This window comes from Trichosurus vulpecula, chromosome 3 (assembly GCF_011100635.1).
Source record: "Trichosurus vulpecula isolate mTriVul1 chromosome 3, mTriVul1.pri, whole genome shotgun sequence".
NCBI lineage: Eukaryota > Metazoa > Chordata > Mammalia > Diprotodontia > Phalangeridae > Trichosurus > Trichosurus vulpecula.
In genome coordinates, this window is record NC_050575.1 from 408,327,174 (window position 1) to 408,560,388 (window position 233,215).

At 41.4% G+C, this 233,215-nt stretch overlaps 1 protein-coding gene, 2 pseudogenes and 2 gene segments (V, D, J or C); all 5 read right to left on the reverse strand.

Annotated features, from left to right (window-relative positions):
• Positions 1–19,147: 19,147 nt before the first annotated feature.
• LOC118842769 lies at positions 19,148–19,971 on the reverse strand. The segment is given in 2 exon segments: positions 19,148–19,587; positions 19,923–19,971. Coding segments are annotated over 2 exon segments (489 nt in total).
• A 10,868-nt stretch (positions 19,972–30,839) lies between these two features.
• On the reverse strand, positions 30,840–31,671 carry LOC118842770. The segment is given in 2 exon segments: positions 30,840–31,279; positions 31,623–31,671. Coding segments are annotated over 2 exon segments (489 nt in total).
• A 16,438-nt stretch (positions 31,672–48,109) lies between these two features.
• On the reverse strand, positions 48,110–228,500 carry LOC118841620 (annotated as a pseudogene).
• On the reverse strand, positions 169,205–180,441 carry LOC118841622 (zinc finger protein 74-like). The gene is made up of 4 exons (XM_036749179.1): positions 180,361–180,441; positions 177,777–177,829; positions 170,871–170,997; positions 169,205–169,399 (listed from the first exon to the last, which is right to left on the reverse strand). The coding sequence occupies exons 2-4, from the start codon at positions 177,807–177,809 to the stop codon at positions 169,296–169,298; spliced, it is 264 nt and encodes an 87-aa protein (XP_036605074.1). The 5' UTR covers positions 177,810–177,829; positions 180,361–180,441; the 3' UTR covers positions 169,205–169,295.
• Positions 205,095–205,706, reverse strand: LOC118841621 (annotated as a pseudogene).
• Positions 228,501–233,215: the final 4,715 nt, after the last annotated feature.

Consider the following 233,215-nt stretch of genomic DNA (forward strand, 5'->3'; position numbering starts at 1 on the left):
AGAATATAATAAATGAAATGGAGGGAATAGGATGGAGGGAAATACAGTTAGAAATAGTAATGGTGAAAAAAAATTTGAAGCAAGTTTCTGTGATAAAGGCCTCATTTCTCAAACATATAGAGAGCTAAGTCAAATTTATAAAAATAAGAGCCATTTCTCAACTGATAAATGATCAAAAGATATGATCAGTTTTCAGATGAAGCAATAAAAGCTATCTAAAGCCATGTGAAAAAAATACTCTCACTATTGAGTGGAGAAATGAAAATTAAAACAATTCTTAGTTACTATCTCATACCTATTAGATTAGCTAATAGGACAGAAAAGATAAATGATAAATGTTGGAGGGAATGTGGAAAAAAGGAGACATTAATGCATGGTTGGTAGAGTTGTAAACTGGTTCAACCATTCTTTAGAGCAATTTGGAACTATGCCCAAAGGGCTATAAAATTAGACATACCCTTTAACCTAACAACACTGCTACTGGTCTTTAACACAAAAGAGGTTAAAAAAAAAGGAAAAGCACCTGTACGTACAAAAATATTTACAGCAGCTCTTTTCTGGGGTCAAAAATGAAAAAATAGAAGGTATGCCTATTGATTTGCGAATACCTGAACAAGTTGTAGTTTAGGATTATAATGGAATACAATTGTACTATAAGAAATAATGAGCAGGATGTTCTCAGAAAAAAAAAAGAACATGGAAAGATTTGCATGAGCTGATGGAAAGCGATATGTACCGTGTACAAAGTAACAGCAATATTATGCTGTTAATGACTTAGCTACTCTCAGAAATACAATGATCCAAGATAACTGTGAAAGACTTATGTTGCAAAGGCTATCCATCCCCAGAGAAAGAACTCATGATGCCTGAATAAACATTGAAGCATTTAAAAAGACATCTCGACATCATTCTTCTTCCTGATGCTTCCTTGTGTGCAAAAAGGCAACATGTGGGGAAAATAAACGAAGTCAATGAAATGAATTTCTGTGAAGAATCACAAACGCGTTCAGAGAATGCAAGACAGGATTCCTTTCCCCTGAGTATGGGTGTTGTGCCTGTGTCTCAGATGTCAATCCCAGTGCACATAGAGGATGCTCAAACACACACAGCCTCTCTCAAACACACTTCTAGTGAAGGAAGCTTCTTTTTTCAGGATTTGAGGTGTTTAGATCTAGATGTTAGGGTGCTGGGATGGGGGTGCAGTGGGGATGGTCAATCGATGAAAAACAGTTTGGCTGCTGCAGACTCATCCCTCTACCCCTATATCAGCCTCTTGCTGGTATGTTACCATTAGAGTTAAGATTCCTGCTTCCTAACTCTTTCTTCTTCCTTCATTCTTCTTTATTCCTTCCCCCATATTTAGACAATACCTTCATTTTGCTGGATCAATAGATAACAGGGTAGTCTCCTTCACCCCAACTTCCTTGCCCTCTGAAAGATCTGTGATTCAAGTAATATATAGGGGCAAGCCCAGAGGGTCTCAAGTTCTTTAACTAGAGCAGAGAGCTAACAATTGAACTCCTCCACACAGTGCTGGCACATGGGACAAGTTTAATAATTTTGTACTGACAGACTGACTGAATAAACTCAAATGGTTGCTTTTTGTGTTTATGATGAAAAACAAACCAATGTGTCATGTCAAGCCTTCACCATCTAGCTCAGCATCCCTTTCCAGATTAATTACACAATACACACCTTTATACCTTCTTCAATCCAAACTAAAGAGCTTGTCTTGCTCTGCATCACAAATGATATTTCATCTCCTGTCTCCAAGCCCATGCCCAGGCTGGGCGTCATTCCTTAAAGGTACTCTACACACACCTGACTCTGAGAATCCCTAGCATTCTTCAAAGCTGAGGTCAAGCACCTTCTCTTATCAGAAATCGCATTTCCTTGGCTACCCATGTCAGACTTGCTACATCAATTGAAATTACCTTTCTATAGACTTTACCATGCCTACACTAGGACCTTCATTTCATGGAAGAACATTCTTAGAAGAAAATCAATGTAAAAAATTCAGTGGAGGTGCATGAAGTTGAAGGAGAGAGTCTGGGAACATTGTGAGGATAGGGATCCAAGACCCTACTGAGGTGAATCTAGGAAATGAGCCAATCTCATATTCTTTTTAGTGACAAAAACAGAACAGAGAGCCCTCGAGTATTTGTGAAAACATTCATGTGCCCTTGGTCCTACAGGGAATGAACAGGGCTTTGGGCCTTTATATCATTGATAGATCCCTTGGTTCAGAGATCTGAGTCAGTGACACCTAGCAGAAATGGCTAGTGAATGGGCGTAACCCTGCTACATACTTTCTTAGGAACGCCCCCTATGCTGGGTGGGAGGTACACTCCAACTCCCCCAGGTACACACATTACCTGAGTCAGCCAATAAGCAACCATTGTACTCCACATGCAGGAAATGATAGGTCTAACTGGGCAGCAGCTGGGTGAGTCAGAGCATTCACCTTGGCTCTTGATTCACCTTGGCTCCATTCACTCTTGGCCAGGTCATTAGGAACCCAGCTGGGTGAAACTGGGATGCTAAGAATATCACGTCTCCCTTTTGTATGATAGAGTGGGAAATCATTTTCTGTCTTTGTCTTGGAATTTCATTTATTCATTCAATAAATTTATATATAAATTTATATAATAATAAATTTCATTTATTCATTCAAATCTAGCTACCTGTCTCTCCAATCTTAGGCAGATTGCGTTGGGCTTGAGAAGCTCCCAATCAAAATCTTCTGTCCATTATTCCACACTGCATTATATAAATCAGATCTCTTTGTATCATTGATAACTACATCTGTATCATCTCTATCATCTATATGTCATCTATATCATCCACATCTGTATCTACTTATGATAAGAGAGGAAATGAGGACAGAGAGAGAAGACGCAGGACTGAGGATCCCTCATCCTATTTTGGGATAGACATGGGCCTATCAAGGAAATTTGGGGAAAGACTGTCAGCCTTGGGGTTTGGCCTGGGTCAGTGTCTGTTCTACTAACTGCCTTGCCTTGTGACTTTCATCAGACCCATTAAACCTCTCTGATTTGACAAAATGGTGAAAAAATCCATTTGAAATCAAGGAATCTCTGAGTTGGAAAGATTTCTTGAAGATATCAGAACTTACCTTCTCTCTAAGGTATGAATGAACCCACAGGAATTTTTGTTGATCAGAAAAACTAAAGTACAGAAAAACTTTATTATCCAAGGGCACCAGATTAACAGAGACTACTGCAATTTTTCCACTCTCAAACAGGCACCAAATTGCTATTAATTCAATCTATCTGATGTAGTCACTCCCTCACTTTAATCTCTACCCCGGCTTGCTGTTGACTGTAGGAAAAACCACAAAATCCTCACCCTGGCATGTAACATGCTCCACAATTTGTCTCCCTCAACCTGCCCAGGCTGAGGTCATATTAACCAGCATTGTGTCCTCTCTCTTCTAGTAAAACCAGTATGCCATCAGGTATTATAATACTTTTTCACAGGTGGCCATGCAGGACCTCCCTACCTCAAACAGGAAGAGTCTCCAGCTTCCTTTGAAGCATAGCTCAGGTTCCATCCCATTTAGAAGGCCTCTGCCACTCCTCCCATACAGGTCTTCTTCCCTCTTGAAATTACTCTGAAGACACCAGTTGCCTTCCCCCAACTGAATATCAAATTCCCGCAAGGGTAGGAACTACTTGGCTATGTTCATGAATCCACTGCTTTTTTAACATTATAGATAATTAAAGTATTTTTTTTATTTTGATGTGTTTGTTGACTTGTACCTAAATATCCTGATGGGGAGGGACCCTGCCTTTTGGTGAGTGGAAGACTAGGAGCTAGAGAACTGGAGTCCTGGGTCATGAGCTAAGAGCTGATGGGACAGGGGAGACAGTTCTGCCTGTCAAGAGCTAAGAAGACTATGATCTAGGAAATCCCAATGCTCAAGGAGCTTTAGGGATATCATTCGACAAAAGCAAGACCAGAACCAACCTCCAAGTGCTCCAGTGGTAGAGGATTGAATACAGCCAGCAGATTTAGGAAGCTGCAATCTGGACCTGAATGTTTCTCTGTTTTGTTTCATTTTAATCTGCCTTCTCAGAAGCTGGTTTTCTTCTCTCTCAATCTGGCTGGCTTCTTGGACTTAAAGTTTTGTCCATCGATTCTCAAGCTAGATTTACCTTCTTTCAACATATTTGTAATGCTACTTTTAAAAAATGAAATACAAGTAAAGTTTTCTTTAGGGGGAGTCTTTCCAAGGAGATAGAGCTAGAAGTAGTTACCAGGAGATTGAGGGTCCATGACCAGAGGTCAAAGTGATTGGAATTCAACAGGGACTTGGAGGTCCCCCCTATCAGGGATCAGGGCCCATCAGTCGTTGATATACTTTGGAGACTCCTTCAGGGCCCATGCTGGGAGTCTGAGGCCATGCCTGGGTACAAAATCTTCCAGAACCTTGCCAAGCCATTGCCAAGCAATGATGAAATTCCTCAAGTTCAGTCCAGTTTGGTTGATTTGATGAAACGGAGTCTCTGGACATCTAAGGTAATGACTAGTGCACAGTAAGTGATCAATGAATGCTTTTGAATTGAATTGAACTGATTTGAATCTTGTTGCAATTATGTCTTTTATAACCGATGTCCTCACCAAACGAAGCAATGTCTGCCTTTCATTCATTGCCACCCTTATAACAAGTATTCCTGAGCACACCAAAACTTGATTTGCATCTAAAAGTTGTGAACTGTCCATGAAGCTCTTGCTAATAGAATTCACTCTCATGTTGTGCAACACTTAATCTCTGAATGGATGCTACCTCAGACAAACTGAAACTTTGGATAGACCTTAGCTAAAAAAAAAGAAGAGGTTTCCCACAACATCCTGGGCCATCTTCCGTCTTCCGGAACCCAGTTGCCTCTAGAGGAGACAGTGAAACTGGTGACTTTGCACAGCCCTGTCTCACTTAAATCCAATTCACTTGTGTAAGTCAAGACATCACCTTCCTGATTGGTCCTCTTTGAGAACAAAGGACAAACACTCTGTGACCACAAGAAGAGAAATGGGGCCCTCTCCTGGACAGAGGGAGGAGGGACAGGAGGTATTCTTCATATTCCTCATCCTTTTTCCAAGTTCCAGCAACAGGGATGGTTAGAGCTAGAATATGGATCTGAGAAATCACCTGGAAGGTGGGTTAAGGTCCAGCCCTTAATTATCATGGTGGACACAGCTAGGGTGAGCATAGAGGTAGAGAAAGAATTCACATCTATATAGAAATATCGAATTTGCAACCACTTTACATTGGGTTCCCACCTGGGAAAGTAGGGGTTCCTATTAGCTGAAAGTGATGGTTGAGGAAGCAGTAGCTCAGAAAGCTTATTTGGTTATTAAGATTCAGAAGAGAGGTAGATTCAAATACAAGTCCTCATGAATCTTAGCACATTGTTCTGTTAGTAGGTTAGCTGATAAATTTTTGAAATGAATCTGGAAAGGAGTATCCCTGTGCTACACAGACTCTCTAGATCTGCACACTGTCAGTTATAGGAGTAAAGTCTGTTAAGACATCTATGTGATTGGAGAGAGGAGAGACAAGAGACAGAGATTCCAATAAGACTATGGCCCTCTCCTAAGAGATAAGTGATTGACCAGAAGTGAATGACTCATTCTCCAGCTTCCTTTTTTCTTTAACTGAGCCAATCACTCTCCCCTTCACATCCACAGACGGGGCCCACAGATTTAACCAGATCCATGTTCTGAGAAGTGGTCAGGCTTGGTAGAGGGAAGACCAAACATACAGAGTCAAGGGAGATAACTGAATAAAGGGAAACAGGATAGGATGGAAGGAAATACAGTTAGGCTTTTCTTCTCTGTAACCTCTCTTCCCAGCTTTCACAGAATCTGGTGTCTTTAGCCCATTTCTTTGCCATGGAGTAATAAGGTACATCATCCCATCCTGGGATCCCTTCTGCCTCTAAATAGAGGTTTTATACTCTTCGATTCCATCCTAGTTGTTGCCAAATGTATTAGCAAGACAATAATCACGACATCGATGATAATGGTGATTATTCTTATGTAGCTCTGTATTACAAAATATAAGAGACTCTCCATATAGAAAATAGAAGAAGTAAACATTCAGACACCAGAAAACCAAATCCTAAAACCAGCAAGTCCAACTCATCCAAAAAACAGCCCAAAAACCAGCAAACCCACTTTATCATAGCAGCAAGGAATTTAGGACAGAATATCACAGCATGCAGCCTCACCATCCCTTTAGCCTTGCCCCCTGCTGGGGCCTTCCCACAAACACTCACAAATCCTAGCTGCCTCCTTGCCTGTGGATCCTCTTCTCTTGCAGATCTAACTTATTCTGAGCATTTCCTAATGCTCAATCAATCAGTCAGTTCCAGTTTATTAAGCTCCTCCAACCACATGTGACTTAGGCTTCATGTGGCATAAGCAGGTCACATGGGCCTATTAATGGGTGGGAAAGATGTTCAAATTTACATTAGCATTACAGCCACCAAGGAGCTCAAGGGTTACACTTGGTGAGATAGTTCTGAGTAAGTCAGTGAGCATCTAGAAAGAGATGTTTTGCTTATAAGTCTAATCAGAACATGGACATAAACAGGACATACCAGGCTAACTTTTTCTCCTTTCTGCCATAGTCACTAAACTGATACTCTAAGTGTAATCATGCATTACAGAATTTACATAGAATTCAGAAAAGCATTGAGTTAAGTTTCTCACACTATTTTCATGGAAACTTTAGGACCTGTGAGCTAAGGAGAAATTCTATTAAAGAAAAAAAATGCCATATTCAGTATTTTAGGCACAAGTCTGCCAGAAATGGTTTTTATTCAGTTCACATTATTTTAAATCTAAGCATTTCTGCTGAGAAAGATAAATGTGCAAACCAAAAAAGTCATCTCTGGCATCCATCTAACACAAGACATTTTGAAGTGATAGATATGGGAATATTGCACTGGGAAAATTTCACTCTATCACAAAGTTTAGGGATAAAATGTTTCTTCAACTGGTAGAACAAGGGTCCTTGTTGATCAAAGGCTATTTTCATCATTTTATGTTGCTTCCTCAGCAATGGGGAAAATAATAGTAAGGTGATCTAAATTGAGTCCTATCTTGAATGTACAACAGCAGCTGATATGAGTCTTGGCCTCTGAGGAGAGTAGCTATTCCCCTGAGCTCAGGTATGAACGATTTGGGGAAGTTTTTGTTCAGGGATGGAGCAAGGTTTAGGTCAGTGAATGTGTTGCTTGCAGTAGTAGATAGCTAAATCCTCAGGCCCCAGCCTGCTGGTTGTGAGGATGAAATCTGTTCCAGACCCACTGCCACTGAATTGAGAGGGAACCTCAGAAAATAGATTAGAAACTCTATAAATCAAGGATTTAATAGATTTTCTTGGTTTCTGTTGGTACCAGTATAAGTAAGTGTGCCCATCATTGTGTAAGAGACTCTGACTGGCCTTTCAGTTGATGGTAACTCTCTCCCAGAGCCACAGACTGGAAGGCTGGGGACTAGGTCAGAATAGCTTCCCCTTGAGAACCTGAAATTAATCAGGACACATTTGAGGTTATAGAACCAAGATTGTTTGTGCTCCTTAACTAAACTGTCCCTTTAATATCTGGTCACAATTTTTTTAATTTATTCTCACCAAAGCCCCTTTCTTCTAAGTCCTATATCATCTCTCAAGATGATATAGACAGTGAATGCAGCAAAGCTCAGATTGCAAGCAGTCTCTCCCAGCGTTCTGTCCTTCTCCATAATCTCCTCCCCACATTCTCCTTTCTCACCTGGGAGACAAAGGAGCTGAGCTGGGGACTGAATCTCCACAATGAGCTTTGTCCATTGCTGATCCCTTCCCCAGCAGAAAGACAAGCCTGTTGATTAAGATTTTCAGCAGCAGGGAGGCGTTTGTGTGAAAGAGTGAATGCAAAACACCTGGATGATGAGGGTGGTCCTCTCATCTCTACATCTCTGAACATATTCTCCATTTTATACCTCATCAGTGCTCTCTAACTTATCTTTCCTCACATACTACTCTCCTATCCATGAGTTCAATAAGGTCTGTGTTCCATGTTCTTCTAATTTTCTTGTGATATCTCCCTTTATATTTAGTTCATGTATCCATTTTGACCTTACCTTGGTACATGAATTGATATTCATTAAATTGATCTGATATTGTCACTCCCTGACTCAAAAATTTTCACTGACTTCCAGTTGCTTTTTGAACAAAACACAAAATCTTCAACCTGGCATTAAACATTCTCAACCATATGACTCCTGGGGCAGCTAGGTGGCGCAGTGAGAAGAGCACCAGCTCTGGAGTCAAGAGGACCTGAGTTCAAGTCCAGCCTCAGACACTTGACGCATGTACTACCTGTATGACCTTAACCCCAATTGCCCTGCCAAAAAAAAAGCAAAAAAAAAAACCCAAAACAATATAGCTCCCTTCATTCCTTTCCAACCTTATGTCGTCTTAACAGCTTTGTGTCCTTTCTGTTCTAGTAAAGCCAGCATTCCCCCTCTTCCTGAACACAGCCTTCCATCAGTCATTGCCAGGCCTTTGCACAGGTGGCTCCCTCAGACAGCCATGAAGGCCCTCTCAACCTCTACCAGGCAGAATCTCCAGCTTCCTTTGAAGCCCAGCTCAGGTTCCATCCCACTGGTAAGACCTCTGCTACTTCTCTCGTATATGTCTTCTTTCCCTCTTAAAATTACTCTGTAGACATGCGTTGCCTTCTTCCCAATTGAACTGGAAATTGCCACAGAGGCAGGACCTATTCAGCTATGCTCTATGAAACCACAGCTTTTTGCTCATAAAAAGTGATTAAGGTGTTTTTTTTTAATTTGATATCCTTGTTAACTTAGGACTAAATCTCCTAATGTGATGAGGACCCTGCTATTGGTGAGTGGCAGACTAGGAGCCATAGTGTTAGAGGCCTAGGCCATGAGCTAAGAGCAGATGGGTCAGGAAAGACAGAAATGCCTGAAGAGGGTCAAAAGGACTGTGATCCAGGAAAGCCCAACGAACTTCAGTGATATCAAATGACAGGAGCAAAACTAGAGCTAACCTCTGAGTGCTCCAGTGGAGGAGGATTGAGTGTGACCAGCAAATTTGGGCAGCTGCAGTCTGTACCTAAATATTTGTTGGTTTCTTTGTTTTCAATCTGTCTTCGGTGAAACTGGTTCTCTTCTCCCTCACTCTGTCTAGATTCTTGGTCTGAAACTTTGCTCCATAGATTCTCAAACTGTATTTACCCATCTTCCACATATTTGAGATACAAATTTAAGAAAAAAGAAATACAACTAAAGTTAGCTTTAGGGGAAGTATTTTCAAGGAGTTAGAGCTAGTAATCAGGAAATTGGGGGTCCATGACCTGAGGTCAAAATGATTGGAATTTGGAATGGGCTTTGAAGGCCATCTCCCATCAGGGATCTATGCCCACCAGTGGTCGTGATGCTTTGGAGAATCTTAAAGGTCCCATGCTGGGAATCTGTGTCTATTCCTGGGCATTGGGTCTCCCAGAACCTGACCATGCCATTGCCAAGCAATGATAGAACTCCTCAATTTTAGTCCAGTTTGGTTAATTTGATAAAACAGAGTCTCAGGACCTCTCACCTAGTGGCTAGAACACAGCTAGTGCCCAATAAATTGTTTTGAATTTAATTGAACAGATTAGAATCATACTGCAATCATCTTGTTTATAACAGACTTTCTCACAGAACAAAATAATGTCTAACTTTCACCCATTGCTACCCTTATTCCAGGTATTGTTGAGCACACCAAAATGCAATTGCAACTAAAGGTTGTTCATTGAGCTTTTGCTAATAGGATTCACTGTTGGGTTATGCAACATTTAATCACAGAATGGGTGCTGCCTCAGATGAACTGAGACCTGGGAAAGACCTTAGCTTAGCTACACTGCATTTGGGGCTATCTCCAGGTGTCTGATCCAACTAAGTCTTGCCACTGGTCCCAAATGGCTCTGGAGGAAATAGAGAAAGGCTGGCAACTTTGGCCAGCTCTCCCTCACTGAAATCAATTCACCTGAAAGTGAAGACATCACCTTCCTGATCTCATTGGTCCTCTTAGAAAAAGAAGGGCAATCTATGACTATGAGAACAACAATAGTGCTCCCTATTAGTCAGAGGGAACAGGGACAGGAGGCATTCTTCATGTTCCTCATCCTTTTTCCAAGTTCCAGCAACAGGGATTCTTAGAGTGAGAATAGGGACCTCAGAAATCATCGAGGACAGGGCAAAGTCCATCCATTCATTGTTATGGTGGACATAAGCTAATCAGCTAGGGTGAGCAAAGGAATAGAGCAAGAGTTCACATCTATACAGAAATGTATAACTTACAAACCACTCTACATTACGTCTTTTCCCTCACAACAAACCTGAAAAGGTAGGTGCTCTTATTAGCACATTTGATGGTGGAGGAAATAGAAGACCAAAAGCTTATATGGATATTACGTTTCAGGGGAGAGGAGGATTCAAATCCAGGTCTTCATGACTTAGGACCATTGCTCTATTTGTCCCTTAGCTGATAAATATTATAGCTAATTATGCATAAGAGTATCTCAGTGCTACACAGATCTGGGCACAGGTAGCTCACAACCATTGGAGTCAAGTATATTAAGATATCTACATCACTACTCTTCATGATGTTGAAATGATTGGGATGTGGCAACTTTCTAGGGACTCCAAAAGATGTCACCTTCCACCTCCCATATACACGGGCAAGTCTCCTTTCTTCTTCAATGGTCCCCTTGCTACCCTCTTGGAATCCCTGGCACTAACCCATGTAGAGTTTTGGTGAGCAAGTTTCTAGGCACATTTAATGCAGTTGACCTTCCTCTGCCACCCTTTTCAGAGTTGGAGCATGTATCCTCCAGTTTACATACTACATGATCCAAAAAAGTTATTAGCTAGCTCCTGAGCCAGAATCTAGGTTGCATGCAAAAGTTACATGGAAAGGACATCTCATTCTTTTCCCTGGTGTCAAGAAAGATAACCAATATTCCTTCCTGTTTAATGGCTGTTTTCATACTAGCTAGATCTCAGAGCTGTCTCAACTTCCTCACAAACTTTGCTGGCATCCTAAGGCAGAAAGAAAGAGGAAATGTATCCAGGCAAAAATTGATGTCATTTGTTGGGGACAGCAAACTTGTCACTTTGATTAACCCAAAAATTACTTTCATTGTTGTTCAGTCATTTTCAGTAATTCCCAACTCTTTCTGATCCCATTTGAAGTTTTCTTGGCAATGATATTAGAGTAGGGAGCCATTATCTTCTCTAGATCATTTTAAAGATGAGAAAACAGAATAAAAAAGGCTTCCTGACTTGCCTAGGGTCACACAGCTAGTAAGTGGCTGAGGTCAGATTTAAACTCAGGAATGCGAGTCTTCCTGACTACAGGCCCAGCATTCCATGAACTCTACCACTTAGCTGCCTCACAAAATTACTAAAGGAGAGTAACCTGTAATGTCTTAGAAGATACGGTAGAACTAGAAGATAAAACATATTAAATGCCAAACTGAGCAGTTTGTATTTTATCCTAAAAATAAGAAGAAATTGCCAGGGCTTGATTCAAGGTAGAGTGACGTGGTTATATCTGTGATTCAGAAATCTCACTCTGGTAGCTATATGTTTGATGGCTGAAGAAAAGACAAACTGGAAGTAGAGAGGCCAATTTGTTTTGGGGAAGGGTTGCAGCAGTCCAGAAATGGGGTGATGAGGAAAGATATAGGGAATCATTGTCCAGACTCCCTGCTCATGTGTCTAAAAGTAATCGATACACTCATTAAGTCTGACTTGGTGAGCCTGAAAGTGACTATTTTGTTTATTGTTATCAAGAGACCTTTTGTGAACACTGTTTGATATATAAACGCTTTTCTGTATCCTTCTGTCTAAATGTGGGCTCAGAGGTCTGTTTCTGCAACTCTGTGCGGGTCAGAATGATCACCTTGGCTCAGCTTCTCTTGTTCCTTACTCTGTGGAGTAAGACACCCCAAAGACTGATACTGCTTTGCAGAACAAAATATACCTTTTATCACCTGTCCAAATACTTCTACTCTGCAACAGTTCTATAGAAACAAAGTGTTCCCACCATAAGGACTGGCTCTGTGATGATACATGGGTCAGAAAGATACAGCGAACATTTCAGGGACCATTTCTGTTGATGAAGGCCTAGCTTATCTCCTATACATGGGTGAGGAAACGAGAAAGACAAGAAGCTGAAATACGGGTTAAAATTACTCTCTCCATGCCCAAGAAAAGGGCTGCTTTAGGACTCTAAATGTAAAAGGAAATGGCTACACTCTCCTGAACCTTAAGGGGAGGGACAAGTTCCTGGGGCATCACATAAAAAAAGATCATTTAGGGGCAGGTGACAGTATCGATGTAAATGAGCCATGAGGACAAGGAAATGGGTGTTGTTATAAAGGGAACTTCTCCTAGGGCTTCAGTGTGGTACACACCCACAGAAGGCCCTGGTTGGCCATCCAACTTTCTTCTAAGAACCAAGGAGTAACAAATCATTGACTGGAGGGTGCTATTAACCTAAAACCCTTAATTCTTTGCTTCCAGGAGGAATCCTATTGGGTGTGGCCACTGGTTTTTAGGCTGTGTCAGAGTTGGGGAAAAGGAAACCTGGTCTCTATCATTCCTACAAACAACTTGAGGAGAGCTTCTCCATAATGACTTTGGCTTCACACCAGCAAAAAACTCCCAGATTTGAAGTTAATGATTTCAGATACACTTGAAATGTCAGCAAAAATGATGTCTGTCTGCAAAAGTTAGAGTTCAGTCCCACCACATGCCCATCACTGTATTTGTCAAGTAAGGAAAATACGCAGACCATGCCTTTGGTGTAGAACCATGGTCTGTATATGTCTAGACAGGATAAGATTTCATAGAAAGGTAAGGGTCTGGACAATAGAGAATGAGAGTCCCTGGGAGATGTGTGCCCAACCAGACAGCAGGGGTAGGGGCAGCTCTGACCTGAGGAGACTGGAGGAAACAGCTGCTCCCCTGACATCAAACAGCCAAACAGTCTGGGGAGGTTTCTGTTCAGGGTTAGAGCACTGTGGGAAAGGGTATCTCTTATAGACTTCTGACATTATTAATCTCCAACATTCTCAGGTTCCACACCACTGATGGTGAGAGTAAAATCTGTCTCAGACCCACAGCCACTGAATGAAACAGACACTCCAGATGCCAGCTTGGTCAGACTTCTTCTGGTACCAGTATAAGAGGTCATCAAACTGAATCTATGTGATATTCTCACTGGACTAGAAGCTGGTGATGATGCTCTCTTCTAGAGATCTGCACAAGGACCTTGGAGATTGAGTCAGCACAAAGGCTCCTTTGGAACTGAGGAAACCAACTAAATTAGAGGAAGACATAAAAGTGTAGAATTCCAATCTAAAAAAGATGAATAATACAACTTTTGTGGAGATCAAAGAAATCCCAAATCAATGACATTCAATTTTACTTGAAACAAAAGTGAGACATGTTTCCAATAGGGGGCAATTTTGCCCAACAGTATGCCAATAAATCAGACAGTCTAAGTGAAATGGATGAATATTTACAAAAATGTAAATTGCCCAGATTAACAGAAGAGAAAATAAAATACTTAAATAACCCTGTTTGAGAAAAAAGAAATTGAACAAGCCATTAATGAACTCCTTAAGAAAAAATCACTAGGGCCAGATGAATTTACAAGTGAATTCTACCAAAACTTAAAGAATAATTAATTCCAATACCATATAAAGTATTTGAAAAAATAGGCAAAGAAGGAGTCTTACCAAATTCTTTTTATGATATAAATATGGTGCTGATACCTAAACCAGGAAGAGACAAAACAGAGAAAGAAAATTATAGACCAATTTCTCTAAAGGATATAGATGCAAAAATTTGAAATAAAATATTAGCAAAGAGAGTACAGAAACTGACCATAAGGATAATACAATATGGCCAGTTGGGATTCATACCAGGAATGCAGGACTGGTACAATATTAGGAACGCCATCAGCATAATTGACCATATCAATAACAAATTTATCAGAAATCATATGATTGTTGTAACAGATGCAGAAAAACATTTGACTAAACATTGCACTCATTCCTATTAAATACACTAGAGAGCATAGGAATAAATAGTTTTCTTTAAAATGATAAGTAGATCTATCTAAAACCATCAGCAAGCCTTATGTCTAGTAGAGATAAGCTGGAAGCTTTCCCAATAAGATCAGGGGTGAAACAAAGATGTACATTATTCAATATTGTACTAGAAATGCTAGCTTTAGCTATAAGAGAAGAAAATGAAATAGGAGGAATTAGAATAGGCAATAAAGAAATAAAGCTGTCACTCTGCAGATGATATGATAGTATACTTAGAAAATCAAATAAAAATCTTTTTGAAATAATTAACAAGTTTAACAAAGTTTCAGGATATAAAATTAACCCACATAAATCATCAGCATTTTTATATATTACTAACAAAGCCCAACAGCAAGAGACAGAAAAAGAAATTCCAATTAAAATAACTGTATACTACATAAAGTATTTGGGAATTTATCTGCCAATTCAAACCCAAGAACTATGTGAACACAATTACAAGATGTTTTTCACAAAAATAAAGTTGGTCCTAAATAATTGCAAAAATATCAGTTGTTCACGGGTAGGCCAAGCTAATATAATAAAAATGAACATTCTACCTAAATTAATTTAATTATTCAGTGCCATACTGATGGAACTACCAAAAAGTATTATATAGAGCTAGAAAAAATAATGATTAAATTCATCTAGAAGAACAAAAGGTCAAGAATATTAAGGAAATTATTGAAAAGAAATGCAAGGGAAAGTCGCCTAGCTCTACCAGAACTAAAACTGTATTCTAAAGCAGCAACCATCGAAACTATTTAGTACTGTCTAAGAAATAGAGTGGTGGATCAGTGGAATAGTTTAGGTACACAAGACATAGTAGTCAATGACTACAGTAATCTACTATTTGAAAAATTCAAAGATTCCAGCTTCTGAGATAAGAACTCAGTATTTAACAAAAACTGCTGGGAAAACTGGAAAATGGTGTGGCAGAAAACAAGCATAGACCAAGATCTTACAACATATACTAAGATAAGGTCGAAATGGGTACATGATTTAGACATGGAGCGTGATAACATAAGCAAATTAAGAGAGCAAGGAATAGTTTACTTGTCAGATCTATTGAGAAGAGAAGAATTTATGACCAAACAGGAGATAGAAAACATTATGAAATGAAAAATGGATAATTTTGATTACACTAAATTGAAAAGTTTTTGTACAAACTAAGTCAATGAGACCAAGATCACAAGGGAAGTAGAAAGCTAGTAAACAATTTTTATGCCCAGTGTCTCTGATAAAGGCCTCATTTCTAAACTATATAGAGAAATGATTCAAATCTGTAAGAATACAAATCATTCCCCAATTGATAAATGGCCAAAGGATACAAACAGGCAGTTTTCAGATAAAGAAATTAAAGCTATCTACAGACATATGAAAAATACTCTAAATCACTATTGATTAGAGAAATGCAAATTAAAAGAATTCTGAAGTATCACCTCATACCTATCAGATTGGCTAATATGACAGAAAAGGAAAATGATACATGTTGCAGAAGATGGGTGAAAATTGGAACACTAATGCATTGTTGGTGGAGCTATGAACTGATACAGCCATGCTGGGGAGCAATTTCGAACTATGCCCAAAAGGCTATAAAACTGTTCATACCCTTTGTCCCAGCAATACCACTTCTAGGTCTGTATCCCAAAGAGATCATCAAAAAATGAAAAGTAGCCACATATATAAAAATTTTATAGCAGCTCTTTTCTGGTGGCAAAGAATTAGAAATTGAGGGGATACATATCAATTGGGGACTGGCTGAACAAATTGTGGTATATGAATGTAATGGAATACCAGTGTTCTATAAAAATGATGAGCAGGCAGATTTCAGAAAAACCTGGAAAGACTTAGATGAGCTGATGCTGAGGGAAGTGAGCAGAACCAGGCAAAAATTGTACACAACAAGAGCAACACTATGCAATGACCAACTTGAATAGACTTAGGTCTTCTGAGTAATGCCATGATCTAAGAATATTGCCAAAGACTTATGATGGAAAATGCTATACACATCCAGAGGAAGAACTATGGAGTCTGATTGAAGCATGCTATTTTCTCTTTTTTCCCCCTTTCTTCTGGTTTTTCTGTTTTGTTCTGATTCTTCATTCAAACATGACTAATGTGGAAATATGTCATATGATTATACATGTATAGCCCATATCAGATTGCCTGCTGTCTTGGGGAGAGGTGAGGAGAGGGAGGGAGAACAAATATTGGAACTCAAAATCTTATAAAAGTGAATGCTGAAAAGGATCTTTCTATGTAATTGGGAGAAAAAGAATATGAATGAAACCATTTTTGTGGAGACCAAAAAAATCCCAATGAGTGATTCAATGGTATTAGCTGCAAACATGAGACACATTTCCCATAGACTTTGCAATGTTTGTGATCAGAAGCCTAACCATGCTTTTTTGCCCCTTGTGTAATAGCAATTAAGGTGGGACTTTTTGCTTTTCTTCTGTTAAGTGCCTTTAATGATTCTGGCCTTTGTTTAAATGGGGCAGATAAAGTGGGATCTTTTTGTCTCGGAGTATTTCTCAGCACTGTGACAACTGGGAGTCATTGATTTGTATATGATATGATCCTGGGGATGGAGAACTTTCCCAGACCCAGCCTGAGTGAGATCAGAGCCCTCAGGGCTCCAAACTGGATATAATTGAGGAGAGCTTGGCATTTGATTTTTGGGGCACACTCATGGAAGGAGTGTTGAGACTCTGGGCAAGCTGCAAACTGCCCCCCAGCTTTGCAACCCAGATGTTGGTACTGGTAACTATGTATTGTGATTTGAATCAGACAAGGTCTCTCTGTTGATGTTGTATCATAATTTATTTGTATTTGCTCTGAAGTTCAGGGTGCTGGCTTTTTCCTCTGAACTCAGTGAATGATATTTGTATGTTGGTTTGAAATAAGATTGTTAACCCCTTAAAGTTACTTTCCTCAGTAAAGCAGAACAAAGAACCCGTGCTGGCAGCTTTCTGGATATTGGTTGTTGGTGGATCTTACACCCCCACAGAAGCTGCTAGCAGATTATTGCAACACCTTGTCAGCTAGAGTTCTCTCTAAGTTTCCATACCTCCTGGAGAGAGGGGTCACCAGGATTTTTTCTTTAAAAATCTGTGCTCTTCTCAAGACCCTTCAGTTTTTTGTTGTCTTATCCTAAGCCCAGAAAACTAACAGCCATTGGAGCTGGGAAGGGGAGATCATCTTCTGCCTTGAAACCTTTAGACAGAGTATACTGAAAGTCTAGTAAAATAGGTAGAAATGGGGAAGCTTTTATACCCTAAGCAGGGCCTGTGACAATCCCCTCAAGTCTACATGTGACAAAGAGAACTAGGACTCATATGAGATTCATCTTAGGAATCCAATAAACCAGATTAAACCACTCTGGCCAAGATGAGCTCTGGAGACTGAGTCTCTCTGTTTTATGAATTATAAATTATGACCTTAGAAACACAGAAAAGTTCAGATTGAGTGACTAGTATAGGAACAGCTACATTTGATTACAGATAACAAGTAGATTCTTCTCTCTGTCCCCAGCAATTAGATTCCCTGAATCCATGAAAAAGCTCTAAGCCCTGGGGAGGTGGCAGAGATGGCAGGAACTCACAGCTTCAAGGCTTTGGGGGTTCCTCACCTGACTTTGCTCTTGAACCTGCCCCAACAGTCTCTGGAGAAGGTGTGAATTCCAGGAGGCAATGATGAGGGTGTGTTTGAGACTGAGAAGGTCCATGAGAAAAACCTAGGAAAACATCATTCCAACATGAAGGGGTCCTGACATTCACCAGATGAGGTTACTATGGTTGTCCTGAACCTTGAGGAGGCAAAGATTATGTCCACCCTGGTCTGCATTGCCACATTGCAGGAAAACCTCATAAGGGAGAAAATATAAGCCTACAGGTATATTCCATCCCATGCCTGACTGTGCCTTTACTTGGAAGGTGGATATGGGTCAGTCTCTGTGCCCATGGGGGGACCATGATGGTGAGGGATACTCATCAAGAGGCAGAGACTGAGAGGCTGGAGGCTGAGTCTTTCATTCTTCCCTAATCATTCCTCTCCTGGATAATGGCAGTGGCCCCATATTTGTTCTCACTGTCTCCAGTCTCTTCTTTCTTCAATTAATTTATCAAGATTGAAGGAATGAATGGACAAATGAATGTGCGAGTGACTGGACAGTAACAATGAAGGAACTGGGCTAGAAGAAGAGTCAGTGCCCTGACATTTGCAGGCTCTTGGCCAGAATGGCAAGTCATTGGGGAAATGTCTGATTCATCTTAACCCTTTAGCTCTCACACAACTAATAGGAAAATCAACTCTGGAAGATAAGTGGTTTGTAGGCTCTGCCAGCAATGAAGGAAAAGGAGAAATGAAAGGAAATGAGCATTTATATAGAACCCAGTACATGTCAGGCACTAGGAGGTAGGTGCTGCTTTTATCCTCATTTTTCAGTTGAGGAAACTGAGGCAAACAGAATATGAATGACAAGTCAAGAGTCATGCACAAGCATATTAGGGGTCCCCAAGATGAACTTGAGCTCAAAATAAGAGAAAGCCTCTTTCCATGACACAGAAGGTTTCAAATGAAACCCTCAGCAGATCCCCCGGCAAATCCATGCCATTGGGTTCCCCATATTTATACACAACCCCCTGAAACCATTCTTATATCACACAGATACAGAGAGATAGCTGTGCTATCTCCAACTTACTTTGGCTCTAAGAATGTATTATGTCAGGGCAGCTAGGTGGCACAGGGAGTAGAGCACCGGCCCTGCAGTCAGGAGGACCTGAGTTCAAATCCGGCCTCAGACGCTTGACACATGTACTAGCTGTGTGACCTTGGGCAAGTCACTTAGCCCCAATTTGCCTGCCAAAAAAAAAGAATGTATTATGTCAATAAGATGTCTCTGGTAAGAGAATGAGAAATGTGGAGGCGGGGCAGGGGAGAAGGGGAGAAGCCCCTGGGGAGATGTGAGCCTACCTAGAGAGCAAGGGCTGCTCTGCCCTGGGGACCAGAGGGGAAGCAGGTGCTACTCTGCGATGAATCCCCTGAACAGCCTGAGGAGGTTTTTGTTCAGGGCTGAAGCACTGTGGGAAAGGGAAGCTCTCAAACTGCTGACAGTAATAATCTCCAGCATCCTCAGGCTCCAGGCTGCTGATGGTGAGAGTGAAATCTCTCCCAGACCCACTGCCACTGAACCGGGCAGGAATGCCAGATGCCAGACTGGTAGCATCATAGATGAGGAGCCTGGGGGCTTGGCCAGGTTTCTGCTGGTACCAGTTTAAGAGTTCATATGTAGTAAAAACTGTCTTATGGCTAAGGCTCTCACTGGCCTTGCAACTGATGGTGACTGTCTCTCCTGGAGATCTGGACAAGGAGCCTGGAGACTGGGTCAGCACAATGGCCCCACTGGAACCTAGGAAGAACCAAGAAAAAGACAAGACAGAAGTAATTGAACAACCATGTTAAAAGGTAACGACAAGACAATTTTTTGGAAAATATTGAATTCCCAAATCTCTGACAATCTATTGCATTTGTTATCAAGGTTTGACTGGAACCATGATTCTCATAGGCCTCACAGATGTTTTTTATTTTTTTTTATTGCATGACCTGGTCATATCTGTCAGCCCTTCTGAGCTTGCTGTACTTAAGCTTCCTCACCCACTGGATTGAGGGAATCCTAAATGTTGTTTTGTTTTCCAGAGAAAACCTCTACTCTTGAAACTCATTCTCTGATCTTCTCTGTCTTACCCTGAGCCCAGAGCACCAAGAGCCAGAGCAGCTGACAAGGGGGAATCATCCTGGTCCTTGGAGATCTGTAGACAGAGCACCCTGAGCCCTAAGATAGGCAGGAAGAGGATGCTTTATATCTTGAGCACAGCCTGTGGCACGTCTCTTAGGTTTCGATATGCAAAAGAGCCCAAGGTCTGTATGAGCTTCACCTTAGGACCCTGTCAGCCACATTAGGTCACACGACCTGAAGTTGGTCCTGGGAGACATGCCTTCCTCTTTTTTGTCCCCAAATCAGGGACCACAAGATTGTAGAGAAGTTCATATTTAGTGTCTGACACAGGAATGGTTGTAGTTGGTTGTGGATAATTGAGGGAAGGCTTCTGTCTGTGTCCCAGGACTAGATTCTCTGTAAGCAGGAGAGAGCTCCAACCCCTGGGGAGGTGGCAGAGATGGCAGGAGCTCTGGGTCCCTCACCTACCTCTGCTCATGCACCTACCCCTCTCCCTCCCCCTCCTGGAAAAGGTATGAAGTCAAGGGGGCAGTGAAGAAGGTCTAGCCAAGACTAGAGAGCCCTTCAGACAAGGTCTCCGAGAAAAACAGGGGGTGAAGGAATCCAGTTGGTCTCTAGATGAGGTCACTGGAGTTAGACTGGCCTTTGAAGTGGCAAACATGATGCCTACTCTGGTCCCCATATTCCCATCCCAGGCATACATAAAAAGTCAAAAGCTAAAGGCCTGTAGCTATGATCTCTACCAAGCCTGGCCCTGTCTCAGAATGTGGATCTGGGTCAATCTGTGTGTCCACTCCAAGGCTGTGAAGGGGAGGGTGATCAGCTCAGAAACAGACAAGGAAATTGGAGAATGAGTCATTGACGTCTGGCCAATAACTTCTCTCTTAGGGGATGACCATAGTCTACTTATCGGAATCTCTGCCTCTGGTCTCTCCTCTCTCCAATCAATCAACAATGAAGGAATAAATCACAAAGCAATCAGGAAGTTATGGGCAAAACAGAATGCTAAGGCCTGCAAATATAAATGAAAAAGTAGAACAGGGCCTGTTCTTAAGGTGCTCATATTTTCATGGCAGACAAAATATAATATTAATAATAACAATATTAGGATTTGCAATAGCTATCATTTACTGAATGCTGTGTCTCATTTCATCCTCATAATAGCACTAGCAGTTAGGTTCTGTGAGGGAATGGCAGTGAGGCAAGGTACTGTTCCCATTTCACTGATGAGGAAGCTGAAGCAATCAGCAGTTAAGTGCTATGTTCCTAGGAGCAAAGCTAGTAAATGAATGAGGGAGGATCTGAGCTCAGGCCTTCCTGACTCCAGGCCCAGAACTCTATCCCCTGTACTCACCAGCTGTCTAGGTTCTATAGGTAAAGACAGAGATCTGTCTATCCATCTATCCATCCATCTCTCTCTCTGTCTGCCCATATCTAGCCACCTGTCTCTTTCTCTCTTATACAGAATGACTTGGGTGTGAGAAGCTCCCAGTCAAAACCTCTCCAGGCAGCTTGGCAACTTCTCTACAAGGTATACTTGAGGGAAGTGCCTCCATCCTTGAGAAGTTAAGGACTTTACTCAGTATTCCTTGGCCAGCATGAGCCAGAAACAGTGCTGGATTCTGGGTTTCTTGACTCTTGCATAACAATCAATAAACTTTGATTAAATGCCTACACCATGTTATGCATTCTGCTAATTGCTGCAGAGAGAAAAATATGCAAAACACATTCCCTGTCCTCAAAGACTTACCACGTAATGGGGAGACAACATGCAAACAAATCTACAGAAAAGCAAGCACCTTTCTGTTCATTATTCCACATTGCATTATCTAAATCACACACACACACACACACACACACACACATCTGTATCATTGATAACTACATCTGTATCATCTGTCTGTATCATCTATATCATCTGTATCTTTATCTACCCACACTGGGAGAGGGAATGAGGACAGAGAGAACAGAGGGAGGTATGAGTATCCCTTCAAATATTTATGGAAAGTTGTGCCACAGCCTGCCACTCATTCCCAACTTCTAACCGATTATTTTGTCCCCTACACCTGATCTGTGTAACAAATCAACATCCATCATTTAGCTTAAACTGAGACAGATGTTCACCTGCTTTATTAACAGGTACTATCCCTCCTAATAAACTATTATCTTGCTCAGAGAAAATGTGCCTCAGTCTACATTTCCTGAACTCCACCGGAGACAGAAGTTAGGTATTTGTTTAGGAATCAGTAAGCATGGCTCAGAAATAGGACAAGATTGTGGGTCTCTTGTCACATTTTGATCATATGTATTAACACTATTGACATCTATATAGTTTATCCATGGCATCTTTATCATCTCTGTGATCTATACCTCTACCTACATATGCTGGGAGACGAAGTGAGCACAGAGAGAGAGAAGAGTGAGGACTATGGATCACTTTGTCCATTTTTGGAAAGATAGGCCTGAGATTCACCAAATCACTTGGGGAAAAAATGTCAGCCTTGGGGGTTGGCCTGGCTAAGTTTAAGTTGTGCCGTTTTTTAGTGGTGGGATTTTGTTCAGATACTAAACCTCTCTGAATTGACAAAATAAGCAGCTGCTTATACTTCATGTAAGCCCACTCTTGGAATTGAGGGCATGACACGAAAGGACAGACAGAGTTTATGAACATTGTGAGGACAGGGCCCAAGATGCCATCGAGTTGAACCTAATAGGTGAGACTATCTCCTCTTCTTTTCAGTGAAAAAAAGCTGAGCAGAGATCCCTTAACCACTTGTGAAAACATATGTGCCCTTTTGGTCCTAAAGGCAATGGACAAGCCCTTGAGGCTTCAAAACACTAAGAGATCTCTTGGTGCAGAGAATAGAGTCAGAGACACCTAGCAGAGATGGCCAGTGAATGGCTGTGCCCCTAATACCTACAGTCCTATGAACTCCCCCTATGCCTTCTGGGATGTACACCCCCATTCACACAGGTGCACATATTTGCCTCAGTCAGTCAATAAGGCAGCTGTCCTCCCAGAAGCAGGAAATAATGAGTTCCTAACTAGGGGTTGGCTAGGTTGGTGAAAGCATTCATGTTGGCTCTTAGCCTGGCCAGTGTGGCCAGGGCCAGAAAAAAATGCATGTAGTCTATGTTATTGCTAAACAGAACTGGAGCAAAGCCTTCTGAACGGGCACTTGGGCTCTCAACAAGAGAAACATTTTATGTCAAGGCAAAGATTTCAAGTGGATTTGAAATGTCACCACGTCCCCTGTTTGGATTTTCCCAATCTTTTCCCCAGGGGCCTGTACTAACTGCACTCTGCCTAGGCTGTGAAGACAGGATTTGTGTTTAACAAGGCTTATTGTTTTCAATTTATTTTATTTTTTCATTTTTGGAATAAAAGAAGTATTTTCACGACAAAGGATAAGAAAAGGAAGGTTTCATATAAAACTGCAAATCTACTATGTATAGCTTACTATTCCTTCTAAACATACAACAGAGTTATTTTGTAAATTTTTTTTCTTTTTTCTCCCCTCCCCCTACCTTACCCTAGCAATGGTCACCATTAGACAAAAATAGCGAAATACATGCAAAATGATTCTACATATGCTTCTATTTTTTTGTTCTTTTTCAGGATATGGATAGCATCTTTCTTCATAAGTCCTTTATGGTTAATTTGGGTATTGATAATAATCAAAATAACTTATTCCCTCAAAGCTGTTAGAAAAAATTGGATCTTTGGAAGAAGAAAGAGGAAGCCGTAGAAGACGTGAGACTGCCCAGAGAGCAGAGGCTGCTCTGCTTTCAGACCCTTAATGAGGCAGCTACTGCTCTGAGCTAAATCCCCTGAACAGCCTGGGGAGGGTTTTGTACAGTGCTGAAGCACTGTGGGGAAGGGAAGCTCTTAGTTTGCTGAGAGTAATAATCTCCAGCATCCTTAGGCCCCAGGATGCTGATGGTGAGAGTGAAATCTGTCCCAGACCCACTGCCCCTGAACTGGGCAGGCACTCCAGATGCCAGACTGGTAGCATCATAGATGAGGACCTGGGGGCTTGGCCAGGTTTCTGCTGGTATCAGTACAACAAACTAGTACCATAAATAGTTAAACTCTCACTTGCCTTGCAGCTGATGGTGACCCTCTCTCCTGGAGATTTGGACAAGGAGCCTGGAGACTGGGTCAGCACAATGGCTGCTTGGGAATCTAGGAAACCAACAAACTTAGAAGACAGAAATATGTGAATGTCCAAGTTAAAGTGTAGGAACAAGATAGTTTTCTGGAGGTGACTGAAATTGCAAATGACTTGCGTGTTTGTATTTGCTGTCATGTGAGATGAAAACCATTTTCCCCACAGAACTCACAATGCTTGTTATCTGGAACCTGGTCATATTAATAAGCCCCTGTCTGCTTCTGTTGTTCCTAAGCTTGCTTACCCACTGGATTAAGAGGTCATCAGGTTTTTAATCCCCGAAAACCTGTGATCTTCTAGACCCTTCACTGCTCTGCTGTGTCTTACCCTGAGCCCAGAGCACTAGGAGCCAGAGGAGGTGCCATGAGGAGACCATCTTGGCCTTTAGGGACTTGCAGAGAGAGCACTCAGAGCCTTGGGGGGGCAGGAAGGAAGAAGAAACCTTTTATATCCTGAACAGGGCTAATTACAGGTTCCTTGGATCTCCATATGCAAAAGAGCCCCAGGTCTTGTAGGAACCTCATCTCAGAGACCCTGTAAACCACACTGAGTCACACTGGCTGAGACTCTGCTGGAGTAGCCTCACTCTTTTCTGTCTTCAAATGTGTGACCTTGAGAGCAAAGGGAAGATCACCTTTAGTGACTGACATAGAAATGGTTGCAGCTGGTTGTGGGTAAATGGAAAGAGACTGCTCCCTGTGTCTCAGATCTAGATTCCCAGTAACATGAGAAAGCTCCAAGCCCTGGGGAAGTGGCAGAGAAGGCAGGAGCTCACACCTCTTCTGGGATTTGGAGGCGCCTCATCTGTCTCTGTTCATTGACCTGCCTCACTACCGAGCTCTGCTGGAAAAGGTGTGAATTCAAGGAGGCAGTGAGGAGGGTTGGCTCATGGACAGATCCTATTTTGGGCCCCTGGGAAAAGCCTAGTAGAGCTGTTGAGGGGGAAAAAAAACAGGGGATTCAGGGATCCCAAACTTAAGTTCCAGGGCAAGGTCATCTGGAATGAATTCACGGACCCAAGCAATCTTTAAGTCAAGTTGGCAAAAGTTTATTGTTATGCTTTACAGTGGGCAAGAGTTCTTAGCGAACCTGCAATCTAAAAGGGGACACAATCATATCTTATATAGGGCATTTTGGGGGGAAACATGTGTCAAGTGTCTTGATTAGTTGCTTTGAGGTGGGATTAGGAAGAGGTTAAGGCATGGTTAAGGAGTAATTAGTTCTTAAAGTAGCATGTACTTTTAGTATCTACTGCACAGGCTTATTATCCAGATTTCACTGGGAAATAGACCAAGTGGGGGCTAGGAGTTGGTGTGCTTTTGACCATGAAACATCACTAAGTCAGCCAACAGTCAGGGCTAGCTGAAAATACCCAGCTTGCTTCCATCAAGTGTCTTGTTAGTCAAGATTACTGTAAGGGAATATACATTTGACTATGTCTAGGATACATATCAGTAAGGTCAGTAGGCAATAAATATTGTTATGTCCCAGTGCACAGCCAATTAGCAATACACAGGGAGTCCAAACTAATAAATTCTACATCTGCAGCTGGCTGCAGTATCAGGAGGAGACATAAGTGTTTTCCTAAGGCATGCTGCCCTTGAACTGCAGAGAAACTGATAGGGCCAATGCTTTGAAGCTAGGGATAAATGTGATTTTGGAATTCCAGTCCACCACAGGCACCCAAGCAGAGGCTGTTAGAATCAGTGTCCAAGCATAAGCAACCAAGCACCCCATCAGAACCTCATTCCTAGGTAAATGAGTTTTGCCAGTCACTAGATGAGATCACTGTAGCTGTTCTGAGCATTGTAGAGCAAAAGGTTAGGTCTGCTCTTTCCCTATTTTCCCACTCCAGACATGAACTAAAAGTGAGGATCCATCCTATGGTCCATCCTGTCCCCTGATTGTGACTGTTTCTAGAAGTATGGATCTGGGTAAATCTGTGAGACTATGAAGATGAGGGTCACTAGCTAAGAAATAGAGACAAGGAAAATGGGGAGAGTTATTAACTTCCAGCTAATCACTTCCATCCCGGGGACCTGCAAAGGCCCCCATTTAATCCACCTATCTCCAATCTCTCCAATTAATCAACAATGAATGAATACATGAAAAAGCACTTATGTTTTACCTATTTTTAATATATATGCATATATACATATATGTATGTATATTGATATATTTCCAATTTCATGTAGAAACAATTTTTAATATTCTTTTGTGAAAATTTTCAGTTTCAAATTCTCCCCCTCCCTTTTCTACCCAATTTGATATATGGTATACATGTGCAATAATGTAAAACATAGATTAATCATGTTGTGAAAGAAAACACAGACAAAGAAAAATGCAGTAAAACATGATGCTTTGATCAGACACTGTCAGCTGAAGAAGAACTTATTAAGCTGTGTGCAAAACAAAATGCTAATGCTGAGGATACAAAGGGAAAAGCAGAAGCAATCCATGCTCCAAAGGCACTCATAATCTAATGGAGGATGCAAAATAATAATCATAAAAAGTATTATTATTATATAATTACTGTATAGCTTACGTTTTTGACTGCCTTAAAGGTTGAAAAGTACATTAAAGTTTTATCCCTTTTTTCCTTATAATGGCACTAGAAGGTAGCTGCTATTAGCTAATAGCACTGATATGTGGTAATATACCTTTTTATTGATTAGGAAACTGAGGCAGTAAAACTTGAAGTGACATGGTCAGGGTTTCCCAGCTAGTCATTGTCTGAGGCAGGATTTGAACTAAAATTTTCATGAATCCAGTCCCTGGTATCTATCCACTATAGCACCTAGGATATATAAATACAGGTATTATTGCAGATATTGATTTCTCCAGATATGATTTGGTCAGATCACTCCCAATGACAAAGATCCACCCATGACAATTGGCATTTTCTCTACAGTTCATAGTGTTAGGGAGTGAACACCTCTCATAAAAGGGAACAAATTGGATAAATAGAAATAAGTAGGATAATAAGTTCCATTTCTCTACTTAGAAATTTTCCTTTCAGTAAGGCCATTTCTCTACTTAGATATTTTTCCTTCTGCATTCTGCAAGCTAAGCTAGTGACCGTAAGGCCCCAGGGATAGGAATTGAACACCGGATGCTCCTACCCTGTGTATTTACCTTAGGGCAAGAGGCCCGTAAGAAAGATGGTTGAGGTGAATAAGTCAGCAACCATAAAATTCTCTGAGAGTAAGGACAGGACACAGGATGCTCACCCCTTGTGTATTGACCCCAGGATGAGGGAACCTCCTCTTGGGAGAAGAATGGATGAAAAGCCCAAAAGCCAGGTGCAATGTAGACGTGCAAGACCAGTTAGGTATAAGAATGATGGGAGACAAGGTATAAGGGTACTGGGGATATCCGTCATAGCCACAGATGTGGAGATGAGGTAACCAACAACTAACTCCTGCCTGTCACTGATAACCAAACTGTTTGTTCAATCGTCATTGTCATTGTCATCAAGGCAGATTTACTACCTCAAGATGATGGTAGAATGGAATAAGAATGAGGGGAAGGTCATGTCCATCACTTGCTTGTCAAAAATAATAAAAACTTTGTTCCTTGCCATTGTCCCTGGGATAGATTTATCATGTCCAGATTGTACCCTCAAAGCTTACGTCTGCAAGCTGAGAGGAAGGGGGCTGGGAGGGGAAATTGCAGTTAGGGACCTATATAAACACCCCAATTTTCTGTATCCAGCGTGCTCTCACACTGAGGGAACCCCGGTGCTCCTGGTGTCTGAGTTGCCCTTTCCCGGGATCATAATAAATTTTCCTTTCTACTTTCACCTTGAGATGCCTCTGTTGTAATTCTTGGATTCATAAATCCATGCCAAACAGGGATTTGTCTTTAGCAGTCAGAGGTTAAGTAGTTGTTAAGAAATATGGCCAGCATGAGTCAGAATTAGGACATGATCTTGGCTTTCTTAATTCTCAGGTCAGCTCTCTGTCCATTTTTCCATGTTGCCTCATCTAACCACATATATTTCCATCATTGTAACCATGTCTGTAGCATCTATCTATATCAGCTTTATCACCTATATCATGAGGTCTCTATCCACCTATACTGGGAGAGGAAATGGGTGCAGAGAGATATTGAAAGTTATATTGAGGGGCAGCTAGGTGGTGCAGTGAGTAGAGCACTGGCCCTCGAGTGAGGAGAACCTGAGTTCAAATTAGACCTCAGACACTTTGCACATGTACTAACTGTGTGACCCTGGGCAAGTCACTTAACCCCAATTGCCCTGCCAAAAAAAAAGCAAAAAAGAAATGATTCCCTCCTACCTTCCCAAGTTTATGTCATCTTAACAGCTTTGTGTCCTTTCTGTTCTAGTAAAGCCAGCATACCCCCTCTTCCTGCACACAGCCTTCCATCATTCATTGCCAGGCCTTTGCACAGGTGGCTCCCTCAGACAGCCATGAAGGCCCTCTAAACCTCTACTAGGCAGAATCTCCAGCTTCCTTTGAAGCTCGGCTCAGGTTCCATCCCTCTGCTACTTCTCTCATATATGTCTTCTTTCCCTCTTAAAACTACTCTGTAGACATGAGTTGCCTTCTTCCCAATTGAACTGGAAATTGCCACAGAGGCAGGACCTATTCAGCTATGCTCTATGAATCCATAGCTTTTTGCTCATAATAAGTGATTAGAGTGTTTTTTTTTTAATTTGATGTCCTTGTTAACTTAGGACTAAACCTCCTAATGTGATGAGGACCCTGCTATTGGTGAGTGGTAGACTAGGAGCCACAGTATTGGAGGCCTAAGCCATGAGCTAAGAGCAGATGGATCAGGGAAGACAGAAATGCCTGAAGATGGTTATAAGGACTGTGATCCAGGAAAGCCCATTGAACTTCAGTGATATCAAACGACAGGAGCAAAACTAGAGCTAACCTCTGAGTGCTCCAGTGGAGGAGGATTGAGTGTGACCAGCAGATTTGGGCAGCTGCAATCTGTACCTAAATATTTGTTGGTTTCTTTGTTTTTAATCTGCTCTCTCTAAGTTTCCATACCTCCTGGATAGAGGGGTCACCAGGATTTTTTCTTTAAAAATCTGTGCTCTCAAGACCCTTCAGTTTTTTGTTGTCTTATCCTAAGCCCAGAAAACTAACAGCCTTTCGAGCTGGGATGGGGAGATCATCTTGTGCCTTGAAGACCTTTAGACAGAGTATACTGAAAGTCTGGTAAAATAGGTAGAAACGGGGAAGCTTTCATACCTTAAGCAGGGCCTGTGAAAACCCCCTCGAGTCTACACGTGCCAAAGAAAACTAGGACTCATATGAGATTCATCTTAGGAATCCAATAAACCAGATTAAACCACCCTGGCTAAGATGAGCTCTGGAGACTGAGTCTCTCTGTTTTATGAATTATAAATTATGACCTTAGAAACACAGAAAAGTTCAGATTGAGTGACTAGTATAGGAACAGCTACATTTGATTACAGATAACAAGTAGATTCTTCTCTCTGTCCCCAGCAATTAGATTCCCTGAATCCATGAAAAAGCTCTAAGCCCTGGGGAGGTGGCAGAGATGGCAGGAACTCACAGCTTCAAGGCTTTGGGGGTTCCTCACCTGACTTTGCTCTTGAACCTGCCCCAACAGTCTCTGGAGAAGGTGTGAATTCCAGGAGGCAATGATGAGGGTGTGTTTGAGACTGAGAAGGTCCATGAGAAAAACCTAGGAAAACATCATTCCAACATGAAGGGGTCCTGACATTCACCAGATGAGGTTACTATGGTTGTCCTGAACCTTGAGGAGGCAAAGATTATGTCCACCCTTGTCTCCATTGCCACATTGCAGGAAAAACTCATAAGGGAGAAAATACAAGCCTACAGGTATATTCCATCCCATGCCTGACTGTGCGTTTACCTGGAAGGTGGATATGGGTCAGTCTCTGTGCCCATGGGGGGACCATGATGGTGAGAGATACTGGTTGAGAGGCAGAGACTGAGAGGCTGGAGGCTGAGTCTTTCATTCTTCCCTAATCATTCCTCTCCTGGATAATGGCAATGGACCCATATTTGTTCTCACTGTCTCCAGTCTCTTCTTTCTTCAATTAATTTATCAAGATTGAAGTAATGAATGAACGAATGAATGTGCGAGTGACTGGACAGTAACAATGAAGGAACTGGGCTAGAAGAAGAGTCAGTGCACTGACATTTGCAGGCTCTTCGCCAGAATGGCAAGTCATTGAGGAAGTTTCTGATTTACCTTCACCCTTTAGCTCTCACACAACTAATAGGAAAACCAACTCAGGAAGACAAGTGGTTTGTAGACTCTGCTAGGAATGAAGGAAAGGGAGAAATGAAAGGGAATAAGCATTTATATAGAACCCACTACATTTCAGGCACTAGGAGGTAGGTGCTGCTTTTATCCTCATTTTTCAGTTGAGGAAACTGAGGCAAACAGAGTATGAGTGACAAGTCAAGAGTCATGCAGAAGCATATTATGGGTCCCCAAGATGAACCTGAGCTCAAAATAAGAGAAAGCCTCTTTCCATGACACAAAAGGTTTCAAATGAAACCCTCAGCAGATCCCTCAGCAAATCCATGCCATTGGGTTTCCCACATTTATACACAACCCCCTGAAACCATTCCTATATCAGAAAGATATAGAGAGATAGCTGTGCAATCTCCAACTTACTCTGGCTATAAAAATGTATTGGATCAAGGTGATGCCTCTGGTAAAAGAATGAGAAATATGGGGGTGGGGCAGGGGAAACAGAAGCCCCTGGGAGATGTGAGCCTACCTAGAGAGCAAGGGCTGCTCTGCCCTGGGGACCAGAGGGGAAGCAGGTGCTACTCTGCGATGAATCCCCTGAACAGCCTGAGGAGGTTTTTGTTCAGGGCTGAAGCACTGTGGGAAAGGGGAGCTCTTAGACTGCTGACAGTAATAATCTCCAGCATCCTCAGGCTCCAGGCTGCTGATGGTGAGAGTGAAATCTGTCCCAGACCCACTGCCACTGAACCGGGCAGGAATGCCAGATGCCAGGGTAGTAGCATCATAGATGAGGAGCCTGGGGGCTTGGCCAGGTTTCTGCTGGTACCAGTTTAAGAGTTCATATGTAGTAAAGGCTATCCTTCTGCTAAGGCTCTCACTGGCCTTGCAACTGATGGTGACTGTCTCTCCTGGAGATCTGGACAAGGAGCCTGGAGACTGGGTCAGCACAATGGCCCCACTGGAATCTAGGAAGAACCAAGAATAAGATCAAGACAGAAGTGATTGAACAACGATGTTAAAAGGTAACGACAAGACAATTTTTTTTGGAAAATAATGAATTCCCAAATCTCTGACAATCTATTACATTTGTTATCAAGGCTGGACAGGAACCGTGATTCTCATAGGCCTCACACATGTTTTTTTTATTTTTGTTTTTTATTGGATGACCTGGTCATGCCTGTCAGCCCTTCTGAGCTTGCTGTACTTAAGCTTCCTCACCCATTGGATTGAGGGAATCCTAAGTTTTGTTTTGTTTTCCAGAGAAAACCTCTACTCTTGAAACTCATTCTCTGATCTTCTGTGTCTTACCCTGAGCCCAGAGTACCAAAAGCCAGAGCAGCTGATAACGGGGAATCATCCTGGTCCTTGGAGATCTATAGACAGAGCGCCCTGAGCCCTAAGATAGGCAGGAAGAGGATGCTTTATATCTTGAGCACAGCCTGTGACACATCTCTTAGGTTTTGATATGCAAAAGAGCCCAAGGTCTGTATAAGCCTCACCTCAGGACCCTATCAGCCACATTAGGTCACACGACCTGAAGTTGGTCCTGAGAGACATGCCTTCCTCTTTTTTGTCCCCAAATCAGGGACCACAAGATTGTAGAGAAGTTCATATTTAGTGTCTGACACAGGAATGGTTGTAGTTGGTTGTGGATAATTGAGGGAAGGCTTCTGTCTGTGTCCCAGGACTAGATTCTCTGTAAGCAGGAGAGAGCTCCAACCCCTGGGGAGGTGGCAGAGATGGCAGGAGCTCTGGGTCCCTCACCTGCCTCTACTCATGCACCTACCTCTTTCCCTCCCCATCCTGGAAAAGGTATGAAGTCAAGGGGGCAGTGAAGGGGGTCTAGCCAAGACTAGAGAACCCTTTAGACAGGGTGTCTGAGAAAAACAGGGGGTGAAGGAATCCAGTCAGTCTCTAGGTGACGTCACTGGAGTTAGACTGGCCTTTGAGGTGGCAAACATGATGCCTACTCTGGTCCCCATCTTCCCATCCCAGACATACATTAAAAGTCAAGAGCTAAAAGCCTGTAGCTATGATCTCTACCAAGCCTGGCCATGTCTCAGAATGTGGATCTGGGTCAATCAGTGGGTCCAATCTGAGGCTGTGAAGGGGAGGGTGATTGGCTCAGAAACAGACAAGGAAATTGGAGAATGAGTCATTCACTTCTGGCCAATCATTTCTCTCTATTGGAATCTCTGCCTCTGGTCTCTCCTCTCTCCAATCAATCAACAATGAAGGAATAAATCACAAAGCAATCAGGAAGTTATGGGCAAAACAGAATGCTAAGGCCTGCAGATATAAATGAGAAAGTAGAACAGGGCCTGTTCTTAAGGTGCTCATATTTTCATGGCAGACAAAATATAATATTAATAATAACAATATTATGATTTGCAATAGCTATCATTTACTGAATGCTGTATCTCATTTCATCCTCATAATAGCACTAGCAGGTAGGGTCTATGAGGGAATGGCAGTGAGGCAACATACTGTTCCCATTTCACTGATGAGGAAGCTGAGGCAATCAGCAGTTAAGTGCCATGTTCCTAGGAGCAAAGCTAGTAAATGAATGAGGGAGGATCTGAGCTCAGGCCTTCCTGACTCCAGGCCCAGAACTCTATCCCCTGTACTCACCAGCTGTCAGGTGTCTATAGGTAAAGACATAGATCTATTGTCTGTCTATCCATCTATCCATCCATCTCTCTCTCTCTGTCTGCCCATATCTAGCCACCTGTCTCTTTCTCTCTTATACAGAATGACTTGGGTGTGAGAAGCTCCCAGTCAAAACCTCTCCAGGCAGCTTGGCAACTTCTCTACAAGGTATACTTGAGGGAAGTGCCTCCATCCTTGAGAAGTTAAGGACTTTACTCAGTATTCCTTGGCCAGCATGAGCCAGAAACAGTGCTGGATTCTGGGTTTCTTGACTCTTGCGTAACAATCAATAAACTTTGATTAAATGCCTACACCATGTTATGCATTCTGCTAATTGCTGAAGGGAGAAAAATATGCAAAACACATTCCCTGTCCTCAAGGTCTTACCACCTAATGGGGAGACAACATGTAAACAAATCTACAGAAAATCAAGCACCTTTCTGTCCATTATTCCACATTGCATTTTCTAAATCACATACACAGTCACACACACACACACACACACAGTCACACACATACACATGCTCACACATCTGTATCATTGATAACTACATCTGTATCATCCATATCTATATCTACCTACACTGGGAGAGGAAATGAGGACAGAGAGAACAGAGGGAGGTATGAGTATCCCTTCAAATATTTATGGAAAATTGTGCCACAGCCTGCCACTCATTCCCAACTTCTAACCAATTATTTTGTTCCCTACACCTGATCTGTGTAACCAATCAACATCCATCATTTAGCTTAAACTGAGACAGGTGTTTACCTGCTTTATTAACAGGTACTATCCCTCCTAATAAACTATTATCTTGCTCAGAGAAAATGTGCCTCAGTCTACATTTCCTGAACTCCACCAGTGACAGAAATTAAGTATCTGTTTAGGAATCAGCAAGCATGGGTCAGAAACAGGACAAAATTGTGGGTCTCTTATCACATTTTGATCATATGCTTTACAGTGGGCAAGAATTCTTAGGGAACCTGCAATGTAAAAGGGGACACAATTATATCTTATATAGGGCATTTTGGGGGGAAACATGTGTCAAGTGTCTTGTTTAGTTGTTTTGAGGTGGGATTAGAAAGTGGTTAAGGCATGGTCAAGGAGTAAGTAGTTCTTAAGGTAGCATGCACTTTAAAATCTACAGCACAAGCTTATTATCCAGAGTTCACTGGGAAATAGACCAAGGCGGGGGTGGGGGAGTGGGGGGGGGCCGGGGGGGGCTAGAAGGAAGTGTGGTTTTGAACCTGAAACATCACTAAGTCAGCCAACAGTCAGGGCTAGCTGAAATACCCAGCTTGCTTCCATCAAGTGCCTTGTTAGTCAAGATTATTGTAAGGGAATATACATTTGACTATGTCTAGGATACATATCAGTAAGGTCAGTAGGCAATAAATATTGTTATGTCCCAGTGCACAGCCAATTAGCAATACACAGGGAGTCCAAACTAATAAATTCTACATCTGCAGCTGGCCACAGTATCAGGAGGAGACATAAGTGTTTTCCTAAGGCATGCTGCCTTTGAACTGGAGAGAAACTGCTAGGGCCAATGCTTTGAAGCTAGGGAGAGATGTGATTTTGGAATTCCAGTCCACCACAGGCACCCAAGCAGAGGCTGTTAGAATCAGTGTCCAAGCATAAGCACCCAAGTACCCCATTAGAGCTTCATTCCTAGGTAAATGAGTTTTGCCAGTCACTAGATGAGATCACTGTAGCTGTTCTGAGCATTGTGGAGCAAAATGTTAGGTCTGCCCTTTCCCTATTTTCCCACTCCAGACATGAACTAAAAGTGAGGACCCATCCTGTGGTCCATCCTGTCCCCTGATTGTGACTGTTTCTAGAAGTATGGATCTGGGTAAATCTGTGAGACTATGAAGATGAGGGTCACTAGCTAAGAAATAGAGACAAGGAGAACGGGGAGAGTCATTCACTTCTGGCTAATCACTTCCATTCCGGAGAATTGCAAATGCCCCCATTTGATCCACCTACCTCCAGTCTCTCCTCTCTCCAATTAATCAACAGCGAATGAATACGTGAAAAAGCACTTATGTTTTACCTATTTTTAATATATATGCATATATATACATATATGTATGTATATTGATATATTTCCAATTTCATGTAGAAACAATTTTTAATATTCTTTTGTGAAAATTTTCAGTTTCAAATTCTCCCCCTCCCTTTTCTACCCAATTTGATATATGGTATACATGTGCAATAATGCAAAACATAGATTAATCATGTTGTGAAAGAAAACACAGACAAAGAAAAATGCAGTAAAACATGATGCTTTGATCAGACACTGTCAGCTGAAGAAGAACTTATTAAGCTGTGTGCAAAACAAAATGCTAATGCTGAGGATACAAAGGGAAAAGCAGAAGCAATCCATGCTCCAAAGGCACTCATAATCTAATGGGGATGCAAAATAATAATCATAAAAAGTATTATGATTATATAATTACTGTATAGCTTACATTTTTGACTGCCTTAAAGTTTGAGAAGTACATTAAAATCTTATCCCTTTTTTCCTTATAATGGCACTAGAAGGTAGCTGCTATTAGCTAATAGCACTGATATGTGGTAATATACCTTTTTATTGATTAAGAAACTGAGGCAGTAAAACTTGAAGTGGCATGGTCAGGGTCTCCCAGCTAGTCATTGTCTGAGGCAGGATTTGAACTAAAATTTTCATGAATCAAGCCTCTAGTATCTATCCACTATAGCACCTAGGATATATAAACACAGGTATTATTACAGATATTGATTTCTCCAGATATGATTTGGTCAGATAACGCCCAATGACAAAGATCCACCCATGACACTTGGCATTTTCTCTACGGCTCACAGTCTTAGGGATTTGTCTTTAGCACTCAGAGGTTAAGTAGTTATTAAGAAACATGGCCAGCATGAGTCAGAATTAGGACATGATCTTGGCTTTTTTAATTCTCAGGTCAGCTCTTTGTCCATTTTTCCATTTTGCCTCATCTAACCACATATATTTCCATCATTGTAACTATGTCTGTAGCATCTATCTATATCAGCTTTATCACCTATATCATGAGGTCTCTATCCACCTATACTGGGAGAGGAAATGGGTGCAGAGAGATATTGAAAGTTATATTGAGGGGCAGCTAGGTGGTGCAGTGAGTAGAGCACCAACCCGGGAGTCAGGAGGACCTGAGTTCAAATCCCACCTCAGATACTTGACACATTTATGAGCTGTGTGACCTTGGGCAAGTCACTTAACCACAATTTCTCTGCCAAAAAAAAAAAAAACCTGAAAAAAGTTATATTGACTCAGAGCCCCATTGTTCCCTTCCCAGCTTATCAATCTGTCTTTTAGGGAGGCTCTGTTGAGGAAGGAGACACCAAGTCAGTACCTTTTTGTATTACCTGCTTTTGTCTTGTACCCCTACCTGCAAATTAATCATTTTCTTGCTACCTTGGAGAAAAACTGAGATGCAAGGGCTCACCCTGTCCAGCTGACCTGGACCTCTCTGAAATGTCTTTAGGTTACCCATAAAAGCTGGCCCTGCCTTGAAGTAATTGCTGACCTTAATGGGTCAGCCTGTCAACATGCTGCTACCTTGAAAATCTTTTTACAAAATCTTTTTAGTTCTCTTTCTCACGGGATTTCTGTCATTAATCAAGGTGAAAGCCCAAATGAAGAATTTTACTTTCAAAAGAGAAAAGAGGGAAGCGCGGCAAACCCTTAGCCTATTTTTAAAAAGATGTGACTGAGCCTACCAATGATATTTCAGGAAAGACTTTTAGCCTTGGAGTCTGGCCATTCTAATTAAGTAGCCTTGTGAATTTGATCAGACCATTAAAGCTCTCTGATTTGGCAAATCTTGGGGAAGTCCCACTGAATCCAGCTTTGAAGCTAAGGATCCAGCAGCCAGGAGGCTTGAAGAGAAGGGGGATCCAGCAGGCACAGGCATGGGGATTAGGAGTTCCTTCATAAGTGAGGATCCTGGGTTGTAGAGAGAGTAAGCCTCATAAAATCAAAAGCACTTGCAGTTTTCCAAATTCCCTTGTGCCCTAGAGAATTGTGAGAATTGGGCACATACTTCTAGATAGGGCATCCCCAATTTGGCCAAAGGTCTGCTCAGGCCTCATACCCATTTGATCGCACTGGAGGCTGAGAGTGTCAGGCCCAAAAAGCACCTCCAAGCCTTTGTAGGTGCTTGGAGAGTGACCACCACTGCAAATCAAGAAAGGGATAGGGAGAGAGGAGGCTTATATTCCTTCTGGTCTTGACTGGAGATGGGCTTGAGGGTGTCAGGCAATTCCCTGTATAGGGCCACCAAAATACAGAGAAGTATGAAGTTTATCAAGAGCAGAAGATGGTTTCTCAGTGAAGACAATTCCTGGAACCCTTATGTCTGTTAAAAATTCCCACACTGAGATACTCTCTTAACTCTGGGGAGGAAGTGGGGAATGATAAGTGATCAGGATTAGAAGGGGGTGCTAAAAAGCACGAGTGAGCTCCTGGAGTGATCTACAGTCTCAGAAGTTCCCTCCTAAAATTCCAACTAATCAGTTTCCAAACTTTTTTCAATAATTCAATTTAATTATTCAAAAATCCCAGAATCTGCTAAATTGTTTTAGTTTATGTTTCTCCTGTATTTCCAGGTTGGCCAGACCAGAAATTACAAGGAAAAGAGTCTTCGTTTCCCTAGCTGCAGCCTTTGAAATCTCTGGCTGCCTGCATTTCAAATTTTACAAAATAATAGACTCATTTCACAGCACACACACGCACAATGACAGACAAATTGATAATTAACAGGGCAAATACAAACTGAGCTCAGAATTTAATGACAGAGAGGGGGAATTAGAGGCTTGCTGGAAATCCTCATCATGAATTGGCTGTAATTATCTCAAGGAAAGGGGGTTTGAAGGAATTTTCAAGGATCTAAGACCTGGCAGGGATGGATCCTGCAACTTTTGCTCAGAGCATCTCTATGGTCTTTGAGGGAAGCCTTGGAGTCCCTGATTTTTCCTACTCTCCATAACCTACATCCAGAGGGTAGCTGTCCTTCTCAAGAACAGAGCCCTTAAGGGAAGGGAGGGAAAGGGGAGATGGAGGAGGCAGCAGCAGCACAACAAAGTTATCCATCCTTCTTAGGGCCAGGGCAGGTAAGGGAAAGGTGAGGAGTAAGGACAAAGTGCATTTATCCTCCCCTGAATCAGAGCCTTTAAGGGAAAGGAGGCAGGAAGGAGGTGAGGAATAGGGCAGATAGAGTAGAGGAACAGCTAGGGCTGGAGTTGTTGGAAAAGAGGGGAGAGTAAGGTGGAGAAAATTAGCCAATACTGGGGGAGATGCTGAAGTAGCTTTGCAAGCCTTAAGGGAAGAGGCTTCTGCCTTTTGTTCTACCTCAGCTATCTCAGCAAACCCAAGGTGAAAACATTCCCACCCCTGGCTAGATTCTTTGTTGGCCTTTACGCTTAATTTGGTTTTAAGATAAAGTAACTTTGACTGGTCCTAAAGAGCCCTATTGTGGCCAACATAATTTGGGCTATCTTTAGTAACTGACACTAGCTCTGGCAATACTTATACTGATTTCCAAAGTTGGATTTGCAAAGGGGACCTAATTAATCCAGAGCGATTTAACGTGAATTGGTCCCCGCTCCCAGAGCTAGATTTAAAGGGAAATTTTGGACTTCAACCAAACCAGTGGGAGTCCTGTGGAAGCTGGGAATAGGGAGAACTTACCCTGACCCCATCAAGGCCAAGATTCCAGGAAAAAAAAATGAATCCTGAGGTGTTGCGAGTCCCTGGCCTCGCAACCAACTTGGAGATCCCCCCAAGACCCAGGCCTTTGCCTAGCAAAGGGCCTGATCTCGCGGACAATGAATGGGGTGGGAGCTGAAGGTGTTGAGTGACTCCGTTTATTATTTCAGCAAGCAGCATTTTTATATCTTTAGTGACGTAGGTACATTCTTTGGTTACGTGGGTAAAAGAACAGGTAAAATCAAGACACCTGGGTACTAGGACCGCCCCAACTCCACCTACTCTCCTCCCCTTCTCTTCCCGAGCTAACCTGAAGCTCCCTGCAGTCAGGCAGTCCAGGCAAAGAACCGGAAGTTCCATGTGCTCTGGCAAGCCCAGACAGAGAGCTGGAAGTTCCATGTGCTCAAGCAGGTCCAGGCAAGGACCTGGAATTGCTAGGGAGGCAACAAAGGCGAGACCCCTCCTCCTGGCTCCGCCCATAACTCAGAGGCCTGAGTTTATCTCAGCAGGCCCCTGGGCGTGGAGGTCTGAGGAGGGCAGGGCTCGGCTCTAACTCGGCCCGTAACACTGAGGCACCTGAATCATTGTAGCATTGGTGAGGTTGGGATGCAGTTCTGCCATTCCATCAATTCCATCCGCAGTCTACAGCACCATAACTGTCGACCTGAAAGATTGGTTAAAGTAGACAGACAAGCTAGGTGATGTGTAAATTCATATTGTTTATTCCCTTAAGGCTAGTGGATACATACATGTATGGAGCCAGACAAAATCTGACTGCCTGAACAGGATAATGAGAAAGTTTAAATGCATTTTTTAAAACAGTCTTAACTCAGCATGTCTGTGTTACTCAATTTTATGATCTCCATGTATGTTTAACTATGATACAAGAAAAGGACTTTTCTAAATTGAATAGGTTGTAAATACAATAAGATAAAAGAGTTGACAAGGGTCAACTGAAACTACAACCCAACGTTTCTGTGTTTAATTTACCATTAAATGCCCATAAAATATTAAGCAAGATAGTTTCTTGGGTTAAGGGTCTCATCCTTAATGGCTAATAGACAAAAGAAAGAATGCTCTTAGGTCAGCCCGATCTGGCCTTGTTGACATAGGAAGAGGTATTCTCTGAGTTTATTCAGAGAACAAAGAGACTGTTAGGTTCCAACTCTTCTTCTGGTTAATCAGTTTAAGCTCTTCCTCTGGTTAATCAGTTCAGGCTCTCACCCTCATTGAAGTTACTAAATTGATATTAAATGATTATCATGCCCCACCAGTCTCTGGTGAAGTTGTGAATTCAATAAGGTGATGTGCAGGGTCTGGTTGAGACTGAACAGGTCTTAGCCAGGGCTCATGAGAAAAACCTAGAACAATGTCATTCCTAGGTGAATGGGTGCTCTCATCCACTAGATGAGGTCACTGTGATTGTCCTGTGTATTAATGAGGTAAAAGATTATGTCCTTCCTGGTCTCCATTGCTCCATTCTGGACATACCTCATAAGAGAGGAAAATATATGCCTACAGGTATGTTCCAGCATAGGCCTGTCTGTGCCTTTACTTGGAAGATGGATATTGGTCAATCTGTATGCCCAAAGGGAGACAATGAAGCTGAGGGTGACTGGCTTAAAGGCAGAGGTGGAGAGGCTGGAGGCTGAGTCTTTCACTTCTGGATAATCATTCCTCTCCTAGGGGATGGCAATGGCCCATATTTGTTCTCACTTTCTCTATTCTGACATTTTCCAATCAATTAATAAAGTTTGAATCAATGAATGTGTTAATGGGACAGAGAGTGACCAGATGGTGACACTGAATTGATCAACTAGAAGAAACATCTGTGCCCTGACATTTGCAGGCTCTTGGCCAGAACCAAGGAATGACAAGTCATTGAGGAAAGGTCTGATTCATCTTAACTCTTTAGCTCTCACATGACTAATAGGAAAACCACTTCTAGAAGACAAGAGGTTTGTAGGCTGGGCCAGAACTGAATGAAAAGAGGAAAGGAAAGGGACTATGCATTTATATAGAACCTATTATATTCTGGGTATGGTGGTAAGTGTACTATAAATATTACCTTAATCACTATTGATCAGAGCAAATCAAAACAACTCTTAGGTACCACATCTCTCCTGTCAGGTTGGCTAACATGACAAAAAGGGGAAAATGATAAATGCTGGAGGAGATGTGGGAAAACAGGAACATTATTACATTATTGGTGGAGTTGTGAACTGATCCAGCCATTCTGGAGAATAATTTGGAACTATGCCTAAAGGGCTATAAAAATGTCCATACCCTTTGACCCAGCAATACCACTTCTAGGGCTGTATCCCAAACAAATCATACAAGTGGGAAAAGGAGTCGTATATACAAAAATACTTATAGCAGCTCTTTTTGTGGTGGCAAAGCATTAGAAATCAAGGGGATGCCCATTAATTGGGGGGTGGCTAAACAAGTTGTGGTATATGAATGTAATGGAATACTACTGTGCTATAAGAAAGGAGGAGCAGATGGACTTCATAATAACCTTGAAAGACTTACATGATCTGATGCTGAGTGAGGGGAGCAGAAGTAGGAGAACATTAGACGTGATTACAGACACACGGTATCTGTGATGACTAACTTTGATAAACTTGGTTCTTCTCAGCAATACAAGGTTCTAAGACAGTTCCAAAAGACTCATGATGGAAAAAGCTATCCACATCCAGAGAAAGAATTATGGACTCTGAATGCAGATTGAGGCAGACTATTTGCTCTCTCTCTCTCTCTCTCTCTCTCTCTCTCTCTCTCTCTCTCTCTCTCTCTCTTTTTCTGTTTTTTGGTTTTGTTTCTTTGACCAGTTTACTTTCCCTTTTGAGGTTTCAGATGTTGGTATAGTGTCCATGCCGTCCTCTTCCAAATTGGTATTTTGATCTTCCCTGTGTCCGTAATATGATTCAATGGTCTTTGGCCTTTTGGTGTGCTTTTTCATGGTGTTTTTTTCCTCCTAGATTCTAAAGGGGATCTCTGCTTCTGGGGCTCAGGGGGCTCTGTCTCAAGTTTCTTGTGTTGGGATCTGTGGGGCTGCTCACTGGCTTTGGGTGCTATGGCCTCTGGTTTTGAGAGGTATGGGGGAGGGGTGGCCTGGCTGCTGGAAGTCTCCTCTGCCCTAGGGCTGCTCTACAGCAGGGTGGTGCTGGTGTCTGCCACTCTCCATGACTGTGCAAAGGCATGTCTGGGGTCCTGGTGTTGACATTTGTTAGCTCAACCCTGCTGGGGCTCAGTTACTCTTGTTGTTCTGCTGAGGTGAGGCCTGCTGGGACACCTCTCTTCCTGCACTAGCCTCCTTCTGCCACCACAAGAAGGGTCCTCTCCCCAATTTCTCTCACTATATGGCTACTAAAGCCCTTCTTCTGGCTCCTCTGTTTCTCCCAAGGTAGTATTCTCTGAGTAAGGGAGGGGCAGAGGAAGAGCCAATTTACCTGGCCATTATGGCTCCTGGAAGTTCAAGAAGGTGAGTTTCAAACTTTTTGACAGTGTGTGGGCTGGAGGCCTCCAGGGTATCTGCTCCTGCAGCCACAGGCTCTGTTCTGGTATCTCCCGTGGCTTCAACAGACTCCCTTCTTGGGCTGAGAGGCCCGGAGCCTGATCACTGGTTACTTCGGCTCTGGGGCTGCTCCTTTTCCACCGTTCACTCACCTGGTGCTCTCCCAGCTCAGAGGTTCCTCTGGTGCTCCCACTTGTTGTGGTCTGGTGCCATTCCACATGTCCAGTGCTCCTGATGCTGTCAGTCTACTAGTGGCTTCGAACTCTCTCAAATTTGCTCAGATTCACTTTTTTAGACGTATTTGACAGAATTTGTGAGAGAGCACCAGTGGTTCCTTTCACACTGCCATCTTGGCTCTGCCAAGATATTTGTGTTACTATAAATTATCTGCTACTAAATGATAAAGTCTTATCAATCTGTGCATTCATTAAATCTATAGGTAACCTAGCCTTAGGAGAATATCTATGTTAGTTTGACTTAGCTGTTAGGGCTAGCTTCTCCCAAACAAGGGAACATTATCCTACAATGAAACTAAAAATAAAACAAAGTAATTAAATACTAACTGTTTTAAAAGTTATTTCTTTTCACACACTCATCACCTCTGTGTACATGCTGAAAAGTGTGCTGTCAAAGTAAGTGAATTTATTCAGAGGATTCAAAATTTCTCCATTTGCTGTAACCAATGGATGATGCCATGTCCAATGGTGGAGAACCTCTATTATCTTTTTTTTACATTTTTTTAAAATTATTTTTCCCTTCAATCACAAGTTGATTTTTTAATGCTTGTTGGTTTTTAAAAGATTGAGTTCTACATTCTATACCTCCTTCCTTCTATTCCTACCCCCTAACTTAGATAGTAAGCAATAAGATACAGGTTATACATGTGCAATCACGTAAATTGTTTCTGTATTATTTTGTACAAAAGACTTGGAAAAAAGAAAAAGAGTATGAGAAAGAAGGTGAAAAATCGAGTGTGCTAGTCTGTATGCAAACATTATCAGTTCTTTCTCTGGGGGCAGATACTATGCTTCATCATAAGTCCTTTCAGATTTTCTTGGATCATTGCATTGCTGAGAATAGCTTAGTCATTTACAATTCTTCATTGAACAGTATTACTATTGCTGTATATAATGTTCTCCTGGGTCTGTTCACTTCATTTTGCATCAGTTCAAGTAAATCTTTACAGGTTTTTCTGAAATCATCCTTCTTATTCTTTCTTATACTACAATAATATTCCTCACAATCATATGCCACAGATTGTTTAGCCATTCTCCAAAGGATGGACAACTCTTCAATGTCCAAATCTTAACCACCATAAAAAGAGCTGCTATAAAAATATTTTTGTATAAATAGATTCTTTCCTCTTTATTTTGATGTCTTTTTGGTATAACTCTAGCAGTGGTATTGTGGGATAAAAGCATACAAATAATTTTATAGCCCTTTAGGAATAGTTCCAAATTGCTTTCAGTCCATAACTCCACCAACAGTGACTTAGTGTCCCAGTTTTTCCATATCCCCTCCAATCTCCATCATTTTCCTTTTTATCATATTAGCCAATTTGATAAGTATGAGTTGGTGCCTCAGAGTTATTTTAATTAGCACTTCTCTAAACAATAATGATTTAGAGCATTTTTATATGATGATAGATAGCTTTGATTCTTATTCTAAAAACTGCCTGTTCATATCTTTTGACCATTTATCAATTGTGGAACGATCTGTATCTTTCTAATTTAGACTCAGTTCTCCATATATTTAAGAAAGGAAGCCTTTGTCAGAGTTCCCTGCTTTCCTTATAATTCTGTTGTTCTGTTTATGCTAAAACTTTTTAATTTTATATGATCAAAATTATGGATATTACATTATGTATTGTTCTCTATCACTTGTTTGGTCATAAATCCTTTCCTTATCCATATATAGGACAGATAAATGATTCCATGCTCTCCTAATCTGCTTATGGTATTACCCTTTATGTTTAAATCATGTATCATTTTGGACCTTATTTTGGTATAGAGTGTGAGATGGGTCTATACCTAGTTTCTGCTATAGTGTTTTCCAGTTTTCCCAGTAGTTTTCGTGAAGCAATGAGTTTTTGTTCCAAAAGCCTGGATCTTTGGGTTTATCATATACCAGATTACTAGTGGCATTTACTATAAGGTAATTTATACCTAATCTATTCCACTGATCCTTCACTTTATTTTTAGCCAGTACCAGATTGGTTTGATAATTATGGCTTTATAATATGGTTTGAGATCTGACATAATTAGACTGCCTTCCTTCAGTTTTTTTAAACCTATTCCCTTGATATCCTTGACCTTTCAAAAAACCTGTATTTTTCTGGTGTTATTTTCAAGCCAAAGTTAGCAAAAGCACCAGAGAATTGATCCATATATTGCTATTTAGTTACAATAGAAATAAGAGTAATTGTGGAAGGCTCCTTCATACAGTAAAAAAAGCCAAATTTAATTAATACAGGTTGTATTTCAGCTAATTCATGAGAAAGATATTGACAGTTTCCTCAAGAGAAACAAAGGATCTAAACATACCTCTAGAACTCTGGAAACTTTGGAGCACAAAAGTCAAGAGAATGGAACATATACAGGAGAGGTTGGACAAATCTGAACATGCCTTGATACTTGGGAGCAGTCATCTATATTTCCAATCTCCTATGTGCACAAAACATTTTTGGCCAATGTGCTTGGAATTTGATGGTCTTCCATTTCCATCACTAGGACATGATACACTTTATCAGAGATTCTGATATTTGGGAACAATTCTCCATCATATGTTTAAAATTGTCCTTTATTTTTTATCACTATTATTTCTTCTTTAAAATACCTGATTCATGTCTATTTTTAAACATCACACCTTTAACTTACTTTATTCTGTTATTTTACTTTAGAACAGTTAAAGTATTTATTGATCTTTGAGATTCCCAAGAATTTATAATTCTTGTTTTTCACTGGGGTCCCTTGAGTCACTATTCTTCATTGCATAGTATTCATCATATGGGGTTTCATTGCAGGAAGGCAGTCCTCTTATTGATTGAGAACTGATCTCTGATTCCCTAACTCACATCCAACAAAAGTTATTTGAAATGTCTTTCCTTTGCAAGCCTTCCACATCTATCTCTCACCACTGCATGATGGGACTATGGTAACTCCAAACCTCCATTTAAGGAAAAAGCTCATTTCAGAAATCTTATTTCTTACCTGCATCAACATTTTTGGGACTTCTCTGAGCCCCTGAACTGGGGTACCTTCTCGTTACTCCAATCCATTTTCATCATCTTTTTGAGTGTGTGTTATCTTCCTCTGTTAGACTGTCAGGTGCCCAAGGCTAGAAGAGTTCTAAAAGCCACCAGGAGAAAGAATTTCAAATACAATGGAAAGGACACAGAAATATGCAAGACTATTCCAAACCCACTAGAAATGAGGAGGGAATGGAAAAATGTGTTCCAGAGAGCAGTGAAGCTTGATATGCAGCCCAGGAAGATTTATCCTGCAAATATGAGCTTAGTGATGTCAGACAAAAATGGATGTCCAATGATAAAAAAAAGAGTCAAATATTTTTAGAAGGAATATCAGAACAGAAGACATTATTTGTTTCTTTGCACCCCACGGAACTCTTGCAAACATTAACCATGGACTGGGGCAGAAAGATACTGCAAACAAATGAAAAAAGGCAGAAATTATCAATATATCCTTTTATTCCACAATAACATAATAATGGAAATTGGTTCAGGGTCAACAAAAGATTCAAACTCAAATGGAGACTTAATGATATTTACACATTTAATATTATTATAATGTAATTTTGGGGGGACATAGGGAGCAGAGTGAATAGGATGTTGATCTTGGAGTCAGGAAAATCTTAGTTCAAATTCATCTTCAGACACTTACTAGCTGTTGTATCCTGGGCAGGTCATTTAACTCTGTTTGCCTCAGTTTCCTCATCTGACAAATGAGCTGGAGAAAGAAAAACCACCACTCCAATATCTTTGAATGGAAAAATATCACTTGCTCATTATTAGGCTAGCTACTAAATTAATCTATCTATTCAGTGCCATACCAATTGAACTACCAAAAAATTATTTTACAGAGTGGGGACAAAATAATAACAAAATTCATCTGGAAGAACAAGAGGTCTAGGGTATTAATAAAAAGAAATGCTAGGGAAGGTAGCCTAGCCAGATCAGATATTAAACTGTACTATAAAGCAGCGGTCATAAAAATTACCTGGTACTGGCTAAGAAACAGTCATGGATCAGTGGAATAGAATAGGTATACAAGATGGAAAAGTCAATGACTATAGCAATCTACTCTTTGATAAACCCAAAGAGGCCAGCTTCTGGGCTAAGAATTCACTATTTCACAAAAACTGCTGGGAAAATTGGAAAATGGAAGGGCAGAAAATGGGCACAGACCAATATCTTACACCATATACCAAAATAAAGTCAAAAGGGGTTCATGATTTAGGAATAAAGGCTGATACTATAAGCAATTTGGGAGAGCAAGGAATAGTTTACCTATCAGATTCACAGAAAAGAAAAGAATTCATGACACAACAAGAGATAGAGAGCATTACAAAATGCAAAATGGATAATTTTGATTATGTTAAGTTGAAATGTTTTTGTATAAACACAGCCAATGCAACAAAGATTAGGAAGGAAGCAGAAAATTGGGAGAAAATCTTTACAACCAGTGTCTCTGATAAAGGCCTCATCTCTAAAATATACAGGGAAATGAGCCAAATTTGTAGGAATACAAGTCATTCTCCAATTAAGAAATGGTCAAAGGATGTGAACAGGCAGTTTTCAGAGGAAGAAATTAAAGATATCTATAGGCATATGAAAAAATGCTCGAAATCACTACTGACCAGAGAAATGCAAATCAAAATAACTCTTAGGTACCACATCTCTCCTATCAGATTGCCTAAAATGACAAAACAGGAAAATGCTAAATGCTGGAGAAGATGTGGGAAAATTGGAACATTGTTGCATTGCTGGTGGAGTTGTGAACTGATCCAGCCATTCTGGAGAGCAATTTGGAGCTATGCCCAAAGGGCTATAAAATGTTTATACCCTTTGACCCAGCAATTCTACTTCTAGGGTTGTATCCCAAAGAGATCACACAAGTGGGAAAAAGACCCTTAAGTACAAAAATATTTACTAGCAGCTCTTTTTGTGGTAGCAAAGAATTGGAAATCAGGGGGATACCCATCAGTTGTGGAATGGCTGAACAAGTTGTGGTATATGGAGGTATAGGAATACTATTGTGCCATAAGAAATGGTGATGATACGGACTTCGTAACAACCTGGAAAAACCTACATGACATAATGCTGAGTGAGCAGAGCAGAGCCAGAAGAACATTATACACAACCACAGATACATGGATTCTGTGAGGACCAACCCTGACAGACTTTGCTCTTCTCAGCAACACAAGGTACAAAGACAACTCCAAAGGACTCACGATGGAGAATGCTGTCTACATCCAGAGAAAGAACTATGAAGTATGAATGCAGATTGAGGCACAATTCATGCTCGCCTTTTTCTCCCCCTTTTTTTTCCTTCTCTTTTGTTTTTGGGTTGTTTTTTTTTTTGGTTCTGCTTCTTCTTTCTCATGATTCATTCCATTGGTCATAATAATTCTCCACGACTTGACTAGTGTATAAATTAATTCAATGCGAAGTTATATGTGGTAGTTATATGAGATTTCCTGCCATCTTGGGGAGGGAAGGGGGAAGGAGGGGAGAAAATCTGGAACTCAATATTATGTAGAGCTGTGTGTTGTAAACTAAAAATAAAAAATCTAAAAAAACAAAAAAAACCAATTCTTTTGTTAATTATTCACTAGCAATAATTAATTAAATCCAGAAATTATGTCTCTTGGTCTTTGCTTCCATCACATTTGTATAAGTGAGAGTCTACATAAAAGTTTTTATCACATTGAGTTTCCCCTCATTGTGGATTCTCTGATGTGCAGTAACACTGCAGCTCTATGTGAAAGCCTTTCCACATTGATTACATTAATATGGTTTCTCTCCAGTGTGGATTCTCTGATGTGTAGCAAGACTGGACCTCTTTGTGAAAGCTTTTCTACATTGATTACATTCATAAGGTTTCTCCCCAGTATGGATTCTCTGATGTGCAGTAAGACCATAGTTTTGTGTGAAAGCCTTTCCACACTGATCACATTCATAAGGTTTCTCTCCAGTGTGGATTCTCCGATGTACAGCAAGACTGGAGCTCTGTGTGAAAGCCTTTCCACATTGATTACATTCATAAGGTTTCTCCCCAGTGTGGATTCTCTGATGTGCAGCAAGACTGGACCTCTCTGTGAAAGTTTTTCTACATTGATTACATTCAAAAGGTTTCTCTCCAGCATGGATTCTCTGATGTACAGTAAGATTATACCTTAAATTGAAAGCCTTTCCACAGTGATTACACTTATAAGGTTTCTCCCCAGTGTGGATTCTCTGATGTACAGCAAGTTTACAGCTCTGTGTGAAAGCCTTTCCACATTGATTACATTCATAAGGTTTCTCCCCAGTGTGGATTCTCTCATGTGCAGCAAGGTGGCAGTTCTGTGTGAAAGCCTTTCCACATTGATTACATTCATAAGGTTTCTCCCCAGTGTGGATTCTCTGATGTGCAGTAAGACTGGACCTCTCTGTGAAAGCTTTTCTACACTGATTACATTCAAAAGGTTTCTCTCCAGCATGGATTCTCTGATGTACAGCAAGACTATTGCTCAAATTGAAAGCCTTTCCACAATGATTGCACTTATAAGGTTTCTCCCCAGTGTGGATTCTCTGATGCGCAGTAAGTTTGGAGTTGATTCTGAAAGCTTTTCCACATTGATTGCATTCATAAGGTTTCTCCCCAGTGTGGATTCTCTGATGTGCAGTAAGACCAGAATTTACTGTGAAAGACTTTCCACATTGATTACATTCATAAGGTTTCTCTCCAGCATGCATTCTCTGATGTACACCAAGACTGGACCTTTGTGTAAAAGCCTTTCCACAATGACTACATTTATAATGTTTCTCCCCAGTGTGGATTCTCTGATGTCGAGCAAGATTGGAGCTGTGTCTGAAAGCCCTTCCACATTGATTACATTTACAAGGTTTCTCTCCAGTGTGGATTCTCTGATGTTGAACAAGACTGGACCTCTGTGTGAAAACCTTTCCACATTGATTACATTCATAAGGTTTCTCCCCTGTGTGGATGCTCTGATGTACAACAAGACTAGCATTGCAACTCCAAGCCTTTCCACACTGATTACATTCATAAGGTTTCTTCTCACAGTGAGCACTGCGATGAATACTGAAGGATGAGTGTTCCCTAAAAGGTTCAGCACATTCATGACACTCATGTGGTTTCTCTCCAGTATGAATTTTTTGATGGCATATCAGGGATGACTGTTGATTTGTGTCTTTCCCACAATGATGACAATGATAAGGTTTCTTCCCTGTGTGAATTCTGTGAAATATGGCACAGATTTTTCTCCCAGTGAAGTCCCAGGGGCCATCACACATGAAGCTTTCTTTGTGAGTTTCTTTCACAGAAATCCTTAGCTTTCCTGTAGTCTCTCTCATGTCAAGTCTAATTTCTCCTTCTACAAGAAACAAACAGTAAAACATATATGCAGAGACACATGTACACACACATATAATTATAATCCTTTCCCTTCACTGCAAAGAAAGCAAACTAACTGCTCTATATCCTAGTTCCCCAGGTGAAGAGAAAAGTCTTCAAAGTTAACTGGACAGAATGAATCATGTGAAAGTGCCATTACCTGCCATCTGCAAAGAGCTTCACACACAGTCACATGGGATCCTCAGAAACACCTGTGACACTGGCAGACCCAGCATTCTTATTACATTCTCAAGTCAGGCCACGAGCTCAGAATGGCTGAGTGACCTGACCCATAACCCTGCAGCTGAAACTAGACTTTCAACCACGCAAGTGGGGATGTTCTGTCCATGGAACTGGATGGTCTTTCTCTATTGCACCTACGTTTGTTCTGTTCTACAAAAAAAAAAAATTATTTTTGCATTTTTGAATTTATCTCCCTTTCTTTGAGTCTCCCTATTCATTGGGATACCAAAATATTGAAATTAAGCCAATTCATAATCCTACAATGACACATGAAGTTCCAGGGAAAAGAAGACTCAATCAATGTGGCAACCATCCACTACAAATATACGCTATGTAATTTCAGGGTGGACCTCACTTGGCAAAGGTATCCTTTGAACTCTCCCTAACTGGCTCCTTTGGGTTAGCTAGGTGGTCGAGTGGATAGAGTCCTGGTTACGAAGATGTATTGGTAAGCAAAATGGGCTCTTAGCACTCAGTTCAACCAAGTGTCCTTGAAGAGTTTGACTTTTGTTTCCTTTAATTCAATGTATTTCATTAAGTCTTACTAGGTTCTAAGCCCCAGCCCCAAACCCCTATTAGGTGCTAAGTCTGTGTGGGTGTGAAGCTCCCAGGGTACTAAGGGGAGGTGCTATCTCAAGAGCCAATCATAGGAGCCTAAGTTCTGGTCATTCAGATGACATTTGAAGACATCTGAAACAGTATAAAAAGAGAAGAAAGAGAAATTTGCTCAGGGCGCTCACTCGTGGTGGTACGCTGATGCTGAGACTCTGGGCAGCTGTAGCTAAGAGCCCTCCAGAACGTAAACCCGGATGCTAGGACTTTGTTAAACTCTGCGAACTATGTATTGGGATTTGAATCAGACAGGGTCTGTCTGTCGATGTTTGTACTTTGCATTTTGTTCTGAAGTTCAGGGTGCTGGATTTTTCCCCTGAACTAAGTGATGATGTTTGTATGCTGGATTAAAACAAGTTTGTTAACCCCTTAACATTGCTTTCCCTAGTAAAGTAGATCAAAAGAACCTGGGCTTTGGCAGTGTGCTGGCAGCATTCTTGTTGTTGGACTTGTGTTGGTGTTTCACCCCCACAACAGCTGCTAGCCAGATTGTTGAAACAGAAGACTCAAGTTTAAATCCATCTTCAGACCCTTACTAGCTTTGAGACCCTGGCCAAGTGATTTAGGCCTCTTGGCCTTGGTTTCCTCATCTCTAAAATGAGCCTGAAAAGGAAATGAATGGCAAATCACGCCAGTATCTTTACCAAGAAAACCCCAAATGGGATCAGGAAGACTCAGAAGTGACTGAAAACCACATAACTGGCTCCCTGTCTCCTTCACCACAGCAGCTTTTCCAATTCTTTTCATTCTTTCCCAACAGTCTCTGACTACTTGCTCCCACTCTCCACCCCCCACTCACCTTCTCAGCAGAGAAATGTGCCTTATATGTGTTTGTTGAAAAAATTGGATACTTATCAAGAGCTGTCTTATCCTCATTTCCCATATATAAAGTACTTTTTTATTCCTCTTTGATACCACTAGCAGATGAGATAATCCTCTTTCTGCCAGCTGAAGCATAATCCTTTTCACGTGTAAATCATCCCATTCCAGGACACCATCTTCCTCAGGCTTCTGCCTCTCCAGCATCCCCTTTTTTGCCACTTTCTAGTCTCTCCCACACTAATGATGCCTTCCCTACTGCCACAAATAAAACCATTTCTCTCTAATCCTCAAAACACAATCACTTGATCCATTCAACCTCAGAGATAGTTTCCAGTATCTTTCTTCCATTTCTTGGCTAAACAGCTGGAGATGCCTAGTTACAACTGGTGTCTCTAATTACTTTCCTCTGGTTTCTCTGAAATTCTCTGCAATCTAGCTCCCAATTTCATTGTTCAACTAAAATACCTTTCTCCAAATTTGCCAAAAACTTCAAAGCTGCTGAATCCACTGGCTATTTCTTAACCCTCTTCCTCCTTGCCTTCTCTGCAGCCTTTAACAGTCAATCACCCTCCTTTATCCCTCTCTCTCTCCCTCATCTCTCTCTCTCTCTCTCTGTTTTAGTGACACTCCTCTTATTGAAACCCAAAACAACCTCATTTTCTTGCCCCCAGCCTTGCCATCTTCTTGCTTTCCTAATGCTCTCCAAGGAATCCTCCTAATCCTGCAGGCTTGCACACACTATTGAGGCCCATATTCAATCTGCTTCACAGTCCTATGATTCCACTGAGGTAACATCTCTCACATACACCCCCTTCTCTCCCAACACTGCTACTCCCTTGGTTCAGGCCACAAACACCTCAAACCTGAGGTGTTACAAGACCCTGCTACTTGCTCCAGCTGCCTCAAGCATCCTCCCACTCCAGGCAACAGTCTGAACTCCAGGAAAGCAGGGGAAGATCCTTGTATCTCTTTATATCCCTGGTGCTTAGCAGAGGGTCTGGCACATGGTAGGAACTCGATAAATGTTCACTAACTTGAAGAAAATCTAAGAAAGAGCGCATATTGGAAAGCCTAACCCCCTTTTGCACTTTCAGGGATGTTCCATTCCCCCAATTTCCAAACAGTGAGTTTTTTTTAGGATCATAGCTTTATCACTGGGACAGAGCTTAATTGCCATGGTGTCAAACTTCCTCTTTTAATAAAAGGGGTAACAGAGACTCAGTGCTGTTTAGTGACTTGTCCACCGACCCACTGCTGAAAATGTCAGAAAAAAAAATTTCAAGTCAGTTGTTGTTCACCCAAATCCAGCATTAGCTTTGCTACAACACTAATAAGCCTCTTGTAATCACAGCTCTCATATACCTGCTTTCACCTCACTCACCTGGACAGCATCTCCTCAGGCCTCTTTGTTTCAGCATCCATGGTCCTTCGCTTTCCTTAGAATAAATCAAATATTCTCTGGGAACTGGAAGCCCTGAGTATGGGGAATCAGGGATGAGCATGGAGAAAAACAAGTAATTTAGTTTTCTTTAGGAAAAACGGTGTACATACAAAGCTACTCCATGTTGAGGAACACTCCGTCATACTGACACATATCTGACTTATTCTCCTATTAATGGTTGTAATTCAAGTAACCAAAATAGCATGTACCAGATCAGCCTTGAGCACCAGCATATTCGGCCTTGATGAATCAGCTTTGGCTCTATCTCCTTCCCAGCTCCTCACTCCTTGAAACCTATAAAACCTTGCTACTGTTCACTCAGGGAATCACTGCCTGCTGAGGAACTCAATGAACCTTATTTAGTCAACTTCTGATTCTTGGCCAGTCTGTTATTCCTGCCATTGATAGGGGCATACAAGCAAGGAGCACAGGATGGTTCCCAGAAGTCCTTAAGCATGGCTTCCATTGCATTTGTTTTGGGGGGAGCTTTGAGGAGATGTGGGGGAGAAAGTCATGGAGCCAATGTGGAATGAGAAAATTTGATCTTGGTGCACCTTCTTCACAGGAGGATGGACTCATTGCAGACTTCCCATTATCTAGATATTAGAGGCAGCTGGTAGTGCAGTGAAAGAGCCCTGGGCCTGGAGTCGGGAATGTCAGGGTCTAAATCTAGGCTCAGGCAGTTTACTAGCTGTGTGCCTTTGGAAAAGTCACTTAACCTGTGTTTGCTTCAGTTTTCTCAGAGGTCAAAAGGCGATGATAATATCACCTACTAACATAATATTGTAAAGAAAGCACTTAGCGCAAAAGCTGGTGAACAGCAGGTGAAGAGAAAGGCTTATTCCCTTCCTTTCCACCATCTGTGCTGGAATGTGGAGGCAAAGGAAAGGGAGATTAAGGAAAATGTGTCATACTGGGTACAACAAGGAGTGGTGAGCTACAAATTGGATGCTTCTCAAAAAGAAGGATAACCTAAATACTTCGCCCTTCCCAAAGAAGAAGTGGCAGCAAAGAAAAGCTGCTCGAGGAGTTTTTAGACATTTGTCAGACAAATTCAACAGTGATCTGATCTCTGAACTCACACTACCTAACACTGGTAAGGGGCTCAGGAGCTTCAGGAGCAACAAGGAAACTTTCATGTTATCTTCACACAATGTATTGAACTTTTATAGGAAAACCAGGCAGCAGGAAGACCCTGTGTCTTGGACAGAGGACACCAGCACTTTTCCTTTTCTAGTAAATGATAAAAGCTCCAAAATCAGCACACTGAGGGATGATGATATTCCCTTTGATAGCAGACTCTGAGTGGCCAGGGGAAATGTCCTTACCAACAGAGAGGAAGTTCTGGGCATTCTCCAGCATGACGTCCTTGTACAACTCCTTCTGAGCTTGCTCTAAGAGGCCCCATTCCTCTGTGGTGAAGTCCACTGACACATCCTGGAATGTCACCAACTCCTAAACCAGCAAGAGTCACAAGATTTAGACATGAAATAGACTCCACAATTCATGCATTCTAACCATTATCATCTTAGAGGAGGAAAGTGCCTAAAAGTTGTATCCTTGCAGAGTATGAGAATTAACACTTAAAACCATAGTCATTAAGAGCTCAATGAAATATTGGGAAAACTATTTGGTATGATCAGTTGGAATAAAGTGGAGGAATGTCTTAGTATGGAATGTGTCTCTCTGGCATCTGGGACAAGGTGCATGTTTTATCTGTTCGGGAGAGGGATTTCTGGAGGAGAAAGAGAGAAGATGATGTGAAATTTCTTCCTTATCAGAACTGATAAAAGCAATGTAGTAAATAAAATTCTGTGAATTTTACAAGAAGCTGGCAAGTACAGTGTATTCTGGGGATAGGGAGTGGGGCATAATGTTTGATCATAAAAAAGAGAAGAAAGAAAAAGATCTAGTTCCCAAGACCCTAAAACAAAGTCTTATCTAGATAAGACATGAAAATGATTCATAAGACACACAAATTACAATTTGGCCTGAACTGAAGGAGATGAGACTTTCTGTCCAAGTGAAGGAGAGTCATCTGTTGTTACATTGAGGCCTTGAGGCTACCTGAATAGTCTATGTCATAGCCAAAACATCTTATGCCTTCACTTTATGATTACTTTCTTTTGTCAATAACATAGATTTCCTTAGTATAATATTCAGTTACATAGTTGTTCATTTTTGTTGTTTTTTGTGCTCAAAGTGGACCAAAATGACATCACCATGTCAGGGTTAAAGTACAATGTGTCTGACCATGGATGATCAGACTAATAGAAGCCAGAAGGCTCCACCACAGGTTGGGAACAAATACTCCATGTGAACATTTGGGGTGGAGATGGCTCTGAATTTGCACACCTCACCATACTTTTGAGCTACTGTACTTCTGCTTTGCTACCAAAAACAACATGTTCTTTGATGTGGGCAAGCTATGTTGGGTGGTCCTTTGCCAGGGTCTCTCTCCACTGCCTCACAATTGATTACAAAATTCCTCAGAGACAGTGGGAATGTCCTTGTTATCACTTCTTCTGACCACCTTGTGAGTGCCTTCTTGGCATGTGTTCTCCATAAAATAGTCTTTTAGGCAAACAGACTTTTGGCATTGGAACAAATAGCCAGTCCATCAGTTATGCTCTCTGCAGTAGAATGTGAATGCTGGGTAATCTTAACTTGAGAATAGACCTCAGGTTCCAGTAGGTTATCTTGCCAGGTGACCTTCAGAATATTCCTAAGATGATTCAAATGGAAGTGATTCAGTTCCCTGGCATGGAGCTGGTATACTGTTCAGCTTTCACAGGCACACAACAATGAGGTCAGCACAGTAGCTCTGTACACCTTCAGTTTGGTATGCAGCCCAAAACCTCTTCTCTCCACTTTCCCTGGGAGCCTCTCAAAGGCTTAACTATCTTTGGTAAAGCAGGTGTCAACTGTTAAAATTAAGTATCTTAAACAGAAAATAATCTGAGGTGCAACATTTGCTAGTAAGCAATGCTTTGATTGTAACAGTTGACAGATTATCTTTATCAACTAATTTCTCAGTAATTTGTGACAAAGGTGTGATTTACAGAGCTTATTTTCACAATAGAAGAGGAAGAAAAAAATTACAATAATCTGAGGGAACATATTTTGAACATAATTCAATTGGACAAGTCAGGTCATCTGATTAATTACTCCTCCTGGGTTTCCTGGACCCAGATTCATCCTGTGTTTATCAATCTGTCTTTCATAAAGAGAGAACACCCCAGAAGTCATTGCTGAATTTTGCAACTAAAAGTATTTCTTTAAAGGAGCCCATAGGTTAAAGAGAGACTGGAAAAGAGGAATTACTGCTTTGTACTTAGAACTCACACCCCATCCTCTAGCTGTGAGAAAGGGAACCCAACCCTAGAAGATTACACTACTCAATATACAGTTAACCTCTAGCTGAAGAAAAAATAGAAAGGAGTTTATCCACTAAGAGTAGAAAGATGAACTTACGCTTTTGTCAACTTCTTTACTCCAGCAGCCAGAAAGGGAAATTTAGTTTTAGAAAATCGTCTTATAATCCCATGATTCTTTTAGTCCTACAAAGATATTCTGTCTTACTATTAATTATCTGCTACTAAATGAAAAAATCTTATCAACCTTTGCATTCATCAAATCTGTAGGTAACCTAGTCTTAGGAGAATATCTGTGTTTGTTTGGCTTAGCTGTTAGTGTTAGCTTTTCCCAAATAAGGGAACTTAATCCTACAATGAAAATAAAAATGAATCAAAGTATTTAAATACTAACTGATTTAAAGGTTATTTCTTTTCACAACCTCATCACCTCTGTGTACATGCTGGAAAGTGGTTTGTCCAAGTAAATGGACTTATTCAGAGGATTCAAAATTTCTCCATTTGCTGTAACCAATGGATGGTGTCATGCTGAATGGAGGAGAACCTCTATTTTCTTTTCTTCTTTTTTACTTTTTTTGGAAAATACATTTTATTTTCAACCCAATTACATGTTAATTGTTTTAATGTTTGTTATTTTTTAAAGTTTTGAGTTCCAAAGTCTATCCCTCCTTCCTTCTATACCTTCACCCCCAATTTAGATGGTAATCAATAAGATATACGTTATACATGTGCAACCACGTAAAACATTTCTGTATTAGTTGCTTTCTACAGAATGACTTGAAAAAAAGAATGCAAGAAAGATGGGGGAAAATAGGATGCTCCAGTCTGAATACAAACAGTATCAGTTCTTTCTCTGGAGGCAGGTAGTATGCTTCATCATTAGTCCTTTGGGATTTTCTTGGATCACCATACTACTGAGAATAGCTAAGTCATTCACAGGTCTTCATTGAACAATATTGCTATTGCTGTATATAATGTTCTAGTTCTGTTCACTTCATTGTGCATCAGTTCAACTAAGTCTTTCCAGGTTTTTCTGAAATCATCACCTTTATCATTTCTTATAGCACAACAATATTCAATTACAATCATATACCACAGATTGTTTAGCCATTCTCAAATTGATGGGCATCTCTTCATTTTCCCTTTCATAGCCACCACAAAAAGGGCTGTTATAAATATTTTTTGTACAAATAGGTCCTTTCCTCTTTTTTTTTTTTTTTGATGTCTTGGGCCTATAAACCTGGCAGTTGTATGGCTGGATCAAAGGGTTTGCATAGTTTTATAGACCTTTGGGCATAATTCCAAATTGCTCTCCAGAATGATTGGATCAGTTCCTAATCCCACCAACAGTGCCTTAGTGTACCACTTTTTCCACATACCCTCCAACCTTCATCACTTTACTTTTTTAACATATTAACCAATCTGATAGGTATGAGTGGGTGCCTCAGAGGTGTTTTAATTTGCGTTTCTCTAGCCAATTGTAATTTAAAGCATTTTTTCATCTGATTATAGAAAGCTTTGATTTCTTATTCTGAAAACTGCCTTTTCATATCCTTTGACCATTTCTCAATTGGGAAATGACTTATATTTTGATAAATTAGACTCAGTTCTCTATATATTGAACAAATGAAACCTTTATCAGACATACTTGTTGGAAAAAAAAATTTCTCATTATCTACTTTCCTTATACTTTTGGTGCATTGGTTTTGTTTGTCTTAAAATTTTTAATTTTATATGATCAAAATTATGAATTTTACGTTTTGTATTATTCTCTATAACTTGTTTTTTCATAAATTCTTCCCTTATCCATAGATAGGACAGATAGATGATCCCATGCTCTTCCAATTTTCTTATGGCATTATTCTTTATGTTTAAATCATGTACCTATTTGGACCTTATTTTGGTATACCTTGTGAGATGTGGGTGTATATCTAGTTTCTGCTACAATGTTTTCTAGTTTTCCCAGCAGTTTTTCTGAAATAATGAGTTTTAGTTCAAAAAGCTAGGATCTTTGTGTTTATCATATAGCAGATTACTAGGGTCATCCACTATAATGTAGTTTACACCTAATCTATTCCATTGGTCCATCACTTTATGCCTTAGCCAGTACCAGATTGTTTTTGATAATTATGATTTTATAAGACAGTTTGAGATCTAGTATGATTAGACTGCCTTCCTTCACTTTTTAAAATCCATTCCCTTGATATCCTTGACCTTTCAGAAAACCATTTTCTTGGTGTTCCTCTCAGGCCAAACTTAGCAGAACCATGAGAGAACTGATCCATATGCTGTTATTTAGTTACATAGAAACAAGAATAATTGTGGAGGGCTCCTTTGTACATTAAAAAAAGCAAAATTTCATTAATATAGGTTGTATTTCAGCTAATTCATGAGAAAGATATTGACATTTTTCTCAAGAGAAATAAAGGATCTAAACATACCTCTAGAACTCTGGAAACTTGGGAAGACAAAAGTCAGGAGAATGGACCATATATAGGAGAGGTGGGATAAATTGGAAAATGCCTTGATATTTGTGATCAGTCATCTATATTTCCAATCTGCTACATGCACAATGTGTTTTTGGCCAATGTGCTTGGAATTTGATGGCCTTCCATTTCCATCACTAGGATATGATACACTTTATCAGAAATTCTGATATTTAGGAACAGTTCTCCATCATATGTACAAAATTGTCTTTTATTTTTTATCATTATGATTTTTTCTTTAAAGCACCTGGTCTGTTTTTCAACATCTCATTTTAACTTCCTTTATTTTATTATTTTACTTTGGAATAACTAAGGTATTTATTGATCTGTGAAATTTCCAAGAATTCATCATTCTTGTTTTTCACTGTGGTCTCTAGAGTTACTATTCTTCATTGCATAGTATTCATCATATGGGCTATCATTACAGGAAGGCAGTCCTCTTGTTGACTGAAAACAGATCTCTGATTCCCTAACTCACACCCAACAAGAGTTATGCAAAATCTCTTTCCTCTTCAAGCTGCCCACATCCACCTCTGACTACCACAGGATGGGGTGATGAACTCCAAACCTCCCTTTGAGGAGAAAGCTCATTTCAGAAATCTCATTTCTCACCTGGCTCAACATCTTTGGGACTTCTCTGAGCCCCTGAACTGGGGTATCTTCTCCACACTCCAACCTCTTTTCATTAATTTTTTTGTGTTGTTTTCCTGTTTTAGATTGTCAGGTCCTGAGTTCAAATCTGGCCTCAGACACTTGACTCACTTAATAGCTCTGTGATCTTGAGCAAGTCACTTAACCCTAAGTGCCCTGTGTTCCCCCCTTCCAAAAAAAGAAAGAAAGAAAGAAAGAAAGAAAGAAAGAAAGAAAGAAAGAAAGAAAGAAAGAAAGAAAGAAAGAAAACCATAGACTGTCAGGTCCTTGATCCTAAGAGAGTTCTAAAAACCATCAGGAGAAAGACTTTCAAATACAATGGAAGGACATGCAAATATGAAAGACTATTCCAAACCCACTAGAAATAAGAAGGTAATGGAAGAATATGTTCCAGAGAGCAGTGAAGCTCAGTATACAGCCCAGGGAGATTTGTCCTCCAAATAGGAGCTTAGCAATGCGGGACAAAAAGTGGATGGATGTTCAATGTTTAAAAAAGACTTAAATATTTTAGAAAGAAATTCAGAACTGAAGATATTATTTCTTTCTTTGCACCCCCTGAAACTTTTGCAAAAATTAACCATGGACTAGGGTAGAAAGAAACTGCAAATAAATGCGAAAAAGCAGACATTTCACTCCATAATAAAATAAGAATGGAAATTTGTTCAGGATCAACAAAAGATTCAAACACAAATGGAGACATAACAATGATATTTACACATTTAATACTATCCTACTGAAATTATGGGAGCAACTATAGGGCAGAGTGGATAGAATGTTGAGCCTAGAGTCAGGAATCTGAGTTCAAATACACCCTCAGACCCTTATTAGCTATGTGATCCTGGCCAGGTCATTTCAACGCTCTTTGCCTCAGTTTCCTCATCTGAAAAATGACATAGAGAAAGAAAAACAACCACTCCATTATCTTTGCCAAGAAAACCCCAAATGGGGACAGAAAGAGCTGGACATGACTGAACAACAACATCAATAATAATAACAAATAATAACAAAATTATGAAGGAGATATTCTACAGAGCTGAAGAAAATAACAAAATTTATTTGGAAAAATAAAAGACCTACAATAACATCAAGGGGAATGATGAAAAGAAGTAAGGATAGAGGGGGAGGGGGACTTCCAAACATCAAAATAGAGTATACAGCATTGCTCATCAAAATCCTGTGGTATTGGAGAGAGAGAGACAGAGAGACAGAGAAAGGGATGCAGGGAGGGAGGGGGAGAGAGATAAATGATTGAAACAGATTAAACAAAGGAGATTGAAAATCATTAGAACTCAGTAACTCCATGTTTGATAAAGTGGAAAAAAGACTACTTAGGGTAAAATTCCTTATATGGTTAAAAAAAAACTGCTGAAAAAAGCTGGAAAGCAGTCTAGAAGGAAATTAGGATTGGACCAACATCTTACACAATACTCTACAATACATTCTATATAGATGTGACTATTTTTGCTTCAGTCATGTCGGATCCTCCATGACCCCATTTGGTAATTTCTTGGCAAAGAAATTATCAAAGAGAAGAGAACTGATATCTTAAGAGCCAGAGGGTAAAATGGAAATTGAAAGAATCCACCAATCCACCAATCACCTCCTAAAAAAGATCGAAAATGAAAACTCCCAGGAATGTTACCACCAAATTCCAGTGCTCCCAGGTGAAGGAGAAGAGTACTAACAGCTAGAAAGAAGCAATTCAAATGTCATGGAGTCACAATCAGGCTAACACAAAAGTGAGTAGCTTTTACATTAAAAAAAATCAGAGCGTGTGGAAAATGATATTCAGCAAGACAAAGGAACTAGGATTATGACCAAGCATCACATAGCCAAAAAAACTTAGTGTATGAATAGAGGATAATCAAGCATTCCTGTTGAAAAGATCAGAGCTGAACAAAAATTTGACCTTCAAATGCAAGACACAAGAGAAACATCAAAAAACAATCAGGAAAGAGGAAACAGAAGAGATTCAATAAGGTTAAATTGTTTACATTCCTACATTGGAAGATGATACCTGTAACTCTTCAGACCTGTAGTGTTAGGGGCGCTCTGGACCTGGGCCCCCCGAGAGGGTAGTGAGACGCCAGGGAGTCTGGACCTGCTGACGCGGCGGTGCCTGTGTGGCTTCCACCACGTCAGTACCGGGGCGGCTCTTACTGGAGGAGCTCCACCCTCGGGGAGGAACTGGGGAGGAGCCAACCCGAAACACCCAATATAAGGCGCTCCCCAGAGAGGGTCAGTGGGATTTGTGTGAGATTTCTGGTACGCCATGCAATAAAGCTGCTTGTTGACTCCGGCGTACTGCCTGGTGATTCTCCTCTCGCATCCCCCGAGAGGAGCCGGAGACGTCCGAAGACCCGAGGGCAGGGTGAGTGATAGGCGGTAGTCGGGGAGTACGGGGTGCCAAAGTGGGGCACATCCAGTCCGGCCGCCGACAGCTGGCGCCCAACGTGGGGCTCGTCCAGTGAGGCCGCTCCTGCTCCCCATAGATAAGGGGAGCGGAAGACCAGGCAGCCCCAAGGAGACAGGTTGAGCCCTTGGGAAGATGGGACCAAAGGTCTGTGAAGCCCGTGTTGAGCCGGAGGACAAAGGCGTACTCGCCTGCCAGATCTACAAGGTCTGCAAAGAACAAGGCGTTAACAGTTACATAAGGACATGTAGAGAGTGGGTGGAGAAGATCTGGGTGGTCAGCCCGTGGCTGGAGCACACCGGGGTGGATCTGCCCATCTCCGCGGCAGGCGGAGTGCTTAGGAACCGCCACGGATCAGGCCACATTCATAAGACTCATATACAAGATGGCCAAGATCAGGGGTGTACAATCACTCCCCGAAGTACAGATGTGGCTACCGGAACAGAGCAAGAGGAGGAACTTGCACACTTGGTAGACTCCAAGGACAAGATACCAGAAAAAGGAAAGAATGAAGTAAAGTTCTGAAGAAGTTAGTCCCAATAAAGCACGGCACCTGGCCTCCGTTACAGCAGAGGGCCAAGCAATTTGTGCATAGGATTCAAAAAATCCTCTCTGTGTTTTTTGTCTCTGTGTCTGTGTGCTGTATCTGTGTTTCTGTGTGTGGTGTTTCTGTGTGTGTAATCTGACACCCTGTAATGTTCACTATCTCTTTCTCTCCCTCCCTGACTCCAGTCTCTTCGGGGGGGGGGGGAGGGGGGGGAGAAGGAGAGAGGAAAATGTCTTCTTGTTTAACGGTTTATAGTTGTTGGAAATAATGCTCTTTCTTTCTCCCTTCATCCCAAATCTGGCCAATTTGGGATGTGAGAAGAGATAAGAAAGGAGGCGGGGACCTTTTCCCTGAAATTCAAATGTGTTACTCCTGATTTGATGCTTAAGATAAAGTCAGAATTTCTCATACCATTTGGCACTAAGGCAAATTCGGAAAATGCATGAATCTCTACTAAAGAGACACTTTGAGCTCCCCAGTATGAGGAGAAAGGGACATGGTACCACTGGATCTTTTCCAGAGTCCCACTCACCTTAGACTGGCAAATTCAAAGTTCTCACTTCCAAAAAGGTTTTTAAGGAGTAAACACAGAAGTAAAATTTACTTGAGAAAAAATTAGAACCATTAAGATATAAAACCTTTTTCAAAATAATAATGCACGTATGAATGTGAAGAAAAATCAGTTTATATGACAAAAGATATTCTGTATCCCCCTCCAATCCGTAGACTCCTTGGGGGGTTAAGAATTCCAGCTCTATGTCAGAAGTATATACAAAGATGTTTTAATTCCTGTGTGGTGAATGAGAATCACCATGAGACTAGTATAGATAAAAAAGTTGGAAAATATTTAATGACATAACGGTATTAAATCTATAGAGTTAGTAAGTACTTTTCAATATACAACTACAGAGATCCTTATGTGCAATTTAGTGACCCTCATTCCTGTTTGAATTTGAAACAAGTGGTTTAAAGCTTCCAAAACAGAGAAATGAAAGCCAAACGTGAAAGCCAATCTGAACATAGTGTACCCAAAGGACTGTTACTGACTGTTACTGTAGTCCTGAGAAACAAAAATACTTCTTCGGATAGGAATTATCTCCATAGATATAACCCAGTCCGCCTGGGTGAAAACATTCCTAGCTCGCTGTGATTTTCCTACGTTTGCTACTTGGAAAGTTTAAAAAGTGATTCGCAAATATACAATAGAGAGTTGGCTTCTTTTCAAAATAATTGCCCTGTGTACAAGCTGCTTTTTCTTATTTAGGCCCTTTTATTAAAGATCTCTCAGGGACCCTCCTCAATGATTCCTTAGACCTTTAATTCAGGTGCTGGACTCTGCAGCTTCCCAGCACCTTCCCCCCCTCAGTCCACAGCCAGGCTCTGCAACTATGAGGAGAAGAAAAGCCTCTATGCTTGGTAAGCCTAATGTATGTAATGATTTGGGAATGCAGTTAATGTCATCTGAAATTTTTCTATTGTACTTCTGAATTGTAGTAAAATTCTCCTACGTTGTAAAATTTAAGTGACTAGATATGAGATTAGACAAAGTGATCTTTAATTTGAATTTTGGTGAAACTACAAAATGAAAACAATTGTGTAAAACTGGTTAAGTTACTTTCTCAGCCTTGCTAACCCTACCTTGTTAAGATCACAGCTAAAACACTTCTGCCAGCACTTAGGAAACTTGTAAGATTGTTAACTAGGTTATTTGGGATTACTGTTTTAGTGTTAAAAACCAATTAAGTTCTGAAGAGATAAAAGAAATTATGTCACCCACCTTTTGACCTAGATTTGTGGGTGGGTTCTATTAAATTTTATACGAATATTGATTAGGGTAAAGATGTTGCTTATTATGAGTTGTTATGATTGCTGTTCAATTAATTATAACTATATAGCCCCAAGAAAATTCTATTTACTGTAGTTTGCTGTTCAATAAGGGAATGGTGGTGGAATCCATTCCCAGGGATGTTACAAAGATCGCATAATTGTAATAAGATACATGCTATTTAAATGTAAACTGTTTTAAGTTAAAAATAATTGCTTTATATTAATTTTATGTGGATTTTCTTCAATGTGAAGTTTTGGTAATGAGATGAATGATTCTCTGTCTTAAGCAATTTGGGGTCATATCTGACTGCGGTAAAGCCACCAAAATGGAAATTAATTGGTCTTGGTTTTCAAGTTTAAATGGATGATAATTATGGTTTTTTGATATTTTGTTATACGTCTCAAATTTTTCTTATTGCGTAAATTGGTAAGCAGCTATATCATCTGTGTTGTTAGAAACGCAATTTCTTTTATAATCTAACTGTTATTAGGTTCCGAATTGTAATTTGAGAAATCTTAAATTACCAAATTTTGTCTTTAATTGTTTTGCTATCGTTTGGGAAATTTGTGAGATCATTAATTAAGCTATTGATGTTGTTGTTTAGAGATAGTATTTACTATGGTGAGTTTAGTTTTCCTTTTTTTAATTATGTGGAGAAGGTGGAAATTAATAATATCAGGATAAATTATAAGCTGTCTGAGAAAGAGAGATTCTTTATGAAGGAAAGTTTTGTGCACTCCTTTGCATAATTTTTGGTAAGACTCGACCTTGAATAAGTTTGCTCAGAGGAACAGCAACAGATAGCACACAGAGTTCTCTATGTAACCCCTTCCTAGAGACCATGTTGCTTCTCCTTATTTTGTAACATTGCCAAGGCCCTTGGAAACTCTCTGCACTCTCTGCACGGGCAAGGTCATCAGCCCAGAAAAAGAACTTGCTTGAGTTATGTGGGTCCTAAACAATGCACTTGGCTTGCTGAGGAACTGAAAGTTTATGTACAATAAATAGAAAGGATTCTAATATTTAGCCTTTACACCGGGACAAGTTTCACGTAGAGAATGAAAGATGTTTAATTAAATCCCTTATGTATGTGAGTCCTATTGTCATAAAACAAAAAGGGGGAATGGCGGGGAGGCTGACCCATGCGCAGCTTGCTACAGCCACCTTTACTGCAATTCCGTGACGATGGCCTCACACCCGCGTTAAAATACTATGCTGGGGACCGGTGTGAAAAACAGGAACCAGGCCAAAAGGAGACACCACCAACTGCGTGCCTTCAAGGCAGCACGGTATGGTGGAAAGATGAGAAAGGGGAGTGGCACAGGCCGGGAAGGGTCGTAATCAGAGGGAGAGGGTATCTTTGTGTCTCTACAGATGACGCCACGGGAGAACAAATCTGGGTGCCCCTCCGCCGGGTCGGTGAGGTTGCGCCCCCGTCGATGCCCCAGGGGAAGGAGGCCGCGGCGGAAGAACAGGACCGTCCAGAGACAGAGGGCTGCCTTCAACAACGCCCTTAGCTGCCTGCTTGCCATGATCCAGTTGGCGACCCCATCCACAGCTGCTCCTGCCGTCTTGCCACCCCTGGCAGTGACTCCCACGCATTGGGCCCTTACCCCGAATCTACAATTCAATGGCGACCGGGACAAGAACTGTAACAACGCCAAGGACTGGTGGGACACTCTTCATGTCCATCAATTACTCCAATGGGCCTCCATTGGGGGGTTTGTCCTCGTCCTTGCCCTTCTCACCTGTTTGTGCTTACCCTGCCTGACTTCTTGTATGATTGGGGTTCTGCGCCGCTCATAAAACAAAAAGGGGGAGTTGTTAGGGGTGCTCTGGACCTGGGCCCCCCGAGAGGGTAGTGAGACGCCAGGGAGTCTGGACCTGCTGACGCGGCGGTGCCTGTGTGGCTTCCACCACGTCAGTACCGGGGCGGCTCTTACTGGAGGAGCTCCACCCTCGGGGAGGAACTGGGGAGGAGCCAACCCGAAACACCCAATATAAGGCGCTCCCCAGAGAGGGTCAGTGGGATTTGTGTGAGATTTCTGGTACGCCATGCAATAAAGCTGCTTGTTGACTCCGGCGTACTGCCTGGTGATTCTCCTCTCGCATCCCCCGAGAGGAGCCGGAGACGTCCGAAGACCCGAGGGCAGGGTGAGTGATAGGCGGTAGTCGGGGAGTACGGGGTGCCAAAGTGGGGCACATCCCATCTGGCCGCCGACACTGTAGGACTATTAGGGCAATTAGAAGGAGTATACATTGACTGTGATGGGATGATATTCAGGAAAATAAAATTAAAGGGTGAGAAAGAGAATTGCACACCAAGAAGGAAGAGAATGGTAGAAGGGAGTGAATTATCTCATGTAAAAGAAGCAAAGAAGGGATCTTACACTGAATGGGAAGATGGGGGAGGTGGGTATGGGGGACTTGAGCCTTACTCTCATCAAAATTGGCTCAAAAAGGGAACAACATAAACATTTAGATAGGTATAGAAATCTATTTCATCCTACACAGAACTAAAAAGAGACAGGGATAAGACAGAGGGGACTGACACAATGAAAGGGTGGTAGGGGGAGGCATTTGTCAGAAGCAAAACACCAGTGAGGAGAGAGGGAAAGGGAAAGAGAGATAAGGGGAAATAGAATGGAAGGAAATACACAGTTATCAAAATGGTAACTATGAATGGAATTTACTTGCCCATAAACAGCATTACTAGATATAAAATGGATAATTTTGACTGTATTAAACTAAAAAGGATATTTTTGCAGAAACAAAATGAATGCAACCAAGATTAGAAGGAAAGCTTACAACTGGGAAAAAATTTGCACCAAGTATCTCTGATAAAGGCCTCATTTCTCAAATATATAGAGCACTGAGTTAAATGTATAAGAATACAAGTCACAACCCAACTGATAAATGGTCAAAGGGTATGAATAGGCAGTTTTCATACAAACAAATCAAAGCTATTTATATTCATATAAAAATTCCCTAAATCAGTACTCATTAGAGAAATACAAATTAAAACAACTCTAAGTTACTACCACATATCTATTAAATTGAGTAATAAAATAGAAAAGGAAAATGATAAATACTGGAGGGAAGTAGGAAAACTGGGACACTAATGCACTGTTCTTGGATTTGTGAACTGATCCAACCATTATGGAGAGCAATTTGGAACTATACTCAAAAGGCTATAAAACTGCATATCCTTTGACCCAGCAATAACCCTAATAAGTCAGTATACACGAAAGATTTTTTAAACTCAGAGAAAAGGACCTATTTATAGGAGGGCATTTATAGCAGGTCTTTTTTGGTGGCAAAGAATTAGAAATTGAGGAGATGCCCTTTAATTGGGCAATGCCTTTACAAATTGTGGTATATGATTGCAGTGGAATGCTATTGTTACAGGAAACGATAAGGACGATGATTTCAGAAACACCTACAAAGACTTATACGAACTGATGCAGAACGAACACTGTACAAACTAACAGCAATACTGTATGATGAACAACAGTGAATAACTTAGGCATTCTCAGAGATACCATGAACTAAGACAATCCCAAGGGACTCATGATGAAAAATGCTCTTTTTCCATAGAAAGAACTGATTGAGTCAGAATAGAGACCCAAATCATACTATTTTTTACTTTCTTTCTTTTCGATTCAAGTTTTCTTTCACAAAATGACTACTATGGAAATGTTTTATATGATTTCATAAGTATAATCTGCTTCTGATGGTTTACCCTATGCAGGAGGGGTAAGAGGAAAGAGGCAGGTAGAGAATTATGACCTCAGAATTTAGGAATGAAAAATGTTTTTATATGTAATTGGGGAAAAATGAAACACTATTTTACAAAAGACAAATAGCCAATGGCAGTAAGGTGGTACAATAGATAGAGTGCCAGGACTGGAATCAGAAGGATCTGAGTTTAAATTTAGCCTCAGACACTTAGCAGCAATGTGACCCTGGGCAAGTCACTTCACCCTGTTTATCATAGTTCCTCCTATGTAAAATGCACTGGAGAAAGAAATGGCAAACCACTCCAGTATCTCTGCCAAAAAAACCCCAATGTATCACAAAGTCAGACATGAGTGAAACAACTGAAAAACAACAAATAGCCATTCCCCAATAGATAAATGGTCAAAAGATATGAACAAAAAATTCTCAGAATTACCAAGTATTTCCAACCATATGGAAAAATGCTCTAAACCACTAATAAGAGAATAATAAACCAAAACAACACTGAAGTTTCATCTCATACTCTGCAAAATTGACAAAAATCATAAAAAATGGGACCAGTCAGTGTTACAGGAGTTGTGGGAAGATGGGCACACTAATACATTGTTGATGGAGCTATGAAATAGAAGGGGAGATCACAAAGATCTGAATTCAAATCCAGCCTCAGATACTGACTAGTTATGTGACCCTGGTTGGTAAGTCATTGAAACTCTGTTGGCGTCAGTTTCTTGAAGTGGGAAATAAAAAAAATAAGAACACCAACACTATAGGCCTGTTGTGAAGATGGTCAAAAGTGGATTTTGGGGAGAAAGTAAATCACTCCATTGTGTCTTTGACTTTGAGCCTGATACCTCTTTGACAAGAACTGAGCATTTCCTTTAGTACCCCCCTTTCTACCATTGGAAAAGAAAACTCTCAGAACATTGAATAGTTCCCCAAACTCAGCCCTTTCCCTATATCCTCTCAAGGCAAATGCTAGTCCCTTAACAAATGCTAATTGACTAACAGTTTAAAAAGGTACTCTTTTCTTTGGCCTCCTCCAAATAGCTCTGGTAAGGGCCTTTGAAGGTGTAAATGTGACCCAGAAGTCCACTCAACCTGTTTTCTTGAGTTGACATATTTTCCAGAAACACTGGACCAGAGTATGCAACAGGCCAGGAACACCCCCAGCCCTGCTCACAGTATTTGCTCCTTTCACCCCTCACTGCCTTCTCAGTGTGACCTTCAGGGTCAAACCAGCTACAAGACAGGGGCCATTCAGTGTGCACCAGACAGAGCCACTTCTGCAGCTCACCCCCTGTGGGATAAGCAGAGTATCCTGTCTTCCACGTCTGGCAGAGAGAACTTGGACAAAGAGGCAAAGGGGAAAGGGAAGCAGTTCTATGAATATGTGGGGGAGGGGAGCTAGGCATGGATAAAGGAGCAAAGACAAGACCCCTACAGAACAGAGAGATCCTTGTGACAGGGATCATGAGAGAAAACTTAAAAAAAAAAAAAAACCCTCACAGAGGAGGGCAACAACTGGGGGTAGGGTTAGGAGGTAGTGAGTGATTGTGATGCTAATGTGCCATGGATCAGTTCAAAGTACAGAGAACAGGGTGGTGTTATGACTACAGTTTTCAATTTCCTGCCTATTTTTGTAAAGAACCAATGCACAGGTAGGGGATGGCCAGCATCATAAACAATGCTCTTTGTCTAAGGAAATGGCCTCTTTTGTGGATGTTAGTCAAGTCTGGAGAAAGAGGGCACTCACCTGGGGTAGGGGTCTGTGGCTCCCAGGGGCCATTCCCTCTGGCTTCATGCTCCTTGCTTGGGCCAAGCCTTGGTCTTCTGCTGACTGAGCAGGGGAGGGAGAAGGATCCCCAGGCAGGAGGCTGGCCTACAAGGATTGACAGAGGGTGAAGCCCTGTCCTCAGGACAGAGAATGAAACCCAGAGGTAGGGTTCAGTTGAAAAAGAAGATGGTCCCACCCTCTCCTACTCCTCTTCTTTCCCCTTCCTTTCTCCCATTGTCCTGCAGACAACCAAGAGGCAGAAGGGGCTTGGGATCCCAGAAGGGACGAGAACAATCAGAGCTTCAGTGGCTCCTGAATCAGAGATCTCCCTCTGACTACCTATGGGACCTGGACCCCATAAGAGCAACTCAGCTCCTGAACTTTCCCACACATGCCCACCTAGACACTCAATAATCCGTTCCATTGTCCTTTCATTGTGGCCCTTTATCCTTCCATTTGGAGGTTCACTCAAGCCTTTCACTTGTCTTTCACTCAAGACAGGATTCCTGGGTCCCCGTGGGTAAGGTTTACATTTTGGGAAAAGGGGAGCAATCTTAAATCTCGGGATGGTGACCGCAGACTTCTGAGAAGTGATTGGGAGTCTGGAAAGAAGACAGCAGTGGGAAGCTACACGTGGACCTGGAGCTAGACTCACCACAGGGTCAGAGGAGGAGGAAGAGACATAATGGTATAAAGAGCCGGCAGAAGCCAGCAGATCTGTGAGGGGCTGGCTCAGACCTACCTGGAACCTGCACCTACAGGGCTGCGGTCCAAAAGGCAGAGATCTCAGGTCCAAGTGAAGGCAGTGTGATCTCAGCTCAGAGTGAAGACGGCAGATAGATCTCAGCTCCAGCAAAGGCAGAGAAAGTTCACCTGCAAGGGAAGAAGCTGACCACTCTCAGCACAAGTTCCAGTTTTCAGCCAGCCCACTCTGGGAGGGTCCTCCCACCCTCTGAGGCCTCAAGAAGGGCTGTTTCCTCCAATCACACCCAGGGCCAGATGCTCAGGAACCTTTATGCCGCTCCTCCCCAAGCCCTGCCCTCCATCACCAGGAATGCCTGGGCCCAGCCACTGGGATGGCCCCTCTTTGGCCCTAGACTCCTCCCAGCCCTCCAAACTCCACCCCAGAGCTTGGCCATCACCTATCAGGCTGGTCATCTTTGAGAGCTCCTCCTCCCCCATAACCCTACCACCTGAGTTCTCATTGGATGAAAGATTCAGGACTTCAGGAGTTGGGAGGGGGAGAACAAGGAAGAGGCAACCAGCACATTTCCAGGCTAGCCAGGGATTCGCAGCCAAACAGACCTCTGTTTCAGAATGCAGGTTTGTTTACAAAATGCAGTCAGTTTGATTAGCACATTTCTCCTAGTTTAAATTAGAATGTGGCTCCTTTAAAGTCAGATCCCAGCAGGATAATTGGGATATTTAACTAGCTAAGGGCAGAGCCACCCTTAATGTAAAGTACACTTAAAATTTGGTTTTTAAGGGCATGTGTTTAGGAACTGAAGGAGTAAGAATTAAATGTAACTGGATCAGAATTCCCCTTGGCTCCTCTCTGAATGTAATCAGCCCAGAGGGTCAAACATTAAAGGTAATTCTAACCAAGATAATCAAATGAATTGATGGGATTTGACTAGCAATTTTGATTCCTGTATTAACATTGTAGCATTGTTTATATTGTTATTATGCTCCAAATTTGTCTCATTTGGGGGAACCATCCTATACATGCTCTTAATTTGAAAAAAAAAAGATTTCGAGACAGAGATGCAATTGCACTCTTAAGAAAGGAACTTATCTTTTGATCTGAGTGCTGTGAAATTATCAATTAAGTTGTAAGACTGTGGTTACAATGTCTCCAAACTGTTCTCTATTTAATTGGCTATATTTTGCTTTAAAATGAATAATAATAATTTACTCTTTGAGAAAACTACAAAGGACCTGGTAAATTCTACACTCAGGCTTTCATCCTGATTAAAAACGCAAAGGTGGAAACATATTGAGGGGTTCATCACCTTAGGTCAGGAAGGAATTCAAGATGGAACCAGCTTTTATTGATACATTTTATAATGAAATAAAGACAATCTGGCCGGGTCCAGGGCAGTAAAATAGGATAGGCCATCACATCTCAACACCTCCCCTATTGCCAGAACTTGAGGGCTACCAGGTGCCAATAGACAGGGAGTGACTGTCTAGGTGGTGATCTGTCATTTGTTGTCATTTGTCAGCCAATAGGATTCTGTATTTTGTGTAGACCTTCCTGGAGTGTCAAGGGCAAGGTCTATCCACCAATGAGAATCTAGATATTTTGGTCTGCTCCACCTATCTTGTCTGGATATCAGGCACTATAAAAATTAAGGCCCAGGAGGAAGGGAGCATTTGAGATAGGGAGGATGATTGGAGGTCCACTTCATTAGAGAAGGTCACAGGCCCTTTAATAAAGTGCCATTGGGTCAGAGCTCTACCTCAATTTCTGTTAGGTGGGGCAATTTTTAATCCCCATGTTTCACTCATTTCAATATTTATAGAGAATTAAGAATAACAATGTGGGGAAAGAAGGGTTCATTCACTAAAAAGGTAATATTTTATCAACTGAGGTGAGAGGTAATGCACAGAAAAGACTTGTACAACTTATTTATGAGAAACAATTATTAAAACCAGCTGCCAGAAATCTAGAAGATTGAGATCAGGAGTCAAGAGGCAGGCTGATGGATAGCATAAGAGATTTCTGCAAATCCTTTAATGTTTGGGAGGGCTCATCTATTTTTCAGAAATGACACCAGGACACACAGATTTGGCCAAAGTACTTGGCATATGATGCTCTTCCATTACAAGCACGATGATAAGATTCACTTTATTCAAAGTTCTATTCCTTTCTTGTCAATAAAAATCTCTTTTGACTTTTTTGCATTTTTATTTCTTATTAAAAATATCTGATTTATGTTAAATTTTATTCTATATTTCACTTATAGCTTCCTTTATATTTATATTATTGGGCTTCTGTACAATTAAAGAATTTATTAGACATTTCTTAATTTTTTAGATTCCCAAGAACTAAAAGCTGGGTCTCCTTAGTTATTATTCTTTATCTTACTGTGTTTGTTCATATTTAGAGCAATCACTGGCCAAAAGGTCATCCTTTCATTAATTTATAATTATAGTTATACCTTCCACATAATGTGGACTAAGGGCCCTGTACCCCAGCAATCTGGAAAATCTGCAGAAAATATTTTAGCCCTTCTTCTAGTACCAGAGATGCAGTCTGAATTTGTTCATTTTCTTTCATGAGGTGTTTACCGTACCTTAAAATTTGGATGAAGGATTTGGTCATAGCTCTGTGTCACCTGTATTTTCCACATAATTCCCATTTAATTTCTTACATCAAAATGCTATATATTGAAACCATGATGGAGAAAGTCGTGATGCGGAAGGGTTAACTGTTATCTATTGTATCCCTATCTTGCTCTTAATAGAAGCATTTCCACATCTCTTTCCACCCGTATCCTCCCACATTCTCTCTTCCCCATCTTGGGGAGAGCTCATGTACTCCAAAACTCCACATAAGGAGAGGGTCAGTTCACACAGTTCCACACCTGGCTGCACTATTTCTGACAGACTTTGCCACCATGTCCTACTGTCTGGTATCTTTTGATCAAAATCCCTTTTGTGTGTTGTCTTCCCCTTGAAAGTGTAAATGCCATGGGGACAGGACAGTCTCCTTTTCTATTTGAATTCCCAGCCCTTAACACAGTGCCTGGCACATATTAGGGTCTTAATAAACACTTATTGACCAGTGACTACCCAAACACTTTCATCTGAGGATTTTGTTTTTTATTTTGCTTTGACAACTCACCATGACCCAGCCATCACCAACTTATTCAGTCTTCTTAAACCTTACTTCCTGCTACCTGCTCTTGGATCCAATGACACTGGTCTTGTTATGCCAGGAAGAAGACACTCCATCTCAGGGCTCAGGGCATTTTCTCTGGCTCTCCAAAATGGCTGGAATTCTCTGCCTCCTCATTTTGGCCTCCCAGGTTCCTTCAAGCCTCAACTAAAATCCCAACTGCTGTAGTGTAGGAAGCCTTTCTCAACTCCTCTTCATCCTAGTGCCTTCCTCCTTTTCATTATATCCTGTATATCGGTCTGTAGCTTATGTGTACATATTTGTGTGCTTGTTGTCATCCCCATTAGACTGTGAGCTCCTGTAATATCAATTAAGTTGGGTGTCCTTGATTGAATCTTACTAGGTGCTAAAGCCCAGGCCCAAACCCCTATCTACTAGGTGCTAAGCCTGTGTGGGCATGAAGCCCTCAGGGTCCTAAGGGGAGTTGCTAAGACCAGAGCCAATAGTAGGAGCCTGAGTTCTGGTAGCTCAGATGACCTTTGATGACAGCTAAAGAGTGTATAAAAAGAGAGAGCAGAGCTATTTGCTTAGGGCTGTCACTCTTGGAGGAGTGATGATGTGGAGACCCTGGGCAGCTGTAGTTAAGAGCCTTCCAGCTTGCAAACCCTGATGTGAGGACTTTGTTAAACTCTGGTAACTGTGCATCGAGATTTGAATCAGACAAGGTCTGTCTGTTGATGTTTGTAATTTGTTTGTATTTGATCTGAAGCTCAGGTGCTGGCTTTTCCCCCTGAGCTGAGTGAGTGATATTTCTATGTTGCATTACAGTAAGATTGTTAACCCCTCAATGTTGCTTTCCTTAGTAAAGCAGATGAAAAGAACCTGTGTTGCCAGCTTTCTGTGTGTGCCTGTTTTTGGTGGGTCTTACACCCCTACAGCAGCTACTAGCAGATAGTTGCAACAGCTCCCTGAGGGCAAACACTGCTTTTTGGTTCTTTTTCTATGACCTCTCCTAGGCACAGGGCCCTAGACATAGTAGGCACTTCATAATTATTTCTTGAAAAACTTCTTCCCACTGGATGCAATGTCTCCAACTAGTCTCCACAGGATGCTCTCCCACCTTGCAATCCCTTTCATTTGGGGAACAAGAAGTACTCAACTGTTGCACAGCTTTTGTGTGGGACAAGGCCAAGAAAGGACAAATAAGGACCCAAAGGCTATAGGTTCCCAACTGCTGCTCTAGAAGCTTGGAAAGCTCAAGATAGGGGACATTATGTGAACTGATAGAAGAGATAGAGAAACCCCTGCCCAAGCATTGAACCATAGGTCACATTTAAGCACAGGGTAAAGGCATCCTGTTGGCTAGTAAGGGATAGGAATTAAGGGTCAGATTAATTTAGATTATAGGAGATGAATGGAAATTATAGTATGATGTAATGAATAGTGAGAAAAACTAAAATGATGCTGTATCATTTAATAATTGATTCTACTCTGTAATGGACATGTTACACAAATAACACTAGCACACAGAATGGCTGCTAGCACAGTTTCAGTCTTGATCTGCTCAGACAGGAAAGACAGCTTTGAAAGGGTTAATAATAAGCTTTATTCTAGTCTAGTTTTCTCTAACACAGTATTGCTGAGAATGAGCACCAACTCCTACAGCATTCCCTAATCTCCCTTCTCATAGAAGCAGGCGAGAAGGGGGGGCAACTACCCTTATATATAGATGGGGTCAATGGAGTCAGGCACAACTTGTGCATTCAACCATAAAGGTTCCCCCACTCACTGACCAATGCCTGATGGGGTATAGGGTCTGGGAGCAACCTTGAACTGTCCTAGAACCTTCCCACTTGATGAGACATTTGTCTGAGGCCCTAAGCCTTTCATTATTGCTAGACCCAAATCTGTTACCCTAAACCTACCTAGCCCTCCATTGTCCAGCTACTCCTGACCCTTGATCCTACCAAAATATATATGCCCAAATCTGTTACCCTTAAACTAGCCTAGCCCTCCATTGTCTGTCATCTCCAGGTAACCTTTAGCAATTTCCCACCCGTAATCCCGTTCCTGGAGTCTGACCTCTAGTCACCCCAGTCCCATCAAGATCCTCCTTAGACTCCTCCTCAAGACCCTCCCTAAATCCCTCCTCCCATCATCCCAGAATCACCCCTAGATCCCTCCCACAGTCTTTCTGTATTTAAGATCCATCTTGCCTCCATGAAGGTGCTCAGATTCAGAATACCTCAGCAGATTGAATCCAGCCCACTTGTCAATAGAGCGTTACGAATAGTGACATTTCTTAAAACTACCCAATATGGTGACTCTTTAATAAACTTTGTTTTTCTTTGGCTGTAAGAAGGCTTCAATCAAATTCATTCTGGCATGTCAGTATTTTGAGATCCTGAGAACCCCTAAACCTCAACATATGGTTCCCTGACCTTATCATGCCCACCTGTTTTATAGGGCAACAAAGAAGGCATATTGCCAATGATAGCCTCACAAGCGTATGTCACCTCATCCCTGTATCTCACCGCACAGTTGCAGTAGCTGCTAACAATCTCACCATACATGATTATATTGTTTATCATTATATAATGCTGGGCAAGCTTGGTGTAGATATTTTGAACCATGAGTCTGGGGAAACTGAGATTCTTATCGTCATGGATCTTGGGAAACTGAACTCTAAGAAATATAACTGAAATCCACCTTGCACACACTAAAATACATCTTACACTAAAATTCACCTCACTGACAGGACACCCATTTCTCAGTTAAGCTCAAAAGTGTGGTCTATCCTAGTGAGAACTAAAGGCACAGTTGAATTAGATGATTATTCCAACCCTTTCTTCCCCAACTCCATCTGCTTGCTCACCAGTTTTACCTGGGACCCCTGTTTCATTTACCTGTAAACAGAAACCAATTTAGACTGAGCACCTCCCCAAAAGACAATTCTCTCCTCTTTTTCTCCTCCTAAAAAACAGGTGGTTTGCTCTCCCCAAAAGGACCCCTAGCTGGGTGATCCTGCTTGAGTGGTTTTGATTTTCTGTCCAAGAGTACTAGAGGCAGTTGAAGCCCATAGAGATTCACATTCCTTAATTCTCAGAGAGGAGCAATCAGCCACACCTGAAGGGTAACCCATTTTTGCAGGGAGGAACAAATTGTAAGGCTTCCCAAACACCCCACCATCTTATTTCCTGTGTCTCAATATAATTTTTTTTCCTGTATCATTTGGATCACTGACCTAAGGACATCAGTCTGATCCAAATTATTAATAGCTATAAGTATCAATGTTAACAGATACCCCCTCCCCCACCCCAAAAAAAGAAAACTTCTTGCATTCTCTTCTTCTGAAAACCTTTTCATATAAACCTTTTCTCCTCCATTGTCATTCCTGTATAACTCTTGAAGACCTCGTTGGGGGTTTTCTGGGCAAAGATACTGGAGTACTTTGCCATTTCCATCTGCAGCTCATTTTCCAGATGAGGAAACAGGCCAGCAAAGTTAAGTGACTTGCTCAGGATCACACAGTTAGTACCTGTGGAATATTTTATATCATTTTTTTAATTTCAATAAGACTGAGAGCCTGAATTAATAATCAGCTGGAAGAAGAGCCTCGATCTGGGCTTCTTAGTTCCCTCAAGTTTGCTCAGAGAATATCTTTTCTCTGTTAACGAGGCCAGATCCGGCTGACCTAAGAACATTCCTTCCCCTGTTAACCATTGAAGGATGAGACCCTAATCCCGAGAGACTACCTCACTTAATATTTTACGGGCATACACTGTGTTATGAATGTTAATGAAACACAGAAACACTGGGTTGTAGTTTCAACTGACCCTTGTCAGCACTCTTAGGTTATTGTATTCTATTAAGGAAAATCCTCTTGGATCATGGTTAAACATACATGGGGATGACAAAAGTGCGGTAACACAGACTTCTGAGTCTCCTAAAAAGAATGTATATAAGTTTTTTCATTCCTTTGTTCAGGCAGTCAGATTCAGGTCTGACTCCGTGCATGCATGTATCCGCTAAGTTTAAAGGGAATGAATAAATTAATAAGTGATATGAATTTTTTTCTATCACCTAGCTTGTTTGCCTCCTTTAACCAAACTTTCAGATTAACATACCTCAGGCCAGATTTGAAATCATGAAGATGAGTCTTCCTGATTCCATGCCCAGGGCTCTATCCACTGGGCCACCTTTCTGCCCCCCATTTATTCCTTAAGCCTTTACCAATGGGCTTTCATCTTCACTCTCCTGAAAGTGCTCTCTCCAAAGTGATCATTGGACATTGCCAGATTTGTTGGTCTTTTCTCAGCCCTAATGCTATTTGACCTCTCTTCCTCATTCAACACTCCTGACCCCCCATCTTCTACCAGTGTCTACTCTGTTCCAGCCACAAGTACTTTACAAATATTATCTTATCTTATCCTAACACTAACTGTTATATTGGCAGGTCCCACTGTTACCACTTTACAGTAGAGAAAATTGAGAATGACTCTCTAGGAAGAGTCTGAGGTCAGATTTGACCACAGGTTTCCCTGAATCAAGGCCCAGAACTCAATTCGCTGTAGATCCTGGCTTCTGATTTTCTATGTGTGTATGTATGTATGTATAGATGTAGTTATTTACAAAATGCCTCCTTTTTCCTTTTCAATTCTTGGCCTCCCAAGCACCTATAGGTTGCTTGGTTCACACCAGATACTTAATAAATCTTGTTGACTTATTAACTTGACTAAACCAATGGGTGTAGTTTAGAAAGCGAGCTCTTTGAGGGCAGGAGTTATTTCACCCCACTTTGTACCCCCAGCACTTGGCACAATGCCTGGCACATGATCAATGCTTGTTGGATTACCATGAGTGAGTCACAACATCATGAGGATTGGAGCCATTTTCTTATTTTCTGCATTCTAAGATGTAAAATATCAATTGTATTCAAGCAGGGGGTTCTAATTTGAGTCAAGGCTGGGATCCCCTAAGACTGAGATGGCTCCAACATGTAGCTTCCACACATGATATTCCAGGTAGAATTTTATAAGTTTCCTAACCCACTACGTTACTCTCTTTAGATAACTTCTTTCCAAAATGATAAGATTTTATGGCCTTGTCGAAAAGAATGTCCCAAGATATCTAAGTGCTGAGTCACCAAAGAACACCCCGCATAAGGAGAATTTACAGGCTCCTTTTGACTTTTCCCAAACAGAAAGTTCTCTTATTAATATTATTGATTTTGAAGCAAAATATACCTAATTATATACAGAAGGTTTTAAACATTGTAGCTACATACTCTATCAGCTTAACTCATGATTTAGCATCATTGAGTTCAAAAGAAGAGTTGATTTCCTAAGGATACAATTAGATTAGCCTCTAAGAATAATTTTTCAATTTAGAAAAAAAAATTACAATAAAAGAAACATTAGAAGTTTAATAATATAAAGATTATAAATGTGTCAATCAAATAACATCAATTCAGTTGAATGTATTTTTTAAATTATCTTACATAAAATATTACTTTATCCACTTATCAATCTAGACTAAATGCATTCAGATACCATGAGTCATTTTGATTCAATAATCCTTTTAATTCTTATCTTTATAATTTGTAAACATATTGTCAAACTTCAAGTGAATTTTGCATGAAGAAATGATCTCCCTTTAAAGGGTCCCTTGGCTTTCTTGGATTCCACCTTTGCTGGTGCTGGTCTGATCTGTGGGTGGACTGCACTTACCTGGGATGAGGATTTCTGGGTCCTAGGGGCCATTCTCTGTGGCTTCAAAGACGCTACCAACATCTGAGGACATCAGGAAGAGTAAGGATTAGAAGTGAGCTTGTCCTGGACAGGGAGAAGGCTTGCCACCCAGTCTAACTCCTTCCCTTTGGCCTCATGCCCCTCCTCCACACTCCTACAGTGACCCAAGAGGCAGAAGGGGCTTGGGACCCCAGATGAAATGAGACCAGCCAGAACCTCAAAGACTCAAGACCCAGAGCTTTACCTCCATCAGATACTATGGGTGAGATATGTGGGTCAGGAAACTGTGAACCAATTGTAAAACTGGGGATAGACCTCTAGTTCCTTAGAAATATTGCAAGGAGCCTGGACAAGTAGCAGGGACCACCTTGGGAGCCAGGACTTGGATGAAGGCCTACTCCTGGCAACCTGGAGGATACTCATCAAGAGGTCAGAGGATGAAGAGAGGTCCAATGGAAATGGCAGCCAGCAGAAGCAAGGTAGGGGACAGGCCTTCTTTCAGACCCACCTGGCACCTGCATACCCAGAGCTGGCTCCAGAAGCTAGAAATATCTCAGCTCCTAGTGCTTCTACTTCCAGCCAACCCATTCAGGCTAGGTCCTCCTAATCCCAAGAGTCCTACCCTGCCCTCCCCTCCATCTTTTAGAATGATATCTCTTCTTCCCAGGCTTCCAATCTTCACCCCAGGGACAGAATTCTACCAGGGGCTACCACCCACTAGCCCAATCATCTTGGAGAGCTCCCCTCCCCCATTGCTCTACCACCTCTCTTTCTCCCCCTCCCCTACTCTGCTCTGAGATTCCAAACCTCCTCAGCACAATCTCCTGGTCTTCAACCTCTCCTCCTGCCACCCTCATCTTCTTCCCCACAACAATACGTCCATCCTACATCCCTCCTGGTTCTCCCCACCATTCCCCTCCCTGGATCCCCTTCCCCCTCAGCCACCTCTTTCTTCTTTATAACCTGGGCTCCAGACTTACCCACTTCCACTTAACTCTCCTCCAAATTGAAGACATTTACCACCTTGGCCCCTCTCTATCCTTGACATTCCATACCCCAAACATAACATTGAGGAGGCATTTCCCTCTGCCTTGTTTTAATTTCCCAAGAGATAGTCTCTTTCTAGAAGACAGCTGGATCTTAATGAGAGCTGAGGCCAGGAAATCAGGACACCTGGGTCCCAAGTCATAGGTTACAGCACATGTTATAAACCTTCTCTACCAACTTATATAAACCTTCGCATCTGCCTCCAAGTCAAGAGGTTTAGCTGATTAAGCAATTGAAATCCATCCACTGGGAGGTTCCACTGTTTCCCTCTTCACCCCTTAAAACCCAGGTTCAATTGGGAAGGGGAGTTGTGCAGAAAGCAGGACATGTTGGTCCCAGGACACAAAGATAGCAGGAAATTAGGGAAGAGGCCAAAGAAGAACTGAAGGTGGGATGGCTTTTGGGGGAAGGGGAAGCTCAATACCCCAGCACAGAATCCTTAATGATCCTTCTGGCTTTGTTTTGAACAACAGCAAAGACAATCCCCTCCCCTCCTGGACCTTATCTGGCAATGGGCAGGGCTGGGCAGGGAGGGGCTGAAAGGCTGTAAAAGTTACGGTGTTGGGGTGTGGAGCCTTAGGCATAGACTGACCCTCATCCTCCCAGTACAGAAACAGAAAGGGATATCACCTTGCTTCTTGTTACTTCTACTGGGGAGGAAAGGGAAAGTTTCAGGATGAAACATAAAGCCAAAAGAAGTGTGTGTATGTGTGTGTGTGTGTACACTTCTATATCTGCTTGGCTTAGTGATAAAGCTTATTTCTGAGATGACCATTAAGAGCTTTTTGGGCTTTTCAAGGGAACTCAGGGATTCTAAGGGGTGGCATTCTAACCAAGCCCTCCCCACCTCTACCAGGCAGAATCCCCAGCTTCCTTTGAAGCTTACCTCAGGTTACATCCCATTGGGAAGGCCTCTGCTGGTCCTCCCATAAATGTCTGTGTCCTTTGGGGAAGCACCTACTCCCCAGAAATAAGGGGCTGAGCAGCCTGGGGAAGCTTTTATTCAGGGCTGAACATTGTGGGAGAATAACATCATTACATTTTCAAGAGTAGTAATTGAGAGTAAATGGCCTCCACAGCACTGGTAGCAAAAGGGAAATCTATCCCAGTCCCAGTACGACTGAACTGGGCAGGTACCCAATATTACAGGTAAGAAGCTTCAAAGATCAGGGGTTTGGGGGACTGCCCTGGTTCCTGCTGGTACCTCATTATGTACTTGTCAGGGTTGGAATTGGCCCCACCCTAACGGGGATTCTCTCTTGGAGCCAGAGACAGCTAGGCTGGAGACTGAGTCACCACATATAATGCATGCTCTTTCTATCCATCCATAAAAAAAATCCACTTTGCCACTATTCCTAGGTGTGTCAATCTACATATACCCCAATACCCCCACTTACCATCCCAAAAGCTTTCCAAAACAAAGTGCTCCACCTGGGTCACCATTCCCTTATGAGTGCTGTCTCCCCACATTAGAATGGAAGCTCTTTGAGGGCATGAACTGTTTTTCCATCTGTATTTATATTGCCAACACTTTGCAGTGTTTGGCACATAGTAAATACTTAATAACGGCAGCTAGGTGGCATAGTAGATAGACCACTGGGCCTGGAAACTGGAAGACCTGAGTTCAAATCCGACCTCAGATGGTTACTCTATGACCCTGGGCAAGTCACTTAACCCTGTTGGCCTCAGTGTCCTCATCTGTAAAATGAGCTGGAGGAGGAAATGATAAACCACTTCAGTATCTTTGCCAGGAACAGTCAGAGATTCATTGACCTGCCCAGTGTCACAAGGCGAGCATCTGAGGCTACATTTCAAGTCAAGTCTTCCTGACTCTGAGTCCAGTACACCTTCCACTATGCTTCCTAATTGCCACATAGGATAGCTACTTCCAATGGGCTTTCATGTGAAAGAGGAATCAGGCTGGTTCTTCTCCTGGAATGCAGAATGAGGAACAGAGGATGTATATTGATAAGGAGAAAATTTAGGCTTGATTGCAGGAAAAATTCCTGACAATTATATCTACCCAAAGATGGAATGGAATTGGAGAAACTGGGATCTTAAATAAACATTTTTAAGCAGAGTTTGGTGACCACGGGCTGGTAAATTGTAAAAACAAAAAATCTTATTCTAGAATGGCTTAGAAAAAATATTCCTTGTGTCCCTTTCCACTCTGAAACTCTGTGATTCTGTGACATACTTGAAGATGTCTCTCATGTCCCCTGCTCTCCCACCAACACACATTGTTCTATTCTCTAGGCTAAACTTGCTCAATTACCAAAAAAACCTCACTGAACCACTCTAGGACTCAGTTTACTCACCTATAAAATAAAGGAATTATGTGCTATGGCCTCACAGTTCCCTTCCAGCCCTACATCTCTGATCATATGGTCCTGATCATATTATTAATTGCTTTAATTGATTTTGTCCTTCCATGTCTAGGATTCTCTAAGTAAGTGATCTTACCATCAGCAAAGATAATTTTGCCTACATTTCCCCTGTTTATTCCCCCAATTTTCTTCTCTTATTGCTGTAGCTAGATTTTCTAAAAGTATATCAAATTACAGCCATGATAATGGATTTTAGTGTTTCTCCATTACATATGTTACCTCTTAATTTTAGATAGATGTGGTTTGCTATGTGAAGGAAAGATTAATTTATTGCTATGATTTTAAGCCTGTTCTAACCTCAAGCAATGCTGTATTTTTCAAAGGCTCCATCTGCATTTTTCTAGTTGTGTCTTTTTTCCTTCCTTACCCTATTCCCAACAGGATCATTCTGAGCAGCAGCAGACTAGCCAGACTTTCTCTGACAAGAGATACAGTCATAAAGAGCATTGGAAACGAAAGATCGGAATGTATCCTTCTCAAGGATGAATGACAACCCTATACCATAGGGTCACCGCATTGACCTCAGGTACCTTGAGGCTGCACATATAATGGACAATAGAAGTTCACCCCTCTCCTCTTGCTCTGCTCAGGATTAGAACCAGTACAATGATGGATCCTAATGTCAGGAGCAACCTGTAAATAATCAATTGAGGCCTTTGAGGGTTTTCCCTTCCAGTGCTTGGCCCACCCCAGCTGTCTTAGAGAATGCCTGCCTGATATATCATCACTTGGTTGAGCAAATGGAGGAAAGTGGCAATGCAGAACATTGCAATGTTGTCAAAGCAATCTACCATATATCTTTTTCAGACAAAATCATGATAGCTTAGTTTTATATGATTTATATGTAATAGATACAAAACATTTTCACATTCATTCTTTCATTTGATCCTTAGAAGCAGCCTGTAAGGTTGTTAGGGAAGTATCTTTGACCAAAGACTTGCCCCAGAACAAGAGAGGCATCATGTTGACTACAGCTCTTTTTAGTAATTATATCTCTTTAATGAGCACAGTTCAATGGGGAGTTGGAGAAGCAGTCTAAGTAAAAGTTTTAATTTTTTTTAATTTTTTTTTATTTTTAGTTTACCACACTCTGTTGTATATAACTTTCTTGCCTCCCTTCTCCCCTCCCTCCCCAAGATAGCATGGAATCCCATATAACTTCCATGTATAACTTTGCATTGAATTAATTTACACACTAGTCAAGTTATGGAGAAGAATTGTAATCAATAAAATGAATCATAAGAAAGAAGAAACAGGACCAAAAAAAACCAACCCAAAAACAAAAACAAAAGAGGGAAAAAGAAAAAAAAAGTGGGGGGAAAGGCTAGCATGAAGTGCATCTCAATCTGCATTCATACTTCATAGTTCTTTCTCTGGATGTAGATAGCATTCTCCATCATGAGTCCTTTGGAGTTGTCTTTGTACCTTGTGTTGCTGAGAAGACAAAAGTCTGTCAGGGTTGGGCCTTAGAGAATCCATGTATCTGTGGTTGTTTATAATGTTCTCCTGGCTCTGCTTCGCTCACTCAGCATTATGTTGTGTAGGTTTTTCCAGGTTGTTATGAAGTCCGTATCATCCCCATTTCTTATAGCACAATAGTATTCCATTACCTTCATATACCACAGCTTGTTCAGCCATTCTCCAATTTATGGGCATACCTTTGATTTCCAATTCTTAGCTACCACAAAAAGAACCACAGAGCAACATTGCTGGAGAGCACCCCTAGGGAAAGAGACATCAGGGAGCCAGACCCCTCCCCCACACCTCAGGAAACTGAAGGCTATAATTCACAAAGACAACAACTAGACTCACAATCCCCAGAGTAAGAAAGCTGGGACAGAGAGCCCTGAACACCAAAGGCAGAAATTTATTGTAAAGCCAGAAAAAGGCTAACCAACATGAAGAATACAAAAAAAGACTGAGAACCATTGATTCTTTTTATGGAGACAGGAATGAGCAAAATACCAATTTGGAAGAGGATAGCAATGACACTACAGCTACATCTGATACCTCAAAACATAATGTGAATTGGTCTCCAGCCTAAAAAGCATTGCTGGAAGAGCTAAAGGAGGATTTAAAAAACCAAATTAGGGAGGTGAAAGAAAAAATGGAAAAAAAATCGACTGATGAAACCAAGTCCCTAAAGAAAAAGATTGGCAAAATAGCTATGGAGATTCAGAATCTAAGTAGAGAAAATGACACCCTGAGAGGTAAAATCAACCAATTGGAAAAGGAGACTCAATAGCAAAATGAAAACACTAACTCAACACTAACTAAAAATTAAGAGTTGAGCAAGTGGAAGCTAATGAATCTATGAGGCATCAAGAAGTACTAAAACAAAATGTAAAGAATGAAAAAATAGAAAAAAAAATGTGATATCTGATTGGGAAAACAATGGACCTGGAAAATAGATTGAAGAGAGACAACTTAAGAGTTATTGGTCTACCGGAAATCCACAATGGAAAAAAGAGCCTTGACAGTATCTTCAAAGAAATTATCAAAGACAACTGCCCAGAGGTGCTAGAACCAGAGGGCAAAATAGCCATTGAAAGAATTCGCCGATCACCCCCTGAAACATCCCAAACTGAAAACACCAAAAAATATTATAGCCAAATTTCAGAACTACAAGTCAAAGAGAAAATACTGCAAGCAGCCAAAAAGAAACAATTCAAATCTCGTGGAACAACAGTCAGGATCATGCAGGATGTCTCAGCTTCCAAATTAAAAGACAGGAGAAATTGGAATATGATATTCTGAAGGGCAAAGGAGCTGGGACTACAACCAAGGATCGACTACCCAGCAAAACTAAGCATAATTTTTCAGGCAAGGAGATGGACATTCAATGAAATAAGGAAATTACAGACCTTCCTAATGAAAAGGCCAGAACTCAATGGAAAAATTTGATCTCAAAATACAAAGCTCAAGAGAGACATAAAAAGGTACACAGGGGGAAAAACCCCCACAAACCTTATTAATCAATAAGGGCAAATTACTTGCATCTTTATATAGGATTATGTCATCTTACGTATGATTTATATATATATATATATATATATATATACACATATATATATGTGTATATATATATATATACACACACACATATATATGTCAGTCTTGAGAATAGTACAGCTATTATGACACTTGAAAGGGATACACATAGATTGTGAATGCCTGTATAAAATAACTGATATAAGGATAAAAAACATAATTAAGAGATGTAAAGGGAGGGATATGAGAGAAGAGGTAAGGAGATAGTAGAAATGGGTAAATTACACCAAATGAAGAGGCACAAAAACATATTATACTAGAGGGAAAGAAGGGAAGGAGAAGAGCAGTATTTGAGCTTTACTGTCATCTGATCTGGTTCAAGAAAGGAATAACATACCCTGATAAGTATAGAAATCTAATTGTCCTACAGGAAGTAGGAGGGGAAAAGGGGGAAAAAAGGGAGGGGAGAAGTAGCAAATGGGAAATGGTAAGATAAGGGAGGGGAATAAAGAGGGAGGGTAAACTGAGGAAGGCAGCAGTCAAAAGAAAAACTTTGTTGAGGAGGAGAAGGGGAAAGGGAGAAATAAAAGCATAAACAGGGAAATAGGATGGAGAAGAAGACACAGATAGAAATCATAACTGTGAACGTGAATGGGATGAACTCTCCCATAAAAGGGAAGCAGATAGCAGAATGGATTAAAAACCATAATCCGACAATATGCTATTTACAAGAAACACATTTGAAACAGGGGGATACACACAGGGTAAAGGAAAAAGGCTGGAGTAAAATATATTGCGCCTCAGCTAAAGTAAAAAAAGCAGGAGTAGCAATCCTAATTTTAGACAAAGTAAAAGTAAAGATAGATTTAATTAAAAGAGATAAGGAAGGACATTACATCCTGCTAAAAGGCACCATAAACAATGAAGCAATATCATTGTTTAACATATATGCACCAAGTGGTATGGCATACAGATTCTTAGAGGAGAGGTTAATGGAGTTGCAGGAAGAAATAGACAGCAAAACTATAATATTGGGAGACCTCAACCTCCCCCTTTCTGAATTCGATAAATCTAGCCTCAAAATAAACAAGAAAGAAGTTAAGGAGGGAAACAGAATTTTAGAAAAGGCAGATATGATAGAGCTCCGGAGAAAACTTAATGGGGATAAAAAGGAATATACATTCTTCTCAGCAGTACATGGCACATACTCAAAAATTGACCATGTACTAGGGCATAAAACCTCACAATCCAGTGCAGAAAGGCAGAAGTAGTCAAAGCATACTTTTCAGATCATGATGCAATAAGAATTATTTGTAACAAAGAACCATGGAAAAATAAGCTACAAATTAATTGGAAACTAAATAATCTACTTCTAAACAATGAGTGGGCCAAAGAACAAATCAGAGAAACAATTAATAACCTCATTCAAGAGAATGACAATAATGAAACAACATACCAAAACTTATGGGATGCAGCAAAAGCAATTCTTAGGGGAAGTTTTATATCTCTAAATGCTTACATGAATAAAATAGGGAAATAGGAGGTCAATGATCTGGGCACATAGCTGAAAAAGCTAGAAAAAGGAGGATTTGGAGGTGGAGCCAAGATGGCGGCTGGAAAGCAGGGACTAGCGTGAGCTCCCCGCCAAGTCCCTCCAAAAACCTATAAAAAATGGCTCTGAACCAATTGTAGAACTGCAGAACCCACAAAGTGGCGGAGGGAAGCAGGGCTCTAGCCCAGAACAGCTTGGATGGTCTCTGGGTGAGGTCTATCCCACACAGAGCTGGGAGTGGAGGGGAGTGGAGCTGAGCAGAGCAGAGCCCAGCATGGGTGGCACAGACCAATGAGACCAGGAGCCGGACGGAGCGTGCCCTAGTGCCCTGAATCAGTGAGCTGCAGCTGTTACCAGACTTCTCAATCCACAAACACCAAAGACAACAGAGAAGGTTAGTGGGAAAAGCTGTGGGAGTGGAAGGAGTTTGAGGGGTTCAGCCACCGCCCCAGGGGCAGAGGAGGTGGGGCAGCTACAGAACTACAGCTGCAGTTGCTTCTGGCCCCAGGCCCACATGGTGGGAGGAATTAAGTGGTAGATCAGAGCAGCAGTGCAGAGCCTACTGAAGATCTAAGTCCAGTCTGGGTTGGGGGTTCTTGGGGAAAGAGGAGCGCTGGTGTGGCAGAGCATCCACCCAACCTTGGAACATAGAACTCTTTAGTCTACAAGCACTCATACCCTGCTGCAAAACTCAAGGGTCAAGTAAGTTGGCTGGGAACATGGCCAGGCAGCGAAAACACACCAAGATTCAGTTTCAGACTCTGGAATTTTTCTTTGGTGACAAAGAAGACCAAAACATACAGCCAGAAGAACTCAACAAAGTCATAGAGCCTACAACAAAAACCTCCAAGAAAAACATGAACTGGCCTCAGGCCATGGAAGAGCTCAAAAAGGATTTGGAAAAGCAAGTTAGAGAAGTAGAGGTAAAATTGGGAAGAGAAATGAGAAGGATGTGAGAAAACCATGAAAAACAAGTCAATGACTTGATAAAGGAGACCCAAAAAAATACTGAAAAATATACTGAAGAAAACAACACCTTAAAAAACAGACTAACTCAACTGGCAAAAGAGCTCCAAAAAGCCAATAAGGGGAAGAATGCCTTGAAATGCAGAATTAGCCAAATGGAAAAGGAGGTCCAAAAGACCACTGAAGAAAATACTACCTTAAAAATTAGAGTAGAGCAAGTGGAAGCTAGTGACTTTATGAGAAATCAGGATATTATAAAACAGAAGCAAAGAAATGAAAAAATTGAAGACAATGTGAAATATCTCATTGGAAAAATCACTGACTTGGAAAATAGATCCAGGAGAGATAATTTAAAAATTATTGGACTACCTGAAAGCCATGATCAAAAAAAGAGCCTAGATATCATCTTTCATGAAAAAAACAACACTTTTGAAAAAGGGACAGGGTCAAGGAAGAAAATTCAATAAAGGGGGATAGGTTAGGAAGAAGCAAAATATAGTTAGCCTTTCACAACATGAGTATTGTGGAAGGGTTATACATAATGATACGCATATGGCCCATGTTTAATTGCTTGACTTCTTAGGGAGGGTGGGTGGGAAGGGAAGAGGGGAGAGAATTTGGAGCTCAAAGTTTTAAAAAAATAGATGTTCAAGAAACAAAAACAAAAAAGTTTTTGCAAGCAACTAGAAAATAAGATACACAGGCAATGGGGCGTAGAAATTTATCTTGGCCTACAAGAAAAGAAGGGAAAAGGGGAGGGGAGGGGAGTGACGGAAGGGAGGGCTGACTGGGGAACAGGGCAACCAGAATATATGCCATCTTGTAGTGGGGGGGTGGGTAGAAGTGGGGAGAAAATTTGTAATTCAAACTCCTGTGAAAATCAAAGCTGAAAATTAAATATATTAAATAAAAAAAATTGAAAAAGCTAGAAAAAGAGCAAATTGAAAATCCCCAATTAAATACCAAATGAGAAATACTGAAAATCAAAGGAGAGATTAATAAAATAGAAACCAAGAAAACTATTGAATTAATAAATAAAACAAAGAGCTGGTTTTATGAAGAAACCAATAAAAATGATAAACCTTTGGTCAATTTGATTAAAAAACAGAAAGAAGAAAATTAAATTATCAGTATCAAAAATGAAAAGGGTGAGTTCACCTCTAATGAAGAGGAAATCAAAACAATAATTAGGAATTATTTTGCCCAATTGTATGCCCATAAATTTGACAGCCTTAGAGATATGGATGAATATCTACAAAAACATAAATTGCCCAGTTTAACAGAAAAGGAAGTAAAATTTCTAACTCACTCCATCTCAGAAAAAGAAATTGAGCATGCCATCAATGAACTCCCTAGGAAAAAATCTCCAGGGCCAGATGGTTTTACATGTGAATTCTATCAAACATTTAAAGAACAACTAATTCCTATGCTTTGTAGACTATTTTGGAAAATAGGTGAAGAAGGAGTCCTACCAAATTCTTTTCATGACACAAATATGGTACTAATACCGAAACCAGGTAGAGCCAAAACAGAGAAAGAAAATTATACACCAATTTCTCTAATAAATATGGATGCAAAAAATTTTAAATAAAATATTAGCAAAAAGATTGCAGCAACTTATCACCAGAATAATACACTATGACCAGGTATGATTTATTCCAGGAATGCAAGGCTGGTTCAATATTAGGAAAACTATTAGCACAATTGACCATATCAACAACAAAACTAGCAGAAACCATATGATCATCTCAATAGAGGCAGAAAAAGCCTTTGACAAAATACAACACCCATTCCTATTAAAAACACTAGAAAGCATAGGAATAAATGGAACCTTCCTTAAAATTATAAATAGCATCTACCTAAAACCATCAACAAGCATTATTTGTAATGGGGATAAGCTAGATGCATTCCCAATAAGATCAGAGGTGAAACAAGGATGTCCATTATCATTGCTACTATTCAATTTGGTACTAGAAGCATTAGCTGTAGCAATAAGAGAAGAAAAAGAAATTGAAGGAATTAGAATAGGAAAAGAAGAAACTAAATTATCACTTTTTGCAGATGATATGATGATTTATTTAGAGAATCCTAGAGAATCAAGTGAAAAACTACTTGAAATAATAAACAACTTTAGCAAAGTTGCAGGATATAAAATAAACCCACATAAATCCTCAGCATTCCTATACATTACTTACAAAGCCCAACAGCAAGAGACAGAAAGAGAAATTCCATTCAAAATTACTGTAGACACTATAAAATATTTGGGAGTCTATCTGCCAAGACAAACTCAGGGCCTATATGAACATAACTAAGAAACACTTTTCACGCAAATAAAGTCAGATCTAAATAAATGGAAAAATATCAGTTGCTCATGGTTAGGCTGAGCTAATATAACAAAAATGACAATTTTACCTAAATCAATCTATCTATTCAGTGCCATACCAATTGAACTACCAAAAATTATTTTAGTGAGCTGGACAAAATAATAACAAAATTCATCCGGAAAAACAAGAGGTCTAGAATATCTAGGGTATTAATGAAAAGAAATGCTAGAGAAGGTGGCCTAGCCATAGCAGATATTAAACTGCACTACAGAGGAGCAGTCATCAAAACTACCAAAACTGCCTAAGAAACAGAGGTGTGGATCAGTGGAATAGGATAGGAACACAAGATGGAGAAGTCAACAACTATAGCAATCTACTCTTTGATAAACCCAAAGAGGCCAGCTTCTGGGCTAAGAATTCACTATTTCACAAAAACTGTTGGGAAAATTGGAAAATGGTAGGGCAGAAACTGGGCATAGACCAATATCTTACACCATATACCAAAATAAAGTCAAAATGGGTTCATGATTTAGGAGTAAAGGCTGATACTATAAGTAATTTGGGAGAGCAAGGAATAGTTTACTTATCAAATTTATGGAAAAGAAAAGAATTCATGACTCAACAAGAGATAGAGAGCATTACAAAATGGATAATTTTGATTATGTTAAATTGAAAGGTTTTTGTATAAAAAAAGCCAATGCAACAAAAATTAGGAGGGAAGCAGAAAATTGGGAGAAAATCTTTACAACTAGTATCTCTGATAAAGGTCTCATTTCTAAAATACACAGGGAACTGAGCCAAATACATAGGAATACAAGCCATTCCCCAATTGAGAAATGGTCAAAGGATATGAACAGGCAGTTTTCAGAGGAAGAAATTAAAGCTATCTATAGGCATATGAAAAAATGCTCTAAATCACTACTGATTAGAGAGATGCAAATCAAAACAACTCTTAGATACCACATCTCTCCTGTCAGATTGGCTAAAATAACAAAACAGGAAAATGATAAATGCTGGAGAGGATGTGGGAAAATTGGAACATTGTTACATTGTTGGTGGAGTTGTGAGATGATCCAGCCATTTTGGAGAGTAATTTGGAACTACACCAAAAGGGCCACAGGAATGTTCATACCCTCTGACCCAGCAATACCACTTCTAGGGTTGTATCCCAAAGAAATCACACAAGCGGGAAAAGGACCCATATGTACAAAAATATTTATAGCGGCTCTTTTTGTGGTAGCAGTACCAGATTGTTTTGATAATTATGATTTTATAACAGAGTTTGAGATCTGGTACACTTAGACTGCCTTCATTTATTTTTTTTAACCTATTCCCTTCATATTCTTGACCTTTCAGAAAACTATTTTCTTGGTGTTGTTGTCAGGCCAAAATTAGCAGAAGCATGAGAGAACTGATCCACATGCTATAATTTAGTTACATAGAAACAAGAGTAATTGTGGAGGGCTCCTTTATACATTAAAAAAAGCAAAATTTAATTAATGGTAGGTAATTCATGAGAAAGGTATTGACATTTTCCTCAAGAGAAATAAAGGATCTAAACATTCCCCTAGAAGTCTGGAAACTTGGGAGGACAAAAGTCAGGAGAATGGACCATATATAGGAGAGGTGGGATAAATTGGAAAATGCCTTGATACTTGGGATCAGTCATCTATATTTCCAATCTGCTACATTCTCAATGTGGATTCGGCCAATGTGCTTGGAATTTGATGGCCTTCCATTTCCATCGTCAGGATATGATACACTTTATCAGAACTTCTTATATTTAGGAACAATTCTCCATCGTATGTACAAAATTGTCTTTTATTTTTTATCATTATGATATCTTCTTTAAAGCACCTGACTTATCATCTATTTTTCAACATCTCCCCTTTAACTTCCTTTATTTTATTATTTTACTTTGGAACAATTAAGGTATTTATTAATATTTGACATTCCAAAGAATTTATCATTCTTGTTTTTCACTGGGGTCTCAAGTCTCTATTCTTCACTGCATATTATTCTTCATATGGGCTTTCACTGCAGGAAGGCAGCCCTCTTATTGACTGAGAACTGATCTCTGATTCCCTAATTCACACCCAGCAAAACTTATACAAAATCTCTTTCCTTTGCAAGGCTCCTACATCCTCCTCTCACCACCACAGGATGGGGTTATAACTCCAAACCTCCATTTAAGGAGAAAGCTCATGTCAGAAATCTCAATTCTCACCTGGCTCAACATCTTTGGGACTTCTCTGAGCCCCTGAACTGGGGTATCTTCTCCACACTCCAACCTGTTTTCATCATGTTTTCGCGCATTGTTTCCACTGTTAGACTGTCAGGTCCTTGATGCTAAGAGAGTTCTAAAAACCCTTAGGAGAAAGACTTTCAAATACAATGGAAAGGACACAGGAATGTGAAGACTATTCCAAACCCACTAGAAATTAGGAGAAAATGGAAGAATATGTTCCAGAGGGCAGTGAAGCTCAGTATGTAGGCCAGGCAGATTTGTCCTGCAAACAGGAACTTAGCAATGTAGAACAAAAAGTGGATGGATATTCAATGCTAGAAAAGAGTCAAATATTTTTAGAAAGAAAATCAGACCTGAAGACATTATTTGTTTCTTTGCAGCCCATGAAACTTTTGCAAAAATTAACCATAGACTAGGGCAGAAACATGCTGCAAACAAATGTAAAAAAGCAGAAATTATCAATATATCCTTTCACTCCATAAAAAAAAAATTAGAATGGAAATTGGTACAGGATGAACAAAAGATTCAAATACAAATGGAGATGTAACAATGATATTTACACATTTAATACTATTCTACTGAAATTATGGGGGCAGCTAGAGGGCAGAGTGAATAGAATGTTGGCTCTGGAGTCAGGAATCTGAGTTCAAGTTCAGGCTCAGACCCTTACTAGCTATGTGATTCTGGGCAGGTCGTTTAAACTCTGTTTGCCTCAGTTTCCTCATCTGAAAAATGAGCTAGAGAAAGAAAGATAACTGCTCCAATATCTTTCCCAAGAAAACCCCAAATGGGGACACAAAGAGCTGGACATGACTGAACAACAACATCGATAATAATAACAACAAAATTATGAAGGAGATATTTTACAGGGCTGAAGAAAATAACAAAATTCATTTGGAAAAATAAAAGACCTACAATAATATCAAGGGGAATGATGAAAAGAAGTAAGGATAGAGGTGGAAGAACACTTCCACACATCAAACTACAGTCATCAAAATCATGTGGTATTGGAGGGGGCGGGGGGAGAGGGAGATAAATGAATGGAACAGATTTAACAAAGCTGATTCAGAATCATTAGAACGCAGTAACTCCATGTTTGATAAAATGGAAAAAAAGACTACTTAGGGTAAAACTCCTTATATAGTTAAAAAAACTGCTAAAAAAAACTGGAAAACAGTCTGGAAGGAAATTAGGATTGGACCAACATCTTACACAATACTCTACAATACATTCTAAATAGCAGTGATTATTGTTGTTCACTTGCTTGAGTCATGTCTGATCTTCCATGACCCCATTGGGTAATTTCCTGGCAAAAAAATTATCAAAGAAAAGAGAACTGATATCTTAAGAGCCAGAGGGTGAAATAGAAATTGAAAGAACCCACCAATCAACTCCTAAAAAAGATCCAAAATGAAAACTCCCAGGAATATTATAGCCAAATTCCAGTGCTCCCCAGTCAAGGAGGAAAGAGTACTAGTAGCAAGAAGGAAGCAATTCAAATGTCATGGAGCCACAGTCAGGCTAACACAAAAGTGAGTAGCTTTTACATTAAAAAAAAATCAGAGGGTGTGGAATATGATCTTCAACAAGACAAAGGAACTAGGATTATGAGCAAACATCGCATGCCCAAAAAAACTGAGTATAATCCTTCAAGGGAAAAAATGGATATTCAATAAATAGAGGATAATCAACCATTCCTGATGAAAAGAGCAGAGCTGAACAAAAATTTGATCTTCAAATACAAGAAGACACAAGAGGAACATCAAAAAGTAAATAGGAAAGAGAAAACAATAGATTCAATAAGGTTAAATTGTTTATATTCCTACATTGGAAGATGATACCTGTAACTCTTAAGACTTGTAGGACTATTAGGGCGATTAGAAGGAGTATACATTGACTGTGATGGGATGATATTCAAGAAAACAAAATTAGAGTGAGAAGAATTGCACTCTAAGAAGAAGGAAGAGAAAGGTAGAAGGGAGTGAATCATCTCATGTAAAAGAGGCAAAGAAGAGATTTTACACTGAAGGGGAAGATGGAGGAGGTGGGAATAGGGGCTTGAGCCTTACTCTCATCACAATTGACTCAAAGAGGGAATAACATACATGTTTAGATAGGTATAGAAATCTATTTCATCCTACAGGGAAGTAAAAAGGGACAGGGATAAGAGGGAAGGAGTGATAGAAGGAGAGGTAGGTAGAGGGAGGCAACGGTCAAAAGCAAAACACTAGTGAGGAGAGAGGGAGAAGGAGAGAGAAATAAGGGGAAACAGGATGGAAGGAAATAAACAGTTACCAAAACTGTAAATGGAATGAACTCACCCATAAATAGCATTAATAGATGTAAAATGGATAATTTTGACTGTATTAAATTAAAAAGGTATTTTTCAGAAAAAAATCAATGCAACCAAGATTAGAAGGAAAACTGACAACTGGGAAAAAATTTACACCATGTGGCTCTGATAAAAGCCTCATTTCTCAAATATATAGAGCACTGAGTCAAATTTATATGCATACAAGTCACAACCCAACTGATAAATGGTCAAAGGATATGAATAGGCAGTTTTCAGACAAAGAAATCAAAGCTACTTATAGTCACATAAAAATTCTCTAACTCACTGTTGATTAGAGAAATGCAAATTAAAACAACTCTAGTTTACTGTGACATAGCTATTAAGTTGACTAATAAAACAGAAAAGGAAAATGATAAATACTGCAGGGAAGTAGGAAACCTGGGACACCAATGCACAGTTCTTGGATTTGTGAACTGATTCAACCGTTATGGAGAGCAATTTGGAACTATACTCAAAAGGCTTTGACCCAGCAATAACACTACTAAGTCAGTATCCACAAAAATTTTTTTTAAAAAAAGAGAGAAAAGGACCTATTTATAGGAGGGTGTTTATAATAGCTTTTTTGTGGTGGCAAAGAATTGGACATTGAGGAGATGCCCATAAACAAGTTGTGGTATAGGATTGCAATGGAATACTATTGTGTTCTAGGAAAGGACAAGCAGGATGATTTCAGAAACACCTAGAAAGACTTACATGAACTGATGCAGTGACATGAGAAGAACCAGAAGAATACTGTACAAAGTAACAACAATACTGTATGACGAACAACAGTGAATAACTTAGCTATTCTCAGCAATACCATGATGTAAGACAATCCCAAGGACTCATGATGAAAAATACTCCCCCCACCCCCATAGAAAGAACTGATTGAATCAGAATAGAGAACTAAAGCACACTATTTTTCACTTTCTTTCTTTCTTTTTGGTTCAAGTTTTCTTTCACAAAATGACTAACATGGAAATGGTTTATATGACTGCATATGTATAATCTGATTCTGATGGATTACCATATGCAGGAGGGGTAAAAGGAAAGAGGCAGGTAGAGAATTATGACCTCAAAATTTAGGAACGAATAATATTTTTATGTGTAACTGGGGAACAATGAAATATTATTTTAAAAAAGAATTATACCCAATGGCAGTTAGGTAGCCCAGTAGGTAGAGTGCCAGGACCGGAATCAGGAGGATCTGAGTTCAAATTCAGCCTCAGAAACTTACTAGCAATGTGACCCTGGGCAAGTCACTTTACCCTGTTTCCATGGTTCCTCCTAGCTAAAATGCAATGGAGAAAGAAATGGCAAACCACTCCAGTATCTCTACTAAGTAAACCCCAATTTATCACAAAGAGTCAGACTTGACTGAAACGACTGAAAAACAACAAACAGCTATTCCCCAATAGATACATGGTCAAAGGATATGAACATAAAATTCTCAGAAAAAAATTACCAAGTATGCCCAGCCATATGAAAAAATGTTCTAAACCACTAATAAGAGAATAGTAAAGCAAAACAACACTGAGGTTCATCTCATACTCTGCAAAATTGACAAAAATGACAAAAAATAATACCAGTCAATCATGGAGGAGTTATGGGAAGATGGGCACACTAATATATTGTTGATGGAGCTATGAAATGGGAGAAGATGATAAAGATCTGAGTTCACATCTAGCCTCTGACACTGAGGTTATGTGACTCTGGTTGGTAAGTCATTGAACCTCTGTTGGCCTCAGTTTCTTGAACACTGAAATAAAAAAAACAGACACCTACCCTATAGGGCTGTTGTGAAGATGGTCAAAAGGGGATTTTGGGGAGAAAGTAAGTCACTCAGTTGTGTCTTTGCCTTTGAGCCTGATACCTCTTTGACAAGAACTGAGCATTTCCTTCAGTACCCCACTTTCTACCACTGGAAAAGAACTTTGAATAGTTCCCCAAACCCAGCCCTTTCCCTATATCCTCTCAAGAAGTACAAGGCCCTTAACAAATGCTAATTAACTAACAGCTGAAAAAGGGACTCTTTTCTTTGGCCTCCCCCAAATAGCTCTGGTAAGGGCCTTTAAACATATGAATGTGACCCAAAAGCCAACTTCATCTGTTTTCTTGAGTTGCCATATTTTCCAGAAACATTGGACCAAAGTATGTAACAGGCCTGGAAAAACCCCAGGCCCTGCTCAAAGTATTTGCTCTTTTTAACCCTCACTGCCTTGTCAGTGTGGCCTTCAGGGTCAAACCAGCTACAAGACAGGGGCTAGTCAGTGTGCACCGGATAGATGCACCACAGAGCTGTTTATGCAGCTCACACTCAGTTGGAAAATCAGAGCATCCTGTCTTCCAGGTCTGGGAAGGAAATCTTGGCCAAAGAGGCAAAGGGGGATGGGGAAGCAGTTCTATGGACATGTAGGGGAGGGGTTCTAGGCATGGATAAAGGAGCAAAAACAAGACACCTACAGAACAGAGAGGAATGAGTGAAGTGGTCTTCCTTGTGACAGGGATCATGAGGGAAAACAAAACAAAAAATAAAAACCTCACAGAAGAGGGCGACAATTTGGGGTGGGGGTAGGAGGTAGTGATTGTGATGCCAATGTGTCATGAATCAGTTCAAAGTACAGAGAACAGCAGGGTGTTGTGACTGCTGTTTTCAATTTCCTGCTTGTTTTGTAAAGAAACAATCCATAGGTAGGGGATTGTCAGCCTCATAGACAATGCTCTTTGTCTATGGAAATGGCCTCTTTTGTGGATGTTTGTCAAGTCTGTAGACAGAGTGCACTCACCTGGGTTGGGGGTCTGTAGCTCCCAAGGCTCCCTGCTTGGGCCAGGCTTGGGTCTTCTGCAGACTGAGCAAGGGAGGGTGAAGGATCCCAGGGCAGGAGGCTGGCCTACAAGGATTTACAGAGGGTGAGGCCCTGCCATTAGGACAGAGAATGAAATCTAGAGGTAGGGTCCAGCTTTGAAAAAAAAGATGGGCCTAATGGGGTGCTTGTGCTTGGACCCTAATTCTAACATCACATTTCCCCTTAGCCTCTGCCTGGGTGCCATGCCTGTGGCAGAATTCCAATTTCAGAACACATCTAGTCCTCAAGCATATTCTTTCCCAGGCAGCCTCTCTAGCTAAAGGGCAGTGTGCCCCAAAATTATCTCTGCTTCTTCCTCAGTAAGCAGCTATACCCAATTATAGATTGATTCAGGATGCCGATAACCAACTATACACTGAGTATAACATGTATTGTAGACATAGTCAAATGTATACTCCCTTACATTAATCTTGACTAACAAGGCATTTGATGGAACCTAGCCAGTATCTCCAGCTAGTCCTGAACTCCTGGTGACTTAGTGATGTTTCACAGGCAAAACCACACCTCCTACTGTCCCCCCCACCCCAGCCGTGGGCTATTTCCCTGTGAACTCTGGGTAAGATACCTGGGCAGTAGATACAAAAAGTGCATGTTCCTTTAAGAACTGACCAACCCCTAATCACGCCCTGACCACTCCCTAATCCCACCCCAACACACCTGATTGACAGGTTTCATCCATAAATCTTGTACTTAAACTTTCCCTGTAGCCCTGCATGGGCCAAGGTTCCCTAAGAACTCTTGCCCGCTTTATTTACTTAAAGCATAATAAGTCTTTGCCTCCTTGACTTAAAGAATGCTTGAGTCTGCGAATTCATTCCAGGCGGCCTTGCCTTGGGAATTTTGATTTGGGATTTCTGCATCCCTGGGTTCATTTCTCCCTCTACAGGCCCACCCTCTCCTACTCTTCTTTCCCCTTCCTTTCTCCCATTCTCCTTCAGGGAACCAAGAGGGAGATGGGGCTTGGGATCCCAGAAAGTACCAGAACGATCAGAGCCTCAGTGGCTCCAGAATCAGAGATCTCTCTCTGACTGGGTGTGGGACCTGGACCCCAAAAGAGTCACCAAGCTCCAGAACTTTCCCACACATCCCCACCTGGGTACTCAAAAATCGCTTCAATTGTCCTTTCATTGTGGCCCTTTATCCTTGCATTTGGAGGGTCACTCAAGCCCTTCACTTGTCTTTTACTCAAGACATGATTCCTGGATCCCTGCAGGTAAGGTTTGAATTTTGGGAAAAGGGGGGCAATCTTAAATCTGGGGAGGGTGACCCCAGACTTTTGGGAAGAGATTGGGAGGCTGGAATGGAGTTAGCAGCGGGAAGCTTGTCCAGTCACCAGGCTAGGGAGGGAGGATTAATCCACATGGACCTGGAGCTGGACTCACCAGAGGGTCAGAGGAGGAGGATGAGACCTAATGGTATAAAGGGCCAGCAGAAGCAAGCAGGTCTGTGAGGGGCTGGCTCAGACCTACCTGGGACCAGCACCTATAGGGCTGCTGTCCAGAAGGCAGAGATCTCAGGTCCAAGTGAAGGGAGTGTGATCTCAACTCTGAGGGAAAAAGGCAGAGAGAATTCAGCTCCAGGGAAGGCAGAGAAAATTCCTCTGCAACAGGAGAAGGCCCAACACAAGTTCCAGTTTTCAGCCAGTCCACTCTGGGAGGGTCCTCCCACCCTCTGAGGCCTCAGGAAGGCTGTTTCCTCCAATTACACCGAGGGACAGGTGCTCAGAACCCTTTTTGCCTCCCGACCCCAAGACCCGCCCTCCATCACCAGGAATCCCTGAACCATTGGGATGGCCTCTCTTGGGCCCCAGACTCCTCCCAGGCCTCCAAACTCCACCCCAGACCTCCGCCACCACCCAACCAGGCTGGTTATCTCTGAGAGCTCCTCCTCCCCCATCACCCTACCACCAGATTTCTCAATGGAGAAAAGATTCTGGACTTTAGGAGTGGGGAGGGGGAGAAGGAGGAAGACACAATCTGCAGATTTCCAAACAAGCAAGGGATTCACAGCCAAACAGGGCTTTGTTTCAGAATGCAAGTTGTTCACCAAATGCAGTCTGTTTGATTAGCACATTTCTCCTAGATTAAATTGGAATGTGGCTCCTTTAAAGTCAAGTCCCAGCAGGATAATTGGGATGTTTGACCAGCTAAGGACAGAAACACCCTTAATGTTAAAGTACACTTAACATTTGGCATTTAAGGGCATGTGTTTAGGAACCGAAGGAGTAAGAATTAAATGTAACTGGATAGGAGGGTCAAAGGGTCAAACATCTAAGATAATTCTAACCAAGATAATCAACTGAACTGATGTTATTTGACAGGCAATTTTGTTTTATGTATTAACATTGTAACATTGCGTATGTTGTTATTATGCCTCAAATTTTTCTCAATTGGGGATTTGGAATAACCATCATATATATATATATATATATATATATATATATATATATATATATATATATATATGCTCTTAATTTGAAAAAAAAGATTCCGAGACATATGCAATGGCACTCTTAGAAAAGGAACTTGTCTTTTGATCTGAATACCGTGAGATTATCAATTAAGTTGTGAGACTGTGGCTACAATGTTTCCAAAGTATTCTCTACTTAATTGGGTATATTTTGCTTGAAAATGAATAATAACTTACTCTTTGAGAAAAGTAGAAAGGACCTGGTAAATTCTCCACTTAGGATTTCACTCTGATTAAAAAAGCAAAACCTAAGACAAGGAGAATTAAAGAGTCTATTACGCTATGTGAAGGTAGAAACACACTGAGGAGCTGATCACCTTAGGTCAGCGAGGAATTCAAGATGAACCCAGCTTTTATTGATACATTTTGTAATGAGATAAGGACAATCTGGCTAGGTCCATGGCAGTAAAATGGGATAGGCCATCACATCTCAGCACCTGCTCTTTTGCCAGGCCATGAGGTCTACCAGGTGCAAACTGGCAGGGGGTGACTGAGTAGGTGATGATTTGTCATTTGTCAATCGATGGGATTCTGTACTTTGTGGACCTTCCTGGAGTGTCAAGGGCAAAGTCTATCCTCCAATAAGACTGTAGACTTTTGGTCTGCTCTCCCTATCTTGTCTGGATATCAGGCACTATAAAATTAAGGCCCAGGAGGAAGGGGGGCATCTGAGATAGGGAGGATGATGGGAGGTCCACTTCATTAGAAAAGGCCACAGGCCCTTTAACAAAATGCCATTGGGTCAGGCCTCTACCTCAATTTCTGTCAGGTTGGGAAATTTTTAATCCCCACATTTCACTCATTTATTATTTATAGAGAATTAAGAGTAACAATGTGGGGAAAGAAGGGTTCATTCATTAAAAATGTAATATTTTATCAACTGGGGTGAGAGCTAATGCACAGAAAAGAATATGACAACCTATTTATGAAAAACAATTATTTCAACTGGCTGCCAGAACTCTAGAAGATTGGGATCAGGAGTCAAGAGAAAGGCTGATGGATAGCATAAGTGAGTGGCCAATTCTGCAAATCCTTCAAAGTCTGGGAGGGCTCATCTATTTTTCAAACCTGATTACCAGGATACACAGATTTGGCCAAAGTACTTGGCATATGATGCTCTTCCATTTCAAGCATGATGATAAGATTCACTTTATTCAAAGTTCTATTCTTTTCTTGTGAATAAAAATCTCTTTTCATTTTCTTTGCATTTTGATTTCTTATTAAAAATATCTGATTAATGTTAAATTTTAATCTATATTCACTTATAGCTTCCTTTATATTTATATTATTGGGCTTCTGTACAATTAAAGTATTAGACTTTTCTTAATTTTTTAGATTCCCCATAACCAAAAGCTGAGTCTCCTTAGTTATTATTCTTTATCTCATTGTGTTTATTCATATTATGAGCGATCACTGCCTGAAAGGCCATCCTTTCATTGATCTTTAATTACAGGTATACCTTCCACATAATATGGACTATGGGCATTATACCCCAGCAACCTGGAAAATCTTCATAAAATGTTTTAGCCTTTCTTTTAGTACCAAAGATGAAGTCTGAATGTGTTCATTTTCTTTTATGGGGTGTTTACAGTACCTTAAAATTTGGATTATGGATTTGGTCATAGCTTTGTCATCTACTACACTTTGGGTGTCATCTGTGGTTTTCACCAAATTCCCACTTAATTTCTTATGCTGAACTGCTCTATATTGAAACTGCCACGGAGAAAGTGGTGATGGGGAAGGGTTAACTATAATCTGTTGCATCCCTATCTTATTCTTAACAGAAGCACTTCCACATCACTTTCCTTCTGCATCCTCCCATATTCTCTCTTCCCCACCTTCGCGAGAGCTCATGTACTCCAAACCTCTATATGAGGAGACGGTCAGTTCACACATCCCCATATTTTGCACCTGGCTGCACTATTTCTGACAGACTTTGCCACCATGAACCACTGTCTAGTGTCTTTTGCACAAAATCTCATCCTTTGGTGTGTTGTCTTCCCCTTGAAAGTATAAATGCCATGGGGACAGCACAATCTCCCTTTCTATTTGAATTCCCAGCCCTTAACACAGTCCTGGCACATTTTAGGGGTTAAATAAATGCTTACTGACCAGTGACTGCCCAAACACTCTCATCTAAGGATCTTGTTTTTTCTTTTGTTTTAACAGCTCACCATGACCCAGTCATCACCAACCTTTTCATTCTTAAACCTTATTTCCAGATACCTACTCTTCGATCCAGTGACACTGGTCTCCTTGTTATGCCAGGAAGACATTCTATCTCTAGGCTCAGGGTATTTTTCTGGCTTTCCAAAATGGCTGGAATTCTCTGCCTCCTCATTTTGGCCTCCCAGGTTCCTTCAAGTCTCAACTGAAATACTACTTGCTAAGGTATAGGAAACCTTTCTCAACTCCTCTTCATCCTAGTGCCTTCCTCCTTTGAATTATATCCTGTATAGTAGTCTATAGCTTATGTGTACATATTTGTGTGCTTGCTGTCCTCCCCATTAGACTGTGAGCCCCCTGAGGGCAGACACTGCTTTTTGGTTCTTTTTGCATGGCCTCTACTAAGCATAGAGCCCTACACATAGTAGGCACTTCATAACTGTTTATTGAAAAGCTTCTTACCACTGGATGCAATGTCTCCAACTAGTCTTCACAGGCAGCTCTCCCACTTTGTAATCCCTTTCATTTGAGGAACAAGAAGTACTCAACGGTTGGATGACTTTTGTGTGGGACAAGAACACCCGAGGACAAGTAAGGATCAAAACGCTATAGTTCCCAAACTGCTGCTCTAGAATCTTGGAAAACTTGGAAAGCTTTGCCCAGAAAAAAGGAGGCAGGTAATTCTTATCTGCCATGTCCAGGAATTCTGCCTGGAGACAAAGAGCCAGGGAGCCCCTAACTGCCAAGTCAATGTTTTTTGCTTAAAGGGTCAGAAAAAACTTTTTACAGGTGTTTGTGCAAATTCCTTAAAGGATGAAGGTCTTTGTGTAAGACAGGATATCTGTCATCAAAACTGGTCAGGCTTGCCTGGAGGTTATGTAGCAATGTTTCCATACCCCCAACCTAGTGCTGGTCTCCATATCTAACAGCTAAACTGTTCAGATAGCTAGTAACCCTTGAGGAGACTTCACTCACTATCCATCTCACACACACTTTTTCCTTAACCCTCTACAAGTGGGCTTTCATCTTCACTCTCCTGAAAGTGCTCTCTCCAAAGTGATGATTGAATTCTAATTGCCAAATTTGTTGGTCTTTTCTCAGCCCTGATTCTATTTGACCTCTCTTCCTCATTTAACACTCCTGACCCCCCATGTTCCACAAGGGTCCTCTCTGTTCCAGCCACAAGTACTTTAAAAATATTATCTCATCTTACCCTAACACTAACTGGTATGTAGGCAGGTCCCACTGCTACTGCTTTACAGTAGAGAAAATAGAGACCAACTCCCTAGGTAGTGTCTGAGGACAGATTTGACCTCAGGTTTCCCTGAATCCAGGCCCAGAATTTGATTCACTGTAGATCTTGCCTTCTGATTTTGTATGTGTGTTTGTATGCATGTATAGATGTAGTTATTTACAAAATGTTTCCTTTTCAATTCTTGGCCTCCCAAGCACCTATAAGTTGCTTGGTTCCCACCAGATGCTTAATAAACCTTGTTGACTTCTTAACTTGCCTAAACCAATGGGCGTAGTTTAGAAAGTGAGCTCTTTGAGGGCAGGAGTTATTTCACTCCACTTCGTACCCCCAGCACTTGGCACAATGCCTGGCACATGATCAATGCTTGTTGGATTACCATGAATGAGTCCCAAGATCATGAGGATTGGAGCCATTTTCTTATTTTCTGCATTCTAAGATGTGAAAATATCAATTGTATTCAAGCAGGGGGTTCTGATTTGAGTCAAGGCTGGGTTCCCCTAAGACTGAGATGGCTCCAACATGTAGCTTCCACACATGATATTCCAGGTAGAATTTTATAATTTTCCTAACCCACTACATATTGCAAGCAGCCAAAAAGGAACAATTCAAACATCATGGAACTACAGTCAGGATCACACAGGATCTCTCAGCTTCCACATTAAAAGACAGGAGAAATTGGAATATGATATTCCGAAGGGCAAAGGAGCTGGGACTACAACCAAGGATCAACTACCCAGCAAAACTAAGCATAATTTTTCAGGCAAGGAGATGGACATTCAACGAAATAAGGGAATTCCAGACCTGCCTGATGAACTCAGATGGAAAATTTGATCTCCAAATACAAAACTCAAGAGAGACATAAAAAGGTAAACAGGGGGAAAACCCCCCACAAACCTTATTAATCAATAAGGGCAAATTATTTGCATCTTTATGTAGGATTATATCATCTTATGTATGTTTTATATATATACATATATGTATGTCAGTCTTGAGAATAGTACAGCTATTACGACAATTAAAAGGGATACACATAGATTGTGAATGCCTGTATAAAATAACTGATATAAGGATAAAAAACATAAGTAAGAGATGTAAAGGGAGGGATATGAGAGAAGAGGTAAGGAGGTAGTAGAAAAGGGTAAATTACACCAAATGAAGAGGCACAAAAACATATTATACTAGAGGGAAAGAAGGGAGGGAGAAGAGCAGTATTTAAAATTTACTGTCATCTGATCTGGTTCAAGAAGGGAATAACATACCCTGATAAGTATAGAAATATAACTTGTCCTACAGGAAGTAGGAGGGGAAAGCGGGAAAAAAGGGAGGGGAGAAGTAGCAAATGGGAAACAGTAAGATAAGGGAGGGGAATAAAGAGTGAGGGCAAACTGAGGAAGGCGGCAGTCAAAAGCAAAACTTTGTTGAGGAGGGGAAGGGGAAAGGGAGAAATAAAAACATAAACAGGGGGAAATAGGATGGAGAAAAAGGCACAGATAGAAATCATAAATGTGAACATGAATGGGATGAACTCTCCCATAAAACAGAAGCAGATAGCAGAATGGATTAAAAACTATAGTCCTACAATATGCTGTTTACAAGAAACACATTTGAAACAGGGGGATACACACAGGGTAAAGGAAAAAGGCTGGAGTAAAATACATTGCGCCTCAGCTAAAGTAAAAAAAGCAGGTGTAGCAATCCTAATCTCCGACAAAGCAAAAGTAAAGATAGATTCAATTAAAAGAGATAAGGAAGGATATTACATCCTGCTATAAAAGACACCATAAACAATAAAGCAATATCACTGTTTAACATATATTTGCTCTTCAAATACTAAACTCAAGAGAGACATAAAAAGTTAAACAGCGGGGAAAAAACCACCAGAAACCTTATTAATCAATAAGGGCAAATTATTTACATCTTTATGTAGGATTATATCATTTTATGTATGGTATGCATATATATATATATATATAATAAATGGAGCCTGTCTTAAAATTATAAATACCATCTACCTAAAACCATCAACAAGCATTATTTGTAATGGGGGTAAGCTAGATGCATTCCCAATAAGATCAAAGGTAAAACAAGGATGTCCCTTTATCACCCCTATTCAACTGGTACTAGGAACATTAGCTGTAGCAATAAGAGAAGAAGAAATTGAAGAAATTAGAATGGGCAAAGAAGAAACTAAATTATCATTTTTTTGCAGATGATATGATGATTTACTTAGAGAAGCAAGTAAAAAACTACTTGAAATAATAAACAACTTTAGCAAAATTGCAGGACATAAAATAAACCCACATAAATCCTCGGGATTCCTATATATTACTAACAAAGCCCAACAGCAAGAGATAGAGAAATTCCATTCAAAGTTACTGTAGACACTATAAAATATTTGGGAGTCCACCTACCAAGACAAACTCAGGGACTATATGAACATGAATATGAAACACTTCATGCAAATAAAATCAGATCTGAATAAATAGAAAAATATCACTTGCTCATGGTTAGGCCTAGCTACTAAATTAATCTATTCAGTGCCATAACAATTGAACTACCAAAAATTATTTTAAAGAGCTGGATAAAATAATAACAAAATTCATCTGGAAGAACAAGAGGTCTAGAATATCTAGGGTATTAATGAAAAAAAATGCTAGGGAAGGTAGCCTAGCCAGACCAGATATTAAACTGTACCATAAAGCAGCAGTCATAGAAATTACCTGGTACTGGATAAGAAACAGAATCATGGATCAGTGGATTAGGATAGGTACACAAGATGGAGAAGTCAATGACTATAGCAATCTACTCTTTGATAAACCCAAAGAATCTAGCTTCTGGGCTAAGAATTCACTATTTTAAAAAAAACTGCTGGGAAAATTGGAAAATGGAAGGGCAGAAACTGGGCACTGACCAATATCTTACACCATATACCAAAATAAAGTCAAAAGGGGTTCATGATTTAGGAATAAAGGCTGATACTATAAGCAATTTGGGAGAGCAAGGAATAGTTTACCTACCAGATTTATGGAGAAGAAAAGAATTCATGACACAACAAGAGATAAGAGAGCATTACAAAATGCAAAATGGATAATTTTGATTATGTCAAATTGAAATGCTTTTGAATAAACAAAGACAATGCAATGAAGATTAGGAAGGAAGAAGAAAATTGGGAGAAAAATCTTTACAACCAGTATCTCTGATAAAGGCTTCATCTCTAAAATATACAGGGAACTGAGCCAAATTTATAGAGGAAGAAATTAAAGATATCTATAGGCATATGAAAAAATGCTCGAAATCAATACTGGTTAGAAAAATGCAAATCAAAACAACTCTTAGGTACCACATCTCTCCTGTTAGATTGGCTAAAATGTAAAAACAGGAAAATGATAACTGTTGGAGAAGATGTGAGAAAACTGGAACATTGTTGCATTGCTGGTGGAGTTGTGAACTGATCCAACCATTCTGGAGAGCAATTTGGAGCTATGCCCAAAGGGCTATAAAATGTTCATACCCTTTGACCCAGCAATACCACTTCTAGGGTTGTATCCCAAAGCGATCACACAAGTGGGAAAAAGACCCTTAAGAACAAAAATATTTATAGCATCTCTTTTTATGGTAGCAAAGAATCAGAAATCAGGGGGATGTCCATCAGTTGGGGAATGGCTGAACAAGTTGTGGTATGCGAAGGTAATGGAATACTATTGTGCTATATGAAATGGGGATGATATGGACTTCATAACAACCTGGAAAAACCTACATGATATAATGCTGAGTGAGCAGAGCAGAACAAGGAGAACATTATACAGAACCACAGATACATGGATTCTGTGATGACTAACCCTGATAGACTTTGTTCTTCTCAGTAACACAAGATGCAAAGACAACTCCAAAGGACTCACGATGGAGAACACTATCTAAATCCAGAGAAAGAACTATGGAGTCTGAATGCAGACTGAGGCACACTTTATCCTCACCTTTTTTTCTCTTTTGTTTTTGGGGTTCTGTTTTTCTTTCTCATGATTTATTCCATTAGTCATAATTCCTCACAACTTGACTAGTGTGTAGGTAAGTTCAAGGTGAAGGTATATGTAGAATATGTATCAGATTCCATTCCCTCTTTAGGAGGGAGCAGGGGGGAGGGGGGAAGAAAATTTGGATCTCAAAATTATGTAGAGCCAAGTGTTGTAAACTAAAAATAAAAAATCTAAAATATAAAAAAAAACAACAACAATTCTTTTGTTAATTATTCACTAGCAATAATTAATTAAATCCGGAAATTATCTCTCTTGGTCTTTGCTTCTATCACATTTGTATAGGAAAGTGAGAGTCTACATAAAAGTTTTTATCACATTAAGTTTCTCCTTACTGTGGATTCTCTGATGTACAGGAAGACGGGACCTCCGTGTAAAAGCCTTTCCACATTGATTACATTCATAAGGTTTCTCCCCAGTATGGATTCTCTGATGTGCAGTAAGACCAGAGATTTGTGTGAAAGCCTTTCCACATTGATGACATTCATAAGGTTTTTCCCCAGTGTGGATTCTCTGATGTGCAGCAAGACGGCACCTCCGTGGAAAACCCTTTCCACAATGACTACATTTATAATGTTTCTCCCCAGTGTGGATTCTCTGATGTCGACCAAGATTGCAGCTCTGTGTGAAAGCCTTTCCACATTGATTACATTCATAAGGTTTCTCTCCAGTGTGGATTCTCTGATGTGCAATAAGACCAGAGATTTGTGTGAAAGCCTTTCCACATTGATTACATTCATAAGGTTTCTCTCCAGTGTGGATTCTCTGATGTTGAACAAGACTGGAGCTCCTTGTGAAAGCCTTTCCACATTGATTACATTCATAAGGTTTCTCCCCTGTGTGGATGCTCTGATGTACAACAAGACTAGCATTGCAACTCCAAGCCTTTCCACACTGATTACATTCATAAGGTTTCTTCTCACAGTGAGCACTGCGATGAATAATGAAGGATGAGTGTTCCCTAAAAGGTTCAGCACATTCATGACACTCATGTGGTTTCTCTCCAGTATGAATTTTTTGATGGCATATCAGGGATGACTGTTGATTTGTGTCTTTCCCACAATGATGAGAATCATAAGGTTTCTTCCCTGTGTGGATTCTGTGAAATATGGCACAGATTTTTCTCCCAGTGAAGTCCCAGGGGCCATCACACATGAAGCTTTCTTTGTGAGTTTCTTTCACAGAAATCCTTAGCTTTCCTGTAGTCTCTCTCATGTCAAGTCTAATTTCTCCTTCTACAAGAAACAAACAGTAAAAAATATATGCAGAGACACATGTACACACACATATGTAATTATAATCCTTTCCCTCCACTGCAAAGAAAGCAAACTAACTGCTCTATATCCTAGTTCCCCAGGTGAAGAGAAAAGTCTTCAAAGTTAACTGGACAGAATAAATCATGTGCAAGTGCCATTAGTTCCCATCTGCAAGATAGCTTGACTTACCAAGAGCTTCACACACAATCACATGGGATCCTCAGAAACACGTGTGACATGGGCAGGCCCAGCATTCTTCTTACATTCTCAAGTCAGGCCATGATCTCAGAATGACTGACTGACCTGACCATAACCCTGCATCTGAAACTAGACCTTCAAACATGCAAGTGGGGATGTTCTGTCCATGGAACTGAATGGTCTTTCTCTATTGCACTTACTTTTGTTCTATTCTACAAAAAAAAAATATTTTTGCATTTTTGAATTTATCTCCCTTTCTTTGAGTCTCTCTATTCATTGGAATACCAAAATATTGAAATTAAGCCAATTCATAATCCTACAATGAGACTCCTACAATTAAGTTCCAGGTAAAAGAAGATTCAATCAATGTGGCAACCATCCACTACAAATACACGCTATGTAATTTCAGGGTGGACCTCACTTGGCAAAGGTATCCTTTGAACTCTCCCTAACTGACTGCTTTGGGTTAGCTAGGCGGTCGAGTGGATAGAGTACTGGTTAGGAAGATGTGTTGGTAAGCAAAATGGGCTCTTAGCACTCAGTTCAACCAAGTGTCCTTGAAGAGTTTGGCTTTTGTTTCCTTTGATTAATTCAGTGTATTTCATTAAGTCTTACTAGGTGCTAAGCCCCAGCCCCAAACCCCTATTAGGTGCTAAGCCTGTGTGGGTGTGAAGCTCCCAGGGTACTAAGGGGAGGTGCTATCTCAAGAGCCAATCATAGGAGCCTAAGTTCTGTTCATTCAGATGACATTTGATGACATCTGAAATGGTATAAGAAGAGAAGACAGAGCAATTTGCTCAGGGCTTTCACTCTCAGTGGTGCATGCTGATGTGGAGACTCCAGGCAGCTGTAGCTAAGAGCCCTCCAGAACGTAAACCCGGATGCTAGGACTTTGTTAAACTCTGCGAACTATGTATTGGGATTTGAATCAGAGAGTCTGTCCATGTTTGTACTTTGTATTTTGTTATGAAGTTCAGGGTGCTGGATTTTTCCCCTGAACTAAGTGATGATGTTTGTATCCAGGATTAAAACAAGCTTGTTAACCCCTTAACATTGCTTTCCTTAGTAAAGCAGATCAAAAGAACCTGGGTTTTGGCAGTGTGCTGGCAGCATTCTTGTTGTTGGGCTTGTGTTGGTGTTTCACCCCCACAACAGCTGCTAGCCAGATTGTTGAAACAGAAGACTCAAGTTTAAATCCATCTTCAGACCCTTACTAGCTCTGAGACCCTGGCCAAGTGATTTAGGCCTCTTGGCCTTGGTTTCCTCATCTCTAAAATGAGCCTCAAAAGGAAATGAATGGCAAATCACGCCAGTATCTTTGCCAAGAAAACCCCAAATGGGATCAGAAAGACTCAGAAGTGACTGAAAACCACATAACTGGCTCCCTGTCTCCTTCACCACAGCAGCTTTTCCAATTCTTTTCATTCTTTCCCAACAGTCCCTGACTACTTGCTCCCACTCTCCACCCCCCACTCACCTTCTCAGCAGAGAAATGTGCCTTACATATGTTTCTTGAAAAAATTGGATACTTATCAAGAGCTGTCTTATCCTCATTTCCCATATATAAAGTACTTTTTTATTCCTCTTTGATACCACTAGCAGATGAGATAATCCTCTTTCTGCCAGCTGAAGCATAATCCTTTTCACGTGTAAATCATCCCATTCCAGGACACCATCTTCCTCAGGCTGCTGCCTCTCCAGCATCCCCTTTTTTGCCACTTTCTAGTCTCTCCCACACTAATGATGCCTTCCCTACTGCCACAAATAAAACCATTTCTCTCTAATCCTCAAAACACAATCACTTGATCCATTCAACCTCGGAGATAGTTTCCAGTATCTTTCTTCCATTTCTTGGCTAAACAGCTGGAGATGCCTAGTTACAACTGGTGTCTCTAATTACTTTCCTCTGGTTTCTCTGAAATTCTCTGCAATCTAGCTCCCAATTTCATTGTTCAACTAAAATTCTTTTCTCCAAATTTACCAAAAACCTCAAGCTTGCTGAATCCACTGGCTATTATTTAACCTTCTTCCTCCGGGCCTTCTCTGCAGCCTTTAATAGTTAATCACCCTCCTTTCTCTAACCTTCTCTGCAGCCTTTAATAGTTAATCACCCTCCTTTCTCTCTCTCTCCCCCTCTCTCTCCCTCAAATCTCTCTCTCTCTCTCTCTCTCTCTCTCTCTCTCTGTTTTAGTGAAACCCAAAACAACCTCATTTTCTTGCCTCCAACCTTGCCATCTTCCTACTTTCCTAATGCTCTCCAAGGCATCCTCCTAATCCTGCAGGCTCACAGACACTCTTGACACCCATATTCAATCTGCTTCACAGTCCTATGATTCCACCGAGGTAACATCTCTCACATACACCCCCTTCTCTCCCAACACTGCTACTGCCTTGGTTCAGGCCCCAAACACCTCACATCTGCAGTATTACAAGAGCCTGCTACTTGCTCCAGCTGCCTCAAGTCTCCCCACACTCCAGTCATTCCTCCACCCGTTTATCAAAGATCGTCTTCTTAAAGTTCTAGACTGACCATGTCACCACGTCCTCAACAACTTACACTGGCTCCATGGGAAAAGGATCAAATATAAAATCCTCTCCATTCCTCATAATCACCTACCACTTCTTTACCTACTCCTCTCCTACTCTGCTAATTTTCTTTGAACTCATATCCGTAGCAAACATGCTATTATGCAGTGGTATGGGCCTCCCTTCTGTTCTGTGAACAGGACACTCCACTTCCTGACCCTGTGGGTTTGACATGTCATCTCCATTCCCAGAATACTCATATTGGATTCCCTGAAGCCCCAGCTAGAGCCCACCTTCCACGATAAGTCCTTCCATCCCTCCTTCACTTTAGTGCCTTCACTGTCCCAATGAGCTCCAATTTGTTTTGTCCATAACAGGTTTCTACATTGTTGTTGGCATGTCATCTGTCCGAATGTTGTGAACTGCAGAAGAGCAGGGGAAGATCCTTGTATCTCTTTATATCCCTGGTGCTTAGCAGAGGGTCTGGCACATGGTAGGAACTCGATAAATGTTCACTAACTTGAAGAAAATCTAAGAAAGAGCCCATATTGGAAAGCCTAACCCCCTTTTGCACTTTCAGGTATGTTTCATTCCCCCAATTTCCAAACAGTGAGGTTTTTTTAGGATCATAGCTTTATCACTGGGACAGAGCATAATTGCCGTGGTGTCAAACTTCCTCTTCTTACAAAAGGGGAAACCAAGACTCAGTGCTGTTTAGTGACTTGTCCACAGACCCACTGCTGAAAATGTGAGAAAAAAAATTTCGAGTCAGGTGTTCTTCACCCAAGTCCAGCATTAGCTTTGCTACAACACTAAGAAACCTCTTGTAATCATAGCACTCATGTACCTGCTTTCACCTCACTCACCTGGACAGCAGCTCCTCATGTCTCTTTGTTTCAGCATCCACGGTGCTTCCCTTTCCTTACAATAAATCAAATATTTTCTGGCAACTGGAAGCCCTGAGTATGGGGAATCAGGGATGAGCATTGGAATTTAGTTCCCCTTAGGAAAAACAGTGTAAATACAAAGCTACTCCATATTGAAGATCACTCCATCACACTGACACATATCTGACTTAATCTCCCATTAATGGTTGTAATTCAAGTAACCAAAATAGCATGTACCAGGTCAGCCTTGAGCACCAGCATATTCGGCCTTGATGAATCAGCTTTGGCTCTGTCTCCTTCCCAGCTCCTCACTCCCTGAAACCTATAAAACCTTGCTACTGTTCATTTAGGGAATCACTGCCTGCTGAGAAACTCAACGAACCTCAGTTAGTCAACTTCTGATTCTTGGCCAGTCTGTTATTCCTGCCATTGATAGGGGCATACAAGCAAGAAGCACAGGGTGGTTCCCAGAAGTCCTTAAGCATGGCTTCCATTGCATTTGTTTTGGGGGTAGCTTTGGGGAGATGTGGGGGAGAAAGTCATGGAGCCAATGTGGAATGAGAAAATTTGACCTTGGTGCACCTTCTTCACAGGAGGATGGACTCATTGCAGACTTCCCATTTTCTAGAAATTAGAGGCAGCTGGTAGTGCAGTGAAAGAGCCCTGGGCCTGGAGTCAGGAATGCCAGGGTCTAAATCTAGCCTCAGGCAGTTAACTAGCTGTGTGCCTTTGGAAAAGTCACTTAACCTGTGTTTGCTTCAGTTTTCTCAGAGGTCAAAAGGCGATGATAATATCACCTACTAACATAATATTGTAAAGAAAGCACTTAGCGCAAAAGCTGGTGAACAGCAGGTGAAGAGAAAGGCTTATTCCCTTCCTTTCCACCATCTGTGCTGGAATGTGGAAGGAAAGGGAAATTAAGGACAAATGTGTCATAGTGGGTACAACTAGGAGTGGTGAGCTACAAATTGGATGCTTCTCAAAAAGAAGGATAACCTAAATACTTGGCCCTTCCCAAAGAGGAAGTGGCAGCAAAGAAAAGCGGCTCAAGCAGTTTTCAGACATTTGCCAGACAAATCAACAGTGATCTGATCTTTGAACTCACACTACCTAAAACTGGTAAGAGGCTCAGGAGTTTCAGGAGCAACAAGGAAACTTTCATGCAAGATAACACAATGTGTTGAACTTTTATAGGAAAACCAGGTAGCAGGAAGACCCTGTCTCTTGGACAGAGGACACCAGCACTTTTCCTTTTCTAGTAAATGATAAATGCTGCAAAGTCAGCACACTCAGGGATGAAGATATTCCCTTTGATAGCAGACTCTGAGTGGCCAGGGGAAATGTCCTTACCAACAGAGAGGAAGTTCTGGGCATTCTCCAGCATGACGTCCTTGTACAACTCCTTCTGAGCTTGGTCTAAGAGGTCCCACTCCTCTGTGGTGAAGTCCACTGACACATCCTGGAATGTCACCAACTCCTAAACCAGCAAGAGTCACAAGATTTAGACCTGAAATAGACTCCAGAATTCATGCATTATAACCCTTATCACATGAGGGGAGGAAAGAGCCTAAAAATCATATCCTTGTAGAGTATCAGAATCAACACTTAAAACCATAGTCATTAAGGGCTCAATGAAATATTGGGAAGACTGATGATCAGTTGGAATAAAGTGGAGGAATGTCTTAGTATGGAATGTGTCACTCTATGGCGTCTGGGACAAAGTGTGTGTTTTATCTGTGCGGGAGAGGGATTTCTGGAGGAGAAAGAGCGAAGATGATGTGAAATTTCTTCCTTATCAGAACTGATAAAAGCAATATGGTAGTAAATAAAATTCTGTAAATTTTATGGGAAGCTGGCAAGGAAAGTGTATTCTGGGGATAGGGAGTGGGGCATAATGTTTGATTATAGAAAAGAGAAAAAAGAAAAAGATATAGTTAATTTCCCAAGACCCTAAAACAAAGTCTTATCTAGATAAGACATGAAAATGATTTGTAAGACACACAAATTACAATTTGGCCTGAACTGAAGGAGATGAGACTTTCTGACCAAGTGAAGTAAAGTCATCTGTTGTTACTTTGAGGGCTTGAGGCTACCTGAATATTCTATGTCATAGCCAAAACATCTTATGCCTTCACTTTATGATTACTTTCTTTTGTCAATAACATAGATTTCCTTAGTATAATATTCAGTTACATAGTTGTTCATTTTTGTTGTTTTTTGTGCTCAAAGTGGACCAAAATGACATCACCGTGTCAGGGTTAAAGTACAATGTGTCTGACCATGGATGATCAGACTAATAGAAGCCAGAAGGCTCCACCACAGATTGGGAACAAATACTCCATGTGAACATTTGGGGTGGAGATGGCTCTGAATTTGCACACCTCACCATACTTTTGAGCTACAGTACTTCTGCTTTGCTACCAAGAACAGTACATTCTTTGATGTGGGCAAGCTATGCTGGGTGGTCCTTTGCCAGGGTTTCCCATGCCTCACAATTGATTACAAAATTCCTCAGAGACCTTGGGAATGTCCTTGTTATCACTTCTTCTGACCACCTTGTGAGTGCCTTCTTGGCATGTGTTCTCCATGAAATAGTCTTTTAGGCAAACAGACATTTGGCATTTGACCAACATGGCCAGTCCATCAGTTGTGCTCTCTGCAGTAGAATGTGAATGCTTGGCAATCTAACTTGAGCAAGGACCTCAGGGTCCAGCACCTTATCTTGCCAGATGATCTTCCGAATCTTCCTAAGATGATTCAAATGGAAGTGATTCAGTTCCCTGGCATGGAGCTGGTATACTGTTCAGCTTTCACAGGCATACAACAATGACAGAATGACTCAAAAAAGAATCAAAGAAAGATGGGAAAAAATAGCATACTCCAGTCAGTACACAAACAGTATCAGTTCTTTCTCGGGAGGCAGGTAGCATGCTTCATCATTAGTCCTTTGGGATATTCTTGGATCACTGTATTGCTGAGAATAGCTAACTCATTCACACTTCTTCATTGAACAATATTGTTGTTGCTGTATATAATGTTGTCCTAGTTCTGTTCACTTCATTGTGCATCAGTTCAACTAAGTCTTTCCAGGTTTTTCTGAAATCATCACCTTTATCATTTCTTATAGCACAATAATATTCAATTACAATCATATACTACAGATTGTTTAGCCATTCTCAAATTGATGGGCATCTCTTCATTTTCCCTTTCATAGCCACCACCACAAACAGAGCTGCTATAAATATGTTTTGTACAAATAGGTCCTTTCCTCTTTTTTTTTTTGTGATATCTTGGGCCTATAAATCTGGCAGTGGTATGGCTGGATCAAAGGGTATGCACAGTTTTACAGTCCTTTGGGCTTAATTCCAAATTGCTCTCCAGAATGATTGGATCAGTTCCTAACCCCACCAACAGTGCCTTAGTGTCCCACTTTTTCCACATCCCCTCCAACCTCCATCATTTTCCTTTTTTAACATATTAACCAATCTGATAGGTATGAGTTGGTGCCTCAGCGGTGTTTTAATTTGCATTTCTCTAACCAAATATAATTTAAAGCAGTTTTTCATCTGATTATAGAAAGCTTTGATTTCTTATTCTGAAAACTGCCTTTTCACATTCTTTCAGCATTTCTCAACTGGGGAATGACTTATATTTTGATAAATTAGACTCTGTTCTCTATATACTGAACAAATGAAACCTTTATCAGAGATATTTGTTGGAAAAAAAATTTCTCTTTATCTACTTTGGTTTTGTTTGTGTTAAAATTTTTAATTTTATATGATCAAAATTATGGATTTTACATTTTGTATTATTCTCTATCACTTGTTTTTTCATAAATTCTTCCCTTATCTATAGATAGGACAGATAGATGATCTCATGCTCTTCTAATTTTCTTACAGTATTACTCTTTATGTTTAAATAATGTATCCATTTAGACCTTATTTTGGTATACCTTCTGAGATGTGTGTGTATATCTGGTTTCTGCTACAATGTTTCCTAGTTTTCCCAGCAGTTTTTCTGAAATAATGAGTTTTAGTTCAAAAAGCTAGCATCTTTGTGTTTATCATATAGCAGATTACTAGGGTCATTTACTCTAATGTAATTTACACCTAATCTATTCTACTGGTCCATCACTTTATGCCTTAGCCAGTACCAGATTGTTTTTGATAATTATGATTTTATAAGACAGTTTGAGATCTAGTATGATTAGACTGCCTTCCTTCATTTTTTAAAATCCATTCCCTTGATATCCTTGACCTTTCAGAAAACTATTTTCTTGGTGTTGTTGTCAGGCCAAAATTAGCAGAACCATGAGAGAACTGATCCATATGCTGTTATTTAGTTACATAGAAACAAGAATAATTGTGGTGGGCTCCTTTGTACATTAAAAAAAGCAAAATTTCATTAATATAGGTTGTATTTCAGCTAATTCATGAGAAAGATATTGACATTTTCCTCAAGAGAAATAAAGGATCTAAACACACTCTAGAACTCTGGAAACTTGGGAAGACAAAAGTCAGGAGTATGGACCATATATAGGAGAGGTGGGATAAATTGGAAAATGCCTTGATATTTGGGATCAGTCATCTATATTTCCAATCTGCTACATGCACAATGTGTGTTTGGCCAATGTGCTTGGAATTTGATGGCCTTCCATTTCCATTACTAGGATATGATACACTTTATCAAAAATTCTGATATTTGGGAACAATTCTCCATCATATGTCCGAAACTGTCTTTTATTTTTTATCATTGTGATTTATTCTTTAAAACACCTGACTTATGGTCTATTTTTCAACATCTCATTTTAACTTCCTTTATTTTATTATTTTACTTTGGAAGAATTAAGGTATTGATTGATCTGTGAGATTCCCAAGAATTTATGATTCTTATTTTTCACTGGGGTCTCTTGAGTCACTATTCTTCATTGCGTAGTATTCATCATACGGGCTACCATTGCAGGAAGGCAGTCCTCTTGTTAACTAAGAACTGATCTCTGATTCCCTAACTCACACCCAACAAGAGTTATGCAAAATCTCTTTCCTCTTCAAGCTGCCCACATCCACCTGTCACCACAAAAGGATGGGGTGATGAACTCCAAACCTCCCTTTAAGGAGAAAGCTCATTTCAGAAATCTCATTTCTCACCTGGCTCAACATCATTGGGACTTCTCTGAGCCCCTTCACTTGGGTATCTTCTCCACACTCCAACCTTTTCATTATTTTTTTGTGTGTGTTATTTTCCTCTTTTAGATCGTCAGGTCCTGAGTTCAAATCTTACACACTTGACACACTTAGTAGCTGTGTGACCTTGGGCAAGTCACTTAACCCCAATTGCCCTGCCTTCACCCCTTCAAAAAAAGAAAGAAAGAAAGAAGGAAAGAAAGAAAACCATAGAATGTCAGGTCCTTGATCCTAAAAGAGTTCTAAAAACCATCAGGAGAAAGACCTTCAAATACAATGGAAGGACATGGAAATATGAAAGACTATTCCAAACCCATTAGAAATGAGAAGGTAATGGAAGAATATATTCCAGAGAGCAGTGAAGCTCAGTATGCAGCCCAGGGAGCTTTGCAATGTGGGACAAAAAGTAGATGGATGTTCAATGCTGAAAGAGTCAAATATTTTTACAAAGAAATTCAGAACTGAAGATATTTCTTTCTCTGCACCCCATGAAACTTTTGCAAAAATTGGCCATGGACTAGGGTAGAAACAGACTGCAAACAAATGTGAAAAAGTAGGAATTATCAATAAATCCTTTCACTCCATAGTAAAATAAGAATGGAAATTTGTTCAGGATCAACAAAAGATTCAAACACAAATGGAGACATAACAATGATACTCACACATTTAATACTATCCTACTGAAATTATGGGGGCAACTAGAGGGGAGAGTGGATAGAATGTTGAGCCTAGAGTCAGGAAGCTGAGTTCAAATTCACCCTCAGACCCTCAATAGCTATGTGATCCTAGGCAGGTCATTTCAACTCAGTTTGCCTCAGTTTCCTGATCCGAAAAATGAACTAGAGAAAGAAAAACAACCACTCCAATATCTTTGCCAAGAAAACCCCAAATGGGGACACAAAGAGCTGGACGTGACTGAACAACAACATCAATAATAATAACAACAAAATTATGAAGGAGATATTTTATAGGGCTGAAGAAAATAACAGAATTCATTTGGAAAAATAAAAGACCTACAATAATATCAAGGGGAATGATGAAAACAAGTAAGGATAGAGGGGGAAGGGCACTTTCAAACATCAAACTAGAGCATACAGCATTGGTCATCAAAATCCTGTGGTACTGGAGAGAGAGAGAGAGAAAGGGATGTAGGGAGGGAGACAGAAGGAGATAAATGAATGGAACAGATTAAACAAAGGAGATTCAGAATCATTAGAACTCAGTAACTCCATGTTTGATGAAGTGGAAAAAAGACTACTTAGGGTAAAATTCCTTATATGGTTAAAAAAAACTGCTGAAAAAAGCTGGAAAGCAGTCAGGAAGGAAATTAGGATTAGACCAACATCTTACATGATACTCTACAATACATTCTATATAGAATTTTTTTTTGTTCAGTTGCTTCAGTCATGTCTGATCCTCTGTGACTTTGTGACTCTGTGACTCCATTTGGTAATTACTTGGCAAAGAAATTATCAAAGAAAAGTGAACTGATATCTTAAGAACAAGAGGGTAAAATGGTAATTGAAAGAATCCACCAATCACTTCCTAAAAATGATCCAAAATGAAAACTCCCAGGAATATTATAGACAAATTCCAGAGCTCCCAGGTCAAGGAGAAAAGAGTACGAGCAGTCAGAAAGAAGCAATTCAAATGTCACAGAACCACAGTCAGGCTAACACAAAAGTGAGTAGCTTTTACATTTAAAAAAAAAAATCAGAGGATGTGGAATATGATATTCAGCAAGACAAAGGAACTAGGATTATGACCAAACATCACATGCCTAGAAAAACTGAGTATAATCTTTCAGGGGGAAAAATGGACATTCAATAAATAGAGGATAATCAAGCATTCCTGATGAAAAGATCAGAGCTGAACAAAAATTTGATCTTCAAATACAAGACACAAGAGAAACATCAAAAAGCAATCTGGAAAGAGGAAACAGAAGAGATTCAATAAGGTTAAATTGTTTACATTCCTACATTGGAAGATGATACCTGTAACTCTTAAGACCTATAGGACTATTAGGGCAATTAGGAGTATACAATGAGAGTATACACTGACTGTGATGGGATGATATTCAGGAAAATAAAATTAAAGAGTAAGAAAGAGAATTGCACTCCAAGAAGAAGGACGAGAATGGTAGAAGGGAGTGAATTGTCTCATGTAAAAGAAGCAAAGAAGGGCTCTTACACTGAAGGGGAAGATGGGGGAAGTGGGAATGGGGGGCTTGAGCCTTACTCTCATCAAAATTTGCTCAAAAAGGGAATAACATAAATGTTTGGATAGGTATAGAAATCTATTTCATCCTGCAGGGAAATAAAAAGGGACAGGATAATACAGAGGGGGCTCATAGAAGGAAAGTTAGGTAGGGGGAGGCATCTGTCAGAAACAAAACACTAGTGAGGAGACAGGGAGGAAAGAGAAATAAGGGGAAATAGAAAGGAGGGAAATATACCATTATCAAAAGGGCAAATATGAATGGAATGTACTCACCTATAGACAGTATTGCTAGATGTAAAATGTATGATTTTGACTGTATTAAATTAAAAAGGTTTTTTTCAGAAACAAAATCAATGCAACCAAGATTAGAAGGAAAGCTGACAACTGGGAAAAAAAATTTACATCAAGTGTCTCCGATAAAGGCCTCATTTCTCAAATATATAGAGCACTGAATTAAATTTATAAGAATACAAGTCACAACCCAAGTGATAAAAGGTCAAAGGATATGAATAGGCAGTTTTCAGACAAACAGATCAAAGCTATTTTTAGTCACATAAAAATTCTCTAAATCAGTATTGATTAGAGAAATGCCAATTAAAACAACTCTAGCTTACTATCACATATCTATGAAATTCAGTAATAAAACAGAAAAGGAAAATGATAAATACTGGAGGGAAGTAGGAAAACTGGGGCACTAATGCACTGTTCTTGGATTTGTGAACTGATCCAACCATTATGGAGAGCAATTTGGAACTATACTCAAAAGGCTATAAAACTGTGCATACCCTTTGACCCAGCAATAACCCTAATAAGTCAGTATCCATGAAAGACTTTTTTAAACACAGAGAAAAGGACCTATTTATAGGAGGGCATTTATAATAGCTCTTTTTTGGTGGCAAAGAATTGGAAATTGAGGACATGCCTTTTACTTGGGGAATGCCATTACAAGTTGTGGTATATGATTGCAGTGGAATACTATTGTTACAGGAAATGACATGGATGATTTCAGAAACACCTAGAAAGACTTATATGAACTGATGCAGAATGATATGAGCAGAAGCAGAACACTGTACAAACTTAACAGGAATACTGTAGGATGAACAATAATGAATAACTTATGTATTCTCAGAGATACCATGATCTACGAGAATCCTAAATGACTCGTGATGAAAAATGCTCTCTTTCTCCATAAAAAGAACTGATTGAATCAGAACAGAGACCTAAAGCACACTATTTTTCAGTTTCTTTCTTTTTGATTCAAGTTTTCTTTCACAAAATGACTAATATAGAAATGTTTTATATGATTTCTTATGTATAATCTGCTTCTGATGGTTTACCATATGCAGGAGGGGTAAGAGGAAAGAGGCAGGTAGAGAATTATGACCTCAGAATTTAGGAATGAAAAATGTTTTTATATGTAATTGAGGAAAAATGAAACACTATTTTACAAAAGGCTAGTAGCCAATGGCAGTAAGGTGGCACAGTAGATAGAGTGCCAGGACTGGAGTCAGGAGGATCTGAGTTCAAATTTAGCCTCAGACACTTACTACCAATGTGACCCTGAGCAAGTCACTTCACCCTGTTTATCACGGTTCCTCCTATGTAAAATGCACTGGAGAAAGAAATGGCAAACCACTCCAGTATCTCTGTCAAAAAAAACCCCAGTGTATCACAAAGAGTCAGGCAAAACTGAAAAAACTGAAAAACAACAAATAGCCATTTCCCATTAGGTAAATGGTCAAAGGATATGAACAAAAAATTCTCAGAGAGAATTACCAAGTATTCCCAACCATATGGAAAAATGTTCTAAACCACTAATAAGAGAATAATAAACCAAAACAACACTGAAGTTTCGTCTCATACTCTGCAAAATTGACAAAAATGATAAAAAATGGGACCAGTCAGTGTTGCAGGAATTGTGGGAAGATGGGCACACTAATACATTGTTGATAGATCTATGAAATAGTAGATCATAAACATCTGAATTCAAATCCAGCCTCAGACACTGACCAGTTATGTGACCCTGGTTTGTAAGTCATTGAAACTCTGTTGGCCTCAGTTTCTTGAACTGTGAAATAAAAAAAAAAAAATAAGAACACGAAACCTATAGAGCTGTTGTGAAGATGGTCAAAAATGGATTTTTGGGAGAAACTAAGTCACTCCATTGTGTCTTTCCCTTTGAGCCTGATACCTCTTTGACAGCAACTGAGCATTTCCTTCAGTACCCCCTTTCTACCATTGGAAAAGAGAATTCCCAGAACTTTGAATAGTTCCCCAAACTCAGACCTTTCCCTATATCCTCTCAAGAAGTACTAGGCCCTTAACAAATGCTAATTAACTAACAGCTAAAGAAGGTACACTTTTCTTTGGCCTCTTCCAAATAGCTCTGATAAGGGCCTTTGAACATGTGAATGTGACCCAGAAGCCAACATAACATGTTTTATTTAGTTGCCATATTTTCCAGAAACACTGGACCAGAGTATGCAACAGGCCAGGAACACCCCCAGCCCTGCTCACAGTATTTGCTCCTTTCACCCCTCACTGCCTTCTCAGTGTGGCCTTCAGGGTCAAACCAGCTACAAGACAGGGGCCAGTCAGTGTGCACCAGACATATGCACCAGAGAGATCAATTTTTGCAGCTCACAACCTGGGGGATAAGATGAGCATCCTGTCTTCCAGGTCTGGGAAGGAGATCTTGGCCAAAGAGGGAAAGGGGGAGGGGGAAGCAGTTCTATGAATATGTGGGGGAGGGGTGCTAGGCATGGATAAAGAGCAAAGACAAGCCCACTACAGAACAGAGAGAAATGAGTGACATGGTCTTGCTTGTGAGAGGGATCAGAGAGAAAACTTAAAACCTTCACAGAAGGGCAACAATTGGGGGTGGGGGTAGGGGATAGTTAGGGATTGTGATGCTAATGTGCCATGAATCAATTCAAAGTACAGAGAACAGGGTGGTGTTATGACTAGTTTTCAATTTCCAGTCCGTTTTTGTAAAGAAACAATGCATAAGTAGGGATTGCCAGCAGCATAGACAATGATCTTTTTCTAAGGAAATGGTCTCTTTTGTGGATGTTGGTAAAGTCTGGAGACAGAGTGCACTTACCTGAAGAGAGGGCCTGCAGCTCCCAGGGGCCATTCCCTCTGGCTTCATGCTCCCCGCTTGGGCCAGGCCTTGGTCTTCTGCAGACTGAGTAGGGGAGGGAGAAGGATCCCAGGGCAGGAGGCTGGCCTACAGGGATTGACAGAGGGTGAAGCCCTTCCCTCAGGACAGAGAATGAAACCCAGAGGTAGGGTTCAGTTCGGAAAAGAAGATGGTCCCACCCTCTCCTCCACTTCTTTCCCCTTCCTTTCCCCCATTCTCCTTCAGAGAACCACGAAGCAGAAGGGGCTTGGGATCCCAGAAGGGAAGAGAACACTCAGAGCCTCAATGGCTCCTGAATCAGAGATCTCCCTGTTACTGGGTATAGGACTTGGATCCCGTAAGAGCAACCCAGCTTCTGAACTTTCCCACACATCCCCGCCTAGATATTCAATAATCCCTTCCATTTTCCATTCATTGTTGCCCTTTATCCTTGCATTTGGAGGTTCACTCAAGCCCTTCACTTGTCTTTCACTGAAGACAGGACTCCTGGGTCCCTGTGGGTAAGGTTTGAATTTTGGGAAAAGGGGACCCAATCTTCAATCTGGGGATGGTGACCGCAGACTTCTGAGAAGTGATTGGGAGTCTGGAAAGAAGTTAGCAGCAAGAAGCTTGTCCAGTCACCAGGCTACAGAGGGAGAATTGCTCCGCGTGGACCTGGAGATGGACTCACCACAGGGTCAGAGGAGGAGGAAGAGACCTAATGGTATAAAGGGCCAGCAGAAGCCAGCAGGTTTGTAAGGGGCTGGCTCAGACCTACCTAGGACCTGCATCTACAGGGCTGCGCTCCAGAAGGCAGAGATCTCAGGTCCAAGTGAAAGCAGTGTGATCTCAGCTCAGAGTGAAGATTCTCACCTCCAGGGAAGGCAGAGGAAGTTCAGCTGCAATGGGAGAAGGCTGAGCACTCTCAGCACAAGTTCCGGTTTTCAGCCAGCCCATTCTGGGAGGTTCCTCCCACCCTCCAAGGCCCCAGGAAGGGCTGTTTCCTCCAGTCACACCCAGGGCCAGATGCTCAGGAACCTTTCTGCCTCTCATCCCCAAGCCCTGCCCTCCATCACCAAGAATACCTGGGCCAGTGGGATGACCTCTTTTTGGCCCAAGACTCCTCCCAGGCCTCCAAACTCCACCCCAGAGCTCCACCATCAACCTTCAGGCTGGTCATTTTTGAGATCTCCTCCTCCCCCGTCACCCTACCACCTGATTTCTCAATGGAGGAAAGATTCAGGACTTTAGGAGTGGGGAGGGGGAGAACAAGGAAGGGGCAACTAGCAGATTTCCAAACAAGCAAGGTATTCACTGCCTAACAGAGCTATGTTTTAGAATGCAGGTTGTTTACAAAATGCAGTCAGTTTGATTAGCACATTTCTCCTAGTTTAAATTAAAATGTGGCTCCTTTAAGTCAGATCCCAGCAGGATAATTGGGATGTTTGACCAGCTAAGGGCAGAGCCACCCTTAATGTAAAGTACACTTAAAATGTGGTATTTAAGGGCATGTGTTTAGGAACTGAAGAAATAAGAATTAAATGTAACTGGATCAGAATTCCCCTTGGCTCCTCTCTGAATGTAATCAGCCCAGAGGGTTAAACATCAAAGATAATTCTAACCAAGATAATCAAATGAATTGATGTTATTTGACAGGCAATTTTGTTTCCTGTATTAACATGGTAACATTTTGTATGTCATTATTATGCTCCAAATTTGTCTCATTTGGGGGTTTGGGGGAACCATCATATATATGCTCTTAATTTGAAATGAGAAAGCTTTCGAGACAGGTATGCAATTTCACTCATAGAAAAGGAACTTGTCTTTTGATCTGAATGCTGTGAAATTAATTATCAAGTTGTAAGACTGTGGTTATAATGTTTCCAAACTGTTCTCTATTTAATTGGTTATATTTTGCTTGAAAATGAATAATAATAATTTCCTCTTTGAGAAAACTACAAAGGACCTGGCAAATTCTCCATTTAGACTTTCACCTTCATTAAAGAGGCAAAACGTAAAACAAGGAGAATTAAAAGCAGTCTATTATATTGTGATACCTGAGTAGCCAGCTATTGCTGGAAAAACCCAAATTGTGATACCTGAGTAGCCAGCTATTGCTGAAAAAAAAACCCTGCCCCCAGCCCCTAACTGCAAACCCCAGTCTGCATAAAAAAAAAAAAAAACAGATTGAGTTTCTGCCATTTGGCAAGGGGCCTGGGCCCCTAAGCTCTTCTAAGGAATGTAACCTAATTACCAGGAAAAGTCTAATGCCTAACGATCTTCCTCTGGCTGAGTGGGCTCAGAGATGTCTCTATCTTATGTCAACAGACTGAGCTGGAACATCCCTCCGTCTATCCATGGCCATTAAGGATGGAAGCCTTGGCCCTAGACATTATCTTGAATTATATGACTTTTGCCTTATCTTGAGCCTTCCTAGCTTCAAGAGTTATGGCAAGGTGGACACAGAGATCCTGGGTTGTAATTCCAATTGACACTTTGTCAGCTATCTGATATGTTGTATTTACAATCTATTCAGGAGGTTCCTCTATTGTATCATGGTCATAAAAAGTGAAATAACACAGGCTTGCTGAGTCTGCAAAATAACATATGTAAACTTCAAGAGATAATTAGCCACTGAACCTGTATTCCCTATATAAACTACCCTTTCTTTTCAAACGGGGCCGTTTTGATTTGGGAGACTCTATTTCCCCAAACGGTCGCAGGCTAATAAACTTCTCCATTTAAAACTTAAACTCTTGTGGTGTGTCTTGCTCGCTGTCGGTATAACAATATTATGTCAAGGTAGAAACACATTGAGGAGTTGATCACCTTAGGTCAGGAAAGAATTCAAGATGGAACCAGCTTTTATGGATACATTTTGTAATGAGATAAAGACAATCTGGCTAGGTCCAGGGCAGTAAAATGGGATAGGCCATCACATCTCAGCACCTCCCCTATTGCCAGGACATGAGGGCTACCAGGTACAAACAGGCAGGGGGTGACTGTCTAGGTGATGATTTGTCATTTGTTGTCATTTGTCAACCAATGGGATTCTGCATTTTGTGTAGACCTTCCTGGAGTGTCAAGGGCAAGGTCTGTCCTCAAATAAGACTTTTGTCCTCAAATAAAATTTTTGGTCTGCTATATTGTCTGGATATCAAGCACTATAATACAAAGGCCCAGAAGTAAGGGAGCATCTGAGATAGGGAGGATGATTGGAGGTCCACTTCATTAGAGAAGGTCACAGATCCTTTAATAAAGAGTCGTTGGGTCAGAGCTTCACCTCAGTTTCTGTTAGGCTGGGCAATTTTTAATCCCCATTTTTATATTTATAGAGAATTAAGAGTAAAAATGTGGGGAAAGAAGGGTTGATTCATTAAAAATGTAATATTTTATCAACTGGGGTTAGAGCTAATGCACAGAAAAGACTTTGACAGCTTATTTATGAAAAACAATTATTAAAACCAGCTGCCAGAAGTCTAGAAGATTGGAATCAGGAGTCAAGAGGCAAGCTGATGGATAGCATAAGAGAATGGCCACTTCTGCAAATCCTTTAATGTTTGGGAGGTCCTAACTATTTTTCAAACCTAACACCAGGACACACAGATTTGGCCCAAGTACTTGGCATATGATATTCTTCCATTACAAGCAGGATGTTAACATTCACTTTATTCAAAGTTCTATTCCTTTCTTATCAATAAAAATCTCTTTTCACTTTTTTTGCATTTTTTTCTTATTAAAATATCTGATTTATGTTAAATTTTAATCTATATTTCACTTATAGCTTCCTTTATATTTATATTATTGGGTTTCTGTGCAGTTAAAGAATTTATTAGACTTTTCTTAATTTTTTAGATTCCCCAGAACTAAAAGCTGGGTCTTCTTAGTTATTGTTCTTTATCTTATTGTGTTTGTTCATATTTAGAGCAATCACTCACCAAAAGGACATCCTTTCATTGATTTATAATTACAGTTATACTTTCCACATAATGTAGATTAAGGGTGCTTTACCCCATCTATCAGGAAAATCTGCAGAAAATATTTTAGCCCTTCTTTTAGTACCAGAGATGAAGTCTGAATTTGTTCATTTTCTTTTACGGGGTGTTTACAGTACCTTAAAATTTGGAGTAAGGATTTGGTCATAGCTCTGTGTCGTTCCCATTTCATTTCTTATATCAAAATAGTATATATTGAAACTGTGATGGAGAAAGTTGTGATGTGGAAGGGTTAACTGTTATCTATTGTATCCCTATCTTGTTCTTAACAGAAGCACTTCCACATCTCTTTCCTTCTGCATCCTCCCACATTCTCTCTTCCCTACCTTGGGGAGAGCTCATGTACTCCAAACCTCCACATAAGGAAAGGGTCAGCTCACACAGCTCTATACCTGGCTGCACTATTTCTGACAGACTTTGCCACCATGTGCTACTGTCTGGTGTCTTTTGCCCCAAATCCCTTCTTTTGGTGTGTTTTCTTCCCCTTGGAAGTGTAAATGCCATGGGGACAGGACAATCTCCTTTTCTATTTGAATTCCCAGCCCTTAACACAGTGCCTGGCACATATTAGGGTCTTAATAAACACTTATTGACCAGTGACTACCCAAACACTTTCATCTGAGGAGTTTGTTTTTTCTTTTAACAGCTCACCATGATGACCCAGCCATTACCAACTTATTCAGTCTTCTTAAACCTTACTTCCTGCTACCTGCTCTTGGATCCAATGACACTGGTCTTCTTGTTATGCCAGGAAGGAGACACTCCATCTCAGGGCTCAGGGCATTTTCTCTGGCTCTCCAAAATGGCTGGAATTCTCTGTCTCCTCATTTTGGCCTCCTAAGTTCCTTCAAGTCTCAACTAAAATCCCAACTGCTGTAGTGTAGGAAGCCTTTCTCAACTCCTCTTCATCCTAGTGCCTTCCTCCTTTTCATTATATCCTGTATAGCAGTCTGTAGCTTATGTGTATATATTTGTGAGCTTGTTGTCATCCCCATTACACTGTGAGCTCCTGTAATATCAATTAAGTTGGGTGTCTTTGATTGAGTCTTACTAGGTGCTGAAGCCCAGGCCCAAACCCAAACCCCTATCTACTAGGTGCTAAGCCTGTGTGGGCATGAAGCCCTCAGGGTCCTAAGGGGAGTTGCTAAGACCAGAGCCAATAGTAGGAGCCTGAGTTCTGGTAGCTCAGATGACCTTTGATGACAGCTAAAGAGTGTATAAAAACAGAGAGCAGAGCTATTTGCTTAGGGCTGTCACTCTTGGAGGAGTGATGATGTGGAGACTCTGGGCAGCTGTAGTTAAGAGCCTTCCAGCTTGCAAACCCTGATGTGAGGACTTTGTTAAACTCTGGTAACTGTGCATCGAGATTTGAATCAGACAAGGTCTGTCTGTTGATGTTTGTAATTTGTTTGTATTTGATCTGAAGCTCAGGTTGCTGGCTTTTCCCCCTGAGCTGAGTTAATGATGTTTGTATATTGCATTACAGTAAGATTGTTAACCCCTCAATGTTGCTTTCCTTAGTAAAGCAGATGAAAAGAACCTGTGTTGCCAGCTTTCTGTGTGCTGGTTTTTGGTGGGTCTTATACCCCTACAGGAGCTACCAGCAGATTGTTGTAACAGCTCCCTGAAGGCAGACACTGCTTTTTGGTTCTTTTTCTATGACCTCTACTAGGCATAGTGCCCTACACATAGTAGGCACTTCATAATTATTTATTGAAAAACTTCTTCCCACTGGATGCAATGTCTCCAACTGGTCTCCACAGGATGCTCTCCCACCTTGCAATCCCTTTCATTTGAGGAACAAGAAGTACTCAACTGTTGCACATCTTTTGTGTGGGACAAGGCCAAGAAAGGACAAATAAGGACCCAAAGGCTATAGGTTCCCAGCTGCTGCTCTAGGAGCTTGGAAAGCTCGAGATAGATAACATGATATGAAATGATAGAAGAGATAGAGAAACTCCTGCCCAAGCATTGAACCATATGTCACATTTAAGCACAGGGTAAAGGCATCCTGTTGGCTGGTAAGGGATAGGAATTAAGGGTCAGATTAATTTAGATTATAGGAGGTAAATGGAAATAATAGTATGATGTAATGAATAGTGAGAAAAACTAAAATGATGCTGTATCGTTTAATAATTGATTCTACTCTGTAATGGACATGTTACACAAATAACACTAGCACACAGAATGGCTGCTAGCACAGTTTCAGTCTTGATCTGCTCTAGTTTTCTAGTCTGCTTCTAGTCTAGTTTTCTCTAACACAGTATTGCTGAGAATATGCACCAACTCCTAAAGTATTCCCTAATCACCCTTCTCATAGGAGCAGGTGAGAAGAGGGGGCAACTACCCTTACATTTAGATGGGGTAAATGTAGACAGGCACAACTTGTGCCATAAAGGTTCCCCCACTCACTGACCAATACCTGATGGGGTATAGGGTCTGGGAGCCCCCTTGAACTGTCCTAGAATCTTCCCACTTGATGAGACCATTGCCTGAGGCCCTAAGCCTTTCAATATTGCTGACCCAAATCTGTTACTCTAAACCTAACCTAGCCCTCCATTGTCCAGCTACTTCCCACCCTTGATCCTACCAAAATATCTATGCCCAAATCTGTTACCCTTAAACTAGCCTAGCCCTCTGTTGCCTATCATCTCCAGGTAGCCTTCAGCAATTCCTGGAGTCTGACTTCTAGTCACCTAAATCCCATGAAGATTCTCCTTAGACTCCTCCTCAAGACCCTCCCTAAATCCTTCCTCCCATCACCCCGGAACACTAGATCCTTCCCACAGCCTTTCTGTATATAAGATCCATCTTGCCTCCATGAAGGTGCTCAGATTCAGAATAGCTCAGCAGGTTGAATCTGGCCCACTTGGCAATAGAGCATTACAGATAGTGACATTTCTTAAAACTACCCAATATGGTGACTCTTTAATAAACTTTGTTTTTCTTTGTCTGTAAGAAGGCTTCAATCAAATTCATTCTGGCATGTCAGTATTTTGAGATCATGAGAATCCCTGAACCTCAACGTATGGCTCCCTGAGCTCATCATGCCCACCTGTTTTATAGGGCAGCAAAGAAGGCATATTGCCAATAATAGCCTCACAAGCATATGTTACCTCATCCCTGTATCTCACTGCACAGTTGCAGTAGGTGTTTACAATCTCAGCAAACATGTTTATATCATTTATTATTATATAATGCTGGGCAAGCATGGTATAGATATTTTGAACCATGAGTCTGGGGAAACTGAGAATCTTATGGACGTGGATCTTGGGAAACTGAACTCTAAGAAACATAACAAAAATCCACCTTACACACTAAAATCCATCTTACAATAAAACTCACCTTACTGACAGGACACTATTCCCAATCTTGTCAAGGCCCATTTCTTAGTTAAGATCAAAAGTGTGGTCTCTCCTAGTTAGAACTAAAGGCACAGTTCAATTAGATGATTACTCCAACCATTCCTTCCCCAACTCTATCTGCCTGCTAACCAGTGTACCTGGGACCCCTGTTTCCACAGAACTTCTCCTCCCTCCCCCACCCCAGCTTGAGCAGAGACCAGGCCTCAAGGTCGGTCAGGTGAGAGGTCAGAGGCTTGTATGCATGTGCATGCTTTTTGAGAAGGCAGTCTGGGGAATTAGAGAGGCCAAACCCACTTGAACCAGTTCAAGCTTATCTAGGGTCTGGTCTTGGTCAAGAATCCAGGCCTACTGATTTGTATAATTTGCATATGTTAAAGAGGGAAAGTAGGGGAAGTAAAAGAATATAGTTTAATCCTAAACTAAGACAAGGAAAATCTAATTTAACTTCACTTTTGCTTCTGTATCCTTATTAGCCTACCTGTATAAACTGTATAACCTAGGAAAACTATGTAAAAAACAAAGACTGTAAACTAACCATACCTCTAGTAGGAGTGGAGGGAATGGTTACCCCTGCTCCTGCAGCTGTATTGGTGTGTGTTCCCATGAGCACTACACCTGCTCTACCGAGGAGCGTAATAAAATTCCTTCCTGTTCCCACTCTGGTCTTGAGTTCTTTGGGTGAGAATGGGCAAATCACATGGATCTTCCTAAGGTCAAGTGAAGGGAAGCAATAGGCAGCAGAAGCTCCCCGGGCTTACTCCTGGATCTTGTCTTGGGGTGTCCTGTGATCCCCACTGTGGTGTTAAGAGGGCTACCACTCTGGATTCCCTTGGGGAACCCTGTGGTCTGCACAGCCTTCTTAAGGGGACATTACTTGGGACTTCGAGCCCTGTCTCAGGAGCTTTGTGATCTTACTGCCGTCCTAAGGGGCCATCACTTGGGTCCTCCTTAGGGTCTGACCCCTAGGAGGCCCTGTGATCCCCACAGACTAAGGGGGGGTGGCTACCACTTGGTCTTCCTCTGGGAGTCCCGTGATCTGTACAGCCTTCCCTAGGGATTATCACAGGGTTCTTCCTCAGGACTTTGGCCCTGCCTGGCAAGTCCAATGATCCCCAAAGCCGTGTGTTCTCACAATTTGGGGAAGTCCAGTGATCCCCAAAATCACGTTTCTCACAATTTGGGGGCTCGTTTGGGATTCTGAAGACCCCCAGGAAGGGTGAGTAAGATAGGGCAGAGGGAAGAGCACTCTTGCTCACTGTTAGAGTGGTCCCACTGTCCAAGCTGAAAACCCCCTGGAGGTTCTGAAGGACCCGAGACCTTGTTTGAACAAGAAGAGTGTGCAGACGAACGCAAAAGGGAACAGCCAGAGACTGCGCAAGTCAGGTCACCTGAGCAAGGTAGGAACAAATGGGTAGTACTACCTTGTCAAGTTTGGGGGTTCTAGGTTGAGAAGTAAGATTTGCCTAGAACGGGAAATAAGACTGTAAGAAAAAGGTACCTGGGGGGGATGGAAGGGATCCTCCTAACATTCTTCCACCCGTTAGGAAGAATGTTGGCTAGCTGGGAAGACAATAAGTCGACCCAGGGAAAGTGATTTGGTTTAATGTTGAAAGTGAGTCTGAATTCAAATTCTAAATTGTTCATGTGAAGTGTTTGTCTAACTAATGTTTTGTCTGTGTGTTTTTTTTTTTTTGTTCTATGTTCAGGTAAAAATGTTTTACTCTAGGGAGACTGAAATGGGCTCCTTTGGTATGAAAATGTTAGATAAGGAATCAGAACTGAAGCTGTCAGCCGGGAGGACTGGGGGCTCTGAATTAAGGGTTGGTTAGATTCTAAAAGAAAAAAAAAATGTATTTTGTATTGAGTCAGTCTATCTAACATCAAGCAAAGTGTTTTAAAAACTGTAGAAGTAAAAGGGGTCTGTATGAAAAATTGGATGACCACTTTAAAGAGGTTTAATGGTCCTCTTAGAATTGATTAAAAATTGTTGGCTATTTTTAAGCTTTAAGGTAAAAAGAAAGCTGCTGGGAAAAAGGAAAGCTGGTGAGTATGTAATTTATTTATTTGAAATGTTTGAGGTAATTTGGGTCAAGATTAGGGAAAGAAAGATTGAAATTGGAAAATTTCAAAAGAGAGTAAAAAGTTCCAGTAAAGATTGGGAAAGAAAGGGAGATAGAAGGTAGAGATAAAGGGGGGGGGGTGTTATAGAATGGCAGCTTGAGACCACCTGGTGGCTGCCATGTGCTCTTGGCCACCCCTCCCCGCCACTCCACCTTAGAAAACTGGGTGTGTCAATTAGGAGCTGAAGCTAAAGAAACTTGTAACCTGATTAGAAAATAAAAGGGCTGATTAGTTAGTGCTTAGAAAGGTAGCCTCCTTTTGCTCTCAAGGGGCTGCCAGGCCCCACCTAGGGAGGAGCCCTTAGAAAACTGAAAGGGATTTTTCCCTTTATCTGAGGCAGCAGGCTGAAGGGGAAACTGAGAAACATTTTAGCTCGGTATATAGAATGAGTTGGGGAGTTGCAAACCTATGTGCTCTTAAGGACCACTCCTCTTTCTTAGAGTCCAAAAGGTTTTTTTTGAGAGAAGTGCCTACACCCCTTCCCCCTCAAAAATCCTTAGTATGCATAAAGATGAAGCTTGGAGAAAGCAGGGTGCCAAATTCAAAACTGGATGGCTCTTAAACCAAATAATGATATTGTAGAAAATATTATACTATTTTATATCATTTTTGTAATTTCAATAAGACTCAGGGCCTGAACTACTTAACCAGAAGAAAAGCCTGATCTTAACAGTCTCTTTGTTCTCTGAGTAAGCTCAGAGATATCTCTATCTTATATCAACAAAATCCAGATGGAGCATTCCTTGCTCTGTCCATGGCCACTAAGGGTGAAAACCTTGACCCCAGACACTATCTTGAATTATGTGACTTTTCCTTATCTTAATATTTTATGGGCATATACTATGTTGTGGAATGTTAATGGCAAATTAAACACAGAGATCCTGGGGTAGTAATTCCAATTGACACTCTGTCAACTATCTAATTTGTTGTATTTACAATCTATTCCATTAAGGAAAATCCTCTTCTTGTATCATGGTTAAACATACACGGGGGTCATAAAAATGAGGTCATACAGGCTTGCTAGCTCTGCTAAAATAACGTATATAAGTTTTCTCATTGCTTTGTTCAGGCAGCCGGAGCTTCTGCTCTGACTCCTTGTACGTACAAGTAAGCTAGCTCCGCTATGCTTTAAGGGAAAATAATAAACAACATGGATTTTTCTATCACCTAGCTCTGTTGTTTCCTTCAACCAAATTTTCAGGTTTAACAATATGAAATAAAGTTTTCTTTTTATTTATACAAGTTTAGCCAGGCAAATATTCCTAATACCTGGGTAGAATTAATGTCCATACTCAACCTCCTGTGTATGGGAGAAGAAAAGGGTATGATTAGAAAGGCAGCCATGGAGGGATGGGAAAGGAGACACCCTCCAGGACCAGGAGTGGTAGCTGCGGATAGAAAATTCCCAAATGAAGATCCAAGCTGGGATAACAATCTTAAAGAACATCATAGGAATATGCAGGATCTTAGACAATTGGTAATTGAAGGGATAAGGGAAGCTGTGCCAAAATCACAGAATATAAGGCTTTTGAAATTAAAAAAAAAATGAATCTCCTTCTCAGTTCCTAGAAAGAATGAGGAGATGAAGAGGGGTGCTCGATGCCCCAAAGTACCAACACACCAGGTCCTGCCAAAAGAATTCAACTCAAGCTTTCTCAGCCAAGGGAAAAGACAAAGTTTATTAAGAGTTAGCCAAATAGGCCTGCCCCAAGAGATCCCACCCCTTGCGACGCCTGTAAGGAAAGTGGTCCAGACCAATCTGAGCTAGATTGGATCTGACCAACTTCATGGAGGCAAAATGGAGATTATATACACAATGATTGTGGGAGGGATTGAGGGGTGGTCTGGGGTGATGGAAATGACAGACAATAAAGGGCTAGGGTAACAGAGCTAGGGTGTAGATATTTTGATCAGGTTTAAGGATGGGAAACAGGATTAAGGGTGGGAAACAGCTGGACAATAGAGGACTGGGCAAGGTAGGCATTTGGGCTTAATGGTTATAGCCTCAGGCCAAGGATCAAGGTAGGCATTTGGGCCTAATGGTTATAGCCTCAGGCCAAGGCCAGATCAAGTGGGAAGATTCAAGGAGAGTTCAAGGGTTCAAGGGGTTCCCAGAGACTGTGCCCTCATCAGAGATATTCAGGATCCTGTTGAAGAGGTTAAATCAAAATGATGGTTGTTAGCGAACTATCAGTTTCTGGGGGTGCTCAAGGCCCCAAGGTGCCTACACTCCGGGTCCTGCCAAAGGAGTTCGACTTGGTCCTTCTCAGCCAAGGGAAGGGTCAGGGTTTGTTGGGGGTTCACCATGATGGGTTGTCTTGGGAGGTCCCACCCTTTGTGACATCTGTTTTCACAGGTGGGCCAGATTTAGTCTGGGCTGAGCTAGATTGAATCTGAGCACCTTCATGGAGGCAAGATGGAGATTATATACACAAAGACTGTAGGAGGGATTGAGGGGTGGTCTGGGGTGACTAGAGGAGGGCTTTAGGAAGGGTCTTGAGGAGGAGTCTAAGATAAGGTCGGACTCTAGCAACCAAGAGAATGGAATTGGGGGTGGGAAGTACCTGAAGGCATGGATATTGATAGTATCAAGGGTGGGAAGTAGCTGGACAATAAAGGGCAAGGCTAGGTAGAGATTTGGGCCCAATGATAATGTAAGGCTTATGGCCTTAGGGGAAGGCCAGATCTAGTTGGAAGATTCAAGGGCAGTTCGAGGGGGCTTCCAGAGACTGTATTCCAGATTCGAGGGGGTTCTGAGAGACTGTTCCCTCATCACTGTGGCCCAAGGGATGGTAAAGGTAAATTTTGTCACTAGGGCATGGCCAGATATAAATAAGAAATTGCAAAAATTAGAGAGATGGAGTGAGAGACCAATAGACGAATTATTGAGAGAGGGTCAGAAAGTGTATGTGAGGAGAGAGGATGAAAGACAGAAACAGAAAGCTTGGGTCATGGCCAATACTATGAGGGAAGTTATGAGGAAGCAAGAAGGAAGCGTCGATCATAAACAATCCTTAAGGGAGAATCTCAAAGGGCACAGGGCTTCAGGACATAGGAGAGATGTGGGTAAATGGAGAGGTAGAACAACCTGTTACTATTGTAATAAAAATGACATTTTAAGAGAGAGTGTCCTGAGTTAAGAAAGGAAGAACAGGTAGCTCCCCTGTTCACTTTTGAGGAAGAAGACTATTGGGGTCTGGGGTTCTGTCTCTCTAGACCCAGCCAAGAACCCCCAGGAAACCTAAAGGTTGGGGATCATAAAGAAGACATAATATTCTTGGTAGACACAGGGACAGAGATCTTCCCTTTGTACACTATCCATTGAGGTAAAAATTGGGAGGAAAATCCTAAAGGTTATGGGAGTTAAGGGTGAGGATTTCCGGGTACCGATCTTAGACTGGACCCCTATCTATTGGAATGGTCAACAGGTTTTCACTCAATTTTTATATATACCAGAAGTAATAGGATCAACAATTCCTATATGTGGTAATCTGGAAATGCAATTGATGTCACCTGAAATTTATTGTTTCTGTATTTCTAAAATTATATTGTATTTCTAACATTCTCTTAGATTGTGTAATTTGGGAAGACCATTATGTGATTTTAATTTGAGTTTGATATATGTGAATTGGGTGCTTTTAAAGGATGTGATGAAAATTTGGTAATTTTAAACTGTTATATTTGGTTTAGAAATGTATTTACTTAGACAGAAATGAGTAGTTCAAATTTTACATACATAATAATGTTTAGGGCATTATTACATTTCTATAGTATAAACTGTATTAGGGTTACACTAGGTTAAGAAGTTGGACAATTGCTATAACCTAAGAAGTTATAACTTCCAAGTTTTGTCTGGAAGTTCAGTTGATATTGTTTTTGCTATATATCAAGTATTTATACAAAGGCCTTGTTAAGTCCTCTTGTAATCTCTGTCAATTCAGGATACATTGTGAACTGTTAAAATGTGATTTTATAATCAGTAATGTTTTCTTTTACAATGCTAAGAGTATTGGGCCTTAGAAATTAAAATGTTACCACTAGTGATTAAAATTCCTCTTGTAATCTAGAGGTTAGATTAAGAATTTTACTTAGTTAAGAAATTGATGTTGTTAAGTGAACCAAAGACTTTTGGATATTCAATCTTGTGTAAAGTCCTGGTAGACTTTGTTATTGTGATAAAGCTAATTTAATTGGGTATGTAATGTATAGAAACTAAGTGTTCTCCCCATTACAACACCTTTTTGACTGAAGAATTTTTGTGATATCTAGAAATTCTGTAATAACAAGGAATTGAGTTGTTATAATACTTTGAAAAATACAGGGGTGTGATTTTCAAGCCTGTATCATCTAAAGATATATTTATGCATGTTAATCTGGAGGTTTATGGAATAATTGGTGATGGCACTTTGGGAATTTGAATTAATCCCAATGTTTAAAGGTTATTTTGCTTTAAGAAGGAGACACATCTCATTTTAGAGCTGTCCAAATAATTGTTCTTCATGAAAGTTTAGTGACAATCCCTGTTTATATCAGGATCAATTTTAAACTGTTTTAAAGAAGGGACAATACTTTTGAAAAATGTTCTGTAAGATCTTTTTGTATAATTTTTAGAAGGCCTGCTGATCCCCACAGATTAAGGGGGGGTGGCTACCACTTGGTCTTCCTCTGGGAGTCCTGTGGTCTGTACAGCCTTCCCTAGGGATTATCACAGGGTTCTTCCTCAGGACTTTGGCCCTACCTAGGAAGTCCAATGATCCCCAAAGCGCATGTTCTCACAATTTGGGGAAGTCCAGTGATCCCCAAAATCGCGTTTCTCACACCTGTAAACAGAAACCAGTTTAGGCTGAGCACCTCCCCAAAACACAATTCTCTGCTCTTTTTGCTCCTCCTAAAAAACAGGTGGTTTGGTCTCCCCAAAAGGAGGGCTACCTGGGTGATCCTGACTGAGTGGGTTTGATTTTCTAGCCAAGAGTACTAGAGGCATTTGAGGCCCATAAAGAGATTAACATTCCTTAATTCTCTGAGAGGGACAATCAGCCACACCTGAAGGCCAAAGCACTTTCCCAGGCAGGAGCAAATTGTAAGGCTTTTCAACAACCCCACCCTCTCATTTCTTGTGTCTCTCTCTATAATATATATAGATCCTTGTTATGCCAGGAAGAAGACATTCCATCTGTAGGCTCAGGGATTTTCTCTGGCTCTCCAAAATGGCTGGAATTCTCTGCCTCCTCATTTTGGCCTCCCAGGTTCCTTCGAGTCTCAACTGAAATCCCACTTGCTATAGTGTAGGAAGCCTCTCTCAACTCCTCTTCATCCTAGTGCCTTCCTCCTTTTAATTATATCCTATATAGCAGTCTATAGCTTATGTGTACTTATTTGTGTGCTTGTTGTCATCCCCATTAGACTGTGAGCTCCATGAGGGCACTCACTGCTTTTTGGTTCTTTTTGCATGGACTCTACTAAGCACAGTGCCCTACAAATAGTAGGCACTTCATAACTGTTTATTGAAAAACTTCTTACCACTGGATGCAAAGTCTCCAACTAGTCTCTGCAAGCAGCTCTCCCATGCTGCAATCCCTTTCTTTTGGAGAACAAGAAGTACTGAACTGTTGGGCGGCTTTTTTGTGGGACAAGGCCAAGAAAGGACAAATAAAGACCCAAAGGCTATATTTTCCCAACTGCTGCTCTAGAAGCTTAGAAAACTTTGCCTAGAAAAAAGGAGGCAGGCAATCCTTATCTGTCACATCCAGGAATTCTGCCTGGAGACAAAGAGCCAGGAAGCCCCTAACTGCCAAGTCAATGTTTTCTGCTTAGAGATAAAGGGTCAGATAAAACTTTTTACAGGTGTTTGTGCAAATTCCTTAAAGGACAAAGGTCTTTGTGAAAGACAGGACATGTGTGGTCAAAACTGGTCAGGCATGCCTTGAGGTTATGTAGCAATGTTTCCATACCCCTACCGTAGTGCTGGTCTCCAAATCTAACAGCTAAACTGTTCAGATAGCTATTAACCCTTGAGGAGACTTCACTCACTATCTATCTCACACACTTATTCCTTAACCCTTTACAAATGGGCTTTCATCTTCACTCTCCTGAAAGTGCTCTCTCCAAAGTGATCATTGAACACGTTAATTGCCAAACTGGTTGGTCTTTTCTCTGCCCTAATCCTATTGGACCTCTCTTCCTCATTCAACATTCCTGACCCCCCATCTTCTACAAGTGTCTACTCTGTTCCAGCCACAAGTACTTTACAAATATTATCTCATCTTATCCTAACACTAACTGTTATGTAGGCAGGTCCCACTGCTACCATTTTACAGTAGAGAAAATAGAGACCAACTCCCTAGGAAGTGTCTGAGGACAGATTTGACCACAGGTTTCCCTGAATCGAGGCCCAGAACTCGATTCACTGTAGATCCTGGCTTCTGATTTTCTATGTGTGTATGTATGTATGTATGTATAGATGTAGTTATTTACAAAATGCCTCCTTTTTCCTTTTCAATTCTTGGCCTCCCAAACACCTATAGGTTGCTTGGTTCACACCAGATACTTAATAAACCTTGTTGACTTATTAACTTGACTAAACCAATGGGTGTAGTTTAGAAAGTGAGCTCTTTGAGGGCAGGAGTTATTTCACCCCACTTTGTACCCCCAGCACTTGGCACAATGCCTGGCACATGATCAATGCTTGTTGGATTACCATGAGTGAGTCACAAGATCATGAGGATTGGAGCCATTTTCTTATTTTCTGCATTCTAAGGTGTGAAAATATCAATTGTATTCAAGCAAGGGGTTCTAATTTGAGTCAAGGCTGGGATCTCCTAAGAATGAGATGGCTCCAACATGTAGCTTCCATACATGATATTCCAGGTAGAATTTTATAATTTTCCTAATCCACTACATTACTCTCTTTAGATAACTTCTTTCCAAGGTGATAAGATTTTATGGCCCTGTCCAAAAGAACATCCCAAGGTATCTAAGGGCTGAGTCACCAAAGAATGCCCCACATAAGGAGAATTTAAAGACTCCTTTTTTACTTTTCCCAAACAGAAAGTTCTCTTATTAATATTTTTTATTTTGAAGCAAAATATACCTAATTGTATACAGAAGTTTTTAAACATTGTAGCTACATACTCTATCAGCTTAATTCGTGTTTTAGCATCATTGATTTCAAAAGAAGACTCAATTTCCTAAGGATACAGTTGGATCAGCCTTTAGGAATTATTTTTCAAATCAGAAAAAAATTACAATAAAAGAAACATTAAAAATTTAATAATATAAAGAGTATAAATTTGTTAATTAAATAACATCAATTCAGTTGAACACATTTTTAAATTATTTTACATAGAAAATTACTTTATCCATTTCTCAATTTGACATTATAGACCAGGGCTGTGCAACTTTAGGTTTTTGTTGAAATAATAGACAATGTATTTTGATTTGCCATTTTAGTGATAAACAAAATGATAAACAGATTTCAGAAAAACCTGGAAAAATTTGTACAAACTGATGCAAAGTGAAATGAGCACAACCAGGAAAACATTGTACACAGTTTCAGCAACATTGTGCGATAATCATCTATAAATTACTCAGCTCTTCTCTGCAACACAGTGATCTAACACAACTATAAAGGATTCCAGGAGGAAATTCCTGTCCACAGCCAGATAAAGAACTGATGGACTTATTCTAGCTGTCCCTAGCAAGGACCCTGAGGAAACTCTCACAACAACATAAAATGACATAATATTTATACGGCTCTTGGCACATAGCAAACACCATAAAACCAGCCCTTTTAACTTCCATTCTTCTTGCAACTTGGTCCTCTTTTCCTCTCTGACCCAGGGACACTGGACTCCTAGCTGATCCTCGACCAAGACCCGCCTTGGTCCGTGCCTATCCAATGGCTGTCTCTCATGCTTGGAATGTCCTCTCTCTTCACCTGGGCCTCCCTGCTTCCTTCACATCTCAGCTAAAATCTCACCTTCTCAAATCTAGCTTTTCCTGGTCTATGAAAGTGCTAGAGCCTGCCCTCTTTGGGTGCCTCCCATACAGCTGGTTTGGACACAACTGATGAGATGTTTTCTCCCTATTAGACTGTAAGCTTATAGAGGGCAGGGGCTGTTGGTTTTGTTAACCTTTCTTTGCATCTGCAATAGGTTAGCATGGAGCAGCCACTTCCTAAATGAACTAAGAAATGGTGAATGAGAGAGATTCAGAGAGACCTGGGAAGGTCTGAGGCAAGAGGAATGAGCAGAACCAGGAGGAAAATTTCTGCTCTGCTGACAGCACTACAAAGTACAACCTGTGTATAACAGGATAAAGTTCCCTTGGCTCTCTTGGAGATCTTTGCTGATGCTGGTCTGCTCTAAGCATAAACTTCACTTACCTGGGATGAGGATTTCTGGGTCCTAGGGGCCATTCTCTCTGGCTCCAAACTTTGGTCTTCTGCAGACTGAGCTGGGGAGGGACAAGACAAGGATGGCAGAGTGGGGAGACTTTGTTTATGCCTTTTCTTCCTAGGCTGGATGCTGAGCTGCTCCAAATTATAGAAGGTGAGCTCTCAGAGGAGTTAACTGGCCCTGCCTTCAGGGGAGAGACCCCTACCAACATCTGAGGACAGCAGACAGAGTCAGGCTTGGAAGTGAGCTTGTCCTGGACAGGAAGAGGACTTGCCACCCCTTTGGCCCCATGCCCCTCTTCCATGCTCCTACAGAGACCCAAGAGACAGAAGGCACTTGGGACCCCTGATGTGATGAGACCAGTCAGAACTTCAATGACTCCAGACCTAGAGCTCTGCCCCCATCAAATACTGTGGGTGAGATATGTGGGTCATGCAACTGTGATCCAATGGTAACACTAGGGATGGCACCCAAGGACCTTTGAGATGTGACAGGGAGCCTGGACAAGTAGCAGGGACAACCCTGGGAGCCAGGACTTGGAGGAAGGCCTGCTTGTGGCAAAGCTGGAGAAGACTTACCAAGAAGTCAGAGGGTGAAGAAGAGGTCCAATGGAAATGACAGCCAGAACACTAGAGGTATGGGAAGGGGCCCTTGTTCAGACCTACCTGGCACCTGCATGTGCAGAGCTAGCTCCCAGGAGGCAGAGATTTCTCAGCTCCTAGTTCTTCTGTTTGTAGCCAACCTGCTCAGAGTAAATCCTCCTAATCCCAAGAGTTCCACCCTGCCCTTCCCTCCACCTTCTAGAATTACCTCTCTTCTCCCCAGTCCTGCTCCCAGGCTTCCAATCTTCACCAGAAGGACAGAATTCCACCTGGGGCTACCACCCACCAGCCTAATCATCTTGGAGAGCTTCCCTCCCCTATTGCTCTATCTCCTCTCTCCCTCCATCCCTTACTCTGCTCTGAGACTCCAAACTTCCTCAGCACAATCTCCTGGTCTTCCAGATCTCCTCCTGACACACTCATCTTCTTCCCCACAACAATAGGTCCATCCTACATCCTCTCCTGGTTCTCCCACCCATTCCCCTCCCTGGGTCCCCTTCCCCCTCAGCCCCTTCTTTCTTCTCTACAGCCTGGGCTCCAGACTTGCCCACTCCCACTTAACCCTCCCCCAAACTAAAGACATTTACCACCTTGGCCTATCTCCATTCTTGACCTTCCATACCCCAATCATAACACTGAGGGGACATTTCTCTCTCTCTTGTTTTCATTTCCCATGAAATGTTCTCTTTCTGGAAGACAGCTGGATCTTAAGTAGAGCTGTGGCCAGGACATCAGGACAGCTGGGTCCCAAGTCACAGGTTACAGCACAGGTTATAAACCTTCTCTACCCACTTATATAAACCTTCACATCTGCCTCCAAGTCAAGAGGTTTAGCTATCACCCAATTAAGCAATTGAAATCCATCCACTGGGAGGTTCCACTATTTCCCTCTTCACCCCTCAAAATCCAGGTTCTAATGGGAAGGGGAGATGTGCAGAAAGCAGGACATGTTGGTCCTGGTTCACAAGGATAGCAGGATATTAGGGAAGAGGCCAAGGAAGAACTGAATGTGGGATTGTTGTTGGGGGTGGGGGAAGATCAATACCTCAGTACAGAATCCTCAATGATCCTTCTGGCTTTGTTTTGAACAGAAGTAAAGACAGTCCCCTCCCCTCCCCTTCCTGGACCTCATCTGGCAATGGGCAGGGAAGGGGCAGGGAGGGGCTCAAAGACTGAAAAACTTACTGGCTTAGGGTGTGGAGCCTTAGGCATAGACTGACCCTCACCTTCCAGTACAGGAGCAGAGTAGGTTATCACCTTGGTTACTGTGACTTCAACTGGAGAGGAAAGAGAAAGTTTGGGAATGATGCTCTCCCAGTGTGTCCTGGGCCATCTCCAGTCCTCCTGGTGAATATCAGCCCACTGGACCCAGATGGCTCTGGAGGAGAAAGAGAGGCTGGTGACCTTGCACAGCCCTCCCTTGCTCAAATCAAAGTCAACTGCAAGTCATGTCATCATTTCCCTGATGTCATGGTCCTCTTTGAGAAGGAAGGAAAAGGGAAGTTTAGGGATGAAAAATAAAGCCAACAGAAGAAGTGTGTGTGTGTGTGTGTGTCTGCGTGTCTGTGTGTCTGTGTACTTACATAGCTGCTTGGCTTGGTGGTAATTTTTTAGGGCTTTTCAAGGGAACTCAGGGATTCTAAGAGATGGATGTGGCATTCTGACCATGAGAACAGCCATGCAAGTCCTCTCCACCTCTACCAAACAGAATTTCCAGCTTCCTTTAAAGCCCAGTTCAGGGTCCATCCCACTGGGGATGCCTCTGATCAACCTCCTATATATGTTTGTGGCCTTTGGGGAAGCACCTACTCCCCTGAGCTGAGGGGCTGAGCAGCCTCAGAGGCTATTATTCAGGGCTGCAGCCCTGTGGGAGAGCAACATCATTACATTTCCCAGAGTAGTAGCTGGCAGCAAATGGCCTCCATAGCACTGGTAACAAAAGGGAAATCTATCACAGGCCCACTGCCAGTGAACCGGGTAGGGACCCCGAAATACAGGTAGGAAGCTTCATAGATCAGGAGTTTGGGTGACTGTCCTGGTTCCTAGTGGTACCATGTTATCCACTTGTCAATGCTGGAATTGGCCCCACCCTAACAGAGACTCTCTTTCTTGGCACCACAGACAGCTAGGCTGGAGACTGAGTCACCACATTTAATACATGCTTTTTCCAGTCCTTAATAATAAAATCTACTTTTCCGCTATTCCTTGTATGTCAATCCACGCCCCAATACCCCCCCTTACCATCAAAAATCTTTCCAAACCAAAGTGCTCCACCTGGGTCACCATTCCTCCATGAGTGCTGCCTCCCCACAATAGAATGGAAGCTCCTTGATGGTATGAACTGCCTTTGCATCTGTATTTCTATTTCTTTCACTTTGCACAATGTTTGTCATGCAGTTACCACTTAATAAAGTGGCACAGTAGAGAGACCACAGGACCTGGAATCAGGAAGAACTGAGTACAAGTTCAACCTCAGATGCTTACTCTATGACCCTGGGCAAGTCACTTAACCTTGTTTACCTCAGTCTCCTAACCTGTAAAATGAACTGGAATAGGAAATGACAAATCACTCCAGTATCTTTGCCAGGAACAGTCAGAAGTTACTTCACTTGCGCAGTGTCACAAGGCTAGCATCTGAAGCTGGATTCGAACTCAAGTCTTTCTGGCTCTTGAGTCTATTACATTTTACACTATGCTACCTAATTGTCAGATATGATAGCTATCTTCAGTGGGCTTTCATGTGAAATAGGAATCAAGTTTGTTCTTCTCCTGGAATGCAGAATTAGGAACAGAGGATTTAAATTGATAAGGAGAAAATTTAGGCTTGATTCCAGGAAAAATTCCCAACAATTAGATCAAACATGGAATGGAATTGTAGGCCCTGAGTTCCTAAATGAACATTTTTAAGCAGAGATTGGTGACCATGTGCTGGGAAATTGTAAAAAAAAATTCTTATTCAAGAATGGCTCAGAAAAAATGGTCTCTGAGGTCCCTTCCCACTCTGAAACTCTTTATTCTGTGAAGACATCTTTTATGTCCCCTGTTCTCCCACCACATTTGATTCCCTAGGCTAAACTTGCTCATTTCCTCAAAAAGTCACTGAACCACTCTATGACTCAGTTTCCTCACCTACAAAATAAGGAAATGGTGTGCTATGACCTCAAAGTTCCCTTCCAGCTCTGCATCTAGGATCCTATGGTCTTGCTATTAATTGTTTTAATTGATTTTGTCATTCCATATCTAGGATTCCCTAAGTAAGCCATCTTATCATCAACAAAGATAATTTTGCCTACATTTCCCCTGTTTATTATATGAATTTTCTTGTCTTATTGTTATAGCTAGAGTTTCTAGAAGTATATCAAATTACAGCCATGATAATGGACATCCTTGCCTTTCTCCAGTATTTACTGGAAAGATTTTTAGTGTTTCTCCATTACGTATGATGTCAGCTCTTGGTTTTAGATAGATATGGTTTACCATATAAAAGAAAGACTCATTTATTGTTATGATTTTAAGACTGTTTTAACCTAAAGGAAGGCCATATTTTTCAAAGGCTTCTTCTGCATTTTTCTTGTTGTCTCTTTTTTCCCTCCTTACCCCATTCCCAAAGGACTATTCCGAGCAGCAGCAGGCTAGCCAGACTCCCCTGACAGGAGATACAGTGTTCTAGAGCATTTGAAATGAAACGTCAGAATGTATCATTCTCAAGGATGAATGGCAACCCTACACCATGGGGTCATTCAGGCTGCACATATAATGGACAATAAAAGTTCACCCTCTCTTCTTTTTCTGCTCCACGAATTAGAACCAGTACAATGATCGATCCCAGTTCCTGGAGCAACTGCAAATAACCAACTGAGGCCTTTGAGGTATTTTCAGACTAGGACCTGCTTAAGCCAAGTCCCCCAGGAGAAGCCCTGCCTGATGTATTATCACTTGGTTGAACAGATGGAGATAAGTGGCAATGCAGAACATTGCAAAGTTGTCAACACAGGTTTTCATATGTCTTTTTCAGACAAAATCACGATAGCTTAGTTTCATATGATGCTTAATAGATACAAAACATTTTCACATGCATTCATTCATTTGATCCCTACAAGAATCCTGTAAGGTTGTTAGGGAAGTGTCTTTGGCTTAAGATTTATTCCAGCACAAGAAAAGCACCAAATTGGCTACAATTGTTTTTAGTAATTATACCTCTTTAATGAGCACAGTTCACTCAGGATTTGGAGGAACAGCATGAGTGAAAGTAGATGTGATGAGCCTTACCTGTCAGAATCATGAAAAAGGCAAAGGAGAGGGGAGAATTTTTATGAAGGATCTGGATGGTTCCTCTCTTAAGAGTCAGGTAGGCTGGTCTGGCAAAGTGTGAGGTTCAAGGCAGCCTCTCTTAACAATAGCCAGGTGGCAAAGAACTAAATACTCAGAAAGTATCCATAAATTAGAGAATTGTCATATATGAATGCAGTGGAATACTAATGAATCACAAGAAGTAACAATACAGTTTCAGAGAAGCCTGGGAAGAATTTGTGAACTGATTCAAAGTGAAATGAGAAAAACCAGAAGTAATACAAATACTGTAAAATGGGGGGGAGGAGGTTGGGTTCTGTGACCTGTAAGGTACTCCTGAGCTCTAAATCTGAGATCCTACAATTTCCTCTGGACTCTAAATTGTCTTGAGGGCTAACTCTAGTAATGACAAAAAGCATATGAAGCTGTCTCCCTGAGAGATAGCATTGGCATCATGTCCTGCTTAGCTGGCCTTCCAACGGGCTCAGAGACCTCAGGGGAACACATTGCAATCTTTGTGTCCCTGGGATGAGAGGCCAGAACAGGGACTAATACTTTTGTAAAGAGACATTGGGACACTTTGAGCACAGAGATCCAGATGAGCCACAAAGGAGTACAAGGGTTACAGTTGTTGAAGTAGTTCTGGGTAAGTCAATGAGCTGCCAGAAGGGGATGAGACATTTTGAGGTAACAACCATAGGAATATTAAACTGGAAAGTTTCACTCTATGACAAAGTTTAGTGATAAAATACTATTTCAGCTAATAGAACAAGAGTCCTTGTTGGTCAAGGGCTATTTCCATCATGGCATACTGCTTCTTGAGCAATGGGGTGAATAATAGTCCCATTTTGAACATAGAACAGCAGCTTCTGTGAGTCTAAGCCTCTGGGGAAAGCAACTATTCCCCTGAACTCAGGGCTAAATGATGTGGGGAGGTTTTTGTACAGGACTGGAGCTCTGTTGGGGAGGCCACTGAGTGTCCTGCCCACAGTACTACTTTGCAACATCCTCAGGCTCCAGCCTGCTGACTGTGAGGGTGAAATCTGTCCCAGACCCTCTGCCACTGAATCAAGAGGGAACCCCAGAGAAGAGATTGGAAACTTTGTTAATTGGGAGTTTAACAGGTAGGTTGTCCTGCTTTCTCTTGGTACCATTGTGAGTAAGTATGCCCATTGCTGGGGAAGAGGTTCTGACTGGCCTTGCAGTTGATGGTAACTCTCTCTCCCAGAGCAATAGAAAGAGGCTAGAGACTGGGTCTGAACAACTTCCCCTTGTGAACCTGAAATTGATCAAGAGACATTTGAGATTACAAAACCAACGTTGTTTGCTCTCCTTTCTGAAACTCTCCTATGTTCGATCTCTGATCACAAAAATTGATTAATTCTTCTCACAAAAGGAGCTTTTTCATAACTCTGATATCATCTCTCAAAGACTTTTCCCATTGAGACAGTGAATGCAGCAAAGCTCAGAGCAAGAGGGCAACAATCCTATTTTGCTCTGGATCAGACCACTTTGGGAACAGTGAGAGCTCATAGGCCTCCATCCTGCCCCTGAGATTCTGGAATAAGACAACACTCAGGACCCTGAGGAAGCAGCAACAAGAGCAGCCCAAACATTCCCTCCAGGAGTGTTGCAGAGGAAGTAGGCTGAAAAAATGAGCCAACAAAAGAAGAGCCTCACCATAATGAATTGTTATGGCAGCAAAGGAACTGGAGACACAAATATAGGAGAGTGACTCATATCTCCAAGCACTACCTCTGAAAAACACAACTTGGGCACAAACTCACCCAGAATTTCTGGAAGTATTGAAGAAAGAGTTAAACATGTTTATAAGTGGAATGAGAGTGCTAGAGGGAAAAGAAATGAGTGGTATGGAAAGAATCAAGGAGGTAACTGATTGGTACAAGGGGTACAAAACCTGGGCCAAGCAACAAACTCTCTATAATTTTGAATACAACAAACAGAAGACACAAAGCATTAATAGATTTAAAACAAATTCAAAAGGTTGAAAGAAAAAAAAAACAAGAAAATCTCATTTATCTCATAGTAAAAAACAACTCACATAGAAAAGAGAACAAGGGAAAATTTAAATAACCTTGGACTATCTGACTACCATTCAACAAAGGAGCCTCCATATGAGATTTCAAGAAATCTTAAAGCTGCCCACATGTCTTAGGACCAGAGCAGAAAGTCAAAATAAACCACACATCACTTCCTGAAAGAAATCTCTGAATGAAAACTCCCAGGAACACCATTGCCAAAAACACAGAGCTAACAGGTGAATGAGAAAAATACAGGAAGCAGTTAGAAAAACAAACAAACAAACAAAAAAAACAATTCAAGTACCAAAAAGCCACAGTTCACAGACAATTAGGTAATAGCCATCAGTTAAAGAGCATGGAGCTTGGAATAGGATAAGCTAGAAGGTGAAGGACATGGACTTACAACCAAGAGTTATTTACCCAACAAAACTGAGTATAATGACATGGGGGAAATGACCCTTAAGGAAAGGACTTCCAAGCATTCTTGATGAAAAGACCATAACTGCAGAGAGCTTTAGAAGTTCAAACACAACTGAAAAGAAACATAAGAAAGTAAAAAAGCTTGAACTAGCCTAGGGGAATAAAAAAAAAGGATAAACTACTTTTATTCAAATATGGGGAGGTGATATGTGTTCTCTCTGATCTCTCTTGGGGCTCAAAGAGGGAATCAAATTAGAGAAGACCTGGGAGGGGTTCTGCTATGTCTTGATCTTAAAGAAAAGTCAGAAAGAGAGGAAGAGGAATACACTGAAGTGGCGGGATGGAAAGGAAAGTTAGGAAATAGGAGCTTGTATAATGATAGGGCATAAGTAGACATCTATCCTAACAAAGAGGTGGGAGTGGGTGGGAACAACTGATGCCTGAACCTTAGTCCTCTAGTCAAAGGAAGAACACACACAGCACAGAGTTCTGTATAGAAATACATTTGACTCACTAGTGAAAAGGAGGGAAAGGAGAGAAAGGAGAGGGGAAATTAAAAGAAGGATAGATTATGGGAGGGATTAGGCCTAAACAAATCAAATTCTGTTTTTATAACTTTTTACCTCTTTTTGTGGTGGCCAAGAAAGAGGATCTGAGGGTGGGCATTGTGGATTTTTCTTTTTCAGATTGACCACACATTGTGTGTAATGGGTTTTTCTTGTGTTCTCAGTGAGGGGGAGGGAGCAGATGGGAGGATGATTAGGTGGACCTTGACTGATACAAATGTATGTATTCGCCTGTGTCTATACACACACTGGAAGTCTGATTAATGCAACGATCAATCATTTCCTGAGGAGTCGTGATAACGCGTTGCTTACCTCTTGATAGAGAGTTGACCAGCTGATAGAATTTTCTTTAGCTATAACCACTGAGAAATTTTGTAAAGAAGAGATCCATAAGGCAGGTATCACCAGCTTCATAAACCACCCTCTAGGTGTACGGAAATGGCTGGATTGCAGATGTTGCTCAAGCCTGTGGATGGACTGCACTCACTGGGCTGGGGCTCGGCTGCTCCCAGAGGCCATTCCCTCTGAATCCAGGCTCTCTGTGTAGGTAGCAAAGGAACCAAAGTGACTCCATTTTGTAAAGTTTCTCCATCTTATCCCTGGACATTGTCTACCTCAGGGACCTGCTCCCCCACCCTTTATGGCCCCATAGATGGAGCAACAGCCAAAGCTCTTCCTCACAGATGTCTCAACATCAACAGATGCAATGTCCTAATTTTAAGCCTTTCTGATAACCAGGGGACAGCCTGGAGCCACCTGGAAGGTCCTTCCCTTCTTTACCTCTGCACAGAAAAGCCCATCTGCCCCACCTGTAACCTCAATCCCAGGCTGCCTGCCTTGGTGCTCATACTCTGGGTGACTGGTATTTGTTGTACATTAAAATAAATCTTCTAATTTCTCTCCAGCTTCAGTGTCTAGATTTGACCCAATACCTGCTTGGGCCAGTCCTTGGACCTCTGCAGAGTGAGCTGGGGAGGGAGATGGATCCAAGACAGGGAGAGCTCTTTTCCCTCTCTTCCAAGGTAGGAGGCTGCCCGTGTGGGTCAACAGACCACTGACTCAAATAAAAAACAGAGGTGTCTCAGCTTTCTCAAGGTAGAAACAAAACAGAAGCTTTATTTGATCAAGTCTTGCGAGAATTAGGCTTCTCCCACTACCAGGGAGGAGATAGTAGTGAAGAGAGGCAAGGGGGAGAAGGCAAGCAAGGGGATATATATCCTTGTACAAACAATTCTAAGAAATCCCACCCCAGAGGCTGGACCTCTGTCCCCATTTGTGGGGACAGGTGGCCTCACAATCTAACCAGGAATAAGTTTTACCCAGTACCAGCACAGAAACTACAGAATTACCTTATAGGGAAACTTTAATGTTAGGATGGTAGTTTGTGAGTAGGCTAGGAGAGGGGGAGAGGGGAATACCACCTGATTTCCCCAAAATCATATGATTTACAGGAAAACGAAACTTAGGCCTAGTGAGGTCCACATCCTAACAAAATTTGTACTATTTGAGTATCACTTTGCCTGAGTTATTCATAGGGAAGCTTTCACAATCTTGTATTCCATTCACAGCTGAGGTGACATCTATAAATCTAAAGAAGAAGGGGGAAATAGACATTCCTAAAGGCTAAATAATCAGATTCCCACAGACTCAAATTTATCCCATTTCCCTTTTCTCTAAATATTGATTCTCAAACATTAATACATACATACATATATATATATATATATATACACACACACGTATACCCTGTGAAGCCTTCACACGTTATTCTCTCACTACCTCACACAATCCCTCCTCTCCTTAACACCATGTTGAAGACTTCACACATACACCATTGCTGATATGAACTATCCACCCACCTATCTCATTCATCACACTTTTATACCACATTTTCTTTCCCATCATGCTGGTGTCCCCATTACCCTTTTTAATAAATATTGGAAGGATTGATCGATGTATTGACAAATCAAAGAGGGCAGTCCCCTTTACAAGTACAACTACAGAGACCCAAAAAGAAAACAACAACACAATCATCCCTTTAAAAGTCAAAAGTCTCTTCCCATACAGCTGTCTGGCAGGGAGCATCAGTGAAGTCTTCTGGTCCTAGGTATTTGTTTCAGCCATCCCCACAGCATATTCTTCTTGGAGGAACCAGCTTCTGTCCATTCTCCTACAAACTTTACCTTAGCACAATTTTAAGTTACCATTTCTAATAATTATACCCTGATCATCTTTACAAATTCAAAATTGAAACCTTTGCCAATTGCCATGTTTAAGAAATTCACATCAGAACCCAAATTCTCATACTTTACATGACTCATCATTAATTTCCCCACCAGAGGGATGAGACTCCAGTACATACATAAATACATTACATAACCAATTTTTAACACAGTACATATAAAATCTTTACCTAGTCATGTCATGTTTCCTTGATGGCACTACAAGATAAGCCAGGCCACGAACCATTTTTCTTTTTAGCATCATTAATTGTACCAAAATTTTAAACATGCATGATATTAATCAAATAACAAAATAACATTCTCACATTGCTTAAGGAACATTTACAAAGTGAATTCTAAGTGGCTCGTATGCATTTCTACCCTTCTTCATAAAGCTTTACTAAGTTGGTGCAAAAGTCCGTAAGTAACACTAATTCCAAAGCATCATAACAAAATTTCTAGTTATTGCAGAATTCTTAGATATGAAGTTGTTTTTTTTTCTTTCAGTCAAAAAGGTGCTGTAATGGAATTTCACACTTGGTAGCAGTAAGAGAGGATCATAGGAAATAATACTACTGCTCTTAGATTCCTTTTTAGACAAAGGGAATATCGTAAAGTGAGTCTTAAGCAGTTTGTTTAAATTTCTGTACATGCCCTAGTCCTAGATAAAAATATTAGATCGCCCAGTAAGATAAACATAAAAGAGTTCATATCTTTTACTGACTACTTGCTCTGATCACAGAAATTTGCTATAGAAGGAAAAAAAGCAGGGACATGTGATATGCCAAATATGACAGGATAAAACATCCTTGGCTCTGTTTATAATCCAGATATAGTTATGATTCCTCAATTATGTAGTATCTCTTCCACCTCATTGCTACACTCAGAAATAGGTGGGAAACTTCCTTTCCAAAGGAACACAGGGGGAAACTGAGGCCAGGAGGATCCCATCCGAGACTGAGGCTAAGATTGTCCCCTCGGCTTTGTCCCAAATGCAGATCTCCACCGATAACAGTATGGATCACATTCCTTCTGAGTAGCTTGTGGCATTTCTCTCAGATACTGATGTAATGTTGACAACTATACTCAGATTCAAACTCAAAACAAAAGTAGTTATGGTCCCAAGTGCCTTTTAACCTTAAACAGCAAGTTCCACCAATCACAGCTTAGAGTCAGATACAGAGCTGCAATAAGCAGTAAAGAGTTACCAGTACTCACATACATAAGGGATTTAATTAAGCATTTTTCGTTCTCCACTTTAAACTTGTCCTGGTGTAAAAGCCAAATATTAGGATCCTTTCTATCTATTGTACATAAACTTTTAATTTCTCAGCAAGCTAAGTTCATTGTTTAGGACCTACATAACTCAAACAAGTTCTTTGTCTGGGGCTGATGACCTTGCCCATGCAGATAGTTTCCAGGTGCCTTGGCAATTTTACAAAACAAGGAGAAGTAACATGGACCCCAGGAAGGGGTTAAATAGAAAAACCTTGGGTGTGTTTGCTATCTTTTGCTGTTTCTCTGAGCAGACTTATTCAAGGTCGAGCCTTGCTAAAAATCATGCAAAGGATTTTACAAAACTTTTCCTCATAAAAAAGAATATCTCTTTCTCAGAAACAGCTTATAATTTATCCTGATATTATTATTAATTCCTAAGTGCTAAACAATTCTTAAATTTTGATCACCAAACCTTTTCCACATAATTGAGAAAAAAAGCGAAACTAAACATACTCTGGTAAATACTATCTCTAAGCAATAACTTCAATAGCTTAATTAACGATCTCACAAATTTCTCAAATGATAGCAAAACAATTAAAGACAAAATTTGGTAATTTAAGATTTCTTAAATTACAATTCTTAACCTAATAACATTTAGATTGTAAAAGAAATTGCTTCTCTAACAACACAGATGATACAGCTGCTTACCAAGTTATGCAATAAGAAAAATTTTAGACATATAACAATATCATAAACAATTATCATCTATTTAAACTTGAAAACCAAACCAATTAATTTCCAATGTGGTGGCTTTACCTCAGTCAGATATGGCCCCGAACTGCCTGATACAGAGAATCATTCATCTCATCACCAAAACTTCACAGTGAAGAAAATCTACATAAGGTTAATAAATATGAAGCAATTATTTTTAACTTAAAACAGTGTACATTCAAATAGCATTTATTCTATGCCAAGCATTGTGCCAAGCACCTTTACAATCATGCAATCTTTATAATATCCCTGGGAATGGATTCCACCATCATCCCCTTTTTGAACAGTAAACTACAGTTAATAGAATTTTCTTGGGGTTATATAGTTAATAAATTTCTCAATGCCAAATAACAATGCACTTTTTCTAGAAAATTATTCAAGTATGCATTTCTGAGTTCCATTCACATTTTCCTGGGAAAGTTTTACAAATAGTTTACAATCACCTATTATAATTAGATCGGTTTAAAATGTGCTGGGCCAACAGCAAGAGATAGAAAGAGAAATTCCATTCAAAGTTACTGAAGGCACTATAAAATATTTGGGAGTCTATTTGCCAAGACAAACCCAGGGCCTATATGAACATAACTAAGAAACACTTTTCACGCAAATAAAATCAGATCTAAATAAATGGAAAAATATCAGTTGCTCATGGTTAGGCCAAGCTAATATAATAAAAATGACAATTTTACCTAAATTAATCTATCTATTCAGTGCCATACCAATCGAACTACCAAAAAATTTTTTTTACTGAGCTGGACAAAATAATAACAAAATTCATTTGGAAAAACAAGAGGTCTAGAGTATCTAGGATATTAATGAAAAGACATGCTAGAGAAGGTGGCTTAGCCACATCAGATATTAAACTGTACTACACAGCAGCAGTCATCAAAACTGCCTGGTACTGGTTAAGAAACAGGGGTGTGGATCAGTGGAATAGGATAGGTACACAAGTAGAAGAAATCAACAAGTTTAGCAATCTACTCTTTGATAAACCCAAAGAGGCCAGCTTCTGGGCTAATAATTCACTATTTCACAAAAACTGTTGGGAAAATTGGAAAATGGTAGGGCAAAAACTGGGCATAGACCAATATCTTATACCATATACCAAAATAAAGTCAAAATGGGTTCATGATTTAGGAGTAAAAGCTGATACTATAAATAATTTGGGGAAGCAAGGAATAGTTTACTTATCAGATTTATGGAAAAGTAAAGAATTCATGACCCAACAAGAGATAGAGAACATTACAAAATGCAAAATGGATAATTTTGATTATGTCAAATTGAAATGTTTTTGTACAAAAAAAGCCAATGCAACAAGAATTAGGAGGGAAGCAGAAAATTGGGAGAAAATCTTTGCAACTAGTATCTCTGATAAAGGCCTCATTTCTAAAATATACAGGGAACTGAGCCAAATATATAGGAATACAAGCCATTCCCCAATTGAGAAATGGTCAAAGGATATGAACAGGCAGTTTTCAGAGGAAGAAATTAAAGCTATCTATAGGCATATGAAAAAATGCTCTGGATCACTACTAATTAGAGAAATGCAAATCAAAACAACTCTTAGATACCACATCTCTCCTGTCAGATTGGCTAAAATAACAAAACAGGAAAATGATAAATGCTGGAAAGGATGTGGGGAAATTGGAACATTGTTGCATTGCTGGTGGAGTTGTGAGCTGATCCAGCCATTTTGGAGAGTAATTCGGAACTATGCCCAAAGGGCTATAGATACATTCATACCCTTTGACCCAGCAATACCACTTCTAGGGTTGTATCCCAAAGAAATCACACAAGCGGGAGAAGGACCCATATGTACAAGGATATTTATAGCAGCTCTTTTTGTGGTAGCCAAGAATTGGAAATCAAAGGGATGCCCATCAATTGGGGAATGGCTGAACAAGCTGTGGTATATGAAGGTAATGGAATACTATTGTGCCATAAGAAATGGGGATGATGCAGACTTCATAACAACCTGGAAAAACCTACACGACATAATGCTGAGTGAGCGGAGCAGAGCCAGGAGAACGTTGTGCACAGCCACAGATATACGGATTCCGTGAGGACCAACCCTGACATACTGCGCTCTTCTCAGCAACCTAAGGGGCAAGGACAACTCCAGGGGACTCACGATGGAGAATGCTATCTTCATCCAGAGAAAGAACTGTGAAGTTTGAATACAGATCGAGGCGCACTACATGCTCGCCTTTTCTGCTTCTCTTTTGTTTTTTTTGGGTTGTCTTTTTTTTTTTTTTTGGTTCTGTTTCTTCTTTCTCATGATTCATTCCATTGGTCAAAATTCTTCTCCACAACTTGACTAGTGCATAAATTAATTCAATGTGAAGTTAAAAAAAAATGTGCTGGGCCAGTATTCTAACTACTTCTTTTGCCCCGGGTAAAAGGAAGCCTAAGAAATTTGAATCATGGCTAACAAGGTATAGTCAGTTTCCCTTCCAGGCAGAGGGGGTTGATAATTAATTGAACAGCAATAATAACTCACAATAATCAATATCTTTACCCTAATCAATATCCATATAAGATTTAATAGAACCCACCCCCAAATCTAGCCCGAAAGGTGGATGGACATAATTTCTTTTATCTCTTCAGAACTTTCTTGGTTTTTAACATTGAAACAGTAATCCCAAATGACCTAGTTAACAATCTTACAAGTAAGTGCTGGCTGAATTGTTTTAGCTGTGACCTTCCAGTAACTACAGGTAAAGTAGAAAATACCTGGTTTCTAAACGGCAATTAAGGCTGAGAAAGCAACTTAACCAGTTTTACACAATTGTTTTCATATCATTTTTTTCTTCCACAAAATTCAGATTAAAAATTGCTTTGTCTAACACTATTTTTAGCCACTGAAGTTTTACAATATAGGAAAATTTTCACTACAATTTAGAAGTACACTAATAGTACAAATAGAAAGATTTCAGATGACATTAATTGCATTCCCAAATCATTACATATTTTAGGCTTACCAAGCATAGAGGCTTTTCTTCTCTCCTCATAGTTGCAGAGCCTAGCTGTGGACTGAGGGTGGGGGGAGGGGGGGAGGTGCTGGGAAGCTGCAGAGTCCAGCACCTGAATTAAAGGTCTAAGGAGTCATTGAGGAGGGTCCCTGAGACATCTTTACTTTCTAATAGGGGTTGTTGGGTTTGGAAGACTAGGAGCAAAAATTCCAGGTTCCAGTGGCATGGGAGCAATTGCCTAGAAGTGTGGGCTTCAGGGTGCCCAGGGGTCCAGGGCTGTTGTCAGTGGGGTAATTACTTTGAAAAGGAGCCAACTCTCTATTGTATATTCGCAGCCGAATCACTTTTTAAACTTTCCAAGTAACAAACTTAGGAAAATCACAGCAAGTTAGAAATATCTATATCTATTGAGCTTATTCCTATTCTAGGAAGTATTTTTGTTTCTCAGGAATATAGTAAGTAACAGTCTTTTGAGTAAAATATGTTCAGATTGGCTCTCATTCTCTGGTCATATTTCTCTATTTGGAAGCTTTAAGCCACTTTTTTTTTTCTTCTCTCAAATTCAAATAGGAATGAGGGTCACTAAATTGCACATAAGGATCTCTGTAGTTGTATGTAAAAAAAAGTACTTATTAATTCTATAGATTTATTTAATACCTTTATGTTATTAAATATTTTCCAATTCTATTTGTAGGATCATTACTTAAAGTTCTTAATTCTGAAAATTGGGAAACCATAATTACAATGCATTGTAGTACACATTCTAGATTTTTTCCCTTTCTCCTCATACTGGGGAGCTCAAAGTGTCTCTTTTTCATGTCTACGCATTTTCCGAATTTGCCTTAGTGCCAAATAGCATAATAAATTCTGACTTATCTTAAGCATCGAATTAGAAGTAACACATTTCACTTAAATTTAAGGCAAAAGTTCCTGCTTTCTTTCTTATCTCTCCACATTCCAAATTGGCCAGATCTGGGATGGAGGGAGAAAGCCCTAGACCCTGCGCAGCACCCAATAAGCCTGCAAGCATCATCCAGGTTCAGAGGTCTTGCTCTCTGCCTCCTCTCCCCCAGCAGCTGCGGGGAAAAAGGAAAGTAGGATGGGTTAAGGCAGTGTAAAGTAAGAAGCCAGCCAGCCTCTGCACTTGGTAAGCCCACTTTGTTTTTGGAGTGGGAAAGGCAGGGTAATTGGGGTTAAGTGACTTGCCCAAGGTCATACAGCTATTAAGTGTGTCAAGTGTCTGATGCCAGAGGATTTGAACTCAGGTCCTCCTGGCTCCAGAGCTGGTGCTCTACTCACTGTGCCACCTAGCTGTCCCCCACTCTTTTCAAGTTGTAATTTTAACATGTTAATGATGAGATGCTGATTCTCTGTGTAATTTGGAAATGCATTCAACAAGATTGAAGTCAACTTATTGGTAATGGATTTGTTTCAAATTGACAAACATTTATTTCAATTATGTTAAGCAACTTACCTTGGATGTTAGTAGAGTATGAAATGAGAGAAACTAAAAAGACAGTGGAAAAATTCTTCCCTTGCTAACCCTGTCTTACAATGTTTTGTAACTGCCATTTAGAAAACTGGGTATTTTGACCTTAGCCTATAGTTAAGTGGAAGTTGCAGCTGAAACAATTTGGCTCTCACTTATGAAAATTGTAAGATTGTTAACTAAGACATTTGGGTTATTTTTAATGCTAAAACCTAAAACTGGTAATTGATTACTGTGTATGTGTGAATGGAAAGGAGGGGATGAGGCCTTATCCACATTGGTTCTGCCCATTCAGAGCAGTCCTCAGGGCTAGTCAAAAGCCACAGCCCACAACAGCTATAAGGGTACAAGGGGTGGAGAGGAAACTTTTCTCAAGGTTTCCTGTCAATCCCCCTAGTTTTGTAAACTGCAGAAAGAACTTGTTTGGGTTATGGAGATCCAATGACCCGGGCTTACTGAGAATTTGGAAGTACATAGAAAGGATATCTAACAATTGGATTTTATACCAGGACAAATTTTAAATTTGAGATGTAAGTCCTGGTAAATTTTCCCCTAAGCTGTGATTAGTGAAATTTGCTGTTGAAACAAAATCTCATAGGACCATAACTGATTTTGAGTTGTCTAAGGGATCATACTAATCCGTCTCTTTCACCCAGGCCAGAGACCTTTCCCACTGACCTGCAAAGCTGTCTTTGGTATTTGTGTTGAGAAGTCTGGAAACTGCCACAGCTGCCAGTGATTCAATGCCACGAGGCCTCATCCAGTCCCATCTCTGCCAGTGTGGCCCATGCTGGGCTGTACTCTGCTCTGAGCCCAGTGCAACAGACCCTTCCTATTGGCCTTCCAGATGGTCTTGGGTTAGAAATGTGCTTCAATCTGTCGTTTTGTGGCTTCTCCTGCGTGAGAATTTGTTGTATTGGTAATTAAGGTGGGACTTTTTTTTTTTACTGTTTTAGAATGCTAAATTAATTGTCTTTGATTGAGTCCTACTAGGTGCAAAGCCCCAGGCTGGTTAGCAAACTAGTTCACTAGTTTGAGAGAGGGGGGAAGCCCCCAGGGCCCTAAGGGGAGTTGTTAAGACCAGAGCCAATAGAAGGAGCCTAAGTTCTGGTCTCTCAGATGACGTTCTAGTGAATCAGTTGACATCTGAGCACTGTATAAAAAGAGACAACAGAGTTGTTTGTCTGGGGCTCTCACTCCTGGAGGATTGTTGATGTGGAGACTCTGGGCAGCTGCTCTAAGAGCCTCCCAGCTTGTCAACCCAGATGTTGATGATTTCCCAGTAACTATGAATCGTGATTTGGTCTGTTTAAATTGTGTATGTTTGTAATTTGTTTGTATTTGCTCTGAAGTTCAGGTTGCTGGCTTATCCTCCTGAATTAAGTGAATATTTGTATGTTGGAATAAAGTAAGATTGTTAACCCCTTAAAGTTACTTTCCTTAGTGAAGCAGATCAAAAGAACCTCTGCTGGCAGCTCTTGTTGCTGGTCTTGTTGGGTCTTACACCCCCACAGCAGCCGCTAGCCAAATTGTCGCTGTATAGGTTTAGAGTCATTTTTAACAGGTATTTCCTGGAGTTTCAGGGGAGATCTCAATAAGGTCCCTGCTTCTACTCCACCATCTTGCCTCCACCCCCTGACTTTGTTTTCCCCCATTCTGACATCACTTTTAATTCCCCCTGTATTTGGACGCTGCACATTGAACCTGCTTGTCAGATTTGTGTCTTCCAGACTATGGGACATTCATCTATGGTTGATAGCATAACCTCTTCTCTGGGGCCCCTCAAGGCAGAGACAGGCAGTTTCAGAAGCTGAGACTTTGCCCCTTGCCCCAAAAGATATTGGGTCTCATTTGTTTGAGGGGGAAATAATGTGGTTCTAATGATGGGCCCCTAAAAGACCATGTCATTGAAAGCAACCCATCCCTCAATTTTCCCATACATTTCAGCAGCCCAGATCACTGGCATTTGGCATAGCCGTTCCTTAGGATTGGGACTTAAACTGATGTTTTCCAATCCAGTGGCCACTTCTGAGGTTTGCAAAATAGCTTGCATGTTAAGTGCAGCACTTTATTTTTAATTTGTGAAAATTTTCAAGTTTTATTTTTTCCAATTACATGCAAAAAGAATATTTAAAATGTTTTGAAAAAAATTGAATTCAAAATTCTTTTCATTCCCTATTCCCTTTACTCTGTGATTGGGATCTGAAACTGCATATGCAATACAAGATGTTTCTATGGCCAATGCTAGCAAAGGGTTCCTTATAATCTCCTTCTGACCAGTTGTCTGACACCTTTACTGTCAGGGAGCTGAGAGCTATCTAAGCTGCTGCTGTTGCTTTCCTGGCCTTCACCACACTGGTGTCCAAGTCCAACCAGTTACTTTTCCTTAGTAGTCTTGGGTTGGAAAATTGTTTCATCCTGATTTTTTGTTGGTTCTTCCCCTCCAGAACTGGATTCAAGGCATGATCTGAAATTGTTTTGAGGAGGATTTGGGAGAGTTCAACTGTCTACCCTGACAGGGCCATCATGGCTCCACCTCTCTTCTTAAAGTCATAAAGTTAGTCTTTACTTAATGACACTATAAATTTCTGCACACTGCAAAAGAAAAAATTGTTGCCTTCTTATATGTCTTTTGTCTGCCTACCCAATTTGACCAGAATTAGAAGAGGGAGAAGCTGTCTTTTTGAAGGTTCTGCAAAAGTGTTCATTTTCACCCTATTTGCTTTGCCTGATCTGACCACAGGAATGTCTATTTAGATTTATCAAGACACAAACCATGTCCTGTAAGGTAGGCCCAGAAGGTCCCTTTGACTGTCCAGAGCCCTGGATGGTATCTGACCATCAGGCCAGAAGCCTCTTATGTGGTTGGTTGCTCCTTTCCATTCCCCTGCCAGGCTGGTATAGCAAGAGCAAGCATGGGAGGCCGGTTAGATAGAAATGGCAGGGCCTCTTACAATGTATGAGCAGCTGTTTTTCACACTATGCTTCTGCTCTGCCTGAAGTCTATCAGGGGAATCCCTTCCTCTTCATGATTGTTGGGTCACAAAAATCAGTGAATGAGAAGTTTCTTGATTGGCATATGCAGTAACCTTAACATAGGCTGGTACATACATACAGGTGGCCTACAGGAGAACAAACAATTTCCCCAAATTACCTCAGCTTTTCCACCCTTGATCACACACCTCTGATTTCTTCCCTTCACCAAACATTTTCCCACAGTTGACACAATATTGATGAAAGTTCATTTCCTAATAATGGCGACGTTCTCTTTTGGAGAAGATCCAGATGTTTTCCTTCACAGTTTCTGAACCTATTTCCTCCTTTTTTTAATTTTGCAACCTGGTGGGATGGCATGATTTATTTGCCCTTATTTCACCATTCTGTGCTAATCGAACACTAAATCCAACCTTCACCAGTGACTTCCGTGCTCCAGAGAAAAGCATTTCCCCGTGGAGCACATTTATAAGGTTTCTTCATAGTATGTATTAAGAAAGGAATTTATAATTTTCATATTGATGTATTTGTAATGAATACACTAACAATTTAATTTTTTCAAGAGCTGACTCTGTGGCTTTGGAGTCAAGAGCTAATAATGCAACTTGAACTGATTAATCAAAACTCTGACAAGGGTCACAATCATTGGATCTTCAGTGAAGTGAATCAAATATTCCAGAACCTGTTCCCCTCACAGAACTCTGGTTCTCTCCTTTAGGGCAGGTGGTCACCACCCCCAAAGACATGACTCCAGAACTGTTGTGTTGTGGGACTTGCGGCTTTCTCATGGGAAACCACTAAAAGACTGTAACCCACCTTCCCCACTCTTTCCCTAGTTGTGACTTAAGTATAAAACCTATGTTTTTACTTCAACTAAGGGAACATTCCTCACTCTGACACTGATTAAACAACTTGATTATTGGCACTCCAGTTTCTAGGCCTGCTTTGTGTGGCTGCAAGCACTCTCAGGTTAGAGACTTGCTCAGTAAAAATCTGGTTAACACAATCTTCTGATGGGAGAATAAGAGATGACACCATCTTCAAACTGAGTCCTTGAATGGCTTGTATGCAGAATTTTCTGCTATCTACAAAGCTCCATACTCCATTTACATGCCTCTCCTCAATCATGTCAGTGATGAGATTTATATCTTAAATGAATTCTCTCATGTGAAAAGAGGACTGGTTTTGTTTGAAGTCTTTACCACATGGATTGAATTTTTTCCTCTGTGGATTCTCTGATGTTTAGTAGACTGCAGCTGCCTCTGAAAGCCTTTCACCACTGATTACATTCAAAAGGTGGATCGCCAACGCCATACCCACAGCAGCAAACTATGACTATGTAGGCATATTTCCAGGTTAGAATTGCAAAATATAACAGTCTCTTCCTCAAAGATGAAACGTGGATATTTATTCAGATACCAGAAAGACAACTCCACCACAGTAACAAAGAAGTTGGTACACGTTGCCAAATGCAGGAAGCACTGCCATCCCCAAGCCTTCCCTCCATAAGGCCTCCCCAACAACAAGCTCCCTTAGGCAACAAAGCCCCTCTCTCACTCCAGCTAGGTGCTTTGCCTCTCTGCCTGCTTTTTGTCCCAGCTCTGCCTCACCCACTCTTCCTGCTCCACATGTTCGCAAGATCCTCCCGCACAAGCTACTGTGACTCGATTGAAAATGGGGTACTGGAAAAATCAGTTATCACTAAGGAGACCCCTGAGAAACCCCTAGACTCTGACAAACACCCCTAGAAAGAATGGACTCAGATCTCTTCAGCATTTAGCAAATATCCCTAGGGCCCTTTGACTCCACCAAGGAATGTCAATAGATAGGACCATCCCACTGAATCTGTCAGACCCTTAGGTCCCTGGGACTCCATGGCTCCTTCAAGGAATGTCAATAAATAAGATTATCCCACTTAATCATAACCTGTAAGAATCTTTTGATCTGTCAAGACCTTTGTTCCTGTTCCCCAGGACCACCCACCACCCTGTGACCTGCCCTGTAAGTTCCAAGTGATAATTAACCTCTGTACCCTGTATTTTCTATATAAGCCACACCTTCACCCCAGCTCAGGGCCATTTGATTTGGGTAGCAAACACCTAATGGCCACCGGCTAATAAATCCTCCATTTAAAACTTATGTGGCGTGTCTCACTTGCTTCTGGTACAACAAAAGTAGGTCACATAGGCCAATTAATAGCTGCAAAAGATATTCCTATTCCATTAACATTACAAAAGGTTTCTCTCCAGTGTGAATTTTCTGATGTACTCTAAGATAAGCCCTCCCCTTAAAAGCCTTTCCACACTGATTGCATTCATAAGGTTTCTCTCTAGTGTGGCTTCTCTGATGTACGTTAAGATAGGCCCTCTGTGTAAAGGCCTTTCCACACTGATTACATTCATAAGGTTTCTCTCCAGTGTGGATTTTCCGATGTTGAGCTAGATTGGAGGTGCCTCTAAAAGCCTTTCCACACTGATTACATTCATAAGGTTTCTCTCCAGTATGGATTCTGTGATGATAAACAAGACTGTCACTTACTCTGAAAGTCTTTCCACAATGATTACATTCATAAGGTTTCTCTCCACTGTGGATTTTCTGATGTTTAGCTAGAATGGAGCTGCATCTAAAGGCCTTTCCACAATGATTACATTCATAAGGTTTCTCTCCAGTGTGGATTCTCTGATGATAGGTAAGATAGGCCCTCTGTGTAAAAGCCATTCTACACAGATTGCATTCATAAGGTTTCTCTCCAGTGTGGATTCTCTGATGAGTTACAAGATTGGAACTTCCTCTGAAAGTCTTTCCACACTGATTACATTCATAAGGCTTCTCTCCAGTATGGATTCTCTGATGTGTAGTTAGATGGGAGCGGCCTCTGAAAGTCTTTCCACACTGATTACATTCATAAGGCTTTTCTCCAGTGTGGATTCTCTGATGTACAGCAAGTGTGGCATTGTCTCTGAAAGCCTTTCCACACTGATTGCATTCATAAGCTTTCTTCCAAGTGTGGATTCCCTGATGAAGGGCACAGATTTCTCTCCAAGTGAAGTCACAGGGACCATCACCCATGAATCTTTGCTCCTGAATGTCTTCCACAGAAAGGTTTAGGACTACAGGAGTCTTCTTCATTTCAAGTCTGATCTCTCCTTCTGAAAGAAACAAGCAAAAAAACGTGTATCAGACAAATATATAATTATATCCCCTTCCCTTCATTGTCAGAACATAAACTCCTTTACATTCTCTTTCCCACAGCAAAGGGAAAAGGTCATCAAACATCAAAAGTCTTCAAATGGGGAGAAACAATTATTTCAAAATGCCATTATCTCACATCCCAAGAATGATTTAGTTTACAAAGAGCTTGACACATGATTACACTGGATACTCACAACAAACCTCGGACAGGGGCAGTGTTCTTATCACATTTGAAACTGCCACAATGAAGTCACATGACTAATACTAACACTGTTTCTTGAATTTACCCAAAACCTAAAAGATTCTGTTCTGGCCTATCTAAAGTTTTTCATTTTTTTTTTCTGCCAAGGCAATCAAGGTCAAGGGACTTGCCCAGGGTCTCACAGCTAGTAAGTGTGAAGTGTCTCTGGCTGGATTTGAAGTCAGATCCTCCTGATTCTAGGGCTGGTACTCTGTCAACTGCACCATCTAGCTGCAATTTGGCCTATTAATTTATTTTGATAATGTTAACTTATTTCCTTTGAAAAATTCTCTAAATGCCTCTGCTAACTACAATAAAAATAAAATCCTTGTAATACAGATTGTATATGAATAACCCATGTAAGATTGCTTACCATCTCAAGGAAGGGAGGGGGAAGGATTGAAGGAATTCAGAATTTTAAATTAAATCACATGTTTAAAAATTATTTTAATATCTAATAGAGGAAAATAAAGTATCATATTTAAAAATAAAAACTATACTTAATAAAAATCTGCACAATAAACACACCTTTAAAAATGCATGACATTTCCCATGTCTGACAATATGTCTCATGCATGAATTTGGGTCTATCATCCTTTTGTAAGGAAGTGGACAGCATGCTTCAGTATAAGTCCTCTTGAAGCCCTTTTCCATTTAGGGGTTCACAAACCTTTTGGAGGTTCTAGATAGTGGTCTGAAAGATTTGAACTCAAAATTTGTCAATGGCACCTTAAGCAGTAAATAATCACCCAATTTTGTGGCCAAGATATTTATCCTCTGGGACAACAAGCATGTTCAACCATACTAAGATTCTTTCTGCAGGGATTCCCAATCGTGATGGTCAGGCATATAATTCTTTTGGGGTCCATGCAATGAGAACTTCACACTCTGACTGCTTCTGACTGTATGCAGCGATTTTACATTTCTCAACTCAACATCAAATTATTTCCAAACTTGTAGGAAGGCTGGACATTCATGTGCAAATGATGACAGGCATGCACAGACCCTCACTGGCTGGCTACCACTGTACTAGAGTAGTGCTCTCATTCCTGGGTTACCTTGTAATCACACCTCATCAAAGCTGTAATTACCAGATCAAGATGTTATCCGGATTTGCATTCTAGCAGCAGAGATCACAGGTTCTTTGGAGCCATGATTGCTATGCAGGCACAGTAGAAGCTGCAATGAAACCATCCTGGACCTCCCACAATCTTTCTTCAAAAACTGACCTTATAGTCCCCCTCATTACAACACTAAGGTTGTCTTCTGATTTAAACCTTTATTGTTCACCTCCCTGTCAGTCTCTCAAAGGAACTGTTTGGCAACACAGATTAATCATTCAGTAGAGTTTCAATGAGAGTATAACTAGGTTTTCCACAGATAGAAAAAAGAAAGTTATACCTGAAGAACTCCTATCCTTACAAAGGAGGTTTTAAATATAAACATTGTTTAAAGAAGAAAAAAATCTGTGCAACTGACCTTCAAGCATATTTATCATTTAATATATTAATTGTCATGAGCAATTAGAAAAACAAATCTTTAAAAGAGTAACAATCAATTCATCTTATTGACTGGTTAGGGAACTAAAAAAAATGATTTTGCCTCCTTTGGGATTGTCTTGGATCATTGCATTGCTGAGAAAAGTTAAGTCATTCATCGTTCTTCACTGAACAATCTTGCTTTGTACAATATTCTTCTGGTTCTGTTTACTTCACTATGCATCAGTTCATGTGAGTTTCTTCAGGTTTCTCAGATATCACCCTGACCCCAACATTTCTTATGGCACTATTAACAATATTCCATTACAGTCATATGCTACAGCTTGTTTAGCCGTTCCCCAACTGATGAGCATGCCCTCAATTTCTAATTCTTTTCTCCACAAAAAGAGGTGCTATACTTATTTTTGTGCAAATTGATCGTTGTGCATTTTTTTGGGGATGTCTTTGGTATATAAATCTAGCAGAGGTATGATTGAATCAAGGAGGATGCAGAGTGTTATAGCCCTTTGAGAAAAGTTCCACATTGCTTGCCAGAATGGTGGGATCAGTTCACAACTCTACCCACAGTGCATTGGTGTCCCCATTTTCCCCACATCCCCTGCAATAGCCAACATTTTCCTTTTTTGTTACATTAGCCACTCTGATCAGCGTGAGGTAGTATTTCTGTGTTGTTTTCATTTGCATTTCTCTGATCAATACAGATTCAGAGTATTATTTCATATGACTATAGATGCGACTATTTTTACCACTATGCTTCTGATTTAGACTATTTCCTCCCAATTCTGTTCTCCTCAGACTGTTATTATCCTCACTCCTTGTATTCTCTCATTTCCCTGTTGAACTAAATGTATTTCCATTTCAAAACAGTCTCTTTTCAAGAAGGTCAACTAAGAGCCAGGCTCCTTTTCTGTTGCTTCTTCTCTAACTAGCTCCATGTTTTCATATTATACTGGGAGCGGCCTGATAACAGAGACTTTCTTTTGCCTTTCTTTGTACCCTCAGAGCTTAGCACAGTGGCTAAAACACAAGGTGCTTGATCAATCTTTACTGAATGCCTGACTGGGCCCAGGGCTGAAAGCAGGCCCAGCCTCTCCCTCAATCACTGCCTTCTCATCTCTCTCCTAGATGTCAAATATATGTTCTGGCATCCATCATGGTTCTGTCTCTTTCTTGTACCCACTCACATCTAAGTAGTCACTTTTGTTAGGTTCTAATGTTGGTAGAACCTGACCAGACCCAACAATGAAGACCACAGAGGCTTCTTTCTAGGCTCCTGAAGGGTTCCACAGCATGGGACACCTTCAAGTCTCTACCTCACAGCTCCATAAACTAAAGTCGTCATCACCTACATGAAGCTGGTCAATGACTCTCCAGGAATGGGACAGAGATTTGGTCACAGGGATCAGGAAAGAGACTTGGGCTGAGGATTTATGCAAAGTTTAGCTTTGGATTATTTCCAACTAAGGCATCAGCCTTCACTCCTACTCATGGGCTGCTGGATGAGAGTGAGAAAACCAGGACACCAAGCTGCCTGGAACCACTCCTAAATAGGCTACACAAACTCAGCTGAACGCTCATGGTGGCAAGGCAATCCTGTGATATCTCCCTAACTAACTCCCAAGCCAATCACCACAGCAGCTTTTCCAAATCTTTGCCTCCATCCACAACCCTCCCTTGTGGCTTGTTCTCTTCCCCGCCCCCACCCTCCCCACCCACAAAAGCTACCTTATTCTCCTTACCTCACATTACTCAGATGCCCTCTTTTCCTTTTTGTCCTCAGTATCAAATAAAAAGGACATTCTTTTCCTAGCTAAAGGAAACCACTTTATATGTGCAAATAATCCCATTCCATCCCTCAGGTACCTTTCCACATTCTTCCCCAAATACCTGCATTTTTTCACTAATTCCAGTCTCTCCCACACTAAGGACTCCTTTTGTGTTGTCACAAATAAAACTATTTCACTGAAAACACCATCAATGAATCATGCAGCCCCATGAGATACAGTCCAGTATCTTTCCTCCATTTCATGGGCAAAGAGCAGGAGAAGGCCATTTACAACTGGTGTCTCCAACTCCTTTCCTTTTCTTTCTTTGAATCTCTCTGCAGTCTGGTTCCAACTTTTATTGTTCTACTGAAACTTATTCCTCTAAAATTACCAATAATCCTGAAACTGCTAAATTTCATGGCCATTTCTTGATGCTTGTTCTTCTTGACATTTCTTCAGGTTTTCGTACTGTCAGTCACCCTTTTTTCTTGATAGTATTCTCTCAGAGCTTTAGTGACACTGCTCTCCCCTGGTTCCCCTTTTACGATAGGCAAAAGGAAACCAATTCTCTTTCCCCCAACCCTCCCATCTACTTGCATTCCTAATGTTATCTCAGGAATCCTCAACAGTCCAGACTCAGAGATGAAGTGTCATGCAGTCCTCATTGACTCTCATACATTCACTCTCGTGTCCCCATATTCACTCTGAAGCAAAGTCCTGGGATTCCACTTCTGTGGCATCTCTACCCTTCTCTCCCACCACTTTCACTGTCTTGGTTCAGGCCCCAATTGCCTCACACCTGAGGTATTTCAGCACCTACAGGTTGTTCTGGCTGCCTCACCTCCCCCCAGTCCAGTCAATCCTCAACCCAGCTGTCAAGTTCATCTTCCTAAATCTCTTACCTGACCATGTCACCACCCACTCAACAACCTCCTCTGACTCCCCAGCAAAAGGATCCAATGTACAATCCTCCCTTGGGCTCTTAAACACTTTATCACCTCTACCTCTCTTCTCTTCCAGTCTGTTTTTTCACCGTTTCCCCTCCATATATGCTATAACACAGTGGTAATGGGCCTCCTTTCTCTTCCATGAACAAGACATGCCACCTCCTGACTCCCTAGGTTTTTGTCACTATCCCTTTGGCTAGAATGCTCATCCTGGCTTCCCTGAGGCCCCAGCTCGAGCCAACCTTCCATAATCAGCCTTTCCCAGTCTTCCCCTTTTTAGGGCCTTCCCTCTCTTGCTCAGTTCCAATTTAACTTGTTCATACTGGCTTTCTACACAGTTGTTAGACGTACACGAAACTGTAAAATCCAGGAGTACTGAGGACATCCGTAGCATCTTTTTATGACCCTAGTGCATAGCAAAGGGCCTGGCATGTAGCAAGATCCTAACAAAAGTTTATGGGTTTCAAGAAGGTCTAAGAGCGAGCTCACCTTGGAGCACCTAACCCCTTTTGGCACTTGCAGAAGATTTCCTGACCCTAAATTCCAAATAGCAACTTCTTATAAGATGACAAATTTATCCCTGGAAAGGAGCTGAAAGGCCATGGAGTCTAACCCCATGGAGAAACTGAGGCTCCACAGTTCAGTGACTGGCCCAGGAAGCCACTGCTAATAAAAAATATCTGAAAAAGAATTCCAAGGTAGGCCTTCCTGCCCCCAAATCTAGCACTTACTTCACCACAACAAAGAGCAGTCTCATAATCACACAGCTCTCACATACCTGCTTTCACCTCACTCACCTGGACACAGGCTCCTTGGGCCTTCTTGCTCCAGCATCCATGGTGCTTCCCTTTGCTCAAAATAGGAGACCACATCTTCTCTGGGAGCTGGAAGTCCTGGGTATGGGGAATCAAGTAGGGATGAGAATGGAAACTCGTAATATAGTTTTCTTTAGGAAAAAGTATGGGGATGCAGAGCTGCTCCATTTTGAAGATCACTCCATTCTGGTCACACATAGGAGTCCATACTGACCCATTTGTACTTGTGATGCAAGTAACTCAAAGTAGGATATGTTGTACAACCTGTTCTGTGAAACATCCAAACCCTCTGCCCCCATCCTATTATGCTCCATTGTGGCAGAAACTCCTAGACCCAAAACTGGGAAAAAGACTAATTGTGTCACACCAGCCTCAAGCCTAAACAACAGAGACCTTGATGAACAAGCCTTTGCCCAGTCGCCCTACCTGGCTCCTCATTCCCCGAACCCTCCACAAACCTCGTGCCCTGTTCATTCAGGGAGTGTTTGCCTCCTTGGGTGTGAGTCTCCTACTGGCAAACTCAACAAAGTTAGTCCAAATTCGATTTCTCAATCAGTCTCAGTAATTCCTAGCATGCAGAGAGGTATGCAAGCAAGGACCCCAGGGTATTTTCCAGGATTCCTGAAGGACAGTTTGCATAGCATTAATTTTGGGGACTTCTGTGGAGAGGTCAGGGAGAAAACCTTGGAACACAGTTTGGAGTCAGAATTTGATCTTATGCACCTTCTTTATGAAAAGATGGACACATCGCATGGTTTCCATGGCCTACAAATCAGAGGCAGCTGGAAGTGCAGTGGAGAGAGCCCTGGGCCAGGAGTCAGGAATGCCTGGCTTTAAATGGAGCCTGAGACACTTAGTAGCTGTGTGCACACGGACAAGTCACTTGACATATGTTTGCCTCAGTTTAAAATGAGCATAATAATATCACCAAACCTGGAAAGTTATTAAGAGGACGAAGTGACATGATATTGTGAAGAAAGACTTTGACCCAGCACATGGCAAATAGCAGGTGAATGTAAATGCTTATTCCCTTCCCTTCCTTTCCCACCATCTATGCTGGAAGTTTAAGGACAAACCTGCTACATCAGACACAAGTGAGAGCTGTAAACTACCAATATATGCTTCTTAAACAGAAGAATATTCCAAATACTGGCCCATCCCAAAGAGGAAGGGGCTGCAAGGAGAAGTTGCCTGGGCAGTCTTCAGAGATTTGGCTGGAAAATTCATGTCCAGGTAGAGGTCAGACCAAATAACCCCTGAGATTGGTTCCATGTCTGAGATTCTTCCACACTGATTGCAGGTTTGACCTGAAGATGCCTAAAACTGCTAAGAGAGTGCATCAGGAGCAGCAAAGGAAACTCTCAGCTTCCTATCACACAGTGCAAAGACTTTCTATAGGAAAACCAGGTAGCATGGGGAGTCTGTCTCTTGGACACAGGAGACATACACTTTCTCTAATAATTGATAGATGCTCCAAAGTCTGCACACTAGGCAATGAAGACATTCCCTTTGATTGCAGATTCAGAGTGAGCAGGAGAAGTGTCCTTACCCAGGGAGAGCAGGTTCCGGGCATTCTCCACCATGACCTCCTTGTACAACTCCTTCTGAGGATGGTCCAAGAGGCCCCACTCCTCCTGGGTGAAGTCCACAGCCACATCCTTAAAGGTCACTGTCTCCTAAATCATCAAAAGTGATAGGACATAGAGCTGAAAGACACTTCAGTGTTATATATTCCAATGCTCATCAATTCACAGGAGGAAACTTAATAGTCACCCCTTGTAACTAGTCAGTAAGCATCCAAAGGAATGTTGATAAAATTCATATTCAAATTCTAATCTGAGAAAATATCATAAATTGTAATAAAGTTGAAAAATGTCTTATTATGGAATGTGTCTCACTGTGGAATCAGGGAGAAAGTGTGTGTTCTATTTATGGGGTAAGTTCGTGTACAGAGGAGAAAGAGAGAGAGAAGGTGATGTGAAATTTCTTCCTTATCAGAACTGATATGAGAGAGTCTCAAGAAAAGTCCATGAGAAGCTGGCAGGTACACCGCATTCAGTGGGCAAAAACAAACATTTAAAACAATCACTGAAAAGAGAATAAAGACAAAGAAAAGATCAAGTCTGCTTCCTGAATGGCTGAAATAAAGTCTTATCTACGCGAAAACATGAAAGGTAATCTAGAAAGACAGTCATCAGAACCTGGACTGCACTCAGTGGTATGAGACAGTTCCTAGCTGAGCCTGTGTTCTCCTGGGTCCTCCTGCTCTCCTGGACATACTGAATGCTGCCTCACTCCAGGATTTCAAGGACAGCTCACTTTCAGTGCTCCTCACTTGGTCTCATCTGCGGCAAAGTTGATGGAGGCTTCCCTCACCCACAATGGGAACCTATTTCTGTAAGCTCCTGATCTGGTTTTCAGCCTTATTGGCAACAGTGAATCTACTGAACTTGCATGTCAGTCTGTGATTCCTGCCCTGATCACTCTAGTGCATGTTTCTGGCAGGTCTAGGAGCTGAGGCTGAGCCGCTGTTCCCATCCTAGGATCCAAGTCAGCCCAACTATGGATTCTGAACCTGCTTCTCTCTAGGTATTCCATGTAGAGTCTCCAACTGCTCCTGACCCCAAAGGATGCCTCAAGATCCAGGTCCTCACTTATCCAATCCATGACGAGGTAGTCAGCCACCAAGATGTCAGTTGCTGCCTGGTGCAGGTCACTTGGGTCCACAAGCTGGGTTCCACTCTCTGCTCCTCACACTCTCTTTCCTCCAGACAGGGTCAAGTGACTTGCCCAGGGTCACACAACTTGTAAGAGTCTGAGGCTGGATGTGAACTCTAGGCCCAGAAGGCTTTCCACTACACCACTTAGCTGCCCTACTGGCTTCACTGGTTCTCTTATGTCCCAACTTCAGTCTCATCTATGCAAGCCTTTCCCCTCTTAATTCTACTGCTTTCTCTCTCTCTTAATTAGTTCCTATTATAGACAATTCCCCAACACACTGTGAGGTCCTTCAGTAACTGTACTGTCTGTTGCCTCTCCGTGTGTCCCAAGGACTTAATGAATGTTTGCTGATCAAATATCTTAGTGACAGATTTCTTCTAGGAGCTTTCATCTTCCTCCTCTGCCAAGCACACTGGTCCAGGAGTCAGGAAGACTGACCTTGGGGAAGATCTTTTGTTGCAACAATTCAACTAGCAGCTACTGTGCAGGTGAAAGCCCAACACAAGCCCAACAACAAGAATGCTGCCAGCACATGTCCTTTTGATCTGCTTTACTAAGGGAAGTGCCATTAAGGGGTTAACAATCTTACTTTAATCCAACATATACATATAAATTCACTTAATTCAGGAGGAAAAGCCAGCAACCTGAACTTCAGAGCAAATACAAACAACTGAAAAACATACACAATATAAACAGACCAGAACACAATTCATAGTTACCAAGAAACCATCAACATCTGTATTGATGAGCCAGGACGCTCTTAGAGCAGCTCCCAGAGTCCCATGCAGACATTCCTCTAGGAGTGAGAGTCTCAAGCAAAAAGCTCTGTTCTCTCTTTTTATACAGTCTTTAGACATCATCAAAATTCATCTAAATGACCAGAACTTAGGCACATACTGTTGGCTCTGCTCTTAGCAACTCCCCTTAGGGCCTTGGGGGCTTCACACCCACATCTGCTTAGCACCTAGTAATTAGAGGTTTGGGCCTGGGGCTTTGCTCCTAGTAAGGCTCAAAGACACTTAATTAATTTAGCATTCTAAAACAGTAAAAAAGTCCCAACTTAATTAATATCATACCTAGGCTCACATCAAGCATCACACACTCATAGCTATGTGATGCTGGGCAAATCCCTTAACATCTGGGTCAGTGTTCTCAACTAATATAAACAGAGCATAATGTCTCTGGGCATGGCAGAGTCAAGATGGCAGAGTGAGGAAGCAATGCAGTGAAGTCCTCTCTACAAATAGCTAAGAGATCTGGACAATGTAGCAGACCAAATCCTGATGGGGAAAACCAGAAAAACCTGTGAGCCCTGGGTCCAGGTTGGCACAGGGAGGAAAACAGGAGGTCCATGGACCCTGGGAACAAGTCTAGTGGGGAAGGCACTACACAAGAAGCATTCCTGCAATGAAATCCTGAGTAACAGGGCAAGGAGATTCAGACCCAAGTCAGGGCACTGCAACAGGATGGCTGCCACTGGCAGCTCTCTCACCCTCTACCCAGGCCCAGCTCACATAACCAGGGTCAAGGGAATCTGTGCCAAGCACTGGAATTCCTGGGTAGGGAGCCCCTGGGGAATGAAGACAGGGCAGAGGCCTGCAGAAGCAGGAGTGTGGCTCAGGCCTGGGATGCCAAGCAGGGTCTGCCTTCCAATGTCCAGCCCAACCTTCAGTGGAATAACAAGGCACGAATCCCAAAATAAAAGAAACATACCCTCCCTGAGCAAGCCAGCAGAACATAGTAGTTGGCCAAGAGACAGAGCCTGGCAGCAGTCCACTCATGTGTACACTCAAACCGAGGTCAGAAACTTAAGAGAGCTCTGAGCAGAAGGGTAACAATGCAATTTTGCTCTAGCGCTAGGAGCATTAGAGCTCACAGGCCTCTATCCTGCCCCTGAGATCCTGGAATAAGATAACCCTCAGGACCCCGAGGAAGCAGCAAGAATAGGAGCCCAGACATTGCCTCCAAGGTGCTGCAGAGCAACTAGGCTGAAAGAATGAGCCAACAATAGAAGAACCTCACCATAATGAATGGTTATGGTAACAGAGGAAGTACAGACACAAATACAGATATCTACAAGGACTGCCTCCAAAAAACACAGCTTGGGCACAAATTCAACCAGAATTTCTGGAAGTCTAGAACCAAGAGTTAAACATGTTTGTAAGTGGAATGAGAGTGCTTGAGGGGAAAAAAAAACAGAAAAGAAATGAGTGGTGAGGGATGAAGAATCAAGGAGTTAACAGATTGCTACTAGGGGTACAAAACCATGGCCAAGCAACAAACTCTCTAAAACTCTGAATTCAACAAATAGGAGCCACAAGGCAATAACAAACAGTAAAACAAATTCAAAAGGCTGAAAAAAAGCAGAAGAAAATGTCAGTTATCTCACAGTAAAAAGCAACTCACATAGAAAGAAGAACAAGGACAAATTTAAATGACATTGGAGTATTTGAATGCCATTTACAGAAAGAGCCTCCATATGAGATTTCAAGAAATCTTAAAACTGCCCAGATGTCTTACAACTTTTTTTAGCAAAAAGTCAAAATAAACCACGGTTCACTTCCTGAAAGAAACCTCTGAATGAAAACTCCCAGGAACACCACAGACAAAAACAAACACAGAGCTCACAGGTTGTAAATAACAACAGATGAATGAGAAAAATACATCAAGCAGTGACAAAAAGAAACAAAAAACCAAAAAACAAAGGCCACAGAGCTTGGAATATGAAGAAGGTAAAGGATATGGTCTTATACCCAAGAGTCATTTACCCAACAAAACTGAATATAATGATATAGGGAGAAATGACCCCTAAGGAAAGGACTTCCAAGCATTCTTGATGAAAAGACCATAACTGCAGAGAGCTTTTGAAGTTCAAACACAACTGAAAAGAAACATAGGAAAGTAAAGAAACTTGAACTAGCCTACAGGAATAAAAAAATAAAGGATAAACTGCTTCTATTCAAATATGGGGAGGTGACATATGTTCCCTCTGATCTGTCTCAGGGCTCAAAGAGGGAATCAAATTAGAGAAGACCTGGGAGGGGTTCTGCTATGTCTTGATCTTAAGGAAAAGATGGAAAGAGAGGAAGAGGAATACACTCAGGTGGGTGGATGGAAAGGAAGGTTAGGAAATAGTATGTCTCGTAATGAAGGGGCATAAGGAGACATCTGTACCAACAGGGAGGTGGGAGTGGGTGGAAACATCTGATGCCTGAACCTTAGTCCTCTAGTCAAAGGAAGAACATACACAGCACAGAGTTCTGTATAGAAATACATTTGACTCACTAGTGAAAAGGAGGGAAAGGAGAGAAAGGAGAGGGAGAATTAGAATGAGGACAGATTATGGGAGGGATTAGGCCTAAACAAATCAAATTCTGTTTTGATAAATTTTTTATTCTTTTTGAGATGGCCAAGAAAGATGATCTGAGGGTGGGCATTGTGGATTTTTTTTTTCAGACTGACCACACATTGTGTGTGATGGGTTTTGTTTTTCTTGTGGTCTCAATGTGCAGGAGCAAGCAGGTGCGAGGATGATTAGGTGGACCTTGACTGATACATATCTATGTATTCATATGTGTCTATATACACACTGGAAGTCTGATTAATGCAATGATCAAGGATTTCCTGAGGAGTCCTGATAACGCCTTGCTTACCTCTTGATAGAGAGTTGATACTCAAAGTACCAGCTGATAGAATTTTCTTTAGCTATAACCACTGAGATGTACATTCTTGTCACAGGGGCTAGTTTTGCTTGCTTTCTCAATGAGTGGAAGAGAGGGGCAGAGTGTGGCAGGAAGGGAAGGGGGAGATGGCTAATTTCTGATATAAAAAAAATCTGAGTTTAAAAAGGAGGTAAAAAACATTTTCCCCCAAATATTCCAGGGTACATACGTACAAATAAGGTGAAGATAATTATGCCTACCTTCCACAGCTAGTTGTGAGGGTGATGCGAGACACTGGTAAGGTTCTTAACTCAGTGTTTGGCACTTAGTAGGTGGCTGATAATAAATGGGGGTGTTCTTCCTTCAGCCTGTGTTGAAATTAGACTGACCATTCACCTGAAGGCTGTCAAAGGTAGCAACCTCCACATTTGAGCATGGGCCACTGTCTCTTGGAGTTCTGTACTTCCTGTCACATGGTTAGGCCAGTTTCTTTTGTTTTTTCCCCTGAAACATGACCAAGCTGTCCCAAGGCCCTGACTTGCATAGTGGGCAAAGGCCCCATGTGCCTCCCTCCAAGCAGTATTCTAAGGATCTCTGGAATTAGTGTGGTTGTCTGGCAACCAAAAGGCATAAAAGCCTAGCCATGTGAAATCAGGGTCCTTCAGATATGACAGATTTCCCTAAATGGCACACTGCCATACCTTGCTCTGCTCACCACATGGGCTCCCACATGGAGGGGTTAGGGCAGCCTTGTCTACTCAAGCTAAAGACTCTCATATCCATACTAAACGTCCTTTTTATGCTATGCTTAAATGAAGCTCCTTTTACTTGTTGGATGACCCAGGAGTTTCCTTTTCTTTTTTTAACATCTAAATTGAGTATTAGCTTGAGTCATTAGGTCGATTCAGGACCTGCTCCAGCCTATAGGAGACTCAGATTAGAAGCTGTCTGAAGTACCTTGACACGCTAACTTGACTCTATCAATCCTTCCTTTTCTCCTTGTTGCTCTCATGGTCTCTGCCAGTGCCTGGAACACTGCACAGGGAAGACCAAATTATCTCACCAGGAAGCCAATCTGTACAGTAATATGGTATGTGGTGAAGCTAGTCCTGGTGCCCAGGACCAACAGAGGCATAGATGAGAATCCCAGAGGCCTCTTTTAAAAAGTAGAAAAGCCGTGCATTATTCAATAACTGTGCCAGGGCAAGTCTTAGAAACAGAAAAGCAGCAGGATGCCCCCAGAGCAGTCTGTACAAGAAATCTTGGGCTGGTATATCTAGGGCCTTTCTAAATGCTCATTGAGTGGACCTGAGAACTGGTAAAGGGGAGGGTTTCAGAGGGACCTGGGAAGGCCTGTATGAGCTGAGGCAGGAGGACATGAGCAGCACCTGGAGCACAATCTCTGCTCTGATGACTGCACAGAAAAGGAGGGGAGCCTTCAGGGCTATGCTCCAAGTCTGCCTCGACAAGAATCAGGGTGAAGGATTTTCCTGGACCTTCAGTCACTACAAGGGAGAGCTTGGCCACCAGAAAGAGAGAGGAGGGGGAGGAGCTGTGGAGGGGGAAGGGGTGCTGGTAGGAATTAAAGGAGCAAAGACATGATCCCAGGGTAATAGAGACTAAGGGATAAAGGGGACACCCCTGTCAGTCAGCAGTAAGGAAGGGGAAAAGTTAAAAACAAATGGAGGAGGGGGTGGTAGGTGAAGAAACAGAGAACAGGCCATGGAGTCAGCAGGACCTGAGTTCCAATCCAGGCTCAGACACTTGAGACTTACTAGCTATGTGACCCTGGATAAATCACTTAAAGCTGACTGCCTCACAAAAAGAACCTGGGAAGGCAGCATGGGGGGAGAGAGGGTGGGGAGGCAGTGCTCAAGACACCAGGGTGTTAAGGAATCAGTTGAAAACACAGAAGATGGGAGCAGGGCAGTGTTGTTTCTACTGCAATCATTTTCAAGCCTATTTTTGTAAAGAAAAGTTCCATAAAGCAGGTATCATCAGCTTCACAGACCATCCTAGTCTAGAATGTCTATTGTGAATGTTGGTTTAGCCTGTGGATGGACTGCACTCACCTGCGCTGGGCCTTGGCTGCTCCCAGGGGCCATTCCCTACGAATCCAGGCTCCCTGTGTAGGTAGCAAGGGAACCAAAGTGACTCCATTTTGTAAAGTTTCTCCATCTTACCCCTGAACATTATCTACCTCAGGCACCTGCTCCCCCACCTGCTATGTCCCCACAGCCAAAGCTCTTCTTCACAGATGTCCCACCTAAGCACCAAGCATCCCAATTCTAAGCCTTTCTGATAACCAGGAGACAGCCTGGAGCCACCTGGAAAGTCCTTCCCTCCTTTACCTCCGCACAGAAAAGCCCATCTGCCCCACCTGTAACCTTAATCCCAGGCAGCCTGGCTCCATGTTCATACTCTGGGTCATTGCTATTTGTTGTACCTTATAATAAATCTTCTATTTTCCCTCCTACTTTGGTGTCAGGATTTGATCCAGTACCTGCTTGGGCCAGTCCTTGGTTGTCTGCAGACTGAGCTGGGGAGGGAGAAGGATCCCAGACAGGGAGAGGTCTTTCCCTTCCTCCTCCTGGGCATTAGGCTGCCAAACTGGGATTTACAGAGGGCCAGGCCCTGTCCTAAAGGGAGACTCCAACCTATAGAGGGAGGGAGGTAGCAAGGAGGGTCAGGCTTGGAAATGAGGAGGGTCTGAACAGGAAGACTACTTCCCTCCCTCTGTCTTACTCCTCTCCCTCTCCCCTCCCCATCTCCTACAGAGCCCCAAGAAGAAGAGGACAACTGGGGATCCCAGATGGGATGAGAGCAGTCAGAGCTCTATAGGGCAGGCTCCAGAATGGAGCCACCAGGGAATGACCAGGGAAGTCTGAGGCTGGAAGAGAAAACCCAGAATGGGATTCAGCCCTCTGCAGGGGACCTGAGGGCTCTGAGAGGAGGGCAGGGAAGCTGGAGCCTGGGGTCTGGGAGGCAAGACAGTCTCACACTGGCAGGGAGGTCAGGGTCCCTAGATTGACAGATGGGTTCCAGGTGGACGATCTGGGAAGCATTGTGTTCTGAGGTCTAACTGGGAGCCGGGGAGGACTCCTGGGACCCCTGGTAAAGCTTAGGCTCAGAATCTCTAAAAGGAAAGTGGAGACAGGGATTCACCTGCCTGGGATATGAGAGGGAAGCAGCCCAACAGCTGTGGGTCCAGTCAAGGGGCCAGGAAAGAGCTTTGCTTCTTGTATTCAAGGAGGGGTCCTCAGGACAGGCAGAACTGCTAGATCCTTACAGAATCCTGGGTGTGAAGCTAGCAGGTGGGGGCTGGAAGAGGAGACACCTGGGTCTGATGGGGTGATTGGGGGCCTGTGCTGGGACCCCAATTCCAAAATCCCATCTCTCCCTAGCCTCTACACAGTGTCCCTGGAAGTTTCTCTCCCCCCCAAGGACAGCAAGCCCTAGCAAACACTTCTCTCTCTTCCTTACAGAGTGGCCTGCTGCACTTGCAGGATTCACTATTCTGACCTGGCTGTGCACTGCCCCATAGAGGTATTTACTACTCACTGACCTCTCACAGATCTCCTGGACTCCTCACTCTGTGTCTCCTAGACTTAGACAGGTGTACACTCCCTACATCTACCATGTCTAAATGGACATCGATGGGGACAGCCTGGGCAGTCCTCGGTCAGCCCTGACCGTTAGAGACTTAGTGACGTTTCTGGCATAACATCGCCCCTACCCAGCTCCCCCATTTCCCAGAGAATTCTGCATCAAAGGCCTGTAGTAGATACTAAAGGTGCCTGTTCCTTTAAGAACTGACCACTCCGGAACCCTCTCAATCACCTATTTGCACACATGGTCCCTTTTACTCTAGAACAGCCGAATAAACATTTAATGTCCCCCTTAGGACCGCAGGCTCCCTAAGAACTCTGGCCCCCGTGAAGCGCAGACAATACACTTTGGCCAACTGGACTCTTTCAGTCCTGCTTGAGTCCGTGACCTCATTCCCGACGACCCCGCCCGGGACCTCCAGCCAGGGGGCTCCTGGACCTCCTGACCCCGTCCTTTCTGGCGCCCCATGTGGAGCACGCCGGGAGGTCTCCGGCCTTCTCCAGTCTAGGGAAGCCTCCCCTCCGCTCCCCTGGAGCCGGGTGTCTCCCCTCCAGCCCTCGAAAGGCTCGCGGGGAGGTCGGGCGGGACCTGAAGCGGGTGTGGGCAGCCTTCCCTCCGGACAGGGCCCGCCTCTTTGGGGAGCATGGGACGGTCACTGTCTAGCTGGCCCGGGACGCTGGAGCAGGGGGCGGACTACAGGGGCTCCAAGGGTCCCGGGCCCCAGCACGGGCCAGGCTCCCTGCACAACCAGAGATCCGCCCCGGGGGTGTCTCTGAAACAGCCGGACCCAGCTCGGGCTTCGGGACGCCGAGAACCGGCGCCTCGTGTCCTTGGGTCCCGGGACCGTCTGGAGGAGCAGGAGCAAGGGCCCGTCGGGGGCTCCGGGATCACGCAGCTTTACCGCTCCGTCCACCTTCCCGCGGGGAGGGGGCCCGGCAGAGGGGCTCTGGTCGGGTGTGGAGGGCTCTTCCCCGGGACCCCGGACTGCGGGACGATGGAGGCTGCTCCTAGTGCGAGTCCCTCCGACACAGGGGACGCGAGACTCACCTGACCTGCCGGAGGATCTCCTTCTTCCAGGCCCGCGAGTTTCGTCTCCCGGAGCTCCTATGCAACCCAGACCTCTACTCCTCCTCGGTCAGGCCCTTCTATCTCCTAGGCAAGGCAGGGACCGCACCAGAAAGCTGGCTACAGCGTGTCCCTCTCCTTTACCCCCAGCGCCGCCTGCCCATTGGTCCGCTAAACCTCCACTTCCGAGGCGTTCACCGCCGGTAGCACTTCCGGACTCCATTTCCCAGCAGCCCCTACACCTACCGCTTCCTCCCGCTCATTGGTCTCCTAGGACTCCGGAGCCGGACTCGGTTTGCCAGAAGACCTCGCTCCATAGACCTTGCCTTGCAAGGGGCGGGACTTCCTGTCTCACCCCACCCCAAGTTTTTGCTTTGTCTGTTCCCTCCAAACTACTTCCTTTAAGGGAAGCAGTTGATTCCACCTGAGGAACCATTTGGCTGCATGTTCTTTTTTCAATAACTTATCTCACCCAGGTTAAGGAGAAATTCGGCCATTACTCTGACTCTTTTGCCAGTAATATTCCATGTAATCTGGCTGATCCATGGGGCATTCATGCTCAGGACCAAAATTAAGTCAAAATGGGTTCATGATTTAGATATAAAGGCTGATAGTATAAGCAATTTGAGAGAGAAGATAATAGTTTGCCTGTCAGACTTATGGAGAAGGGAAGAATTTATGACTAAACAAGAGAGAGAGAGCCTTCCGAAATACAAAATGGATAATTTTGATTACGTTAAATTGAAAAGTTTTTGTACAAACAAAGACAATGCAACCAAGATTAGGAGGGAAGCAGAAAATTGGGAAAGAATTTTTATGATCAGTGTCTCTGACAAAAGCCTCATCTCTAAAATACACAGGGAACTGAGTCAAATTTATAAGAATACAAGTCATTACCCAATTGATAAATGATCAAGGAACATGAACAGGTAGTTTTCAGAGGAATAAATCAAAGATATCTATAATCATATGAAAAATGTTCTAAATCACAATTGATTAGAGAAATGCGAATCAAAACAACTCTCAGATACTACATCTCTCCTATCAAGTTTTGCTAACATGTCTGTAACCAGAATGGCCTTTGTTTTCTTTGAATGACTCAGCTTACCTCATTGAGCCTCTGGACACTGTGGCTTGCTCTTCCGGGCAGGAAGCCCAAAGAGCATTCCAGGAAGCAGACAACTTCCTGTGTGATGAGTCATGGGGCTGGGTGAGGGGAGGTGTTAGCTCCAGAACCTGGTCTACGCTAGGGGGAGGGGCCAAGTCAAGAACCAATCAGCCCTGGTCATTCAGGCGGTGCTTGATGATGTCAAAAACTCTATAAGAGGGGAGAGGACAGCTTGAAGCTCTCTCTTTCCTTTTCCAGTTGGTGTGGGAGCAAGCGGGGAGCGTGACTCTGGGCCAGCCCTTGCTCTCGGGCCGAGCCCAGATGTTGGTAACTATGAATTGTATTGGGTCTGTCTGTTGATATTTGTAATTTGTTTGTATTTTGGTTTTGAGGCTCGGGGTGCTGGTTTGTTTTTCCCCCAAACTAAATGAATGTTTTGAACCTCAGGGTGCTGGTTTTTTCCCCTGAAGTAAGTCAATGAATCTGTATTTGGTCTGTCTCTTGATGCTTGTCTATATGCTCCCCTGAACTAACTGAATGCTAACTGAATGCTGGCGTTTTCCCCCGAACTAAATGAATGTTGTCTGTATGCTAAGTGAATGCTGGATTAAAGTAAGCTGGTCAACCCCTTCACCGTGCTTTCCTTGTTTAAGCAGATAAAAAGAACCTGTGCTTTTCCAGCGTCCTGGGTCCCGGCAACGTCCTGGGTGCATCTTACGCCCCCACAGAAGCTGCTAGCTGGGTTGTTAAAACAATGTCAAAACAGAAAAATGATAAATGCTGGAGAAGATGTGGGAAAATTGAAACACTATTGCATTGTTGGTGGAGTTGTGAACTGATCCAACTATTCTGGAGAGCAATTTGGAACTATGCCCAAAGGGCTATGAAAATATGCATACCCTTTGACCCCACAATACCACTTCAAGGGCTGTATCCCAAAGAAATCATACAAGGGAGAAAAATATCCATGTTATACTCTGTTTTGCTGGGTAGAACATTCTTGGTTTTAATCCTAGCTCCTCTCACCTCCAGAATATCATGTTCCAAGTCCCTTAATGTAGAAGCTTCTAGATCTTGTATTATCCTGATTGTATTTCCACAGTACTTTTGTTGTTTCTTTCTGGCTGCTTGCAATATCTTCTCTTTGACCTGGGAACTCTGAAATTTGCCTAAAATAGTGCTAGGAGTTTCCTTATGGAATCTCTTTCAAGAGGAGATTGGTGGATTCTTTCCATTTCTATTTTACCCTCTGGTTCTAGAATATCAGGACAGTTTTCCTTGATAATTTTTGGAAAGATGATGTCCAGGCTCTTTTTTGGATCACGACTTGGAAAGCCTAATAATTTTAAATTATCTCCCCTGGATCCATTTTCCAGATCAGTGGTTTTTGCAATAAGATATTTCACATTGTCTTCTATTTTTTTCATTCTTTGGTTCTGTTTTATAATTTCTTGATTTCTTATAAAGATTCTATACTCTTGAGTTTTTTATGTTGTTTGCCCATCTTCCCAACCAAATACTTAGCTTTCTAACTCTTTCTCAAGGTAGGACTCTGCTCCCAGTGGGGGTGGGTATACTGTCCCAGGCTTCCAGGGTTTTGTATCAGTTGCTAGATCTCCCACCTTTTGTGGGCCCAGAGCTCAGGAAGCTGCCACTGCTGCTGCCACAGCCCTTAGTACTTCCACCGCCCCAGGGCTGGGGCTGGACCCCCCTGGACCACACTCCTCTTTCACCCAGGTCCCACACAGTTCTCCCACTGACCTATGCTGTCTTTGGCATTTGTGGGTTGAGAAGCCTGGAAACCACCACAGCTGCCAGCAATTCAGTCCTTTGAGGCCTGCTCCAGCTCATGCTGGACTGTGCTCTGCCTCCAGCGCAGTGTGACATATCCTTCCTATCCACCTTCTATGTTGTCTTGGGCTGGAGATTTACTTCACTCTGTCATTTTGTGGGTTCTGTAGCTCTGTAATTTGTTTTTGGAGGGGTTTGGGGGAGAGCTAAAACATTTTTTTGAGCTCTTATTCCACCATCTTTGCATCAATGTCTAGGAGAGGGAGGGTTTTACTAACAGCTTGTATTATATGTGAAAGGAGATAAACTGTTGAAAGAGAAAGTTCAGTTGGAAAGGGAGTTGCCTGGTGGGGAATCTCAGTTGATAGAAGCTGATTTGAATGAGGATTTTGCTGTTAATTTAATTAAGAAAAATAGAAGAACAAAAAAGATTAAAAGTGCAAACAAGTTCAGCATAGGGTGAGCCTAATTGCCCTGGTGATGGCTGCCAGGAGAGAGTGTTGGCAGAAAATGAATGAGGCTCCCCAGGCTAAAAATGAAAAAATATTATATGAGACTCAGGCAGATGCACACCCCATACTGTGAAGGAAATAAGAGAATTAGGGAGACAGTTCAATTTTTAGAGAGATTCTTGAAGATTTCACTCAGCAGGAGGTCAAAGATATCTTGGATTGGTTTACCCCCCAAATGGGAGAATCATCAATATCTTGGATTGTGAGAATCAGTGATAAGGGGGTTGAGGGGTATTGGTAGATGGCATGGATTGCTTGAAATTCATAGGTATTAGTCATAATCCTTTTGTGCAACAAGCTTTTAGGGATTACCACATGCTAGGAGGTAACAATACAAGCAATTTGTGAGCTTTATCTGGGAACGGATGAGCAGACAATATCCTGCTGACTCTATATGGCCCAGGGCAGATAGGCCCTGGTATTCACTTAAGGACTGTATGAGAAACTTAAAGGAGAAGGTAATGAAGACAGCAATCATGACTCGAAATGCTGAGGGTTATTATGATATGCCCTTGGAAATCTCTCATACAAACATAGTAGTGATGATGGCTCCCCCTGCTTATAAACACCTAGGTCTGACTGCTGATTAGAGAGACGGGGCACCCTTTTTCAGACATTTGGATAAAAGATTTCACAGTGAAGTGACTTAGGGGACTGGGAAAAAGATAAAATTTCCTCAAGAGAGAAGAGTAAATAGCCAGCAGATTGAAAGTCAGAATAGGTTGACAAGAAAAGAAATGTTTACTGCTCTATTGAGAGCAGGGGTAGATTTTGGAACTATAGATGGTATTCCAACTAGTGAACTATATAAAATGTACTGAGATAAGGGCCTTAATAACAGATGGAATAGAGAATTAAGAACTGCCCCTACAAACGCTTCTGAACTCTTGTATCCAAGTGTGTCACACCTTCAGGGAGAACAGGAAATTGCCCAAGCCCCAGCTCAGATTAAAGAAATATACAGACAAGATTACATACCCCATATTAATTTGACCAAATATTGGAAAAAGGATCAAATAATGTAACTAGGGCATTCATAGATACTGGGAAGGAGGCCTCCCTTATACATAGAAACCCTGATAAGTTTAAACATGGAACTCCTGTTACCATCATACGACTAGGAGTGACTGAAATAGCAGCCAGACAAGTTAAACTGATGATGAAAATTGGAAAATTACCTAAGAACAATGGTCATTGTTCCCATTCCTGAATACATCATTGGAATAGATATATGGAGAGATATAACCCTAAATTTAACTGAGGTGAGATAGCAATTTGTGGTAAGGAAGATAGGAATTAATACAGTTTTAGTGGGATAAATAAAAATGGACCCCATCACTTTACCTGAACCTTCTGAAGTAATTACTTTGAAGCAGTATCGTGTGTCAAGTGGGCAAGATGAAATTACCAATACTATAAAGGAATATGTTGAAGTAGGAGTGTTAGTCCCTACAACCACTCAGTGGAATAATCCTGTCTGGCCAGTACGAAAGACTGATGGAATGTGGAGAATGAGAGTGGATTATAAACAATTGAATAAGGTGGTTCCTGCTTGTATGTTCTTGTTCCAAATACCGTTACCTTAACAGAAAGCATCCAGAAATATAATAAGACTTGGTATGCAGTTATTGATTTAGCCAATGATTTCTTTACTATCCCAATAGATTCTAAACAGTGGGAACAATTTGCTTTCACTTGGCAAGGCCGACAAGATACTTTTACACACTTGCCACAGGGATATATGCATAGCCCCACGATTTGTCATAGGATTGTGGCTGAACATTTGGATGGATTAAAGCTACCTGGTATATAGCTTACCCATTACATAGATGATATTCTGATAAAGAGAGAAAATGTAAAAGAAGTAGAGAAGAGTTTGGCACTTTTAATTGAGCATATGAAAAGCAAAGGATGGGAAATTAACCCTGCAAAGATTCAAGGGCCAACTCAAAATGTAAAATTTTGGGGTATACAATGGAATAAGGGACTGCAAGAAACTCTCCCACAAGACCAACAAAAGATTCAGGATTTTCCTACTCCTACCAATAAGAAAGAGGCCTAAGAGATTATAGGACTATTTGGATATTGGAGACACCACATTCTGCATCTAGGACACATTTTGAAACCATTATATAAAGTTACTAGGAAAAAAGATGAATTTGATTGGGGGCTTGAACATAGTAAAACTTTTGAAGGAGCCAAGGCTGCTATATAATTGACCCTAGATTTATGGCCTATGCAAAATAGACCAGTGCAATTACAAGTGACTGTACAGGATGAATATGGAAACTGAAGTTTATGGCAAAAACAACAGAGCCAAAATGTATCCTTAGGATTTTGGTCTAGGAAACTTCCTTCATCTGGAGTTCAATATACCCATTTTGAAAAGCAGTTGTCAGTTGCATATTGGACTTTGATAGAGACTGAACAACTGACTCTGGGCCATGAAGTGATATTAAGGCCTGGAATCCCAATTATGACTGGGGTAATGATTACCCCAGTTTTTCAGAGAATTGTGCAAGAGGCTAGCATAATTAAATGGAAATGGTATATTCAAAATACATCAAAAATGGGCAAAAGTAGAGTTTCTGCTCTACATGAATCTATAGCAAACATAGACACTGAGGGAAATGGCAAGCCCCCTGAACCAAAGCAACAGGTAAAATCCTTGGTAAAATGGAATGAGGGATATGATGGATTAACTGAAGAACAGAAGAAACATGCACTGTTTACTGATGGGACAACAAAATATTTGGACCACAAAAGACATTTGAAAGCCATAGCCTATAACCCATGTACTAGGTGGACTTTGGAAAGTAATGGGTTAGGTGGAAGTAGTCAATATGCTGAACTCATGGCAGTACATCAAGTTATCAAAACCGAACAAGGAGGACAGTGTCACATATTCACTGATTCATGGGTGGTAGCTAATGGGTTAGCTACGTGGATGCCAGTGTGGAAAAATCAAAATAGGGAAATTCATGGCAAACAAATTTAGGGCAAAGGATTAAGGGAAGATATATGAGACATGTTTTTGTTTACTAATTTGTCAGTTTTAATGTACATGCTCATGTGGCCCTTACCACGCCAGAAAGTGAGTGCAATGCACATGCTGATCGCCTAGCAAAGATTACTACTGAACATATTGTCCCTACCCTGACACAAGCAGATGATCTTGTACTAGCAAAATGGGTTCACCATACAGCTGGCCATTCAGGAGTCCAGGCCACACAGCAGTGGGCACAAGATCCAGGTATTAGTATCTCTTATTGTCAGAACAAGTAGCAGAGGAATGTTATATATGTCAATTGGAAAAGGAACAAACTGGGTAGTAAATGGGTAGTAACTGGAGAGATAGCAAGGGGAAAAGTTCCAGCACTGATTTGGCAGATAGATTATATTGGACCACTACCCCAAGATAAAGAATGAAAATTTATATGTACTTGTGTTAACACCTATTCAGGTGGACTTGTCCTTACAAGAATGCGACTCGGAAAAACACCTGTAAAACCCTAGATATCATAAGTCTATTATGGAACCCCAATGCAGATTCAAAGTCACAGTGAATCATATTTGAAAGCTAATGGAATGAATAGATACTGTGTATTAAACAATACAGAATGGATATATCATTCCATATTATTCAGAAGCATTTGGGTAAGTTAAAAGAATGAATGCATTATTGAAAGAACAGTTAAGAAAGTTAAGTTCTAATAATTCATATCAACCTTGTAAAGATAATTTGTTTACTCCTTTATGTAATTTGAATAATACACCATTGGGAGGAAATACACCTCTAGCCAGAATGATGACTCCAAATATGCAAATTAGAAAACAGCAAACACATAAGATCCCATATATTGAGTATTGGACTGTGAGGAAAGATGTCCCACCACCGTGTCCCAGAACACCTGGTTTGGCAGGATACGATTTACATTGTTTAGAGGACTTTTGGCTGGATAGAAAAAAAAATATCTCTACTGGAATATGTATGAGAATCCCTAAGAATCATTTGGATGGATATTGCCTAAATCAGGATTAGCAGCTCAAGGAATACATGTATTGGCTGGGTAATAGTTTCTAATTATCAAGGAGAAATTATTGTGACATTCCAAAATTTGAGTGAAGAATCTATACAGTTTTGTAAAAGTGATAGAATAGTTCAAGTGATTATTTTCCTTGTGTAACAATACCCCTTGTGAAAACTGACCCTCCTTCCAAAATAACTAGCAGAGGAACTGAAGGGGTTAGTTCTAGTGATTGTTTTTGTCCTTCTTTTTCAGAGGACCATGACATCAAGGAAATGATGACGTGACTTGTAGTTGATTTTGATTTGAGGGAGGGAGGGCTGTGCAAGGTCACCAGCCTCACTTTCTCCTCCAGAGCCATCTGGATCCAGTGACATGATATTCATCAGGATGACTGGAGATGATCCAGGATACAATGGGAGACCCTGCCCTTTTAGGCTAAGACCTTTTCTTGAACCCACTTAGAGTGAGGTAATGCCTATTCAGTAAATAGGCCTTTTAAGAAGTGAGTCAAGGGATGGCCCCTTAAATTAGAAAAGAAAAAAGAAAAAAATCAAGCTGGGAGGGGAAGACTCTCAGGGTTGCTATTCCAAAGAGAAACAGTTACCATTGACATTCACTCTAAGCCAGGAGGACCCAGAATACATCTATTAAGTGGAACTTGGGCAGGGACCTACTTTTTTTGTTCTTTTAATTTTTATTAGGTTTAAGTCATATGATAACAATCTATTAAGGAGGTTAAGGTCCATCCATTTATTGTTATGGTGGACATGAGCTAATTAGCTAGGGACAGCAAAGGAGTAGATCAAGAGCTCACAACTATACAGAAACGTCTAATTTGCAGACCACTCTACATTAGGTCTTTACCTTCACAACAACCCTAGCAAGGTGGGTGCTCCTATTAGCTCATTTGGTGGTGGAGGAAATGGAGGATAGGAAAGCCTATGTAGACATTGCATTTCAGGGGAGAGGAGGATTCAAATTCATGTCTTCATGACTCAGGCCCATTATTCTATTAGTCAAACTGACTCTGGAAAAGAGTATCCCAGTGCTAAATGGACTCTCCAGATCTGGACACAGGTGGCTCATTACCATTGGAGTCAAGTCTTTTAAGATATCTAAATCACTATTCTTCATGATGCCTGACTGGTTGGGATGTGGAAACTTTCTAGGGACTCTCACAAGATGCCACCTCCCATCTCCCAGGTAAAGGGGCAAATCCCCTCTCTCTTCAATGCCTCCCTTGCTAACCTCTTAGAATTCCTGGCACTAACTCATGCACAAAGAGTTACTTGATGGGCTAATGAGGGGAGAATGAGAGACAGGAAGCAGAGTTACTCCACTTAAAAATTTATTGAGTCAGCATCACTTCATCTCATTTTTATTGAGGAAATAATTAAAAATCTAATTTTGCTGTGGCTTTCCAAGACCACAGAGCTAGTAAATGACAGAGAGGAGAGTTCTCTAGATTGAATTTGAGTAGCTCCTCCAGAACTAATCCCTACTATCAGGGTCGGAACAGCCTGGGGAGGTTTTAGTTTGGGTCTGCTGCATTGGGAGAGACCAAAATCATTACGTTTCCAACAATAGTAATGGATTATTGAAACAAAATTAAAACTTGGGTACACTTGTCTTCAACTCCAAAACTCTATCCAGTGCCCCACTGTTGTGCCGAAAAAAAGCGAGCAAGACCTGGATATAAATTTAAATGTGCATTTATTGAAGCGCGGGACTGTTTGGAGTAATTACTCAAATCGAACAGCCCTGAGCAAAGGGAGAGAAAGGATATTTAAAGGGAAAGAACACAATTAGATTTCCGTAGAGATGGGGACACAAACAGTGGGACAAGCTGAGGCAGGATCATTTCTGTGGAGATGGGGACACAAACAGTGGGGTCCGTGGAGATGGGAGGACAAGCAGTAGAGTGGGCTGGGGCAAGATGGAGAAACTGAAAAGGGGATAGGGCATAACACCACTTACAACACCAGTAGCATAGTGGTAATTATATAAACCTCTAAATATTCCCACATGCTTTTGACTTCTACTGTTCAGTCTCTGTGTTTTTTGTTCCGTGTAGCTTATAGATCATGAATACGTGGTATGACGGTCCCTATTAAAATGCTGTTGTTACGTTTTCATGCAAAGACATTATGTTTAGCTTATTGTGGGATATAGCTTGATCAGTGATGATGCATTCCTTCCAGGGCAATGAGAAGGGTGAGAGATCAAGGATATTTTGAGATCTATATTTATAGGAAGGGCATTTGTCATTTGTTTGTCTATGAAGGTAGCTACCTACCCTGGTTAGATCTTGGGCAATGGGTGCTAAATGATTACAGTCTACAGTGATTTCTTGCATGGTTTCTTTTTTTTTTTTTGGAAGGGCAGAGGCAGGGCAATTGGGTTTAAGTGACTTTCCCAAGGTCACACAGCTAGTAAGTGTGTCAAATGTCTGAGGCTGGATTTAACTCAGGTCCTCCTGACTCTAGGTCTGGTGGTCTACTCACTGAACCACCTAGCTGCTCCCTCTTACATGGTTTCTAAGATTTTTTTTTTTTGCATAATCTGCATTGACCACTGGGTCCAGATGCCTTCCATATACTCTTATTATTGTTGGCTTTGAATTCTGTGGGCTTCAGTAAATGGATTGGATTAAATGACCTCTGGCTCCATTCTACCTCTAAACTTACACTCCATTTATCCTCATGGAAATAATGCCCTAGACCCCAGGACTTTGTCATTCTGAGCCTAGGCCTCTGGGGAAAGCAGTTATTCCCCTGAGCTCAGGGCTGAAAAGTATGGGGAGGTTTTCGTACAGGGCTGGAGCACTATGTAGGAGGTGAGTGAGTGTGTTGCTTGCAGTAATAGATGGCTAAATCCTCAGGCTCCAGCTGGCTAATTGTGAGGGTGAAATCTGTCCCAGACCTACTGCCACTGAATCGAGAGGGAACCCCAGAAAATAGATCAGAAACTCTGTAACTCAGGGATTAAATAAGTTGTCCTGGTTTCTGTTGGTACCAGTCTAAGTAAGTGATCCCACTTCTGTGTAAGAGAGTCTGACTGGCCTTGTAGTTGATGGTGACTCTCTCTCACAGAGCCCCAGACAGGGTGGCTGGGGACTGGGTCAGAACAACTTCCACTTGTGAACCTGAAATTAATCAAGAGACATTCGAGGTTATAGAACCAAGACTGTGCTCCTTTCCTAACCTTCCCTTTGATATCTGGTCACAGAAAAAATTTTTGTTTATTCTCTCCAAAACCTCTTTCTTCTAACTCTGATATAATCTCTGAAAGACTTTTCTCATTGAGACAGTGAACACAGCAAAACTCAGATTGCAAGGGACCTCTCCCAGACTTCTGGCCTTCTCCATAATCTCCTCCCCATGTTCTCCTTCATCACCTGAGAGCCACAGGAGCAGGAGACAAAGGAACTGAGCTGGGCACTCCATCTCCACAACGAGTTCTGTCCAGGGCTGATCCCTTCCCTAGCAGAAAAAAAAACAAGCATATTAATAAAGATTTTCAGTAGCAGGGAGGAGTTTGGGGGAAAGGATGAATGTAAAACCCTTAAATGATAGGGTTACTTCTATCATCTCCACATCTCTGAACGTATTTAGCAGTTCTTCCTCATGTGTCCCCTGTCAAAAATCAGACCTACTTGTAGCCTTCAAACATTGAGTCTCCCTCAGGGGATCAAATGACACAATCACTACATGATCAAGGCTGTTTTTCCCCTGGGACACTGCCTTCCTGCCACCAGCCCCTTCCATTCATTCTCTCAAAATTTCTCCCTTTCTGTGACACCAAGACAAATGTTATAGCATCTCACTGCACTTTCTTTTGTCTAACAAAACTCTTACAAAGCCATTGACTAGTAAGGCACCCTCTGTAAATTCACTTAGTCTTGTTCAAATTTGGTTTTCAAATCTGTGAAATGGAAAGAAAAATAATGTACAACTTACATAATATAATTATGGGGTAAGACTACTTTGTAAATGCTTAAGAACTATTAAAATATGAGTGATCCTATTTGGCATTTATTACTCTCATTTTTCTCATCATGTTCTAATGAGTTCAGATAGAAATACTCCTGGGTAACATCACTGTCTCACTGTTAGTCCTTTTTATTTTATGTTCTGAAGGTGGACAAAATAATTATTTTTCTAGTTGAATTAAAGTATTAAGATATAAATTAATCCTCTGACCTGCTGACATTACCATCTGGCAATAATAATAATAGCTAATAGCTATACTGCCATTTCAGGTTTGCAAAAGTGATTAATGAATTAGCTTATTTCATCTTCACAATCCACCTCTTATTATCCTCATTTTACAAATGAAGAAACTGAGGCTGAAAATGGTAAGTGACTTGCCATGGGTCACACAGCTAAAGGATTACTGAAGCAACATTTGAACTTGGGTCCTTTTGTCTCCAACTCCAAAACTCTCCACTGCACCATCTGCAACATTATTAGAGTATATGATGGTGGGAATTATACATACCTCCAGATATTCCCATATGTTTTTGATTTCTCCTATTAAATATCTATGCTTTCCAGAAGAAGAGTTATTCAGTGCTAGGAATATACAATAGATAAAATATATTTAAGGGAATATATAAATACCAGGGTGTAATTAAAATGTTTACATATTGTTATTTGGCAATTACTGGCCATACCTGATGGATTTGAGGTGGTTTTTAAATACTAAAAGTAAAAGGGTCAATAATTTCTATGTGCGATAGTCTGGAAATGTAATTGATGTTGTTTGAAACATACTTACATTGTCTAGGGATAAATAATACTCATTGAGAAGCCAGGAACGTTTTAATTATATATTACATTTATTCAGTCTGAATAAATGGGTACGTCCCCTGAACAGAGTACAGGAGAGTACAAAGGACTCAGATGGACACCAGTCCTCTTATTGACCCCCCCCTTCAAATCTCCTGCCAGGCTCTTCATTGGCCAGATACAACCCCCTGACTTCCTATGTTATGCCCTCCTCAAATGGCTCATTTAAGTATTCCCCTAACCTTTCACCTGACTGACCAGAGGCCTGGTTTTTGCTAAAGCTGGAGGGTGAGAGGGGGAGGAAGAGGAATACTTTCAACTTTGTGGAAACAAAATTGCTCCCACCATTTCTTACAATTTCCCTCTCTTTTATCCAAATTTTTATTTCCACATCTTTAATACTCCCTTTCTCTTCTCATCTGAATTTTTCCCCTTAACCACCAACGCTTTAAGTAAACATGGGAAGGGGTAAAGGTTGATTGATGCATTGACAAATCAAAGGATGAAGTCTCCTTTATAAATACAGATACAGAGACCCAAAAGAAAACAGTAATGCAATTGGCCCTTTAAGATTCAAAAGTCTTTTCCCGTACAGCTGTCTGCAGGGAACATCATCAGTGAAGTCCTCTGGTCCTTGGTATTTGTTCCAACCATCTGCAGGATAGCATCGTAGCATCTTCTTCTTATCTTCTTGTAGCAACCAGCTTTCTTTCCATTCTCCTACAAAAGTGACCTTAGCAAAATTTTAAGTTACCATTTCTACTCCTTATACCCTGATCATTTTTACAAATTCAAAATTGGAACCTTGACCAATTGTCATGTTTAAGAAATTCACATCAGAACCCAGTTTCTTATACTTTACATTAATCCATTATCAATTTTCTCACCAGGAGGATGAGATTTCACTAAGGAATTAACAACAGGCTCTAGTACATACATAAATACATTAAATAATCAATTTTTAACACAGTACATATAGCATCATAAACTTTTAGTCATGCCATGTTTCTTTTAAGGCTTTTACAAAATAAATCACAAGCCATTCTTCTTTTAACATGACCTATTGTTAAAAAAAACTTTAGACAAGCATGATATCAACCAAATAACAAAATAATATACTCACAAGCCCTTGACCTAATCTCCATGTCATTACCAAGAATTAAAGGACCCAACTTACACATGACCCCATGACCCTATACAGGGTCCTTATAAACTACCCTAACTTATACAGGACCACACACAGGAACACTAGTCCCAGTCCTATAGTAACCTAAGATGTTCCATAATCAATTATTTTAAGAGATTTGTTACTGTACTTACAAACCTTCTGATTCTAGAAATTTATCACTAAGAGATTAGAGATGTAACTTCTAGTAAGGGAACATTTCCCCAACTTCATGTCAAATCTAGGCAGAAGTTATGTCAAACCACAAACTGGATTGAGCCAGACTTATAGTCTACCAGGTTTCAGTTAAGAAAGTCCAGAGAGTCCCACCTCAGCACATGTTGAACATGCTTTCTCAACTTTCCCATGAAATCATACCTGCAGTGCATACTTGCCCCTCATGGGCTTCTGGCATCACAGATCAGTGACTCAAACAGCCTTCCTTGATATTCGCACCTGGAGTTCGACTCAGAAAAACAGCCAGTTAACAGTCCGAGTAAGTCTTTGAATAGCAAGTTCTAATAATCAGTTTAAGATATGAATATAATCTCCCCTTTCTTAAGGAACATCCTTAAAGTGAGCCTTAAGTAGCTTTCATGCATTTCCACTCTTGTTCATAAAATCTTCCCATTAAGATCATAAGTTATTGCTCTAACACATTTGCATCAGTTTCCCAGGCTTTTCTATTCTCCTCTAACTATGCCTGATCTGAAAGAATGAGATATACTTCAAGAATTGAACCATATAAATATGATAGGTTCAAACAATAACCTTATCTTTAAGTTTTGGACCATGAAATGAATTCAAATTCAAACAGCCACATTTAACTTTTCCCATCAATGCAAAAGTATTCTATAACACATCTCTCTTAAGAAACACTGAAATTATTTTCCCCAAACTGAAAATGTCTCTAATTTAATTCTAGTAATTAATTACTGTAGGGAGTTAGTGCCAACCCTGGGGCTTCTCAGACTTTGGCGTTGGCCTGTTTCCTGGGTAAAACGAGACAGGATTAGTAGGAGTTGGAATGGTGAGGCACCCGGAGGAAAGACTTCCTTCCCTAGTAGCCCCCCTTAACAGTCCCCCCCCACCCCGCTTGCTCTCGTAGCCATCCTTTCTCATGCAGGCAGAGTCCATTCATCAAGGACTCACAAGCCCAGTAGGAGGAACACAGCTGGCCACTACCTAATGCTCTTGAACCAGTGCCTAACACAACAATGCTTTGATACTTTACTTACTGGAACATCTTTGATACTTTACAAGGGCATCCTGCCCCATGCCTCACATACTCATACAGCTCTGATACCAGCTGGCTACATGCCTGAGCCTTCCCATGCCTCCAAAGATACTGTAGGACAGCACCCCACTTTGTTCCCATACTCCCATGGAAACCACCTTACTACAGCCCTAGTTTTCCCATACGCTTGTAGGAAACATGGTTTACAACAATCCAGGTTCTTTCCACCAGATATTGATCTTCCCATGCTCTCATCCCCTTACCCCTTGAACACCTGCTTCTGCTTATGTAGTGCAAAACCCTATAAAACTGGATAATGTCTGCCTATAAATCAGAGTTGCATTTTCCCTGATTCCCGCCTCATCATTGCGTACTGAGATAGGGATCCTTGCTGGTCAAGGACCCCTAACATCTTGCGCCCAAGTGGGGTTCAGGGGAAAACATGCCAGGGAAAAGGGCCCCACATTCCGTGAGACCCAACTGCACTGAGGGAAGGTCTCCTCAGCTGCCGCGGAGCCGAGTCACTCACGGAGGATACACTTAACTCAGCTCGCCCAGGAGAAAAGGATGAGTCTCCAGTTCGCAACCTGAAAGCAGGGAAAGACTCCGTAAGACTTTCGGAGGAGGTAAGAGCCGAGGCCTTACCAATGGGGCTATCTGCATCCTTCACAGAATGTCAGGACTTAGAGACATTCTGTAGAATAATTTATAAGCTTAGCAAGAAACAAGGATGCATGATCCATATTAGAAAAATTAGGGATTTCATAAACATTCTTAAGGCAGTCTTTCCTTGGAGAGAGCAGCACCCCCCTGTCACCGTGGAGGAGGATGAGGGGGCAAGCGAAAGGACAGTGTGGCAGTTCTCTCTGTCTGCTCAAACCACTCCCTTGATCCACATGCAAAAACCTCTCGAAACATACCGGCAAAAACAAAAAGGGGGAATTAGGGGCACCACACCACAACAGGGTTAGACTCCAAGGACAAGATACCAGAAAAAAAGCAATTTAGAATATGATCTGGAGGAAAGAATGAAGTTTCCTTCGGCCCCTCCCCCAACTCCTTAATATAAATCCATTTAGGCATGGTACCTGGCCTCTGTTACATCAGAGGGCCAAGTATTTGGTATACAGGATTCTAAAAGTCCCCTCTGTTCGTTGTCTGTGTCTGTGTTCTGTGTCTGCGTTTCTGTGTGAGTGTGTAATCTGACATCCTGTAATGTCCACTATCTCTTTCTCTCCTTCCCTGGCTCCAGAAGAGCAAGAGGGTGGGGGAGAGAGAAAGAGAGACAAAAATATCTTCTTGTTTATACAGTTTAAAATAGCTAGAAATAATGCTTTCTTTCTCTCTTCATTCCAAATGTGGCCAGTTTGGATGTGATGAGAGATAAGAAAGAAAGCCGGAACTTTTCCCTGAAATTTATAGTAAATGTGTTACTCCTGATTTGATGCTTAAGATAAAGTCAGAATTTCTCATACCATTTGGCACTAAGGCAAATTCAGAAAATGGATGGATTTCAAATAAAGAGACACTCTGAGTCTCCCAGTACAAGGAGAAGGGACAAGGCGCCACTGGATTCTTTTTTTCCAGAGTCCCACTCACCTTTGACTGGCAAATTCAAAGTTCTCACTTCCAAAAAAAAAAGTTTTTAAGGAGTAAACACAGAAGTAAAATTTGCTCAAGTTAAAAGTAGAACCATTAAGATCTTTTCACCTGTCTCGGACTGAGCCAGGGCTGCAATAAATGACAGAGCAGCAAAAAATTCTTTAGCCGATTCTGTTCACCACAGATAATCTGGTGAAGCATAGGAAACCTTTCTCAATATAATAATACACATATGAATGTGAATAAAAATCAGTTTATATGACAAAAGATATTCTGTATCCCCCTCCAATCCATAGACTCCTTGCGGGGGTTAGAATTCCAGCTCAATGTCAGAAGTATATCCAAAGATGTTTTAATTCATGTGTGGTTAATGAAAATCACCACAGGACAAGTAAAAATAAAAAATTGGAATATTCAATAACATAAAGTATTGTTAACATGAAGGTATTAAATAGATCTGTAGAGTTAATAAGTACTTTTCTATATACAACTACAGAGTTCCTTGTGCGCACTTTAGTAGCCCTCATTCCTACTTTTTGAAACAACTGATTTAAAGCTTCTAAAACAGAAATAAAAGCCGAACATGAGAACCAGTCTGAACATATTTTACCCAAAAGACTGTTACTGTATTCCTGAGAAACAAAAATACTTCTTCGGATAGGAATTATCTCCATAGATATAACCGGGACTGCTTGGGTGAAAACATTTCTAGCTTGCTGTGATTTTCCTACATTTGCTACTTGGAAAGTTTAAAAAGTGATTTGGCTGCAAATATACATTAGAGAGTTGACTCTTTTTCAAAATAATTGCCCTGTGTACTAGCTGCTTTTTCTTATTTAAGCCCTTTATTCTGAGGTGTCTTTCACCTAAAAGTTCTAATATAAATTATATCTTAATAACATAGAAACTGCAGAAAATAAAATACGTGTCGCAACAAAGCCTCCATTCCCTGTTCTCAACTTTGCTGCTTTGTTGCCCTCTAATATCCCACTGACAACAACCCTGCACCTCTGGGCACCCTGAAGCCCACACTTCTAGGCAATAGGTTATCAGAGGAACCTCTCCTCCCAAGACCCCAAGTCCTTGCTCCCATACTACGGGAATCTGGAATCTTTGCTCCTAGTCTCCCAAACCCAGCAACCTCTTTTAGAAAGAAAAGGTCCCTCAGGGACCCTCCTCAATGACCCCCTAGACCTTTAATTCAGGGGCTGGACTCTGCAGCTTCTCAGCACCCCCCAGTCTGCAACCAGGCTCTGCAACTGTGAGGAGAAAAGAAAAGCCTCTACGCTTGGTAAGCCCAATAGATGTAATGATTTGGGAATGCAATTAAAGTCATCTGAAATTTTTCTGTTTGTACTATTATTATACTTCTGAATTGTAGTAATATTCTCCTACATTGTAAAATTTAAGTGACTAGAAATGAGATTAGACAAAGCAATCTTTAATCTGAATTTTGGTGAAACTACAAAATGAAAACAATTGTGTAAAACTGGTTAAGTTACTTTCTCAGCCTCGCTAACCCTACCTTGTTAAGGTCACAGATAAAACAATTCCGCCAGCACTTATGAAACTTGTAAGATTGTTAACTAGGTTTTTTGGGATTACTGTTTTAATGTTAAAAACCAATAAAGTTCTGAAGAGATAAAAGAAATTATGTCCTCCCACCCTTCGGGCTAGATTTGTGGGTGGGTTCTATTAAATTTTATATGGATAGTTATTAGGGTAAAGATATTGATTATTATGAGTTATTATTATTGCTGTTCAATTAACTATCAACCCCCTCTGCCTGGAAAGGCAACTGACTATATCTTGTTAGCTATGAATCAAATTCCTTAGGCTTCCTTTTTACCTGGGCCAAAAGAAGTAGTTAGAATATTGGCCCAGCACATTTTAAACTGACATAATTATAATACATGATTCCAAACTGTTTGTAAAACTTTCCCAAGAAAAATATGAATGGAACTTAGAAATTTATATTTGAATAATTAAAAAAGGGTGCATATTGTTATTTGGCATTGAGAAATTTATTAACTATATAGCCCCAGGAAAATTCTATTGTGGTAATATTGGAAATCTATTGAGACTTACTGATTATGACACACTTATTGAGATTTACTGGTTGTGACATAATTATTGTGATTTACTAATTGAGACCATCACTGTTATTGTTACTATAAATATACTTTAAATACTATAAATATATGTAAAATTCGAGATTCTGCATTGTCAGAAAAGCAACTTTTTTTATAATCTAAATGTTGTTAAGCTAAGAATTGTACTGAGTTAGAAAACTTTTAAATCATTCTAATTGACCATTTCATAATATTTTGTAGTGTTATCATTTAAAAAATCATAAATTACAAAATTTTGTCTTTAATTGTTTTGCTATCATTTAGGAAATTTGTGAGATTGTTAATTAAGCTTAAGTCTAGTATTTACAAAACTATGTTTAGTCTTCTTTTCTTTTTTTCTCTCTTCAATTATGTAGAAAAGATTTGGTGATCAAATTTAAGAATTGTTGAATACTTAGAAATTAATAATAATATCAGGATAAATTGTAAGATGTTTCTGAGAAAGGGAAATAAGTTTATGAAAAAAAAAGTTTTGTAAAATCCTTTGCGTGATTTTTAAAAAGCCTCGACCTTGAATAAGTGTGCTAAGAGAAAAGGCAAAAGATAGCAGACAGGTCCAAGGTTTTTCTATTAACCCCTTCCTGAAATCTATGTTACTGCTCCTTATTTTGTGAAATTGCCAAGGCCCCTGGAAACTATTTGCGTGGGCAAGGTCATCAGCTCCAGAAAAAGAACCTGTTTGATTTATGTAGGTCCTTAACTACAAACTTAGCTTGCTAAGAAGCTGCAAGTTTATGTATTATAAATAGAAAGGATTCTAACAATTGGCTTTTTCACCAGGACAAATTTAAATTTGAGAAGAAAAGATATTAAATGAAATCCCTTATGCGTGTGAGTCCTCATAAATGTTCATTGCTTATTGCAACTCTGTCTCTAGCTCTAAGCTGTGATTGGTCAAACTTACCATTTTAGGCAAAAGGCACTTAGGACTATAACTAATTTTATTTTGAGTTTGGATTTGGGTATAGTTATCTGCATTGAAGATCTGTAATTAAATTTGAGCTTACACAAAGCCAGAATGTTTTATTCTATCACATTGGGTATGACACCTGTCTCTGCTTTTTCCTTCTATAGCAAATTTCTGTCATCAGAACAAGTAGTTAGTATGAGACATAAGCTCTTTTGTGGTATCTTACTAGGCAATCTAATCTTATTTTTATCTAGAACTAGAACATGTGCAGAAATTTATACAAACTGCTTAAGACTCACTTTAAGATGTTCTCTGTGTTTATAAGGATTCTAAGAGCAGTATACAACATCTGTTTGACTTAGAAACTTGTGATCTTTAGGAATTCTACAATAACTAGAAACTTTCTTTGCTATAATGCTTTGGAATACTTATGGACTTTTGCACCAATTTAGTAAGGCTTTATGAAGAAGGGTAGAAATGCATACGAGCCACATAGGGCTCAATTTTTAATTGCTCCTTAAGCAATGTGAGAATGTTATTTTATTATTTCATTAATATCATGCTCATTGCTGGCTTAAAGTTTGTTGCAATTACTAATGATGATGATAGTAAGAAAAATGTTTTGTGATTTAGTTTGTAAACGCCGTCAAAGGAACATAAAGATTGGGGATGGTACTTTAACATTGTGCTAAGATTGCTCTTGTAGGAGAATGGACAGAAAGCTGGCTCCTGCAAGAAGAAAAGGAGCTTCTGCAGAAGGGGGCCGAGGCCCAAGGGACCGGGGAGCAGAAGGAGCAGCAGCCGGCCCTTGAGGGGGAGCAGGAGAGGCAACAGGCCAAGTGGGTGCGGCAGGAGAAGGAGAGATTACTGAGTGAACCAGAGGAGAAGGCCAAGGACATTGCAGTGCCCCAGCTCAGCCCGGAGCTCATCAGTCAATTGTGCCAGTCTCTTCCCCCAACCCGTACTTTGAAAGCTTCCGCAATGGAAGGGTCCAGGACGTATTTAAGAGTAAACCGCAGGATCAAACACCTAAAACAACTCCAAAAGACTTATGAATGAAGCAGATTGTTGACTGTTTAAAAAATAAATAAAAAATAAAAAATATTTTAAAAGGCGGGGAGGGGAATTATGTGGAATATAGAAGTTCCTGCACGCTTGTAGGCATATCCCTTGTTGTACCCCTCCCTCTTTCTTCCACTTCCCTGCCTTGTCTGCATCCAACACACAGAATCAGGTTACCCAAGCTCACACTCTCCAGGATCTTATGTGTAACGTCTCCTTAGGTTTTGAGATGCAAGCCTGCATAGATAGGGCATTTTATCAGGCTATCAACACCCTTAGACAGGCAGTCATGAAACTAGGAGAGGAAATAGAGCTGATAGAACTTAACCAACAGTTAAAGTGTGATTATCACTACCCCTCCTATTGTGTCACCCCCCCAAAATACAATGCCACTGAATGGGGCTGGGATAAGATCAAAAATCAATTACATGGGCTCTAGTATACTAATGTGTCCTTAGATATCACAGACCTCTATGAGCTTGCCACTTCCATGGGTGAGGCTAGTTACCAGGACCTGTCCCCTGATAAGTTTTCTAAAGAGTTCCTTAATTTCTTCCGGCATCCCTGGTCTCCTTGGGGATGGCTGGAATGTACATTGATTAGTGTTGCCTTAGGCACTGGCTGCATAGCTCTTCTTTTGTGCCTGCTGCCTTGCCTCCTGTGTCAGCTCCTGAAAGTGCTGACATCCTCCATCACCACTCTAAAGCATGATATTTGGAGACTACATGCTGAGCACTCACCTCTTTCGGGAGGTGCTGCATTTCAAATCGAAAGGGGGGAATTGTAGGGAGTAAATTGAAAGGGAGGAATTGTAGGGAGTTAGTGCCGACCCCGGGGCTGCTCAGACCCTAGCACTTGGCCTATTTCCTGGGTAAAACCAGACAGGCTTAGTAGGAGTTGGAACGGTGAGGCACCCGGAGGAAAGACTTCCTTCCCTAGCAGCCCCCCTTAACACCCCACCACCTTGCTCTCGTAGCCATCCTTTCTCATGCAGGCAGAGTCTATTCACCAAGGACTCACAAGCCCAGTAGGAGGAACACAGCTGGCCACTACCTAATGCTCTTGAACCAGTGCCTAACACAACAATGCTTTGATACTTTACTTACCGGAACATCTTTGATACTTTACAAGGGCATCCTGCCCCATGCCTCACATAGCTCATACAGCTCTGATATCAGCTGGCTACATGCCTGAGCCTTCCCATGCCTCCAAAGATACTGTAGGACAGCACCCCACTTTGTTCCCATACTCCCATGGAAACCACCTTACTACAGCCCTAGTTTTCCCATACGCTTGTAGGAAACATAGTTTACAACAATCCAGATTCTTCCCACCAGATATCGATCTTCCCATGCTCTCATCCCCTTATCCCTTGAACACCTGCTTCTGCTTATGTAGTGCAAAACCCTATAAAACTGGATAATGTCTGCCAATAAATCAGAGTTGCATTTTCCCTGACTCCCGCCTCATCATTGCGTACTGAGATAGGGATCCTTGCTGGTCAAGGACCCCTAACAAATTACACCATTTGTATTAATACCCAATTGCTCTTACATCTCTTTGAAACATTTAAGGACTTTATTTCACATAGATACAAAGTAACTTTAAATCCCAGCCTTAATCTATGGGAAAATGATTCAACCTTACATTTGTATCTTTGTTTCACAAGCTTCTTTCCCTTTGTCTAATTGTTTCCATTAATGTTTAGAAAGAATATTATCCTTCATATGACTATACAAGAGTAGCAATTTAACTACCTTTGTCATGTCTGGATTCACTCCAAGTTGAGAAATAAGATTTGCTTGGAATGGGGGAAAGAACTCTCAAAATACTTGACTGAGGTCGGGAGAATGAATTTCTCCTAGCATTTTTCCAAAAAGAGAAAAATGCTGGGAAAGCTGGTGGGTTGACCCAGGAAAAAGGGATTTGGAAGTTTTCTGGGTGGTAAAAATTCTCTGTCTCAGGGAGAGGTAGATTGATTTGCATTTCAAAACCTTTCACTGCTTCACGGAAAGGAGGTTTGTATGTGTAGGGAAACACAGCCCCAAGGTGAGATGTGAAGCATGAAATGTGCTATTTTTAATTTAATGCTTGGGATGGGTCTGAATTTGAATTCTAAATTGTTTGTGTGCAATGTCTTGTCTAACGTTTTGTCTTTGTGTTTAAGACAAGTTTTATGCTTTATGTTCCTGTGGCAGTTTTAACTCTAGGAATTGAGAAGGTAAATTGGTACTCTTGTATAGTCATATGAAAGGTAGAATTCCTGGAATGAGAACATTCTTCCTGAATGTTATGGGAATAATTAGATAAAAGAAAAGAAATAAAGATACAAATGCAATGTGGAATCATTATCCCATAGACTAAGGCTGGGATTTAGAGTTACTGTGTATCTATATGGAATAAGGTTTCAAAGTGTTTCAAAATGATGTAAGAACAATTGGGTATTAATACAATTGGCTGAATTAACTACTGGAACTAAATCAGAGACATCTTTATTTTGGGGAAAAGAATTGCAGCGTAAGCTTCTTAGAGAGAGATAATTTGTGGAATACTTTTGCATTGATGGGAAAGTTAAATTTTTCTGTTTTGATTTGAATTCATTTCATGACCTAAAACATAAGATAAAGTTAGTGTTTGAACTTCTCATATTTATATGGTTCCATTCTTGAAGTATATATATATCTCATTAGATGTTTGGGAAACAGATGCAAATATATTAGAGGAATAACTTATGATCTTAATGGGGAAAATGGATTGTATTAACTAAAACAAGTATAAAAATGGATGTAAGCTTTTTTCTCTTAGCGATTATTTTATTATTTAATATTTTAGTTTTCAACATTGATTTCCACAAGATTTTGAGTTACAAATTTTCTCCTCATTTCTACTCTCTCCCCTACTCCAAGATGGCATATATTCTGATTGCCCCATTCCACAGTCAGCCTTCCCTTCTGTCACACCACTCCCCTCCCCTCATTCCCTTTCCCCTTACTTTCTTGTAGGGCAGGAGAGATTTCTATGCCCCATTCCCTATATATCTTATTTCTCAGTTGCACACAAAGACAACTTTTTTTTGAGCATATGCTTTTAAAAGTTTGAGTTCTGAATTCTCTCCCCTCTCCCTTCCCACCCACCCTCCCTAAGAAGGCAAGCAGTTCAACATAGGCCACATATGTATCATTATGTAGAACACCCACAATACTCATGTTGTGAAAGACTAACTATATTTTCCTCCATCCCATCCTGTCCTGCTTTATTCAATTTTCTCCCTTGAGCCTGTCCCTTTTCAAAACTGTTTGCTTTTGATTACTTCTTCCCCCTATCTGACCTCCCTTCTATTATCTCCCCTTTTATATCCCCTTCCCCCTACTTTCCTGTGGGATAAGATACCCACTAGAGTGTGTATGTCATTCCCTCCTCAGGTCAAATCTGATGAGAGCAAGATTCACTCATTCCCCCTCACCTGTCCCCTCTTCCCTTCCAACAGAACTGCTTTTTCTTGTCACTTTTCTGTGAGATAATTAGATATCATTCCTTCATATACAACTCATCCTGTGCTCTCTCTCCCTCTCTCTCTCTCTCTCTCTCTCTCTCTCTCTCTCTCTCTCTCTTCCCTTCAGCTACCCTAATACTGGGAAAGGTCTCATGAATTTCACACATGATCTTTCCATGTAGGAAAGATTATCTTTTCATGCTTCTCCTGATTCTTGTGTTTGAAAGTCAAATTTTCTATTCAGCTCTGGTCTTTGCACTGAGAAAGCTTGAAAGTCCTCTATTTTATTGAAAATCCATATTTGCCTCAGAGCATTATACTCAGTTTTTCTGGGTAGGTGATTCTTGGTTATAATCCTAGCTCCTTTGACCTCTGGAATGTCATCTCCCAAGTCCTTCTATCCCTTAATGTAGAAGCGGCTAGATCTTTTGTTATCCTGATTGTGTTTCCACAGTACTCAAATTGTTTCTTTCTGGCTGCTTGCAATATTTTCTCCTTGAACTGGGAGCTCTGGAATTTAGTGACAATATTCCTAAGAGTTTTCTTTTGGGGATCTTTTTCAAGAGGTGATGGATGGATTCGTTCAATTTCTATTTTACCCTCTGGCTCTAGAATATCAGGGCAGTTTTCCTTGATGATTTCTTGAAAGACAATGTGTAGGCTCTTTTTTTGATCATGGCTTTCATGTAGTCCAATAATTTTTAAATTATCTCTCCTGGATCTATTCTCCAGGTCAGTGGTTTTTCGAAGGAAATATTTCAATTTGTCTTCCATTTTTTTATTCCTTTGATTCTGTTTTATAATATCTTGGTTTCTCATAAAGTCATAAGCTTCCACTTGCTCCAATCTTTTTTTTTGCCATAGAGGATAGACTTTGTTGAACTCACATCAGCAGCCTGTGCTTCTTCAACATCTTTGTGTATTTGTGGATTTTGCTTTCCACGTTCTTCTCGGCTTTCTTTTGTAGTTTCATAAGCTTCTTTTTCTCTCTATAATGGATCTTGGCTTTCTTCTTCCCCTTCTCTTCCAATGTGGCAGTCGTTGCCTGATACTTCCAGCCAACCTCATGGGCCAGGTGCCCCAGATAAGCTAGCTTTCTAGTTGGCTTCAGTCTGACGACTTTGAGAGCAGCTGGGACAACCATGCATTTCTGCTTGTCATATGGTAGGGGAATGCCATCAAATACCTTAATGTGTTCCAAAGCAGCCTGACCTTGTTTGGTCTTGTGGGGAAGCATCCCTCTCACAGTCCTCCAAAAAATTCAGCTGGGGGCTCTGAAGTGATAAGGGCCTCTTGAAGGGTTTGTGTTCATTGGCTTTAGGAGGAAGGCCAGGTATTTCAGCTTGTTCCTGCAGAAGTTCCCCAAGATGTTCATGCCTTCACAGTGAACCACAACCACCTTCTACCCCAGGAGGACTTGCTTGGCCACGATGGCTGCCAAGTGGCCAAGGAGATGGCCTTGCCTGTCGATCACCAGGACCTGCCCATCCGCCATTGCCAACGCTGCCAGGGAAAAAGCTCCAATCTAATTTTTAAGGTGGTATTTTCTTCAGTGGTCTTTTGGACCTCCTTTTTCATTTGACTACTTCTGCCTTTTAAGGCATTCTTCTCCTCATTGGCTTTTTGGAGCTCTTTTGCCATTTGGGTTAGTCTATTCTTTAAGGTGTTATTTTCTTCACTATTTTTCAGGGGTCTCCTTTAGCAAGTCATTGACTCGTTTTTCATGGTTTTCTTGCATCACTGTCATTTCTCTTCCCAATCCTCTACTTCTCTTACTTGCTTTTCCAAATCCTTTTTGAGCTCTTCCATGGCCTCAGACCAATTCATATTTTTCTTGGTGGCTTTGCATGTAGGCTCTTTGACTTTGTTGACTTCTTCTGGCTGTATGTTTTGATCTTTTTTGTCACCAAAAAAGATTTTAGAGTCTGATTCTGAGTCTGAATCTGAGTCCATTTTCGCTGCCTGGTCATATTCCCAGCCAACTACCTGACCTTTGATCTTTTTACCAGGGTATGACTGTTTGTAGAGTAGAGAGCGTTTTGTCCTAAACTTTAGGGACTGTGATGCTGTTTGCAGAGCTACTTCTACTCCACTGTCACCACAAGCTCTGTCACACCAGCGCTCCTCCTCCCCTAAGAACTGCCAACCAGGATTGCAACTCAGATCCAAGCAAGAAAAAGCAAGCCCTGCACTCCAGCTCTGGTCTGCCGCTTGATTCCTACCACTGTGTCAGTCAGGGACTCTGGAAGCTGCTGACCCTGGAGCTCCACTGCTGTGCTACCTCTGCCACCCCCAGGGCTGGTAGCTGGACCACTCTAACCTGATCTAGCAGTTTTTCCACTAACCTGCTCTGTAGTCTTTGACTTTTGTGGGTTCAGAAGTCTGGTAACTGCCACAGCTCAATGATTCATGGCCCTAAAGCCTGCGCTGGTCAACTCCCGGTCTGGTCCGTCCTGGTGCAGCCCATAGTGGGCTGCGCTCTGCTCCCAGCACCATGTGATACACCATTCCCAGTGACCTTCCAGGCTGTCCTGGGCTGGAGACCTGCTTCCCTCTGCTATTTTGTGGGTTCTGCAGCTCTAGAATTTGTTCAGGGCCATTTTTACAGGTGTTTGGAGGGATTTGGGGGAGAGTTTAAGCAAGTCCCTGCTTTCCAGCCTCCATCTTGGCTCTGCGCCCCCTCATGCAAGCTTTTTAAGGTTCATTTTAAAGATGTCCCTTAACCAATATGAGATTATAGTCATATCTTAAACGGATTATTGGAACTTGTTATTCAAAGACCTATTGGGACTATTAACTGACTGTTTTTCTGAGTCAAACTCCACATATGGATATCAGGAAAGGCTGTCTAAGCCACTGATCCATGATGCCAGCGGCCCTGTGAGGGGTAGGTATGATGATCTCATGGGAAAGTTGAGAGAACAACCGTTGTGCATGAACTGAGGTGGGATTCTCTTGGCTCAATTCCACAACTGAAACCTGGCAGACTTTAAGCCAGGCTCAATGAAGTTTGCAGTTTGACATAACTTCTGCCTGGAGTTGACATGAAGTTAGGGAAATACTGTTCTCTTACTATAAGTTAAGTCCCTAATCTCTTAGTGGCAAATTTCTATAATAAAATATACTTATATATGTATATATATGCATATATACATACACACACACACACACACATATGTATATATGTATGTGTGTGTGTGTGTGTGTGTTCCAGTATAAATAAGGGTCCTCTAATTCTTTGTAATAGTATGGAGACAATTAGATCAAGAGTTTGTGAGAATATTATTCTATTACTTAGTTAATATCATACTTGTCTCAAGTTTTATCACAATTAGTTAATGTTAAAAGAAGAATGGCTTGTGATTTATTTTGTAAATGCCTTGAAAGAAACATGGCATAACTAGAAGTTTATGTCTTAATATGTACTGTGTTAAAATTGATTACTTAATATATTTGGGTATGTACTGGAGCCTGTTGTCAATTGCTTAATGAAATCTCATCCTCCTGGCGAGGAAATTAATAATGGATTAATATAGAGTATAAGAAATTAGGTTTTAATGTGAATCTCTTAAACATGACAATTGACCACGGTTCCAATTTTGATTTTGTAAGAATGACAAGGCTTAGGAATGGTAACTTAAAATCGTGCCAAGGTCACTTTTGTAGGGGAGTGGACAAAAAGAAAGCTGGTTACTACAAGAAGACAAGAAGAAGATGCTGAGATGCTGTGCTGGAGATGGCTGGAACAAATGCCAAGATACAGAGGATTTTATCAGATGATGTTCCCTGCCAGACAGCTGTATGAGAAGAGACTTCTGAATCTCAAAGGAGCAATTGCATTATTGTTTTCTTTTGGGTCTCTGAATCTGTTTTTATAAAGGGGACTACTCCCTTTTGTTTTGTCAATGCATCAATCAACCCTTCCCCCTTCCCTTCCCACATTTACTTAAAGGGAAGATGGATAAGGGGATGAATTCATATGAGAAAGAGCATAAGGGAGTATTAAAGACATGTAAACAAAAATTTGAATGAAAGAGGGGGAATTGTGGGAAATGATGGCAGGAGTTTTGTTTCCACCGGATTAAAAGTATTCTTCCTAGCTTTAGCAGAATGTGAATCAGATGACTGGTTCTAACCAGAGCTATGCTCTAGCAGAACCAGACTTCTGATCAGGTGAGGGGGTAGAAGCTTGTATGCATGCTTAACAAGCTGTTTGAGGGGCGCATGCCGTGGGCAGTTCAGGGGGTTGCATCAGGCCAATGAAGAGCCAGGAGGGAGATTCTAATTCAAGTAATGTAAAAGGCTAGCATTATCTGAACTGATTTTACTCTCCTGTACTCTGTTCAGGGATGTACCCATTTATTCAGAGAGAATAAATGTAAAATATAATGAAAACCTTCCTGGCTTTCCAACAAGTATTGTTTATCTCTAGACTAAGTATGTTTCTAACAATGGACTTGTGGATCTACCTCCTCTTCAACTTTTATGGCCTAAGAGGAACGTGCAAGATTGGAATATTGAAGTGAAGGATTTCTCTGTTGCTCTGATGCAGTTCTACCTAAAACAAGCCTTTTCAGAATCCTCATGACTCTTTAGGTTTTTTTTTCCTGAGACCTGAACCTATGCTTGAGCATAATACTAAAGCCTAAGTTTTTATCTCCATCCTTTCTGCATTGTGAGAAGTATCTCTTTGGTAACAATAACCCACCACATGAACTCAGAGAGGAGCTCTTCCTCTCCATACACTAGTTGTCTAGGTGTCATACACCTCCATGTACTCAGGATCTGGTGACATCGGCCTTCTTCTTGTTTTTCACACATGACTCTTCATCTCCTGACTCTGCATTTTCAATGGTTCCCACCCCTCCCCCCATGCCTTGAATGTTGTCTCTCCTTATCTCAGCCTTCTGATTTCACTAAGTCCTTCAAGATGCCTTCCTTGGTCCACTGTCTCTGCTTGATTTCCCTTAATTTACTCTATACATGGCTTCTATATAGGAAAGGAGGAAACAAGAAATTTTAGATGCCTCTTTTGTGACAGACACAAGAACTTTACAAATATTATCTCATCAGATCCTAACAACAACCCTGCTCTATAGGTCCTAAGGACGGGGGGATGGAGGGGAAGCTGATCTGGACTCCTAAAAGGAGAGGCCATTAAACTTTCACACAAATTCCAGGGACCTGGTCCCTGAGTTTTCCTGGAGCACCTGGCCCACCCCAGCTCACCTTGATTACTTAATTAGCTTACTTGATATTCTTTAATCCCATCTAGGCCCCTTTCTGTTACCTCTGGACCACCTCAGGTTACTTGCCAATGACAGATGACATCCAGATCTTCCCAACATCTTTCTCTATAAAAATATCAGTCCCAAACTTCATCAAACCCACAGATTCTTAAAAATCTAACCCACTTGCATTGGCATCACAAATAGTGCTGACTCACTAGGAGTCTGACTGGCTTCTACTGGTGATAAAATACACTTGCTACTTAGACTGAAAGAAAATTTGAGTGGTTGAATTCTTTTGAGGAAGACCCCCCCTCCGTGCTCTTGGATTCTGGGGTTCCTAGCACCCGTAGACTGCAACATTATCACCTCCATTTTACAGTAGAGAAAACTGAGGCAAACTAGTTGGTGTCTGAGGCAAGATTTGACTGCCTATAAGCCCATCAGTCTATCCACAGTATCTGCTAGTGATTATGCATTATGTGTGTGTGTGTGTGTGTGTGTGTGTGTTTGGAAATTGTCTATTGTCTTTTTCCATTCTTGGAATCCCAAGAGCCTACTAGTTGCTTAGGCCATAACAGAGCTTAACAAAAGTTTGTTGACTTAATTACTTGACAAAAACCTTTAGAATGTGAGCTCCTTGTGAGTGGGGGCTATTTCACCTTGTTTGGTACCCCCAGCCCTTAACACAGAGCCTGACACATAATCAGGACTTACTGAATTGACTTGGAGTCCCAGACAACGAGGACTGGAGTCATTCTCTTATTTTCTGCATTCGAAGATCTGACTATCAATTTTACTCAAGGAAGAGGTCCCACTTTGAATTTGCTGGAGTCTGTTGAAACTGAGTTGGTTCAAAGGTGTATTACCTGTCATACATATATACCTTAGTTGAATTTCATAATTTTCAGAATCAGTGGCCAAACAAATTCTCATAAAACTTGGATATTACGAACAGACTTGTAAGCCATCCCTCCCCAAACCCTACTTTAGCTGTTAGAGGTCTTAATCACTCAGTAAAGCACTCCATTACTTTAGAATTGGACAACTTCTTTCCCAGGGCTGAAAAGATTTTATGACCTTGCCCAAAGAGAAGGTCCCAAAGCATTTGGTCAGACCCCAAAGAACTTCCTGGGTAAGGAGAATTTATAACTCTTTTCAACTTTTCCCAAAAGGAAAGTTATTGTTTTTATTTTTCTGAAGCCAAATATATCCAATGAAATACTTAGCAGTTTTTAAACATTGTAACCATATTCTCTAACAGTTTAATTCATCAGTTCACAGGATCCAGATCAAAAGAGAAGTTGACTTCCTAAGAATAAAATGGCATCACCCTCTAGTTATAATTTTTAAAGTTAACAACATTTCTTATCAAATAATTTCCCAAGATCACATTGAAATTTTGAAGCACAATAACAAAAGCAACATTACAGATTTAAAACAATTCTTATTGTTTTGACAAAACAGATTTAAAACAAAACTCGTTGCCAATCAAATGACATCACTTCAGTTGAATATATTTTCCAAATTATCTTACATAGAAAATCACTTTGTCTAGCTATGATTTTAACACTCTAGACTGATTGCAGTCAGTTATCAAAATATTTATGTTAGAACCTTTTGTGCCAGCAAAGAACAAGAAACAAAGCAAGTACCCATCAAATCCTGAATAGCTAAAGAACTTCCAGAATATGAAGTCAAAGGAATATTATTGAAGAATAATGAGAAACATCAGGATTCCAGGAGGAAAAGCAATGATATTTATAGCAGTTTAATGGCAGTAAATAATTTTGGATGTTTAATGAGGTCTCTTATAGTGGGAAATCTAATGAGGTCTTGAGCAAGAGGCCTAACCTTGTTAAGTAGATCCCTAAGTTTTATCTACAGCAAGATTTTTCCAATGTATAGTCAAGTACTGCTCAAATCAAGGCAAAGCATTCAACATCACAGTAACAAGTCTATCTTCCAAACACTGACTCCAAAGAGGCCAAAGTTGCTCAGTTCTATGAAAACCTAAAACATTTTCTAGGGAAAAAAGGCAGAGGTGGTGAGTTCTACACAATCAGTCAAAACATGACCTGGAGCTGACTGAGGCTCAGATCATGAGGTTTATTGCAAAATTCAGACTCAAATTGAAGAAAACAGAGAAAACCATTAGACCCTACAGATATAACTTAAATAACATTGTTTGTGGATAGGAATTGGAAGTGATGCAGAATTAAGGGATTAGATCTGATAGAGTGCCTGAAGATCCATAGACAGAGGTTCTTAATATTATATGGGAGGCAGCAACTAAATATATTCCAAAGAAAAAGAGCAAGAAAGAAAAATGGCTGTCTGATGAGGCCTTACAAATAGCTGAGGAAAAAAGGAAAGGGAAAGGGAAAAGAGAAACCCAAGAAACTCAAATGAATTCATAGTTCCAGAGAATAGCAAGGAGAGGTAAAAAGGTTTTCTTAAATGAGCAATGCAAAGAAATAGAAAAAAATACAATTCAATAGGAAAGAAGAAGAGATATTTTCTAGAAAATTTGATCTATCAAGGGCAAACTTCCTACGAAAATGGGCATGAGGACTCCTGGAGCCAAGAAGGCAAGGTTAGGCAGTAACTTGTGTGGGCTCTTCCAAATTCCCTTTCAAAAAACTTGCAATAATGGCTCAGAACAAATTTTGGAGCAGAGAAGCAGATTACCAGCCTAGGACAGCTTGGAGGGTGAGCAGGAAAGGTGTCTTACTATAGTGGGAGGAGAGTGAAATTAAATGAGCAAACCAATGGCAGGCTTCATCCTAGGGGAACATGGAATATGTCAGGAGAATCATGAGAAACCTTGGAATTTCAGAGAAAAATTCAATCCATTTTAAGCTTTTATGCAGTGTATAAAATATGCAATGTCTAGTGAGGTCTGTGCTGCAGGGAGTGGCCATCCCTCATTAATCAGATCTATAAGTTTTATCTTCAGGAAGATTACTCCAATGTACACATTGGAGTACATAATGTACACACATGTATGAGCTTCAGGTGAAGGTCTTCCCACAATTACTGCTTCTAACAGGTTTCCTTCCAGTGTGAATATTGTGCTGTCTAGCGACCTGCCTCTTCCAGGAAAAGGCACGATCTCATTGAACACATTCATAAGTCTTCACTCCACTACGAATCCTTCATGTAAAGGAAGAGATGATCTCTGGCTGCAGACCTTCCCAACTGAGTCCACATAGGGCTTCTTCATAAGGTGAAACTTCTTGTGTCTAGCAAGCTCTATAGTCCATCTAAATGTCTTTCCACATTCATTACGGAAATATGGTTTCTATCTCATGTGAATTCTGATGGGAAACAAGGAATGACTTTAGCCTGAACACCCTTCATATTGATTATATTAATGAGATATGTCGTCTAGAATGGATTCTCTGATGTGAGAGAAATGATAATTTTTCTCATGGTAATAACCAATTATTGAATTAGGACTAAGCTTTTTTTTTTCCCCTTTCTACTTCCTCGTTCAGAAATCAACCCCTGTAGGTGATTCAGCCAGGCTTCGAAGAGCAGGGCTAATGATGAGATGAAATCTTGGGCAAGACTTAGCCAACTGGGAAAGTTTAGATCTGACCAAAAGGCAACGAGATTTTAGTCTAGGTGAATTCTGGCCCATTGTGTTTTAGTCAGAAAGGTCGAAGTGCATTCCCCTCTTGTCAAGATTGTCCTAGGCAAGGGTGATCTGGACAGATAGAAGTCTCTGTCCAAGACTGAGTCATGAGGCATGTCACCCAGCCCCTCATTAGAATAAGGCTATCTCTCATTATAATACTCATTCTCATCAAGTTTCAACCAATCAGAATCAACTTATGCTTGCTGGTAACACCCACTTATCTAAGGGCATATAAGTGTTGGGAGGCCTCCATGATTCATCTTTAGTTTACAAGACTAAATGATCATTCTTATATTATTCACTAGTGATAATTAAGGAAATGATTACCCAGAAATTGTGTCTCTTGGACTTTGCTTTCAACAGAGTTGTATAGTAAGGTGAAAGTGTACATAAATGGTTTTATCACATTGGGTTTCTCTCCAGTGTGGATTCTCTGGTGTACAGCAAGTTGGGAGTTTAGTCTGAAAGCCTTTCCACATTGACTGCATTAGTATGGTTTTTCTCCAGTGTGGATTCTCTGATGTACAGCAAGATCAAAGGTGCTTCTAAAAGGCTTTCCACATTAATTATATTCATAAGGTTTCTGTCCAGTATGGATTCCCTGATGTGCAGTGAGTTGGGAGTTTAGTCTGAAAGCCTTTCCACACTGACTACATTCATACGGTTTTTTTCCAGTGTGGATTCTCTGATGTAGTCTCTGCCTGCTTCCACCACTTTGTGACTGTCTTCCTTAGATCAATTAATAATTGTAATGGGAAAGTCCCATACACAGGGATTGTAGAACAAGTGAGCAATACTTGGATGGCCTCGGATGAAGGAAAAAAAAATTGTGTGATGCTAAGCTGAGATATGATTACAAGATAGGAGAGAAACAGAAATAATTAAAACATTCCTCTTTTTTGGAAAGAAACAATAGGGTGAACAAAAGAGGGAAAGCCAGATGTTCCCAGCATCGTGGATCATTCCAAAGGAGAAAAGAGATGGGGGAGGAGGGAAGTCACAGGTGGAAAGTGATAAATTGGCTCTAACCATGTACAGGATAGTTTCAGATGGTTTAAGTAAATTGGGAGTGTGAGGACTTATTTAGAAGACGGAAAAGTTATGTAGCCTGATTTGATCATTATTAGCTCAATGAAATTTGGGACAGTCTTATCTGAAGGATATTTATTTGCTATTTCAGATTTTATGGGACTACAATTTAATGTTGTTTTAAGCTCTGATTACAGGAATAGGTCACATGAAGCCAGTAGTAGAATGGCAGGCATTACAAGCTGAGAACTTTAAAGGTGGATGTCTATGCCTGCGAAACAGTTTTGAAGACGACCTTGGACACGGCCTAGGTAGGATCTTCCTGACTCTATTTCCCAATTCTGCTATTTCCTTTCTGAAAAGGAAATCCCCACCTGATTACTCCTAAGCCCTGCTTTCAGTGCCTAGTGACTATATGATTGGCTATCAGATATGACTCATGCCTGGAATCAAACAGAGCTAATGAAGTTCTTTCCTTCTGTTAAGATATGTGACATTGTCCCTCTTTTCTTTCATAGCAAATTTATATTATCAAGAAGTTTTGTAAGCACAATGCTAAATTTGTTAGGTGATAGATGAATATTGGAATATCTCTGAGTTATTATAATAGGATGCAGGAATGAGTAGCTTACAATTTTAACCTATGTTCTAAGGACCAGATAACTACAATCAGGCATCTAGGATTCAAAGGTACTGCTTCAAGTGAGCATTGGGAATATGTAACTGTGATTTAAAGTTACTTTGCATACAAAAAGTGCAATTAAGTGCTGGAATTAAATCAGAAGCATTTTTCAGCTTCGTTAAGAATGGTTTGCGGATTATTTTGTAAATGCCATCAGAGACATGGCATAACTAAAAGTTTATGGTGTTGTATATGATGTTATATGTACTGTGCTACTGGGATACAAGGAATTTAATGCTAGTCAACATTGTTAATAATGATTGCATTGCTTTGTATGGTTCAAGTTTTCTTGGTTATCTAATGTGTAAATGTAAAACATGTGACATGCAAATTTCCCCCTCTATTGTGACCCATCTAAGTGGTTTGTTCTGTACCTGACTCAATGTAATTGTGCAGTTTTGTGAATTATGGGAAAAACTTTACTGTAATTGTCTAAACTCAGCCCTGTGAGGCTGGGATACTGAACCATTTATTGTATTTGTTTGAACTTAGCCGTGCGTGACTGGGACCTATGTTGTGTTTTTTTCTCTCACTCATCAAATCATACGTGTTCTGGGAGCTCCTGTTAGGTGGCTATCGACTCCTTGATCCTTCTGGCACATCTGAGGACTGCCCCTGCTCCCGAGTGGACATCTGAGCCCATAGGAGACCTTGCCCTCCGGTTTCAAAGAGCCTGAAGGGAACAGCATCAGATGCAGACAGTTTTCTCACAGGGTCCAGACCTGAGCAAGGATCTGCTTTTTCCCTTTCTGAGGAATTTTTAGTATTTTTAGCAATTATGCTCCCTCTGCTTGTTTACAATTAGTTTACAATTTCTGCCCATCCCTGGGGATGCCCAAAAACAGAGAAGGATTTTCGAACTTCACCCCTGAGAAAGATAGAAGCTTTTCCATACCTTAATTGGTCTTTAGGCGAAACTTGCAGTTTGCCTTTGACCAAAAGGGGGAAATGTGGAAAGTTTTATACCATTTTGTATCATTTTTAATTTCAACCAGACCCAGAGCCTGGATTAATGAGTAACTGGAAGAAGATTCACAACCTGGGCTCCTTTATTTCACCATTCTGTTCTAATCAGACACAAAATCCAACCTTCACCAGTGACTTCCATGCTCCAGAGAAAGGCATTTCCCCGTGGAGCACATTTATAAGGTTTCTTCATAGTATGTATTAAGAAAGGAATTTATAATTTTCATATTGATATATTTGTAATGAATACACTAACAATTTAATTTTTTCAAGAGCTGACTCTGTGGCTTGGGAGTCAAGAGCTAACAATGCAGCTTGAACTGATTAATCAAAACTCTGACAAGAGTCATAATCACTGGATCTTCAGTGAAGTGAATCAAATATTCTAGAACCTGTTCCCCTCACAGAACTCTGGTTCTCCCCTTTAGGGCAGGTGGTCACCACCCCCAAAGACATGACTCCAGAACTATTGTGTTGTGGGACTTGTGGCTTTCTCATGGGAAGCCACTAAAACATTGTAATCCACCTTTCCCTAGTTGTGACTTAAGTATAAAATCTGTTTTTACTTCCGCTAAGGGAACATTCCTCACTCTGACACTGATTAATTAAACAGCTTCATTACTGGCACTCCAGTTTCTAGGCCTGCTTTGTGTGGCTGCAAGCATTCTCAGGTTAGAGACTTGCTCAGTAAAAATCTGGTTAACAGAATTCTCTGATGGGAGAATAAGACATGAGGCCATCTTCAAACTGAGTCCATGAATGGCTTGTATGCAGAATTTTCTGCTATCTACAAAGCTCCATACTCCATTTACATGCCTCTCCTCAATCATGTCAGTGATGAGATTTATATCTTAAATGAATTCTCTCATATGAAAAGAGGGCTGCTTTTGTTTGAAGTCTTTACCACATGGATTGAATTTTTTACTCTGTGGATTCTCTGATATTTAGTAGACTGGAGCTGCCTCTGAAAGCCTCTCACCACTGATTACATTCAAAAGGTGGATCGCCAATGCCACACCCACAGCAGCAAACTATGAATATGCAGGCATATTTCCAGGTTGGAATTGCAAAATATAACAGACTCTCTTCCTCAAAGATGAAACGTGGATATTTATTCAGATACCAGAAAGACAACTCCACCACAGTAACAAAGAAGTTGGTACACGTTGCCAATGCAGGAAGCACTACCATCCCCAAGCCTTCCCTCCATAAGGCCTCCCCACCAACAAGCTCCCTTAGGCAACAAAGCCCCTTTCTCACTCCAGCTAGGTGCTTTACCTCTCTGCCTGCTTTTTCTTCCAGCTCTGCCTCACCCATTCTTCCTGCTCCACGTTTGCAAGATCCTCCCACACAAGCTCCTGTGACTCGATTGAAAGTACGTCACATAGCCCTATTAATAGTTGCAAAAGATCTTCCTATTCCATTCACAGTACAAAAGGTTTCTCTCCAGTGTGGATTTTCTGATGTCCTCTAAGATAAGCCCTCTCCTTAAAAGACTTTCCACACTGATGGCATTCGTAAGGTTTCTCTCTAGTGTGGATTCTCCGATGTTTAGATAGACTGGAGCTGACTCTAAAAGCCTTTCCACAGTGATTACATTCATAAGGTTTCTCTCCAGTGTGGATTCTCCGATGTTTAGCTAGATAGGAGCTGCCTCTAAAAGCCTTTCCACACTGATGGCATTCATAAGGTTTCTCTCTTGAGTGGCATCTCTGATGTATGGTAAGATAGGCCCTCTCCATAAAGGCCTTTCCACACTGATTACATTCATAAGGTTTCTCTCCAGTGTGGATTCTCTGATGTTTAGCTAGACAGGAGCTGCCTCTAAAAGCCTTTCCACACTGATTACATTCATAAGGTTTCTCTCCAGTATGGATTCTCTGATGATAAACAAGACTGGTACTTACTCTGAAAGTCTTTCCACACTGATCACATTCATAAGGTTTCTCTCCAGTGTGGATTCTCTGATGTTTAACTAGACTGGAGGTACCACTAAAAGATTTTCCACACTGATTACATTCATAAGGGTTTTCTCCACTGTGGATTTTCTGATGTTTAGCTAGAATGGACCTGCTTTTAAAAGCTTTTCCACACTGATTACATTCATAAGGTTTTTCTTCACTGTGAAGTCTGTGATGTTCAGCTAGACTGAAGCTGCGTCTAAAAGCCTTTCCACAATGATTACATTCATAAGGTTTCTCTCCAGTATGTATTTTCTGATGATCGGTAAGATAGGCCCTCTGTGTAAAGGCCATTCTACACTGATTGCATTCATAAGGTTTCTCTCCAGTGTGGATTCTCTGATGAGTCACAAGATTGGAGCTTCCTCTGAAAGTCTTTCCACACTGATTACATTTGTAAGGCTTCTCGCCAGTATGGATTCTCTGATGATAAACAAGACTGCCACTTACTCTGAAAGTCTTTCTACACTGATTACATTCATAAGGCTTCTCTCCAGTGTGGATTCTTTGATGTATAGCAAGTTTGGCATTGTCTCTGAAAGCCTTTCCACACTGATTGCATTCATAAGCTTTCTCCCTAGTGTGGATTCCCTGATGAAGGGCACGGATTTCTCTCCCAGTGATGTCACAGGGACCATCACCCATGAATCTTTGCTCCTGAATTTCTTCCACAGAAAGGTTTAGGACTACAGGAGTCTTCATTTCAAGTCTGATCTCTCCTTCTGAAAGAAACAAGCAAGAAAACACGTATACACAGACAAATATATAATTATGCCCCTTCCCTTCATCGTCAGAACATAAACTCCTTTACATTCTCTTTCTCCCAGCAAAGGGAAAAGGTCATCAAACATTAAACGTCTTCAAATGGGCAGAAACAGTTATTTCAAAATACCATTAGCTCACATCCCAAGAATGATTTAGTTTACAAAGAGCTTGACACATGATTAGACTGGATACTCACAACAAACCTCGGACAGGGGCAGAGTATTCTTATTACATTTGAAACTGCCACAATGAAGTCACATGAATAATACGAACACTATTATTTGAATTTACCTAAAACCTAAAAGATTCTGTTCTGGCCTATCTAAATTTTTTCATTTTTTTTTTCTGCCAAGGCAATCAAGGTCAAGGGACTTGTCCAGGGTCTCACAGCTAGTAAGTATGAAGTGTCTCTGGCTAGATTTGAAGTCAGATCATCCTGATTCTAGGGCTGGTACTCTATCAACTGCACCATCTAGCTGCAATTTGGCCTATTAATTTATTTTGATAATGTTAACTTATTTCCTTTAAAAAAATTCTCTAAATGCCTCTGCTAACTACAATAGAAATAAAATCCTTATAATACAGATTGTATATGAATAACTCATGTAAGATTGCTTACCATCTCAAGGAAAGGAGGGGGAAGGATTGAAGGAATTCAGAATTTTAAATTAAATCACATGTTTAAAAATTGTTTTAATATCTAATAGAGGAAAATAAAGTATCATACTTAAAAATAAAAACTATACTTAATAAAAATCTGCACAATAAACACACCTTTAAAAATGCATGACATTTCCCATGTCTGAAAATGTGTCTCATGCATGAATTTGGGTCTATCGTCCTTTTGTAAGGAAGTGGACAGCATGCTTCAGTATAAGTCCTCTTGAAGCCCTTTCCCATTTAGGGGTTCACAAACCTTTTGGAGGTTCTAGACAGTGGTCTGAAAGATTTGAACTCAAAATTTGTCAATGGCATCTTAAGCAGTAAATAGTCACCCAATTTTGTGGCCAAGATACTTATCCTGTGGGACAACAAGCATGTGCATACTTCAACCATACTAAGATTCTTTCTGCAGGGATTCCCAATCGTGATGGTCAGGCATATAATCCTTTTGGGGTTCATGCAATGAGAACATCACACTCTGACTGCTTCTGACTGTATGCAGCATTCTTTTCATTTCTCAACTCAACATCAAATTATTTCCAAACTTGTAGGAAGGCTGGACATTCATGTGCAAATGACAACAGGTATGCACAGACCCTCACTGGCTGGCTACCACTGTACTAGAGTAGTGCTCTCATTCCTGGGTTACCTTGTAATCACACCTCATCAAAGCTGTAATTACCAGATCAAGATGTTATCCGGATTTGCATTCTAGCAGCAGAGATCACAGGTTCTTTGGAGCCATGATAGCTATGCATGCACAGTAGAAGCTGCAATGAAACCATCCTGGACCTCCCACAATCTTTCTTCAAAAACCAACCTTAAAGTGCCCCTCATTACAACACTAAGGTTGTCTTCTGATTTAAACCTTTATTATTCACCTTGCTGTCAGCCTCTCAAAGGAACTGTTTGGCAACACAGATTAACCATTCAGTAGAGTTTCAATGAGAGTATAACTAGGTTTTCCACTGATAGAAAAAAGTAAGTTATGCCTGAAGAACTCCTATCCTTACAAAGGAGGTTTTAAATACAAATATTGTTCAAAGAAGAAAAAAATCTGTGAAACTGACCTTCAAGCATATTTATCATTTAATATATTACTTGTCATGAGCAATTAGAAAAACAAATCTTTAAAAGAGTAACAATCAATTCATCTTATTGACTGTCTAGGGAACTAAAAAAAATGATTTTCCCTCCTTTGGGATTGTCTTGGATCATTGCATTGCTGAGAAAAGTTAAGTCATTCATCGTTCTTCACTGAACAATCTTGCTATGTACAATATTCTTCTGGTTCTGTTTACTTCACTATGAATCAGTTCATGCGAGTTTCTCCAGGTTTTCAGTTATCACCCTGACCCCAACATTTCTTATGGCACTATTAACAATATTCCATTACAGTCATATGCTACAGCTTGTTTAGCCGTTCCCCAACTGACGAGCATGCCCTCAATTTCTAATTCTTTTCTCCACAAAAAGAGGTGCTATACACATTTTTGTGCAAATAGGTCCTTGTGCATTTTTTTTTTGGGATGTCTTTGGCATATAAACCTAGCAGAGGTATAACTGAATCAAGGAGAATGCAGAGTGTTATAGCCCTTTGAGGAAAGTTCCACATTGCTTGCCAGAATGGTGGGATCAGTTCACAACTCTACCCACAGTGCATTGGTGTCCCCGTTTTCCCGCATCCCCTGCAATAGCCAACATTTTCCTTTTTTGTGATATTAGCCACTCTGATCAGCGTGAGGTAGTATTTCTGTGTTGTTTTCATTTGCATTTCTCTGATCAATACAGATTCAGAGTATTATTTCATATGACTATAGATGCCACTATTTTTACCACTATGCTTCTGATTTAGACTATTTCCTCCCAATTCTGTTCTCCTCAGACTGTTATTATCCTCATTCCTTGTATTCTCTCATTTCCCTGTTGAACTAAATGTATTTCCATTTCAAAACAGTCTCTTTTCAAGAAGACCAACTAAGAGCCAGGCTCCTTTTCTGTTGCTTCTTCTCTAACTAGCTCCATGTTTTCATATTATACTGGGAGCGGCCTGATAACAGAGACTTTCTTTTGCCATTCTTTGTACCCTCAGAGCTTAGCACAGTGGCTAAAACACAAGGTGCTTGATCAATCTTTACTGAATGCCTGATTGGGCCCAGGGCTGAAAGCAGGCCCAGCCTCTCCCTCAATCACTGCCTTCTCATCTCTCTCCTAGATGTCAAATATATGTTCTGGCATCCATCATGGTTCTGTCTCTTTCTTGCACCCACGCACATCTAAGTGGTCACTTTTGTTAGGTTCTAATGCTAGTAGAACCTGACCAGACCCAACAATGAAGACCACAGAGGCTTCTTTCTAGGCTCCTGAAGGGTTCCACAGCATGGGACACCTTCAAGTCTCTACCTCACAGCTCCATAAACTAAAGTCGTCATCACCTACATGAAGCTGGTCAATGACTCTCCAGGAATGGGACAGAGATTTGGTCACAGGGATCAGGAAAGAGACTTGGGCTGAGGATTTATGCAAAGTTTAGCTTTGGATTATTTCCAACTAAGGCATCAGCCTTCACTCCTACTCATGGGCTGCTGGATGAGAGTGAGAAAACCAGGAAGCCAAGCTGCCTGGAACCACTCCTAAATAGGCTACACAAACTCAGCTGAACGCTCATGGTGGCAAGGCAATCCTGTGATATCTCCCTAACTAACTCCCAAGCCAATCACCACAGCAGCTTTTCCAAATCTTTGCCTCCATCCACAACCCTCCCTTGTGGCTTGTTCTCTTCCCCGCCCCCACCCTCCCCACCCACAAAAGCTACCTTATTCTCCTTACCTCACATTACTCAGATGCCCTCTTTTCCTTTTTGTCCTCAGTATCAAATAAAAAGGACATTCTTTTCCTAGCTAAAGGAAACCACTTTATATGTGCAAATAATCCCATTCCATCCCTCAGGTACCTTTCCACATTCTTCCCCAAATACCTGCATTTTTTCACTAATTCCAGTCTCTCCCACACTAAGGACTCCTTTTGTGTTGTCACAAATAAAACTATTTCACTGAAAACACCATCAATGAATCATGCAGCCCCATGAGATACAGTCCAGTATCTTTCCTCCATTTCATGGGCAAAGAGCAGGAGAAGGCCATTTACAACTGGTGTCTCCAACTCCTTTCCTTTTCTTTCTTTGAATCTCTCTGCAGTCTGGTTCCAACATTTATTGTTCTACTGAAACTTATTCCTCTAAAATTACCAATAATCCTGAAATTGCTAAATTTCATGGCCATTTCTTGATGCTTGTTCTTCTTGACATTTCTTCAGGTTTTCGTACTGTCAGTCACCCTTTTTTCTTGATAGTATTCTCTCAGAGCTTTAGTGACACTGCTCTCCCCTGGTTCCCCTTTTACGATAGGCAAAAGGAAACCAATTCTCTTTCCCCCAACCCTCCCATCTACCTGCATTCCTAATGTTATCTCAGGAATCTTCAACAGTCCAGACTCAGAGATGAAGTGTCATGCAGTCCTCATTGACTCTCATACATTCACTCTCGTGTCCCCATACTCACTCTGAAGCAAAGTCCTGGGATTCCACTTCTGTGGCATCTCTACCCTTCTCTCCCACCATTTTCACCGTCTTGGTTCAGACCCCAATTGCCTCACACCTGAGGTATTTCAGCACCTACAGGTTGTTCTGGCTGCCTCACCTCCCCCCAGTCCAGTCAATCCTCAACCCAGCTGTCAAGTTCATCTTCCTAAATCTCTTACCTGACCATGTCACCACCCACTCAACAACCTCCTCTGACTCCCCAGCAAAAGGATCCAATGTACAATCCTCCCTTGGGCTCTTAAACACTTTATCACCTCTACCTCTCTTCTCTTCCAGTCTGTTTTTTCACCGTTTCCCCTCTATATATGCTATAACACAGTGGTAATGGGCCTCCTTTCTCTTCCACGAACAAGACATGCCACCTCCTGACTCCCTAGGTTTTTGTCACTATCCCTTTGGCTAGAATGCTCATCCTGGCTTCCCTGAGGCCCCAGCTTGAGCCAACCTTCCATAATCAGCCTTTCCCAGTCTTCCCCATTTTAGGGACTTCCCTCTCTTGCTCAGCTCCAATTTAACCTGTTCATAATGGCTTTCTACACGGTTGTTAGACGCACATGAAACTGTAAAATCCAGGAGTACTGAGGACATCCCTAGCATCTTTTTATGACCCTAGTGCATAGCAAAGGGCCTGGCATGTAGCAAGATCCTAACAAAAGTTTATGGGTTTCAAGAAGGTCTAAGAGCGAGCTCACCTTGGAGCACCTAACCCCTTTTGGCACTTGCAGAAGATTTCCTGACCCCAAATTCCAAATAGCAACTTCTTATAAGATGACAAATTTATCCCTGGAAAGGAGCTGAAAGGCCATGGAGTCTAACCCCATGGAGAAACTGAGGCTCCACAGTTCAGTGACTGGCCCAGGAAGCCACTGCTAATAAAAAATATCTGAAAAAGAATTCCAAGGTAGGTCTTCCTGCCCCCAAATCTAGCACTTACTTCACCACAACAAAGAGCAGTCTCATAATCACACAGCTCTCACATACCTGCTTTCACCTCACTCACCTGGACACAGGCTCCTTGGGCCTTCTTGCTCCAGCATCCATGCTGCTTCCCTTTGCTCAAAATAGGAGATCATATCTTCTCTGGGAGCTGGAAGTCCTGGTATGGGGAATCAGGTAGGGATGAGGATGGAAACTTGTAATATAATTCTCTTTAGGAAAAAGTATGGGGATACAGAACTGCTCCATTTTGAAGATCACTCCATTCTGGTCACACATAGGAGTCCATACTGACCCATTAGTACTTGTGATGCAAGTAACTCAAAGTAGGATATGTTGTACAACCTGTTCTGTGAAACATCCAAACTCTCTGCCCCCATTCTGTTATGCTCCATTGTGGCAGAAACTCCTAGACCCAAAACTGGGAAAAAGACTAATTGTGTCACACCAGCCTCAAGCCTAAACAACAGAGACCTTGATGAACAAGGCTTTGCCCAGTCCCCCTACCTGGCTCCTCATTCCCCGAACCCTCCACAAACCTTGTGCACTGTTCATTCAGGGAGTGTATGCCTCCTTGGGTGTGAGTCTCCTACTGGCAAACTCAACAAAATTAGTCCAAATTCGATTTCTCAATCAGTCTCAGTAATTCCTAGCATGCAGAGAGGTATGCAAGCAAGGACCCCAGGGTATTTTCCAGGATTCCTGAAGGACAGTTTGCATAGCATTAATTTTGGGGACTTCTGTGGAGAGGTCAGGGAGAAAACCTTGGAACACGGTTTGGAGTCAGAGAATTTCATCTTATGCACCTTCTTTATGAAAAGATGGACACATCGCATGGTTTCCATGGTCTACAAATCAGAGGCAGCTGGCAGTGCAGTGGAGAGAGCCCTGGGCCAGGAGTCAGGAATGCCTGCCTTTAAATGGAGCCTCAGACACTTAGTAGCTGTGTGCACCTGGACAAGTCACTTAACATACGTTTGCCTCAGTTTCCCAAGTATAAAATGGGCATAATAATATCACCAAACCTGGAAAGTTATTATGAGGACGAAGTGACATGATATTGTGAAGAAAGACTTTGACCCAGCACATGGCAAATAGCAGGTGAATGTAAATGCTTATTCCCTTCCCTTCCTTTCCCACCATCTATGCTGGAAGTTTAAGGACAAACCTGCTACATCAGTCACAAGTGAGAGCTGTAAACTACCAATATATGCTTCTTAAACAGAAGAATATTCCAAATACTGGCCCATCCCAAAGAGGAAGGGGCTGCAAGGAGAAGCTGCCTGGGCAGTTTTCAGAGATTTGGCAGGAAAATTCATGTCCAGGTAGAGGTCAGACCAAATAACCCCTGAGATTGGTTCCATGTCTGAGATTCTTCCACACTGACTGGATCTTTGACCTGAAGATGCCTAAAACTGCTAAGAGAGTGCATCAGGAGCAGCAAAGGAAACTCTCAGTTTCCTATCACACAGTGCAAAAACTTTCTATAGGAAAACCAGGTAGCATGGGGAGTCTGTCTCTTGGACACAGGAGACATACACTTTCTCTAATAATTGATAGATGCTCCAAAGTCTGCACACTAGGCAATGAAGACATTCCCTTTGATTGCAGACTCAGAGTGAGCAGGAGAAGTGTCCTTACCCAGGGAGAGCAGGTTCCGGGCATTCTCCACCATGACCTCCTTGTACAACTCCTTCTGAGGATGGTCCAAGAGGCCCCACTCCTCCTGGGTGAAGTCCACAGCCACATCCTTAAAGGTCACTGTCTCCTAAATCATCAAAAGTGATAGGACATAGAGCTGAAAGACACTTCAGTGTTATATATTCCAATCCTCATCAATTCACAGGAGGAAACTTAATAGTCACCCCTTGAAACTAGTCAGTAAGCATCCAATGGAATGTTGATAAAATTCACATTCAAATTCTAATCTGAGAAAATATCATAAATTGTAATAAAGTTGAAAAACGTCGTATTATGGAATGTGTCTCACTGTGGAATCAGGGAGAAAGTGTGTGTTCTATTTATGGGGTAAGTTCGTGTACAGAGGAGAAAGAGAGAGAGAAGGTGATGTGAAATTTCTTCCTTATCAGAACTGGTATGAGAGAGTCTCAAGAAAAGTCCATGAGAAGCTGGCAGGTACACTGCATTCTGTGGGCAGGAGCAAGCAGGTGCGAGGATAATTAGGTGGACCTTGACTGATACATATCTATGTATTCATATGTGTCTATATACACACTGGAAGTCTGATTAATGCAATGATCAAGGATTTCCTGAGGAGTCGTGATAACGCCTTGCTTACCTCTTGATAGAGAGTTGATACTCAAAGTACCAGCTGATAGAATTTTCTTTAGCTATAACCACTGAGAAATTTTGTTGAGCTTCACTACGTACATTCGTGTCACAGGGGCTAGCTTTGCTTGCTTTCTCAATGAATGGAGGAGGGGGGCAGAGTGTGGCAGGAAGGGAAGGGGGAGATGGCTAATTTCTGATATAAAAAAACCTGAGTTTAAAAATGACGTAAAAAACGTTTTCCCCCAAATATTCCAGAGTACATAAGTACAAATAAGGTGAAGATAATTATGCCTACCTTCCACAGCTGGTTGTGAGCGTGAGGTGAGACACGGGTAAGGTTCTCAACTCAGTGTCTGGCACTTAGTAGGTGGCTGATAATAAATGGGGGTGTTCTTCCTTCAGCCTGTGTTGAAATTAGACTGACCATTCACCTGAAGGCTGTCAAAGGTAGCAACCTCCACATTTGAGCATGGGCCACTGTCTCTTGGAGTTCTGTACTTCCTCTGTCACATGATTAGGCCAGTTTCTTTTGTTTTTTCCCCTGAAACATGACCAAGCTGTCCCAAGGCCCTGACTCTTATAATGGGCAAAGGCCCCATGTGCCACCCTCCAAGCAGTATTCTAAGGATCTCTGGATGAATTAGTGTGGTTATCTGGCAACCAAAAGGCATTAAAGCCTAGCCATGTGAAATCAGGGTCCTTCAGATATGACAGATTTCCCTAAATGGCACACTGCTACACCTTGCTATGCTCGCCAGATGGGCTCCCACATGGAGGTGAGGGCAGCCTTGTCTACTCAAGCTAAAGACTCTCATATCCATACTAAATGTCCTTTTTATGCTATGCTTAAATGAAGCTCCTTTTACCTGTTGGATGGCCCAGGAGTTTCCTTTTTGTTTAACATCTAAAGTGAGTATTAGTTTGAGTTATTTCCATGGATTACTCCCTTCCTAGGTCAATTCAGGACCTGTTCCAGCCTATAGGAGATTCAGATTATCCAAGAAGCTGTCCGAAGTACCTTGACACACTAAATTGACTCTGTGAATCCTTCCTTTTTGCCTTGTTGCTCTCATGGTCTCTGCCAGTGCCTGGCACACTGCACAGGGAAGACCAAATTATCTCAGCAAGAAGCCAATCTGTACAGTTATATGGTATGTCGTGAAGCTAGTCCTGGTGCCCAGGACCAACAGAGGCAAGGGTGAGAATCCCAGAGGCCTCTTTTAAACAGTAGAGAAGCCGTCCATCATTCAATCACTGTGCCAGGGCAAGTCTTAGAAACAGAAGAGCAGCAGGATGCGCCCAGCGCAGTTGGTACAAGAAATCTTGGGCTGGTATATCTAGGGCCTTGCTCATTGACTGGACCTGAAAACTGGTAAAGGGGAGGGTTTCAGAGGGACCTGGCAAGGCTTGTGTGAGCTGAGGCAGGAGGACATGAGCAGCACCAGGAGCACAATCTCTGCTCTGATGACTGAACAGAAAAGGAGGGGAGCTGGAGGAGCCTTCAGGGCTATGCTCCAAGTCTGCTAGGGGTGAAGGTTTTTCCTGGACCTTCACTCACTACAAGGGAGAGCTTGGCCACTAGAAAGACAGAGGAGGGGGAGGAGCTGTGTGTACGGGGAGGGGTGCTGGTAGGAATTAAAGGAGCAAAGACATGATCCCTGGGTAATAGAGACTAAGGAATAAAGGGGTCACACCTGTCAGGTCACAGTAAGGAAGGGGAAAAGTTAAAAACAAATGGGGGAGGAGGTGGTAGGTGAAGAAATAGAGAACAGGCCATGGAGTCAGCAGGACCTGAGTTCCAATCCAGGCTCAGACACTTGAGACTTACTAGCTATGTGACCCTGGATAAATCACTTAAAGCTGACTGCCTCACAAAAAGAACCTGGGAAGGCAGCATGGGGGGAGAGAGGGTGGGGAGGCAGTGCTCAAGACACCAGGGTGTTAAGGAATCAGTTGAAAACACAGAAGATGGGAGCAGGGCAGTGTTGTTTCTACTGCAATCATTTTCAAGCCTATTTTTGTAAAGAAAAGTTCCATAAAGCAGGTATCATCAGCTTCACAGACCATCCTCTAGGTCTACAGAAATGGCTAGATTGTTGATGTTGGTTTAGCCTGTGGATGGACTGCACTCACCTGGGCTGGGCCTTGGCTGCTCCCATGCTCCATTCCCTCTGAATCCAGGCTCCCTGTGTAGGGAGCAAAGGAACCAAAGTGACTCCATTTTGTAAAGTTTCTCCATCTCATCCCTGAACATTATCTACCTCAGGGACCTGCTCTCCACCTGCTATGTCCCCACAGCCAAAGCTCTTCTTCACAGATGTCCCACCTAAGCACGGAGTGTCCCAATTCTAAGCCTTTCTGATAACCAGGAGACAGCCTGGAGCCACCTGGAAAGTCCTTCCCTCCTTTATCTCTGCACAGAAAAGCCCATCTGCCCCACCTGTAACCTTAATCCCAGGCTGCCTACTTTGGTGTTCATATTCTGGGTGATTGCTATTTGTTGTACCTTATAATAAATCTTCTATTTTCCCTCCTACTTTGGTGTCAGGATTTGATCCAATACCTGCTTGAGCCGGTACTTGGTTGTCTGCAGACTATATGGGGGGGAGGGGGGGAGAAGGATCCAAGACAGGGAGACGTCTTTCCCTTCTCCTCCTAGGCACTAGGCTGCCAAACTGGGATTTACAGAGGGCCAGGCCTTGCCCTCAAGGGAAAGACTCCAACTTATAGAGGGAGGGAGGTAGCAAGGAGGGTCAGGCTTGGAAATGAGGAGGGTCTGAACAGGAAGACTACTTCCTCCTCTGTCTTACTCTCTCCTCTCCTCCCATCTCCTACAGAGCCCCAAGAAGAAGAGGACAACTGGGGATCCCAGATGGGATGAGAGCAGTCAGAGCTCTATAGGGCAGGCTCCAGAATAGAGCCACCAGAGAATGACCAGGGAAGTCTGAGGCTGGAAGAGAAAACCCAGAATGGGATTCAGCCCTCTGCATGGGACCTGAGCGCTCTGAGAGGAGTGGGGGCAGGGAAGCAGGAGCCTGGGGTCTGGGAGGCAAGACAGTCTAACACTGGCAGGGAGGTCAGGGTCCCTAGAGTGACAGATGAGTTCCAGGTGGACAGTCTGGGAACGCCAGAGCATTGTGTTCTGAGGTCTAACTGGGAGCCAGGGAGGACTCCTGGGACCCCTGGTAAAGCTTAGGCTCAGAACCTCTAAAGGGAAAGTGGAGACAGGGATATGAGAGGGAAGCAGCCCAACAGCTGTGGGTCCAGTTAAGGGGCCAGGAAAGAGCTTTGCTTCTTGTATTCAAGGAGGGGTCCTCAGGACAGGCAGAACTGCTAGATCCCTAGAGTCCTGGGTGTGAAGCCAGTAAGTGGGGGCAGGGAGACAGGACACCTGGGTCTGATGGGGTGATTGGGGGCCTGTGCTGGGACCCCAATTCCAAAATCCCATCTCTCCCTAGCCTCTACACAGTGTCCCTGGAAGTTTCTCTCCCCCCAAGGACAGCAAGCCCTAGCAAACTGTCTCTTCCTTACACAGTGGCCTGCTGCACCTGCAGGATTCACTATTCTGACCTGGCTGTGCACTGCCCCATAGAGGTATTTACTACTCACTGACCTCTCACAGATCTCCTGGACTCCTCACTCTGTGTCTCCTAGACTTAGACAGGTGTACACTCCCTACATCTACCATGTCTAAATGGACATCGATGGGGACAGCCTGGGCAGTCCTCGGTCAGCCCTGACCGTTAGAGACTTAGTGACGTTTCTGGCATAACATCCCCCCTCCCCGGCTCCCCCATTTCCCAGAGAATTCTGCATCAAAGGCCTGTAGTAGATACTAAAGGTGCCTGTTCCTTTAAGAACTGACCACTCAGGAACTCTCTCAATCACCTATTTGCACACATGGTCCCTTTTACTCTAGAACAGCCGAATAAACATTTAATGTCCCCCTTAGGACGCAGGCTCCCTAAGAACTCTGGCCCCCGTGAAGCGCAGACAATACACTTTGGCCAACTGGACTCTTTCAGTCCTGCTTGAGTCCGTGACCTCATTCCCGACGACCCCCGCCCGGGACCTCCAGCCAGGGGGCTCCTGGACCTCCGGACCCCGTCCTTTCTGGCGCCCCATGTGGAGCACGCTGGGAGGTCTCCGGCCTTCTCCAGTCTAGGGAAGCCTCCCCTCTGCTCCCCTGGAGCCGGGTGTCTCCCCTCCAGCCCCTCGAAAGGCTCGCGGGGAGGTCGGGCGGGACCTGAAGCGGGTGTGGGCAGCCTTCCCTCCGGACAGGGCCCGCCTCTTTGGGGAACATGGGACGGTCACTGTCTAGCTGGCCCGGGACGCTGGAGCAGGGGGCGGACTACAGGGGCTCCAAGGGTCCCGGGCCCCAGCACGGGCCAGGCTCCCTGCACAACCAGAGATCCGCCCCGGGGGTGTCTCTGAAACAGCCGGACCCAGCTCGGGCTTCGGGACGCCGAGAACCGGCGCCTCGTGTCCTTGGGTCCCGGGACCGTCTGGAGGAGCAGGAGCAAAGGCCCGTCGGGGGCTCCGGGATCACGCAGCTTTACCGCTCCGTCCACCTTCCCGCGGGGAGGGGGCCCGGCAGAGGGGCTCTGGTCGGGTGTGGAGGGCTCTTCCCCGGGACCCCGAACTGCGGGACGATGGAGGCTGCTCCTAGTGCGAGTCCCTCCGGCACAGGGGACGCGAGACTCGCCTGACCTGCCGGAGGATCTCCTTCTTCCAGGCCCTCGAGTTTCGCCTCCCGGAGCTCCTATGCAATCCAGACCTCTACTCCTCCTCGGTCAGGCCCTTCTATCTCCTAGGCAAGGCAGGGACCGCACCAGAAAGCTGGCTACAGCGTGTCCCTCTCCCTTACCCCCAGCGCCGCCAGCCTATTGGTCCGCTAAACCTCCACTTCCGGGGCGTTCACCGCCGACAGCACTTTGGGACTCTATTTCCCAGCAGCCCCTACACCTACCGGATCCTCCCGCTCATTGGTTTCCTAGGAGTCCGGAGGCGGACTCGGTTTCCCAAAAGTGCTCGCTCCCTAGCCCTTCCCTTACAGAGGGCGGGACTTCCTGTCTCACCCCACCCCAAGTTTTTGCTTTGTCTGTTCCCTCCAAACTATTTCCTTTAAGGGAGCAGTTGATTACACCTGGGTAGCCATTTAGGTGCCTGTTCTTTTTTCGGTAACTTATCTCACCCAGGTTAAGGAGAAATTCAGCCATTACTCTGACTCTTTTGCCAGTAATATTCCATGTAATCTGGCTGATCCATGGGGCATTCATGCTCAGGACCAAAATTAAGTCAAAATGGGTTCATGATTTAGATATAAAGGCTGATAGTATAAGCAATTTGGGAGAGAAGATAATAGTTTGCCTGTCAGACTTATGGAGAAGGGAAGAATTTATGACTAAACAAGAGAGAGAGAGCATTCCTAAATGCAAAATGGATAATTTTCATTACGTTAAACTGAAAAGTTTTTGTACAAACAAAGACAATGCAATCAAGATTAGGAGGGAAGCAGAAAATTGGGAAAGAATTTTTATGATCAGTGTCTCTGACAGAAGCCTCATCTCTAAAATACACAGGGAACTGAGTCAAATTTATAAGAATACAAGTCATTCCCCAATTGATAAATGATCAAAGGATATGAACAGGTAGTTTTCAGAGGAATAAATTAAAGATATCTATTGTCATATGAAAAATGCTCTAAATCACTATTGATTAGAGAAATGCAAATCAAAACAACTCTCAGTTACTACAACTCTCCTGTCAGGTTTGCAAACATGTGAAAACAGAAAAATAATAAATGCTGGAGGAGATGTGGGAAAATTGAAACACTATTGCATTGTTGGTGAAGTTGTGAACTGATCCAACCATTCTGGAGAGCAATTTGGAACTATTCCCACAGGGTTATGAAAATATGTATACCCTTTGACCCCGCAATACCACTTCTAGGGCTGTATCCCAAAAAAATCATACAAGGGAGAAAAAGATCCATATGTTGTACTCAGCTTTGCTGGGTAGAACATTCTTGGTTTTAATCCTAGCTCCTCTCACCTCCAGAATATCTTATTCCAAGCCCACCAATCCCTTAATGTAGAAGCTGCTAGATCTTGTATTATCCTGATTATATTTCCACAGTACTTTAATTGTTTCTTTCTGGTTGCTTGCAATATCTTCTCTTTGACCTGGGAACTCTGAAATTTGCCTAAAATATTCCTAGGAGTTTCCTTATGGAATCTCTTTCAAGAGGAGATTGGTGGATTCTTTCTGTTACACCTAAATTGAAGACCACCATTAATCCCCTTTATATTCTTGTCTTTGTCTCTGCCCTATACCGTGAAATGGCTTGAAACTGCTTAAGGCATAATTCTGGATATTGCCCAAGGCTAGTCCCCTGATTCCCCCCCCCCCCCCCCTCATGATTCAGCATTCTGTATATTCTCTCTATATCAGCACTATGTGCAAGGATCAGTTGCTAGGGTAAAGCATAAGTTTGTTTTGAGGAAAAACCCCCCGGTTACCAAATAGGCCCACACCCTGGGTTATAGTGTAGCCATTCTGCTGACCAAGCCAGGTTCCTTCACTCAGATCAAATAGGGGTTACTTTCTGGAAAATTCCACCCTGAACCCTCCACCCAGTTATAGGAAACCAATCAGGAAACCTAAGAGAGCCACCCATTCTAGGAAGCTGACCACCCTGTGTCACGGGATGGTCACACCCCTGTATCTCACCATATTCCCAAATTAGCTCAGAGTTGATGAATCCAACCAATGGCTGATCTTTGCTTCTGTACATCATTGCTTCTGCTAGCAACACTCCCCAATTGTGTAATTGTGCTTTTTGCCTTTATAAGCATTGTAGTCCCTTAGTTCGGGACTGCCTGATTTGAGTGTATACTCCAGGTAGTCGGGCGCTTGGCCAATAAAGCCAAACCCTAAATTTACCTTGAACCCAAGTCTCGTCTCGCTGTTACTTTCTACACAACTCTGCTTCCAGTGGGGTTTGGGTTGGGTGTGGGTATATTGTGCTAGGCTTCCAGGGTTTTATATCAGTTGCTTGATCTCCCACCTTCTGTGGGCCCAGGAAACAGCCACTGCTGCTGCTGCTGCTGCTGCCACAGCCCTTAGTACCTCCAGTACCCTAGGGCTGGGGCTGGACCCCAGCTGGACCATACTCCTCTTTCACCTAGGTCCCACAGAGTTTTCCCACTGACCTATGCTGACTTTGGCGTTTGTGGG

Bases quoted from the DNA above. Each gene is read 5' to 3' on its own strand.
- LOC118841622 (XM_036749179.1), bottom strand. From the start codon at position 177,809: ATGGCCCCTGGGAGCAGCCAAGGCCCAGCGCAG. The intron at 170,998-177,776 runs GTGAGTGCAGTC...TTGATGATTTAG, and splicing joins GCAGCCAAGGCCCAGCGCAG to GAGACAGTGACCTTTAAGGA. The intron at 169,400-170,870 runs GTAAGGACACTT...CCCCATACCCAG, and splicing joins CCGGAACCTGCTCTCCCTGG to GACTTCCAGCTCCCAGAGAA.